We start from the raw sequence: 284398 nt of genomic DNA on the forward strand, positions 1-284398 counted from the left end.
TTCTGAATGCCACACACACAAGCCATGTCTCAACCTGTCTGAAGACTTAAAAATCCTTCTTTAACCTGTCTCCTCCCCTTCATCTACACTGATTGAAGTGGATTTAACAAGTGACATCAATAAGGGATCATTTAGAACACATGCTCTTTCCATGATGTAGACTGATCAGGTGACATCAATAAGGGATCATTAAGAACACATGCTCTTTCCATGATGTAGACTGATCAGGTGACATCAATAAGGGATCATTAAGAACACATGCTCTTTCCATGATGTAGACTGATCAGGTGACATCAATAAGGGATCATTAAGAACACATGCTCTTTCCATGATGTAGACTGATCAGGTGACATCAATAAGGGATCATTAAGAACACATGCTCTTTCCATGATGTAGACTGATCAGGTGACATCAATAAGGGATCATTAAGAACACATGCTCTTTCCATGATGTAGACTGATCAGGTGACATCAATAAGGGATCATTAAGAACACATGCTCTTTCCATGATGTAGACTGATCAGGTGACATCAATAAGGGATCATTAAGAACACATGCTCTTTCCATGATGTAGACTGATCAGGTGACATCAATAAGGGATCATTAAGAACACATGCTCTTTCCATGATGTAGACTGATCAGGTGACATCAATAAGGGATCATTAAGAACACATGCTCTTTCCATGATGTAGACTGATCAGGTGACATCAATAAGGGATCATTAAGAACACATGCTCTTTCCATGATGTAGACTGATCAGGTGACATCAATAAGGGATCATTAAGAACACATGCTCTTTCCATGATGTAGACTGATCAGGTGACATCAATAAGGGATCATTAAGAACACATGCTCTTTCCATGATGTAGACTGATCAGGTGACATCAATAAGGGATCATTAAGAACACATGCTCTTTCCATGATGTAGACTGATCAGGTGACATCAATAAGGGATCATTAAGAACACATGCTCTTTCCATGATGTAGACTGATCAGGTGACATCAATAAGGGATCATTAAGAACACATGCTCTTTCCATGATGTAGACTGATCAGGTGAATCCAGCTTTCACCTGGATTCACCTGATCAGTTTATTTTTCTTTTTTCTTTATTTAACTAGGCAAGTCAGTCAAGAACAAATTCTTATTTTCAATGACAGCCTAGGAACAGTGGGTTAACTGCCTGTTCAGGGGCAGAATGACAGATTTGTACCTTGTCAGCTCGGGGATTTGAACTTGCAACCGGTTACTAGTCCAACGCTCTAACCCCTAGGCTACCCTGTCGCCTAGTCGCCTGTCAAGGAAAGATCTGTTCTTAATGTTTTGTACACTTCGTGTAATTAATCAATCTGTGCATATTATTAGGTGAACCATTCAATCATACACACCTGATAGTTGCAGCAAGCTACCTGTACCTGAATACTACCTAAACGTACACAACTTGTTTTATTGTTTCTTTGGGTCTGTGGTTAAAAAGCAAGGAAGCTGAGATGGTATCTCTACACAACAATGACAAAATATAGCAACATGGCCTCTCTTTTCTGTAATGACCTGCATGGCAACTAACATCATCAAGAAACCATTATGTGCAGCTTGGTGAGAGCAGATAACGCTTTCACTTACTGGTGTCACAGAGACACACCACAAACCACTACAAATATCTAGGGCTATTTTCAAAACATGTCCATTTTTTGAGTCAAATGACATTACAGTTCATGTGTTTCCCCTCATCTAAATATGTTGCAGCGTCTATCTGGCAACAATGGGCTTCTTTGTGCCTTTAAAGCGCTATCGGAGGGAGGTACATTACCTTGTTGTTTTATTACGCTAGATTAACTGGTTCAAGGAACATAAAGTAGATCAAGATTACTATTGACATTCCTACTACTGAGACAACATCAACAATTTCATAGTAATTCATGTGAATGATAACTACATTTTAGGTTTTATTATAATTGTATTACTTGCAACTGTCTGAGTTTTTCATAATGATACTGTGAAATACTTTGTTCTATTTTGTTGTTGATGAGCCGTGAAAGTGAATTTCCTCATATGAAACACAATCATTCTGAATCAGAGTCTGAAATCACAGTAAACTACCATGCACTCCAGCTCAACAGTGATGATGCTGACTAGCAGTGTGGTGAGGGAAGGATGCTCTCCTCTCAGCTGCTCTGCCACCTACGAAGCCATATAGGGCACAGCCATTTTGGATCTCATTCTCAGCTCCAGTGTCACATGACTCCCCCAGAGTCCTGATATGGCCATCAATCTGGTCCTGAACCTGGGAGCGTTAGACCGGCGCCACCAAACAATCTGCAGCAGTACAGGTTTCTAAGGCGACCATAGCTCAAAGCCACGAACAGTGAGTAATGATAATGATGCTGATAACAGCCGTGGTTACACATCAATGGCAGGTATAGGAAGGTAGTGAGTGTGTTACGTCATTGTGGTGATACAGAGATGGTACAGAGCAAATATTGAAAATACTGAATACAATTATAATACTATGGGTTAGCTATAAATCTGTCAGCACGACCATAATCGGACAGAGTAAGCAGTCCTGCTGGTACAGAAGAGATGAGAGGGAAGAATAGTGTTCACCCTGTCAGCTCTTCAGAGGATCAGCTTTACCACGGTCTGCCCCTCCACACACAAGGTAAGCTATAGAACAGCTGTCCTGCAGTTAGACATGACCTATAATCTGGCACACAGACAACACTGCTACTGTACTTTACCTGCATACTGTGGTACATCACTGGACCACATGACCACATCACACAGACTAAAAGTCCAGCAAAGTTGACCTTCAATGCAAAAGCACTGAGAGGAAAATTGCGCTATACACAATATTATTGACCACAACAACCTCAAAATACTTGAGCAAGGCATGTATCAAACGACATTGAATTTTGCAGACAGTTATCTAAAATGTTTTACAGTACAAGTTAGTGCATTTCAAGAATTTAAAGCCAAACAAATAGAATTCTGCTCCAGCACTGGAAAATTATTTTGGTTCAGATTCACACAAGAATGTAATATTTAGAAGGACAGCATTGTAGTAACAAAGCATACCTTTAATTCAAAGGCATTTCTGCTGTGTCATGCCTCAACCTCCGCACTAGGTCACCTTTCAAACCACTGCAGACTGAGCAAGAGAATGAATGAGTAAGCAGAAAGCACTTACCTTGCAGTCTCTGCATTACATTGGCAATATCCCTGGCTGATCGTCCATAGTGCAGGGGTGATGATGCCATACCTCTGACCTGGGGTCAGTCAAGTTGTGCTCCAACCCGTCTCTCAATCCCAACAGAAGTTGAACCTCTGTTCTGGATTCAGTTCTTAGTTTTTCAGTAGCTTGAGTCTACAGTCCAAACTCACAGGGGTCTATGGAGACTGAGCTGCGTCCATAATTCTGTATCCTCCTGAACATGTCATCCCTGTTGCAGCAGTACTGAGGCTGCAATCTCTCACTCTCTCAAGCTCCTCCCCTGTCTGTCTGTGTATGTGTATGTCTCTCTCTCTCTCTCTCTGCCCCCTCCCTCCCTCTCTTCTCATACTGTTTCTCTCTCTCTCTCTCTCTCTCTCTCTCTCCTTGCTGATCTGCGTGCACTGCCACCTGGTGTCCAATCAAAGTGAAGCTCTCACGGTGCTCCTCGAGGTGCTTGGGACAATGGTGAGCCATGTCTCTTGACCTGATGAAGAGAGAGAGAGAGAGAGAGAGAGAGAGAGAGAGAGACACAGATAGAGAGAGAGACAGAGAGAGAGACCACATCTGTTCGTACAGCAAAACAGATATGCATCCAAATAATCAGCAAATCTTATTATTCCCAAAAATCATAAAGGTTGTAAATCAGTCATTAATCAACACACACACATGCCTTTGGTACATCTCTGCACATGACTGGTTGTGTTTTCTCTCCAGCAGATAGATTGATCAATCAATACTGTTCTAAATGCAGGAGGGAGAGAAGTGAGATGATGTGCCACTGCCTCCTCTTCTGCACTTATCAAAATGTTTAATCCCATTAGGCCAGTGCTTTCATCATCTCAGGAGCCTGAAAGGAGGATGACAACAACATCACAGTGGCGGTGGGGACAGCATCAGAGGCAGAGGATGGTGGTCTGGTCAGAATGTGGAGAAGATAGATGCAATGTCCATCATTATCAACCAGAGGAGCAGAAAACACTGGTGGGTAGATGAGAGTCATCCTCGCTTCACACCTGTTTTTTTCCCAGTCATATTGAATCATATGCTGAGTGCCTGATGTTCGTTCACACACACATATTGGGACGTCACAATTACTTATTTGTTCTTATTACAAAAGTGGACTTAAAGGCCTGTAGGTGAATATTGCCATCTAATAGCTGGAGATTGGTTTACAGCAGAGAATAGGCCACAAAGTAGAACCATTGAAGGCTAAATCTGCTTTGAAGTCTTTGTTCCCATATGTAAAAGTGCAAACAGTGCAGTCAGATGGGGGTTAGAAACTCCTCTGAGTGTAACCTGAGAATAGTGGCCTATTTTGGTCCTATCCAGTGCTTTTTTCTTTCATTTTTATAAACCTCAAGAAAAACAATGATCACACTAATAATTCAGAAGGGACTTTTAGGATGAAGTCCAAATATGTGTAGGCCTACAGAATGTTATTTGAGTTGGCATGCGAAAACAGCAGGCTTATCCTGGGTCTTCTATATACTGCAGCCCCGTCGCACCGGGATGAAGTGCTGACTCCCACATTTACACGCTGTGCGGTTCTGGGTGACCTCTACCAAGCACAACCCCACAGGACTGAGCCGAGAGCGGAGGAAGAAGGAGGGAGTCTGCCGCAGGAGATGGGAAAGAAATGGGCATAAAGATATAACAGAGATGGGTCGAAGGGAATCGTCTGTGTTGAGGGGAAGTGTAGCGCCATCACCGAATGTTCAGATCCATCTGTATACTTATTTTATCAGCGCACACCCAGATCGCTCACGCCCGTACAAAGCCTGCCTGAGTAATCTCCTTCACGCGCAGTCAGCACTACTGAAATCTTATTAGAAAGTTATCGTAGCCAACCTGCTCGTCAGAATCGACCCCATCCCTGTGAAAACCCGCAAATTTGACGGTTGCAACCGGAACATAATGAGAAATTGCATTGAGAGACGTCATTGGGTCATTGGCTGTTTCAATCTCAATTCCAAATTACCCATAGTAAACGTTTTGCGAGTCGACATCGAGGCCCTACAAACTGGCCAGTTTCTAATTAAAATCTCGATTGAATTACAAATTTAATTTAAAAGAGTGATGACAATCTTGAGTTGCCTATAGAAATTCTCGAATACCCGGCAGAGCAAGTTCTTCTCACCCTCATCTTTGGCTTTGTTGAAGTTGCCCACCTGCTTCAAGATGTCCACGATAATCCCTGTGCCCAAGAAAGGGAAAGTAACTGAACTGAATGACTACCTACCAGTAGTGCTCACTTATGTCGTCATGAAGTGTTTTGAGAGTCTAGTCAAAGACCATATCACCTCCTACCTCCCTGACACACTCAACCCTCTCCAATTTGCCTACCTCCCTGAAAGATCCATGGACAATGCAATCGCCATTGCACTGCTCACTGCCCTTACCCACCTGGACAAAAGGAATGCATATTTGATAAAGCTGTTCATCGACTATACAGCACAGCCTTCAATACCATAGTGCCCAGTATGCTCATTACAAAGCTCATGTCCCTGGGTCTGAACTCCTTATGCAACTGGGTCCTGGACTTCCTAATAGCCCGCCCCTAGGTGGTAAAGGTAGGCAACATTAACATTAACTCCCCTGCCGCGGACTGCAAGGCGCACCATTGGGTGGACACTGCCTGCCCTCCAGGACATCTACAACACCAGGTGTCGCAGGAAGGCCAAGAAGATAATCAGAGACCCCAGCCACCTGCGCCATGTCCTGTTCTCTCTGCTTCCATCACTCAGACGCGGGCAGTACAGGAGCATCATGGCGAAAACTGGAAGACTGGCCAATATTTTCTACCCCCCCACCCCCTCAATGGTCATTTAGTCTGCCTGCTGCTCCACCTATGGTAACCCCCCACCCCCTCAATGGTCATTTAGTCTGCCTGCTGCTCCACCTATGGTAACCCCCCACCCCCTCAATGGTCATTTAGTCTGCCTGCTGCTCCACCTATGGTAACCCCCCACCCACCCCTCAATGGTCATTTAGTCTGCCTGCTGCTCCACCTATGGTAACCCCCCACCCCCTCAACAGTCATTTTTCCTCTGCCTCCACCCCAGTGTACATGTATTTATTCCTCACTGATACAGTTATGATGTATATAGTACTATTTCTATTTCTATATCGTTCTTGTTTTTTATTACCATTTTCATTATTTAATTTCACTTAGTGCTGCATGTTGGAGCTCGGAGCCTAAGATTTTCACTCTACCCTCCAATCACACCTGCAACCCTGTACATGTGACTATTTAACACTGAATCTGAAGCCATGGAGAAAAATTGCCATGGATAATAACACCACCTACTGTTAAATAAGCAGAATAAACTCAAGTGATTTAGGCCCTACTGTAGGCCTATGACTTTGAGTGTAGGACCTTTACAAAGCCCCCAAACCAGAAACCGTGGATTGATGGCAGCATTCGCGTGAAACTGAAAGCACGAACCACTGCTTTTAATCAGGGCAAGGTGTCTGGTAATATGTCCGAATATAAACAATGCAGCTATTCCCTCCGCAAGGCTATTAAACAAGCTAAGCGTCAGTACAGAGACAAAGTGGAATCTCAATTCAATGGCTCAGACACAAGAGGCATGTGGCAGGGTCTACAGTCAATCACGGACTACAAGAAGAAACCCAGCCCAGTCACGGACCAGGATGTCTTGCTCCCAGGCAGACTAAATCACTTTTTTGCCCGCTTTGAGGACAATACATTGCCACTGACACGGCCTGCAACGAAAACATGCGGTCTCTCCTTCACTGCAGCCAAGGTGAGTAAGACATTTAAACGTGTTAACCCTCGCAAGGCTGCAGGCCCAGACGGCATCCCCAGCCGCGCCCTCAGAGCATGCGCAGACCAGCTGGCCGGTGTGTTTACGGACATATTCAATCAATCCCTATACCAGTCTGCTGTTCCCACATGCTTCAAGAGGGCCACCATTGTTCCTGTTCCCAAGAAAGCTAAGGTAACTGAGCTAAACGACTACCGCCCGTAGCACTCACTTCTGTCATCATGAAGTGCTTTGAGAGACTAGTCAAGGACCATATCACCTCCACCCTACCTGACACCCTAGACCCACTCCAATTTGCTTACCGCCCAAATAGGTCCACAGACGATGCAATCTCAACCACACTGCACACTGCCCTAACCCACCTGGACAAGAGGAATACCTATGTGAGAATGCTGTTCATCGACTACAGCTCGGCATTCAACACCATAGTACCCTCCAAGCTCGTCATCAAGCTCGAGACCCTGGGTCTCGACCCCGCCCTGTGCAACTGGGTTCTGGACTTCCTGACGGGCCGCCCCCAGGTGGTGAGGGTAGGCAACAACATCTCCTCCCGCTGATCCTCAACACGGGGCCCCACAAGGGTGCGTTCTGAGCCCTCTCCTGTACTCCCTGTTCACCCACGACTGCGTGGCCATGCACGCCTCCAACTCAATCATCAAGTTTGCGGACGACACAACAGTGGTAGGCTTGATTACCAACAACGACGAGACGGCCTACAGGGAGGAGGTGAGGGCCCTCGGAGTGTGGTGTCAGGAAAATAACCTCACACTCAACGTCAACAAAACTAAGGAGATGATTGTGGACTTCAGGAAACAGCAGAGGGAACACCCCTATCCACATCGATGGATCAGTAGTGGAGAGGGTAGCAAGTTTTAAGTTCCTCGGCATACACATCACAGACAAACTGAATTGGTCCACTCACACTGACAGCGTCGTGAAGAAGGCGCAGCAGCGCCTCTTCAACCTCAGGAGGCTGAAGAAATTCGGCTTGTCACCAAAAGCACTCACAAACTTCTACAGATGCACAATCGAGAGCATCCTGGCAGGCTGTATCACCGCCTGGTACGGCAACTGCTCCGCCCTCAACCGTAAGGCTCTCCAGAGGGTAGTGAGGTCTGCACAACGCATCACCGGGGCAAACTACCTGCCCTCCAGGACACCTACACCACCCGATGTTACAGGAAGGCCATAAAGATCATCAAGGACATCAACCACCCGAACCACTGCCTGTTCACCCCGCTATCATCCAGAAGGCGAGGTCAGTACAGGTGCATCAAAGCTGGGACCGAGAGACTGAAAAACAGCTTCTATCTCAAGGCCATCAGACTGTTAAACAGCCACCACTAACATTGAGTGGCTGCTGCCAACACACTGTCATTGACCCAACTCCAGCCACTTTAATAATGGGAATTGATGGGAAATGATGTAAATATATCACTAGCCACTTTAAACAATGCTACCTTATATAATGTTACTTACCCTACATTATTCATCTCATATGCATATGTATATACTGTACTCTAGATCATCGACTGCATTCTTATGTCACTAGCCACTTTAACTATGCCACTTTGTTTACTTTGTCTACATACTCATCTCATATGTATATACTGTACTCGATACCATCTACTGTATGCTGCTCTGTACCATCACTCATTCATATATCCTTATGTACATATTCCTTATCCCCTTACACTGTGTATAAGACAGTAGTTTTGGAATTGTTAGTTAGATTACTTGTTGGTTATCACTGCATTGTCGGAACTAGAAGCACAAGCATTTCGCTACTCTCGCATTAACATCTGCTAACCATGTGTATGTGACAAATAAAATTTGATTTGATTTGATTTAAAAACCATAGAGATAGATAGAGGACTTATCATGGATATCACCCATTTTAGCATGGGCATTGCCATTGTTATTGTGCCATCATCCTCTGTTTTAAAGTAGTCAAGTAGTCAACCTGGTGGGGATTCCTTTTGGGTTGTAGCCTCAGACGCTGCCCATGCTGTCACAGATGCTATAATGCCACATATATAAAGATGAGTCCTCTATTCAATGGAATTCAATTCAAGGGGCTTTATTGGCATGGGAAACATATGTTAACATTGCCAAAGCAAGTGAAGTAGATAATATACAAAAGTGAAATAAACAATAAAAATGAACAGCAAACATTACATTCACAGAAGTTCCAAAATAATAAGACGTTACAAATGTCATATTATGTATATATATACAGGGTTGTAACTGAGTCTCTATCTATTTCTATGCTAAAAACACGCCACTTCAATACACCTACGACCGGAAGTGACATTTAGGTGTGCGGTGACTCCCGGCTGCACACATAAGCCCATATGGGAGAGTCTGGGTGGGCATTACTCCGAGGTGGCGGTTCTGGCTCGGGACGTGGACCCCGCTCCACTTCTGACTCGTCACACTTACTTAATGTCTCTGGAGCGGGAACCCTCACCGCCGACCCCGGACTAGAGGACACCACTGGACTGATGGTCGAGTCTGGAGTGAGTGGCGCCTTTGGATTGGAGGGAGACTCTGGCGGGTCCGGACTGGAGGGAGACTCTGGCGGATCCGGACTGGAGGGAGACTCTGGCGGATCCGGACTGGAGGGAGATTCTGGCGGATCCGGACTGGAGGGAGACTCTGGCGGATCCGGACTGGAGGGAGATTCTGGCGGATCCGGACTGGAGGGAGACTCTGGTGGATCCGGACTGGAGGGAGACTCTGGCGGATCTGGACTGGAGGGAGACTCTGGCGGATCCGGACTGGAGGGAGATTCTGGCGGATCCGGACTGGAGGGAGACTCTGGTGGATCCGGACTGGAGGGAGACTCTGGCGGATCCGGACTGGAGGGAGACTCTGGCGGATCCGGACTGTGACCCGTCGTGGTAGGTTCCGGACTGTGACCCGTCGTGGTAGGTTCATGACTGTGACCCGTCGTAGGAGGTTCCGGTCTGCGGCCCGTCATGGTAGGTTCCGGACTGTGACCCGTCGTAGGAGGTTCCGGTCTGCGGCCCGTCGCAGAAGGTTCCGGTCTGCGGCCCGTCGTAGGAGGTTCCGGTCTGCGGCCCGTCGTAGGAGGTTCCGGTCTGCGGCCCGTCGCAGGAGGTTCCGGTCTGCGGCCCGTCGCAGGAGGTTCCGGTCTACGGCCCGTCGTAGGAGGTTCCGGTCTGCGGCCCTTCGTAGGAGGTTCCGGTCTTCGGCCCGTCGTAGGAGGTTCCGGTCTGCGGCCCGTCGTAGGAGGTTCCGGTCTGCGGCCCGTCGTAGGAGGTTCCGGTCTGTGTACTGTTGCCGGGCGCTCTGGACTGGGTACTGTTGCCGGACGCTCTGGACTGGGTACTGTTGCCGGACGCTCTGGACTGGGTACTGTTGCCGGACGCACTGGACTGGGTACTGTTGTCGGACGCTCTGGACTGGCGAGGCGCACTGTAGGCCTGGTGCGTGGTGCCGGCACTGGTGGTACCGGGCTGGGGACACGCACCTCAGGGCGAGTGCGAGGAGCAGGAACAGGGAGTACTGGACCCTGGAGACGCACTGGAGGCCTGGTGCGTGGTACCGGCACTGGTGGTACTGGGCTGAGGACACGCACCTCAGGGCGAGTGCGGGGAGGAGGAACAGGGCGTACAGGGCTCTGGAGACGCACAGGAAGCCTGGTGCGTGGTGTTGGCACTGGTGGTACTGGGCTGGGGACACGCACCTCAGGGCGAGTGCGGGGAGCAGGCACAGGACGTACTGGGCTGTGGCGGCGTACTGGAGGTCTGGAGTGTAGAGCTGACACAACCCGTCCTGGCTGGATGTTTATACTTGCCCTGCATGGCACAGGACGCACAGGGCTGTGCAGACTCACAAGTACGCAGAGCCGGCACAGGATACCTTGGTCCAAGGAGGTACACTGGAGACCAGGAGCGCTGATCCGGCACTCTCCTACCTGGTTGGATGCCCATTCTATTCCAGGCAATGCGAGGAGCTGGAATAGAGCGTACCGGGCTAGAAATGTGCACTGGAGATACCATGCGTTCCACCGCATAACACGGTGCCTGACCAGTAACACGCTCCCCACGGTAAGCACGAGGAGTTGGCTCAGGTCTCCTACCTGACTTAGCCAATCTCCTTGTGTGCACCCCCCAAAAAAATATTGGGTTGCCTCTCGGGCTTCCGTGCTAGCCGTGTACCCTTATATCGTTGCCGTTCCTCCATTCTCCTGTATCCCTCCTTGCACTGTTCCATAGAATCCCAGGCGGGCACTGGCACTCTCTCTGGATCGATCGACCACCTCTCTATCTACTCCCAGGTTGTTACCCACTCATCCTTCTCCCGAGTCCATTTTTCCACCAAGCGATGTTCCTCCCATTCACGCTGCTTGGTCCTTGTTTGGTGGGTTATTACACGTTCGTTGAATGGAGGAGACCAAGGCGCAGTGTAATTTGAATACATCTTCTTATTTAATGAAACTAAGAACACTTAAACAAACTTACAAAACAACAAAAGGAACGTGAATCTATATATGATAAGTGCAGACACGGGCAACTAACACATAGACATACAAATCCCCTAGACAGGAAACAAAAACACATAAATCACCCATGTCACACCCTGACCTAACCAAAATAATAAAGAAAACAAAGAATACTAAGGTCAGGGCGTGACAGTCTCCAATTAATGCTAATTGAATCTCTGACCCTATTATGGAGTCAACAGGAGAAGGTACCCCGGCCATTGAGGTGGAGGAGCACGTCCAGGGGCATGCGGAAATGCTTTACCATCTTGTCCAGACAATGGACCGCTGGGAGAGACAGGGAGTTCTTCTAGCGCCTCCACCAGCACAACCAGGGTCTATCCTGAGCGCCCCTTTCCCGCCTGAACCCAGTAGGATCCGTCTCTCCATGCCACAGGAGTACGACAGGAGTGCTGCCAACTGCCAGGGTTTCCTCCTCCATCTAAACCTCTATCTGGCCACGGTCCACCCAGCTCCATCAGACTGTGAGAAGGTGGCTGCCCTCGTCTCGTGCCTCACCAGGAAAGCCCTGGAGTGGGCCAACGCCGTGTGGAGAGAGGGAGATGCGGCGTTGGACCATTTTGAGGAGTTCTCTTCGACCACCCACCCGAGGGTAGAGCGGCGGGTGAGTGCCTCTACCATCTGAGGCACGAGATGAGGAGCGCCCAGGAGTTTGTCACGGAGTTTAGGACCCTGGCTGACGGCGCGGGATGGAACAACAGGGCCATGATCGACCATTATCGCTGCAGTCTGCGCGAGGACGTCCGTCGGGAGCTGGCCTGCAGAGACACCACCCTCACTTTCGACCAGCTGGTGGACCTGTCCATCTGGCTGGACAACTTGCTGGCTACTCGCAGATGTCCAGATTGGGGTCTGGTGGTTCCATCCTCCCGCACCCCCTCTCCGATACATATGGAGCTGGGAGGGTCGGTGCGCAGGGAGACCGGAGGTTCCCGCTTGTGCACCATCTGTGGCCGCAGAGGTCACACTGCTGGTCGGTGCCCGGGTTGGTTCCTCTGGGAATCGAGGCAGCAGGCAGGGCGCTCAGGCGTCACCCCGGTGAGCCGGCACCATTCTCACCCATTCTCACCCAGAGCCCTCTGTTGCACATATGTTTGTGTCTGTCACTTTTCCTGAATTTTCCCCATAGATTCAGGCGCGGCTGGGAATGTTATTGATAGAGCGTTAGCTCATAGTTTAGGGATCCCCATTGTTCCCGTGGATGTGCCCTTCCCAGTTCATGCCTTAGATAGTCGACCATTAGGGTCAGGGTTAATCAGGGAGGCCACCGCTCCTTTGGGCATGGTGACGCAGGGGGGACACATGGACAAAACTCTGTCTTTTCCTTATTGACTTTCCTGCGTTTCCCGTGATGCTAGGCCTACCCTGGTTAGTTTGTCATAACCCCACTGTTGCTTGGCCACAGAGGGCTCTCACAGGTGGTCGTGAGAGTGCTCAGGTAGGTGTTTGGGGTTTCCGTTGGTGCTACTATGGTGGAGAGTCCAGACCAGGTCTCCACCGTGCGCATTCCCCCAGAATATGCCAATTTGGCTCTTGCCTTCTGTAAAAAGAAGGCGACTCGGGGGACAAAATGGCGCCGTAGAGAGAACACGGTGTTTCAGCGAGCTCTCGTGGCATTCGTAAATTTATATTCTTACAGCTTGAAAAAGTGGTAGAATTGGCTAAATAAGTTACCATATAATGAGTCTTGACGACTATTTCGCAAAAATCTCCGACAACATGCCCAATAGAAATACTAAGAAGTCGACCAAAACCACCACCCCTGTGGATGTGCATGAGGAGCTAGCTAACGTTAGCGAAGCTAACACCATTGCGGACCCGGGCACAATGGACCTGATGATTCAAAAGATGACTGATAACATTACTAAAGTGATCGATGCTAAGATAAGAACGGTCTTGGAAGCAATAGCAGGCCATTCAGCTGAAATACAGAGCGTTGTGAAACGTGTTGTTGAGGCGGAAGGAAGAATTGCTGCAGTGGAAACTTCAACTACATCTATGGACGCTAAGATAAAAGCACTTGAGAAACAGGTGCGCGAAATGGCGGAGCACATTGACGACTTGGATAATCGAGGACGCAGATGCAATATTCGTGTTGTGGGACTCCCGGAAAATTCTGAAGGGACACGTTCAGTAAAATTCTTTGAGGAATGGATCCCTGGCTACCTACAAATGGACACTAAGGCTGGTCGTGTGAAGCTGGACAGAGCCCATCGCTCTCAAGCACCGATACCGGGCCCCAATCAACGCCCACGGCCGGTGGTTATAAAGTTCCACAACTTCACCGACAAGCAGCGCGTCATGGATGCGGCTAGAAACATCGGCTCTGATGGTAGTCAACATAAAGGTCCAAAGGTCTCATTCTTCAATGATTATTCCACAGCGGTTGTACGAAGACGCAAAGCGTTTGATGAGGCGAAGGCTCGACTCAGGAGAATGAAGATGGACTACGCACTGTTGTACCCGGCCACATTGAAGATTATGGTCAACGGATCACCTAAAAAGCTCTACACACCTGAAGAGGCTGCTGCGTTTATTGACTCTCTCGGGTAAATAACTTTAAGCTGCACCTCCACAGCATTGAATAACTTTGCTTATTTTTGGTTGAATCTGATCACGAAACAGTGGTGTGAGTCCCCACGTACTCCGGCTCAGTAATATTCGTAACTTTATTATTTTTCTTGCTAAATTAATAGCCGCTATAGCTCAGGCTGAGATATGTGTGAATCCATATTGGTGCCCAGGCTTGGTTTTAGGTGGAAGAGCCTCAATCTTCTTCTATTGATTTTCTTTTCCATATATATAAAGGATGAGGCTATTGAGCGGCAATGCGGACTTAAGAGTCTACATTGGAGAGTTGAAATCCCCTGCATGTTAGCTAGTGGGAAAACCCCTTTTGGAATTTTACATGTTTAATTTTTGGGTTTAGTATAGTTCGAGTTCAGGGTTCATATTTTTTGTTTATGCTCAGTGAGATAGAGGAGAGTTCAACACATGGAAAAAGGTACCACCCCACTTTTACAGTAGGATCCAGTCTGAATATTGAATGGTCAAGATACAATGGCAGATAACAGACTGCGTGTATGTACGTGGAACATTAGAGGGAGCCATAACCCCATTAAGAGGAAGAAAGTATTGTCTTTTTTGAAAAAAAGAAAATATTGATATTGCACTGTTGCAAGAAACCCATTTGGATGATAAGGAGCACCTGAAATTACAACAAGGAGGGTTTGGTCAAGTGTTTTTCTCATCATTTACATCCAGAAGTAGAGGTGTAGCAATTCTGGTGAAAAAGAACTTACCACTTAAGGTCTTGAATTGTGTGAAAGATAAATTTGGTCGCTTTGTTATAATTAATGGTACTTTACAAGGGCAGAACATTTCCATGATGAACATTTACTTCCCCCTGCTCACCCCCTGATTTCCTCACTAAGGCATTTCTAGACTTTTCAGAATTAAACTCAGACACTGCAGTGGTTGGAGGAGATTTTAACTGCTTGTTGAACCCCTTATTGATAAGTTTCCCAGTGGTATAGCTTCACTCTCTCCTCAAGCTAAGTCACTTAAAGCTATTTGTGATGATCTGGGGTATGCGGATGTCTGGAGAGCTTTCCATCCCTCCAACAGAGAGTTCACTTTTTTTCTCTGCACCTCATGGATGTCAGACTAGAATAGATTATTTTTTATGCCCAAGACGTCTTTGCAGTCTGTTTTATCTGCTAGGATAGGAAGCATAGTCATATCTGATCATGCTGAGGTGATCCTGGACATAAAACTCAACGGGGCATTCAATCGGTCAAGACATTGGAGGTTGAACACAACCATTCTTAAAGACCATACATTCACATCATACTTTATAACAGAGTTTAAAGCATTTTTCTCTATTAACTCTCAATCAACAGATAACCCCTCGCTCCTTTGGGAGACCTGTAAAGCGTATGCCAGGGGTCTGATTATGTCATACACAGCTACTAAGAGACGGAAAAAGCGGGAAAAGCAAAAAATGTTAGAGGGTGAATTAGGAACTAAAGAGAAGGACTACATTAAAACGCCCACTCCTGCCCTATTAAAGGAAATATCAGTCATTAGATCAACGCTAGACTCTCTCCTAACACAGGACGCTGAAAAGAAAATGAGATTTGTCAGGCAAAAGCTATATGAACATGGCGATAAGCCAGGAAAGTACTTGGCATACCTAGCTAAAAAGAGGGCTGACTCTCAGTCAATTGCTACTATTACTGATTCTGATGGTAATCATTTATATGAAAATAAATTGATAAGTGACTCATTTAAGAAATTTTATACAAACCTTTATGCCTCAGAACTGCCAAAGGATGCACCCAAATTAATGGAGAACTTCTTTGGTAAGATTGAGCTCCCTACTATCTCCGAAGAACAGAGGTCCCTCCTTAATGCCCCTATTACCAAGGAAGAGATAATGTTCGCAATTAAGAGTCTGCAAAATGGTAAGGCCCCAGGACCAGACGGGTTTTGTAGTGAGTTCTATAAAGAGTTCCATGGCCTGATCCTTGAGCCATTGCGTGAGATGTTTAACCACTCATTTTCAAATGACCAACTCCCTCAAACGCTGAGAGAAGCCAACATTTCACTTATTCTCAAAAAGGAAAATGTCCAGAGTCTTGTTCCTCGTACAGACCAATTTCCCTTCTGAATGTGGATAGAAAATTGCTTTCTAAAATTCTAGCCACAAGATTAGAGGACTCATTGCCACTAATTGTGAAAGGAGACCAAACTGGCTTCATTAGGGGCCGTAAGTCATGCAACAACGTCAGGCGGCTTCTTAATGTAATTCAAGCCTACCAACAAAGTGCTGTAGATGGTCTTGTGCTCTCCCTAGATGCTGAGAAAGCATTTGATCGTGTGGAGTGGTCTTACCTATTATTTGCTCTAAATAAATTTGGTCTGGGGGACAACTTTATAAAATGGGTGAAAGTTTTGTATGATGATCCTCAGGCTGCTGTACTTACTAATGGACTACGGTCAAATAGCTTCTCTATACACAGAGTACCATTGTCCGTGTCTGCCAGGTACCAGACAGGGCTGTCCTTACTAATGGACTACGGTCAAATAGCTTCTCTATACACAGAGGTACCAGACAGGGCTGTCCTTACTAATGGGCTACGGTCAAATAGCTTCTCTATATACAGAGGTACCAGACAGGGCTGTCCTTACTAATGGACTACGGTCAAATAGCTTCTCTATAGACAGAGGTACCAGGCAGGGCTGTCCTTACTAATGGACTACGGTCAAATAGCTTCTCTATACACAGAGGTACCAGACAGGGCTGTCCTTACTAATGGACTACGGTCAAATAGCTTCTCTATAGACAGAGGTACCAGGCAGGGCTGTCCTTACTAATGGGCTACGGTCAAATAGCTTCTCTATATACAGAGGTACCAGACAGGGCTGTCCTTACTAATGGGCTACGGTCAAATAGCTTCTCTATACACAGAGGTACCAGACAGGGCTGTCCTAACTAATGGGCTACGGTCAAATAGCTTCTCTATACACAGAGGTACCAGCTTCTCTATACACAGAGGTACAGACAGGGCTGTCCTTACTAATGGGGGCTGCTTCCTTACAGGGCTGGGACAGGGCTGTCCTTACTAATGGACTACGGCTTCTCTATACACAGAGGTACCAGACAGGGCTGTCCTTACTAATGGGCTACGGTCAAATAGCTTCTCTATACACAGAGGTACCAGACAGGGCTGTCCTTACTAATGGGCTACGGTCAAATAGCTTCTCTATACACAGAGGTACCAGACAGGGCTGTCCTTACTAATGGGCTACGGTCAAATAGCTTCTCTATACACAGAGGTACCAGACAGGGCTGTCCTTACTAATGGGCTACGGTCAAATAGCTTCTCTATACACAGAGGTACCAGACAGGGCTGTCCTTTATCCCCCCTCCTCTTTGCACTCGTTATGGAACCACTGGCCGAGGCCATCAGGGTAACGCCTGCTATACAGGGGCTGCTCATTGGTGATGTTCACCATAAAATAAGCTTGTATGCTGATGATGTCCTGATATTCATCTCTAGTCCCGAGACTTCAATTACATCTCTTATTAATATAATTGAATTATTCAGTGAATTCTCAGGCTACAAGATTAACCTAACTAAGTCAGAGGCTATGCCACTTGGTAGCCTACACTCTGTACCTAATACTTCTCCCCCCTTCCCTTTTAAATGGTCTCCCTCAGGTTTCATGTATCTGGGTATATTTGTAACTCCTAAATTCCAGCTAATGTACAAAGCCAATTTTGTTCCCTTGTTTGATACAATAAGACAGGATCTGGAGCGCTGGAACTCTCTCCCCATTTCTTGGTTGGGTAGAATATCCCTCCTGAAAATGAACGTTTTACCTAGACTACTTTACCCAATCCAAATGATCCCAGTATTACTCCCCAATAAGGTAATAAAGGATGTAAATGGATGGCTAAGTTCCTTTATATGGAGTAAACGCAAGCCAAGACTTAAGATGGCAATATTGCAGCTGCCAAGTTCTATGGGCGGCTTGGACCTGCCCAATATCAAGTTATATCAATGGTGTGCCCACCTTTGTTATATTTCTGACTGGATCACAAATGATGACTCCTCTATTTGGTTAGACATTGAGACTTCTCTTTCAAAATACCCCTTACAGGATCTTTTATTTTTCAGAAGTTTCAAGTCTGTAGAAGAACACTGCAATAATCCAGTTACACTTAACACACTCAAAGTATGGAGGTCAGTTCAACGCTTCCTGGGAAGGTCCAAACTAACCTCTGCTCTTACCCCAATTCTTAACAACCCAGATTTCAGTCCAGGATTGCTGGATGCTGGCTTTAACTTATGGCTTAATAAGGGCATACGCAGGCTAAACGACTTATTTGCTGACAAGATTTTGTTGTCATTTGAGCAGATGGTCGAGAAATATCGACTTCCAAAGCAGGACTTTTTCCGCTTCCTACAAGTAAGACATTATATTCTGGAGAGCACCACCTTAATTGGTAACCCTGATATGTCTGTCATTGAAAGAATGCTTTTTTTCCCACAAAGGAAAATGTCTGTAAGTCTGTTTTATGATACTTTAAGGTCCTTTTCTGCTGTCAACACACAGAGGGTGAAACAAGTGTGGGAGAAAGAATTGTCTGTTACTATTGACGAAGAGATGTGGGAGGACATTTGGAGATATGCAAAAACAATATCTATATGTAACCGTACTAGAGCAATCCAATTAAGAATAATACACAGATTGCATATATCCCCAAATCGCAGACATGCTTTTAGCCCCACTTCCTCTTCCCCTCAGTGTCTTAAATGCAAAACTGATACAGGCACCCTAACACATTGTTTATGGTCATGTACCAAAATACAAAGATACTGGTCTGGTGTCCTGCAAGAAATTGAAAAGATCCTAGGGGTTGATCTAGAATTGGACCCAGTTTCTTTACTGTTAGGTCTCCCTAGTAGGCATGTTACTTCTGTCTGTAAAAGAAGGCTTTACAACATCCTTACCTTCGCAGCGAGGAAAAACATCCTTTTACAGTGGATTAGTGATAAGGTTCCTTCTATTAAAGACTGGCATAAGATACTATTTGAATGGGTGCCTCTGGAATATCTGACATGTACATTGCATTCTAAAACAGACCAGTTCTACAAAGTATGGGAACCTTATCTAAATTACCTAGAACCTGAGGTATCAGCTATTATGCTGCAAGGATTCTCTTAGAATGGCGGGGATCTATGTATTTCAGAACTACACTGTACGTTCCATGTGTGGAACCTAACCTCTTGGTTTAAACTGAGCTTTTTTGTTTAATTTCTGTTTGTAAGTTTGTTTAAAATGTATGTATTGAGGGACGCAATGATGGTGATGGGGTGAGAGAAGCACAGAGCGGGGAGAGGAAAATGGTGTACGTATGTATGGGTGTGTATATGTGTGTGCGTGCGTGTATGTATGCATATGTGTGTGTATATGCATGGGTATATGTATATGTGTGTATGTATGTATGTGTATGTATATGCTCGTAGATATGGGTAAGTGTATATGTGTGTATGTATGGGTATGTATGTATGTGTATGTATATGCACGTAGATATGGGTAAGTGGGGGCTGTTTTTCTTTTTGTTCTGTGTGCTTTGTCTCTGTTGTTGTATCTCTTAATATTACCACGCCATCGACGGGGGGATTGTGCGATATATCTCCTGGTAGACGCTGCACTTCCCAGGAGTCAAGTGTATCCCCTGTCGCAAGCGGAGACGGTGGCTATGGAGACATATTTCTCCAAATCCCTGCGTCAGGGGTACATTCGGTCAGTCCATCAGTCTTCCAATCTTTTGTAGACAAGATTTTCTGGGACTTGCACAAGATTTTCAGGGACTTGCACGGGCAGGGTGTAGTGGTGTATATCTATGACATTCTGATATACTCCGCTACACGCGCCGAGCATGTGTCCCTGGTACGCAGAGTGCTTGGTCACTTGTTGGAGCATGACCTGTACGTCAAGGCTGAGAAATGCCTGTTTTTCCAACAGTCCGTCTCCTTCCTAGGGTATCGCATTTCCACGTCAGGGATGGAGATGGAGAGTGACCGCATTGCAGCAGTGCGTAATTGGCCGACTCCCACCACGGTGAAGGAGGTGCAGCGATTCTTAGGGTTTGCCAACTACTACCGGAGGTTTATCCGGGGTTTTGGTCAGGTAGCTGCTCCCATTACCTCACTGCTGAAGGGGGGCCTGGAACACCTGCAGTGGTCAGCTGTGGCGGACAGGGCTTTTAGGCACTTGAGGGCTCTGTTTACCTCGGCTCCTGTGTTGGCCCATCCGGATCCCTCTTTGGCGCTCATAGTGGAGGTGGACGCGTCCGAGGCTGGGATTGGAGCTGTGCTCTCTCAGTGCTCGGGTACGCCACCGAAGCTCCGCCCTTGTGCCATCTTCTCTAAGACGCTCAGCCAAAACTATGATGTGGGGGACCGGGAGCTGTTGGCTGTCGTCAAAGCCTTGAAGACATGGAGACATTGGCTTGAGGGGGCTAAACACCCCTTTCTCATCTGGACTGACTACCGCAACCTAGAGTACATCCGGGCGGCGAGGAGACTGAATCCATGCCAGGCAAGATGGGCCATGTTTTTCACCCGTTTTGTGTTTACCCTCTCTTATAGACCAGGCACCCAGAACGTTAAGGCAGACGCACTGTCCCGGCTGTATGACACAGAGGAGCGGCCCCTGGATCACACTCCCATACTCTCCGCCTCTTGTTTGATGGCGGCGGTAATGTGGGAGCTGAACGCGGACATAGAGCAGGCATCACGTGCAGAACCCGCTCCCCCTCATGACCTCTGGTCATCCTGGGATCGGTCGGACGATGCGCTGTCTTAGTGGGAAGTACTGGTGGCCCAATTTAGGTAAGGACGTGAGGGTTTGTGTTTCCTCCTGCTCGGTGTGCGCCCAGTGCAAGACTCTTAGACACCTGCCCAGGGGTAAGTTTCAACCTTTACCCGTTCCACAACTGCCATGGTCGCACCTGTCGGGGGATTTCCTAACCGATCTTCCACCTTCACAGGGAAACACCACGATCCTGGTCATTGTGGATCGTTTTTCTAAGTCCTGTCTCCTCCCTTTGCCCGGTCTCCCTACGGCCCTACAAACTGCGGAGGCCCTGTTTACACACGTTTTCCGGAGGCCCTGTTTACACACGTGCCTGAGGATATAGTGTCTGATCGGGGTCCCCAGTTCACGTCAAGGGTCTGGAAGGCGTTCATTGAATGTCTGGGGGTCTCGGTCAGCCTTATCTCAGGTTTTCATCCCGAGAGTAACGGGCAGGTGGAGAGAGTTAACCAGGATGTGGGTAGGTTTCTGAGGTCTTATTGCCAGGACCGGCCGGGGGAGTGGGCGGCGTTCGTGCCCTGGGCAGAGATGGCCCACTACTCGCTCCACCACTCCTCCACTAACCTTTCTCCCTTTCAGTGTGTATTGGGGTATCAGCCGGTTCTGGCTTCTTGGCATCAGAGTCAGACCGAGGCTCCTGCGGTGGACGACTGGTTCCGGCGCGCGGAGGAAACATGGGACGCCGCCCACATCCACCTTCAGCGCGCCGTACTACGCCAGAAAGTTGGTGCACACCGTCACCGCAGTGAGGCCGGGGGACAGGGTCTGGCTCTCGACCCAAAACCTGCCCCACTGCCTGCTGTCCCGGAAGCTGGGTCCGCAGTTTGTGGGGCCATTTAAAGTCCTGAGGAGAGTGAACGAGGTATGTTATAGGTTACAGCTTCCCCCCGATTACCGCATTAACCCCTCGTTCCATGTGTCTTTCCTCAGGCGGTTGGCCCGCTCCAGGCATCTGAGGTGCGGGAGGTTCCTCCGCCCCCTCTGGACATCGATGGGGCCCTGGCGTACTCCGTTCGATCCATCCTGGATTTGAGACGTCGGGCGAAGGGGCCTTCAGTACCTCGTGGATTGGGAGGGGTACGGTCCGGAGGAGAGATGCTGGGTTCTGGTGGAGGACGTGTTAGATCCTTCCATGCTGCGAGAGTTCCACCGTCTCTATCCGGATCGCCTTGCTCCTCGTCCTCCGGGTCGTCCTCGATGGTGGGTGGGGGGGGTACTGTTAGTCGATGCCTCTCCTTGTTCGGGCGGTGCTCCATTTTTCATTTTCCATTGGTTTTGTCTTGTCTTCCTACACACCTGGTTCCAATCTCATTCATTACAGGTTGTGTATTTAACCCTCTGTTTCCCCTTGTTACTCTCATCGAAATGATCGGACCAAGGTGCAGCGTGGTAGGCGTACATTTTATCTTTATTAAAAATGAACACCTAAAAACAGCAAAAGGAAAACGAACGTAACATTCGGTAGGCTACACAGAGCTGTACAAAAACAACATCCCACAAAACTAAGGTGGCACAACATGCTGCCTAAGTATGATTCCCAATCAGAGACAACGATAGACAGCTGTCCCTGATTGAGAACCATACCCGGCCAAAACATAGAAATAAAGAACATAGAGTTTCCCACCCGAGTCCCATCCTGACCAACCAAACATAGAGAATAAAAAGATATCTACGGTCAGGGCGTGACACCCCTCATGTCCTTGTCAGAGATTGTTTGTTTGTATATTCGTGTATTATGTATTGGTGCGCGATGGGTTCTTGTACTTTTATTTTATCTTGTATTTTTGATTATGGAGTTGTCAAGTCTATTAAACGAGTTCGATTTACCTGCTCCTGACTTCCCTGCCACCTACACACACATGACATTACAAGTTCTTTATGATAGCCACATTAGCAGCTAATGAGCTTTTTTTTTTAAAGTGTTTCTAAAATCCCCTATGGGAGAAATTAATGGTGGAAAAATGATTGGAACCATTTCATTGTTTAACCGCTAGGTTTTACGGGTATTATGACTCACACTGTTGTAAGGGTTTTCTTCTGGTGAAAGAGAGGTGGACCAAAATGCAGCGTGGTGGTTATTCATGTTTTTAATAAAGACGACTATACATGAACAGACTATACAAAACAAGAAAAGTGAAAACCTAAACAGTCCTATCTGGTGCAAACACAGAGACAGGAACAATCACCCACAAAACCCAACACAAAACAGGCTACCTAAATATGGTTCCCAATCAGAGACAATGACTAACACCTGCCTCTGATTGAGAAACATATCAGGCCAAACATAGAAATAGACAAACCAGACACACAACATAGAATGCCCACCCAGCTCACGTCCTGACCAACACTAAAACAAGGAAAACACATACGAACGATGGACAGAACGTGACAACTGTGGTACTCTATTTTAAGTTAATGGCAATACACATTGTAGCCTAGTCTAGTAAGTTGACTGTGTGTGTTAGGGTGACCATTCCATTTTTCCTGGGACAGTTTCAGCCCCATTTCAGGTGTCCCAACTCTTCAGGCTACAAAAAAAAGGTGGATGTGTCAGCAAGACGCACCAATTAATGTAGGCCTAATTAATGGCAATCGCTGAATGCCATTGGGCACACTTCTTGGTGTTTTGTAACAGATGTCCCTTTCTATTCATTAAAGGACGCAGTCTACATGTAGTTCGGGATGCTGGAATTATTTTGGAGTGGATGAGCATGCACAGGTAGCCTACTTTCTGAAGTGATTTGTTTGAAAATCAGAGGCACCCCATGCCGCAAAATACGGCACTGCATGCCTCACTACAGACCCAGGCTGTGTCACAGCCGACCATGACCGGGAGACCCATGAGGCACCGCACAATTGGCCCAGCGTCGTCCGGGTTAGGGAGGGTTTGGCCGGGTTAGGGAGCGTTTGGCCGGCTGGACGGTGTTTCCTCGGACACAGTGCAAAAAATAACAAATACAAAAATGACTGGTTGTGTTCATGCCACATTAAAAAGTAATTCATTTTTACCGTTTAAATGACGCCTTCATTATTAAGCCCATGAAGACTATTTGTACTGTGTGCACTCAATCAACATTTCAAATCATCAGCCCCCACCGCTGTGAAGGTCACACAGAGCTCTAGCTTGGCTTCTTGAACTAGTTAGGAACTTGTTTTTCATCTCATATCTCATCTTGTCCATTTATGACAAATAAAAAGTGTTTTTGTTTAAAACCTATGATTTATTTTAGATTGGCTATAAAGCGTAACCGCTGTCTTCTGCTGCGCTACAATGTAGAGATTGTAGGCATGTGCTTTGTCAGATGCTGTGACATAGGGTTCAGCCAGGAGTTGATGGACAGTTGGAAGAGCTAATGAAATAGTAGAAGGGACATCTCAGCTTCAAGTGGTTTCAGATTTCACATCCTATGTCACACAGGCACAAAACATTATACTACTGTGTATGTAGGAATCAGGGCTATCACTCAACGCAAGCATTTCGATATACGGTGTCCACAGATGTATAAGCAAAAATGTCAACCGAAACCGGTACCAGAACCCACGAAATCACCTAAACTGGGGACTTTACATTTAAGATTAATATGCCCAGTGTCCCAGGCCTCTGGAGAGGTTGTGAATTTCTGTTGTCTTCTAGACATCACGGGCTGATGGTTTCACAGACCAAGGTTATAAACCTGTCATTGTATGTACAGAACAGTAGACTACTTTGATTCTAAAGAGAGGTTGCATTGCTCTATTTCCTGTGTAGAATTTCCTCATAAAATCCCTGATCAAGCCCACACCCTACAACTATCCATCACACGTCCAAACACTGTTAAACAATGCTAATCAGTACTGGTACTAAACTTTAGTAGAACATAAATAAACACATTATTTTAAAGAATACCTCCTACACCTGTATGTGGACAGACAAGCCCTGTGGTTTTGCAACCCCTGTGTGATTGAACAAAAGACAATGCCTCTGAATACCATCTGAAAGGGTATAGTAGGCGTTTGCTGGTTCCTTTGGACGGGTTTGAGGCAGGGCAACAATGAGAGGAAGTCCCTGCGAGACCCAGCCCTCCCCTGCCAGTGGAGAGGGAGGGGAAAGGGGGGGGACCCACAGGACCAGGATGGACCAGGAGGTTCCCTGCTATACTAAGGGCTGCATTCCAATAAAAAATGTGCTTCCTTTCCTCTGACCACCTTAGCGGATCTGAATGGATTGGATAGTCAAAACAATATGCTGATAGCTCCCCCACCTAGCCTTCTAGGAGGGATAGGCAGGGTCATAGTATTTCTTTCACCTATCCAGTCCTCTTAGATTGGAGGGAGAAAATCACAAAGGGCAGAGTGAAAGGAACAAGGGAGGGACTGAGTGTTGTGTTGAGCTGTGGCCCTGGTTCTCTATCTTATCAGAGCCTAGTGTTTCCACTGGACCTCTACAACCGACACAGGCCTGGACGGCCCATGCAGACACCACTGACCTGGCAGACACTGTGGAAAGACTGAGGTTACAGTATTGACAAAGGGTCTGGAAAACCAGAGCATGTACGCTCAGATATAAAAATAGTTGTTTTGCAGCACATAGAAACACTATTTATGTTATAACCGTTTTGTCTATTCAGTTTTATTAACACCATTCGGGGGTTTCGGCTCCAGCTTCGAAATTCAGACCCAAGGTTGTAATTGGTAGTGTTGCACTTGAAGAAACTGTCGCCTGTGGTTGCAGAGGTGGACTGGAGAAAAGGAGAAAAACTGCAATGTTTATCATTTTGGAAAAAAATGTAATCCGAGATGGTAGCTGACTGTTCCATTACAAAGGCAGGGACATGGAGATTGGGGGGGGGGCTGGTTTAGGACTTGAAGGGGTGAATTTGTTTCTTCTCATTAATCAAACTTAAGGAAATGATGGGACAGGAAGTGATTACGGCAGCCCCGCTCCCGCCCCTCCAGGAGGAACTCTGTCCAGGACAGATAAGAGAGCCCCATTCCTAATTTTACGCAGAATAGCAGGAAATGTGACAGTGAAGTTTTCCGCTTCCACAAACAAGAGAGCAGCCAGCCCAGTTTTGGAGGGAATCCTGTGTGGCTGAGTTCCTCTGGGCTGACCTCTCTCACTCTGAGAGAGAGAGAGAGAGAGAGAGAGAGAGAGAGAGAGAGAGAGAGAGAGAGGGAAAGCGACGCAAAGTGAGAAAGTGAGGGAAGAAAGAAAAGAAGCAGGGAAAGGGAAGGAGGGAGAGAGAAGGAAGGGATAGAGAGGGACAGACAGAGAGTGAGTGATAGAAGAGGAAGAGTGAAGGAGGGATAGGCAGGAGGAAGAAAGAGAGGGACGTGAGGAAGCCAAGGAGAGCTACTGGATGCATAACATTCTCTCCTCTTCTTCTCTGACAGTGCAGAGAAAGTTATGGCCGAAAACAACACCAATCTCTTTCTGGAAATACTTCAGTCATTTGATGTTGGTGAGTTTTTTCAACTCTCTCTCTCAATTCAATTTCAATTTAAGGGGATGTATTGGCATGGGAAACATATGTTTACCTCGCCAAAAAGCAAGTGAAATAGATAATAAACAGAAGTGAAATAAACAATAAAAAATGAACAGTAAAGATTACACAAAAGTTCCAAAAGAATAAAGACATTTCAAATGTCATATTATGTCTCTCACTCTCTCAGCTGCTACTCTGCTCCTATGTTGTGGTTTCTCTGTTGGCACTTCTCTGTTTTCACTGGAATGTATAGGTTTAATGATGATGAGAGTACTTGAATATTTTGTCAGGAAAAGAAAACATGCATTCAAAACTGCATTTATCGGACCTGACAGACTAGTATTTAGACGCAAGGCAAGAATAGACCCATAAAATCAGCAATATTGCAAAGCTTCCTCTTGGTTAGTGTTTTTTCCTCCTTCCTCCCAAATGTCATTTCCAGATGACTTCTTGTCTGCTTTTCCCTTTTCCAACAGTGGACAATGAAAAACTATGTAGAGAGTACTTTTACACTTCATAAGACCTAACTGTATCCAAAGGCAATTGATTTGTTTTAGCTGGCAGTGGTCCACTGGGATTTGTCCTCTGTTCCTTTCTCTCTTTTCAGAGAGACACATATGGTGACCATAGCGTCTCAGGGAGCAAGTCAAAGACAACAAAATGTTGATCTTTATTTTGTGGGAAGGAGATGTAATCAGTTTTGTGTCTCTGGAGGACTTGGTCTCATAGTCACCATAGAGGAAGGACTGTGATTATTTGGTTGTGGTGTGCCATTATAGCAGAGTTCTATTAGTTCATCATCATAACAGCGTTGTTGATTTTAGGATAGTGACTTGTTGTGGGCTTGGCAGTACAGATCTGGGCTGGTTCCAAATTGAAACCGTTCCCTCCACAGATTATAAACCACTTAACTTTTACTATTACTTTACTTTACAGTTTTAGTTTTTTAGTGTGGCAAATATATATTTTTTTACATGCATGAAGGTATCTATTGAATGTCTAATGATGATGCTAGATGATAATGAGTTTTGAACAGGCCTTTTCATATACATCTCTTTGGTGTCCAAAAACTCTTACTCTGTGTCTCCCTCAAACCAAGATATAACGAATGGCCCCAATCCCTCTCTCTCCTTCCCAGTCTCCCTGATCATAGCTTTCTGTGTGTCCATTGCGGTGGGAATCCTATTGGGGGTGCTGGTCTATGTTGTCCTGACCTGGATGTCCCGTCGCAGGGCCGGCTCGGGCAGTATCACCCGCCGGCCACCTTGCCCGTCCCGCACCTCCCCGCGCACCCGGTCTGGCTTCAATCGCAACAGCAGCTACGACCGGCGGAGCAACAACAGCCTGGTTAGCGCTGCCTTCAGCTTCCACCGCCAGGCCTCCTCCCCAGACCAGGCTGACCCTTTGGGTCGCAAACCCAGCTTCAGGGCGTCCACCTTTCACCCACTCCTCCAGTGCAGCCAGATCGCCCGGGAAGCTGAGGAGGGGAGCCAGACCACGTTGCCTCGCACTCCAACCCTGACCACTTCAGCTGGGTCAGCCCACCAAACCGCAGCCCAGGCTGCTGCCACCCCACCCAGGCCCGAGTTGTTCTGGAGCAGTAGTAGTCTGAGGGGGTTCCATGCCACACAGACCCCACCTCCTGCTTATGAGAGCATTATAAGGGCCTACCAGGAGACCTGCACCTGAGAAGGGGATGGATGTGTCCAGCCTGATAGTGGACTGACTGAGCCCAGGGTTGTCAATGGGATTTTAGAACAACTGGATATGTTTGACTTGAGGGGAAAATAAATAGCCCTAATGCTAATATATGTTTCTATGTGTGTGTGTGTGTGTGTGTGTGTGTGTGTGTGTGTGTGTGTGTGTGTGTGTGTGTGTGTGTGTGTGTGTGTGTGTGTGTGTGTGTGTGTGTCTGGTGAGCAAGAAAGAGATGTTTATTTTCAGATGAGACAGAGTATTTGTTGTACATGTGTGAATGTGTGTGTGTGAATGTGTGTGAATGTGTGTGTGTCTAATGAGATTTATAAGATTGAGAACTCATGTTGATTTCCATCATGTACCAACCCAATCCACCCATGTAACTGGACTACTTTCTATTTGTGAGCTTGGACATGCAAAACTATATCGATAAACAATGTTTGCATGAACCAATGAGGGTTCCTCTCCAAGGTAATCTGCAAAATGTGTGTATGATTGTCATGGATCTGATTTATAAAATGGTCACTGTTTCGGTTGGAATTTACTGGACACAGATCACAACTTAACACAATAAAATGCTGAAAGAAATGGTAACGGGCTGTGTTCTGAGTATGAAACGTAATATCATCTGTACCAGAAACTAGTTATTTATGCCCTTATTTGGTGCCACTGCTATCCAGTGTCCAGTCTATAGGCTACACTTTTCTGGTGGGCAAACTGACAGATCTCTCACTGACTCCCTCTCACTGTTTCCTGAGGAAGGAATGATTTCACTGGGCTGAAATGTAAGAGGTCAGGGCTTTAGGTGCCCAGTTATACAAAGGCCAAAGAGATAGTCTACCACAGAAAAAGCATGATTACATTTCTTCAGCCCCATCCCTCATTCATTTACTAAAAAAGTGGTGGGTAGTGGCTTTATTGATATTTGAGTCCCAGATTGCCCATTTAAAGTGTAGGCTGTCATTGTAAATAAGAATTTGTTCTTCACTGACTTGCTTAGTTAAGTAAAGGTTCAATTGAAAGAAGAAAAAACACTTAAATGAGTGGATATTGACCAGCCACAGGAGGTTGGTGGCACATTCATTGCTGAGAACGGGCTGGGCTCGTGGTAATGACTGGACCAGAATCAGTGGAATGGTATCAAATACATCAAACATATCATGGTTTCCATGGTTTCCAGGTGTTTGATGCCATTCCATTTGTTCCATTCCGACCATTATTATGAGCCGTCCTCCCATCAGCAGCATCCACTGTGACAGACCAGCAGAAGAATATTTAAGTTTAGGCATAGGGGTCAAAATAAATGGGTGACTTCCAAAGTGGCGACGGGATCAATAAACCCATCAACTTCGGGACACACACACTGGACTTGAATGATGCAATTCATGTTACAATTTTAAATAACAAAACTAGCATTACATTAAAATGAACAAATTCCCCCTGTCATTTTACTAAATATAAACCTCAGAAACAGTTTAACACTGCATTTGGGAGGTATTTAATATTTTACATGCGTCAATTTGCACGTGTCATATAATTAGGCACTCTCTTCATTATTTTGTTTAATCGTGTTTAATGAGCATTACGGTAGTTGGAGATCTGGAAAGAAATGTTTTATGCTTTGAGGTACTACGGTAAGTGACGTTTGTTACATGAGACTGGCGCAGTTTATTTTTTCACAACACAGCTGACAGGTTGGGGTTGTTGGAGAGGAAGCTCTCTATTAGCCCTTCCAAATACAGAAATTAAATCTTCGAAATAAGGTAAATTTGTATCATGTCTAGCAAACTTCACCCATCACTTCAAGCCTGGTTACAAGTCTTACAATCTCATGTTTGTCTGTTACGCTACGTTAGCTAACTTCAGCTGTATAATTCACGTTACATTTTCCCAAGTTTTTTAGCTAGCTGGCTAGTTACTGTAGGTACACGTGACCCAAGTTGATCCGATAGCTCAATCATATCACAGACTGGATGTTTTGTCTAATCAAAGAACTACCCATCGGCAAAATAAATGGTTGCTCTTTCTAATGGGAACATTGCATTGGCTGGCTAGCAAGCTAACGTTAGCTAGTTTCATGTTAAAGTTACCTACCAGAGCCAGGCACATTGACTTATCTATGATAGTATAGCTAGCTAACTAGACAACGGTAGCTTGCTGGCTAACCTGTCATGTATCTTGCGTCATGAGGCTATCACAACATCTAAACTGAAACTATGAATACATACAACAATGTAACTTTCACATACATTGATAAGGCTATTCAGGGTACTGTAGTTTAGTTTCTCTCAGCCATTTGCGGTAATAGTGCTGAAGCTATGTTTACTGGCTCTTTTGATGTCTCTGGGTGAATGTGTGTAGATAGAGGATGTCTGTGGCTGCACTCAGTCTGATACGCTGCAGGAGGCTGAGCAGCACCTCTGGCCCTGGTGTGAAGAAGGTGCTGCCGTGGAGGGACATCAGTATGTTATGGGACTGTGCTGTCCCCCTTCACAATCCACACTCAATAAGGAAATATGATCACTTATCAAATAGCTGATACACCCACATAATGTGTAATCATCTGGAATTCTTTAATATCCTTAGTTATTAAAAAAAATAACATATTTGTCTTATGTTTTGATTTCAGGGAAAATTGCAAAGATGACCGGAGCTGTCATATTGGGGTAGGTGAAGATAACCACTTCACATATAAACACTCAGCCATACTAAGTTATTTTAGTTTGGGTTCATTGGGTATGGAGACCTATCTGCTCTAACTACTGTATATCTTGTCTATGGCTTCATTCCTCTCTCAGGGGTTGCATGTTTATCACATACGAGGTGGTTTCCTTGAACAAGGCGGTACGCATCGACACGCAGGCCATTCAGCAGGAAAAGCTCAAGTCCTACATCTACCTGTCAGCCACGCCCTCTAAAGAGCAGGAGAACCTTGGCACAGGTACAGTATGTAATTTACCTCAACTTTGCTTTGTGACAAGGCATCGTCATGTGCTCTCTGATAAAAATAGTTATCAGTACATACATGATATTCCACATAGGGAATGCTGGGTATGCTTTTTCTCTCCTCTATCCGGTTTACAACCCAAAATGGAGGGTTTTTTGGAACACATTTGAATTCAAATCAAATTAATTTATATAGCCCTTCTTACATCAGCTGATATCTCAACGTGCTGTACAGAAATCCCCAAGACTTCCTCAAAAGTCTACCCAACAAAAGGCCCACATGTGGTGCATGTTGTCACAGAAAATATTTTGACTGAGTTTTCATTTATGAGGAGTTGAGGGGTTTCTGCCAGGTCCAGGTGTCCAGCGACGACAGTCTTCCTTCCTCCCTCCCTCTGCTCTCCCTCCTGGGTACTGCAGCTCAGCCTGTCTGGTCCCTGCTCTCACTTCCACTGGTCAAGGCTGCTGTGAATGAAAACAGAACGTCCAGCCAAGACTGATAGGAAACGGTTTAGAGAAGCAGTAAACAGAAGCAAGCAACGACTGTCATTTTATAACCAGATTTACAGGCTAAGAGACTATTTTTTTGGTCAATTGTACTAGAAAATGTGCAGGTAGATCAACCAGAGGTCCAGCCTGGAGCAGTATACATTTATAGCTTGGTACATAGTTAAAATGCTGTGTTATAACATGTTAATTATTGATCGTAACCAAACCCATGTATCTGTTTCAGGGCTCACATATAAGGCCAGGAGAGAACTTCATAAAGCAGCAAGGAGGTTTCTGGAAGTTTCCTCAAGGATTCTTCTGAGGCCTCTGGATGGTGAGAAAGATCCACTGAAAGTAGTTTCCTCCTACACAGCACTAAATTCACAACTGCAGTATTGTTTTTGTATTTTTTTTGTAATTTTTACTAAAGCTACAGCTGCATTTAGAAACCTACACACAATACTTTAGTTGTTGTATCACGTGAATTTCAACTTCCTATTCTGCTAGTACTGGAAAGCAGAAGTCAGTGTTGTGATAGAAACATTAGAGTTCATCCTCCAAGCCTCGGGTAAAGCTCAGTTGGGGTATTTCAGACACACACGGATGGACGTCAGTAGGTTTGTTATTGAGACAACGTGTTAACTTCAGGAAACACCTGCCCTTCACTTCCTGGGTTTGAATGAAAGCTTTAGTGTGTGTCTTCATTCATGTACTTTTGTGTGTATTCTTATGCTTGAGTCATCATCAGTCACAGGTGTGGACTGAACCCCCCCCCCCCCCACTAATGCTTTATAATGTGACAGACATTATGTAATTCAATTGTACAATGGGGATTGTACTACAGATTCTGCGTAGATTGTACATTCAAAATGGTTCTAACATTAACCTTTTCTGACCTTACTGTTTGACACTTGATAGCTGCCCCGGCTGCCCGGCCGATGATAACAGCAGGTCTGCAGTCTCATTGCTGTAGTACAGTAGTAGAATAATGATTGATGGTATTAGGTGGTAGATTGTCTTGATGTAGATGATATTGGACCCTTGGTAGTTTAGGTGTAGTTCTTAAATGTATTTCAAATTAAAGATATTATGTAAGAAATGCTTGTAAAAATATCCATATTTTCATCATAAAAGTCTAAATTGTAACTGTGTCAGAGCACCTGAGTCATATGGATGCGGACCCCCATGAGGTGGCGCTGTGGGTCCTGTTGAAGAGGGCTTGTTCAGCCAATAGGACCAGCAGACTGTCAGCTGTACAAGAGCTGGCCCAGAACCACCACTGGCATGGTGAGACATCACCACTTTCAACCTGTAAATGTGAAATGTGTGCTAGTGAACAGTGATAGTGTTTGATAGGGATTGGTCCGTTACCCCTGTCCATCACAGACTACCAGTACCAGACAGCTGCGCAGGCTATAGACCAGAGGACGGCATTGGGTCTGGCCCGCACCTCTCAAGTGGACCAACGCTTCTTCCTGTCCCCGCCTGTCCTGCCTTGGGTGGAAGATGTAGGTATCTGTCACCGATGGGGATTAAAATGATTGTGTATCAAATCAAATTTTAGGAATGTTCTGTGTATGTTTTAATGTGTGTTTGTTTGGCCCTCTGCTTAGAGGTTGTCTGTAGAAGACGGTCTGAGGCAGCTGCTGGCATCTCTCCCCCAGTCTGAGGTGGACCAGTGTGTCCAGTACTTCACCTCACTGGCCCTGAGGGAGAGTACCCAGTCCCTGGCTGCACAGAGGGTAAGAGATGCTCACACACATATTTAGACATATACTCACTCATACACAATTTTAGGTAGATAACTGGATCTCTCTGTTTTAGGGGGGTCTGTGGTGTTTTGGTGGGAATGGACTGCCCTATGCCCAAAGCCTCACTTCTGTCCCCTCTGAGAAGGTTGAGTCCTTCTGTCTACAGGCTCTAGTGCAGCACTCCAAGGTTATGTAATATTTTGCTTTAACCACCTGCAACTCAAGCATACATTTTGTCAAGGGACTTTTGAAAAACATTGTTAGCCTTTATTGTCTAGATACATGAACATATTTTTCATCATACCTTGTAACTCACCATAACAGACCCTCAAGGTTTTCATATCATAGGATACAGTCGTTGACACTATCAGGGGATATTAAGAGCATATAAATGCATTCTAACACCTGTAGGTCTGTTCTCCAGGTCCAGAGTCACTGCGACCACATCGTGGCCAACGGGGGACTGCAGCTCCTTCAGAGGGTCTACCAGCTCCGCAGAGACTCCCCGAAGATCCAGAGGAACATTGTACGCATCATTGGCAACCTGGCTCTCAACGACAGCGTGCACCAAGCCATAGTACAGTCAGGTGGGTGCTAGCTCTCCCCTCAGTGTGTCAGGTGGGTGCTAGCTCTCCCCTCAGTGTGTCAGGTGGGTGCTAGCTCTCACCTCAGTGTGTCAGGTGGGTGCTAGCTCTCCCCTCAGTGTGTCAGGTGGGTGCTAGCTCTCCCCTCAGTGTGCCAGGTAGGTGCTAGCTCTCACCTCAGTGTGTCAGGTGGGTGCTAGTTATCCTCTGTGTGTCAGGTGGGTGCTAGCTCTCCCCTCAGTGTGTCAGGTGGGTGCTAGTTATCCTCTGTATGTCAGGTAAGTGAGAGTTATCCTCTCAGTGTGCCAGGTAGGTGCTAGCTCTCCCCTCAGTGTGTCAGGTGGGTGCTAGTTATCCTCTGTATGTCAGGTAAGTGAGAGTTATCCTCTCAGTGTGCCAGGTAGGTGCTAGCTCTCCCCTCAGTGTGTCAGGTGGGTGCTAGCTCTCCCCTCAGTGTGTCAGGTGGGTGCTAGTTATCCTCTGTATGTCAGGTAAGTGAGAGTTATCCTATCAGTGTGCCAGGTAGGTGCTAGCTCTCCCCTCAGTGTGTCAGGTGGGTGCTAGCTCTCACCTCAGTGTGTCAGGTGGGTGCTAGCTCTCCCCTCAGTGTGTCAGGTGGGTGCTAGTTATCCTCTGTGTGTCAGGTGAGTGAGAGTTATCCTCTCAGTGTGTCAGGTGGGTGCTAGCTCTCCCCTCAGTGTGTCAGGTGGGTGCTAGCTCTCCCCTCAGTGTGTCAGGCGGGTGCTAGCTCTCCGCTCAGTGTGTCAGGCGGGTGCTAGCTCAGTGTGTCAGGCGGGTGCTAGCTCTCCGCTCAGTGTGTCAGGCGGGTGCTAGCTCTCCACTCAGTGTGTCAGGCGGGTGCTAGCTCTCCCCTCAGTGTGTCAGGTGGGTGCTAGCTCTCCCCTCAGTGTGTCAGGTGGGTGCTAGCTCTCCCCTCAGTGTGTCAGGTGGGTGCTAGTTATCCTCTGTGTGTCAGGTGAGTGCGAGTTATCCTCTCAGTGTGCCAGGTAGGTGCTAGCTCTCTGCTCAGTGTCAGGTGGGTCGAGCCTTCTGCTCAGTGTGTCAGGCGGGTGCTAGCTCTCCCCTCAGTGTGTCAGGCGGGTGCTAGCTCTCCGCTCAGTGTGTCAGGCGGGTGCTAGCTCTCCGCTCAGTGTGTCAGGCGGGTGCTAGCTCTCTGCTCAGTGTGTCAGGCGGGTGCTAGCTCTCCGCTCAGTGTGTCAGGCGGGTGCTAGCTCTCCGCTCAGTGTGTCAGGGGTACTGGCTATCTTATTTTGTTCTGTTACTAGTTCCATCATATGTGATGTTCTGTTACCTTGCAGGTTGGGTGCCAGTGCTAGCAGAGATGATGCAGTCTCCACACATCATACAGGCGTCCCATGCTGCTCGGGCTCTGGCTAACCTGGACAGGGAGACTGTCAAGGAGAAGTACCAGGATGGAGTCTACGTGTTACATCCCCAGTGCCGAACCAGGTACACATCATTCATCATGACTAAGCATGTTTCCATCCACAGTTTTTACGTGAGTAAAGTCATACCGCATAAAACATTTTTTAAAGTCACGACAGCTATGATGGAAACAGGAAGTTTCAGTACAATTTTATGAATGCAGACAAATCATTTGTTTGCTCAACATGGTAGGATCTTTTTGTGTCTGTAAAATGTATTATGCAAGAAATGAAGGTGAAAATGCCTTTATGCTCAAATATTGATATAATAACCATCGTATCGAAGTAAACTTGGCATCATGCATAATACACTATATATATAAAAAAGTATGTGTGTGGATTCGGCTATTTCAGCCACACCCGTTGCTGACAGGTGTATAAAATCGAGCACACAGCCATGCAATCATTGTCAGTAGAATGGCCTTACTGAAGAGCTCAGTGACTTTCAACGTGGCACCATCATAGGATGCCATCTTTCCAACAGGTCAGTTCATCACATTTCTGCCCTGCAAGAGCTGCCCCGGTCAACTGTAAGTGCTGTTATTGTGAAGTGGAAACATCTAGGAGCAACAACGGCTCAGCCGCGAAGTGGTAGGCCACACAAGGTTCACAGAGCGGGACCGTTGAGTGCTGAAGTACACTGCACGTAAAAATCGTCTGTCCTCAGGTTGCAACACTCACTACCGTGTTCCAAACTGCTTCTGGAAGCAACGTCAGCACAATACCTTTTCATCTGTAGTTTCATTTCCATAGCCAAGCATCCGCACACAAGACTAAGATAACCATGCTCAATTCCAAGCGTAGTCTGGAGTGGTGTAATGTTCGCCGCCATTGGACTCTGGAGCAGTGGAAACGCGTTCTCTGGAGCGATGAATCATGTTTCACCATCTGGCAGTCTTACGGACAAATGTGTATTTGGCGGATACCAGGAGAACGCTACCTGCCCCAATGCATAGTGCCAACTGTACAGTTTGATGGAGGAGGAATAATGGTCTGGGGCTGTTCTTCATGGTTCGGGCCCCTTAGTTCCAGTGAAGGGAAATCTTAATGCTACAGCATACAATGACATTCTAGACGATTATGTGCTTCCAACAATGTGCCAACAGTTTGGGGAAGGCACTTTCCTGTTTTTGCATGACAATGCCCCTGTGCACAAAGTGAGGTCCGTACAGAAATGTTTTGTCGAGATGGATGTGGAAGACCTTTTTTTTTTGCATAAAAAAAAAAATGTAAACCCCTTTTTCTCCCCAATTTCGTTGTATCCAATTAGTAGTTACAGTCTTGTCTCATCGCTGCAACTCCTGTATGGACTCGGGAGAGGCGAAGGTCGAGAGCCGTGCGTCCTCTGAAACACAACCCAACCAAGCCGCACTGCTTCTTGACACAATGCCCACTTAACCTGGAAGCCAGCCGCACCAATGTGTTGGAGGAAACATTGTACACCTGGCGACCATGTCAGCATGCACTGCGCCCGGCCTGGCACAAGGAATCGCTAGAGCACAATGAGACAAGGAAATTACGGCCGGCCAAACCCTCTCCTAACCCGGACGACGCTGGGCCAATTGTGCACCGCCCCATGGGTCTCCCGGTCGCGGCCGGCTCTGACACAGCTTGTGATCGAACACGGGTCTGTAGTGACGCCTCAAGCACTGTGATGCTGGGCCTTAGACCGCTGTGCTAGTCGGGAGGTCACACGCACTGATTTTTATCTACAAAAAGAGACTCCCCACTGGTGGGAAAATTGTCTAATCAAATTTTATTTGTCACATGCACCAAATTCAACAGGTGTAGTAGCCCTTACAGTGAAATGCTTACTTACATTTTCTTTATGCAGATTCTAGATTATTCGCATTAAACTGTCACCAATTGGATGGAAATCTAGCTACTGTCAAAGAATTCAAGGTACCATATTCACACAACCACTCCCTATTTGTTTTTTATGCATTCGGTCTCCAGCCAGCCAATCAAAGCGGATGTTCTCTTTGTTCACGGGCTCCTGGGGGCGGCCTTTAAGACGTGGCGGCAGAAGGACTGTGACCCTACAGAGGAGGAGAAGGCAGCGGGTGTCAGCGAGGACTACACAGAGTGCTGGCCCAAGGTAAACCTGGTAGAGGGTGGTTTATTACGTGTCACTGTAATACTCATGACTTTACCACCAGATGGGAGAATATGTTGGCTTTGCTGATCTAGTCACCTTAGCCAATGTAGAATGTATGTTTGAGTCATATGATGCCAAATCTGCTCACCAACGTCCTCTCTCCCTTTTTGACTGGTTCTTTCTCACCCCTCCCCATTGGTCAGTCGTGGTTGGCTGCAGACTGCCCCAACCTGAGGGTTCTATCTGTGGAGTATGACACTCACCTAAGTGACTGGAGAGCCAAGTGTCCTGTTGAAAACCAGAGGTGTGAGTCTCCTCTTTCCTCTGCTTCCTTAGTGTGACCATATTACTGTATCATTCAGACATTCTTGGTGACAACTCCACTGATACTGTTGTATGCCTGTGCCCTTAGGATGTCTCTGGCCTATAGGAGTCGAGAGCTGCTGAAGAAGCTAAAGTCTGCAGGAGTAGGAGAGAGGCCTGTGGTCTGGGTTTCACATAGCATGGGAGGTAAGCTATCTTTCACTATTTAGCAAAAAATTGACAATGGACAAAAACCTGTTAGTTTTGAATTCTCTATCATTTCCTATCAGGTTTGCTGGTGAAGAAGATGCTGCTAGATGCGTCGAGGGACCCAGACATGAAAGAACTGATGAAGAACACCAAGGGTGTCATGTTCTACAGTGTGCCCCACCATGGCACCTTCATGGCAGAGTACTCTGTCAACGTCAGATACCTCCTCTTCCCCTCCGTAGAGGTCCGGGAGCTCTGCAGAGGTATGGACAGAAGTCATTTGTGATTATTCTGGAGGTCAGGTTAGAGAGAACGATTCTTAACAGCAGTTTTAGATAGTAATAACCTCCCATTGCATCTGTGTTACAGATAACAAACATACTACTGTTTATGGTGTTATTGCATCATTGTCCATACGTATTCCCAGACTCTCCAGCGCTGCGTGACCTGAATGTCAACTTCCTGAACATGGCCAAGGACAGGGAGTTCAATGTGCTGAGCTTTGCAGAGACGATGCCCACCACCATCGGCCCCATGATCAAGATACTGGTGGTGCCAACGCAGTCAGCAGGTAGGCCACTGTTATTTAATGCATTCTGTAGAACGTAGCCACAGGAGACCCGTATCTAAAATGTATCTATGAATTCAGTTTTTTTTCTTTCAATTCAAATTCTTGAACTTTTGAACTTCTTCCATGTGTATCTCTTAATTCTGAGACTACTCCGGTTTCAGATCTGGGCATTGGGGACCTGGTCCAGGTGGATGTGGATCACCTCAATATCTGCAAGCCTGAGAAGAAAGACTCGTTCCTCTACAAGCGCAGCCTACAGTTCATCCAGGATGCACTGAAGGGCTACACCAGCCACTGACATGTCAACAGCCGTTTTGATGTTTGAATTGGAAGACTAAGGAGTTCTGGCGCACAGAACTGTCTCTCTGTTGCACATTTAAAGAAATGTGTTTACAAAAAAATATACATTTTATGTATGTATGAAGGATTTATGAAAACACATTAATTGGGTTTATTATAGAAAATGGTGCTCCACTTGTTCTCCAGCTAGATATCACCTAGCACTTATGAAGCAGATGAGTTTTATTTAAAGGATTTAAAAAATGATCTCGACCATGTTTACAGGTAGTTTAAAGCTGTAAAAAAGACAGTATATTGACTTTTCTAGTTCTTCTTCCCCTTTGTCCTTGATCCTGGTCAAGTAGACATTTTAACATTGCATGTGTACTGCACTTACTGTACTTTAACCAAAAGACACTGTACTACCTTGCAACTCATTCATTGATTACACAGTATGAATTCGGGGCTTGAGTGGTGTGCTTAAGGTCGACTTATTTTATTTCATTTTAGTTAACTTAAGAGCTGTAAGTGTATATATATATATATATATATATATATATATCTCTATATATATAAAACTTAATGCATTGCCTTGTTACTGTATGTACCATACTGTATTATTTCCTCAAGCCTTACCTCAGATACACATGAAATATTTTTAAGACTGGTTGATATGTATATTTTGTTGAACTGGAACCTGGCCACGTGATGCTCACTAACTCCATTGTATTGCTAATTAAGACTTAACTTGTATTTATCAATGTAACAAGTCATGCATATGGCTCATTTACATTTGAACTTTGACAGACATGTCCATGTCAAATCAACTATGTGCAAAATAAAAAGCAGTAATGGTAAGAGAATATATGTTATGCCATTGATGGCAGGTTTTGAACACTTGATTTGAATCATAAGCTTTGAACTTTCACCCCACCTAACCCAGTGGTTCCCAAACTTTTTATAGTCCCGTACCCCTTCAAACATTCAAGCTCCAGCTGCGTACCCAGTCTAGCATCAGGGTCAGCGCACTCTCAAATGTTGTTTTTTGCCATCATTGTAATAAGCCTGCCACACACACTACCTTTATTAAACATAATAATGAGTGTGAGTTTGTCACAACCTGGCTCGTGGGAAGCGACAAAGAGCCCTTATAGGACCAGGGCACAAATAATAATATAATAATCAATTTAGCTCTTTAATTAGCCATTTTACATAACTTTATTTGTTAATCGGAAATTATGAATAACTCATCACAAGTTAATAACTCTGCAATGTTGGGTTGTATTGGAGAGAGTCACAGTCTTAAATAATTTTCACACAGTCTGTGCCTGTATTTAGTTTCCATGCTAGTGAAGGCCGAGAATACACTCACCGGTACGTGGTCGCAAAGGAAATCAGTGTCTAAACAGTGCGATTTGCCAAGCAGAATACTCTGAGCGCAGCCCAATCCAGAAATCTGTCAGTGGCTTCTGATAAAATTCCATTTTCACAGAACTGCTTGTTGCAATTTCGATGAGGCTCTCTTGTTCAGATATCGGTAAGTGGACTTGAAAGGGATAACGAACCCAGTTGTTTGTGTCATCCGTTTCGGGAAAGTACTTATCGCGCTATATCACGTTTGACATTGTCCGTAAACTTCAGTTCATTTGCACACAAAAAATCATACAATGATGGAAAGACCTGTGTGTTGTCCTTGTTAATGCAGACAGAGAAGAGCTCCAACTTCTTAACCACAACCTCAATTTTGTCCCGCACAGTGAATATAGTTGGGCAGTCCCTGTAATCCTAGATTCAGATGATTCAGGCGAGAAAAAACATCACCCAGATCGGCCAGTCGTGTGAGAAATCATCATGCAAGCAGTCAGACAAGTAAAACTGATGGTCAGTAAAGAAAACTTTAAGCTCTTCTCTCAATTTAAACAAAACGTGTCAATACTTTCCCCCTTGATAACTAGCGCACTTCTTTCTGTATTGTAATGACCTGACTAGATCATAAATGAACAATTGTCCAGACAGAGGCTTGAGTTTGCGAATTGACGGTTTATTGAACCAACTTTACACAGGCTACTGTTTGGGCCGTAGCACACGCCAAATAGATGACAGATAACCCACAAGCCAACCGTGACCTTCTCTTGTGAAGCCCAGACGTAAGAGAGAGAACAAAGGCTGAACCTGGTCTTAACTTTCAATGCCCAACCCCCCTCCACGCCACTCCGCCAACCACCAGGATGCCCGGCATCAGAACATTCCAGGCATTCCCGTGATTGGCAGATAGCAGGTTGATTGACATGTCGGACCCCGCGAACACCGGGTACTGGTCAGTACAACACAACCACCTCCTAGCCTAGCACATAACACACAGCTGTCTGTGCGGGTCGCTACAGTATGTTGTAAAAGCGTTCATGGTCGCTGCCCATATCATTGCATAGTGCAGAAAATACACGAGAGTTCAGGGGCCTTACTTTAACAAAGTTAACCATTTTCACAGTAGTGTCCAAAACGTCTTTCATGCTGTCAGGCAGCAAAAAGCCTCTCGATGGATGCTGCAGTGTACCCAAGTGGCGTCGGGAGCAACTGCTTGCACGCGTGTTATCACTCCACCATGTCTCCTTGTCATGGCTTTTGCACTATCAGTACAGATACCAACACATCAACCACCAAAGTCCATTTGATGTCACAAAGCTGTCCAGTACTTTAAAAATATAATATCCTGTTGTCCTGGTTTGCAGAAGAGGATGTCTTCCTTAATTGACCTCCAATAAACGTAACGGACATATACCAGCTGTGCCAGGCCCAACACGTCTGTTGACTCATCCAGCTGTAACGAATAGAATTCACTGGCTTGTAGGTGAAGCAGTAATTGTTTCAAAACATCTGCATGTCACTGACGCGTCGTGAAACAGTGATGTTTGATGAAGCGACCGTCTGTATAGTTGTTTTTTTTGCCTTTCCCCCCAGCATTGTCCCAACCATAGCCCTTCTTATTAATGGTATCTGTTGCTTTTATACATGCCTTACTACTCGAAAGTCGTCTTAATTCGCGTTCAAAAAACTAATGTGGCTTATTTTTCAAATTGACATGTTTTGTTTCCAAATGTCTGCGCAAGAGTGAAGGTTTCATAAAGTTGTGAGATAGTACTTTTGCGCATATAACACACTGTGGCTGAGGAAAGGCACTACTTCCAATATAAGTGAACCTCAAATCAATGTAGTTCTCATCATATTTGCTCATCGATGGTTCAACGTCCCTGTCTGTTGTTCGGTGCTTTCCCGGTTAAGGGGGCAGTAGCTCTTCGGCTGCATCAGATTCACAACTCGAGGTTGAATGTTTGAAGGTGTCCATGCTAGCTGGGCTAAAAACAAATGTAGAATTACTGATGCTAAGCATTGGATGTGCTCGTGGAAGCAGAACTACCTGTCGTCGACAGGTGCAGGTGTAGTACTGCTGGTAGTAGCAGTAGTAACGTTACCAGTAGAGCTGTATGTGTCTATGGACCCGTGCATTAGTTTTTTAAAAACAATTTATCAATTTTCGAGCAAACTAAATGAGCAGCAGCTACGCTTGGATACATACCGGACCGTTAGTGGAATTCCCCCGAAAGAGTAACGGTTAATAGATTGGATGTTAATTATTTGACTAGGCTACCTGTATTTGACATTGTGTTGTCATTTCGCTGAACACCAGGTGGTTTAACGAAACGAGTGAAACGAAGTTGCTCAGGGGAGAAAAACAACTCAGCGAGAAAAAAATAAATGGACTGTTTGAAAATGTGAAAAAAATCGATACATTTTAACATGTAAATCACATTTTCATTTTGCATACCCCAGTTTGGGAATACCTGACCTAACCTTTATACCTCATCAGACACCATACATCCCACAATGCCTTTCGCGTTAAGGCATTTTGTACTTGTTAACAACGCAGCCAGCCATCAACATTGTTGAGCAAACAAGCTCCGTAAGTACAGAATAATCCACCGATTAGTTATTTATAGCCACAAAATGACAATCTGCAAAGAGCTGATCTATTCTAACCTGAATTTTCGCAAATGAGCAGGCTTTGAGATTGTGACGGAAACATGTCAGACTGAGCATTTCGAAGTGTAGCAAACTAGGCTAACTAGCTATTCAGCAATGATGCTAATAACGCCAGCTAACGTTACCTAGTCCTTACTTTGCTCCTCTTTGTCTCACTTTAATATTAGTAAATTACCTCTGCAGTGAGAAGTTACAGTTCAGTTAATTACTTTTAGAATGTGTCATACGTCAAGGTGCATGTCACATTGTGTTGGTGTTCACGCCTATATTTTGGTTGCTTTTTTCCAGGTTTTGGAGACTGGTGTTTGGAATCTAACATTATCATGGTCAACGTACTAAAGGGCGTTCTTGTCGAGTGGTATGCATGCACGAAGCCTATCATATTTTATGATTATCAAACTGAAATCAATCAAGCTAATCACACGAATCATGCAGAAAATCCAGCCTGTCTGCTATACTGTACCAGCTATGATAATCAGATGTTTCAGGAGAAAACCACAGGTTTCATATCTTCTTTCCCCACTACTTGAAACAGTGACCCTGCCATGAAGCAGTTCCTACTGTACCTAGATGAGACATCTGCCCTGGGAAAGAAGTTTATCATCCAGGACCTTGACGACACCCATGTTTTCATTCTGGCTGAGGTGGTCCACATACTCCAGGAGAGAGTTGGGGAGCTGATGGATCAGAACTCCTTCCCCATCACTCAGAAATAAAGAAGGAAGTAGATGCTTCAGCAATATAACAAATTATATTCTTCACAAACATTGAACTGTCTGTTTGGGGATATCTGTTCAGTGAAATATTTGTATTTATAGGTATGAGCCTTTATTCTGCATGCCAGCTGTCCATGTTTTTTCCCCCAGTTATGTGGAGTAATTCAAGGAATTTATTTTTAAATAAGAAACGTTTATTTGTTTTTCATCCAAACTGGTGCAAATATAAGTTTTGTTAAGTATGTTGTCTTGATCATGCTTTAAAATGAGACTGGTGGTGATTAGCCTACACTACAAAATTACGAATGACCAGTGTTTAAGCCCACTTTAATTCACCTGTTTCTATGGTGTATATTCATAACTTTTGAATGGCTTAAATTAGATGTAATAAACTTTTGTACCTGTCTCAATTAGCTTTAAATTGTGTTTTATTATACATTTCCTGCACTTTTTTCTTGTCCATGATTAGGTTTCTTGGGTTTTTACGGTAAAGCCAGCCAATTGTTATATTGCACAGTAAGCTTTGAAGATGTAACCAGTGAGGATGGAAATATACCCAGTGTCTTTGTTTTTATTGTGAACGGGGAAGAAAGAGACATGATTTTGTCCATGCAACAACCAGTACAGAAACGACCTTCATAATCACTCTTGCGCATGCGCCTCACACCCACCCAAATTTGGCGACAGCTGAGCTAGCGTGCGGTAACGGTCGTTTGCTAACATCATGGATGAGTTTCAGACTGGAGAAGAGGTTAGCAAGATGTTCAAAATGGCTAATTAATATATCCACCTAATTAATGTAACATTTGTTTAAATGTAATGCTATTTGAAGACGCATGTTAGCTAGCTAGCTAACGTTACTGTTCCCCAGCTACTATAACTGTTCTGCATGCCTTTGTCTTTTTATCCTGCCAGACTGCCTTTGTCGTTGACGAAGTGAGCACTATCATCAAAGAGGTACTTTTAGCCAAGTGAGAAGTTAGCTAATGGTTGCATTGGTAGGAGACATTCATGTTCAGCAAAGTCGCCTAGCTATTTGCTACATTGCAACAACTCATCACCCCGCTGCCTGTTGCTAAGGACATCATGCCGGGATTACGTTGGTTGCTAGCCACATCAATATGAGTAATGCAACTAATGTGGGCTGTGACACGTCTGTGTATTCATTTGTATTTTCTCTGGATAGTCAGTAATTTCAGAAACTAAGCCTGTTCCTCTTTTTTTATGTCTTTACTGTCTTTTCAGTCAGTAGAAGGAGCCATAGGAGGAAATGCCTATCAACATAGCAGAGTGAACCAATGGACCACCAATGTAGTGGAGCAGTCCCTGAGTCAACTTAGCAAACTGGGCAAGCCTTTCAAGTACATTGGTATGTAGCCCTGAATGCAAGGAAAGGAAAAGTGTTTGGCTGGGCTATATCAGGCCGTCATTGTAAATAAGAATTTGTTGTTAACTGACTTCAAGTTTTATAAAAGTTCAATAAAAATAAATGAAAAATAAAGCCACATCAGTGTTGGGAGGAGGCACATATAATTGAAATCAGTTACTTTATTTCCTGCACTAAAATATACCATCACCACTTTCGTTGATGGATCATCCTGTACAATGATCATACTTACATTCCACATTGAGATGGATTTGTGTGTTATTGCTGAAAGGGGTCATTTAACTGTTGTTTCTCCACAGTGACCTGTGTTATCATGCAGAAAAACGGGGCAGGTCTACAGACAGCCAGCTCATGCTTCTGGGATAACACCACTGATGGTGAGAATCTCTCTCACAAACACACAATCTCTACAACCAGATTATATGAGATAGTCTAGAGATGGAGATTCTGTCATTGATCCCACCTAACCTTCTTTCCAGGAAGCTGTACAGTGAGGTGGGAGAATAAATCCATGTACTGCATCGTCAGTGTCTTCGGCCTGGCCATCTGAATCTACCGCCTGCACTCAATTACACTACATGAATGAACGTTGGTTTTTCCATTCCGTCCAAACTGATTGTTCGCATAAAGCCCAATATTATACCCTGATGACAGCTCGTCTGTCAAAACGTTGGTTATTCAATTATTGCATCTAAGCTCCTAGAGTGTGCGGCTCTCTTTTTCATAAAGCCCACCATACCAAAGTATTTCTACTGCTTAAAGACTTTTGTGCATCTTGTTTGTTTAGATTTTACGAGGACCAATTTGTCATGTTAGGATTTGTTAGTGACGTTTCAATAAATGTTTTCAGTCATTGCTTGTTTGCCAGCTTCCAATATAACCCCCAACTATAATTCATTCTACCACAACACCTATAGGCCAGTGAAATGCTGAGTAGAGGTCACCCCAGAGACACATTGTCTTATCGTCAGATAGCGTGATGACTTCATCTGCACTGATCAGTTGAGGACTGTCATGTAGGAATGACACCACATCAGAAGACAATGCCCAGAGACATGCATGTTTTATAAATTACAAGTTTTAATTCATATTTGCTGTATACACAAGTGCTTTATTTACATGTGATACAGTATTTACAGAGTGCCGTTCTAATTTAGTCAAGAGTCTATCATAAAGAAACTCATTGTTCTTACTCAAACCTCAAAATAACCACCACAATCATCTCCCTATAAGCCACAAGTATATATATAAATAAGATGCTCCATCACAAACAAAAAGATTTCAGACTGCAGTCAAAGTTTGGAGGAAACTCCTGACCCTGGTACAAAGTGGAAACAAGGCACCATCTTTATTACATTTACATTTAAGTCATTTAGCAGACGCTCTTATCCAGAGCGACTTACAAATTGTTATTAGAATACATGTTTGGAGGATCAGTGGTAACTCTTTCCTTCAACACAAACATTTCATTCATTTGGTTCAGACAGAAAATTACCAATGGTTAGTGATGAAAACTAACTTGCCTCCTTGAGCCTGTATCCATAAAATCCTGCATCAGGTTATTGATTACAGAAAAAAAAGGTACAAAACAATAATCCAGAATGTTATTATTTGGTTAATTTGTACAAATGACATTTACATATAGCCAAAGTACCTTTGAACAAAAAATAAAAGCTATGAAAGGCAAGCTAAAATGAACAATGGAAGGGCCATATGACAAATATGCTACTTGAGTATTCCTTTAACACACAGATGTCAAACTCATTCCAGGGAGGGCCGAGTGGCTGTGGCTTTTCTTTCCTCCCTTGATTGATTAATTAAGCTCACTAATTAGTAAGGAACTCCCCACACATGGTTGTCTAGGTCTTAATTGCAAGGAAAAACCAAAAGCCTGCAGACACTAGGCCCTCCACGGAATGAGTTTGACACCACTGCCTTAATATTTCACAATACACATTTCACAAGACATCACAATCAAATGATTAAGCATTAGAAGTGTTTGAATGAACTTCAGGAATCATCCATATATTAATTCTAGACTATTGCTTCGGGAATGTGAAAACTGAAAACTTTTTCCATAGCTATTAAACAAATGGGGCCATAATTTTGGGGGGCAAAAATAACATACGATTTGGACACCAGGAGTACAATCATACAGTGGCTTCACTTAGGAATGGATTGGCAAAAGAGTGGGTCAACTGCTACACCTACTCAAGTTAAGGTTCTTCCTGCTGGTTATTGTAACGCATGGTGGTAGTCCGGTAAATATTCAGAAAACTTCACTTGGGTATGGGTATTAGATTGATGGATATGCATGCTTATACTCTGGCTATTAACAAAGTATATGACAAGCATACAACAGTGAATTGCTGTTCTAAACTGGTTTTACAACCATTTGAGATAAAAACAGTGGCAGCATGGTATGTTTTTTGCAGAATTACACCTCCCCCCCAAACTCAGAATGTCAGAGAGCTTAGTAGGAATGGCTAAAAACAACACATTTCAAGCACAAAAGAGACAGTAGTGGTTTAACACTAGTTACATTGTGATTTTTGTATAAATAATAAATCCCATGATCAAATGTGTCACGCTTTCCTTCAAAGTTAATTTATATATCCAAGAATTATGATATGCGGCTCATGATAACCAAAAGATACAGTGTACAGAAGGTTTGTTTTTATGTGGCTATTTGATGACTAAAATGCTATAAAACATTTGACCATAGCTGCACACCTTTCCTTTCTTTGAATTTACATTCAGAATACACCATTTTTCAGTTAAAAAATATATTTATGTACAGTTACTAGGGCTGGCACAATTACCGTATAACCGCGTAACCGACGGTTGTGGATGAAGACCTCCAAGACGGGACGGCCGGGCATTCGTGCATTTGAGTCCGTTTCTGCCGTAACATGTACTCTTAACGTGATGAAACCTTTTCGCTCCTTGCTGAAATAAGAAACTAGCAAACTCCCCCCACAATGCATCAGAAAAATAAGTAATTACATTTCTATGGCAGCACATGCAGTCAGGAGCGAAGGAGGAGAAAAATGTGTGTAAAAACAAAAACGGTTATCACGGAGACCGCGGTCATTTGGCTGGCCAATTACCATCATTCAAAATTCAATGACCTTCACAACCCTAACAGTTACAGTATTTTACCATTTGCATTATTTCTACAAACGTTCCTTATTTACAAATGGTGGTTCATTCGTTGAATATGCTGTCCAATGAGGGGATTCGATTAGGCTAGCCCAGGCAGGAGTAGTTTGCATCGGGTGAAAAGTGATTGCAATCGTTTTGTGACCGGGGTGCTTCCCGGGCATGAGCCGGGTGCCCTGTTCTGGCCGACAGCAAAGTCGGCTCAAAACAAAAAAAAGTGGCATAGGTTAAGCACGTGCAGTGATGAGGAGGATTCTGTGTTCACAAGCAAAAGTGACTGATTAAAAATCTTTATCTGCCTTCCCAATGAAAACTAGTTTAAAATGTTAGTTATTCTTTTGAGAAGTTATTCGTTTTGAGAAGGGTTCGCCTCCCTCACAGTCTTCACCCGGTCACGTGATGGGCACTGCCAGGTGCAACCCGGGCCAGTTTAATAGAATCCCCTCAAGGATTCAATCAGGACAACAGGGGAGTGAATGACGCACCAATCAGGAATGGATCAGTCGCTGTCGCTCTCATTCTGGTACTTGGCTGTTGCTTTGATGGCACGGCCATTTTGCAAAGGCATCTCCTCGTAATCGCTCCTTCATAGAAAATAAATACATATCAGTTTGAGTAGAAACACATTTAGACATTCAAAGCAGGCATATGCAGACTCCGATATCTAGAATTGATCTCAAGACAGTGACGCCTACATCTTTAAGTAGAACGATGTATAACAAAGGCAATGAGAGACAGTGAATTAACATGACTACTTACCCGTATATGACTTCATCATCTGAGTCATTGAGCATGGAGAATGCAGGATTATCCTTCAACTGGGAGTCTAATACACAAGATAATGAGATAGACAAGGCAATAAGTAACCAGACTCATCTTTCAAATCTCATTGCATATTTTTCTTCTCCTCAAGAATCACTTACCATAAATGGCATCTTTTGAGGGGGAATACACAAATGCTAATGTGTACAAGTAAAAGTTGAGTAATCCATAGAAAGATAAAAATTCAGCTGGTATGTCGAGTTAAGGATCAGATCTAAGTAAACGTATCTAATGCACCCAAAGCTCATCAAGATGACCATTTAAAAAAAATCTATGCTACTGACTGCAGAATTCACAATAGAAGAGAAGACGTCAGTGACAGGTAGCCGAGCGGTTACGATTGTTGGGCCAGTAACCGAAAGGCTGCTGGTTCGAACCCGAAAGCTGACAATATTAAAAATCTGTCCATATGCCCTCGAGCAAGGCACTTAACACTGATTGCTTCTGTAAGTCACTCTGGATAAGCAAGTCTGCTAAATGACAACAAAAAAAAGACATTGACAAGAAAGGATATAGTTCTGGTAATGGGTTGACAACTCAGCCACAAAGTTGTCTTGCAGAGCCTTGGCACCAAACCTAAGATAGAGTATCGCCATGCTAGAGGGAATGGAACAAATGAGATATTATTATTATGTTTGATCCGTCCAGTTTAGATACTATGACTCAATAGTCAACAGGTGACAATGGCCGTACCTTATTACCAGGACCACAAACGTCAGCGCAGTCAGAAACTTCAGCCGGAGATCTGATGACCAAGATGAGACCACAGTACAATAGAAAGAATATTAGGAAAGGCTACATGAGAGTGGATGTATCAAATGCAACCCCTAACTCTATCGGGATTAGAATATGACAAATGCATCATTGTTACCGGTATAGGGCATGTTCTTGAGCTCAGAACAAGCTCTGACGATGAGGAAGATGAGATACAGGACGTACAGGGTCACCACCACTAGGAAGAAAATCTTCATGCCCTGGAAGTACAACAAAACCTTTAATCAACATGATGGGTGTTGCACTACTACCTCCACCGTCAATGTCCAAACTTCTACCAGGTTGAAAAATATGTATAATTATACACTGGACATGTGCTTCTGAATTTTCCATAAAAATTCTCACAGAAGGTAAATGTGTTCCACTCACCTGGAAGTTAGCGATGTCCACTTTGTACTGGTAGGTGGGGTCCTGTAGCTCATTGACCCTGTGGATGTAAAGGAAATTAGAGCTCATAACATCCTTTTCCAAACAGAGTATGTTATACAGTGTTAGTTTGACAGAGTCCTTCAGACTTACGTTTGCCATATCCCCAAGGTAACTGCTGAGAGCCACAGGAGGCCGACAATGACCAGTTTAGGAAGATAGAACGTCAGACACTTCCTCTCTCCCTGAGACAGGAACCAGAATAATCCAGGATTAGAAGAAGAAAAAAAAAACAGAGAAGAAAAACAGGACACCAGACTGATTTTGGGTTCCAATACTAAAATATAGAGTTTGGTTAAAGATGAATGTGAGACCCACCTGAACCCGGATGCCGTGGTAGACACAGAGCCAGAAGAGCAGCAGGGAACACAGGAAGAGGGCCTGGAAGAATGCATCCAGAGTCCTCGGAAACCAGCTGTTAACCAGGAACGACAGTGGGAAAAATGGATCTGAAACACAAGAACCCCAGCCATCAAAACAGGTAAAAACCTCAGACCTAAAGACTGTAGTGTATATGAGTTTTAACAGCAAGGTTAGGCCATCAGAAGGGTACATTCAAACATATTACACCGTTTAAATATCAAGGCCTGGTGTGCAGTGGAAGGCACAAAGGAAAGAGTGGTAAACAACTCAATGACTCACCGTTATACAGCAGTAGTAGAGGCAGCAGGATGGACATCCACTTCTGCTCAATGCCCCAGTCTCTCATGGAGAACTTCCTCAGAGAGTGAGCAAACATGCACTGCAATACACAACATCAAAGACTAACATACAAAGACAAACATACACAGCAGAAACAATAAAGATGGATTCAATTGCATAGATCTCTTACCGTCACCATGAAGGTCAAAACCACAAAGACAAACCGGAACCAGATCTCCACTTGAGAGAACGAGGGATTATACATCTTCCACTGAGAGAGAGGAGAAAGAAATGTGTCATTGAAATGCAGTTCAAAGCCACTGTGTGTCAGTAGGATGAGACGCATCTTCAGAAACAGCCAGCTGACAGTTTAAACAGGTTTTCCAGCCAGTGTGTTGTGAGCTCACCATGAAGTTGACCTTGACTTCGTAGGTGATGTTCTCCAGGCCTTTGAAGCTGACATTGATCTGGTACTGTGTGTAATTCAGATAGCCCAGGTGCACCACAATGATCTCATCACACTTCTGCAGGAGGAAACAGCAGGATAGATGCCTTGTTCATTGACCAATTGGTTGGTTGATAACTGATTGATGACTGACTAGTCAATTGGCTGACAAACTGGTTAACTGATTAATGAATGGATAGACCGATATATTGATTGCCACTCACAGCGCCACAGTGCAGCATTCGTGATTTCTGGTGCACGTTGCTGCGGATGTGCATGACGCTGGCATCCTGCATGACTCCCTTCAGCTCCACGTTGATCTCAAAGTGCTGCAGGAAGTCCACCACTGAATAGAGACAAAGGCAACAAAAAAAAGTCAATATCCACATGACATGAAAGTCTTAGAAGGAAAAATACCATAATTTATAAGGGAGTAGATCTCACCAGTGCTGTGTTCCACCTGCATTATACAGGTGAGCCATAGCTGTTGGTTATAGGTGGAGAGGGGTGGGGACTGCAGGATGAAGGGACCAGTCTGAAACCATATTAGATCCATTCTCAGAACATCACAATGTCAAAGAGTGGACATCAAGCTGTGTCCAAGACTTGTGGGATCTAAGTGTTCATTTTGGACTGTGCACTTCTTCCTCCCTTTTACCCTCCCAGTCTCACAAATATGTGTAAGCATCAGGGTGGTGTGAGTTTGTGCACTAATAAAAGCCATTTCTGACGTAAAGCAAACAGTTCAAGCACATTCCCTGCGATCCTGGAAAGACATGTATTTATTTGTTTGCTTGTCTTACCTTTATGGATTGATTTTTGTCCAGCAGTTCATCTCCACTGTATTTCGTCTCCGCAAGGATTTTAGGACCTGCAGAAGAATGAACAAAGTAAGCAAAATATTTCTCCAGGACCAGTTCATGCACAAACAGGCTTGTCACGCCTATAGGCAAAACTAAGTCCTTAGTCTCCTCGACTAGATCCCTTTCCTACAGCAAATCCACCATTGTGCAGACATAGCATTTTCAACATTCTTTTCACTTTAGGAAAATGATGCAATATTACCAATAAGGATCTTTCTAGTAAGGCTTTAATTAAGAGAAAGAGAGCGAGAAAAAAGTGGACTTATCAGGATTTCCTTGCAGATAAAACTTCAGCCAGTAGACGCCAGTCATCACCCTCTGATTATGTTGGCTGGCTGCTGCATCACCCTAACTAGCCTTTCTGGCTCACTGTTTCCCAGCAGTAATATACACTTGGGCCCACTGCAGGTATACTAAGAGTGTGCACATTGATAGAATATATAAAAACGACATACCTGCTATACCAATGAAGACAGTGAGGCCAAAACAGATCAAGAACACCACAAAGACCAAAACAAAGTGTCTTTTGGAGAGTGTGTAGAGCCGCATGGGGGCTAGCCTGAAATTGAGAAAGGATATACTACAATCAGTTTCCTGAAAACAATCGGATTCCTCTCTCTGTGATGAACATTTCTTGATTTAAACACCTATGCTCAAGACATTAAGAGGTTGTCATATTAAAATCGAAGCATAAGCCAACTCAGTAATTTAGGCTAGTTTAGGAAGTGTGAGAGGCTTATTATCTGGCCAGCTATAAATTACACACCATCAGCTTTTGGAAACGTTAGATAAGCAATTAGCCACATTAGAAATGTTAATATATTGCTTAGTAACACACACCGGTACCAGAATATAAGACAAACGAAAAAACACCTGCCACCAAAAACACGGTTGCGTGCAAACTAGTTAGTTAACGTGTAAAGTAACGTAGGTGTGTCTGTCAACTTTGCATAGGATCCCGTTGCAAGCAGAAACTAACGTTTTGAGATGAAAAATGTACGATAAGAAGTGGCAACAATATACAACTAAGTTGTAGATCGTCTTAAACATGTGAACTTACACATCCATTTCTGTAGATTCTCACTCTAGAATCGAGATCAAATCAAAACGTCCAGGTAAAATCCACATCCGTATACATCAGTCTGTATGCGACAACCAAATGAAACGTCACCACTGGATGTCGCGGGACTGAAGTCACGTGGGGACAAGAGAGTAGGAGGAGCTTCTTATTGTAGCTCAGTTAGAGGGAGTGGATTTGGTCGTTGCAAGCGCATAAATCAGATTTTCATCCTCATTTCAACTCTAATGAAAAACATGTGATTTCAATTTTGCCTGTATACATCAAGACCCATCATGCATCCAAACCATTAATGTATATGAATCCTGGATTGCTGATGCTGTGTATTGGCCATTGATAGGCTTTGAAGCCACCTGTCGGCCATATTAGCATTCCCAGGAGGAGCAGTCCATAGGAATTAATGGACAAAATGACATGTATTTAGTATATTTTATTGTAGTGGGGACAGTAGCATTAGTAATATCAAAATATTATACTTGAAGGAAAATGTTTTAATATATTTTGACATTTTTATGTTTAGCTCACATAATATAATTTAAAAGTATACATTAAGGTATCTGTAATATAATACATGTCAAAAACGAATGTAGAAATGAATAAATACATTTCTATAATTTCCTAAATATGTTTTACAATGGTGGGGGAGTGCCAAGATGTAGGTCCCGCCCTGTTTGCTGAACCTGTCCAATATAAACACAAGTTTTCGTTCCATTTTGCAACTGTTTGGAGTAATTAATACACCCCAACACTTGTTGCCTTCACTCATTGGCCTGTGCCTATATCATATAGGCTTCTGCCATAATGACCTTAGAATTTTCTTGTATTATCAGCAGAAGTAACAGCATTTTTTAAACGAAGGTAGCCTATAGGAACACATATTTGACGTAAGATCCCATAAAACCGAAAGATAAATAATGAAAAGCGTATCTAAACCTGCAAAACACGGAACTGTCCAAAGAAAACCAGTGATGCTTTATAGCGCACCTGAACCACAATGCGCCATGTTGAGGGTGGTGCATGGCTGCAGCTGGATATTCTGTAAAGGCTATATCCATATTGTAAATACATATTGACAAATGTTATTAATCGTATCATTATGTTAATACCTACATGAAAATCAAATGCAGTTAATAGGCCTATGTATGCTCACAAATGCTTGTTCATTGTAGAGTAATGATTGAATTAACACAAAAATACATATATTGGATTATTTAATATTGGTGTAGTGACCCTATAATTTACCTGTAAAAACGATCGTCGCGGTAAGGTGTCAGGTCTTCCTTTAATTCGTTATAGACCTCTTGTATCTTCTTACAGAAATATTTCAATTCACTGTATAGAGGGTTTTCGAAGGCGGAGTAGTCGGTGTCCATCGTGCCGGTGTCGGAGGTCTGAAAATGGCGATGGGAAATAATCCGCAGCCTTTACAAAACAACGCCGGTTTCTCTTTTGTGTTCTCTCGTTTAATTGAAACTGCAGGCAAAGCTTTTTTGTTCGTGCAGGTCTAAAGAAAAAGCACAAAAAAACGAGGGGGCGGAAGCGAACATACAAATACAGCGGTGAGAATCACGTGACAATTCAGCACCACGGAGAGAGGGAAGCGACTGTGATTGAAGATCAATGCTCCTACAGCTTTTCGTCTGCATTTCTGCACGGATACAAGGTTTACTACATTAAGAGAAAGCTTTTTTCTATGGGACTTTTGTGCCCAACACACTTTGTTTTAGAGGGCTACTGCTACTAGGAATTCCAATTTTAGCTTTACAACATAGTAAAGTTGACCATTGTTAAATGGAATTCGTAAGCTATTAGAAGAAACCTGTACAAGGATAAAGAAATGATACATTTTTCATTATGAAACACCTACAGGGTTCCCACAGGGTTCCAAGGCACTCCGTAGTGCTTGAACGATAATATACCACATCCCAAACAGACTAGACACACAAAACAAAATCTGAAACAATGACATTTTATTCAAAAGATGCGTGACATATACAATTGTAAAATAATTAACATGGCATGCCTTACTACCGTTCACTATAAACATTCAGTCACCAAATCACTCAGATTTTTTCAAGTTTTTTTTCCTATATATGTCTACAACTACATGTACAAAGCACATTTCTGATCAAACGAAAAGCCAAATCCTACAATGTCTACTACAGGTTACCACCTCAAATGAATTCATTTAGAATCCTAAACCAGTGTCCAAGGGAGATCTATACATGTTTTCAGTGGCTTATCCAAACGGTCATGTCATGTGGACTGATGTGTGAGTTGTATTGAAATAATACACAATCAAAATTGACCAGTCAGTCAACACCATGTATGCGTAGATTTCCATTGCATGGTGAGAATAAACAAAAAGATAAAACTCTTAACGGAGTGAAAAAGGTTTAGCTTTCTCGAAGGGGAGAATTGGTGGAAATACACACACTGAAGAAGTTAACATCGATCCCATAAGTGTTATCTGTTGACCTCACAATTGAACACACTTGACACATACTTCCTTAAATGACTACTACCAACTACACTCAAGGACAGGGCACTTCTTCAGATCTTCTCCCATCCACTGCAAACTTCACAGAACACATATTGAAAAGTTGTCTCTTCCCTACTTGCCCACCCCCTCCCATGATCTGACAAATAGGCTACACCAGTAACAAACCCCTTTCAACAGAAAGAAATGTTCAGCAAAGTCAACAAGTTATGTACAGCCTTTAGCTTAAGAAAAAAATCTCATAAATAAATGTACAGACCAGCAAAAAGAAATTGAATATCATAGTTTCCCCCACACTACTAGTGTGAAAGTGAAGGGTTGTCAAACAGTGTTGGTGAGGGGAGGACCTTTCTTTAGAAAATATTGCACAACAAAATTGTTAACACAAAATGAACATTGACGGACATGTTTAAGAGATTTTATTTTCTTTGAATCAGGTCCATCTTAATCCCACCCCAACCAACAACTATCACATGCATCTCAGAGGAAGAAAGAAAAATCTAATCTAATAATCTCATTGCTGTCAAGACCATGATGTGTGGATCTGGTCTGGAGTGATCTCTCTCTGTCACACAAGTGATCTAGGCCCCTTTGTATTAATCTTCCAAATTGTAGTAATTCCATTTTTTGGCACACACGTTTTGAAGTGATCCTAACCATCCATCAAATAGATATTTTAGTTTGATAAATAATTTTTTCCAATGATATGTTTGAAAATTAGTAGTGTGGATGATGTTAACAGGTATCTTACCACACTTAAGTCCGCAAATATTTGAAGTGTCTATCTGCTTTTGCGCCAGCATCCATCCCCAGCCCTGCAGACTGTTCACAACGCATAGAGACCCAAGCCTGGATGTCTAACAAAAACTAGTCAGTTTAAAAGATTGCAGTTTCAGCTTGCCAAGTTCTAACAGGTTAAGATAGCTTTCTCCTTAATTGAGGTTATCTTCAAAGACTGAAAGAATAGAAAGATGTCAGGTTTCTCAGGGATTATAGTGTATTTCTATATTCATACTACTGTACTACAGCTACCCGCCATAATATTGAACATACACAGTGGGCTACAATGAAAACAGCTGTCCAACTCCAACAGATCATTTTACAATATTTATGAATGATATGTGGCAGTTATTTACATGACTTAAAAATTATAATAATAATAATGAAATGGCATAGGTGAAATATACAAAAATATTTCCTGTACCTTGCTTACTCATTTAGTGTGGGCTAAAGAGTAGGACACGCCTACACGATGACGCTCACTTCACAGAAGTGACAGCAAGTGACAAATTACTTCATGTCAGGGAAACAAAGGTCGGATTGGTGAACTCTTACCTATAGCATCTTTGTTTGTGTCCCCGTCAACATGTCACCATGATAAAAATGGGAGATACAGGATAACGGTCACAACTATTCTGTAAAACCATTTTAAAACACACAGATTTTGTAGTGTACAGAACAGCATTTCAATTAAGTCTCTGTCTCTCCCAAATAAAGCAGACATCTTGAAATCCATGTAAACAAGGTACTAAGATTGTATAATAAACAACATGAATACGAAGAACAATTACAATGTTAAAATTCATATCTGAATACTGTATGACCTATTCGTAACAAGAGGAAAAACAAATGCAGAGATACATTAACCATATGAGCTACATCATCTTTTTTTTCCTTCAAATTCCAAGGATTGCCGTTCAGCTTACATCTTTTACCTCTCCAGAGTTTCTGACAACAGGGAAATCAGACAACTTGCGCATTTGCGTGTGCTAGTGCTCCAACAATACAATGCATATATTGAAACCTCAAATCCAGCCAAGATAGATTTGGATTGTAACAAAACACATGGCAGATAACTAAAAAATAACATTTCAAAAGCCTAGATTTCCCCCCCAGAAAGTTTGATCTTTAGGTGTAAAAACCTAAACGCCAAAGCAGTGTTATAAAGTGATGATAACGGTTTCATACAGCAACGGATTTCAGTGCCCAGTAGTACCTGTACACTCTGGAAAGAAAAAAACGACATCTTCAATCTTCCAGATAGTTTTTTCAAGTATTACTGCTGCTCCTTTTTAAAACCGCACAGAGAGAACGACTCATCTCTCGGGACCATACCGACAGGAAACCCAAACCGTTAGCAGGTTGTAAGTTAAGTCTTTCCACTAGCTAGCTTTCATTAGCTAAAGCAGCATTTATTTGCATGACGACTACAGAAAGCTGAGCTCTTGGGCCCTGTAAGCAGTACAGGGGACCGCTGACTGTGCCAAGGCAAACTATGGCCCTGCTCCAACGCCTGCAGCCCATGCTTATTGCACCCTCTGGTGGCCACATTGGGCAGTGCAGCACCACAGTGTCTCGTTTTCTCGCTTGCGATGCGATATGCAAACAGAGTTCATTTCAGTCTTTCCTCCGATATTAAAGTAACTTCAAATTAAATAATCTTGTCCTTCCAGCAGGTGTTCCGATCCTCGCTAGTATTCAGTGTAAGAGGGGGTGGGACCTCATTTGAGGCGTTGAGTAACATTAGCTAGAGCCACTGCGAAGGCTTGAACAGCAGAGAACGGGTACTGGAAGTCCAGGATGTAGGCGTTGCCGTCAATCCTGCCAAACTGCATCACCTGGTCACAAACACAAACAAACACACAGTCAGAGAACATAGACAGGAAGCTAACAAACAACATTTCAGATTGTCTCAGATTGTCTGAGCTATTTCCCTACTGAATGCTGAATTATATTTATTCCATGTCATATTCTTAGAAACTAATGGATTCACTCTTCTACATTCCTACACTATCTATACCCAACTTCCCATCTATGTGTAAAAACTACATCTCTAGCCACCTCACCTGTCTCCCCTCCAGTTCGATCTGGAAGTTCTTGGCCGACTCCTGTGTGACACGTCCCCCAAAGTCCAGCTGGTAGACCTGAGTGGCCTCATTCCACAGTGGCTGCTTGTTGGCCATCACATAAACAAAGCCCTGGCTTCCCAACCCGCGGTCCTCCTTCTCATTTGCCTTGCGACACTTGATCTCCTCTAGCTCGCTGGCCGCCCGTAGGCTCCTCTTGCTCTTCCAGCCCTTCTTGCCGCTCTGGCACTGGTTGAGCAGCTCGTCCCCGCTGATGAAGAGCTCAGGTTCACTCTCTGAGCTGTCCTGGAACTCGCTGTTTGTGGGAGCCTTGCTCAGCTTCTTAGCTTTCAGCTGCTGCTCCTTCTGGCCTTTGGGCTTCTTCTTTTCCCTGCTGCCCAGCCGCGGGCTGGAGATCAGAGAGTTGAAGTCACCCAGGGCCCGGCCCTCCTTCTTGGATTTGCCTCCCTCGGCGATGGCCGGTGCATTGGCCTCCTCAGCCCTGCCATCTGCCCGCTTGCGGTTCTTCTTGCCAAACTTCTCAGCATTGCTGGGCACGGGGCTCTCGTTGAGGGAGAGCACCTCCTGGAAGCCCTCTCCGGCCTCCATTGCCATGGCCTCTGGTGAGCCACCATGACCCTGCAGCTGCAGCTCTGCTGGGGGCGGTGGAGGGGAGGCGGTGGGGGAGGAGGGGAGAGAGGACTGACTTGTCCACCATCATCTGAGAGAGCTTGGGGGCATGGGGGCAGTGTCCCCGAGGGGCTGGGCATGGGGGGCAGGGGTTGTAGGTGCCCCAGGGGGTGTGTAGGGCAATGGGGGGGATGGGGAGCCCGGCACAGGAGCTTCCCCCCGGGTACATTGGAGGGAGGGGGCAGCAGGCCAGGTTAGACAGGTTGGCTGGATAGCCAGGTGGGAGGACCAGGGTGGCATCCTGCTGGTTGAAAGGGACCGGGGCCACCACCTCCTTAGGGGAGCAGAGACGGGGAGAGCCTGGCATGGGCTGCTGCTGGGGCCCACTATAGGTTGTGCCAGGAGCATACTGAAGGGAGATCTGGTAACCTGCAGCTACAGCGGCAGCCTGGAAAGAGGCAGCACTGGGGCTGGTGGGGGACTTGGGGGAGAGGATGAAAGGCAGCCGGGAGATGTCGAGGTGCTGGGCTGGGCTGAGGATGAGCGGGGGTGGTTTGTGGGGTCCGGTGGGGCCAGCAGAGCTCAGAGTACCAGTCCGTTCCTGGGGCACCCACACCTCCTCAGTGGTGGCTGGGTCCCACTGGTATGGCGGTGGCCTCTTGACTGTCAGTCCAGACACATCTGCACCCCCTAGTGCCAGATGCCTCAATGACTGACTCAGTGCTTCATCCTCTGTGAAGGCTGAGTTCACATAGTCAGCCCTGTCTCTGTTCCCACCTCCTCCTCCATTCCCAGAGCCATCCAGGTTGTATGAGGATTGAGAGACTAGGGGAGAAGCGCTGTTGGAATGGACGATCACCGTGCTGTGAGGAGCTCCATTCCCTGGAGGAAAATCCTGTCTAATGATTGTACCTCCTGCGATTCCATTCGCAGTCCCACTGGGAGCACTGCTGGCTGCACTGCTAAGCCCACTGCTGTTACTACTGCACTGACTGCAGGTGTACAGGGCTTTGGGCACCCTTTGTTGGTAGGAAGCCGCCAGTGCAGCGTTTTGGGATTTGGCTTTAGTGGGCAGGGTCCTCTGAGGGTCCAGCATCTGGGAAACTTTGAGAGCGGCCTCTCGGCTATTCCGCCTGAGTGTGGCATGGATCAGACTGCTGTCCAGCCTCTGTCCGGTGCTCCTCCCCCCTGTGGTGTTCTGATTGGCTGTGTCGGGGTAGGGGGGCGGATCTCCACTGGGTATGGAATAGCGGGGAACGGTGAGCCTGTTGAGGGTTGCCGAGGCGTAGGGCAGCTGGATCTTCTTCGCGTCTGTTGAGGAAGAAGAGGAGGTAACCCGGAGGGTTGCTGAGCTTCCTGGGACCTGGAGCGTGTAAATGTTCTGGTTGCAGACAAGCCGCGTTCGAGGCCGGCACACCTCTTCCACGTTACCCCTGCTGTCGAACGTAGTTATCCGCTCGTAGCCTAGCGGCGTTGGGTACTGTGCCGCTTGCTGGCCAGGAGGATACAGGGAGAACTCGCCCTTCTTCAGGCACAGGTCCACTGGCGGCGGGGTGCCGTTACTGCCCCCAGCCTGTCCAGAGGCGGCGTTGGCTGCTGCAGCAGAGGCTGCAGCTGCGGCCACCGTCCCAGGGTAGGGGGGCGGGGGGTTCATCTTGCTGAGCTCCAGAGGGGCGCTGAACACCACCGTGTCCCCCTCAGCCAGCTGGGGGGCAGAGCGGGTGGGTTTGATCTTCAGCAGGTGCTCATTTTCCACGCTGACCCTTCTCTCAGCCACCAGCCCCCCTGCAGGGTGGGGGACAGGGATCTGGAGCGCACCCTGTTGGAGCTGGTGCACCGCTGCACCAGACACCTGAGAGGGGACAGAGATCTGGAGCTGTTGCTGCATCTGATGGTGCTGTTGTATCTGCTGCTGTTGCTGCATCTGATGGTGCTGCTGATGCTGTTGTTGTTGCATATGCTGCTGTATCTGTTGCTGCTGTTGCTGCAGCTGCTGTGTGTGTTGCTGCTGCTGTAACTGCTGCTGGAGCTGTTGTTGGTGCTGGAGCTGTTGTTGGTGCTGTTGTTGGATGTGCTGCTGCTGTTGCTGCATGTGTTGGATCTGCTGTTGAATGTGTTGCTGCTGCTGCTGGATCTGCTGCTGCTGCATCTGTTGGTGTTGCAGCATCTGCTGCTGCTGGATCTGCTGTTGATGTTGCTGTGCCAGTTGCTGTTGGTGATGTTGCTGCGCTAGTCGTTGTTGCTGTTGTTGTAGCTGTTGATGGTGATGCTGAAGCTGCTGTTGTTGTTGATGCTGAATTTGTTGTTGCTGATGATGTTGCTGCAGTGGTTGTTGATGGCTCTGTGGATGGCTTTGTTGTTGTTGTTGTTGGTGATGAGAGGGAGGAGGCCCAACCAGAAGTCGGCTCATCTCCAGCCCTCCAAATATGACCTGTCCAGGACTGGAGTACCTGCTGGGAACCGTGTACTGGGCGGTCAGGATGGTGTCCTGGCCCTGGTCAGACGACCCCCCTGCCCCTGCAGAAGCCACAGAGGAGATGGCCGTGGGATTGGATAGGACGTCCAGCTGGACGTTCTGATTGGCTAGGAGGGACTGGACCAGGCCGATGCTCTGGGTGGGGGACATGGCCTGGGCGGGACTGTGGATGGGGGCAATGGGGATGTTGACAGTGCAGGGAGGGTTGTCGTCGGCCACGCCCGAGGCCCCGGTGACTGGCAGGTCATCCTCATCCTCACTGAAGACGTTGGGGCTGAACACAGGCAGGTTGATGTAGTCCATAGAGATCTTACGCACCTCCGGCAGGTAGATGGTCATCTGTCTGGGCTGCAAGTGGAGCAGACTTGTCTTGTAGATCACTGTGAGAGAGAGAGAGAGAGAGAGAGAGAGAGAGATAAGTGGAGGGATAGAGAGAAAGCAATAGAAGGGAGGGGCAAAAGAAAGAGGGGAGAAGGTTGTTACATTCATTGGAACCATAGTTAAATCATTTTAATTTCCCTCAGAAGTAACTGATTGGTAGTTACCTGCACCAAGATTGGTTGGCAAGAAGGTGGCAAGTCCCACAATCTTAAACTTTGTTCCCCAAATGTTGGATGTAACCTGAGCAAGGTAGTTATGCTGCAAAAGACAAAACCCACATTCAAATCAGTACTTCTTCAAATCCCTAAAACTCAAATGTATGATGATAGGACACAAAGGAAATCAGAATGCGGTCCATTACCTGTGTGATGTCATCTAAGGGGAACTCTCTGCGGGTGAGACTTGGGGACCCAATGGACTGCTTCCGGATGGGTAACCGTGGCGACCGCGAGATCTCCTGGGTAGCGCGGGACAGTTTGGGGGACTTTCTGGGGTCAATATTGATTCTGTTGGTAAAGGGACAGACTAAGTCTCTACAGAGAAGGTAGCACATGAAAGAGAAAGGTTTAGGGATGCAGTGAAACAAACGAAACAAAACAGTGCATAACATTCAAGCAGCATTAGTAGACAAACATGCAGCGGCTTAGTCAGTACTTTATAGGTCCAAACAGAACATGTGGGTTTCCTTGTGAACTCCAAATAATAGAATCGTTCCAAAATGGTGAGAAAAACAAAGAATCTACATCAAACACATGCTTGTAATTCATTAATGAATGCAGTATAAAGGCTGTTTATTACCTGGGAAGTTTGGGAGACTTGCTGCCTCTGGATATCTTTGGGGATTTCTTGCCAACCCAGTCGTCACTCAGCTCTATATCACTGGAGTCTGAACAGTTACAGCTGTCTATCATCGACGAGATCAGACTGTTCCCATACACCTCATCTGGAAGGAGAGAGGGAAACAGGGGATGGAGAGAAAGAAAGATGGGTGGAGGGTAATACAATGAAGTTGGTGTGATAGGGAAATGATGGGTGTCTGTCTACTGCTCTATGAATAATATCATCAGGGTGATCATTCGTTAAGTGTCACTGACTCAAGAGGCACTACAGTATATCTCTGCATATGGGGATATAAGTCAAACTGACATTGATAGGTATCCAACCTAACCACTGTGACTTTACCAACGTTTATTTCCTTTATCACAACAAATACATATCCCCAGTGTTAACAGCAGGGGGCACACTTCCTTCACCTCTTCTTAGACATGCAAGAACAAACTGACATTAAAACATATCCAATTTCAGACACACACTCACTAACACAACATTTTCAACTTATTTAGTCCCCCAAACTATTGTTTCCAAGTATCTTCTCTCATTCATATGGGGCCCCCGAACCGCAACTGCTCCAGTTTAGGTCAAGATCATTTATTTGATCAGCATTTAAGAGTGAATGGGCTGCATACATTTCATGGCTGGATTCATTTATCACAGGAGAGGGCAGTGGAGAGGGAGGTGATTTATGGTAGATACCAGAGGCTATTAAGTAGTTAACAGGGGCCCAGTCTGCTCTGTACTGTGGCTGGCTGGCTGGGGGACTATTAACACTGAGAACACACATGCCAACCAACACTGTCTGAAACTTCTTCACCACAAGATAGTCCTACATGTTATATGAACAGAAAAGTACCAGGGGAGCAGGGAAGGAGGCTCTGGCTAGGCAGCAGACTTTGACAAATGATATTTGAGTAACTAACGGTTATTAACAAGAAGATACTGACTTCACACTTTTTAAGTAAAAAGCAGTCATACGAGAAGCTGAACCAGCTCCCAAAGCAACAGAATCGTCTAGAATCATCGTTAGAACAGCCGTAATGGAGCAAGATTTCAAGGTGATATTTTCAAAACAAACACCACCAACACTTTCCTCACACAGTATCGCCAGAAAACCTCACCTGCTTTGCCGTCCGTCTTGGGGTCCATGATCACGAACTCGGGACGGAGCTTGCTGATGCGTCGGCCCTTGAGGATGGGCACCAAGCCCCCCAGGTACTCCAGGTAGAGGGTGTAGCAGGGCCCGCCCACCTCAGGGTTGTCCTCCGTCCGCTTCATGGTGCAGTGCAGCCGCTCGTTCCCTGCCGTCGGGTAACTCACAAAGTCACGCATATTGTTGGGGTCTGGAATGGGGGGCTAGAGGTGGAGAGAGAGAGAGAAAGGATGAATGGATGAGGAGCATTCTGGCACAAAGCGGTGACTCCCGGTGCTGACTCAAGTCAAGTATCAATTTTAACCCTTGCTAAACACTTTTTCAACCCTCTATCTTACCCTGGAATTATGACCCTGAATGACCGTTTGTATTGAATGTCAGTCTGTATAAACTGCCAGGTGGGTAAACCAGAACCCTCAACCTCCCCATTTCATAGAGTAGCACATCCTCACCCTCCCAGACACATATCCATACTGTATGTGACATCTCATAAACCCTGTACCTTGATGGTGGGTGTGAAGGCTGTGGTGACGTAAGAACAGAGACGAGAGGGCATGGTGAGCTTTGCCACGTCCTTCTCCTCCCGGAGCGCCCCGGCAATGCCCTGCTGGCACAGCAGCTGCAGGCTGGCCACCCGGTGCTCCACCCGCACCACGTAGAGTACCGGGCCACAAGCCAAGAACAGACGAGAGTCCCGGTGACCCCAGCACAGTGTGGTGATAGGACGCTGGGGAGAACGGGGATGGTGATTATTCTATGGAACTCAAAGCATATGATGTGACTTCTCAATAGTATGTTTACCAATGTAAGGTGTTGTGTGTGTGGTACTGAAGATGTGTTGTGGATGCTGGAGTGTGTGTGTGTGTCATCTGTGCCGCAGGAGCTGGTCTAAGTGTGTGTGTGTGTGTTATTACTTGTGCAGGCGTGTCCAGTGTGTAGATGTGTTCTCCGCAGACGTTGTAGAACTTAACAACGGCGTTTCTGGTGGGAGGTAGACAGGAGGAGTCGGGGAGCAAGACAGCTCTCTCCATCCCAGCCACGGCCAGGAGATCCCCCTGAGAACACCACTGGACTACCACATCTACCACACACAGAGAAGAGAATACATGAAGAGTTTACACACACAAAACACTTACCCTTAAGAACACCACTGACCAATGTGGGTGATATAGGCCTAGAAAGCAGAAGATGGTGAGAATCTGTTTTTCCCCCCAGGTTGCCTAAATCCAAACAGAATTGAGCTTAGATGCATCCCGCTTCCATTGATCGTCCTTGAAAAGTTTTTATAACTTGATTGGAGTCCACCTGTGGTAAATTCAATTGATTGGACATGATTTGGAAAGGCACACACCTATCTACAGTTGAAGTAGGAAGTTTACATACACCTTGTCCAAATACATTTAAACTCAGTTTTTCACAATTCCTGACATTTAATCCAAGTAAAAATTCCCTGTCTTAGGTCAGTTAGGATCAACACCTTATTTTAAGAATGTGAAATGTCAGAATAATAGTAGAGAGAATTATTTATTTCAGCTTTTATTTCTTTCATCACATTCCCAATGGGTCAGAAGTTTACGTACACTCAATTAGTATTTGGTAGCATTGCCTTTAAATTGCTTATCTTGGGTCAAACATTTTGGGTAGCCTCAACAAGCTTCCCACAATAAGTTGGGTGAATTTTGGCCCATTCCTCTTGACAGAGCTGCTGTAACTGAGTCAGGTTTGTAGGCCTCCTTGCTCACACACGCTTTTTCAGTTCTGCCCACAAATGTTCTATAGGATTGAGGTAAGGGCTTTGTGATGGCCACTCCAATTCCTTGACTATGTTGTCCTTAAGCCATTTTGCCAACTTTGGAAGTATGCTTTGGGTAATTGTCCATTTGGAAGACCCATTTGCAACTAAGTTTAAACTTCCTGACTGATGTCTTGAGATGTTGCTTCAATATATCCACATAATTGTCCTTCCACATGATGCCATCTATTTTGTGAAGTGCAACAGTCCCTCCTGCAGCAAAGCACCTCCACAACATGATGCTGCCATCCCCGTGCTTCACAGTTGGGATGGTGTTCTTCGGCTTGCAAGCCTCCCCCTTTTTCCTCCAAACATAATGAAGGTCATTATTGCCAAACAAATCTATTTCTGTATCATCAGACCAGAGGACATTTCTCCAAAAAGTACGATCTTTGTCCCCATGTGCAGTTGCAAACCGTAGTCTGGATTTTTCTATGGCGGTTTTAGAGCAGTGGCTTTTTCCTTGCTGAGCGGTCTTTCTGGTTATGTCGATATAGGACTCATTTTTACTGTGGATATAGATACTTTCGTACCTGTTTCCACCAGCATCTTCACAAAGTCCTTTGCTGTTGTTCTGGGATTGATTTGCACTTTTCGCACCAAAGTACGTTCATCTCTAGGATCCTTCCTGAGCGGTATGACGGCTGCGTGGTCCCATGGAGTTTATACTTGTGTACTATTGTTTGTACAGATGGATGTGGTACCGTCAGGCATTTGGAAATTGCTCCCAAGGATGAACCAGACTTGTTGAGCTCTACATTTTTTTTCCTGAGGTCTTGGATGATTTCTTTTGATTTTCCCCTGATGTCAAGCAAAGAGTTTGAAGGTAGGCCTTGAAATACATCCACAGGTACACCTCCAATTGATTCAAATGATGTCAATTAGCCTATCAGAAGCTTCTAAAGCCATGTCATCATTTTCTGGAATTTTCCAAGCTGTTTAAAGGCACATTCAACTTAGTGTATGTAAACGTATGACCCACTGGAATTGTGATAATGAATTATAAGGGAAATAATCTGTTTGTAAACAATTGTTGGAAAAATTACTTGTGTCATGCACAAAGTAGATGTCCTAACCGACTTGCCAAAACTATAGTTTGTTAAGAAAAAGTTTGTGGAGTTGTTGAAAAACACGTTTTAATGAGTCCAACCTAAGTGTATGTAAGCTTCTGAATTAAACTGTATATAAGGTCCCACAGTTGACAGTGCATGTCAGAGCAAATAACAAGCCATGAATTGTCAGTAGAGCTCCGAGATTGTGTCGAGTTACAGATTTGGGGAAGTGTACCAACACATTTCTGGAGCATTGAAGGTCCCCAAGAATACGGTGGCCTCCATTCTTAATTGGAAGAAGTTTGGAACCACCAATGGGTGTTTATAGCGTTTATGAAGGCTGCCTACTTGTTGAACTTGTCAGATATCACTACACACTTTGTTTTTATACAGTTGACACAGATGTTGTTTTTGTTTTGCTGGCCAGTAACGACTATTTTTAAATTAGACTCTTGCTAGAACTGGCCGCCTGGCCAAACTGAGCAATCGGGTGAGAAGTGCCTTGGTCAGGGAGGTGACTAAGAACTCTGACAGAGCTCCAGAGTTTCTCTGTGGAGATGGGAGAACCTTCCAGAAGGACTTCCATCTCTGCAGCACTCCACCAATCAGGCCTTTAATGTAGAGTGGCTAGACAGAAGCCACTCCTCAGTAAAAGCCATGACAGCCAGCTTGGTATTTGCAAAAAATGCACCTAAAGGACTCTCAGACCATGAGAAAAAAAGATTCTCTGGTCTGATGAAACCAAGATTGAACACTTTGGCCTGAATGCCTAGAGTCACGTCTGGAAGAATCATGGCACCATCCCTATGGTGAAGCATGGTGGTGGCAGCATTGTGGGGATGTTTTTCAGCGGCAGGGACTGGGAGACAAGTCAGGATTGAGGGAAAGATGAACGGAGCAAAGTACAGAGAGATCCTTGATGAAAACCTGCTCTAGAGCGTTCAGGACCTCAGACTGGGGAAAAGGCTCACCTTCCAACAGGACAACGACCCTAAGCACATAGCTAAGACAACGTAGGAGTGGTTTCGGGACAAGTCTCTGAATGTCATTGAGTGGCCCCGCCAGAGCCCGGACTTGAATCTAATCGAACATCTCTGGAGAGACCTGAAAATAGCTGTGCAGCGACGCTCCCCATCCAATCTGACAGAGCTTGAGCGGATCTGCAGAGAAGAATGGAGAAACTCTCCAAATACAGGTGTGCCAAGCTTGTAGCATCATACCCAAGAAGATTCGAGGCTGGAATCGCTGCCAAAGGTGCTTCAACAAAAGTACTGAGTAGATGTTCTGAATACTTTTGTAAATTTGATATTTTATTTATTTATTGCAAAAATGTCTAAATACCTGTTTTTGCTTTGTCATTTTGGGGTATTGGGTGTAGATTGATGAGGTGGAAAAAAAACTCTTAAGGAATAGGGGGCAGCATTTTCACTTTAGGATAAATAGCGTGCCCAATATCAACTTCCTGCTACTCATGCCAGAAATATAAGATATGCATATTATTATTAGATGTGGATAGAAAACACTCTGAAGTTTCTAAAACTGTTTGAATCATGTCTGTGAGTATAACAGAACTTATGTAGCAGGCAAAACCCTGAGGACTAACTGTTCAGATCTTTTTTTTTGGCCTCTCTCTGTTCCCTGACTTGTTATTGCCAAGGGATATTTCTTAGGAACCTGTTTTCAGTTCCTACCGCTTCCACTGGATGTCACCAGTCTTTGGAATTTGGTTGATATTATTCATTTGTGCAACGAAGAAGAAGCACATCCAGGAACAACGTTACACTATTGAGAGTTGCGCAAGACGTAAAAAAGGAGCATGGTTTGTTTACTTCCTGTATTGAAAACAGATTGCCCCGTCTACAATTTTATAGATTATTAACGTTTAAAAATACCTAAAGTTGTATTACAAAAGTAGTTTGAAATATTTTGGCAAAGTTTATAGGCAACTTTTGAACTTTTTCCCTTCTGGATCAAACGCGTCAAATAAATGGACATTTGGATATATATGGACGGAATTAATCGAACAAAAAGGACCAATTGTGATGTTTATGGGACATATTGGAGTGCCAACAAAATAAGCTCGTCAAAGGTAATGCATGTTTTATATTTTATTTCAGCGTTTTGTGTAGCGCCTGCAGGGTTGAAATATGCTACTCTCTTTGTTGACATTGTGCTATCATCAGATAATAGCTTCTTATGCTTTCGCCGAAAAGCTTTTTAAAATCTGACATGTTGGCTGGATTCACAACGAGTGTAGCTTTAATTGAGTACCTTACATGTGTGATTTAATGAAAGTTAGATTTTTATATCATATTTTGAATTTGCTGCGCTGCATTTTCCCTGTTTTTTTCCCCAAGTGGGACGCAAACGTTCCCTATACCATAAAAAGTTAATACATTTAACGTAACAAAATGTGGAAAAGGTCAAGGGCTCTGAACACATTCCGAATGCACTGTACATGTCCAAAAAAGGATTGGATTGATGTAAACATGGGCGAGTTTCCTTCCACCATATTTTTTTGCACCAGACTCAGCACAGTCACATTGAGATTGACTTCATAATTTAAAGGGCCAATCAACAGTTGAAACAAAGTGTCATCCTCGCCACTGCTTCGGTAAAAAGCTGAGGGATGGGGCTGGAGAAATGTAACCACTTAAAATTCATAGACAGAGCTATGGATGCAAGGACTGACCATCCATGATATCAAAATGATTTGAGTTTTAACCATTTACTTTGTTTACAAACATTGTAGTAAAACAAGCTTATATTTGGGGTTCTGATGAGGAACAACCGCTGAAACTACACTCTTGAGACATAAGTTATAGTCTTCAAGAATCAATGGATGTAGCAACTGCTGACTGCCCCTTTAAACCTAACCTATGACCTGACCCATCATCACCAGCCCCCCAGATAACAACCCCCACCCCCAGATAACAACCCCCACCCCCAGATAACAACCCCCCCTGAAAATACTAAATAAACTACACAACACAAATGGCTCTTAGCCTGGCCCGCGCATGCTTTCTGACCCAAACAATAAAACTGAAACTTAATAATATAACAAATTAAATAGAAAAACTTATACAACTGAAACTAAATACAAACTAACAAATCAGGTCTAAAACTAACTGAAAAATCTAAAAACCAAAAGAAAAAATGAAATCTATAATAACCTTGATACAAACATACATACCTTTTAGGCCAGTGTGGATAAGAGTGGGGGAGAGGTCATCATAGTTGTTCATCAGGCTGATGTCTCCAGAGGTGAAGCTGACCGTCAGCAGAGGCTTCAAACGTTGGACTGTGGAGACAAAGACCACAACAAGACCAGGTCAGAGAGAGGGATACCACAACACAACCACAGAAACAAAGAGACCCAAACACAACCAGATAAAGACAGAGGGGGAGGTCAACAGAGTGAAACAAAACCAGGTCAACCATGATCCTATTCTGATTCTATTTCAGAGAGACTGACAATCCGACTAAGACAAACGGCTCTTTCTTATATTTTCTGGAATTCAGACCAAATGCAAGCATTCCCTGTATTATACGTTGATAGCTTCTTAGCAACCAAGTCAGAGGATGGTGTGATCAATATGCATTTCCAGTGGGCCATAAAATTGATTGAGAGTGAGGGACACCGTGTGTGTGTGTGTGTGTGTGTGTGTGTGTGTGTGTGTGTGTGTGTAATAAGGGAGGGGTAGTGGGACACAAGGACATTTCTGCATCTTTGGCAGCTGCTCCTAGTGATTAATCTTAGGGTAGTGATCTCTACTGTGTCCTATTCAAAAGCACAAAGACACCCATGCAGCTCACCTTAGTACCAGCCATCCACTCTCTCAGGGCTATAAATAACACACCTTCATAAAACACAGCCACCGCTGCTTTGTACACCATGTAAATCTTGGGTACCTCAAAGGGACTAAGGACAACTATCGTGACTGTTCTGTATTAGTCCATGGTTTATGTGAACATACGATCAGTGATGAAGGACCCGGAGGTTTAACTAAACATGAGGAACTGATCAGGTCACGTTGTCAGGAAAAAATGTCAAGGTTCCATCCTACTCTCCGCGTTGTGCTACGCTATGAAACTGACCTGGGTTGGGTTCCACCAAAAACATTGTGGCACTAAGATCATCTTAATGCCATTGAAACTAAGTGCTACAATGCTTTTGGGAAAACGAGCCCTGTACTAAACAGTGTGTGATGTACTGGTTGTATCGTTTAGTTAGAAGTAACGCTACAGTGTCATGGTGTAGCAAATATATCAATGTAATCTTTGCAGTCAGACAGCAGCAGTAGAAGGCCTGGCATCTTCAACCAGCGCCTTGAGTCATTCGCTAGCCTGCCCTTCCCGCAGATCATTTCTCAACGCCAATCAATTACCAGCGACTTTTTTAAATTAGTGAATTAGAGCATAATTACCGTTCCAGCTAAGGCAAGCACTTTTTAACTTTACTACACACCGACTGACCAGACTCTAAACACATCACCGGGGGAGGCTGCAACCAATGAGACGCAATAAAAAAACGTTAAAGAAAACAGTGCACATAAAATGGAGGCCGTTATGTGAGCTGCTAATCATGCACATCACTCCCCAATGAGGCTGAGAGGTGTTCCACCAAAGAAAATCTTACCAAACCAAAGACCAGGGGAGATGCAGGAAACAGACAGGTTTGTGTAACACACGGGTCTCTCTAACAAAGGCCTATTAAAACAGTTATATCACATATCGGCCCCTTGGTTAAACTGGTAACCTTATGGCTGTACAGTACTGCTTCCAGGCCATTGGAGGGATGAGGGGAGTTAGTTTTAACAAGAGCCATTGAATTAGGGTAAAATGATGATTCAAAATTTTTTTTGTAGCAGTGGGGGGTAAACCCACGGGGCCCCTGGATAATTTTTATGTAGGACTGAGAAGCTCAGTTCTGGTGACTTTAAAAAAAGGATATTCTACTCCAAATGAATGAAAAATAAATTCTGATGACACCCTTTAAATGACCATTTCCACTTCCCGAAATGAGCCCAATAACATAAACCACATTATCATCCAACCATTTCATGCGGATGAATTACCTGATTCATGAAAATAGTCACGACCTGGCTGATGGAAACATGAAATGCCGCTAAAATGTTATAAATGCCGACAGACAATTTGTTTGTTCGTTCGACGTGGTGGGATCTTTTTGTCAGGTGATGATGTTTGTGTGGTCCACCCACTACGATTGGGGAAAGCATGCAGTTTATTAGGCTACATATGAAATAAGTTAGAATGATCTTCACAGGGTTAGTGAATGTATAAGGTGATGAGCTTGATGCTCCAATAAATATCGAGGGTCTTATTCTGGTGACATGATGATCGATGCTTGCCTACCGTTTGACAAATAAATAATATCACTGTTAGCAATAAACTCATAATGTAGGTAGCCTACCCACACAGCATCTGTGAGCTGTTGGCTAGAGAGCATGAGCCCAGACCAGAGTAGCACCTTTGTTATATAAAGCAACCATTTTTCTGACAAAACCATCTGAAGATTTGAAAATGCGATTTAACTTGTATTTTTCCATTCGGTATATGGGAATTTAATGGCAAAAGTTATTTTTATGTGCACTACCTTATCAGGCACAGCCATTTATCCGCAAAAGTAGGTTTGATAGAAACACATCCCTGGTGGGAAAATTTACATATTGTTTTATGCAGATTATCGAATATTCGCATCAAAATCTGTTGAAAATTTGACGGAAACCTAGCTGTATTGGTAAAATGATTTACATATTGGACCATGCACATAGCCATTGCATGGTCCATATTATCAGGTATGCTATTAGCAAAAAACATTATCACCTGTAGCTCAACTACATCATAAACAATTAATGAACATACACCTGTGGAACGGTCGTTAAGACACGAACAGCTTACAGACAGTAGGCAATTAAGGTCACAGTTCTGAAAACTTAGGACACTAAAGAGGCCTTTCTACTGACTCTGAAAAACACCAAAAGAAAGACGCCCAGGGTCCCTGCTCATCTGCGTGAACATGCCTTAGGCATGAGGACTGCAGATGTGGCCAGAGAGACAGGACGGACAGCTGATCGTCCTTGCAGTGGCAGACGACGAGTAACAGCACCTGCACAGGATCAGTACATCTGAACATCACACCTGCGGGACAGGTACAGGATAGCAACAACAACTGCCCGAGTTACACCAGGAATGCACATTCCCTCCATCAGTGCTCAGACTGTCCGCAATAGGCTGAGAGAGGCTGGTCTGAGGGCTTGTAGGCCTGTAAGGCAGGTCCTCAACAGATCACCGGCAACAACGTTGCCTATGGGCACAAACCCACCATCGCTGGACCAGACAGAACTGTCAAAAAGTGCTCTTTACTGACGAGTCGCGGTTTTGTCTCACCAGGGGCGATGGTCGGATTTGCGTTTATCGTCGAAGGAATGATCGTTACACCGAGGCCTGTACTCTGGAGCGGGATGAAGTGGAGGGTCCGTCATGGTCTGGGGCGGTGTGTCACAGCATCATCGGACTGAGCTTGTTGTCATTGCAGGCAATCGCAACACTGTGCATTACAGGGAAGAAATCCTCCTCCCTCATGTGGTACCCTTCCTGCAGGCTCATCCTGACATGACCCTCCAGCATGACAATGCCACCAGCCATACTGCTCATTCTGTGCGTGATTTCCTGCAAGACAGGAATGTCAATGTTCTGCCATGGCCAGCGAAGATCCCGGATCTCAATCCCATTGAGCACGTCTGGAACCTGTTGGATCTGGGACCTGTTGCATCGGAGGGTGAGGGCATTCCCTCCAGAAATGTCTGGGAACTTGCAGGTGCCTTGGTGGAAGAGTGGGGTAACATCTCACAGCAAGAACTGGCAAATCTGGTGCAGTCCATGAAGAGGAGATGCACCGGAGTACTTAATGCAGCTGCCACACCAGATACTGACTGTTATTTTCTTTGTTCAGGGACACGTTATTCAATTTCTGTTAGTCACATGTCTGTGGAACTTGTTCAGTTTATGTCTCAGTTGTTGAATCTTATGTTCATACAATATTTACCTGTTGGTACTAGGGGGCCGTATTTTCATTTTTGGGGAAAAAATGTTCCCATTTTAAACGGGATATTTTGTCAGGACAAGATGCTAGAATATGCATATAATTGACAGCTTTGGATAGAAAACATTCTAATGTTTCCAAAACTGTAAAGATATTGTCTGTGAGTATAACAGAACTGATGTTGCAGGCGAAAGCCTGAGAAAAATCCAATCCGGAAATGCCCCAGGTTTTGAAAGCGCTGCGTTCCAATGAGTCCCTATTCAGCTGTGAATGTGCCATCAACGAGTTTACGCTTTCTACGTATTCCCCAAGGTGTCTACAACCTTGTGACGTAGTTTTACGCATTTCTGTTGAAGAATAGCCGTAAGCGGCCACATTGCGTAAGTGGTCACATGGTGGCTCCGAGAGAGATTCTCACGTAAAATAGAGGCAGCCATTACTCCAATCGGTCCTAGTGAAAAACTAATTGTCCCGACGGATATATTATCGAATAGATATTAGAAAAACACCATAAGGATTGATTACAAACAACGGTTGCCATGTTTCTGTCGATATTATGGAGCTAATTTGGAATATTTTTCGGCGTTGTGGTGACTGCAATTTCCGGGCGATTTCTCAGCCAAACGTGAAGAACAAACAGAGCTATTTCGCCTACAAAAATAATATTTTGGGAAAAAAATGAACTTTGGCTATCTACTTGGGAGTCTCGTGAGTGAAAACATCCGAAGTTCATCAAAGGTAAATGATTTAATTTGATTGCTTTTCTGATTTTCATGACAAGGTTGCCTGCTGCTAGCAAGGCATAATGCTATGCTAGGCTATGATAAACTTACACAAATGCTTGTCTAGCGTTGGCTGTAAAGTATATTTTGAAAATCTGAGATGACAGGGTGATTAACAAAAGGCTAAACTGTGTTCCAATATATTTCACTTGTGATTTTCATGAATAGGAAGATTTTCTAGGAAGATTTATGTCAGTTGCGTTATGCTAATTAGTGTCAGGCGATGATTACGCTCCCGGACCCGGGTTTGAGAGTCACAAGAAGTTAAGTTTGCTGAAAATAAACGCAGTTGACAGTGAGAGGACGTTTCTTTTTTTTCTGAGTTTATTTTAACTGGTTAGCATCCTTGATGAATTGAATGTACCAAAAAATCCATGCCTGTACTTCTCACAGAAACCACTTCCATGTCACAATTTTCCCACACAACACTTTCCCTGGTTGCCACTACTCTTGCTCAACAAAGAAATATACTTTGTTTCGTCACAATCTTTTAGGTCACTTAAAAAATATATATATATATTTAGGTAGGGTGGCATTTTACCCCAAGTTACCCGACAATTGTCCTGGGTTGCATTTAGCCCCACTCTCCCCTATGCACTCACAGTGAATTGCAGAGCAGTAATGTGCTTAACCATGCCTCTGCTAAAAACACCAGGTTTAAAATGGTGCAGTTCGCCCATATTTAGGAGTTAAGAAATACATAAAGTAGGAATGGAAAGCTGGAAGATCCCCCTCTTTTTAACAAAGGCCATTAAAATGTCTGTTTCCCCCACGATAGCAAGAATTGTTGTGCACTGACTGCTTGTTAGAATGCATGTTTCCCTCCCTATGGCCCTCGTAACTTGAATGAGCCTCAAGAGGAATATTTCTCTCGCAAAGAACATACAACAAGCCAAATAGATAAACAGAAGCTATTCTACTCCAGTGTAGTCTGATTTTTCTATTCATTACTAGTTTTGTTTGCAGACAAAAAGTACATGTGGACTGTTCTAGCATCTTCAAAGTGTACCTGCGCAGAAATATTTAATGTTGCATATTTATTTTTTCCCCACATGGCAGCAATAATTTTGCCGTGGCACAGAGCCACATGTAAATGACTGCAGCGAAAAGACTGAATTGAAAGTAACATTTAATTCTATGTGACCTGAAAGCCATATGGTTGGGGTTATGGGTTTTGGAAGTTCACTCAGAATCCCATTTGTTTTTTGATAGGGCTGCACTGAGCCACCATATAAAACATGACATTGGGGGCCATATTATCCATAAATCAGTTTCCACGACAAAGGCCCAGACTGGCGGTCACTAGGGTGGCAGTGTGACGCACAACCAGGGGTCCGGTGATGTGTGACTTTGACAGCTGTCCGCCACCGTCCCCAAAACCAAGTCAGCTATTAGGACCTCCTTTGTCAAATATCAGCCCTATGTCGCACACGTCCTCACTCCTTACTCTGCTCTATCCCTCCCTCTTTCTCCGTCTATCTGTTCCCTCCCTCCGCTCGGTCACACTTGTTTGTTTTTAGTGGCCTCTTGAGTCCCTGTCCCCTACTCCCCCACAGTCTGGGAGTGGATTGCTTTAATAGACTGAGCTCAATGCAGTCCAATGATCACGGTCCCATTTCCTACCGTTAATTAGTTGACCCACAGGGAGTTACAAAGCAGTGTGCATGTGAAATGAGTGTCACAAATGACATGCATGTCAAATAATTTAAAAGTTAAATTCTATATATAAACTATGAAGCATTAGGGATCCAATGTCAATATTTTCATACACGTTTCCTAAAATTGGATGTTGGGGTTATATTGCTTCAGGGTCACTTCTCTCAATCATACCCCATTTGACCTTTCTTAAAAACAGGGCATCATAGCAGGTCACTGGAGGAGAGATATAATGTAAAAATTTGAGAAAGAGAGGAAGAAAAATTAGAGGAGAACAGATGGCCACACATCTGCTTTCATCTGCACAGAGGGAGGTACCCAGCTGGACCCAACGCTTCCCTGGAATTCTGCTCCCAACAGGCATTGTGTCTTATCAACGAACCTAAACCTATTACAGATTAAAATTGTATTCTATGGCGGATTAATCTCTCATGCTGTGTACTAGTATTTCTGTCCTGCCAGATTAGTAAATCATAACCCTGGTGAGGAGACAAGAAGACAACAGATTGAGAGGAGAGTGCCTGCTGTGACCCTGTTACCTGTTATTGTAGATTGAAGGGGGGCATAAACAGAGGATTCTGGAGGGAGAGGATTTGTACCTTTCAGGTTTGGGAAGGGGGGTGGACTGTACCTGTAAAGGTGTGTGGGTAGGGCCTAAGGGGTGTAACTGGGGCGTAGATTGGGTAAGGATTGGGTAAGGATTCTTTCGTGTCATCTGAGATTCCCAAAGATTGGAAAGCAGCTGCGGTCATCCCCCTCTTCAAAGGGGGGGACACTCTTGACCCAAACTGCTACAGACCTATATCTATCCTACCATGCCTTTCTAAGGTCTTCGAAAGCCAAGTCAACAAACAGATTACCGACCATTTTGAATCTCACCATACCTTCTCTGCTATGCAATCTGGTTTCAGAGCTGGTCATGGGTGCACCTCAGCCACGCTCAAGGTCCTAAACGATATATTAACCGCCATCGATAAGAAACATTACTGTGCAGCCGTATTCATTGATCTGGCCAAGGCTTTCGACTCTGTCAATCACCACATCCTCATCGGCAGACTCGACAGCCTTGGTTTCTCAAATGATTGCCTCGCCTGGTTCACCAACTACTTCTCTGATAGAGTTCAGTGTGTCAAATCGGAGGGTCTGCTGTCCGGACCTCTGGCAGTCTCTATGGGGGTGCCACAGGGTTCAATTCTTGGACCGACTCTCTTCTCTGTATACATCAATGAGGTCGCTCTTGCTGCTGGTGAGTCTCTGATCCACCTCTACGCAGACGACACCATTCTGTATACTTCCGGCCCTTCTTTGGACACTGTGTTAACAACCCTCCAGGCAAGCTTCAATGCCATACAACTCTCCTTCCGTGGCCTCCAATTGCTCTTAAATACAAGTAAAACTAAATGCATGCTCTTCAACCGATCGCTACCTGCACCTACCCGCCTGTCCAACATCACTACTCTGGACGGCTCTGACTTAGAATACGTGGACAACTACAAATACTTAGGTGTCTGGTTAGACTGTAAACTCTCCTTCCAGACCCATATCAAACATCTCCAATCCAAAGTTAAATCTAGAATTGGCTTCCTATTTCGCAACAAAGCATCCTTCACTCATGCTGCCAAACATACCCTTGTAAAATTGACCATCCTACCAATCCTCGACTTTGGCGATGTCATTTACAAAATAGCCTCCAATACCCTACTCAACAAATTGGATGCAGTCTATCACAGTGCAATCCGTTTTGTCACCAAAGCCCCATATACTACCCACCATTGCGACCTGTACGCTCTCGTTGGCTGGCCCTCGCTTCATACTCGTCGCCAAACCCACTGGCTCCATGTCATCTACAAGACCCTGCTAGGTAAAGTCCCCCTTATCTCAGCTCGCTGGTCACCATAGCATCTCCCACCTGTAGCACACGCTCCAGCAGGTATATCTCTCTAGTCACCCCCAAAACCAATTCTTTCTTTGGCCGCCTCTCCTTCCAGTTCTCTGCTGCCAATGACTGGAACGAACTACAAAAATCTCTTAAATTGGAAACACTTATCTCCCTCACTAGCTTTAAGCACCAACTGTCAGAGCATCTTACAGATTACTGCACCTGTACATAGCCCACCTATAATTTAGCCCAAACAACTACCTCTTTCCCAACTGTATTTAATTTATTTATTTATTTTGCTCCTTTGCACCCCATTATTTTTTATTTCTACTTTGCACATTCTTCCATTGCAAAACTACCATTCCAGTGTTTTACTTGCTATATTGTATTTACTTTGCCACCATGGCCTTTTTTGCCTTTACCTCCCTTCTCACCTAATTTGCTCACATTGTATATAGACTTGTTTTTTTTACTGTATTATTGACTGTATGTTTGTTTTACTCCATGTGTAACTCTGTGTCGTTGTATGTGTCGAACTGCTTTGCTTTATCTTGGCCAGGTCGCAATTGTAAATGAGAACTTGTTCTCAACTTGCCTACCTGGTTAAATAAAGGTGAAAAAAAAAAAAAAAAGAGTAGTGTACCTTGTGGTGGTATGTAGTCGTCAGAGTCTGTGTCGCTCTCGCTGCTGTCCTCCACCAGGAAGCTGGGGTAGTTCCAAGACATGCTGACAATGCCGTCTGACTCGTGCAGCAGGATGTGGGCCAGCATGCGCCCGTGGCAGTCCATCACGATCACCTGGCCGTCCGCAGTACCAAACAATACCTGCAGGGGGAGAGACATGACAACACAGTTACACAGAACCAGGGAGGGATGGAGCGTCTGCTAAATGACTTAAATGTAATGTAATGGTTAAGTCATCTTGGTCCTAGAATCTGGAATAGAATACAACTTTTATTGTCCATATGTTACAGCGAACAATGGACATGTGTCTTGGCCCTAAAATCTAGTATAGGATATTCCTGTCTACTAAAAATAATGAAAGTGCAGCGCTAGAGAGATGATCAGCTGGAGAGACAGAAACAAACTCTCCAACAAACTAAACTGAGCTGACATCGTGTCAGAGCACAGACAAACAAACAAAAACACCTCCCTAAGACAGATCATGTAGATAAACAGTCCGACTCGGAGCTGGGCAGCAGCGAGTCCGACTCGGAGCTGGGCAGCAGCGAGTCCGACTCGGAGCTGGGCAGCAGCGAGTCCGACTCGGAGCTGGGCAGCAGCGAGTCCGACTCGGAGCTGGGCAGCAGCGAGTCCGACTCGGAGCTGGGCAGCAGCGAGTCCGACTCGGAGCTGGGCAGCAGCGAGTCCGACTCGGAGCTGGGCAGCAGCGAGTCCGACTCGGAGCTGGGCAGCAGCGAGTCCGACTCGGAGCTGGGCAGCAGCGAGTCCGACTTGGACCTGGGCGATATTGCCAAAAATCCATGTCGTACTAAATTGCCGGAATATATGTGATTATAAACTGGGTGGTTCAAGCCCTGAATGCTGATTGGCTGACAGCCGTGGTATATCAAACCGTATACCCAGGGTATGACAAAACATGTATTTTTATTGCTCTAATTACATTGGTAAACAGTTTATAATAGTGATAAGGCACCTCTGGGATTTGTGGTATATGGCCAATATACCACGGCTAAGGGATGTATCCAGGCACTCTGCGTCGCGTCGTGCATAAGAACAGCCCTAGCCGTGGTATATTGGCCATATACCAAACACCCTTGGGCCTTATTGCTTAAATAGAACAATACGTTTATAACATTTAAGTGCACCAGTTTATTATCCTTTAAATTACTACTCCAAGTTTGATGGTTGTAGCCATATTAGCAAACGTATTTAATTTCAAACTTTTCTAATATAGGGTACTTACCGTAATAATAAACAATATCAGCAAAATGCCTGCTCACCCCAAATGGTGGAACTAAAATACTGTGGCTGTGGAAAAACACTGTCTTCCTTCCATCATGATCACAGAAATTGTTAGAACCTGGAGTTTTTCCTGGTCAGGTAAGATCACATTATCAGGAAAAACTACTGACCCTAGTCAGTGACCACTTTCATTTTAATGTTCATAAAGAAGCAGTGTCAAGGATTTAAATGTATGACGCGTTACTGTATAATACATAACAAATAACAGAGCATAATACATATTATATATTAATATAACTAACAAATATACATGAATATAGCATGTACAGAATCAAAAGTTGACACCTACTCATTCAAGGCTTTCTTTTTTAAACTATTTTTCTACATTGTGGAATAGTGAAGACATCAAAACTATGAAATAACACATATGGAATCATGTAGTAACCAAAAAAGTGTTAAACAAATCAAAATATATTTTAGATTCTTCAAAGTAGACACCCTTTGCGTTGATGACAGCTTTGCACATTCTTGGCATTCTCTCAATCAGCTTCACCTGGAAAGCTTTTCCAATAGTCTTGAAGGAGTTCCCACATATGCTGAGCTCTTGCTGGCTACTCTTCCTTCACTCTGCGGCCCAACTCACCCAAAACCATCTCAAATTGGTTGACGTCGACTGATTGTGGAGGCCAGGTCATCTGATGCATCACTCTCCTTCTTGGTCAAATAGCCCTTACACAGCCTGGAGTGCGTTGGGTCATTGTCCTGTTGAAAAACAAATGATGGCGTATCGCTGAAGAATGTTGTGGTAGCCATGTTGGTTAAGTGTGCCTTGAATTCTAAATAAATCCTTGACAGTGTCACCAGCAAAGCACCCCCACACCTCCTCCATGCTTCACGGTGGGAACCACACATGCGGAGATCATCCGTTCACCTACTCTGCATCTCACAAAGACATAGCGGTTGGAACCATAAAATCTCAAATTTGGACTCATCAGACGAAATGACAGATTTCCACCTGTCTGATGTCCATTGCGCGTGTTTCTTCTTATTGTTGTCCATTAGTAGTGGTTTCAACCATCTCGGCCTGATTCACACAGTCTCCTCTGAACAGTTGATGTTGAGATGTTACTTGAACTCCGTGAAGCATTTATTTGGGCTGCAATTTCTGAGGCTGCTAACCCTAATGAACGTATCCTCTGCAACAGAGGTAACTCTGGGTCTTCCATTCCTGTGGCAGTCCTCACGATAGCCAGTTTCATCATAGCGCTTGATGGCTTTTGCGACTGCACCTGAAGAAACTTTCAAAGTTCTTGAAATGTTCTGGATTGACTGACCTTCATGTCTTAAAGTAATGATGGACTGTTGTTTCTCTTTGCTTATTTGAGCTGTTCTTGGCAAAGGGTGGCTACTTTGAAGAATCTCAAATATAAAATATATTTGGATTTGTTTAACAATGTATTGGTTACTACAAGATTCCATATGTTAAACACGGCCCCCCCATCAAACCAAGGGGTCAGGTGGGTGTTACACAATGAGTGGTTCTGGAGCAAAACAGCTTCTGTGCAACATCAGGTGAGTAGTAGAGTATTAGAACTAGTTACCTGCTGGTCGTCAGGCGAGTAGTAGAACTAGTTACCTGCTGGTCGTCAGGCGAGTAGTAGAACTAGTTACCTGCTGGTCGTCAGGTGAGTAGTAGAACTATAGTTACCTTCTGGTCGTCAGGTGTGTAGTAGAGTAGTAGAACTAGTTACCTTCTGGTCGTCAGGTGAGTAGTAGAACTATAGTTACCTTCTGGTCGTCAGGTGAGTAGTAGAGTATTAGAACTAGTTACCTGCTGGTCGTCAGGTGTGTAGTAGAGTAGTAGAACTAATTACCTGCTGGTCGTCAGGTGAGTAGTAGAACTAATTACCTTCTGGTCGTCAGGTGAGTAGTAGAACTATAGTTACTTTCTGGTCGTCAGGTGAGTAGTAGAACTAGTTACATTCTGGTCGTCAGGTGAGTAGTAGAGATTACAGTAGTAGTTACATTCTGGGTCAGGTGAGTAGTAGAACTAGGTGAGTCAGGTAGAGTAGTAGAACTAGTTACCTGTTAGTCGTCAGGTGAGTAGTAGAACTAGTTACCTGCTGGTCGTCAGGTGAGTAGTAGAACTATAGTTACCTTCTGGTCGTCAGGTGTGTAGTAGAGTAGTAGAACTAGTTACCTTCTGGTCGTCAGGTGAGTAGTAGAACTATAGTTACCTTCTGGTCGTCAGGTGAGTAGTAGAGTATTAGAACTAGTTACCTGCTGGTCGTCAGGTGTGTAGTAGAGTAGTAGAACTAATTACCTGCTGGTCGTCAGGTGAGTAGTAGAGTAGTAGAACTAATTACCTTCTGGTCGTCAGGTGAGTAGTAGAACTATAGTTACTTTCTGGTCGTCAGGTGAGTAGTAGAACTAGTTACATTCTGGTCGTCAGGTGAGTAGTAGAACTAGTTACATTCTGGTCGTCAGGTGAGTAGTAGAGTAGTAGAACTAGTTACCTGTTGGTCGTCAGGTGAGTAGTAGAACTAGTTACCTGCTGGTCGTCAGGTGAGTAGTAGAACTAGTTACCTTCTGGTCGTCAGGTGAGTAGTAGAGTATTAGAACTAGTTACCTGCTAGTCGTCAGATGAGTAGTAGAACTAGTTACCTTCTGGTCATCAGGTGAGTAGTAGAGTATTAGAACTAGTTACCTGCTGGTCATCGGGGGTCCAGATACCACAGGTGATCTGGCTCTCCAGGTTGATCTCTGATGACCAGTGTCTCTGGCCGCTGACCGAGCCCACCAGGACAAAGCCATCACGGTAAGAGATGAGAGCCTGGGTACCGTCATGAGACCAGGTGAAGTCACTCACCTACAGGAAAAGGGGAGGGGGGTTGCAGAGAGGACAGGTCAGATACTGTACTCAATGAAGAATTTCCATTGACCATGCTTTTTAGCACAGGGCTGCATCTGAAATAGGACCCTATATCGGTGTTTTCCAGCTCCAGTCCTCGAGTATCCCCAATAGCAGGTAGCCTAGCAACGGCAGGTAGCCTAGTGGTTAAGAGCGTTCGAATCCCCAAGCCGACTAGTTGAAAACTCTGTTGATTGAGCAAGGCACTTAACCCCAATTGCTCCTGTAAGTTCCTCTGGATAAGAGCATCTGCTAAAAGACATAAAATATAAGCACACATTTTGTTGTAGGCCCAGACAAGCACACCTGATTCAACTCGTCATTAAGCCCTCAATGAGTAGAATCAGGTGAGCTTTTCCAGGGCTACAAAAAAAGTGTTCTGTTGGGGGTACTGGAGGACTAGAAATGGGGAAACACTGCCCCATATAGTGTACTACCAATGGCCCCTATTTGAGAATAGGGTACCATTTTAGACCAGGAATAGGGTTATTCCGTGTCCAGGAAACTGGCCCATAGTGTATCCCACCTGAGCCCCGCGATCGTTGACCAGCTCCACAGACCAGCGGCCCTCGTACTGGATCCACACAAAGATCCCTCCGTCTGTGTCACAAGTGGCCAGTTTCTGAAAGGGCTCGTTCCATCGCACCAGCACCACCTTGAGACACACACCACAAGACAGGAGAACTCAGAATCACATGAGCACCATTTCGCCAGAGAGCCACATTTAGACACTGGAATAAAATACATCAAAGTGTGTTAGTCTAATTTCACCAGTGACGTAAAACAAGTCCTAATATGCTGAGTGTCATAGATAATGAGTTTCTATCAATTTCCACTTCCTTTCATCATGCTGAGCCACTCAGAAGCAGAGCGAGGCAGAACAACTTCAGTGTCTGTCTTCTGTAACACGCTTCAACATGCTAACTCTCAAGTTATACTCCATACTCATGAACACTAAGCAAGGGGGACCATTTGCACCCCACCTGCCCCCATCCAGAACTTCACTCAATCTGGAGAGAGGGCTGAGTGATGGGGGGGGGTGATGATGATGGAGTGGGGACTGATTAGCTACTTTGGCTGAAGCGCTCACAGAAATGGGGAAGAGTGTGAGGGAGAGAGAAAGAGAGCGATAAAGAAAGAGATGGAGCGAGTATGAAAGCATTAGTAGATGTGAATAGGAGCGGTGCAGCTTGATGACCACAGAGTCAAAATGGATGATCCCACTGGCAACAGTGACTCGCAGATATATGGGCTTTTGCACTGACCCAGATGTCACTGAATAGACGGAGCTGTACGGCACTGTATCTGCGTCACGGCTCTGACCTTTAGGTAGTAACTCTGAGGAGGAGAGGGTTGGTGAACGTGCGACCGATGGTGCGTCTGCTTTTGTCTCATTCTAATCCTCGTCTTTCTCTCCCTCTAGTCTGTTTCTCTTACTCTCTTCATCTGCCTCCCCATCATCTATAAGTACCTAGGTGTCTGGCTAGACTGCAAACTCTCCTTCCAGACTCATATCAAACATCTCCAATCCAAAATCAAATCTGCTTTCTATTTCGCAACAAAGCCTCCTTCACTCACGCCGCAAAACTTACCCTAGTAAAACTGACTATCCTATCCTACCGATCCTCAACTTCGGCGATGTCATCTACAAAATAGCTTCCAATACTCTACTCAGCAAACTGGATGCAGTTTATCACAGTGCCATCCGTTTTGTTACTAAAGCACCTTGCGACCTGTATGCTCTAGTTGGCTGGCCCTCGCTACATGTTCGTCGGCAGACCCACTGGCTCCAGGTCATCTACAAGTCTATGCTAGGTAAAGCTCCGCCTTATCGCAGTTCACGATGGCAACACCCACCCGTAGCACGCGCTCCAGCAGGTGTCTCACTGATCATCCCTAAAGCCAAAACCTCATTTGGTCGCCTTTCCTTCCAGTTCTCTGCTGCCTGCGACTGGAACGAATTACAAAAATCTCTGAAGTTGGAGACTTTTATCTCCCTCACCAACTTTAAACATCTGCTATCTGAGCAGCTAGCCGATCGCTACAGCTGTACATAGTCCATATGTATATAGCCCACCCAATTTACCTACCTCATCCCCATACGGTTTTTATTTTATTTACTTTTCTGCTCTTTAGCACACCAGTATCTCTACCTGCACATGTTCATCTGATAATTTATCACTTCAGTGTTATTCTGCTAAATTGTAATTATTCACTCCTATGGCCTATTTATTGCCTACCTCCTCATGCATTTTGAACAAAATGTATATAGATTCTTTTTTTTCTACTATTGTTATTGACTTGTTTATTGTTTACTCCATGTGTAACCCTGTGTTGTTGTCTGTTCACACTGCTATGCTTTATCTTGGCCAGGTCGCAGTTGCAAATGAGAACTTGTTCTCAACTAGCCTACCTGGTTAAATAAAGATGAAGGTTAAAAAAATATATATAAAAAAAAAAAACACGTTCTGCCATCCTCCCTCGCCATCTCCCTCTATGCATCTAAAACACACTTCTTTCCCTACCTCAATCTCCCGTTCTCACTCCCTGTTTGTCTGGTCTTCTGTAGCATGACTGCCTATTCCCAGAGGTATAATCCCATGCTTGGTGCACCTCTCCACAGACCCAAAGCACGTGGAAAACGCACACACACACACACACACTTTATCAGGGCTTACACTGACTGCAGGCCCATCAGATCAGCTCCCCTATGGGCTCAGACCTAGATTACACTGCTAGGCTCTGTCTCTCTCCATCACTCTCTGCACTCCTATATAGCACAGGAACCACTTTCACTAGAACACACTGTGTACAGTCACAGGTCAGAGTTGAAAACCTGTTCTGGGGTCATGACCTCCGCTCAGATACAACTGAGAGACAAGATAGGCAGAATTATAAAACAGATCTACAGAACGTGCAGATTAAGTCCCTGTCCAAGCAAATGCACTGTGTCAAACACACCTTCAAAAAGCCTGAAGAATAAAGGATGTATTCACCAGCTGTCATCAGCCCCCCCCAAACACAGTGCTGTTAGTATTCATTTGTACATACATAAACCCATCATCTCCACCTCCAGCTGGGCACAACAGGTGAGCATCTGAACACCCATCCCTTCTACAGCCTCTCCTCACAGCCTAAAGCCTGAGTAATAAGGGGTCCACTACGCTAGATTTACAGTGCTCTTCCACCCACTCACTCTGGCATAAATCCTTCTGCAGTACTATAGGCCTGTCCCCAGTACACACCCACAGGGGAGCCACAGCACAATGAGACCAGGCCTGCTGCTTTAGGGCTGGAGATAGAACTGTAGGTCCTTATAATGATATGTCTCTGTAGGGCAGGCCATTCACACACAGCTGAAAGGACCCCTATACATCATCAGGCTACAAAGTCACCAGGTGATGTGGGGGCATCAGGGCAGGGAAAGAAAGCTCATTAGGTTTTCACCGTGATGATGACACTTTCTAGAGACATGACCAGACTACACAGACAAGGGATGAAAAAATAAATAACCAGACTGTTTTTCTAAAGGCTAGTCCAACCATTTTATTTTGGCCTATAGCCTGCTGCCACTGCACAGTCTACAACCTCACTGAAGCGAAACGTATTTGTCGGCCTCCATTATACAATCTATTACTGCAGTATTCAGGGGCACAGGCCTGTACCCCTTGATTAGATGGGGAGGAAATACAAATACAGAGATCCTGATAACAGCTTTGGTTACACACACATATACAGTACCAGTCAAAAGTTTGGACACACCTACTCATTCAAGGGTTTCTTTATTTTTACTGTTTTCTACATTGTAGAATAATATTGAAGACATCAAAACTATGAAATAACACATATGGAATCAGGTAGTAACCAAAAAACTGAAAAACAAATAAAAAATATATTTTATGTTTTAGATTCTTCAAAGTAGCCACACTTTGCCTTGATGACAGCTTTGCACACTCCTGGCATTCTCTCAAAAAGCGTCATGAAGTAGTCACCTGGAATGCATTTGAATTAACAGGTGTGCCTTGTTGAAAGTTCATTTGTGGAATTCCTTTCCTTCTTAATGTGTTTGAGCCAATCGGTTGTGTTGTGACAAGGTAGGGGTGGTATACAGAAGATAGCCCTATTTGGTGAAAGACCAAATCCATATTAAGGCAAGAACAGCTCAAAGAAGCAAAGAAAAACGACAGTCTATCATTACTTTAAGACAATCCGGAACATTTTAAGAACTTTTAAAGTTCAAGAGCAGTCACAAATTCAAGAGCAGTCACAAAAACCATCAAGCGCTATGATGAATCTGGCTCTCATGAGGACCGCCACAGGAAAGGAAGACCCAGAGTTACCTCTGCTGCAGAGGATAATTTCATTAGTTACCAGCCCCAGAAATTGCATCCCATAAAAATACTTCACAACATCAACTGTTCAGAGGAGACTGCGTGAATCAGGCCTTCATGGTCGAATTGCTGCAAAGAAACCACTACTAAAGGGCTCCAATAATAAGAAGAGACTTGATTGGGCCAAGAAACACGAGCAATGCACAGGTGGAAATCTGTCCTTTGGTTCAATTAGTCCATATTTGCGAATTTTGGTTCCAACCGCTGTGTCGCCGCATGTATGGTTCTCACCGTGAAGCATGGAAGAGATGGTGTGATGTGTGGGGGTAATTTGCTGGTGACACTGTCTGGCACACTTAACCAGCATGGCTACCACAGCATTCTGCAGCGATACGCCATCCCATCTGGTTTGTGCTTAGTGGGACCATCATTTGTTTTTCAACAGGACAATGACCGCAAACACACCTCCAGGCTGTGTAAGGGCTATTTGACCAAGGAGAGTGATGGAGTGCTGCATCAGATGACCTGGCCTCAACCCAATTGAGATGGTTTGGGATGAGTTGTTTTGCAGAGTGAAGGAAAAGCAGCCAACAAGTGCTCAGCATGTGGGAACTCCTTCAAGACTTTTGGAAAATAATTCCTCATGAAGCTGGTTGAGAGAATGCCAAGAGTGTACAAAGCTGTCGTCATCTAGGCAAAGGGAGGCTACTTTGATGAAACTAAATCATAATATATTTAGATTTGTTTAACACTTTTTTGGTTACTAGATGATTACATATGTGTTATTTCATAGTTTTTATGTCTTCACTATTCTACAATGCGTAAACAGTAAAAATAAAGGAAAACCCTTGAATGAATAGGTGTCCAAACTTCTGACTGGTACTGTATACACACACATGCACACACACACACACACACGGGGAGAGCGTGAGTGTGCGTATTTAGCCCTGTGTGGGGCTGGGGGGATTAGTGTGAGCTGGTCAGGCGGCCCGAGGGGGACAGCTGAGTGCCTGGACCGCACCGTGACGCAGCGATTTAGGGGATCAGACGTCACATGGAGACAGACAGGATCAGACTTGGCAGCTACAGAACTCACAGGGCCCAGGGAAACAGCGCACTAAAACAGGACAGCCCCAGATACAGGCTAAACCAGCACAGTAGCCTAACTTTCCCTGTCCGGGGCCCTTACAAGGATTCTCATTTAAAGGGCAGGAACGGGCATACTATACCAATGTACAGCCACATAACATGAATATTACTACTAGGATATATACAGTGAGCACCAAAAGTATTGTGACCGTGACGCATGTTGTTTTGGCTCTGAACAATTTGGATTTGAAATGACTGAGGTTAAAGTGCAGAATGTCTGCTATAATTTGAGGGTATTTTTATCCATATCGAACTGTTTCGAAATTACAACACTTTCTGTATATAGTCCCCCCATTTTAAGGGAACAGTAATGTAATGTGACAAATTCACACGTATTAAAGTTGTCAAAAGTTTAGTATAAATATCATACCCCCCCAAAAATGCTAACCTCCCTTGTTATTGTAATGGTGAGAGGTTAGCCTGTCTTGGGGGTATGATATTTGTTTGTCTATAAATTTCTCACTCATTAATCATGATTAATTCAGGATTATCCATAATCATGGCAGTATCCACATTAATGTAGAAGTGTCTAGAAACATTATTCTTAAAACAGGAGGTCTATGTACAAAAAGTGAGGTAATTTGTCAAAAGGTTCACCCGATATGGATGAAAAAAAAAATGAAATGAAAGGTGACAGTCTGTACTTTAACCGGAAGGTTGCAAGTTCAAACCCCCGAGCTGACAAAGTACAAATCTGTTGTTCTGCCCCTGAACAGGCAGTTAACCCACTGTTCCTAGGCCATCATTGGAAATAAGAATTTGTTCTTAACTGACTTGCCTAGTTAAATAAAGGTTAAAAAAAAATATATATATATTTTTTAAACTCATAGACAGTGTATAATTTCAAGTGCTGCAGTACAGCGCCAAAACAAAAAATGGCACTGTCCCAATACTTTTGAAGCTCACAGTAGCTAACATTCAATAAGTCTGTTCGCAAAATATAAAAACATAAAATAAAATAAATACTTTCTCTGCCTCTCCCACTAATAACAGCATTCAGGTAACAGAGAGGCGCCAAGTTCAAATCCCCTTAACACTAATATCCTGACAACTGCAGGCCATTGACCACTTTTATCTGGAAAGTTGGCAGCAACAGCTGACAATTGGCAGGCTGGCAGTGAGTGTCATTGTGGCCCTGGCCCCTGAATGGCCCCTGCCTGTGACTCAGGGACCCAGCAGAGAACCAGCAGGGACCCACGGAGGACCCGGCCAGCTTCACTGAGGTGGCAAATCAAATAAAGGGACAACTGTACCATGCATTGCCCCAGCAGCCCAGTCAGCAGAAGGGGAGAGGACACTTGTACTGTAGAAATACAATGAATAGAACGGGCATCCCCATTCAACTTTCCAGGGTTAGAGGTTCCAAGCCATCCTATTCATTCTATTTCTATGACTGGTACAACCAGTAGAGGAGAGGAGTGAGGACAAAGGTCTGCTGGATCCAAGGTTGTCAAGGTGGAGGGGAGTGTTCTTTATACAGGGAAATGGAGATGAGGGCAGGTTCTGCTGATGTGCAAAAATATATCTTAGAACAAAATGAGAACAAACTTATCCAGCTGTGCCAAATGGAGTACACTGAGTGTACAAAACATTAAGAACACCTGCTCATTCCATGACGGACTGACCTGGTGAAAGCTATGATCCCTTATTGATGTAACCTGTTAAATCCATTTCAAATGAGTGTAGATTAAGTGGAGGAGACAGGTTAAAGAAGGATTTTTAAGCCTCGATACAGTTGAGACATGGATTGTGTTTGTGTGCCATTCAGAGGGTGAATGGGCCAGACACAAAATGTAGGTACCTTTTAACTGGGTATGGTAGTAGGTGCCAGGGGCACTGGTTTGTGTCAAGAACTGCAACACAGCTAAGAATGGTCCACCACACAAAGGACATCGAGCCAACTTGACACAACTGTGGGAAGCATTGGAGTCAACATGGACCAGCATCCCTGTGGAACGCTTGGCACCTTGTAGAGTCCATGCCCTGAAAAATTGAGGCTGTTCTGAGGTTTAAAAAAAAGGGGGTGGGGGGTGCAAATCAATATTAGGAAGATGGCATTGCCCTTAGGAGCTGATCTAATATCAGTATAATGTTTTTGCCCCTGATGGTCATTACTGGATTGGGGGAGCGTAAACTGATCCTATATCAGATCCAACTCTCTGGGCCTGTGTTAACATTCTGTTCAGGTTTTCAGCAACATTTAGATAATTACAATCAGCACCCATCTAGGCAACATTTAGGCCTACCCACAGCAATAAAGACATGCACTGCATAACAAAGACAAACCATGTTAAAGAGGTGGTTGTCCAAAAACTTGCAACTCAGTGACAGAAGAGCGTTCTCCTCAGTGACCCTCTCTGTGATGGGAACTCGAAGGGCAGACCGCCTGAATCAGCCAGCACACTACAAAAGTAAAGACGCAGTCAAGCGTCTTACAGAACACCGACAGAGCAGACATGTAGAGAGAGAGAGGGACACACACACACACTCCTCCTCCTTTGCCCCAACTCCAGCTCTCCTCTGTCTCAGTGTCTGACGTGACATTAAATCAGACCCGGAACTCAATTAGAGGAAAACGCTGTGCTAGGACCAACGTAGGGGCGGGGGGGTGATTTGCAGCCGGACACCAGAACAGGACCTGGAGATATTTTATGGGAAGATGAAGCGTTGAGTAGGGGCTTTATTAAATATCGATATCTGATAATATGACACAGACGACTGGTCCTAATGGAAGGTTAGGATGAGTAGAGGAGTGGCCACTCGCAGACTAGTGGGATTTGCCTGGTTTTACCATGGAGTTGGCAGGGTTTCCGCTATCACTGCATAGGCGGCGCAAGACCCCCTTCAAACACACATATCCCTGCACCTGAGATGAGACGAGTGTGAACTGCATAACAACGTCCTCTCCAGGGATAGATTAGCAGCTAAAGCGGTCACTAAGCATGCTGGCCTGTGACACCAAACACAGCACATGCCACTGAGGCCGGGGTCACTCACTCTCTTCCTTCCTGAAGGGGCTCTGGAGTAAAAACAGAGGTAGAGGCATGTAGGGTTGGGCAATGTCAACTTTTCTCCTATCGTGATTATGTACCCATAAAACATTGTGAGATATATGATTATTTCAGCCCCATTGGCCACTGCCCCCCCCCAAAAAAAAATTGTTGGTGAAAAGAATAACAATAATTAACAAAAGCTCAGCTAAAACGACAGTTGGGCTATAGCACGAAATCTAATGCAACTTTATGACAACACCTTCATAGGCTAAAATATTTTGGAAATAAGCTACTGTTCATAACTTCAACTTGTCTTAAAGCTAGTATGATAGGCCAGTAGGAGGAATGAGGATGGGTTATTGGCGATTTGGCTTTCAACCTTGCATGGATAATTTCTTTCTTAAGGTTAAACTTGTAATAAAATAAACAATTCTATAGGCTTCTGATATTGTTTGATTTGTCTCATTTTTATTGCTCTGGCTACTTAAGTTTAGGCTATTCAAATCTCTTTCTGACTGGACATTTTGCACTGCTTTGGTGGGCTTCTCCGCTCTGTCTGGCCTACATTCCTCTCTTGTGGTCTGTAAGCTATATTAAAACATATTTATTGAAATAGGCTACAGCAAATAGGAATAGGCAAATTACTCGGAACGTCACTTGTGCGCTACCAAGTTCAAATAGGCTAAACCATCGTCTGTCACCATCACCTGCCAATTCATGATGTCGTCACTGTCGACAACTGATGTCTATCATCTATCATGTCTAAGATCGCCCAACCCTAGAGGGATGTAGAAAACAGAGGGGTGCTCAAAAGACATGAGGGGAGAGCTGCCGGAAAGAGGAAGACAGGTTATGGGAGGAAAGAGAAGGAGGGGGCAGTAAGCAGGAGAGAGGGGTGTCAGGAGACATGAGGGGAGAGCTGCCGGAAAGAGGAAGACAGGTTATGGGAGGAAAGAGAAGGAGGGGGAAGTACGCAGGAGAGAGGGGTGTCAGGAGACATGAGGGGAGAGCTGCCGGAAAGAGGAAGACAGGTTATGGGAGGAAAGAGAAGGAGGGGGAAGTACGCAGGAGAGAGGGGTGTCAGGAGACATGAGGGGAGAGCTGCCGGAAAGAGGAAGACAGGTTATGGGAGGAAAGAGAAGGAGGGGGAAGTACGCAGGAGAGAGGGGTGTCAGGAGACATGAGGGGAGAGCTGCCGGAAAGAGGAAGACAGGTTATGGGAGGAAAGAGAAGGAGGGGGAAGTACGCAGGAGAGAGGGGTGTCAGGAGACATGAGGGGAGAGCTGCCGGAAAGAGGAAGACAGGTTATGGGAGGAAAGAGAAGGAGGGGGAAGTACGCAGGAGAGAGGGGTGTCAGGAGACATGAGGGGAGAGCTGCCGGAAAGAGGAAGACAGGTTATGGGAGGAAAGAGAAGGAGGGGGCAGTAAGCAGGAGAGAGGGGTGTCAGGAGACATGAGGGGAGAGCTGCCGGAAAGAGGAAGACAGGTTATGGGAGGAAAGAGAAGGAGGGGGCAGTAAGCAGGAGAGAGGGGTGTCAGGAGACATGAGGGGAGAGCTGCCGGAAAGAGGAAGACAGGTTATGGGAGGAAAGAGAAGGAAGTACGCAGGAGAGAGGGGTGTCAGGAGACATGAGGGGAGAGCTGCCGGAAAGAGGAAGACAGGTTATGGGAGGAAAGAGAAGGAGGGGTAAGTACGCAGGAGAGAGGGGTGTCAGAAGAACATGAATGGGGTGCTACAAGAAAGTAACAGAAAGCAGGTAGAAACCGAGAGAGAAGCAAGAAAGAAAAGAGGATAGGCAGAGCTAGAGACAAAAACCCCCCTGAAGTCTGAAAAGCAGCCAAGCCTACGCCCGTAATATGAAATGGAATGACTGTGTACAGATATAAACCTTGATTTAAAGCAGGGTACTGCCAGAGACCTCACAATACCATACTATGACAATACTTTGATGGCCATATGATATGTATTGTGATTCGATACTGTTATTTTATTGCAATTTGATGTTCCTAACATATTGTTTTGGAACACCTTCCTAATATTGAGTTGCACAACCTTTTGCCCTCAGAACAGCCTCAATTCGTCGGGGCATGGACTCGACAAGGTGTCTAAAGCATTCCACAGGGATGCTAGCCCATGTTGACTCCAATGCTTCCCACAGTTGTGTCAAGGTGGCTGGATGTCCTTTGAGTGGTGGACCATTCTTGATACACACAGGAATCTGTTGAGCGTGGAAAAACCCAGCAGCATTGCAGTTCTTGACAGAAACAAGTGCGTCTGGCACCCTCTACCATAACTCATTCAAAAGGCACTTAAATCTTTTGACTTTCCCATTCACCCTCTGAATGACACACATACACAATCCATGTCTCAATTGTCTGAAGCCTTAAAAATCCTTCTTTAATCTATCTCCTCTCTCCTTCATCTACACTGATTGAAGTGGATTTAACAAGTGACATCAATAAGGGATCATAGACTAAACCAACTGAAAGCTATGTCATGGAAAAAGCAGCAGAAATAAGTGCTGAAAACATGTTGGCTAACTATTTAAAATGAAGATGGAGAACAAGCTATAGAATTAAAAAATACCCTAGTTTGTAGCAGGTACAGTCGTCTTGCGCCAACTAGCTATAGTTTAAAAAATATATATATATATACATACAGCATTTTTTTTTTTATCAATACATCTGCCTCAAATATCAATATAATATCATATAATTTCCCCTCCCCATCACTACCATGCATCCATTAGGACCGATTAAGACTATGAACTAGACCCACCTAGTGTATCATACCATAGTAAAGGCTAAAGAAGAGAGGGCAAAGGCACAGAGAGAGAGAGAGAGAGATGTTATTCAGGTTGCAAATATAAACATTCTGTTACCAGCATTATTCTGTACAGTTTTTGCCATAACCTCAGATCTGTAAACTAAGACCAGTTTGTGCAGTGAAGAAGCTGGTATAAACAGGTAGCAGAGGAAGCAGTGTCCCCAGAGTCTGGTAGTATAGGTAATAGTGCCCCCAGGGTCATGTATGTCTCTCTGTAGAATGCTTGGTCTGTCTGAAACATGCAATCACACGACATAACACTGGGCTCAGGGCAGGCATGTTGAAAAACAGACTCCAGACTGAACCCATGGGTACTGGGAGGTGTGTGTGAGAGTGTGTGTCTGCTCATTGTCTACTGCTGCAGAGGGGCTTGAGATGGTGTGTCACACTTCAAATACCAAAGTTAACACACACCTTGCAGCCTGGTGTGCCTCCATAAACCTTCATTTCGGAGTCTGTAGTGACGTCCACACAGGACTTTTTTTCTAATTTCTTATTTTTAGCCCCAAAAGTAAAACGGGCCCCTTGAGATTGGCACTGTTAAGGTTCTTACATCAGATCAAACACAAAGCACATACAAAATAGAACAAAAAGCCAAGGCTGTGTTGTCATCAGAAGGACTGATAGGACTCCCATTGGGATTATAGGCCTACTGCTACATTGGAATTCGATTGACAGTCATAACATCTATTTTTATCATTTTTATATTAAAATACAGACACTCCCACTATAAAGGCACTGCTTCTTTTGAATTGTGTTTTAAAATTAGTCTCAAAGCAGACAGTGTCGCTGCTAATAATAAGCTGTTTTATGGTCTTGTCTATTTGGACAAATCTGGGCTTTTTGTTTTGGTTCAAAATGGATTTGCAGTGAATATGGTGGTGTTAGAACAGATTAGAAGAATCCATTTTACTCCATTATAAACACACACACATCCCGTGATGACACTCAATGAGGTGGACATGGAACATCCCAAAATCAAGCTGACATGAGAGGACTGAGGACCTAGCATACACATGATGAGACAGCCCGATGGCAATAAAGCAAAATAAGGTTCATGACCAGAAATGAACAGATAATCACAATATCTACCCCTTTACATCTCCCTGTGTGTCTGTTTTACGTCTCCCTTCAACGATCACTATCTTGGTTTCTCCCTCGCTCATAGAAACAAGTAGGCTGCCCTGCACAGACTTCTACTTCCATCTCCCTCACTCCCTCTCTTTGAAGTGACAGAGCCTGTGCTCAAGCCACAACTGATGCAATCACCAGACCAAGTGTCTCATCCCTGGATCTTGATGCTTTTTCTCTGGCCTGCAAACAGACTCTCTTCCCCTTTCTCGCCCTCTGCCCCTCCCTCTTCTAACACCTACTCTTCTAACTTTTCATAATTATCTCCCACTCAGTGGCCCTCTATCCCCCACCTCTACTTCTCTTCGCCCACCTAGCTTAGGGTAAATAAACAAACATTAAATCTGGGAGGTGGGACAAATATGATGACTTTACCATTACCTTGACATGACTTCTTCAGACACTCATATTCTTAAACCTAACAATAGGTGTGCAGCCTCTCCTCTCCTGCCAGCTTAAAGAGCTTACAATATTTTTGTATACTTTTTAACCAGTAGTTCTGAAAGCAGCACTGACTCACGAGCCAAAAGTGGTCCCTGTAAAGTGTATCATGCCACATACAGTGCCTACAGAAAGTATTCACACCCCTTCAATCATTCCAAATTTGTTGGTGTAACAAGGTGGGGTTAAAATAGATTTCTAATTTTTTTGTCAATGATCTACAGATTAAAAAAATACAAATGTAAACAAAATGTTTGAATTTATAATAGCTTGATTAGCTAAGTATTCAATCCCCTGAATCAATTCATGTTAGAATCAACATTGGCAGCAATTACAGCTGTCTTTATGGGTAAGTCTAAGAGCTTTGCACACCTGGATTGTACAAGATTTATACATTATAAAAAATATATATTCTTCAAGCTCTGCCAAGTTGGTTCCTAGAGAGCTATTTTCAAGTCTTGCCATAGATTTGAAGCAGATTTAAGTCAAAACTGTAACTAGGCCACTCAGCAACACTCAGTGCATTTGGCCTTATGTTTTAGGTTATGGTCCTGTTGAAAGGGTAATGTCTCCGTGTCTGTTGGAAAGCAGAATGAACAACATTTTCCTCTAGGATTTTGCCTGTGCATAGGCTGGACAAAGTAGAATTTTACTGTTTAACGTATGACCCACCTTACCTTTCTCCACACCCCGCAAAAATCAAAATCAAACGGAATGTGTTTGACGTGATGATGCGCCGCCGAAAACAGCTAGCATGGCCAGCAAAGTACATGGCCAGTGGCACGGCACGCATGCACACACTTCATGCAGATCAGCAGCTCCACAATGATGTGACCGACTTGCTCCAAAGTGGGGGCTTTTTGTGGAAGCCAGACAGGACAATCCAAGGAGGATGTCGTGAGCAAAGTTACTGGGCTAGAAATTAGTCAAGCTTGCTCTTTATAGATTTATGCTTCTAATTGAGCATGTTAACAAAAACATTTTTGATGATAGGCTATACTCTATGGCTGGATTTGTATTTTTCCAACGCTGCATTAATTTGGCATATATATATATATATATATATATATACATACACACATACACACACACACACACACACACACATACACACAGTGGGGCAAAAAAGTATTTAGTCAGCCACCAATTGTGCAAGTTCTCCCATTTAAAAAGATGAGAGGCCTGTAATTTTCATCATAGGTACACTTCAACTATGACAGACAAAATGAAAAAAAAAAAACAGAAAATCACATTGTAGGATTTTTTTATGAATTTATTTGCAAATTATGGTGGAAAATAAGTTTCTCAATACTTTGTTATATACCCTTTGTTGGCAATGACAGAGGTCAAACGTTTTCTGTAAGTCTTCACAAGGTTCACACACACCGTTGCTGGTATTTTGGCCCATTCCTCCATGCAGATCTCCTCTAGAGCAGTGATGTTTTGGGGCTGTTGCTGGGCAACACGGACTTTCAACTCCCTCCAAAGATTTTCTATGGGGTTGAGATCTGGAGACTGGCTAGGCCACTCCAAGACCTTGAAATGCTTCTTACGGTAGCCACTCCTTCGTTGCCCGGGCGGTGTGTTTGGGATCATTGTCATGTTGAAAGACCCAGCCACATTTCATCTTCAATGCCCTTGCTGGTGGAAGGAGGTTTTCACTCAAAATCTCACGATACATGGCCCCATTCATTCTTTCCTTTACACGGATCAGTCGTCCTGGTCCCTTTGCAGAAAAACAGCCCCAAAGCATGATGTTTCCACCCCCATGCTTCACAGTAGGTATGGTGTTCTTTGGATGCAACTCAGCATTCTTTGTCCTCCAAACATGACGAGTTGAGTTTTTACCAAAAGGTTATATTTTGGTTTCATCTGATCATATGACATTCTCCCAATCTTCTTCTGGATCATCCAAATGCTCTCTAGCAAACTTCAAATGGGCCTGGAGATGTACTGGCTTAAGCAGGGGGACACGTCTGGCACTGCAGGATTTGAGTCCCTGGCGGCGTAGTGTGTACTGATGGTAGGCTTTGTTACTTTGGTCCCAGCTCTCTGCAGGTCATTCACTAGGTCCCCCTGTGTGGTTCTGGGATTTTTGCTCACCGTTCTTGTGATAATTTTGACCCCACGGGGTGAGATCTAGCGTGGAGCCCCAGATCGAGGGAGATTATCAGTGGTCTTGTATGTCTTCCATTTCCTAATAAATTGCTACCACAGTTGATTTCCTCAAACCAAGCTGCTTACCTATTGCAGATTCAGTCTTCCCAGCCTGGTGCAGGTCTACAATTTTGTTTCTGGTGTCCTTTGACAGCTCTTTGGTCTTGGTCATAGTGGAGTTTGGAGTGTGACTGTTTGAGGTTGTGGACAGGTGTATTTTATACTGATAACAAGTTCAAACAGGTGCCATTAATACAGGTAACGAGTGGAGGACAGAGGAGCCTCTTAAAGAAGAAGTTACAAGTCTGGGAGAGCCAGAAATCTTGCTTGTTTGTAGGTGACCAAATCCTACAACGTGATTTTTTTCTCATTTTGTCTGTCATAGTTAAAGTGTACCTATGATGAAAATTACAGGCCTCATCTTTTTAAGTGGGAGAACTTGCTCAATTGGTGGCTGACTAAATACTTTTTTGCCCCACTGTATATATGCATTCAGGTAATGAACTCATTATTATACATCAACATTTTAATATGATTACAATTGTTTGGCAATCATTCTTGAATTAGATTTACATTTTTTAAATAGTCTACTCTATTACCCTATACATCACATTAAATGACGAGATTAGATTGAAGTTTTTATATATATATATATATATATATTATTCATTTTTAAATCGGGAATAAATGAACTGTCACAAGTTATACTTCCCACTGTGTTTAATTTCTCATGGTTATAACATTGTAACATCTTCATTATTTTTAAGAAAAATAGTGTAGGTTTTCACATGGAATAATATAACTCTTGAAGCTCACATTAGGCCTAGGGCAATGTGGTAAAGTACTGTTGTTCCTTATCCACTTAAATGTTTTTATTTATTGTTTAATTTAAAAAATGAAAAAAACATTCTCTCGCTCCCCACACTTTTCTAGGGCAAATCCATTAAACAATTTTGACTGGCCTTAGATAGATTACATTTATTTTTTTCATAAACTCCCTAGTCCTTGCCGATGACAAGCATACCCATAACATGATGCAGCCACCACCATGCTCGAAAAAATTAAGAATGATACTTGGTGATGTGTTTGTGTGTTACCTCAGGCCACTACTTCACTATCACATATTTACAATGCAACATCCATGCGCATGTGTGTGTAGAGTGTGTCTTATGTGTATGCGCCTGCATGTCTCTTCACAGTCCCCGCTGTTCCATAAGATGTATTTTTCTTTTTTTAAATAAATGTTTTAATCGGATTCTACTGCTTGCATCAGTTACGTGATTTGGAATAGAGTTCCATGTAGCCATGCCTCTATGTAGTACTGTGCACCACCCATAATCTGTTCTGGACTTCGGACTGTAAAGAGAACTTTGGGGGCATGTCTTGTGGGGTATGCATGTGTGTCCGAGCTGTGTGCTAGTAGTTTAAATCAGACACCTCAGTACATTCAGCATATCAACACATACAAAAAAAGTAATGAAGTCGATCTCTCCTCCACCTTGAGCCTTACATGCATATTATTATGGTTAACTCTCTGTGTACATTTAAGGGCCAGTCGTGCTGCCCTGTTCTGAGCCAATTGTATTTTCCCCGAGGTCCCTTTTGTGTCACAAGACTGAACAGTACCCCAGGTGTGACAAAACTAGGGCCTGTAGGACCTGCCTTGTTGATAATGCTGTTAAGAAGGTAGAGTAGCACTTTTTTATGGACAGACTTTTCCCCATCTTAGCTACTGTTGTATCAACATGTTTTTACCATGACAGTTTACAATCCAGAGTCACTCCAAGCAGTTTAGTCACCTCAACTTGCTCAATTTCCACATTATTTATTACAAGATTCAGTTGAGGGTTTAGTGAATGATTTGTCCCAAATACAATGCTCTTAGTTTTTGAAATATTTAGTACTAATTTATTCCTTGCCACCCATTCTGAACCTAACTGCAGCTCTTTATTAAACGTTGCAGTGATTTCACTCGCTGTAGTAGCTGATGTGTATAGTGTTGAGTCATCCGCATACATAGACACACTGGCTTTACAAAATTCAAAATGACAATGCTTCATAATTTCATCAGTTATACTTGGATGTGTAGAATCAGCGTTTGTTGATGGCATGTCATGCCTAAGTTTGCTAATCTTGCGAATGAAAATCATTAAAGTAGTTGGCAATATCAGTGGGTTTTGTGATGAGACATCTGATACAATGAATGATGGAGCAGAGTTTGCCTTTTTGCCCCAAATTTAATTTAAAGGTGCTCCAAAGCTTTTTACTATCATTCTTTATGTAATTTTTTTTTGTTTCATAGTGTAGTCATTTCTTTTTATTCAGTTTAGTCACATGCTTTCTCAATATGCAGTATGTTTGCCAATCGGTTGTGCAGCCAGACCTATTTGTCATTGCTTTGCCTCATCCCTCTCAACCACATAATGTTTTTCCTAAATCAATCCACAGGGATTTAACAGTAATTTTCTTAATGGGTGGGTGCTTATTAGTAATTTCATAAAGTGTGTCAAGTGCAGTGTCTGGTTGCTCCTTATTACACACCACAGACCATAAATATTCTTTACATCAACAACATAGGAATCAATACAAAACTTGTATGACCACAAACATTAGATTAGGTCCATCCTTTGGACCTTTTGTTTTCCTAGACATGGCGACTATATTGTGATCACTACATCCAATGGATTTGGATAATGCTTTAAAAGCACATTTCTGCAGCAATAGTAAAGATGTGATCAATACATGATAATGATTTAATTCCTGTGCTGTTTGTAACTACCCTGGTCGGTTAACAGATAACCTGAACCAGGTTGCAGGCACTAGTTACAGTGTTGGATTTCCCCTAAAGATAATGGTTTGTATTCAGTACATACAATTTTTTTTAAATTGCCAAATTTATTGCAGTTTTACTTTTGTGCCTTATTGCAAACAGGATGAGTGTTTTAGAATCATTTTATTCTGTACAGGCTTCCTTCTGTTCATTCTGTCAATTAGGTTAGTATTGGGGAGGATAGGGATGCACTGACATGACATTATTGGCCGATACCGAAATCCAATATTTTCCTTGCCAAAAAAACTATACAGATATAAAACATTTTTGCTGCCTTTTAAGCATTCTAGTACAGTTAAATAGTTTACACACACAGCGATCTATGGCACTGAATCTCAGTGCAAGAGGCGGAACTACAGTCCCTGGTTCGAATCCAGGCTGTATCACATCCGGCCGTGATTGGGAGTATCAGCGTCGTCGGGTTTGGCCGGGGTAGGCCGTCAATGTAAAAAACAATTTGTTCTTAACTGACTTGCCTAGTTAAATAAAAGGTTACACACCAAAAAGTTATTTTGTTGGCATTTACGTGTGTCCCCATTACCAGTCAAATATAATCAAAATCTATTTATTTCACTAACTTGCTGTGTTGTTTTGTTGTTCAGTCGTTTCATTCTCAACCAGGATTTCATCATACATGTCAAGCAGTGGTTTTAGCTCTGTCTGTCCATGGCCTCTTCTATCGTGGGTCCTCTTCCTCGGTGCTCACTGTCACTGTGTCCGTTTCCATCTTATCCAGCTGTGTATGTAACATTTCACATAAACCCTGTTTCTTGTCTGCATCGAAGTAGCGGTCCTTGTACATAGCATCGACCATGGTGGCGACACAGTAAGAGGCTCAGAGAGAATGTCACCGAATCTCTTGTTCACAGTCAAGTACTTTTGTAAGTTTTAACCCCATGGTCTGTGTTGGCAGTTGTTGATCAGGAGTTTCAATGCCATGACAGAGGGTATCACGTTTCAACCATGTTCTCAAATGCCATTGAAATGGCGGCAGTGGTATGAGAACCAGCACATTCTTGAGCATGCAATATGCCTTTATCAGTATGAAATCCTCATCAACCCACTGTGCTGTCAGACTCAGCATGCTCATGGGGCTGGTCCAAATGTCAGTAGTGAAGCTAATAGCAGTGACGCCCATAGCAAGTAGCTCATAGATGCACAGTATTGTTGAAACGTACAACTCCGGTAGGGCAACATCTGAAAAATAGTGTGTATCGAGGCTCGACCAGACGGTGAAAGCCAACATCATCCACGACAGAGGACGGTTGATTGTCATGGGCAAAGAATTCCATTATCTTGGCATCAATGGACTTCACCTTTGAGTTGTCTCACTGAAATGTTCTTACTCTTTCAGATGACTGCTCAACTTCTTGTTTAATTGTTGGAAGTGTGCCCTTAGTACTTTTCTGTTTTTGTTCTGTGTAGTCATTACATTAGCATCATTTGTTCTGTGTAGCATCATTTTCTTTTTGTGATGTCATCACATCATCTACTTACGTTATATAGGTATGCACATCAGCTTTGACATCGGTTTTTCACATCGCCGTTAAACTAGACAGACATCAGGCCGATGCCAATGTTGGCATTTTTAGATAATATTGGCATATTCCGATATGCTCACCGATATATCGATAAGGGAGGAACTACAATGTTTTTGTTCCATCCTCAGTTTTTGTCTATCACAGCTATTAAACTCTGCAACTGTGGGGTTTCCTTCTTCTCCAGCAACTGAGTTAGGAAGGACGTCTGTATCAGGCTGTAACACAACAAAATGTGGAAAACGTCAAGAGGTGTGAATACTTTCTGAAGGCATTGTATGCGCAACTTCTCATGGGTTTCTCACTCTGCTGTGTCCACTGAGCCATTGGACCTGCCCCGCAACCCTCATTGGATAATGCTGAGCAGGCCTCTTGCTAGCTGTCACTCAAATGCAAGGGGCTGAAGCTTAATGGCTAGAACTAAAATTGCTAGGGGCTGGCCCACATGAGGGGAAATGTAGGGAATATGGCACAGCACAGCTTCAAGAAAAGTTGCTTTCAAACTATGGATTTTTTGGCCAATTGAGGTAAGACAGTAATTCTGCTAATAGATTACGCATGTATGAACTGCACATTGACACATCCTGTCCAAAGCGGGAGATTTAAAAAAACACTTTGTCACCAAAGTACCGGAGCGTGTCTTTAAAAGCATTTCTCTTCATTCCCTGCGACCCACTCCTGTCCAGGATCCAAACAACTCATCCATTCAGATGGCAGAAAACACTGAAGGACTAAACTACCCATTACTGTCGCTGCTCTGGTGATTATGACCAATCTAATCTTGTCTGTCGTAGTTATTGACCTTGGCTGTTCTGTTTGAGCTCACATTAGATTTTGGCCTATTCTATTCTGTGAGGTGTCCTATTTAACATGAAGGTACATCATTACCCATGCTGACAAAGTACAGCGGCACTGATGCCCTTCCCATAACTGCTGATAAAGTGGATTTCCCTGTTCAGGCCAGCAGCCAGTCATAAATATAGAGTGGAGACCCTGGTCAGTTGGTCATGGGAGTGGGTTCCCTCCTCTCTTCACTACTCAACAGAGCGCTGATGTGATGTGAGTAAGCACATTCGTCATAACCTGATAGAATTCATTAGGCAAACTAATTTCCACACTGTCAGAGACACCGAATTATGCGCCCGGCTACCAAATTATGGATTTTACATTTCCCAAAGCATATGCTTATTTATTGCTTTATATGAAATATGGTCTGGGGAAGGATATTACAGACTTCATTACTAGGGAAATTGTGAAAGGGGGAACTGTTGTTTCGGATGAACATGTACTTGAATGAACGTGACTGGAAGTGGGTAAAATGAGAATCAACCAAAATCCCTTAACACACACCTATTGCAAACCTAGTTCAACAACCTCATAAAAAAACATTGTGTCAGTTTAGGTACTTGGAGCTAGATGGCTGCATTCCCACGGGCCCCGGCATAGATCATTGCAGCGCGGTCAACATTTTTCATGGTGCATGCGGGCGGTCAGACAGACAACTTTGGGCTTAAAATATTTTGTTGTCGCCGCAGATTAGATTACACAGGATAGGTGCAGTGAAATGTTTTGTTTTACAGGGTCAGCCATAGTAGTACGACACCTCTGGAGCAAATTAGGATTAAGTGCCTTGCTCAAGGGCACAGACAGATTTCTCACCTTCTCGGCTCGGGTATTCAAACCAGCGACCTTTCGGTTACTGGCCCAATGCTCTAACCCAGTGGTTCCCAAACTTTTTATAGTCCCGTACCCATTCAAACATTCAACCTCCAGCTGGGTACACCCTCTAGCACTAGGGTCAGCGCACTCAAATGTGTTTTTTTGCCATCATTGTAAGCCTGCCACACACATTAATCAGAAGGGTATGCTTGAAAGGATGCACATAACAATGTTGGGTTGTATTGGAGAGTGTGAGTCTTAAATCATTTTCCACACACAGTCTGTGCCTGTATTTAGTGTTCATGCTAGTGTGAGCCGAGAATCCACTATCACATAGATACATGGTCGCAAAGGGCATCAGTGTCTTAACAGCGCGATTTACCAAAGCAGGATACTCTGAGTGCAGCCCAATCCAGAAATCTGTCAGTGGCTTCTGATAAAATTAAATTTTCACAGAACCGCTTGTTGCAATTTCGATGAGGCTCTCTTGTTCAGATATCGGTAAGTGGACTGGAGGCAGGGCATGAAAGGGATAACGAACCCAGTTTTGTTATCCGTGTCGGGAAAGTACTTGCATAATTGCGCGCCCAACTCACTCAGGTACTTTGCTATATCCCATTTGACATTGTCCGTAAGCTTGAGTTAATTTGCACAAAAAATAATAATGCAGACAGTGAAGAGCTCCAACTTCTTAAATCATAGCCTCAATTTTGTCCAGCACATTGAATAGCTGAGGAGAGTCCCTGTAATCCTAGATTCAGATCATTCAGTCGAGAAAAAACATCACCCAGATAGGCCATTCGTGTGAGAAATCATCATGCAAGTGGTCAGACAAGTAAAAATTATGGTCAGTAAAGAAAACTTTAAGCTCGTCTCTCAATTTAAACAAAAAAAATGTGTCAATACTTTGCCCCTTGATATCCAGCGCACGTTGGATATCAATGTTTGTTGTAAAATAATTACATGGTCGCTCCCCATATCATTGCATAGTGCAGAAAATACACAAGAGTTCAGTGGCCTTACTTTAATTTTTTTTCACTGTAGTGTCAGAAACGTCTTTCAAGCTGTCAGGCTTTCTCTTGGCAGCAAAAGCCTCTCAATGGATGCTGCAGTGTACCCAAATGACATCGGGGAGCAACTGCTTGCACGTGTTATCACTCCACTATGTCTCCCTGTCATGGTTTTTGCACCATCAGTACAGATACCAACACATCAAGCACCAAAGTCCATTTGATGTCACAAAGCTGTCCAGAACTTTAAAAATATAATCTCCTGTTGTCCTGGTTTCCAGAAGAGGTCTTCCTTAATTGACCCCCAATAAATGTAACGGACATATACCAGGAGCTGTGCCAGGCCCAACACGTCTGTTGACTCATCCAGCTGTAACAAATAGAGTTCACTGGCTTGTATGCAAAGCAGTAACTGTTTCAAAACATATCTTGCCATGTCACTGATGCGTCGTGAAACAGTGTTGTTTGATGAAGACATTGTCTGTATAGTTTTTTTTTGTCCTTTTCCCCCAGCATTGTCCCAGGAAGAATTTAGTCCGCCACAATAGTATGGGGCTTGCCTGTCCTAGCCACTCAGTAGCTCACCATAAGACACTTCTAGCACCTTCTTATTAATGGTATCTGTTGCTTTTATACATGTCTTACTTCTCGAAAGTCGTCTTAATTCTCGTTCAAAAAACTCCCGTAGCTTATTTTTAAAATTGCCATGTTTTGTTTCTAAATGTCTGGTTTCATCAAGTTGTGAGAAGTACTTCCGCACATATAACACACTGTGGCTGAGGAAAGTCACTACTTCCAATATAAGTGAACCCCAAATCAATGTAGTTCTCATCATATTTGCACCTCTTCGATGGTCCAACGCCCCGGTCTGTTGTTCGGTGCTTTCCCGGTTACGGGGGCAGTAGCTCTTTGACTGCATCAGATTCACAACTGTCAGTGTCCATGCTAGCTGAGCTAAAAACAAATGTAGAATTACTGATGCTAAGCATTGGATGTGCTCGTGGAAGCAGAACTACTTGTCGTCGACAGGTGCAGGTGTAGTACTGCTGGTAGTAGCAGTACTAACGTTACCAGTAGAGCTGGTATGTGTCTCTATGGACATGGGCCTTAGTTTCTTTTAACAATTTATCAATTTTCGAGCAAACGACATTATGTAGCTACGTTTGGCTACATATGGACCGTTTGTGGAATTCCCCCGAGAGAGTAACGGTTAATAGATTGGATGTTAATCATTTGACTAGGCTACCTGTATTTGACATTGTGTTGTTATTAGCTGAACACCAGATGGTTTAATGAAACGAGTGAAACGAGGTTGCTCAGGGGAGAAAAAAAAACTCACTCAAATGTATTTCCCCGTTGGAAAATATAAATGGACTGTTTGAAAATGTGAAGATTTTTTTTTGTCAAAGCATATAAATAAAAAAATATTTTTTTTTTCCAAATGTGAATCACATTTTTATTTGGCGTACCCCCAGCGGCATTATGCGTACCCCAGTTTGGGAATACATGCTCTAACCCCTAGGATGCCTTCTAGGCTACCTGCCACCACCCTATGTCATGACTAGGCTGCAGTGCAGTTCACCAGTGTGTGGAAACAAATATTTATAAATGGAAAGAAGTGGAGGGCACTCAACCAACGTGAGTAGAGGTGCCTTTTCAATAAATATTGATAACCCATTTATTTGTCTCTGCCTGCAAATCTTCCAGCGCCTAAAGGGTAGGCTATGCAAAACATAAGAAAAAGTGCAAGTGTCTGCTCTCATCAATCTTGCTGCTTCAAGTTCAGTAGCCATACCTCTCCTAATTGGGCGTGCGAGATCAGGCGAGTGTCTGTTATCTATTAAATAGACTGGGATATATGCATGGCCAGAGAAGCACGGGGCAGTTATTTTCTAAGAAAATGAACTTCCTAAATATGATTAAGCTATAATTTAGTAGGGCTGGGACGATTCCAGTAGTTGCAATAATCGTTAGTATCATGGCATGGAAACAAAACACAAAGCCATATTTATCAGCCCTAATGTTGGAAACAAACATTATGTTGTCATAGAGTCACATGTATTTATTTTCCAAGTTATAGCACACAATATTGTATAGGTCTGGGAATTGCCAGGGATCTCACGATCTTATCATGATACTTAGGTGCCGATGCGATATGTATTGTGATGACAATACTGTGATTTTATTGAGATTCTGTGTTTCAAACATACTGCTCACCAAATGTCTGCTGCAGAGGGAAGAGAGAGGAAAAAACTAGTTTTGGGCCTCCAGAGTGTTGCAGTGGTCTAAGGCAATGCATCACAGTGCTAGCTGTGCCACTAGAGATCCTGGTTCGAGTCCAGGCTTTGTCGCAGCCGGCCGCGACCGGGAGACCCATGGGGCGGCGCACAATTGGCCCAGCGTCACCCGGGTTAGGGAGGGTTTGGCTGGCAGGGATGTTCTTGTCCCATTGCTCACTAGCGACTCCTGTGGCGGGCCGGGCACAGTGCATGCTGACAGTCGCCAAATGTACGGTGTTTCCACCGACACATTGGTGTGGCCGGCTTCCGGGTTAAGCGGGCATTGTGTCAAGAAGCAGTGCAGCTTGGCTGGGTTGTGTTTTGGAGGATGCACGGCTCACGACCTTCGCCTCCCGTCCGTACGGGAATTGCAGCGATGGGACAAGACTAACTACCAATTGGATACCACGAAATTGAGAAGAAAAAAGGGCAACAAAAAAACTAACAAAATGATACAAAACAATAAAATATATAAAAATAAAATAAGAAAAACTTCTGATATAGCCCAGTAATACAGATAGCCTGTATTATGATATAAATGGGCCACATGAAAAACTCTGATAATTTAACCTATTTCTTGGGTTCATTTTGCTCATTGTGATATTGCCTATAGGGTGTAAAATCGCTGGAACCATGACTGCCAAACGAGCTGCGTCACATATGGCTAAAATAAAATGTGGGGGACTGTGGTCAGGCTCGGGACCAGCTCTTGCGGGAGTCAGTCAGTACTTCAGTCACTATAGGGTTCCGCTCTAGTCAGCTGCTTTGTGGAATACTGACACAGCAGCTTGGTCCATCTGAACCACAGTAACCAACAGCCACTCTCCTCTCTCTTACACAGGAAACACAGTAATACCAGCTCACTGACTAACAATACCGTATATGAGAGTAATTAAATTGGTAATACAATGTTACTTTACCCAGACTTCAACATTTGAATGATATGAAACAGACAAACTGTCTAATGTATTATTAGATGTTAGAAATCATGAAAAGCAAGATAAAAATATATTCTAAATACTTTAGGATTCTATACTAACATTACTTCAATGTGCACATTTATAATCACAAAATAAACATGTCTATTACCTCACTATTGTGTCCTCTCAGGTTGAAGTTGATCCTCTGTGGGGTAGTCCGATCCCTTCTGCAGTGGCTGGATGTGAACGTTACCCCGACAACCCCTCTCCCATTCCCTGTGGCAAGCCAGCCCTCCTCATAGTAGCGCCGCCGGCACACCGGCTTCTCCTTCTCGCTCTTGGGTACCCGGCCCTTCCATGACAGGCAGAGTATGTTGGAGTCGCTGCACAGGACGGGGCCATGCTCCACTGCGGCGAACATGCCTGCCGACCGCAACTCGTTCCACGATGAGGTAAAAGAATCCTGTAGGTCGCGCCTTTTGATAAGGATGGTAGTCCAGCTATGAGCGCTTCCACTCCGCTGCAGGCAAACTCGTGTCGGCGCCGTGGAACAGACGCTGCATATTATTTGACGTTTTGGTAGTCTATCTAGGTGTTTGTTCCCATATGTTTTTAAGAAAATAGTCTGATCAGTTGTTGATCACTAAATTATCTAAATAACATGGTTGGCCAGTGGTGATTTCGTAGAAGATTGCATAAAAGTTCAAAGGCACACATTCAGGTCATTTCGATTTGTTAAATCAGTAAGTCCTGTCAATGTGATACTGACTCCATGAGTATTGACCAGAGGTGAAAGATTAAAGTATTGGTCTATACATTGCGTACTACCAAATGTTATCCATGAACACATTTTTTTACTTAACACAAAGTGGAATTTTATAACTACAGTAGATCCGATCACAGGATAAGAAAACCTATTTTCCTTTGTTTGCAGTCAAAGCCAACTAACCTAACAACTTAACAAACCTCCTCCAACAACTTTGAACTATGCAATAAGTTTAAAAAACATTCATTCTTGGAGCCTTGATTAGCTCTGTAAGAAACAAATTTGTTGAGTGCATGTCAAAAGGCAAATGTCAGAGCACTAAAAAAAACTCATAGAATGCAGGCATCAAATCTCAATTCCAAACCATCCATTGCTTCAATCTGGAGCATCCGATTATTCTGAATATGGTCCAATTCGGTGTGGCATCACTGCTGAACCAAACACCTGTTCTCCATGCGATGTATGAAATGGGACTCCTCACATCAGGGCTGTAATCATGAGTCCAAAACAAAATGTGTTGCAACTAAAACGAGAGTTTCTATTGGGCCCTCCCTGTTACGTTTGCGTCCGTTTAATAAACGTTTTGCAAAAGACTTGGTGTAATGAATAAACCCCAGCTGTCAACCCCAACCCGTGGGAGTGCTGCTTCTCCCAGCAAAATCATTATGTCACCCAGCTTGCCTTCCAATCTATGTCGGGGATCCCGTCAAGGAGTGCTGTGAAAAAGGGAGAAAAATAAACATTTTATATAGAGTGATCAAGGAGAAGATCAAGGAGAACTGATACCCCTGAGAAAACACAGCAGCAATAAATATGCCAAGACCAGCCCGAATGCGCCGTTTGTGTTCACATTGTTGAGACTCAGAGAGAAATCTGAGAGAGAAATCAACAACGCGAGAATGCATGGCGAATGGTCATAAAGACCACGACGCAAAAGAAAGGACAATAAAATACTACAAATATTGTTCGGCTGTGATCTGTGAAGCAACTCGATGGGAGGCACAACATTGGAGCCTTCCATTGTCAAACGTATTGGCCATCCCGTTCGGTTTACAAATCATTGATTCAGACTATGTTAATATATATTGATACAGCAGCTAGTTAACAGCTCAGTGCCATAATTATCCAAACATAGCTATTCGATTTCCAATAAATAGCATACACTTATAAACCACTGCTAACTAACGTTAGTTTCCAGAATCAAGTTGGTTTAGCACCATAAATTGGGGTTATTTCTTTATAAGCAAGTATTTGATACTTTGGTATTTTGGCAGCACAGCCCAATCAGTGACGTTAGCTAACCTTAGCGAATAACGGGCTAAATAACCGTGACCATATAATAATATCAGTCCATTCGGCTAAATATTGGCACAATTTGCATTAGCCAGCTAGCAATTTAGCAGCTTATTTACTGCATACCTAAAGCGGGTAACTAAATGATTAAGTACCTAGTTAACTAGAAAGCCACAGACAGAAATACCGGCATTGTCCCATTTGATCTGGACATTTTACAAATCACAAAACTAGCTAGCTAGCTAACGTTACCAACCACTAGCATCGGCATCTTCACTGTAAATTGGTTGGCTAGCTAGTTAGCTTACGTTAGCTAGTCAGTAGCCCGATAGAAAACTAGCTAGCTAGTCGTTTTGTTTTGAAAAGACACGTTTGTGTGGCTAATTGCAAAAACAGCAAGGGAGTAGGTATCATTGTCAGTATGCTAAAATCATGTGAGACCTAACGTCAATATCGCTGGATAAATATCAATGGACAATGAGAAACCGCTTACCTCTCGTCTCCCTTCCCTTCCCTTGTCTTGTGTTGTTGCTGAATGTACAGGGCAGGGCCTGTGCTGGGGCGCGTTCAGTAGGACGCAACGTTTTGGAACGTTCAGATAGAAATAGGCTATGTAGAACAAATAGGCCTCTGACACGTAGTGGCACATAGAATTGGGAATGAAAATAATGGAATGTTCATTAACCTTCTTATGAAATAATAGAATGTTCATTAACCTTCTTATGACGGGATAAAGTTCAGCCATTTTGGTCAGGAAGTTGGTCAAACATGGTTTGCCAGTGCTGTGATACGATAGTGTAAAATAATGAATTTGAAGAAAGTCTCTGCCCTATATGTTGGTTAGCTAGCTAGCCAGCCAGTTTTAAATTAATTGTTTTAATTTACTGCCAATATGTTAACATTCCATTCAAAAAGTGCAGTCAATCCACAACCATACACTGGCTGAAATCACTTGATGATAGGATTTAGACAAGTTCTAAGTGCAACAATTACTGATATTGTATCATGTAATAGCCTGTAATTATTTTTTTATTTTTTTATTTCACCTTTATTTAACCAGGTAGGCTAGTTGAGAACAAGTTCTCATTTGCAACTGCGACCTGGCCAAGATAAAGCATAGCAGTGTGAACAGACAACACAGAGTTACACATGGAGTAAACAATTAACAAGTCAATAACACAGTAGGAAAAAAAAAGAAGGGGAGTCTATATACATTGTGTGCAAAAGGCATGAGGTAATAGCCTGTAATAGACTGGTTTGGATTTCTCCCTGACCAATATGGCTGCCAGTTTCAATCCATTCTGGGACTTTGAGAGTTTATGACAGAGGCCCTCTAGCAATGTTACATAATCTCTATGTAGAGGGATCGCATCAGGTCTATTCATGGCATTTACAACGTTTGGCAACTGAACGTGGCCCGGGTTACTGTATCACGTGACATACATGATTTGGTCCACTACACCTCGTTTTCTGTAGATAAAAACAGCTAATATTGGAGACACGAAGATCTTCAATCTACATTTTCTGAATTGCTTAAATATATGGAACAACATTTGAGAAAAATACTTTTTATTGGCAGACCATTGCTAATTGTTATCTGTATATGTTACAGCATGTGGCATGACTTAGTAAGATACTATTTTCTTTGCAAAATAGCACAAATGTAGGTTCTAGAAGAAATTAGATGGCTAAATGTACCTAAAAAATAAACGATTAAACCTGTTATTACTCCGATACCGATGGAGGCAGCATTTCACCGCTTTCTTGGTCAGTCTGTCACTGAAGAAGATAACTGTCCCGCCCCCACAAAAATCATGGCGGCCCCCATGGTAGTCGGTCGAAATATTCGCACCTTCGGAAGGATATTCGTGGGAGTCTCACAATCGGTACAGTATTTACTATACTTAAGATTAAGTATATTTGCGTTGTCGTTATTAATGGGTTATCCACATATATTTCTCTAATATACGAAGCTAATCGCACAGATTCTGCCTCTGCGTGTGAACTTAGTTAGCCAGCCAGCTCTGCTCTAGGGCGTTTACTAACAACCTGAACCATAGCTAGCTACCTTGATCATGTTTTGTTAATTCACAGTTTTAGCTAATAACAATTTGGCTAGTTTTTACAGGGATCAATAGGATTGAACGCTTGCAGATATCATGGGAGATCTACATTATGTCGGTATGTACCTAACTAACTAGCGGACTAAACTCAACTCCATTGTACATTTTTTAAATTTAAGTATTGACCATAATTTGTTGAAATACATACTTTTTCAATAAACGTCAAATGCAACCACCGACTGCTCGTTTCTATTTATTGAAGATGGCAACTCAGCGCGAATGCGAAATTTGATAGAAACACCATCAGAAATTTGATTGGTGAATGAGTATTTGGAGCCCTTGGCCTAAGTAATCGGAGACGTGCACATTTGCACTGACTTGCCATCTTTGAGAAACAGAAACGAGCAAACAGTCGGGTTAAATGAACGTTTATTGAAAAATGTGGGATTTCAGCAAACAAAGGCACACAACTACAGAGGACAAACCTAGGTAAGCATTGCATTATTATTATTGCTATTTTTTAAGTATTGACCTTGGTTACAGGCGTCATTCACACTGAGCTGAAGGGTAGAGCTGCCGCTTTCAAGGTGCGGGACTCTAACCCGGAAGACACCATTATCCCAGAAACCCTAGACCCACTCCAATTTGCATACCGCCCAAACAGATCCACAGATGATGCAATCTCTATTGCACTCAACACTGCCCTTTCCCACCTGGACAAAAGGAACACTTATGTGAGAATGCTATTCATTGACTACAGCTCAGCGTTCAACACCATAGTACCCTCAAAGCTCATCACTAAGCTAAGGATCCTAGGACTAAACACCTCCCTCTGCAACTGGATCCTGGACTTCCTGACAGGCCGCCCCCGGGTGGTGAGGGTAGGTAGCAACACTGATCCTCAACATTGGAGCCCCCCAGGGGCTCCCCTCCTGTCCTCCCTGTTCACCCACGACTGCATGGCCAGGCACAACTCCACCATCATTAAGTTTGCAGACGACAAAAGTTTAATTAAATTAAGATTAAGTTTGCAACCTGATCACCGACAACAACGAGACCGCCTACAGGGAGGAGGTCAGAGACCTGACCGGGTGGTGCCAGAATAACAACCTATCCCTCAACGTAACCAAGACTAAGGAGACAACAGGAAAAGGAGGACCGAGCACGCCCCCATTCTCATCAACGGGGCTGTAGTGGAGAGGGCACGACAAAGCCTATTCCCCCTCAGGAAACTAAATATTTGACATGAGTCCTCAGATCCTCAAAAGGTTCTACAGCTGCAACATTGTCTGGTATGGCAACTGCTCGGCCTCCGACCGCAAGGCACTACAGAGGGTAGTGCGTACGGCCCAGTACATCACTGGGGCTAAGCTGCCTGCCATCCAGGCTAAACTGCCTGTAATCCAGAGGAAGGCCCTAAGAATTTACTAACCAGTGCCTGTATGTAGCCTCGCTACTGTTATTTTTCACTGTCTTTTTACTGTTTTATTTCTTTACTTACCTATTGTTCACCTAATACATTTTTTTGCGCCGTTGGTTAGAGCCTGTAGGTAAGCATTTCACTGTAAGGTTGACACCTGTTGTATTCGGCGCACTTAACAAATAAACTTTGATTTGATTTGGTTGGGCTAATCAATGTAGTTGAAACTGAATTCCGCAAAGCCTGGTCTCTACTCAACTCTGTTTGCGGAGTTCATTAGAAACTTTATTCACCATGGAGTTGCGTTTAGTCAGCTACTAGCTTACTAGCTATAGTCAAGTGTAAAATCCATATAGTGAGCGTTTACTTCTTGTCAATCCTATAGCTAACTAATCCAACTCCATTTTCACCTTCTCCATTCTCCTACAACAGCCCTCTCCAGTTGCCTGCAACCTGCCTCCACACTGGAACCTTCTCTTCCTCTCTTCCCTCATCTGTGAGTCATCCTGTTTTCTTTTTGACACTCCCAGCACAGCGCCAATAGCCTTGATGCCCCCAGCACTATTGTGCCAAAAGCCTTGATGGTGTCTCCGTGTGGTTTCGGCTTTACTCCTTCAACACCTTGTCTACATCACCTTGATGCACTGTTAGTCTATAACTAGGACCCTGAGTTTTCATTGTCAGATCACATGGCCAGGAAAAAGACAGTACCCTATATAGAGCATGGATGACAAACATTATTCTGCTGAACTTTTATCTAGTAAATTACACATTTCTCTTTTCCTTCCAGGTGATTGTCACAGAGGAGCCGGACACGCTGTACCAGAAGGTGTCTCTGCTGGTGAAGGGCCATGACAAAGCAGTCCTGGACAGCTATGAGTTCTTCGCCATCCTGGCTGCCAAAGAGCTGGGAGTCACTCTGGGCAAAGTGTGAGTTGACATAGAGGGGTGTTAAGCTGTAACTGTCACATCAGTTCATTATGTTCCCATCTCTGAGTTGTCCTTTGACTAAATGAGCACAGAGCATCTCTAACCCACTTTTACATTTAGATAGCAGTGCCAATCTGCTTTGATGATAATGCTCAATGTTTATGTTTTCTCGCTGTGGGACAATACTCACTCAAAAGGCTGTCTATTTTCTTTTTGCACTAGATTTGAGCCTCCAAAGAACATTGAGCGGCTGACACTTCTGAAATCTGTCCACATCTTCAAGAAACACAGGGTCCAGTACGAAATGAGGACGCACTACCGCTGCATAGAGGTGAGGCAAACAGTCTTCTTCCACCTTTAAGTTCCTACAAATGCCTCTTCCCTCATCTTTTCCAGAACTAGAACACACCATTGGGGATTGTTTCCACTCCTATTGATTCTGTTAGAACTCCTGAAGAGTCAATGGATTCATAGGGTTTATTTCAAGATGAGATGGATGGCTATAGGGAAGGTTCAATGGACTGATACAGGGGGTCAGTGGTATGTCTACATCCTCTTTTCATCTCTCTCCCTTAGCTCTCTCGTGTGACTGGATCCACTGCACAGGTGTACCTGGAATATATACAGAGGAATCTGCCAGAGGGTGTGGCCATGGAGGTGACCAAGGTAAGATTGAGAAGATGTTACAGGTTCTGGATAGGTTTCCTTTCTATAAATGTATTTTACATTTGTGTCCCCTTTTTTCCGACACCAAATACAAACATACACATATGAAGGCCGTCCATTTGTAAATAAGAATTTGTCCTTAACTGACTTGCCTAGTTAAATAAAAATATGAATAACTTTCAAACGCACACAAACAACATCTACATCTCTTCTGCCCAGACACGCATGCTCACACCTCATCCCTAGTGCCTCCATTATTGTTTGCCACATGGCCTTCGCCCATGCTATTTCAATAATAAATATTTAGATGTTTCCATTGTGTTAATGATGGTGGTTTGATTGTTTTTTTTTTTTTTCACGTTTAAAAAAAAATGTTTTTCAAGATGAGTGAGAAGAAAAGAATTGTCCAGCCCATTGAGTATTTCAATACACCCCCATATGCCATGTCTTGAAATATGCAGGGTCTGAATAGGTTCCATGGTGTAGCTAAGTCAACCACAATGTCAGCAATCTACAATTGCCATTTTTTTTTAAAACATGTTTTTTTGCTTTGTTATGCCGTCTTGTGTAATCAGGAATAAGATCAGTCATATGCCTTAATCTGTTTTGGACATAATAAAGTAACTAGCATTCTTATACACACACACAAATTTGAACGTACAGACTCCACTCCTGGTTGTAATATCTGTATCTTTAGACCTCCATGGAGAAGGTTCCAGAGCATCTCCTGGAACCTATGTGGAACGACCCGCCAACTGAAGAGAAGCCCAGCCAATAAGAGCAGAGTCACATACATAAGCTGCTTCTCTCAGCACCCAATCAAGAAGACCGAACCTCCAGCCCTGAGACCGGTCCAGAGAATATGTTTGTTGACAAGGGTCAGCCAGAGCAAGGCGCTGTATAGATGATCTGATCAACTACTAAACAAATAGGTATTGTAACTGTGCGGCCCCTAGCTCAGGCCAACCCTCATGAACGAGCAGTGACTCAGTATCTGTGCATCAGGGCATCCTCCACAAAAGCAAGAACTGAAACGGACTATTTCAGTCCAGAGAGATGGTCAGTAGTCATCTGCTCTCTGAGTTAAGCTTATGCTGCTCATTTTAGTTGGCTTTCTTTTTCTTGTAATGTACAACTTTCTGTACTCCAAAAGACTACAAGATGTATGTATTATGTTTTGTTATTAAACTATTAGTTATCATGTCTATCTTTGTTTGACGATGTGTTCTTTGGAATACTGGTACCGTGTGCAAGTCAGTCAGATTCATAACTGTTGTTTTCACAACATCAATTAAGATATTTTGAGTTATTTGCCAGATAAAGGATTGTGTTGGATGTAACGTATGCACCATAGCAGACTGGCTTTCTTGATGAGTATTGATTTGGTTTGCTTTGTGTCGTTCTGTAATCAGTATAGAAGGCCAACACAGAAAATTAATTGAGATGTTTATTGAAGGACAGCAATACACAAAAGTCAAAACTGGAAATGATTGCATTGAATTAGAATATATATTTTTAACATACTCACCACAATGGCTACTACCTATGAATTTCGGATCCTTTTCTTAGTCTGACCAAATGAAAGGCCTGTGCTTCATGTTATATAAGCAGTTGTCCTAGTAAAATTCCCTTCATTTAATCAACATGGTCACTTCCTCTGGCTGCTCTACATAAAAACCTCTGATCCGGCCCCTCCCCCTGGATCCAGATGAGTCATGCGTAAGAAGACCATGCTCAGACATTAATCATATTAAGCCTCTGAGTCATCTCAACCTTGGGTGGAGATGAGTGAGGAAGCTTGGATCGCTTTAAAGTCTTTGCTGCAGTTGACTCAGGCAATGTTAAGGTAATTTCTGCTGTCCTTATGTCAAGAATGTATATTTTCAGTGCCATATTGATAAGCAGGTTTGTATCGGCGGAGGATTGGGCTTTCCATGGTGATATCACCATGCAGTAAATTGGTTAAAGTTGCATTATGTAGAAATCAATCTGCCATTTCCTGGATGCTAAAACTCATATACAGTGCATTCTGAAAGTATTCAGACCCCTTGACCTTTTTCCACCTTTTATGTTACTGCCTTACTCTAAAATTGATTAAATTATTTTTTCCCCCTCATCCATTTACACTACCCCATAATGACAAAGCAAAAACAGGTTTATAGAAATTAGCAAATGTATAATAAAAATAATTTACGGAAGTATTCAGACCCTCACTTCAGTACTTTGTTGAAGCACCTTCCGCAGCGATTACAGCCAAGAGTCTTCTTGGGTACACTAAAAATTAGGGCTACAACAAGGGTTCTTCTAAGATCCTAAAAGTTTCTTGAAGAATCTTAGGGTTATTGGCTCTGAAAAATGCCCCCAAAATGTTCTACAAGAACTGCAAAGGAGGTGGGGTTCATTGAGGAACCAACTTAGGTTCCTGCAAGAACACCCACCAACGAACTGCCCAACTGAAACATTTGGATTTGAATTTGAGATGACAGCAGGTGCAGGCACTTGACTGAACAATTTTAAGATCTCAATGTAAGGTAAGGCTTCTCCCTTGAATGATCTAAATTGATATTATTTTATGATCATACCATCTATCTTTTCATATTTGGAAAAATGGCAGTGTTTGACACTGTCCATTTTCTAAAACAGAAAATGGACACAATTCAATGGATATCAATCAACAACGAGGTAAGAATATATTAAAGGCTATAGCTGCATTGGGTGCAGATGACTGAACTGATCACTTTTGTATGTGTCTGAGTCTGCAGGTATACAGACCAGGAGGCACACAAAGGTATTGGTATGTTGTGCAGATCACATGTATCATCTACAGTTCATTTAGTTTTCTCTAAAACCAGATAGGACTTGGTCACAGCAGCCTCCCTTATCTCTTCAATGGAAATCCCAGAGGCCTCTACATTATTTACAAGGTACTTGTATAAAAAACATTATTAAAAGTGAAAAGTTATTTTTACATTCACATTTACCACTAAAACCAAGGTATGAATACTGCCATGTGCACATTTAAAAAAAATCTGTATAATTGCAATTTTTTGGATTCACACACTTCACCCTCCCTACAACTCTGATGAATATAACAGGAAACCTGTTCGATCACCATGCACTGCAAAATCTGGATGGATACGGAGAACATCAACACATTAACATCAACACGCCAGAGGACATACCCATTGGACTTGGGGCTCAGCTGGGCGTTTACCTCATCTTTGGATTTTTAAATTCTGCTTTGCCTCTAAAATATCAATAAACACCGACATCTGAAATATTGTGTTATTATTATGTGTATTATTATTAATAATAGGGGAAGAGGGAGTTCAAAAATGTACCCAAAAGGGTACTTCAAAAGGTTATTTTGAAGAACCATTTAAAAAGGGTTCTTCGAAGAACTTAGAGGTTCCCTCCACAGTTTCAATTTGAAGAACCCTTAAAGGATACTCCAGGAACATTTTATTTTTTAGAGTATATGACGTTAAACTTTGCACACCTGTATTTGGAGAGTTTCTCCCAATCTCTGCAGATCCTATCAAGCTTTCAGGTTGGATGGGGAGCGTTGCTGAACAACTATTTTCAAGTCTCTACAGAAATGTTCAATCGGGTTCAAGTCTGGACTCTGGCTGGGCCACTCAAGGACATTCAGAGACTTGTCCTGAAGCCACTCCTGCATTGTCTTGGCTGTGTGCTTTTAGGGTTGTTGTCCTGTTGGAAGGTGACCCTTCGCCTCAGTCTGAGATCCTGAGCACTCTGGAGCAGATTTTCATCAAGGATCTCTCTGTACTTTGCTCCGGTCATCTTTCCTTCGATCCTGACTAGTCTCCCAGACCCTGCCGCTGAACAACATCCCCACAGCATGATGCTGCAACCACCATGCTTCACTGTAGGGATGGTGCCAGGTTTCCTCCAGAAGCGAAGCTTGGCATTCAGGCCTTTCCAAATCATGTCCAATCAATTGAATTTACCACAGGTGGACTCCTATCAAGTTGTAGCAATATCTCAAGGATGACCAATGGAAACAGGATACACCCGTCTCAATTTTGAGTCTCATAGCAAAGGGTCTGAATACTTGTGGAAATCAGGTATTTCTGTTTTTATTTGTAATAAATCTACAAACATTTCTATACACCTGTTTTCACTTTGGAATTATGGGGAATTGTGTGTAGATTGAGGAGGGGAAAAAAATATTTGATCCATTTTATACTACAGCAGTAACGTAATAAAATGTGGAACAAGTCAAGGGGTCTGAATACTTTCCTATGGCTCTGTACTGAACAAAAGTATAAACGCAACATTCAATTATTTCAAATATTTTACTTAGTTACAGTTCATATGAGGAAATCAATTAATTTTAATTAATTAATTAGGCCCTAATCTATGGATTTCATGACTGGGAATACAGATATACATCTGTTGGTCAGAAAACTAGTCAGACCATTTGCCTCATGGAGTGCGACACATTTCCTTTGCATAGAGTTGATCAGGCTGTTGATTGTGGCCTGTGGAATGTTTTCCCACTTCAATGGCTGTGTGAAGTTGCTGGATATTGGCGGAATCTGGAACACGCTGTCGTACACGTAGATCCAGAGCATCCCAAACATGCTCAAACATGTCTTGTGAATATGCAGGCCAGGAATTGTGTGCAGATCATTGCGACATGGAGCTGTGCATTACCATGCTGAAACATGAGGTGATGGCAGCAGATTAATGGCATGACAATAGGCCTCTGGATCTCGTCACAGTATCTCTGTGCATTCAAATTGCCATCGATAAAATGCAATTGTGTTCGTTGTCCGTAGCTTATGCAGGTCCATACAATAATCCCACTGCATGAGGCACTCGGTTCACAACGTTGACATCAGCAAACCGGTCACCCACATGACTTCATACACGTGATCTGCAGTGGTGAAGCCGTTTGGATGTAATGCCAAATTCTCTACAATGATGTTGGAGGCGGCTTATGAAAGAGAAATTAACATTCAATTCTCTAGCAACAGCTCTGGTGGACATTCCTGCAGTCAGCATGCTAATTGCATGCTCCCTCAAAACTTGAGACATCTGTGGCATTGTGTTGTGTGACAAAACTGCATATTTTAGCGTGGCATTTTATTGTCCCCAGCACAAGGTGCACCTGTGTAATGATGAGGTGGATGGATTATCCTCGCTTAGGAGAAATGCTCACTAACAGAGATGTAAACACATTTGTACATAACATTTGAGAAAAATAAGATTTTTTTTGTGTATTGCACATTTCTGGGATCTTTTATTTCAGCTCATGAAACATGGGACCAACACTTTACATGTTGCGTTTATATTTTGTTAAATGTAGTATAAAATAGTATAATCTAAACCGCTGTGAATATACTTTCCAAAACCAAAAATATTGTTTCAGCTGTTTTAAACTCATGTACAAAACCAAAAGTAAAAGACACAAAAACATAATTTAAGAACGGGAAGGATAGAAATAGCTCACATAGAACAACAGCTCTACTGCTTCTTGGACTTGCTTTCAAGTAGAATGATAGATTTATAACTCACATTTCTATGTGAATTTGTAATCGCCCAAAAAGTTATATATTGCCACTTGACCAATAACAAAGTGAGTTCCAAAACTATTCCAATAACAGCTAGTTTTAAATTTCCCCTCCCCACTCAGACCACTCCCAGACAATCCTAGCAAAATTCTTGCTTGAGAAATAGTTTTTGCTAAAAAGCTATTTTTGTCAATTTGAATGGAAATCTATTACAGTAAGGTACTTAATTGTTACTCAGAAATAATTTAACATTGATATAAAAACGTCTGCTTTGGGCCTTTAAATAATCTATAGACGATTGGGTCATTACGATTATGCTGAGCCGCAGGGCACCGGGTAATGGCCGGCACGTCATCGAGCGAAAGCGGGGAGGGAGGAGCGCCATTCTCAAATCGAACAATAATCTGTGCTGCTCGGTCATTTTGTCAACAAGGCAGCATGGTGCATCGTCCAGAAACATACATATTTTCCATAAAATAAACGTTTGAATTTTAATTGGGATGGCAGATAAATCTTTTTTATCCAACGCGATCACTTTTGATCCCAGAATCCTACTAATTACTACACGTGATTAATTACGTCACGAAGTTTCGAGCCGATTGCGCCGTGGGTTTTGAACAGGGCACCTGGCTCACACCCGGGAGGCAGCCGGTTACTAATCCCATGAAATCTTCTTTTTCATGCCTACACGGCCGCGATTAATCGACTCCCCCATTGACTGACTGAATCAACACTTAACAAAACCCACTTAAACCCTGTAATTTACATATGGTAATCATTATTACCATAATGATCTAATTGACTAAGAACATACCTTAGTTTATGGCTCTTTGTGTGCTTCAGTGTCCTTTATGTACATTCATGTTTGGATGTAAGATATACCATAGCGTTGTACCTAAAAAAGGCAATTCATTACTGTATTACAAAATAAATCTAAAGACAACAGAAACAATAGGCAATGTTCTCCCTTTTCCTTTCTGCCTCACCTGCTTCAAAATAATGTAGATTGACCACGGTTTCCAGACTTTCTCTCCATTTCCATCCTGTAAAAGAGAATCTCCAAGATTCAAAGGGAGGGAGGGGAGGGATTTGGACACCAGTAGTCCAAATTTAGAGGGGAGGGGGGATTCTTGGGGTCTGCTGAATCCCCAATCTGGAGACAACAACAGTCAGTCTGTCATCATCACTGTTAAAAGCAGAGGGGATTCCAAAGGAAGACTGGGAGAGAGGGCAGCAGAGAAACACTGGTTCATAGGAAGGGGATAGAGATGTACAGAGGGGGAAAGGTGCAACACCTGCCTACTGTTTTTTTCTGAAGCAGTGTGTGTCACAGGAGGTTGGTGGCACCTTAATTGGGGAGGACAGGCTCGTGGTAATGGCTGGAGCAGAATTAGTGGAATGTTATTAAATACATCAAACACATGGTTTCCATGGTTTCCATGTGCATGGTGCCATTCCATCCGCTCCATTCCATACATTATTATGAGCCATCCTCCCCTCAGCAGCCTCCACTGTTGTGTGTGTACTGGATTAGATGCTGCGCGGTCCTGCTCTGTGTCTACATGACTCATTGAGTATGTGTCATGTCTTGTCATATTATGTCTTGTTCCTGTTCTTTCTCTTCACACTAAACCGCTTTTGGGTCCTCACTCAAGTGCATAACAGTATGCACTTTTTCTGCTTTTCAGAAGTAATGCCATATGTTTGTTTTGTCAGCAGTATGTACTGTTCATTAATAATAAATGTCTATCCATATGATTGCATATATTCATTACCTTTCTCTCTAACTGTCTGCATTACCTCTGCATTGTATCTAGGCATTGTATCATGTAAAAACTACAAAGTCAGCATAAATCCATAACAACTGGATTATTCACTTTATTTGTAATATCTGTGTGTTTATCATCTTTAATGACTCGAAGGGTGGCACCAGTAAAACAGTGTTTATTAGATAACAATATGCTGATAATAAACTGTGCTTGATCTCATTTGAGTTTCAAGTGTACTGTATGTATGAGGTCTGTGTTGCACCTTTACATGCAACTGCAACAGACTGGGGTAGATTAACTAATGACAATCAAGAGAGAAGAAATATTTTACGTAAAATGTTTATCAAAGATATAGAACAGTGGGTTGTGCTTGTGTCACTCAATCCCTTGTCCTCCTCTGGGATCTATGGTAGTAGAGACTAAAGCATGTTCTACATTGTGAATTTGGCCGATTACAACTCCTATGGGGGATAATGTCCTCCTTTTAAAACAGACTACCATTGGGATTCTGTCTGGAAGTTGTTATTGATACGGAGGAAACATCTCAGTACAGTATATTTCTAGAGTGGAATGTCCGTTGGTCAAATGTCTGTTGGCTCATTCAGAGTGTTCCATGTGTCAAAGGCATTTCTACCGCATATAGTGCTCTTCGGAATAACATTACTGCATAGTTGCACTGCTTTCTCAAGTCATTTATGGTGTGCATTATTGTAGCTTTCAGCCCTCAGCGTGACTATAACATATTTTTATTTCTGTGTGATCATTTCCAAACTCTCCTGACCCATTTTCACTTTTACAGTTAAGACTTTCCCATACAAGTTCTTGGTCCTCCAACTTCATCTTAGCAAATATGACAATGTGACCTTACATTCATGTCAAGGTATGCATCAGTGTTGCATTATATATGTGTATGTGTGCAGCAAAAATATCAATTGCATTAAAACTGATTCAAGAAAATTCATTCATAATGTGCTGTTTGTGTTTCAGTGATAATTCAGCAATTGTCTGAGTGGTACCATTACCATAACAACAGCAGTGTAGCCACTGTATAACTTTGTGTAACTTTATAGTATAATAACATTGTTGTCCATTCTCTTTATTAAATTAGTCATGTTGTGTCAAGTTGACTCTCAGACTTGGACTTTAAAAAAACAATAAAAAGAGCAGTTCAGTTAAGTTTTACTTTTATTTTTGTCCTTCACGACTACGTCATAGTTGTTACTGTTTTCCAAAAGTACATCCACAAATCCACAAAGTTATGTCAGTTACAGTAAGTATAACGTATGATAACACTTCAAAACTTAACACACTGAATAGTAAGTATCTTAGACTAAACTGAAGCAATTACTTGTTTCGTAATTTGCTTTCAAATATACTGTAAATGCTGCTAGTATATATACTATATATTTATTATATTATTTCAATATAATATTAATTTAAGTTCTTTAGTCATTCCACAATATAGATTGCTGAACACAAACATGAATTGTTCCAAATAGCAATATGCATTAACTTAAAATAGCTGCACATGAATCATATAAAAATGTCACGTAAAATAATCATGAATACTTGACATGAAAAATATTGTCTTTTCACTTAAGAATGTGTACGTGAGTCTAAACAGCTTTTGCTGTAGTTGTGTACTGCTTGGTGAAGTTGTAATACAAAAGTATATCCATGTACCAAAAGGGAAAGTTAGGGAGGTCCAAGGTGTAAGAAACTAGTGCTAGTAACTGGTGCTTGAGGGCTGTTGCACATTGCTTTCTTTCTTTCTTTCTTTCTCACTCACACACAATGTGTAATTTCTCTTTTTATTAGGGTCAGACATTCCTTAAGGTTCACAGAGTGACCACCACAAGACCACATGACATCTAAGGGATTTGAATATCAACATTTATCATCCCTTTGGGACTCTTTTTTTTAAATCATATTTTTATTCTCTCAATACTATACAACTTTGTCCTAATACCAAGAGCACATTTTTTTCTAATAACAAAAGTTACAATGAAAGTGAGAATGCCTTTTTGTACTGTTAAGGTCTGAGGCATTTAAGTGTCCACTTGTTGATTCACATCTTCTCCTCTGGTATACGATATCAATATCCAGATATTTGGCTAGAGGGTGTTCCATAAGGATTTTTAAAAAGGGGTCTTCTTTTTATGACACATATTAAGGTGCTCAGTTTAGCCACCCCAGCCCAGTAGGCTCGCTGCTATAGACTGTAAAGCTCTCTGTTACTGTATTATTTTTGGGCAGGCTGCGTTAAAACCGTCGGCCACCAGGGGGCCCTGGCCACCTCTGGCCTCTGCCAGGTGGGGGATGATGAGGAGGAGAAGCTGGTCCATTGTGGTAGCTGTGTAAAAGGATAAAATCACACATTGGATTCTCGTGCTCTGCCACCAGGGTGTACACTCTGATAGCAGTGTGTACCCCCTCTCATCTCTTCCACTGCACTGGAGGGTCTCCCCCTTTCAGCTACTCACTGTGTTGATCACAAATCTCTTTCATGCACTATTTAAAACTGTGGGTCCAAAACTTTGAGCAGTGTTTAAGATTTACGAGGATTTATTCATGTTTCCTTAACCTTTTTTTCCCATTGTTATTCACCATTTGATGCTATTTGATTAACCGTACCATTGCTAAGCGCGAAGAAGATTAAATGTGATTCACATCAATTGAGAAAAAGAGTCTGGGAAATTAGAGGGCATAGGGAAGAAAGAGGAGACAAGTTGTATGTGTTATAACAGAGCTGTAGAGAAGGAGGGAGGGAGGAATGGAGTGAGTGGTTGATGTACATGTTAATAAACATCTTACCCTCTGGGGCCCCTGGGGTGGAAGTGGCGTGGGGGTCCGGGGGACATGCCTCTTCCTCTGGGGTGTGGGGGGTGCCCTCTAAAACCAGGGTGGCCCATGGAGGGAGGTGGAGGGGGGCCGTGTCTATGGTGGGAAGGGTTCAGTGATTTCAAGAGCAAGTTAAAAACACCAACTAACACCAAGGACATTATATGATTTGATTTATGATTGTTTATCAATAATGAACTGATGAACACACTTGATAACATTGTGGATGGCAACTTATCTACTGAATGACTCGTTATGTGGCTATACTGGTAGGCTTTACCTGTGCATTGGTGGGTAGGGGCCTCTCAGGTGCATGGGTGGGGGTGGAGGAGGACCCATGCCCATAGGTCCGCCTCTCCCTATAGGTCCGCCTCTCCCTATAGGTCCGCCTCTCCCTATAGGACCGCCCCTTCCCATAGGACCACCCCTCCCCATCGGACCGCCCCTTCCCATCGGACCGCCCCACCCCATCAGACCGCCCCTCCCCATCAGACCGCCCCTCCCCATAGGCCCGGCCCTCCCCATCAGAGCGACCCTCCCTCCTCTCCTGCCCCTCATGTCTGGGTACGGCCGCATCCTCCCCATCCCTCTCCTGCAGGCATATAGAGGCATCATGGGAGAATGAGTCATTTGGTGTGAGTCAGACGCATTGGGGAAAAACAATAGAAATGTGAAAATGTATTCCAGAAATAGCATGTGAATACCTGTCATTCATTCAGCTCCCTGGCTTTGACACAACACTGATATCATCCCATGCATACAGAAGCATCAGTTCCTTACCTCATGGGTCCAAACCCATTCATGTCCCCACCCCGTCCTCTATCCCCCCTGCCTCGTTCGGGTGGGCCAAATCCTTTCATCATCAGGCCCCGTCCACCATGCATGCCTCCTCGACCAATCCGGAACCCCTGGCCACGCCCTTTGAACCCACCACGACCCCTGTCGAGATGAAGAAAGGGACATACTGTAGTGTTACATTCTACATGGTAATGATGACTGATCAATAGCAGCCTGAGAAGATCTAGTCACATGACCGACCTGGATTTGTTTTCTGATATGGGCTCCTCAGATGCATTTTGGGAAGTTTCTGTGTTGTCCGTCACCTGCTCTGTATCTGCATCCATCTGATAACACAAGGAAAGAAAGACATCATATGTCCGAAGGAAATTTAGTTACACTGTCTTAAACGCTGCTTCAAAGAGCTTTAAGACTGTCATAACAGTGACATGACAGTTGTTATAACAGTTAGAACAGCTGATGTTAACTTACGAGCATAGTCACGACATGGATAGCTGTACAGTATATCTAGGTTTGCGTAAAGTTCAACATTTCAACCTGAGCTGGAAGCTTAGCCTTGAGCTGAGCCTATGACCCCTCCTCACATGGGATGTAATACACAGATGCCCCATACATTCTGGGTATGTTATACATTATACAACCTTGATATTGTGTGTAAATCGATCGTACAACAACACTTTTAGGACGTCATCACCTTTAAGCTGTCATGTAATCTACCATCTGTTCAGAGTGACAGCCTTTTAACATGTTCAAATTAGGTCACATGTCGATAGGCCACACACGCTTCTACACAATAGAGACCCTACAGGAGTCTCACACATTATTCAACTATTGTAACTGAAGCGGTGATTTCAACACTGTTGTTGGGAGGAATAGAATTTCTAAAGGATGGAAATAGAAAATACATGCTTGCTAAATACATACCTCTTCATCAGCTTAAAAAATTATTACTACAAAGGAAATGTTACTGTATGTTACTAAACTGTATTTTTGTTGGGTTTTTAATTTGACAGAACATGTGTTGGAATATGAAATATTTGAAGCAATACACAGACCACAAGAACGTCCTGTTTAATTATGTAAATGAACCTTTGAATCAGCCAAATAACAATATAAGAGGCAAAAAACAATGCGTGAAACATTATTGTATATTTCTGTCTGCTTTTGAGAGTTATAACTAACAGATTTCAGTGAATGAAGAAATCACGATGACACTGGAGGAAGAAAAAAGGACAAACTGATTTTTTTCAGTACTAAAACTAAATAAATAAGTGAAAAGATCAATTAAGTGTTGCCTACAGCTACAAGGTAATCAAGCATGATGTGGACAAATGTCAGCTTCTCTCTTAGATCTGAAGATGGGGAGAGGTGGACTGATTAGCAACAGTACACAGTACAGCACAAGAGCATTCTGGGTAACTTCTGACATGATGAGTTACCAGGATCCATGTTCAGTATAGCAGAGAAACCCCCAATAATAAGCCTTTGATTAAAGGTTATTAGATATCTAGATATCCATACTAAGGCTTGTGTTTATGGACTTTGGGGGAGTAAAGAGCTTGAAAGTTCCCTACTTCAGTCGTGATCCCTTTCAGTCTATGGTTGAAACCTAAACCTGGACATTCGTAGAGAGAGTGCCAGTTTATGGCTGGGCAGAGTTGTGCATTGACTGACTGAGCATGCACAAACGAACACAGAGAGAGTGAATCCTAAGCCAATGAGAGCTTTAGGAGTTAGGCACGGTGGCTGCATGGAGTGAAGCTGGGGCCAAAGCTTGCGGTCGTGAGAGATTATTTATAGTGCCAAGGCCTGGGCCTATTGTAAAATGTAGCACTTGCACCCTTGCAAGGCTTGAGTGGGGGAAAGGCATGAGTGGGGGATGGGGTAGGCTATGGGGCAGAAGACAGGGGAATACATTTTGGGGTGGCAGGGTAGCCTAGTGGTTAGAGCGTTGGACTAGAAACCAGAAGGTTGCAAGTTCAAATCCCCGAGCTGACAAGGTACCAATCTGTCGTTCTGCCCCTGATCAGGCAGTTAACCCACTGTTCCTAGGCCGTCATTGAAAATAAGAATTTGTTCCTAACTGACTTGCCTAGTTAAATAAAGGTAAATAAATAAAAATACACACACACACACAACACAGCTGATGGACAATCCACATGCCTGGAGCTCCAGAACAGCCTGCACCAACATACAGTGAGGAATCTCGCTACTGCATTGTGGAGCGACATTTTAGAATATACCTCAAGGAGGCAAGATGTGGGGTCTTTCTGTCCAGAGGCGTGTGATATACTGTGGCAATTGTGGGAGATATACAGCTGATAATCATGGAGTTTCTGATTTATTTGTGTGGAAATATATCCCAATATCTTATAAATTCTTCATTAATCTGTTAATCTATCCTGCAAACACAAATGATATCCAGCATCAAAATTACAGTTGAGTTATCATCAGTTATTCAGCATTTAACTTCAGGTTATGGACACCTAGGGAAACAACATTTGTCAAAGGCAACTCCTTCAATTCAATACTAGCAGTTCAATGATTATAATTCATTACCCCTCAAAATAACTGCCACAGGTCAATAAACATGGTGTTATTTCCAACAATAGCCTACATAACTGGTTGTCATTGTTTACATGCAATAGGAGGCTATGTCCTGACAAACGTCATGGAAATATACTAAACATAGCTGCAGCTGATTACAAATGCCATTACCTACACCCACAACCATCAAGACTGTGACCACGAGAATCTAAAATTAATCGAAGGTTAATGTTTTATTTTTGCTTCCTACTGAAAAATGTGTATAGCCTTTATTTATTTATTTTAAATAGTGCACAATGTTCCTTCTGCACGACTCCACAAACTCAAAAAGCACAGTACCATCATCTGTGGAATGCTCACATCACTTGGTGCTTTGGTGAGGATATAAACAGGGAAATATCCTCCATTTATCAACAAAAGCTGATTAAAAAGTCGGCTACCTTTCTCATGTCTATAATCGTTCCTTCGATAAGGTTGTCTGAATCACAGTTATAACGAAACAGATAGGTGCAGTGGTTGTTCAAATCTGGATGGAAATATTAGATAAATACTGAGGTCTGGAATTAATAAATAGAATGATGTTGCTGTAAAATATGCAGAAGTAATGGCTTACCTTAGAAGACTATTGAGGTCCAGAAATACAACTAAATATAGATACTTCCTCTAAATAAAAAAGAAAATATAAAAAGATTTGCAAATAAAAAATGTAACAAAAATATTATCTATACCGTCCCTGTATTTCGATTTGAAATGGCGGCATCAGCGGAACCGATTACATCTAAGGCTCAGATTTTTTGGCAAGAATACGTTGTAGCGAGAGTCACGCCCACAGGAAATAGAGTCGCTTTCTGATTGGCTAAACCCGCTGTCCTTGTAATACCCGTTTTGGAATTTGCATCTAGTTATTGGTAGAGGAAACATTTATATTTCCAACCAATGTTTGGTGAAATGTACAGAAAGCTAAGACTAAAGATTAGATATACACTGAGTATAACAAACATCAGGAACACCTTCCTAACATTGAATTGCACCCCCCTTTTGTCCTCAGAGCAGCTACACGGGGAACTATTGAGCATGAAAAACTCAGCAGCGTTGCAGTTCTTGACACAAAACACTTGACACTTACATTTTGTGTCATGCCCATTCACCCTCTGAATGGCACACATACACAATCCATGTCTCAATTGTCTCAAAGCTTGAAAAGCCTTATTTAACCTGTACCCCCCCATTCATCTCCACTGACTGAAGTGGATTTATCAAGTGACATCAATAAGGGATCATAACTTTCAGCTGGATTCACCTGTTCCGTTTACGTCATGGAAAGAGCAGGTGTTCTTAATGTTTTGTATCGTCAGTGTATGTCATGCAGACCTATGCTTTGCCTGTGTCATTTGACGAAAACATTGCAAATATATAGGACAATATTGGCGTAATACTAACCTCAAATATATGTTTGAAACCTCTCCATAGTATTTGAAGATGATGGACATCACAGAGTTAAAAGAAAATAACATTAATCTGGCCCCAAACGTGTTGTATATAATGTTTGTTTAATCCATGTCAATAATGTAAAACAAGAATAGCCTATTCACATACAAGACAATTACATGGTCAAGTCAAGTCCCCACATAATAACAATTATTTACATCAGATGAGGGGCAGAACAATTCTAAATACAATATGAGAAATTAAGTTATCATCCACAATGCACCAATATCACAATTAACAAACCAACAATAGTTTTCCAAACACAAAAGGTTTGACAATGGTCCACACCTAATACCAAATAGTTTGGCCCCGTTACGCATCATTTAAAACGTGGCCATCTTTCAGCACATCATTACGCGTGGTTGAGGATGTCCGAAAGTTCATTTATATACTCAATGGTGTATTTGAGAGTTTGAATTTTGGTCAGAGGTTGTCCCCTTTTACTGTAATCTGGAGGCAAGTAGTCGCGGAGCTGGTGCAAAGCTTCTGCTAGGCTCCTCATTCGCATCTTCTCCCTCTCGCTCGCCTTCATGCGTCTCTTGGTCGACATCTTCGGTTTGATTTGTTTCAACGTTGCGCACGGGGTTGGGCTGTGTCCTGTTAAACCATAGGATACATTTCCGAAGCTCTGATGCCCAGTTGAGCTTGAGGACATCTCGGGCGAAGAGCACATTGAATCGAATGATGATTCTGGTGATGTGGATTCAAGAGAATCATGCCCGTTCCCAAAAGCCCTTTCCTGCGTCTTCCAATCCCATTCAGAAAGCATTTTTGAGGTAACAACTTCAATGTCACAATCCATGTTAGCAATATCCTCAGACACGCTCTCCATACTGTGACCTCGATGATAGGCTATTCGGGCAGCTCCGTGGAGAGCAAATTCTGAAAAGCGGTTTGGGAAACCGTTTTATATGGACTCAGCTCTCTGTGGTTTATGAGTTCACAGCTGAAGCGAAAGTTCAAAGAAAACTCAAGTGCTAAAATGTGACTTACCCGAAGGACGTCGTTCGTTGTCACCGAGGTGCCAATAAGGTGAAATAGACGGATAATGTGTAACAGAATGAAAAATAATTAGATTTTCTTTTGTGGGAAATGGCTCTTTAGATGGGCACGACAACAATTATCAGTTTGATGTGATCTCTCTAATGAAGGAATGAAAGGAGATTGTTACATCTGGGCTTTTCACACCTCATTAACAGGATGGGCAACGTGTGTCTAGGTGTACTCCAAAATATAGAAGATAAACAGACAAATACTTTTTTATATATACTGAACAAAAATATAAAAAGGCAACATGTCAAGTGTTGGTCCAATGTTTCATGAGCTGAAATAAAAAAATATCCCAGAATTTTTCGAAATGCACAAAAGGCTTATTTCCCTCAAATTCTGTGCACACATTTGTTTAAATTCCTTTTAGTGAACATTTCTCCTTTGCCAAGATAATCCCTCCACTTGACAGGTGTGGCATATCAAGAAACTGATTAAACAGCATGGTAATTACACCAAGTCAGTTGTTTTTTTAAATATTTTTTGGACATGTTTTATGAGCATTCATATTTGTACTGCTAAAGTTCTTAAATTGGGGACAGCAACAGGCCACTCTAAAATGTGCAATTTTGTTACACAACACAATGCCACAGATGTCTCAAGTTTTGAGGAAGCGTGCAATTGGCATGCTGACTGCAGGAATGTCCACTCGAGCTGTTGCCATAGAATGTTAATTTCTCTACCAAAAGCCGCCTCCAGCATTGTTTTAGAGAATTTGGCAGTATGTCCAACTGCCCTCACAACCACATGTAACCATGCCAGCCCAGGACCTCCTTCACCTGCAGGGTCGTTTGAGACGAGCCACCCAGACAGCTGATGAAACTTCTGGAGTATTTCTGTCTATATAATAGAGCCCCTTTCTGGGGAACTTATTCTGATTGGCTGGGCCTGGTTCCCAAGTGGGTGGGCCTATGCCCACCCAGGTCCACCCATGGCTGCGCTCCTGCCCAGTCATTTGAAATCCATAGATTAGGGCCTGATGAATTTATTTAAATTGACTGATTTCCTTATATGAACTGTAACTCAGTAAAATCGTAGAAATGGTTGCATGTTGCGTTTACATTTTTGTTAAGTATATAACGGTGCTAATGTTGTGTCTGTGTGAGGTAGACAATGACAGATAGAAAGTGAAACCTGAAAGAAACATAATTTTTACGCAACGTGAAGCTAAATCTTCAGAGAATAACTAAGTAAATGTTTAGAAATTACTTATATTTGTCCATTAGGAGGAAGTATTATCAACAAATTAGCCTAGCCAATAAAGTCCCGCTGTCTGAAATCGATGCATGCCAATACGCACGAGCAAGGAGGATGCAGCTGTCATCAGAGCTGGGTAAAACACACTAACCTGGCAGCTCTTTCATGTCTGAATAGGTGTGTAACGGCTCACTAATGATCAAGGGGGAGCAAAACGTGCCAGGTCATAAAACCGCGCTCTACTGCTGGTGGGTCACTGACGGGCGAGAACCTTTGCGCCCCTCTGCCTGCTATAGGAAGCAACACGTCGGGAAGTTTATGTGGTTATTAGTACGGTGATGCTACTTTCATTCGCTTACAAAAGCTCGACCTTTGCGCAAACGAAGGTATAAAAGTTATTATTGTACCTTTATTTGGTCAATGATTGTCTCTTCCATTTGGAGAGCCTTGTTGTCCAAACTTTTACATTTTGCGCATTTGCATCAGTACCTTAGTAGTCCAATCATTACATGAGAGCTGTGGAATATTCAAAATAAATACAGAAAAACATTGAAAAGTATAGGGTTTTATAAAAATTTAAATGCCCTCTCCCTAACTGCATGAGTAAAATATTTCTCCATCTCCTACTGTAAGTCCATTAAAGATATAGCAGCAGAAAACTACAATTGTGTACATAGAAGACAAAAGGAAAGGCCAATATCAAAGGTTAAAAATACACTTACTGAACAAACTAGATAAAGTTTTGATAGCATACTATTAAATAATATTAGGAAATAGTATTTCTTTTTTTCTGTCCTAACACCTCTGGTATATCACATCACTCATTTCAGGAACTTCAGCTTCACCCTCTCTGCCAATGGCAGTGGGCTCTTGCTACAAATCACTGAGTCATCACCATCAGACATAATCACTGGGGAAACGGGGCTTGGAATGAACACAATGTCATCATCAACTCTAATTGGATGAACATCCTGGCACTTCCCTATGGTAGACACAGAGCTGCCTCGTATTGGTTGTTCACCCATACTGGCAGACACAGTTCTAGGCCTGAGGGGCTGGGCTGTAACTGTGTCCCAGGCTGCCTTTGTAGAGGTGCGGGGTTTGGAGGTGGGTTTCAGTGAATAGTCTGTGAGGTATTGGCACCTGTGCCTGCTTTTGGGTTTGACTTTGGCCCTGCTCTGCCCTCCTCCCCGACACTGGTTCTCTGTGTCACTGTCCTCACTCGATGAACACGCTCTGGCACACACACTCTTCTTAGTTTCTTGATGTGACTTCATGTGCCTGTCATCCCGACCAGGCTGTGTGTCGCTAGGTTCAGAATGGCTCCTTTGTGGCAGAGCGGAAGAAGATGATATGGCCTTCTTTACGAATCTGTACTTCTGTGGAGGCTTTGGTTCACCGGCACCATGTTGTTTAGCCCCTTGTGTTTGTGTTGCTGTGACTGGGCCTGTTTGTTTTGCTGTGACTGGGCCTGTTTGTGTTGCGTTCAATGAGATAGGTTTTGAGATGTGATGAGCAGGTTGAGGCTTATGGAGCAATGCAATGCTCTGGTCCTTATCAACAAGTGTGGCTTTCTTGCCACACACCAGCAGCTGTTGTGATGGCTTGGAATCATTGCTGCTTTTAATGGGTATCAGTGCCATTGGCTTGGGGCCACTGTTGTTAGAATCAATTAAATCAGGGGGTGCTGCTGACTGGGAGTTTACGTGTATGATGGTGATGTCATCATTGTCCGCCATGTTCACAGACTTGCATGCGTTTCTCATTAGGACCCTGTCCCTCAGCGAACACTCTGCATAACATGGCCCTGGTACGGCCTCTGCTGCTCTGAGATCAGTAGAGGGGCCCAGTTGTGTGATCCTTTCTTCAACACTATCATTTGTGGTTTGGAGTGACTTGGGGTCAGTGGCAGTGCGAGCGCCAGCAGCCTGCGGGGGCGGGGAGGACGTGAATGACTGAGACTCCCAGTCGATGTCACTCAGGTGAAGAGCATCCATCACCACGGAAACAGACGGAGAGGAGGCCGCTGCTTCTGGAATCTTCCCAGAGGAAGTGAAAGACGGAGGTGACATCACTTCCTGTATCTGAGCTCCAAGACGTACTTCTAAGCGGGGATGGTCTTTACCAGAATCCAGATGCTTTTTTGGAGACTCTGACTCTGGACCCTCCAGGACCAACACTGAGTTGTTACTTGTTGTAATGGTCAGTGCTGCTGCCACGGCAGAGGGGTGTTGGGTGTTGTTGTCAGCAGTGGAACTGTGCAAAGACATCTTGGCCAGGAGGTCAGAAACATCACAGTGATCCGAAGGCTTGTCTTTCTTACCCTTTGGTTTCTTCTCTGAAAATAAAATGCATAAAATATAAGAGACAAAATGGCTAGATACAAAATCCACCATAACAGTGTCTCCTCAAGTCCAAGTACCCTTGGTTGGGGCTACCCATTCTACTGTGGGAACCCCTGCTCTACAGCTCTGAGCTACAGGAGGAGCCAGCCCCAACCTGTCTAAAGTGACAGCAGCTCCTGTGTGACAGACACCTCTGGTGCATCAAAGCCTTGATGTGAGGGAGTGGAGCTGCCATACTCTGCATGTCCAGGTGTCAGAGGCCCTATAAGAGAGACTCTGAAAAACATCGCAAAGCTCCAGGTGCCTTTGATCCACACCCTGTCTGAGCTAAGTAGTGAGCAGTCGTTGGGCCTGTTAAGTTTAGGGGCGTCCCGTTTCTCCCCAAGGACAAATTGAATACAGTTTTAAAAATGAGGTATAATTTTACCTCAATAATGTATATCAATATGTTATTGTCAGTCAATTTCAGATCAGAATGTCAATAATTTAAAATGAATTAACATTCATTGTATTTTCATATCAATAACATAAGGTTATTTAATCTGAATTAAATGTAAGCAGAATACATTATGTTCTCCAGCCATAATATGTTGACCTTACTCTTGGTCTTGTTCTCAGCCTTCTCCCTGAGGTACAGCTCCACCACATGTGGGTAGGCTAGGCGGAACAGAGCCTCTTCCTCCACCGTCCTCACCTCGTCCTGGCTGTCCTCAGGGTGGTCCTCAGAAAACACATAGTGATCTGCAGGGAGGATATCATGGAGGAAACAAAATGACTTTTTTTTACAGACAAAAAATATGTGAAACATTCAAACATTAAAATTGTATCCACTCTTTTGTGTAAAATGTATCGTCTGCTGAATCACCATACAGATGCCAACCCCACCCCCCTCAAAATAATAATTATACAGATTTGGGGATGGTATTTCAATAGTTAGCTCAGGCCCATAGAGGACTGAAATATCAGCTGAGGTTGTTAGTGGGGGGGGGGGACTTTGATATGACAGTTTTCCCAGCCCGAGAGGAAGCCATTTTAGCACCCGGTGGTGTTGTGGCTGTTCTGTCACCTCTACCCCCCTCTGAACCCCACCTCACAACAAGTCACTAACAGACAACATGGAGACAGGCAGAGAAGGCCAGGTTTAAAGAGACTCTGCATAGGTCAACACAAGACTATCACCCTAATCCTTACTGACGCAACTCTGATGTCATAACAGGAATACAGTACATCAAACAGGTACATGGTAATAAGAGGTTTGGAAACGTGTGATTCAGATGGCTTGGAGAGTACAATACAAAAAAACACGGGATCTATCATAGAACAAAAACAATGGGGGCAATGATGATAATATAAAGAGAAGGAACATCCCTCGTTCATAAACATAACATTTTTTGAAAATGGAAGGCTTCATAAGAAGGACTGTTTCATTTGTTCAAACTGACCTGGCTTACTCCAGATGATTTCAAAGCTGGCGATTGCATTCCTTACTCTTGGCTTCCATATACTGTTAACAGGGAGGATTTTAAAATACAATTGAACATGTATTATTGTGAAACATTTATAGCCACAGTGAGTAACTTCCATTTTTACACTCAGAGAGGTCCATTGGAGTGTGAATTGGACCGTACCGTAGAGGTTTTATCAGAGACAACGTCGCTCTTCCATGTTTTCTGTTCATCAGCTCAGTGTACGTCATCAGGACCAGAACCTTCTTACTGGTATAGTGTTTAGGCCACTCCAACTTATTGTACGCAAAGTTCTGGATCACAAAACACAAAAAAATATATTACAAGTTATTTGACTAACAGATAAATTAGGCAATACATGATTTATTAATTGCATCTGTTAAGAATGACCTCTTATTTTAATCCAAGTACATTTTTGAATGACTACCTGCATTAATAGCATGTTCGGTTTCCTCCATTTGAAATTGTGGACAGGCTTGTCTTTGTCTACCAGAAATTCATTTATGATCTGAAATGCAAAATGTCCATACATGAAATGACATCCTTATCTTGGCTTGTATACTTTACACATGATATTACACAGATTCAATAACTTAAGATAATAACTATATTTACTTTACCTCTGTAAAAGGGAATTTATCACTTGCCAGTGTTTTCCTGAAAACAAATCAACACCATATTCAGATATGTAAAGGAACAATGAATGTTTGTTCCCCCTTTCAATTAAAAATCAATAAGCAATATTGTAATCTATGAATGTGTATATTATAGGAATGAGTGAATTTGGTGCAAACATGGTCTCACTTCCTGATGCTGGCATCTGTTGAAGAGGCCTGTCGTGTCTGCTCACAGCAGTGCCAGTGACAAGGACACTGGTAGTCATAGTCTTGAGGCTCACAGAAGTGCTTGCTGTCACACAACACACAGCCACTGCGCTCGTGAGCCTTGGCTGACCCTGAGAGAGAAGGAGAAAGAGATAAAAGAGTATGATGAGAAAGAGAGAGAGAATGAAGAGTGTGATAGAGAAGAACATAACAGTGGTAATAGTTTGTTAGGAGATGGTTAGTAACCGAAAAAGGAGTGACAGACAAAATCAGAGGTCAATTCAGGGTGACTGGACTGATAGGCTACAGCCCCAGATAATCATAGCAGATACCTTTGATCAACCATACAGAGACATTTAATACTGATCTCGAATAAGTACACTAACTGTAATTTGGCGCTACAATGCTGAAGACGTATTAGCAAACTAAAGCGTCTCACATGTAAGTGCCTTCATCATCACAGTATTTTAGTTGGTCTTGATCAACAACATGCGAGTCGCGTCATCCCGGGAAACCCCTCCCCACCCTCCCGATTTACACTTCTTATCAGGACAAGGGGCTAAAGTGAGTTTGACGGAGGGCCAAAGTAACTCACCAGGATAGCGACACAAATGGCAGTGAGGGACCTTCTTTAGGACCCACTCTGGCGCAACCACGCCCTCCTCCCTCCACTGGCTGAATCTGTCATGGAAGAGGAGACGGTACAGGATAGGCATAGACTGTTATATCATATACAGTGGGGCAAAAAAGTATTTAGTCAGCCACCAATTGTGCAAGTTCTCCCACTTAAAAATATGTGAGAGGCCTGTAATTTTCATCATAGGTACACTTCAAATATGACCGACAAAATGAGGGGAAGAAATCCAGAAAATCAAATTGTAGGATTTTTAATGAATTTATTTGCAAATTATGGTGGAAAATAAGTATTTGGTCAATAACAAAAGTTTCTCAATACTTTGTTATATACCCTTTGCTAGCAATGACAGAGGTCAAACGTTTTCTGTGAGTCTTCACAAGGTTTTCACACACTGTTGCTGGTATTTTAGCCCATTCCTCCATGCAGATCCCCTATAGAGCAGTGATGTTTGGGGGCTGTTGATGGGCAACACGGACTTTCAACTCCCTCCAAAGATTTTCCATGGGGTTGAGATCTGGAGACTGGCTAGGCCACTCCAGGACCTTGAAATGCTTCTTCTCTGCAGGCCATTCACTAGGTCCCCCCATGTGTTTCTGGGATTTTTGCTCACCGTTCTTGTGATCATTTTGAACCCACGGGGTGAGATCTTGCGTGGAGCCCCAGATCGAGGGAGATTATCAGTGGTCTTGTATGCCTGCCATTTCCTAATAATTGCTCTCACAGTTGATTTCTTCAAACCAAGCTGCTTACCTATTGCAGATTCAGTCTTCCCAGCCTGGTGCAGGTCTACAATTTTGTTTCTGGTGTCCTTTGACAGCTCTTTGGTCTTGGCCATAGTGAAGTTTGGAGTGTGACTGTTTGAGGTTGTGAACAGGTGTCTTTTATACCGATAACAATTTCAAACAGGTGCCATTAATACAGGTAACGAGTGGAGGACAGAGGAGCCTCTAAAAGAAGAAGTTACAGGTCTGTGAGAGCCAGAAATCTCGCTTGTTTGTAGGTGACCAAATACTTATTTCCACCATAATTTGAAAATACATTTATTAAAAATCCTACAATGTGATTTTCTGGATTTTTTTTCTCATTTTGTCTGTCATAGTGTAAGTGTACCTATGATGAAAATTACAGGCCTCTCATCTTTTTAAGTGGGAGAACTTGCACAATTGGTGGCTGACTAAATACTTTTTTGCCCCACTGTACATGTTTGCATAAGACCTCATCATCACCATTCTGTATTGTCGCCTCGTATAAAACATTTGATCTCAAATCCAAAATGCTAAAGTATGAACCAAAATAAAAAGTTATAGCTTCACTGTCCAAATAAATACATATGGGAGTGTACATGTTTGCATAAAACCTAGTTAAAACTACTGGATTACAGACTGTTTATGTTTCTCTATTTGTCTCTCCACTTTTTAATCCGTGTGCTGGAGGGTGAAAGAAAAAGGAATTTTTTATATTTTTAGTTTCTTACCTTTGTAAAAGTGTTTGTCCTTTCAATGTCTGTATGAGTTTTAGAGCTTGCTCTTTCCCAACTCCTGGTATACCCTTGTGGTAAGAAAACAAAACATGTCATAGTAACAAAAACAAAAAAGTAATTTTGTATATATGCGTGTTTTCACCCCTAGAAGCCGATCTAGACATTAGCAGTCCCCCTCCCCTATACCTTAGGAATATAATCACAGCCCAGAAGGATGGCCAGACCCACGAGTGTCTCCCTGGCTAGCTGCAGCTCTGTCTCCACCCTAGAAGTCCTGTAACAATCCACCTGTGGATCCTACAACAGCGGGAATGATACAGCAGGGATTATTTTCTTGAGCATTCAGACAGAAACCTACAAGTACAGCATTTAGAGATTGGATGCATCCACTAGAGGTTCATTAACTAAATCAAAAGTTTGAATACTTCTCTCTTCAATGTCACACCCCTTACAAATGAGATGTAACATACCTAATTTAAATAAACAAACGCATTACCTTGGTGTTCATGTTGAAGTTTCTGTAGACGGTCTGCGCTCCGTAGAGAAAAGCGTCCCCATCGTTGGTGATGCAGCCGTCCACCAGGCCCTGGGCATCCAGAAAGGCACACATGGCCTCGGCCTCCCCTGCCGCTGTCACCCAGGGGACACCCAGACAGTCCAGCATCTCTGCACACTGGAGGGAAGAGAGAGATGGGTAGTGGGTGCACACAGATTATCTCTTAAAAACACATGCATAATACTTACTTATGCTTCTCTACACATGTTGTATGGATACGAAGCTACACACACAGCCACTCAGAAAGACACACACACACACAGCTTTAATTCAATGAGGGTGATAAAATGCCACTTCTTCTCAACAACTGCATCTGACTGATGCACATCATCCCAGCCACCCACCTCTCTCAGCACAGCATTGAAGCGACCCCTGTTGGTGGTCTTTGTAGTTTGTTTTTTAGGGGCTGACTTGTTGAACCCCCCAAATCTCATGTCTGTCCTCTTGCTCATGGTCTCTGCTTTGAGTTTGGGGGCCTCTCCCTCCATGACAAAAACTAGCTTTACCCCCATCAGTGTGAGAGAGGAAACTCTAAAAAACAGATTCCTGAAAGAGAGTAATAATATCCATAATTCTCATTACAGAGAGTTGTTGTTCCTCTGCATAAAAGGGATTTAATTTTGAAACAGCAGACCATTAGTAAGTCGCCCGATTGATGTATCGTGCACATATATAGTGCAAATTAGTAATAAGGTCGGTTGTTTCAGATACATAATGTGAAATAGGATCAGGTTTGAATGCCTATGCCTCAGTGTCAGAGTTGAATAAAAAAACATGTGCATTTGGCAATCTCTGCACATATTACCGGAGGTGAGGTTTGGTGACTTTCCCCATCATTGCTTGGACGTGCTGGGCCTCGCAGACCCACAGGCTAAGGTCCACGGCCAGGGTCTTTCCGGTGAGGCTGTACAACGGCACCGACTCCCGAACCGGCCCCAGAATGGACCACAGATCGTGCACACCCATCGCGCAAATCGTTGTTTACCTTTTTATAAGTAAAACGTTTTAAAAATGATACATGTGCAGTATTTCACAAGAAATGCACTTTGTTGATCACTTAGTTCTTTAATTTAGCAGCACTTCCCGCTAAAACAAACACGCTTCCGAATCCAACCTCCTTACTTCCGGCGGTAGTGTCAGCGAATGAACACGCGAGACGACATCGATGGCGCAGCACGCTGCTGTCCTTCATTTTTTTGACGTTGCGCGCGGAATCCAGTGAACAGCTGAGTGGATAGCGTCACTTTTGCATACAAGCTGTATGTCTTTCGATATCTAGCTACCTCCAAAATTCGCCGATAAGCATTGAATAGCTAGCTACCAAAGTCACTTTTGTGGATATGTTTATTTAAAAACTTTGCCTGCTAATTTACCGACAGAGGTCTTCACAGGTAAGAATTTATTTGTTAGTAAACGTTAGCTAGTTAACGTTACCGGGTTGCTAGTTGGCTAGCTAATTCATAGAGAATGATAGAGACCTCTAGTGGCCAAAATGCCATTTTAGTATTGGGGCAGCGCCTCCACCATTTTAATGTTGTTAACCGGGTGGGACTTCCAACTTCATTGGCTGATCCTTCCTGGTAACCCTTTTGGAGTCATGTCCAATCAGGTTCATCAGGAGGGTTCAGCCAATCGTGAAGAATACAATAATCTACTTTAAATCTCACAAACACAAAGATGAGTCCTCTATCTATCTCTATGAGCTAATATTAGTAACTTACTAGCTAGCTAAGTGTAGCTAACGTTAACTAGCTAGAACTTCTTTGCTAAATAGCTAACTGTTATATTTCTAACGATGGTTTTCTAATGTCTGTGTTATACAGGGTGTCTAAGAAGATGTCTAAGAGGAAGAGCAACTCAATTGGAGAGAGCCCACACAAGAGAGTCAGACCCACAGAGGTTCATGATGAAGATAATGAAGTGGGTCCCAGCCAACCCCCTGTGCCACTAGGATCGCATACGGTATCTAAGTTAGCTACTGTACATTTAATTGATTTGAGACCCTTATAAGAGTAGACTGGAGTTGTCACTGTCAGTCTAGGGTTGTGCTCCTGTGCGGTATAGTGCCGTTCCTGTACCAAAACAAGGGGCGCTATTTCTTTCCTAATGTAAAAAAAAAAAAAAAACGGAACAAATTTAGGCAGCAGGGATCTTGACCGTCTCAGCTGTAACCAAGAAACTTGACCTTGCCATCTAGCCACTTAACTAACAAGTTAGCAAACTAAATGCATAGCTGCAGCCCTGATCTGGATAATTTATGTGGCACATCTTAGTTAACTTATAGTTTTTTATTTAACCTTTATTTAACTTTATTAGTTATAAGCAGTGGCGTTGCACGGTGCCCCAAACTAAAATACCACGGTACAGTGCATTCGGAAAGTATTTAGACCCCTTGACTTTTTCCACATTTGTTACGTTACAGCCTTATTCTAAAACTGATTAAATGTATTGTTTTCCTCATCAATCTACACAATACCCCATAATGACAAAGCAAGGACAGGTTTTTAGAAATGTATGTTTAAAAAAAACAGGAAATGTACATTTACATAAGTATTTAGAACCTTTACTCGGTACTTTGTTGAAGCACCTTTGGCAGCGATTGCAGCCTCGAGTCTTCTTGGGTATGGCGCTGCAAGCTTGGCACACCTGTATTTAGGGAGTTTCTCCCATTCTTCTCTGCAGATCCTCTCAAGCTCTGTCAGTTTGGATGGGGAGCGTTGCCGCAAAGCTATTTTCAGGTCTCCAGAGATGTTCGTTTGGGTTCAAGTCTGGACTCCGGCTGGGCCATTCAAGGACATTCAGAGACTTGTCCCGAAGCCACTCCTGTGTTGTTTTGGCTGTGTGCTTTAGGGTCGTTTCTCCTGTTGGAAGGTGAACCTTCGCCCCCAGTCTGAGGTCCTGAGCACTGTCAGATTTTCATCAAGGATCTCTCAGTACTTTGCTCTGTTCATCTTTGCCTCGATCTTGACTAGTCTCCCAGTCCCTGCCGCTGAAAAACATTCCCACAGCATGATGCTTCCACCACCATGCTTCACCATAGGGATGGAGCCAGGTTTCCTCCAGATATGACGTTTGGCACTCAGGCCAAAGAGTTCAATCTTGGTTTCATCAGACCAGTGAATCTTGTTTGTCATGGTCAGAAAGTCCTTGGTGCCTTTTGGCAAACTCTAAAGCTGGCTTTCATATGCCTTTTACTGGAGCTCTCTCATAGTGACCAGCGGGTTCTTGGTCACCTCCCTGACCAAGGCCCTTCTCCCCTGTTTGCTCAGTTTTGACAGGTGGCCAGCTCTATGAAGAGTCTTGTTGGTTCCAAACTTCTTCCATTTAAGAATGATGGTCACTGTGTTCTTGGGGACCTTCAATGCTGCAGAAATGTTTTGGTACCCGTCCTCAGATCTGTGCCTTGACACAATCCTGTCTCAGAGCTCTATGGACAAGTCCTTTGACCTCATCGTTTGATTTCTGCTCTGACATGCACAGTCAACTGTGAGACCTTATATAGACAGGTGTGTGCCTTTCCAAATCATGTCCAACCAATTGAATTTACCACAGGTAGACTCCAATCAAGTTGTAGAAACATCTCAAGGATGATCAATGGAAACAGGATGCACCTGAGCTCAATTTCCAGTCTCATAGCAAGGGTTCTGAATACTTATGTAAATAAGGTATTTCTGGGTATTATTTTTAATAAATGTGCAATAATGACAAAAAACTGTTTTCGCTTTTTCATTATGGGATATTGTGTGTAGATTGAGGAATTGTTTTAATTTAATCCCTTTTAGAATAGGGCTGGAACATAACAAAATGTTTAAAAAGGAGAAGGGGTCTGAATACTTTCCGAATGCACTGTATATACTGTATACTGCCCAAACCTAGTTGTAATTTATTGTTGTGATTTGAAATATGTCAGGCAAATTGAGCCTATTTCATTCTCAATTTGGCTGACATATTTCAGTCACAACAGCAGGAGTGACAACACTGACAGTCTGCAGAATCTGCTATTATATCTTTTATTAAAAGGGAAATAATCAATGACCTGATGCAACTGAAACACTACTGTGCCTCCATATTAAAACATTAGGATTTACTGTTACATCTTTGCTTTGTCTTGTTGCAGACTGTTGGAGAGGTGGGCATAGTGGAGAGCATCTCCCTGAAGAACTTTATGTGCCACTCTCTGCTGGGGCCATTTGCGTTTGGGTCCAATGTCAACTTTGTCGTCGGCAACAATGGAAGTGAGTTCCACCACTTCTTCTTCCTGACTCTTAAAAAATAAAAATGTAAATGTTTTTTTACTCTCAAGATGGTTTAAGTGTTGACTGATTATAGATTGTTTGTATAGTGTCTCCACCTGTTACTCTATCGCATGTTTTTTTCAGTATTGATCCAATGATGATGCTCTAAGATTTCAGTGCTGTGGTTCTGTGTCTGATATTGTGTTTCTAAACGACGGACAGGTGGAAAGAGTGCTGTCCTCACAGCTCTTATGGTGGGGCTGGGAGGGAAAGCTACAACCACAAACAGAGGGTCCTCCCTGAAGGGATTTGTGAAAGAAGGAGAGAGGTACTCGTGTTCCCTGATTGTATTTACACACTCCCTTGTCTTTGGGGACTATTTCTGCCTTGAAAGACAGGTTCCAGATGTCTGTTGGAAGCATGGTCACTTACCTCGGGCAGTAAACCTTTGTAAATGGAGATTAGTGTTAACATACATCTGGCATTCCTGCAAGAGTAACTATTATTTCCCTTAGTAATTTCTATACAATAAAACGTGTTGCAAGAGATTCAAGAGTTTGTGACAAACTGTAAATGTCAGTGGCTACAGACTTCCAGCTCCCTAATGTGTTAACTATGCCATCTGCCCCATTTTAATAATGCATGTGAAAGTGCCAAGTTTATCCTACTGTCATATTTGAGTAATATTGCAACCCTGTTTGTGTCCCTCTGCTCTCCCAGTTCAGCTGACGTCTCCATAACACTGCGTAACAAGGGCAGGGATGCCTACAAGCCAGAAGTGTTCGGCCAGGCTATCATAGTAGACCTCAAGATAACCCGTGAGGGCATGAGGACCTACAAGCTCAAGAGCAAAGCAGGTAATTAATGTAATAAGAATGTATTAACACTCTGTAAATGGGCCCTTCATTCAAACACGCCTATGGATCTGAGATATGTGCCTGACACTTTTTAGTGCAAAACACCCTTTAAAATCAATCTACATAGTTTATTCTGGATCTTAACATTAGGCTATATTTCAAAAAGTGATTCACTGAGCAGTAGATGCAGTATGAGCACATAAGAATGTACTTTGTCTTGCAGGTCATCTTGTGTCTGCGAAGAAGGATGAACTTTTGTCCATTCTGGATCACTTTAACATCCAGGTACTTCAACTTCTGTTGACCACCTGCAAGCCTGTATGAAAAGATTGGAAACACTGTTGCTGTGATAAATAACTATTGATTTATTTTGTATAATCATTATTTTCCAAAGGTGGATAACCCTGTATCTATGCTAACTCAAGAGATGAGCAAGCACTTTCTGCACTCCAAAGGAGAAGGGGATAAGTACAGAGTCAGTTTGATATACTTGAATATTTTCATTTATGAAATTCTGTATTTGGGGAGGACATGGTGTAAATTAAGGTAATTAGCTTGCATCTTGCCAGCCTTGGTTGCAGGTATCAAATCTCTGTAACGTCTTATTTCTGCATTCTCAGGAAGTGGTTAAATGTCAGTCTGGTTTTCAGTGTCAAATAGCATGAGGGTGAAAGAGCTCAATGTAGGCCTACCTTTTAGGATTGTTCTTACCTTGTTAGTGACTAAGTGTTTTGTTTTTCTTCCTCAGTTCTTTATGAAAGCCACACAGCTTGAGCAGATGAAAGAGGATTACACCTATATCATAACGACTAAAAATGTCACTCTAGACACTGTGGAGAAACACGAGGAGGTACGAATCCACTTGGCATATGTGCGGTGTGTTATGATGTCACCCATCCAAAGTCCCTTAAATGCTTTTATCCAATCAGCCATGTGGCATGTAGTTCCATAGCGGGTTTATTTTTTATTATTGAAAGATTACAGGGGCTTATAAAGCTAGAATTCAAGCTCTGATGTGCAAAGTCTTGTCCATGAACAACCAAGAGATCTTAATGAAGTTGTTATAAAGTAGCACTTTTTAAGTGTGAATCATTCTGTTTCAGTGTCTGGAGGGGTTAAAGAGGAAGTACCTGGAGAAAGAGGACCGGGTCAAAAGCCTGGCCTCGCTGGACGACATGCACAGTAAACTGGAGGAGCTGAAGAATCAGATGGCTTGGGCTCTGGTGAGGGGAAGCAGCATACCTTCAAAATATGAATCTAAAAGTGTATTTATATTATTTGTTTATTTATCAGGGGTCATGCACAACAGATACATTGTAGCAGATTTAGCTAACCAGCTAAATACATAATCTGGTGTAAAATCTCTTTTGCTCTGTCCTGCGCCAGGTGTCTGAGATGGAGAAAGAGGTGAAGCCCATGAGAGAGAAGCTCCAATCAGAGGAGAGGTCCACCATCAAATATGACCAGAAAGTAGACGAGTGGAAGGTAACTAACATCACCCTCTTATTTTTACAGCCATAAGAATTTGGTGTGTGTTTCCTTCACATTCAGGAAAAATGCAGCTATTACTTAAGTTCAAAGTGACTATTTCCCCTTGCTTGTTATTGCTGACGATTGTTCTTTATGACCTCACTTCCTGTCCAGGCCAAGGTGGTGGAGGCGGAGAAGAAGTACAAGGGTATCCGGGAGCAACTGGAGGCCATCACTGTGAGGGTGCAGCAGCTTGAGCCACAGAGTGCTGAGCTGAAGAACGAGGCTCAGAGCAGAAGCAAGGCCTTCAACACAGCCCAGGTGAGAGAACAGTGATGAGTGTTACTATAACCCAGAGTCTTCTAAATACCAGGGGTTTAGCAAGTGACAGAGATAAGGCTTAATATCATTAACCATTACATCTCCATAATCATAACTGCAGCACAATGAAAAACTACAGCTTCCAGCTCAGATCTCAACGCTAACTATATATGTGAGAGCTCGATAACGAGGAGCTCTTTTCTAGTTCGCTAGTTGTTGATTCATCTTAGTGGTGTCTCTCTTACAGGCCAGTGTACACAGATTCAAGACCAACCTGAGAGACCTGGAGAAGGACAACGATCAGCTCTCCAGGAGAATTAATGAACTCAAGTTGAGGTAGTGCCTCGGATCCTTTCCTACCTCTTTTTCAGTTTCAAGATACAACTTTTCTTGTCATGGGAAAAGTCATTGAATGTTTACCACAGACACATGGGATTTATTTCCCTTTTTTCTCCTTTCTGCCTCCCACAGTATCAGCCAGACGTCTGGTGCGGAGACCCAGGTGCGTGTTGAGCGCATGGAGAAGCTGCAGACAGACCTGGACACTCTGAACTTCCAGGACTCTACCCTAGGTCAGCAGATGGAACAGTTCCAGCAGGCTGTGTCCCGGGCCAAGGACGAGCTGGAAAAGATGATGTAGGCACTGGAAACTCCATTATATACAGGCCTGTATATAAGACTTGGTTTACAACGCACACACATCATAGGAGTCTGGAGCCATGCCACATGGTTAACAGGGCTTATGAAATACTCTCAGGGTGTTGTCTAATGTAAACGTTATGTGACAGCCATATCAGAAGTAGGAATATTATTTTGTATTTATACAGTTGAAGTCGGAAGTTTACATGCACTTGGGTTGGAGTCATTAAAACTCGTTTTTCAACCACTCCACAAATGTCTTGTTAACAAACTATAGTTTTGGCAAGTTGGTTAGGACATCTACTTTGTGCATGACACAAGTAATTTTTCCAACAATTGTTTACAGACAGATTATTTCACTTATAATTCACAATTCCAGTGGGTCAGAAGTTTACATACACTAAGTTGACTGTGCCTTTAAACAGCTTGGGAAAATGATGTCATGGCTTTAGAAGCTTCTGACATAATTTGAATCAATTGGAGGTGAACCTGTGGATGCATTTCAAGGCCTACCTTCAAAGTCATTGGGAACATGGGAAAATCAAAAGAAATCAGCCAAGACCTCAGGGGAAAAAATTGTAGACCTCCACAGGTCTGGTTCATCCTTTGGAGCAATTTCCAAATGCCTGAAGGTACCACGTTCATCTGTACTAACAATAGTACACAAGTATAAACACCATGGGACCACACAGCCGTCATATCGCTCAGAAAGGAGATGCGTTCTGTCTCCTAGAGATTAACGTACTTTGGTGCGAAAAGTGCAAATCAATCCCAGAACAACAGCAAAGGACCTTGTGAAGATGCTGGAGGAAACGGGTACAAAGTATCTATATCCACAGTAAAACGAGTTCTATATTGACATAACCTGAAAGGCCGCTCAGCAAGGAAGAAGCAACTGCTCCAAAACCGCCATAAGTAAAGCCAGACTACGGTTTGCAAATCAAATCAAAAATCTATTTTATTTGTCACATGTGCCAAATACAACAGGTGTAGGTAGACCTTACAGTGAAATGCTTACTTACAGGCTCTAACCAATAGTGCAAAAGGGTATTAGGTGAACAATAGGTAAGTAAAGAAATAAAACAACGGTAAAAAGACAGGCTATATACAGTAGCGAGACTATAAAAGTAGCAAGGCTACATACAGACGCCGGTTAGTCAGGCTGATTGAGGTAGTATGTACATGTAGAAATTGTTAGTGACTATGCATATATGATGAACAGAGTAGCAGTAGTGTAAAAGAGGGGTTGCCGGGTGGTGGGACACAATTCAGATGTCCTGGTTAGCCAATGTGCGGGAGCACTGGTTGGTCGGCCCAAATGAGGTAGTATGTACATGAATGTATAGTTAAAGTGACTTTGCATATATGCTAAACAGAGAGTAGCAGCAGCATAAAAAGGGGGATTGGTTGGAGGGAGCACACAATGTAAATAGTCCGGGTAGCCATTTTATTACCTGTTCAGGAGTCTTATGGCTTGGAGGTAAAAACTATTGAGTAGCCTTTTTGTCCTAGACTTGGCACTCCGGTACCACTTGCCATGCGGTAGTAGAGAGAACAGTCTATGACTGGGGTGGCTGTGGCCTTCCTCTGAGGTCCTGGATGGCAGGCAGCTTAGCCCCAGTGATGTACTGGGCCATACGCACTACCCTCTGTAGTGCCTTGCGATCAGGGGCCGAGCAATTGCCGTACCAGGCAGTGATGCAACCAGTCAGGATGCTCTTGATGTTGCAGCTGTTGAACCTAGTGAGGATCTCAGGACCCATGCCAAATCTTTTTAATTTCCTGAGGGGGAATAGGCTTTGTCGTGCCCTCTTCACGACTGTCTTGGCATGTTTGGACCATTCTAGTTTGTTGTTGATGTGGACACCAAGGAACTTGAAGCTCTCAACCTGCTCCACTACAGCCCCGCCGATGAGAATGGGGGCGTGCTCGGTCCTTCTTTTCCTGTAGTCCACAATCATCTCCTTAGTCTTGGTTACTTTGAGGGATAGGTTGTTATTCTGGCACCACCCGGCCAGGTCTCTGACCTCCCTATAGGCTGTTTTGTCGGTGATCAGGCCTACCACTGTTGTGTCATCTGCAAACTTAATGATGGTGTTGGAGTCGTGCCTGGCCATGCAGTCGTGGGTGAACAGGGAGTACTGGAGGGGGCTGAGCACGCACTCCTGGGGAGCTCTAGTGTTGAGGATCAGCATGGCAGATGTGTTCCTACCTACCCTCACCACCTGTGGGTGGCCCGTCAGGAAGTCCAGGATCTAGTTGAAGAGGGAAGTGTTTAGTCCCAGGATCCTTAGCTTAGTGATGAGCTTGGTGTTGGTGTCCTTAGCTTAGTGATGAGCTTGGTACTCTGGTGTTGAACGCTGAGCTGTAGTCAATGAGTAGCATTCTCACATAAGTGTTCCTTTTGTCCAGGTGGGAAAGGGCAGTGTGGAGTGCAATAGAGATTGCATCATCTGTGGATCTGTTTGGGCGGTATGCAAATTGGAGTGGGTCTAGGGTTTCTGGGATAATGGTGTTGATGTGAGCCATTACCAACCTTTCAAAGCACTTCCTGGCTTCGGACGTGAGTGCTACGGGTCTGTAGTCATTTAGGCAGGTTGCTGTTAGGGTTTGTTTCTTTCGTATCATCATTGGTGAAATTAGCATTATGCCGATATATTTAATTAAATCATTCAAAACCCTGTACTTTTTGGAGAAGTGTCCTCTGGTCTGATGAAACAAAAATAGAACTGTTTGGCCATAATGACCATTGTTATGAACACCATCCCAACCGTGAAGCACAGTGGTGGCAGCATCATGTTGTGGGGGTGCTTTGCTGCAGGAGGTACTGGTGCACTTCACAAAATAGATGGCATCATGAGGTAGGGAAATTATGTGGATATATTGAAGCAAAATCTCAAGACATCAATCAGCAAGTTAAAGCTTGGTCGCAAATGGGTCTTCTAAATAGACAATGACACACAGCATACTTCCAAAGCTGTGGCAAAATAGCTTAAGTCAACAAAGTCAAGGTATTGGAGTGGCCATCACAAAGCCCTGACCTCAAGCCTATAAACAATTTGTGGGCAGAACAGAAAAGGTGTGTGCGAGCAAGGAGGCCTACAAACCTGACTCGGTTACACCAGCTCTGTCAGGAGGAATGGGCCAAAATTCACCCAACTTATTGTGGGAAGCTTGTGGAAGGCTTCCCAAAAATTTTGACACAAGTTAAACCATTTAAAGGCAATGCTACCAAATACTAATTGAGTGTATTTAAACTTCTGACCCACTGGGAATGTGATGAAAGAAATAAAAGCTGAAATAAGTGATTCCCTCTCCTAATTTTCTGACATTTTGCATTCTTAAAATAAAGTGGTGATCCTAACTGACATAAGACAGGCCATTTTTACTAGGATTAAATCTCAGGAATTGTGAAACTGAGTTTAAATGTATTTGGCTAAGGTGTATATAAACTTCCGACTTCAACTGTATATACAGTACCAGTCAACAGTTTGGACAAACCTACTCATTCAAGGGTTTTTCTTTATTTTGACTATTTTCTACATTGTAGAATAATAGTGAAGACATCAAGACTATGAAACAACAGATATGGGATCATGTAATAACCACAAAAGTGTTAAACAAATCAAAATATATGTTATATTGGATATTCTTCAAAGTAGCCACCCTTTGCCTTAATGAAAGCTTTGCACACTTTTGGCATTCTCTCAACCAGCTTCATGAGGAATGCTTTTCCAACAGTCTTGAAGGAGTTCCCACATATGTTGAGCACTTGTTGGTTGCTTTTCTTTCACTCTGCGGTCCAACTCATCCCAAACCATCTCAATTGGTTTGAGGTCAGGTGATTGTGGAGGCCAGGTCATCTGATGCAGCTCTACATCGCTCTCCTTGGTCAAATAGCCCATACACAGACTGGAGGTGTGTTTGGGGTCATTGTCCTGTTGAAAAACAAATGATGGTCCCACTAAGCGTAAACCATAAGGGATGGCGTATCGCTGCAGAATGCTGTGGTAGCCATGTTGGTTAAGTGTGCCATGAACTCAAAATAAGTCACTGACAGTATCACCAGCAAAGCACCATCACACCACCACCTCCATGCTTCATGGTGGGAACCACACATGCAGAGATCATCCGTTCACCTACTCTATGTCTCACAAAAACACGGCGGTTGGAACCAAAAATCTCACATTTGGACTCATCAGACCAAATGACAGATTTCCACCGGTCTAATGTCCATTGCTCGTGTTTCTTGGCCCAAGCAAGTCTCTTCTTCTTATTGGTGTCCTTTAGTAGTGGTTTCTTTGCAGCAATTCGACCATGAAGGCCTGGTTCACGCAGTCTCCTCTGAACAGTTGCTGTTGAGATGCGTCTGTTTCTTGAACTCTGAAGTATTTATTTGGGCTGCAATTTCTGAGGCTGGTAACTAATGAACTTATCCTCTGGGGCAGAGGTAACTCTAGGTCTTGTTTTCCTGTGGCGGTCCTCATGAGAGCCAGTTTCATCATAGCGCTTGATGGTTTTTGCGACTGCACTTGAAGAAACGTTCAAAGTTCTTAAAATGTTCCTAATTGACTGACCTTCATGTCTTAAAGTAATGGTGAACTGTTGTTTCTCTTTGCTTATTTGTGCTGTAATATGGACTTAGCCCTATTTGGTAAAAGACCATCTTCTGTATACCACCCCTACCTTGTCACAACACAACTGATTGGCTCAAATGCATTAAAAAGGAAATAAATTCCACAAATGAACTTTTAACAAGGCACACCTGTTAATTGAAATGCATTCCAGGTGAAATATAAGATTAGATTTTTTTTTAACACTTTTTTTTTGTTACTATATGATTCCATATGTGTTATTTCATAGTTTTGATGTCGGTTGCTGGACAGAATCCCCTAACTGACAAGGTAAAATTTGTCGTTCTGCCCCTGAGCAAAGCATTTAACCCACTGTTCCCCGGGTGCCGAAGACGTGGATGTCGATTTAAGGAAGCCCTCTGCACCGCTCTGATTCAGAGAGGTTGGGTTAATTGTGGAAGACATTTCTACGATGTAGAAAATAGTCTAAATAAATTTGAAAAATTGTGGTGTGTGTATATACATACATACATACATACATACACGTGTATGTATGTATGTATGTATGTATGTATAACCCTGTGTGTGTTTCTCAGGCGAGAGGAGGAGGATCTGAAGAGGTCTATGGAGGCCATCAGGAGGAAGTTGCAGACCATGGAGGGCAGCCGCTCCGACCGCCTGCGCCGCTTCGGAGAGAAGATGCCCGCGCTGCTCGCCGCCATCGAGGACGCCGACAGGAAGGGCCAGTTCAGGAAGAAACCAGTGGGGCCGCTGGGTAAGACGTGTGTGTGTATTTCCATGCAAGCGAAAACTCTTTATCTTACGCTTCATTATCCTTTCTGGATGTTATGCTTATTTGTGTAACCTTGTCATTGGTTAAAATAAAGCTCTTTCCAATGTCCTCTCTCTCCCGATGTGCCCCATGCAGGGTACTGTATCCGTCTGAAGGACCATGAGCAGGCCCTGGCCGTGGAGAAATGTCTTGGGAGCCTGATGGTGGCCTTCACCTGTGACAACCACGAGGATGAGAAGTTGCTGCAGGGCCTTATGAGAGGGTACTACCAGGGGGGTAGGAGACCCCAGATCATCACCTGCCAGTTCTTCAACAGGGTCCATGACACCAGTAGGCGGTATGGCTGTTGGCTACCTACCACACCTGGTTTCAGGCTAGCTTATTTGTACCTCTAAAGGTTAATTTTGTTCTCTGTAATCAACATGTTTTCTGTCATGTGTGTGTGTGTGTGTGTGTCAGGGCTGTGAACCACCCTGACTACCCGTCAGTCCTACAGTCTCTGGAGATCGAGGACCCAGTGGTTGCCAACTGCCTCATCGACCAGAGGGGCATAGAGACCATTCTGCTCATCAAGGTAGGGCCATGGAATCTACTGCCACCATAGTTAGTTCACTCAAATGTCATGATGTCACCTTGGATTGCCCAGTAGTGACTGCAATTCTGATTTTGTTTTCAGTGTCGCCCTCTTTAAGGGAGAGTTCACTCTTTTAAAGTTTGAGCCGATAATAAGATAAAACTTTAAATACTTGAACTATCCCCATGTAACAACTGATTTGCATGCTAAAAACAACATGAATGAACTTCAAGCCACTTCCTGTAGAAAACAGTAGCCTTTAGGACAGAAGGGAGAAAGGTTCCATTTCTGTGGTTCTAACCCCTCTGTCTGTACCATGTAGAGTCCTGCGGAGGCCCGCAGAGTGATGCAGGGCAGGCAGCCCCCTAGAAACTGCTACCAGGCCTTCACCAAGGAGGGAGACCAGTGCTACAACAACCGCTACTACTCCAACGACCAGAGGAGGTGTGACTACCTTAGCAGAGACGTAGAGGAGGAGATCAGGTAATGTGTGTGTGTGATACGTCCATTTGTTTTGAAAAGGTTTCTGCTGCTCTGTTCTTCTGACTCAATTTAATTCAGTGGTTTACCTTTCTCCCTCTACCCCTTCTCTCAATATCTCCATGTATCTCACTCAGGCAGTTGCAGGAAGAGATGCGGAACAAGGAGGCCCACTTGGATCGGTTCAGCCAGCAGAAGCAGAGGGTGGAGGAGGACATCAGGAACAACAACAGTCTCCTGAAGAGGGCCTACGACGACAGGAAGAGGGCCAAGGTAACGCACACGCACTTCTTAAGATATTAGTATCTTGCTCAAGCTGGCCTTTGTGACAAAACAGCATCTCTCTCCAGAGCCATACCATGGATCCAACTAGAAATTATTTTGGAGAGCACAATGGTTCACCTCTGATTAGTCTAGATGTCGAGTTACTAGGTCACAACTCTCCTCTCCCCTTCTCCTCTCCTCCAGGATAAGTTCAGGAGGCTGCAGCAGGAGATCAGTGACCTGCAGAACGTGGAGGAACCCCAGTCTGAGGACCTCAAGCCTCTGGTGGGTACACACATCTAGGCACAGGGACAATATTTTAACATTTAGTTTTAGCTAATGTCGTTCATGAACATCTCGTTCCCTTGTTCTCTCTTTCGCATTCCAACTGATATGATATACACAAACTGATGCACTCACATTCCACGACACACACACACTCTGGCTTTCAGGAGGAGGAGCTGGAGGAGATCAACAATAAGATTTCAGCAGGTCGTGCGGAGAGCGAGGAGGCCCGTAGGAAGATGGCCCAGCTGAAGGCTTCCTGGGAGGAGGTGGAGCAGAGGTACCGCCAGCACAAAGACTCCATCAGCACTGTGGCCGAGGAGGCCGAACCCATCAAGGTCAGTCACATCAATATGGACTTCAATTTCTATTAACACGGAGGGAAGTTTGGTGTGCAAACCAGGAATGAACCAGGAGAGTGAAAAGGACTTAGAATAGTGATAACCCATGTCCTCATTTTGTTCCATACAGGGTCTCCATAGACACAATCAATCACACACAGATTAAACAGAAAAGGTAAAGCCAATAGATGGCGATACATCTCTCCTTCCCCCTTGTTTTCTCAGGAGGAGCTGAGTAAGAGCGACCAGGATGTGGAGAAGAGCAAGCACCATAAGAAACACTACGAGGACAAACGCAAGGTCCACATCAACACCATACAGGCCTTGAAGGCCAGCCTGGATCTCAAGGAGCAGGAGCTCACGGTATGTCTAGATATAATCAGGGCCATATTCTGTGTATGTTGTCCCTTACTTCCTGTGTGTCCCTGCTTAATGTGTGTGTTCTTTGTCGTAACCCTCCTGTGTCCCAGGCTTCTGTAGTGAAGGCCACAGAGATCTGTCCAGAGCGATCCGAGGTGCGCCGGACAGCCAGGAGTCTGGACAGCGAGATCAGCCGTCTGAAGCTGAAGATCAGCACCCAGCAGGACCAGCAGGGTGACCGCGAAGAGGTCATCAGGTAACCTCTGCCACCCCTAACCTCTGACCCTTCACCCCACACAAACGTTTAAGGGATGTTTCACTCAAAATACAACCAGATTAATTTTTTTCCCCCACTTGCCTTGGTTTTAGTTGATTCCCTAAGAGTTCTTGGATGTATATTTTGGTTACTTTGGTATTGTTATATAGTGTGTTACATATAGTTATATAGTATGTTTTGACAGTATTTCCATATAATAGAGCTGTCCATATGAAAATGACTAATGGGTAAACTAAGGGCAGAAGGTAAATGTTGCTTGCCTTCCTCCCTCTTCTCCCATCCAGGCAATACCAAGAGGCCCTTGAGAACTACAGTAACATTAACCAGCAGGTGAAGTGCCTCAAGCGCTTCATCCAGGTCCTGTGTAAGATCATGGACGATAGACACCGAGTCTACACAGAGCTGAGGAGGTAGCTGGATCCACCATTTACTTCCTGTCTGTCAATAGAATATCAGCACTGTTATTTGACACCACTCACTGTCTCATAAGAGATCACAGAACAGCTGGATGGTACTGCTAGCATCAATGGCTGTTATAGAGCTATGCAAAATAGTTATTGAATGACTGAAGGGAGGCCATCTCAATCTATCGATGTGGTGTTAGATTTAGCGGAAAAGCAAAGCTGTTGCGCTATGGATTTGTTTTTAAATAGTTTTCCTTCCCACTATGTATCTCTTTTTAGGTTTCTCTCAGTGCGTTGCAAGATGTACTTTGACTCCATGCTGTCACAGAGAGGCTATATAGGGAAGATGATGTTCGAGCACAAGAACGAAACCCTATCCATCTCAGTAAGAATACACTACGGTTTTAATGCACAGAAATACCTTTTCACATGTACCCTTCTTGAATGCAAAAGCAGTTATAGGTTATAAAAAAACTATGTATGCCTAATAATCAAGTTACCCTCACATTCCCCTGCTCCACCCCCCTTTCCCATTTGTCAATGTCTTTCTTTTACTCTTCTCTTTCTGCATCCTTCTTTGTCTCTACCCATCTTCTCCCTCATCTTCCCTCCCTCTCTCAGGTCCAGCCAGGTGTGGGGGATAAGGCTGCTCTGAGTGACATGCGCTCTCTGTCTGGAGGAGAGCGCTCGTTCTCCACTGTCTGTTTCGTTCTCTCTCTCTGGGCCATCGCTGAGGCCCCCTTCCGCGCCCTCGATGAGTTTGATGTCTACATGGTAATGCCGCCATATCAGAAGGATGGATGAATGACTTAACCATTTTAAAATGCATATTAAAGGGATACTTCAGGATTTAGGCCATTAAGCATTTATTCCTACTGTTAGGTTCTGAACAAAATCTAAACTCAAATGGACAACTAGGAAAAGCTCAAACCAAGTTTATTCAACCCACTGAGTTCTTCATCTGCAAAACACAACATACAAGTCACACAAGTATATATTTATAACTGTTGACTAGAAGTCACCTCCTTGTATGTCTAACATAAGCAATTCATCCATGTTCCTCCGGGGTGATCTCTGGCCTCCCTCCCAGAGGTTTCTTCTCTCTTCAACTGTTGACCTTATCTCAAGTTGAGTTCCACATCCCTCCTTGACCTAGTTCTACAGCAGCTGGCCTGTATTATCAGGAACTGAGGCTAGACTGATGCTCATTATTAATATTCAGCAACAACATGTTTGAACAGAGAAACTTTCTCTCCTTCCCTTTGTCTCACTCAGTAACTTTCCATACACACAGTACCTATTCACCTTTCATTGACCCCTTACATATACATGTTAAGTGATCAGTCCGTTCTAATATAGTGACAGGAATAAGTATATTTCAAGATAGAATCCAACACTACTTACCCAAAGTCAGACAAACTGACGGATACCATTTTTATGTCCCTGCGTGCAGTTTGAAGGAAGTTGGAAGGTAGCATATCGTTAGCATAAAAATGGTATTCATATCTTTGTCTGACTCTGAGTAAGTAGAAAAAAAGGCTTGCCGGCAATTGCCTGAATCCCAAAGTATCCCTTTGAGTTTCTTCAGTCAATGAAATACATTTCAAATATTAACTTACTTATAATCTAAGCTCAGGTGTCTTCTGTAGCCTACACTGTGAGGCCAAGACACATTATTCTTCATATTTTTGCTCCGTTATTTCAGTCGTTCTGTTCTGTTGAGACACTGTCTGTCAATTAATGTAACTGTCTTTTTAGGACATGGTGAACCGAAGGATATCCATGGACATGATGTTGAAAATCGCTTCTAGCCAACGTTACCGACAGTTCATATTCCTCACCCCACAGAGCATGAGGTATTGTAGCCTTCCATCACCCTCCTGTGTACTAACATTAAGCATCTCTGTTCTATTTTATAAATGGGGTGGTTTGAGCCCTGAATGCTTATTGGCTGACAGCCGTGGTATTTCAGACCGTATACCACAGGTATGACTAAACATTTATTTTTACTGCTCTAATTATGTTGGTAACAAGTTTATAATAGCAATAACGCACCTCAGGGGTTTGTGGAATATTGCCAATATACCACATCTAAGGGCTGTATCCGGGCACTCCGCGTTGAGTCGTGCATAAGAACAGCCCTTTGCATTGGTATATTGGCCATGTACCACACCCCCCTGGGAACTATTGCTTAATCTATATCATGGCTTTGCCTAATTATCTCTCATTTGCATATTCAGTTTATCAAAAATAGTGTACTTAAAATAAATGTATTGGTTGGTGGTTGTGTTCCCTATAGCTCTCTCCCAGTCAACAACCTGATCCGGATCCTGCGGCTGAAAGACCCGGACCGTGGCCAGACGGCTCTTCCCTTTGGACAGAGGAATGAGGAGGAGGAAGAGGAGGAGTGAGGAAGAGGTCAACCTGAGACTGTTTTACAAAGTCCTCACTAAATGATGTGGATGTGTTTGTGATTCACATTTCTTCTAAGTTAAGTGTTTTGTTATTGTTAAAATTCTAGACACAAAAATAATGACCTAGTTTGCATTTATTTATGCTGCTATTGCTAAAGTTAAAGTGTTGCAATGTTTTACCAAACACTATTTCTGTAAATGCTTTTTCTTTTCTAACTTTGTACCGACTTAATTTTGTTACGAGGAATAGCACATTTTGATACACTTTGTATTCCAAGACAAAGATTTGAGAAGTCTTTAATTAGCTTTTCCAGTGATTAACAGAAGCTCAACCTGTTATATTTGTGCAGATTTTATTGTTAGAACAATTGTCATGTTTGCTAAATTGTTTCAGTCGATCGTTCTGTTTCTGCAGACAATTTAACAAAATAAAATGATACTTTTGTTAGGATTTGAAATGACTTTGTCATTGTCTAGATAAGTTTGATACATTTATATCCATTGCTTTACTGTACAATAATTGTCAGTACAGTTACATTTACAAAACTAGTTTTGTACAGTTGTGTTTTTAATGGTTAGTCCTGAGTGTTTTAGATTCAAGGCAGATGAGGTATCCTACTGATTACTGACATCTCAGAGTGATAACTGCCCTTAACACAGGAAAATCTGAAATACAAGGCTGTTGGGGTAATTCCCTAGGGGTCATGGAAACGAGGCAGGGCCCGTACTTTGATGGGTGGGGCGGCGAGGCCCAGACCCCCACAGGTGGAGATGTCCACGTCGTCAGCAGTCATCCCGATGGGGGGAAGGAAGGAAAAACGCTGCATGAGGGACGTGTAGAAGAGGAAGAGCTCCATGCGGGCCAGAGTCTCGCCTACACACACTCTACGACCTGGGAGGAGAGATGGGCGGAGCAATTGGAGGATGAGTGAGTAAACTCACTTTTGCTTGGGACAATTCTACTAGTAGTACACAATGCAATCCTAAACTATTGAATTACTACAACTGGTGAACATAAGGATGATGTCTGTTAAGGCAATCAACAGTCGTACGTTCACAACCTGGCTCCTGTTACCTGCGGAGAAGGGCATGAAAGCCTCCCTCTTGACAAACTTGTCGTCGACATTGAGAAAGTGGTGAGGGTAGAAATCATCCGGCTTCTCCCAGTGAGCCTTATCACGGTGCACTGACCTAAGCAGTGGGATAATGTAGGTCCCCTACACACATACAATAATTTGAATGTGCCATTGTCAAGGAAAGGATGTTTGGTGCCGTATGGGGGACAGGTAGTACATTTCACTTTACCATAACTGTCTTGCTTAACTGTCTGGTTATTGTTGATTCACTAAAAGGTGCAGGTCAGTGTCTGCTAGTTAGTTGTGAGTGGGCCTGCCTTAGGTATGAAGAAGCCTTTGAGGCTGACGTCGGCTGTGGTCTCGTGGGGCAGGCCCATGGGCAGGATGTCAGCGAACCTCTGGGTCTCGTGGATCACTGCGTCAGTGAAGGGCATCATCTGCCTGTGCTGGATCCTTGGCGTGGAACCACTAATCACCTTGTCTATCTCCTCATGGACCTTACCTGAGAGGACATAGGAAGTAGACTGAGTATAAGGAGGGCTTGTGAGATTTCACCTCTTTCTGTATTTTTATGCACCTTCTCTATTTGAAACATTTGCATATCAATCCCAGTTTGTATGTTTGTTTCGTATTACACTTTATGCCGTGGAATTAGAAGGTGGTAGCTGTATGGTAGCCTATTTTTTTTAAACTTATTTTCCTCATTGATCCAAAATGGCTGGTGACATGTGGTTTCACTCACTCTGTATTTCAGGATACTTGATCATGATGACCAAGGCCCAGGCCAGGGTGCTGGAGGTGGTTTCCGTCCCAGCCACAAACATGTTGGTGACGGAACACAGGAGGTTCCACTCATGGAAGTGGGAAGAGGGATTATCCTTTTCCTAATAAATATATTTTAGTTGAGGAAAGGCATTAGGTATGGGACAAAACATGGGACCATTAGGAAGTGAGTTATGCTGTATTGTGGGAGTGGCAATTTCAAATCACTTTCAGGCAAATCTGTAGCACATCTCTATCCCCCCTCAAAAAGGGTTTCCAAGTGCAAAAAGGCATTTTGACCCATAGTTGGTGTGACTGACATTGAGCCCTGGGTTCACCTTCTGCTGCTTGTTGAGGAATGCGTCGATGTAGCTACGGGTGTCGTTCTCATCCAGGATCTGTCTGTGCTGGATGAAAATCTTCCTGAAGAAGGCCTTCAGGTTGTCCTGGTATGCCAGCACTCTGTGGTGAGGCCCTGGCAGCGGGTGGATCACTGGGTACATGTTGTACAGCTGGAGAAACGAGCATGGCGGTTCATGTTTATATGTGAGAAATTCACTTCAGTTTTTTTACTTGTCAATGTTACGATGACAATGTGTATTGTGAGGGCATTTTCTGTTGAACCTTACTAATGCTTGTGTACTAAAATATCAATCTTTAAGCCTAGGCATTGGGCTTGAGATGGTTAAAGAAACAAACTCAGAAAAGAGCGTGTGTATTAGCAGAGAACTGTTCTAACTGTTCTGTGTGTGTAGTATGACCACATGATATCTGGGAGCTCAGCCAAGAGTTGACAAAAACAAATAGGTTCTTAGCTTAACTGGAGACAGGGCAAAGTGTTATATTCTGCACACCTGTGATGGAGCTACTGTTCTGTTTGGAGCCTGTTCTGGGTGAAAGGTTCTTGTTTTGCGTGTGGGGGGGTAGGACATACAGTGGGGCAAAAAAGTATTTAGTCAGCCACCAATTGTGCAAGTTCTTCCACTTAAAAAGATGAGAGAGGCCTGTAATTTTCATCATATGTACACTTCAACTATGACAGACAAAATGAGAGAAAAAAATCCAGAAAATCACATTTGTAGGATTTTTTATGAATTTATTTGCAAATTATGGTGGAAAATAAGTATTTGGTCACCTAAAAACGAGCAAGATTTCTGGCTCTCACAGACCTGTAACTTCTTCTTTAAGAGGCTCCTCTGTCCTCCACTCGTTACTTCTATTACTGGCACCTGTTTGAAGTTGTTATCAGTATAAAAGACACCTGTCCACAACCTCAAACAGTCACACTCCAAACTCCACTATGGCCAAGACCAAAGAGCTGTCAAAGGACACCAGAAACAAAATTGTAGATCTGCACCAGCCTGGGAAGACTGAATCTGCAATAGGTAAGCAGCTTGGTTTGAAGAAATCAACTGTGGGAGCAATTATTAGGAAATGGAAGACATACAAGACCACTGATAATCTCCCTCGATCTGGGGCTCCACGCAAGATCTCACCCCGTGGGGTCAAAATGATCACAAGAACTGTGAGCAAAAATCCCAGAACCACATGGAGGGACCTAGTGAATGACCTGCAGAGAGCTGGGACCAAAGTAACAAAGCCTACCATCCGTAACACACTACGCCGCCAGGGACTCAAATCCTGCAGTGCCAGACGTGTCCCCCTGCTTAAGCCAGTACATGTCCAGGCCCGTCTGACGTTTGCTAGAGAGCATTTGGATGATCCAGAAGAAGATTGGGAGAATGTCATATGGTCAGATGAAACCAAAATAGAACTTTTTGGTAAAAACTCAACTCGTCGTGTTTGGAGGACAAAGAATGCTGAGTTGCATCCAAAGAACACCATACCTACTGTGAAGCATGGGGGTGGAAACATGCTTTGGGGCTGTTTTTCTGCAAAGGGACCAGGACGACTGATCCGTGTAAAGGAAAGAATGAATGGGGCCATGTATTGTGAGATTTTGAGTGATAACCTCCTTCCATCAGCAAGGGCATTGAAGATGAAACGTGGCTGGGTCTTTCAGCATGACGATCCCAAACACACCGCCCGGGCAACGAAGGAGTGGCTTCGTAAGAAGCATTTCAAGGTCCTGGAGTGGCCTAGCCAGTCTCCAGATCTCAACCCCATAGAAAATCTTTGGAGGGAGTTGAAAGTCCGTGTTGCCCAGCAACAGCCCCAAAACATCACTGCTCTAGAGGAGATCTGCATGGAGGAATGGGCCAAAATACCAGAACAGTGTGTGAAAACCTTGTGAAGACTTACAGAAAACATTTGACCTCTGTCATTGCCAACAAAGGGTATATAACAAAGTATTGAGATACATTTTTGTTATTGACCAAATACTTATTTTTCCACTATAATTTGCAAATAAATTCATTAAAAATCCTACAATGTGATTTTCTGGAGAGAAAAAATATAATTTTGTCTGTCATAGTTGAAGTGTACCTATGATGAAAATTACAGGCCTCTCTCATATTTTTAAGTGGGGGAACTTGCACAATTGGTGGCTGACTAAATACTTTTTTGCCCCACTGTACATAATTTGGGAAAACATTCAAAGGCTCGTGCTTGCCAAACTTGGGAACCGTTGAGCTACTGTTAGAGGAAGTATGTCTGGAGTGACTTACTGTCACTTTGGCACCTGCTGTACTCACTGAGTTACGACAGACTGAGACAACCTTTTCATTATCGTCTGTACCCTGTAACCCAGTTTGGTCTCTCCTTCTGTACACACATAAGATCACGTGTTTTTCAGAAGCTTGCATAAGATTGCTTGCCTATATAAGGCTTCTGTACTCTTTGTACAGCAGGCTCTCCATTTCACCTGCGTGGGTGGTGCGACCAGCCTCATGTTTTTAATAAAAGTAATTCCTTGATTGATTGACTTTTCCTCTCCTCATTATTAGTTAAAGGCAGAATTTCCACCACAGTATCCAGCATTTTAATACCTCTATGGAAAGGAACAACAAGTATCCCAAACAAATATCCCAAATACTGTCATGTAGTATCATACCTGAATGAACGGTGAACTGGCCAGCCTGAAGCTTTCGTAGTTCATTTCCAAGAGCTTAATAAAGATCGGGTCATCATACTCCATCCTGTGGCCCATGATCAGAGAGACGATGATGTTGGACGCTGCCGCGTTCAGAGGAATGGTGGTCTGGATGCCATCACCTGGCTCAGTCACAATAGTTTCATAAAAACACATGAATTAATGTCAATAAAATCAAAGTTAATTCATTCAATGATCTGCTGAATAGTTTTTTTTTTATTGTTCTATGTGTAGCATTTTGTGTGACAGTTGAATAATCTATGTATTTGTAGTTTTATCTTCAGATCCAATATGGCCTCACCGTTATGAGCTGCAAAGCTATTTACAAGGTTTTCTGACTCTTTGATGATTTTCTCCTCGATGCTCCTCTTTCCCATTCCCAAATCCCTGAGCACCGCCAGAGTGAACCTCCGAATGGTCCTCCAGGAGTCCCCATGGCCGAATATGATTCCTGTTTTGACGGGGAGGATATGTCACAGATTCTCTGTTTATTATAAGGAATAATTGTAGGTACCTAAAGTATTCCTTTGCTTTTTTATGTGGACGTGTAGGTTTGCTGTGGGATGGGTTTTACCCAGCAGTTATCCACTTAAAATGCCATGCCACTGTGTTAAGATAAAAGATATTGCTTGTGACTGTAAACTGCCATTGTGAACACTGAACAGTTGACATAACATGACTGGGCCTAGAAACAAGACAGATAATGTGGTTCTTGATCTATTAAAGAGATTTTGGTCAGTCGAGGTTGGCCTGTACCGTTTCCTCTGGTGATCTGTTTGAATAGTGGGATGTCTGGCCGCTCAGCAAATTGATCAGCCTGAGTGACCAAGGCCTCCTTCAACATCTCATAGCCACACAGAACCACGATCTTACGCAAGCCCATCTGAATGCTGAACACGGGTCCAAACTTGTCCTTCATCTGGGGAGAAAAGGGGGGGTGAAGAGAGAGGGAAAAATATCACAATGTCCCATGGGAATGAGATATATAATTATAATGCGTTTCCTTTTTGTCCTACTATCTCTGTTAAAATGTAACAAACTCATATTCGAGGCACGCAAGCAACAACATGTTCCAGTATGCACCAGTTCCGTGGAGATTTTGTACATCCTTAGAGACAAACATACAGTTAATAAGCTGCTCCATTCGGGATTGCCTAAACAGGAATTTAGTGACGGGAGTAGTGGAGAGTACATTTAGGACAAAGATGGATAGATACGAAGTGGTCAAGAACTCTTGAGAGTTCAAGCAAAGCACCTGGGTTAAATTGTTCCAACAATTGTTTACAGACAGATTATTTCACTTCTCACTGTATCACAATTCCAGCGGGTCAGAGGTTTACCAACACTAAGTTTGACTGTGCCTTTAAACAGCTTGGAAAATTCCTGACATCATTTGAGTCATTTGGAGGTGTACCTGTGAATGTATTTCAAGGCCTACCTTCTGTCTCCTAGAGATTAACGTACTTTGGTGCGAAAAGTGCAAATCAATCCCAGAACAACAGCAAAGGACCTTGTGAAGATGCTAGAGGAAATAGTTACAAAAGTATCTATATCAACAGTAAAACGAGTCCTATATCGACATAACCTGAAAGGCCACTCAGCAAGGAAGAAGACACTGCTCCAAAACCGCCATAAAAAAGCCAGACTACGGTTTGCAACTGCACATGGGGACAAATATACTTTTTGGAGGAATGTCCTCTTGTCTGATGAAACAAAAATTGAACTGTTTGGCCATAATGACCAATGTTATGTTTGGAGGAAAAAGGGGGAGGATGGGAAGCTGAAAAACCCAATCCCAACTGTGAAGCATGGAAGTGGTAGCATCATGTTGTGGGAGTGCTTTGCTGCAGGAGGGACTGGTGCACTTCACAAAATAGATGGCATCATGAGGTAGGAATTATGTTGATATATTGAAGCAACATCAGGAATTTAAAGCTTGGTCGCAAATGGGTCTTCTAAATGGACAATGACCCCAAGCATTCTTCCAAAGTTGTGGCAAAATGGCTTAAGGACAACAAAGTCAAGGTATTGGAGTAGCCATCACAAAGCCCTGACCTCAATCCTATATCAAATTTGTGGGCAGAACTGAAAAAGCTTTTGCGAGCAAGGAGGCCTACAAACCTGACTCGGTTACACCAGATCTGTCAGGAGGAACGGGCCAAAATTCACTCAACTTATTGTGGGAAGCTTGTGGAAGGCTACCCAAAACATCTGACCCAAGTTAAACAATTTAAATGCAATGTGAGTATGTAAACTTCTGACCCATTCTCTCTACTATTATTTTGACATTTCACGTTCTTAAAATAAAGTGGTGATCCTAAATGACCTAAGACAGGGAATTTTTACTAGGATTAAATGTCAGGAATTGTGAAAAACTGAGTTTAAATGTATTTGGCTAAGGTGTATGTAAACTTCCGACTTCAACTGTACATTGGCTCGGGAAGAGGTGACTCGGCAGTTTTCGGAGGCTCCCGGGGGAACTCAGGTAACCTCTAGTTCTCTCGGCAACAGAGCCGTCAGCGACTTCCGTGATAATTCGGAGGCGAGGTGGAATCCTTGGACGAACGAGTGAAATTAAATCTCCTCTCCTTCCTGCATTCCCGTAATCGCCCATCGACCCAAATGGTCAAGATGATGAGCGAGTCGAGATCTGTCTATAGTTCCCGGGCAGCAAGCTCGTCCTTTACTTCCTCTGATACTCCGTGCAGGAACATGTCGAACAGTGCTTCCGGGTTACAAGCACTCTCAGCTGTCAACGTGCGGAAATCTACTGCATAGTCTTTAACACTGCGGGAGCCTTGCCGAAGCTGGAGTTACTTCCCGGAAGCCTCTCTTCCGGACAATGGAGCATCAAAAACATTCCTCACCTCTGCCACAAACTCCTCCAGACTGAAGCATATGGCCGACTGTTGTTCCCATACTGCCGTCGCCCAGGCGAGGACCCTCCCGGACATCAGCGTGATGAGGTACACTATCTTAGAGCGGTCCGAGGGGAAGGAGGAGGGCTGCAGCTGGATGATGAGGGAACACTGAGCGAAAAACGCCTGCAGGTGCCCGACTCTCCATCGAAGCGCTCCGGGGGAGGTAAGCGGGGTCCCCGGGAAGCCGGGGTGGCCGGGGAGGCGCCGCTACTAACAGCTGGGCTACTGAAGGGCTAGGAGGTTACTGTCATGGTAGGGTGCCTAACAGACAACCCACGGAATTGCTCCTGCAATGTGTTCAATGCTTGGTCGTAGCGTTCGGCCAAGGTCTGGAACCCTTCCATAAGACCACGAAGCAACTCCTCCTGCCTTCCAATGTTGGCTCCTTGGGAGGAGATGGCGTTGCGGCGCTTGTCCGAGTCTGCTGGGTCAGTCATGGCCAGATAGTACTATCACATTTCAGGCATGACCCAGATGCAGACAGTGTCGAAGTAACAAAAGTTGATTTCTAATACAGGGGCAGGCAAACGACAGGTCAAAGGCCGGCAGGGGTCAATAATCCAGTGAGGTGAGGCAAGGTACAGAACGGTAGACAGACTCAGGGTCAGTGCAGGCAGAACGGTCAAAACCGGGAATGACTAGAAAACAGGAGCAAGAAACAGGCAGGAGCAGGGAAACGCACGCTGGTAGGTTTCACGAACAAAACAAACTTTTTTATTTTTATTTTACTAGGCAAGTCAGTCAAGAACAAATTCTTATTTTCAATGACGGCCTAGGAACAGTGGGTTAATTGCCTGTTCAGGGGCAGAACGACAGATTTTGTACCTTGTCGGCTCGGGGATTTGAACTTGCAACCTTTAGGTTACTAGTCCAACGCTCTAACCACTAGGCTACCCTGCCTCCCCCCTGGCAACAGACAAACCGAGAACACAGGTAAAAATACACAGGGGATAATGGGGAAGATGGGCGACACCTGGAGGGTGGAGACAAGCACAAAGACAGTTGAAACAGATCAGGGTGTGACACTGATTGGGTCTTTGTAGAGGGGTTCTTACCTCCATCAAGGTCTGATAGGGTCTTTATAAAGGGGTTCTTACCTCCAAGGTCTGATAGGGTCTTTATAGAAGGGTTTGTACCTCCATCAAGGTCTGATAGGGTCTTTATAAAGGGGTTCTTACCTCCATCAAGGTCTGATAGGGTCTTTATAGAGGGGTTCTTACCTCCATCATGGTTTGGTAGGGTCTTTATAGAGGGGTTCTTACCTCCATCATGGTTTGGTAGGGTCTCTTCAGGTCCAGGTTGAAGGTGTTCCCCAGCAGCGGTAGACCTCTGGGGCCTGGAGGGAAATTCTTATATATCACCAGGGTAATATTTCCACTAAACCACCAGGGGCATATTACACCTTTTCTCCACTCTCTTATCATTAAAACGCAAACTGACTGTGGATCAGTTTCTAGAAATGCACCTGAACATACTTCTACATGCGCCTGATAGAGGGCGGCATTGCGTTGTAGCTGGGGCAGGCAGCGACCTGAGGGGCCAATTTACTTCATTATGGGCCCGTTATAGGTCTCATTCACTGGCTATGGGTATTGCTTTTTAACACAATTTAGGCCTATATAGTATATAAATCTGCAGTTCTAATCCACAAGATTATGTTACAATGAATTAGCAGGTTAAAGACAAATCATGTGTGTGTGCAACACAACTTCCTGCACAAACCAGTCTGACTACATCTTTAAGGGCAACGTGCCAGCAGTCCAATGGAATGCACGCCCATTCAAGCACATACCTTGTGTTGACAACATAGCAGCAAGTGACAGATTTCAATTCTACCATGACTGCAACAAAGAACGGCAACTACCACCTGAGAGACAACAATGAAGCCCAAATCTCTCGTATTGAGGTTATTTAATAATACTGAGTCCTTAGGTGAGAGGCAAGTGGAGAAAGGAGCCAGGTATCACCGACAAGTAGACTGTTCGGACCAACATGAGACCCCCGGCCCCCAGGTAGAGGATGGGGGGACAAAGAAAGAGAAGTGCGCCACTGAGATCCATTTAGCCTTTTTACCGGAGAGGTACGAGCCCCTAGTCGAAGAGGATGAAGGAAGGCAAGAGGATGAAGGAAGGCAAAGAGCGAAAGAAGAAAAAAAAAACAAGAAGAAAAAAAAATACAAGAAAGTCAAGAAGGTAGATTTGATGAAAAACGTTAATGCTTGCATTTATCTTTCTGTGCTATTATATTTATAAAAAATAGGTCTAGTTTTTTCCCCCTTCAATGATTAACTTTAACCAATGTTTTGTTCAATGGTAATTAATCATTATGATGCACATAACCTTTGAAAATCAAATGTATTCTGTTTTGTTATAATTACACTGGTATAACAGGAAAAAGACAGTAACATCAATGCTACATTTTCAGATACTTTCAACTATAGAATTCCCTGTAGTGTATAATTTCCAACACAGTATGTAATAGTTGCGCATAATATGGGTAAGTTCGAGGCAATATCATAATCAATATCATTATCGTGATACAATTATCACAATATGGCACCAGGCCATCAAACCTGCATCAAATTGCCTGATACTCATCATATGACTGAATGATGTCAAATCAATAATAAGAATCACAAACCATAGAGCTCGAAAGATCATTGTGAAATAGGACCACAAAATAGAGGCTTTTCATGAAAGAAATCGGTGTTACAAACCAATCTATTGTGATTGACTTTTCTCAGATTGTTGTTTTCTAATCAGCACCTCACATTAACACTTTGTTTCTTACTGTTTGCTTTCAACACTGATTGTGTTACTGTGACACAATATGAACTACAAGTTGAATGATACAATCAGTCACTGTTGATATATTTATTGTATCTTCCTATCTTGCCACCACCCATATGCCTGGCTTCTCTCCAGATTTAGATTGTTTTAAGACCTCTCCTTGTGTTAGTCTGTTCCACTGTGCTAGATACAGTGTGTTTGGGGTCAAAGGGGAATATCTAAACCATAACATAAAACATGAAAAGACAGTCATGGTTCAGTTCTTTGACTTAAAAATATTTCCTGCCAAGAAACTCATGTTTAAGAATATAGCTCTTAAAACCATTTCCATGTAAACAGTGTTTGTGGGTTGTCATGCAGGGAAAGCTCAGAAAATATAACATAGACAAACATATAAACAACAGAGGACTCTGGGTGAGAATGGTGCCGGCTCACCTGGGTGACACCAGAGCGACCTGCCTGTTACCTCGATCCCCAGAAGACCGGCAGTGTGACCTCTGCGACCACAGATGGTGCACGAGCTGGAACCCCCTCCGGTCTCCCTGCGCACCGCCCCTCCCAGCTCCATAGGTATCGGAGAGGGGGTGCGGGGGGATGGAACCACCAGACCCCAATCTGAACGTCCACGGTTAGCCAGCAGGTTGTCCAGCCGGATGGACAGGTCCACCAGCTGGTCAAACGTGAGGGTGGTGTCTCTGCAGGCCAACTCCCGACGGACATCCTCGCACAGACTGCAGCGGTATCGTTCCATCCTGCGCCGGCAGCCAGGGTCCTAAACTCCAGGGCGAACTCCTGGGCGCTCTTCATCTCCTGACTCAGATGGAAGAGGCGCTCACGGGTGAACTCCTCAAACTGGTCCAACGCCTCATCTCCCTCTCTCCATACAGTGTTGGCCCACTCCAGGGCGTTCCTGGTGAGGCACGAGACGAAGGCGGACACCCTCTCACGACCTGACGGAGTCGGGTGGAGGGTGGCCAGGTATAGGTCCAGTTGGAGAAGGAACCTCTGGCAGTTCGCAGCCTGTCCATCATATTCCTGGGGCAGGGAGAGACGAATCCCACTGGGACAAGGAGGAAGAGGGGCGTTCAGGGGAGACCCCGGTTGTGCTGGTGGAGGCGCTGGAAGAACTCCCTGTCTCTCCCAGCGGTCCATTGTCTGGACAACATGGTCCATGGCGATGCCAAGATGTTGGAGCATTGCTGCGTGCTCCCGGACGCGCTCCTCCACCCCTAATACCGGGGTTCCTGCTCCTGCTGACTCCATAGTAGTGGTCTGTAATTCTGTCATGGGTGCGTACTGGCGGCAGAGAAGTCAGACGCAGGAGAGCAAAACTGTGTTTCCAACGGCTAAGTTTAATTATCAAAACCCACCGGATACAGAACAATAAAATACATGGGTACATAACCCGACGCACACCAGAACATACCGTGCACAAGCACTGACAACAAATAATTACGGACAAGGACATGGAGGGGAACAAAGGGTTAAATACACAACATGTAATTGATGGAATTGGAACCAGGTGTGATGGAAGACAAGACAAAACCAATGGAAAAGTGGATTGGCGATGGCTAGAAGGTCGGTGACGTCTACCACCGGACGCCGCCCGAACAAGGAGAGGGACCGACTTGTTCGGGCAGAAGTCGTGACATGGGTTCCCTGTTGTTGTTGTGGCTGTATTAGGTTCTAAATCATATCAAATCAAGCTTCATTTATACAGCACATTTCAGACAGGGAATGCAACGCAATGCGCTTTACAGGGAAAAAAACTAAAAACAATAAAAATAAAAGCTGAAATATTTACTACACAACAAACATAAGATTTAAAAATAAATTTAAAAAAAGATTGACACAAACTGAACAACTAAAAAGCACCCTAAGGAAAAGCAAAGCCAAAGAGATGTGTTTTAAGATCTCCTTTAAATATGTCCACCGTTTCAGCCCCCCTCATGTTCCCTGGCAGGCTATTCCAGAGGCTGGGGTCATAATAACTAAAGGCTGTCTCTCCATGCCTCTTGGTCCCCCTCAGGTTCTCTGGCAGGCTATTCCAGAGGCTGGGGTCATAATAACTAAAGGCTGTCTCTCCATGCCTCTTGGTCCCCTTCAGGTTCTCTGGCAGGCTATTCCAGAGGCTGGAGTCATAATAACTAAAGGCTGTCTCTCCATGCCTGTTGGTCCCCCTCAGGTTCTCTGGCAGGCTATTCCAGAGGCTGGGGTCATAATAACTAAAGGCTGTCTCTCCATGCCTCTTGGTCCCCCTCAGGTTCTCTGGCAGGCTATTCCAGAGGCTGGGGTCATAATAACGAAAGGCTGTCTCTCCATGCCTCATGGTCCCCCTCAGGTTCTCTGGCAGGCTATTCCAGAGGCTGGAGTCATAATAACTAAAGGCTGTCTCTCCATGCCTCTTGGCCCCCCTCAGGTTCTCTGGCAGGCTATTCCAGAGGCTGGGGTCATAATAACTAAAGGCTGTCTCTCCATGCCTCTTGGTCCCCCTCAGGTTCTCTGGCAGGCTATTCCAGAGGCTGGGGTCATAATAACTAAAGGCTGTCTCTCCATGCCTGTTGGTCCCCCTCAGGTTCTCTGGCAGGCTATTCCAGAGGCTGGGGTCATAATAACTAAAGGCTGTCTCTCCATGCCTCTTGGCCCCCCTCAGGTTCTCTGGCAGGCTATTCCAGAGGCTGGGGTCATAATAACTAAAGGCTGTCTCTCCATGCCTCTTGGTCCCCCTCAGGTTCTCTGGCAGGCTATTCCAGAGGCTGGGGTCATAATAACTAAAGGCTGTCTCTCCATGCCTGTTGGTCCCCCTCAGGTTCTCTGGCAGGCTATTCCAGAGGCTGGGGTCATAATAATCCATGATTATCGAAAACTTCAACAAGCATTTCTCAACGGCTGGCCATGCCTTCCGCCTGGCTACTCCTACCTCGGCCAACAGCTCCGGCCCCCCCACAGCTCCTCGCCCAAGCCTCTCCAGGTTCTCCTTTACCCAAATCCAGATAGCAGATGTTCTGAAAGAGCTGCAAAACCTGGACCCGTATAAATCAGCTGGGCTTGACAATCTGGACCCTCTATTTCTGAAACTATCCGCCACCATTGTCGCAACCCCTATTACCAGCCTGTTCAACCTCTCTCTCATATCGTCTGAGATCCCCAAGGATTGGAAAGCTGCCACAGTCATCCCCCTCTTCAAAGGGGGAGACACCCTGGACCCAAACTGTTACAGACCTATATCCATTCTGCCCTGCCTATCTAAGGTCTTCGAAAGCCAAGTCAACAAACAGGTCATTGACCATCTCGAATCCCACCGTACCTTCTCCGCTATGCAATCTGGTTTCCGAGCCGGTCACGGGTGCACCTCAGCCACACTCAAGGTACTAAACGACATCATAACCGCCATCGATAAAAGACAGTACTGTGCAGCCGTCTTCATCGACCTTGCCAAGGCTTTCGACTCTGTCAATCACCATATTCTTATCGGCAGACTCAGTAGCCTCGGCTTTTCGGATGACTGCCTTGCCTGGTTCACCAATTACTTTGCAGACAGAGTTCAGTGTGTCAAATCGGAGGGCATGTTGTCCGGTCCTCTGTCAGTCTCTATGGGGGTGCCACAGGGTTCAATTCTCGGGCCGACTCTTTTCTCTGTGTATATCAATGATGTTGCTCTTGCTGCGGGCGATTCCCCGATCCACCTCTACGCAGACGACACCATTCTATACACTTTTGGCCCGTCACTGGACACTGTGCTATCTAACCTCCAATCGAGCTTCAATGCCATACAACACTCCTTCCGTGGCCTCCAACTGCTCTTAAACGCTAGTAAAACCAAATGCATGCTTTTCAACCGATCGCTGCCTGCACCCGCTTGCCCGACTAGCATCACCACACTGGATGGTTCCGACCTTGAATATGTGGACACCTATAAGTACCTAGGTGTCTGGCTAGACTGCAAACTCTCCTTCCAGACCCATATCAAACATCTCCAATCGAAAATCAAATCAAGAGTCGGCTTTCTATTCCGCAACAAAGCCTCCTTCACTCACGCTGCCAAGCTTACCCTAGTAAAACTGACTATCCTACCGATCCTCGACTTCGGCGATGTCATCTACAAAATGGCTTCCAACACTCTTCTCAGCAAACTGGATGCAGTTTATCACAGTGCCATCCGTTTTGTCACTAAAGCACCTTATACTACCCACCACTGCGACTTGTATGCTTTAGTCGGCTGGCCCTCTACATATTCGTCGCCAGACCCACTGGCTCCAGGTCATCTACAAGGCCATGCTAGGCAAAGCTCCGCCTTATCTCAGCTCACTGGTCACGATGGCAACACCCATCCGTAGCACACGCTCCAGCAGGTGTATCTCATTGAGCATCCCCAAAGCCAACACCTCATTCGGCCGCCTTTCGTTCCAGTACTCTGCTGCCTGTGACTGGAACGAATTGCAAAAATCGCTGAAGTTGGAGACTTTTATCTCCCTCACCAACTTCAAACATCAGCTATCTGAGCAGCTAACCGATCGCTGCAGCTGTACATAATCTATTGGTAAATAGCCCACCCATTTTCACCTACCTCATCCCCACAGTTTTTATTTATTTACTTTTCTGCTCTTTTGCACACAAATATCTCTACCTGTACATGATCATCTGATCATTTATCACTCCAGTGTTAATCTGCAATATTGTAATTATTCGCCTACCTCATGCCCTTTGCACACATTGTATATAGACCCCCCTTTTTTTCTCTACTGTGTTATTGACTTGTTAATTGTTTACTCCATGTGTAACTCTGTGTTGTCTGTTCACTCTGCTATGCTTTATCTTGGCCAGGTCGCAGTTGCAAATGAGAACCTGTTCTCAACTAGCCTACCTGGTTAAATAAAGGTGAAATAAATAAAAAATAACTAAAGGCTGTCTCTCCATGCCTCATGGTCCCCCTCAGGTTATCTGGCAGGCTATTCCAGAGGCTGGGGTCATAATAACTAAAGGCTGTCTCTCCATGCCTCATGGTCCCCTTCAGGTTCTCTGGCAGGCTATTCCAGAGACTGGGGTCATAATAACTAAAGGCTGTCTCTCCATGCCTGTTGGTCCCCCTCAGGTTCTCTGGCAGGCCATCCAGAGGCCTCATGCTGTCTCTCCATGTCTTGGTCCCCCTCAGGTTCTCTGGCAGGTTATTCCAGAGGCTGGGGTCATAATAACTAAAGGCTGTCTCTCCATGCCTCTTGGTCCCCCTCAAGTTCTCTGGCAGGCTATTCCAGAGGCTGGGGTCATAATAACTAAAGGCTGTCTCTCCATGCCTCTTGGTCCCCCTCAGGTTCTCTGGCAGGCTATTCCAGAGACTGGGGTCATAATAACTAAAGGCTGTCTCTCCATGCCTCATGGTCCCCCTCAGGTTCTCTGGCAGGCTATTCCAGAGACTGGGGTCATAATAACTAAAGGCTGTCTCTCCATGCCTCATGGTCCCCCTCAGGTTCTCTGGCAGGCTATTCCAGAGACTGGGGTCATAATAACTAAAGGCTGTCTCTCCATGCCTCTTGGTCCCCCTCAGGTTCTCTGGCAGGCTATTCCAGAGACTGGGGTCATAATAACTAAAGGCTGTCTCTCCATGCCTCATGGTCCCCCTCAGGTTCTCTGGCAGGCTATTCCAGAGACTGGGGTCATAATAACTAAAGGCTGTCTCTCCATGCCTCATGGTCCCCCTCAGGTTCTCTGGCAGGCTATTCCAGAGACTGGGGTCATAAAGACTGTCTCTCCATGCCTCTTGGTCCCCTTCAGGTTCTCTGGCAGGCTATTCCAAGACTGTCTCTCCATGCCTCTTGGTCCAAGGCTTTGGGGTAGTTAAAAGGTCAGTGCCAGAAGACCTGAGGGACATACTGGGTACTTAAAAGCATGTCTGACATGTGTTGGGGTGCACAATCGTGGATTGATAAAAAAATCTATAGAATAATCTTAAAATTTATTCTAAAATTCAGAGACCTTAAAATCAGTGTAATGTGTGCTCTCCAACTGGTCTTGGTCAGTACCTGTGCTGCAGAATTCTGTATGTTTTGCAGTTGACTAATGGCTTTCTTGGGTAGACCAGACAGGAGAGCATTACAGTAGTCAAGCCTGCTTATAATAAAAGCATGGATGAGTCTCACTGTATCAGCCTGAGAGAGAAATGGCCCCACCTGGGCAATGTTCCTCAGGTGGTAATTTTGGTCACACTATTTTGGTCACATTCCTAATCTGTGATTCAAAATGTAGTTAAACAATCAAATAACACCTAGGTTTTTACAAGGTATTTATTCTTTATTGCCTGTGAATTAAAGTGTGCGGCAGCATAGCCTCTCCAAGGTGAGCAGGCCAACACTACCTTTTTTCTTTTTCTTTTTTATTTCACCTTTATTTAACCAGGTAGGCTAGTTGAGAACAAGTTCTCATTTGCAACTGCGACCTGGCCAAGATAAAGCATAGCAGTGTGAACAGACAACACAGAGTTACACATGGAGTAAACTATTAACAAGTCAATAACACAGTAGAGAAAAAAAAAAAATGGGCAGTCTATATACAATGTGTGCAAAAGGCATGAGGAGGTAGGCGAATAATACAATTTTGCAGATTAACACTGGGGTGATAAATGATCAGATGGTCATGTACAGGTAGAGATATTGGTGTGCAAAAGAGCAGAAAAGTAAATAAATAAATCAAATAAAAAACAGTATAAAAACAGTATGGGAATGAGGTAGGTGAAAATGGGTGGGCTATTTACCAATAGACTATGTACAGCTGCAGCGATCGGTTAGCTGCTCGGATAGCTGATGTTTGAAGTTGGTGAGGGAGATAAAAGTCTCCAACTTCAGCGATTTTTGCAGTTCGTTCCAGTCACAGGCAGCAGAGTACTGGAACGAAAGGCGGCCAAATGAGGTGTTGGCTTTAGGGATGATCAGTGAGATACACCTGCTGGAGCGTGTGCTACGGATGGGTGTTGCCATCATGACCAGTGAACTGAGATAAGGCGGAGCTTTACCTAGCATGGACTTGTAGATGACCTGGAGCCAGTGGGTCTGGCGACGAATATGTAGCGAGGGCCAGCCGACTAGAGCATACAAGTCGCAGTGGTGGGTGGTATAAGGTGCTTTGGTGACAAAACGGATGGCACTATGATAGACTGCATCCAGTTTGCTGAGTAGAGTGTTGGAAGCCATTTTGTAGATGACATCGCCGAAATCGAGGATCGGTAGGACCTCTGGGATGTCTATTCTGCACTATCCCATGGGCTGAGGCTCAGACATTCACTGGTCAATTACAAAGCCAAGACCAAGCCTCGTTGAATCACTAAAGAGCTCTGATCCAGCTAGATCCCTAAAGCTTCAAGGTAGTTTCACCTCTCAACCCTCTGATATGTCGCTACAGGATAAGCATTAGAGATAGTCAGCGAATGTTGCGACAAACACTGCCAAAGAGTCATTCAACCCTCATCACTTCATCTGGCCCTGAATGGATTCTCTGTCATTGTGGTGAGGGAACTACATTTGGAAGGGTCATGGATATAGGTAGCCTGTTGGCTATTAATAACAATAACAACCCCCAAACAAAGTACAATAATAATAACCAAATGTAGGGCTGACTAAATGCCATCAATCAGTTGGAAGGACCATGACAAACCCCGTTCAAAGTACAGGAATAACTAAATGGAGTGTTATTATGGCGCAGTAAGTGACCATAATCCTACATTTGGTTATTCCTGTACTGTCTATGGGATGTGTTATGGTCCTTCCAACTGATTGATGGCATTTAGTCACATGTCATTTCTTCCTTATCTGTCTTGGCTTTGTTAAGAAAGTTCATATTTTACCACTCACACACGTGTTGTGGTGTGTGTTGTGTATAAGGTTATAATAACTGGGAAAGAGTCTGCCAATCTGCCAATCAGTTATATTGGATCACGTTAAAAATCCTGTTGCCGCTACATGCCCCCATGAATTCACTGTAAACATAACCATCTAAGATCAATGCTACAGGTCTACAGGTGACAGGGGTGTTTGGCCGTTTGATTTAAGGCCTTGATAGTGATACATTTCAAGACTACAGGTTGGGAAATGTTTTGGTGTTTTTGAACATCCCCTGATGCAGTCAGTTCAGACACTCTGGGATAGCGCCAGCTGGCCAGCCCTTTCCTGATGCAGTCAGTTCAGACACTCTGGGATAGCGCCAGCTGGCCAGCCCTTTCCTGATGCAGTCAGTTCAGACACTCTGGGATAGCGCCAGCTGGCCAGCCCTTTCCTGATGCAGTCAGTTCAGACACTCTGGGATAGCGACAGCTGGCCAGCCCTTTCCTGATGCAGTCAGTTCAGACACTCTGGGATAGCGCCAGCTGGCCAGCCCTTTCCTGATGCAGTCAGTTCAGACACTCTGGGATAGCGCCAGCTGGCCAGCCCTTTCCTGATGCAGTCAGTTCAGACACTCTGGGATAGCGCCAGCTGGCCAGCCCTTTCCTGATGCAGTCAGTTCAGACACTCTGGGATAGCGCCAGCTGGCCAGCCCTTTCCTGAACACTAAACACGGAACCCTATTGTTCAGCACAGGGATCACTGCTTATTTTCGTTAGACAAATGAAAAGGATGCAGTGATTTCCCCCTTGCTGTGCTGGGCGCCCATTGTCTGAGTAGGGAGCAGATTGGTTCGGCCTGAGCATGTGTTTAATAATGTAATCCCTTATTCTTGACCTAGTTCTGTCCTCAAGATCTGTTGATGAGTTGAAAATCATCCTCACACTTACAGCAGCCCACTGTGTGTTCCATCTGCAGATAGGATGAGTCATTTAATGATGATTAGGTTTGTATTGCTGGTGATGGTTGTTAATTGATGATCAGTTTATTGACTTTGCTCTCTGTGCGTGCTTTGTCTTCCAGAATGTGGGCAAGGCCCTTCGCTACAGCTGGAAGTGTTTGATGCTTGGTCTTCACAGTATGGCAGCAGGCTATTCCACCCCACTCACTGCCACTGCTACCCTCATTCCAGAGTTTCATGCGGGCAGGGACAGGGGCTGAGAGGACCAATCACATTGATCTGTAATCCTTCTTAATGTTCACTGACTCTCACTGTGGCCCCAGGGTCTCAAATTAAACCAGCACTGAAAACGCTCAATTGCGAGTCTTCTCTACATTATGAAATTATAGCATTTCAATATCCTGTTGTAGAATAATGATAAAAATGATTTGATTCTCATTGCAAGATTTTGCATGTTTATAAGATGTAATAAACTGTTTATGTTTTTATAGTTACTTAATAAGGAACTTTGTAGGAACCACATTGATGCATTTGTTATTACATTTATGTGACAGAATGTTGACATGATTAGGAAATATATCTATGTCAGACGTTTTATACTTTTACAATGACTTTAACATTGAAATGTATGGAATATTTTGTATATTTGTAAACTCTTTAATTACAGCATTTCACAGTTACTTACTGCACAATTATTCATTATTTTCTCAAATATACATTGTGCCTTTTTCAACTCAAAGAATTTCTGTAACATGCAACCATCACCTTGTGTAAAGCCTGTTAAAGAGACAGCAGGAGAGAAAAGGAACATTGTGTGGCACAAACAGAATGTGTGTTTGTTCTATGGCGTCAGATTGTGAATCAGGACTGGACAGGAGCTTGTTAACAAAGGGATTTAGATAGAGACAGGAAAGAATTAGCGGGGTTGGGGTGGAAAGGGGAACCAAAACAGGAAAGCAAACTGAATCAAGGCTTGAGGGCCTCTTCCTGCACACTGGGGACAGCATGTCTTTTGTCCCAGCCAGTCAACAGAAGCAGGGGCATAGCTCAACCCCAGTGGATTTACAGCAGAATCATATGTTTTCAGAATATCTTCTAAATGTAATATGATAGAAAGAAATGTATGTTTCTATGATAAAGAAAGCTGACAGCGAGAAGTTAACAGTGAGTACAGTATATCTTCATGTGCAAATAGACAGATGGATTGTGACTAAAATGCCAGTGATATGCTACCAAAGAATACACACTGCATCTCTCTATTGCCTATATCTGTCTTTGAAAGTCCGTTTCTATGTGAATAAATACAATTTAAACTTATGCCTGAGGCTACTATGTGCTGTAGTATAGCTCTACTGTAGAGTATGTCTGTGTTTTTTTGCAGTATATATATTATAAAACTTCTGATGAATACCCATCGGTGGAACACCTGATGGTCTTTCCACAATGTTAGCTGGAGGCTGAAACGCAGACGAACCAGGAGGTACGATGATGCGAAAGAATGGTGCTGTTAAGATCAGAGATGTATCTCCTGAGTACACCAAGTAGTAAGACTTACAGGTCTTCATTCTCTTTTGAGAACCTTAATGATATTCAAATGGAGTCAGACAGCAGTGGTGAGCCAGTCCAGGATGAAGTGGGCCTACCTGCTGGGACGACCACCGAGAAGGAGCTGAGTGTCGAGGGAAGCGGTGTGATGAAGAGGGCCTACCTGCTGGGACGACCACCGAGAAGGAGCTGAGTGTCGAGGGAAGCTGTGTGATGAGGAGGGCCTACCTGCTGGGACGACCACCGAGAAGGAGCTGAGTGTAGAGGGAAGCTGTGTGATGAAGTGGGCCTACCTGCTGGGACAACCACCGAGAAGGAGCTGAGTGTAGAGGGAAGCTGTGTGATGAAGAGGGCCTACCTGCTGGGACGACCACCGAGAAGGAGCTGAGTGTAGAGGGAAGCTGTGTGATGAAGAGGGCCTACCTGCTGGGACGACCACCGAGAAGGAGCTGAGTGTAGAGGGAAGCGGTGTGATGAAGAGGGCCTACCTGCTGGGACGACCACCGAGAAGGAGCTGAGTGTAGAGGGAAGCGGTGTGATGAAGAGGGCCTACCTGCTGGGACGACCACCGAGAAGGAGCTGAGTGTAGAGAGAAGCGGTGTGATGAGGAGGGCCTACCTGCTGGGACGACCACCGAGAAGGAGCTGAGTGTAGAGGGAAGCGGTGTGATGAAGAGGGCCTACCTGCTGGGACGACCACAGAGAAGGAGCTGAGTGTAGAGGGAAGCTGTGTGATGAAGTGGGCCTACCTGCTGGGACGACCACCGAGAAGGAGCTGAGTGTAGAGGGAAGCGGTGTGATGAAGTGGGCCTACCTGCTGGGACGACCACCGAGAAGGAGCTGAGTGTAGAGGGAAGCTGTGTGATGAAGTGGGCCTACCTGCTGGGACGACCACCGAGAAGGAGCTGAGTGTAGAGGGAAGCGGTGTGATGAGGAGGGCCTACCTGCTGGGACGACCACCGAGAAGGAGCTGAGTGTAGAGGGAAGCGGTGTGATGAGGAGGGTTGGCTTGAAGTGCAAAAAGAAGGATATGTGCTCTAGTAGCTCAGACATGGAACATGATGAGAGTTTGGATGTATTACCTGCGGAGAGGACCACCGAGTTCGGCCTCATCCCGAGGATGAAAAGGATGTTTCTGGTCCAGTGGGAGTGATGTTAGTGGAGAGAATGGATCCTTGCATTTTGGCTGATCCATATGGGATGACAGGTTGGGGACCGGTGAGTTGGTGAGAGTAACTCGGAGTGGATAAGTGAGGAGTGGGAGCTCTGCATAACGCGATTGGGGACAAGAAATGAGACTTGCTTTGCTCTCATTGAAAGGAGTGATAACGGGGGGGGGGGGACATTAAGTGTTGAGGATCAGTTGAAATTGAAGTTTCCCAATGTCTGTGACACACCGTTTGGTGCGACGCAGATCCGGTGGGGAAACGAAGAACACATTGTCTGTCCTGCTGAGTTTTGATGTAGAGCTTTTGCACGACAAGGTCAAGTGTAAGTTATCTCATGAGAGCTTTTGTTTCCAAAAATGCTACAGTGTTTTAGGTGTCAAGTATATGGGCATGTTGCAGCAGTGTGTAGGAGGGAGATTCCTAGATGTGAGAAGTGAGGGCATGAGATGAAGAAATATGTAGTATCAGTGGAGAAAGTTGTGTGTGTTAGCTGTGGGGGTGCCCGTGGGGTTGGACATCGGAGGTGTCCAATGAGAAAAATGCAGGTTGAGGTTGCCAGGGTTAGAGTAGTACAGAAAGTATTGTTTGCCAAAGCAGTGAAGAGAAGGGCAGAGGAAGATGGGTACAGGGTGAGGGATACTGAGAGGAGTCCTGTGAGTAGGCAGAGACCAAGAGAGAATGATGGGAAGAAAAGTGCTTCAGTAAATTGGGCTGTACCGTTCAGCAAAGGGGTCTTTCATAAAGCAGACTGGGAAACGTCTGGTGATCATTGCTTAAAGTCTGTTGAACAGTTGTCTTTAGAGAGGACGGTTGATGTATGTGCTGCCTCTGTGACCTCTGATTTTGCCTCTGCGAATTTATATGTACCAGTGAGTGAAGTGTGTGAGAAAAGGAAGGGGGTTCCTTGGTGGACTGAAGAGTGTACTGTGGCTATTCGAGAACGAAATAGGGTTACGCAGTGTTGCGTAGGAATATGTCTCCTGAGAATCTAGTTGATTTCCAAAGGAAGAGAGCTTTAGTACGTAGGATCATTAAGTCTGTTGTGAGAAATTCATGGAGGCAGTTCTGCTCTACAATAGGCAGGGGTACTGAGCTGGGGGATGTGTGGTCTATGTTGAAGAAGATGACTGGAAGAAGCAAGTCCACTCAAATTCCAGTTTAGGTTCTGGGTCAAAAAATGGCTGTAAATGATGAAGAAAAAGCTGACTTGTTGGGGAAGACATTTGATAAGGTACATAGTGGGGTTACTTTGGATGAAGTATATAAGCAACACAGATGTGCAATTGTAAATGCTCCTGTTAATGTGTATAAGAAAGGGGATACTGTTGGCTCCTCTTTGAATGCTGTTTTTACCATACAGGAGATGAGTTCAGCCTTAAAAGGCTGTGGATACACAGCCCCAGGTCATGATCAGTTGTGCTATGTCATGTTTAATCATCTACCTGATGAGGTCATACATGTTCTCCTGGGATTATTGAAAACGATTTGGACTGAGGGGTTTATACCTTCTGGTTGGACATGTGCAGTAATATTACCTTTTTATAAAGCCTGCTAAGGACCCTTTATGTGCTGATAGTTACAGACCAATAGCACTGACCTCTAACTTGTGTAAACTGATGGAAAAGATGATAGTCAACAGATTTGAATATTTCCTGGAACATAGAGGTTTATTCAATCAATGTCAAAGTGGATTCCGTAAAGGTAGATCTACTTTGGATGCATTAGTAAAGGTGATCAATGAAGTTGAAAAAACGTTACATTGAAAAGGCTTATGACACTATGGAGAGGCTGAAAGCTGTGGCTAACGATGTGTGTGGTGACGGTTGGGCACGGCTGTGCTGTGACTGGGTCAGAGATGGCAGAAGATAGTGATGGAGAAGAAAGTGAGGCAAGTATGGAGCACAGTGGTACAAATAAAGGAGTGCATATTTAAGAGAAAAAGAAAGCGGTTAGAAAAAGGGAGCAGGGGTTTGAAAGGGAGCGAGAGGTCTATGGAGGCAGAGAGGAGGCAGAAAAGGACGTTTGAGGAGACCAACATAGTTTCCAACGCTAGTGGCAGTTCGGAGGTAGAAAGTGCAGAGGAAGGGAACATAAGACACGAGGGGAGCATGGAGGTGAGGAGGAGCAGAAAGGGATTCTGAAGTTTAGGGAGGAAGGGTAGTTGTGGCTATGATGCCAATAAGGTTGACAGCTGTGGTAAAAGAGTGGATTGGGGAAGTTGTCAATGCTAAAATGTTGAGATGGGATCTTGTTGGTGTTCTGTAAGGACATGGCGCAGAGGGAAACATCTCTCAGAGTGAAGCTAATAGGGAAGTGTAAGGTGGTGTGGAGCAGCCGGACTGATCAAGCAGGGAAGCAGTGGATTAAAGGGGTGATAACAGGAGTGCTTGTGAGTGTTAGTATTAAAGAGGTAAGCAACGACTTGAGAGGAGGAGTTCTAGTGAATGTTCAAAGATTGCAAGCAACAAGGGGTGGAGTTAGTGTACATAGCCTGTCTATTCTGTTACACTTCAAGGACCCGGGTACTGCCAAATATAGTAACCATATGATATATTAGTTATTATGTGAGGGCGTATGTACCGACGCCTTTAAGATGTTTTAACTGCCAGAGGTTTGGGCAACAGCCTGTAAAGAGAGAGAGAGAGGTGTGTGTCGGGTGTGTCGGAGGTGTGAGGTGTGTCGGGTGTGTCGGAGGTGTGAGGTGTGTCGGGTGTGTCGGGTGTGTCGGGTGTGTCGGGTGTGTCGGAGGTGTGAGGTGTGTCGGAGGTGTGAGGTGTGTCGGGTGTGTCGGAGGTGTGAGGTGTGTCGGGTGTGTCGGAGGTGTGAGGTGTGTCGGGTGTGTCGGAGGTGTGAGGTGTGTCGGGTGTGTCGGGTGTGTCGGAGGTGTGAGGTGTGTCGAGTGTGTCGGAGGTGTGAGGTGTGTCGGGTGTGACGGAGGTGTGTCGGGTGTGTCGGGTGTGAGGTGTGTCGGAGGTGTGAGGTGTGTCGGGTGTGTCGAGTGTGTCGGAGGTGTGAGGTGTGTCGGAGGTGTGTCGGGTGTGGAGGGGAGCATGAGTATGGGAAGTGTGGGGATGGTGTACATCCAAGGTGCTGCAGTTCTGGGGGTGCTCATAGTGTGGCATATAGTGGGTGTGAGGCTATGAAGATGGCAGTGGAGGTGTAACAAGTGAGAGTGGAGAGAGGGGTGTCATATGCTGAGGCAGTGAGGATGGTCCAGGTCCAGGGAGATACAGGTTCAAGGAAGAAATGGGTAGGAGCATCTAGACCGGGGACTACGGGGCAGGTAGGAGGCGATATGGTAACATAGATAAGAGAAAGTTGGTGATGTTCGAGGCATGAACTATCAATAGCACTGCTGAAGTGGAGTCTAAAACAAAGAGGATTCAGCTAATAGTGAAAGCTGCTGGGAGACATCTGATTATGACAGTGTTGACATGGGAAGAGGTTTGAGATGACCTCAGTCAACCGAGGGTGGAGTCATTGATTACTGGATCTTAATTATGGTGGTAGTACTACAATGGAATGCTCAAAGCCTGTTGGCCAATGGGCAGGAGTTCAAGCAGTTCATTGTAGATATGACAGCTAAGCCTGATGTGATTTGTGTGCAGGAAACATGGCTCAAACCGACTGTGGAGTTTATGTAGTGGTTCAAAGGGACAGAGATGTAGGGGGAGGGGTGTGCCACCTTCATGAAGCAAGGACTTTCCTACAGGATGCTACACAAAGGTATTGACATGAATATGTGGTGGTGGAGTTGTGGTTGAGAGGAGGGGTGATAGTGGAAGTGAACTACTATAATCTGTGTCAGATATTGGACCTGGAAGTGTTGGAGAGGGTGGAGGGCCAGGATAGAAGTAAGGTAATGGTGTGGGGATTTTAATGGGAAGAGGTCAGATACCTGGCCGTTTATAGGGAGGAGGTCAGATACCTGGCTGTGTGGTGCTAGGACAACAACCTCTTCCTCAACGTGATCAAGACAAAGGAGATGATTGTGGACTACAGGAAAAGGAGGGGCTGTAGTGGCGCAGGTTGAGAGTTTGGTGTCCACATCACCAACAAACTAACATGGTCCAAGCACACCAAGACGGTGGTGAAGAGGGCACGACAAAACCTATTCCCCCCCAGGAGACCGAAAAGATTTGGCATGGGTCCTGAGATCCTCAAAAGGTTTTACAGCTGCACCATCAAGAGCATCTTGACTGGTTGCATCACTGCCTGGTATGCACGGCCAAAGGGTAGTGCGTACTGCACGGCCAAAGGGTAGTGCGTACGGCCCAGTACGTCACTGGGGCCAAGCTTCCTGCCATCTAGGACCTAAATACCAGGCGGCCCTAAAAATGGTCAAAGACTCCAGCCACCTTAGTCATAGACTGTTCTCTCTGCTACCACACGGCAAGTGGTACCGGAGCGCCAAGTCTAGGTCCAAGAGACTTCTAAACAGCTTCTACCCCCAAGCCATAAGACTCCTGAACACCTAGTCAAATGGCTAACCAGACTATTTGCATTGCCCCCCACTCCCCTCTTTTATGCTGCTGCTACTCCCTGTTTATTATCTATACATAGTCACTTTCATAACTCTACCTCATGTACATATTACTTCAATTACCTTGACTAACAGGTACCCCCTGTGCATAGCCTTGCAATTGTTATTTTACTGCTGCTCTTTAATTATTTGTTACTTTTATTTCTTATTTTTGTAGGTATTTTTCTTTAAAGTGCATTGTTGGTTAAGGGCTTGTAAGTAAGCATTTCACTGTAAGGGCTACACGTGTTGTATTCAGCGCATGTGATTTTATTGAATCATTACCCCATAGTATGCACAGTAGGTTTGGAGGGAGGAGGTGGTGTCAGTGGATGGAGTAGGCATGTGGGTGTTGGGAAGGGCAAAGTGGGATTAGTTTCAGGAGCTGAGTGAGCAGGTGATGGCTCGGGTGTATATGAGAGGGGATGTGGATAGTATGAATAAATGGGTGAGAACAGCGTTAGTGGGGACAGCCCCTGAGGAGGAGGAGGAGGAGGAGGAGGAAAGCAGTGCCATGGTGGATGGAGAAGTGTGGGTCAATGTTGAGGAGTAGGAACAGGGCATTTAGAGTACTGAAAAGGATGCATAACTTCCAACATTTGATTCAGTATAAGCAGGTACAGGCTCTGGTGAGGAGAACTATCCGTCAGGAAAAGAGGTCATGTTGGCATCGGTTCTGTGACACCAATGGAAGGGCAACACCTGTGGGAGATGTGTGGGGGATGATTAAGAGGACAAGTGGGGTCAGAAGGAAGTGGGATTATCCAGTGTTGACGGGTGGGAAGGATGTGGCAGTAACAGATGAGGAGAAGGCAGAGATGATGGCCAAAACGTTTGTCCAAGTGCATAGCTCGGCAAATTTGGCAGGAGAGGGGCAGAGGGGCAGAGGGGCAGAGAGGCAGAGTGGGAGAGAGGCAGAGTGGGAGAGGGGCAGAGGGGGAGAGAGGCAGAGGGGGAGAGAGGCAGAGGGGGAGAGAGGCAGAGGGGGAGAGGGGCAGAGGGGGAGAGAGGCAGAGGGGGAGTGGGGCAGAGGGGCAAAGAGGCAGAGAGGGAGAGGGGCAGAGGGGGAGAGATGGAGAGATGGAGAGGGGCAGAGGGGGAGAGGGGCAGAGGGGGAGAGGGGCAGAGGGGCAGAGGGGAGAGGGGGAGAGGCAGAGGGGGAGAGGGGGAGAGAGGCAGAGAGGCAGAGTGGGAGAGAGGCAGAGGGGGAGAGGGGCAAAGAGGCAGAGAGGGAGAGGGGCAGAGGGGCAGGGGAGAGATGCAGAGGGGCAGAGGGGGAGAGGGGGAGAGATGGAGAGAGGGAGAGGGGGAGAGAAAGGAGCATCCTGGAGTGCTCGATAGGAGGGAGGATGTAACTGATGAATGCACCATTTACCATGGCAGAGGTGAAAAAGGTAAATAGGTTAGGATGTGGTAACTTCACCTGGGAAAGATGAGGTGTGCTATGTTATGTTGGCCCATCTTAGTGATGGTGCATTGGATAAGGAATTGGTGTTGTACAACAGAGTGTGGGAGAAGGAGAAACTACCAGGCAGTTGGAAGGAGGCAGTAGTGGTACCAATCCGGAAGCCAGGAAAGGACCCAACGAGGCCAACAAGCTATCGGCTTTAACATCACATGTATGTAAGATTATGGAATGTATGATTATGGAGACGCTAACTTACTTCCTGGAGAGCAGGGGGCTAGTATGAATTCAGGAAGGGTAGGAGTGTCCTTGAAATGGTCTTGATATGTTCTTCAAAAGAGAGATCAGGGTCCAGAGTAACGCCGAGGTCCTTCACAGTTTTATTTGTTTCTTGGGACCTAGAACAAGCAACTCGGACAAAACAGAGATGCTTGTTCTAGGTCCCAAGAAACAAAGAGATCTTCTGTTGAATCTGACAATTAATCTTAATGGTTGTACAGTCGTCTCAAATAAAACTGTGAAGGACCTCGGCGTTACTCTGGACCCTGATCTCTCTTTTGAAGAACATATCAAGACCATTTCAAGGACAGCTTTTTTCCATTGCAAAAATCAGAAACTTTCTGTCCAAAAATTATGCAGAAAAATTAATCCATGCTTTTGTCACTTCTAGGTTAGACTACTGCAATGCTCTACTTTCCGGCTACCCGGATAAAGCACTAAATAAACTTCAGTTGGTGCTAAATACGGCTGCTAGAATCCTGACTAGAACCAAAAAATTTGATCATATTATTCCAGTGCTAGCCTCTCTACACTGGCTTCCTGTCAAAGCAAGGGCTGATTTCAATGTTTTACTGCTAACCTACAAAGCATTACATGGGCTTGCTCCTACCTATCTCTCTGATTTGGTCCTGCCGTACATACCTACACGTACGCTACGGTCACAAGACGCAGGCCTCCTAATTGTCCCTAGAATTTCTAAGCAAACAGCTGGAGGCAGGGCTTTCTCCTATAGAGCTCAATTTTTATGGAACGGTCTGCCTACCCATGTCAGAGACGCAAACTCGGTCTCAACCTTTAAGTCTTTACTGAAGACTCATCTCTTCAGTGGGTCATATGATTGAGTGTAGTCTGGCCCAGGAGTGGGAAGGTGAACGGAAAGGCTCTGGAGCAACGAACCGCCCTTGCTGTCTCTGCCTGGCCGGTTCCCCTCTTTCCACTGGGATTCTCTGCCTATAACCCTATTACAGGGGCTGAGTCACTGGCTTACTGGGGCTCTCTCATGCCGTCCCTGAAAGGGGTGCGTCACCTGAGTGGGTTGATTCACTGATGTGGTCATCCTGTCTGGGTTGGCGCCCCCCCCTTGGGTTGTGCCATGGCGGAGATCTTTCTGGGCTATACTCAGCCTTGTCTCAGGATGGTAAGTTGGTGGTTGAAGATATCCCTCTAGTGGTGTGGGGGCTGTGCTTTGGCAAGGTGGGTGGGGTTATATCCTTCCTGTTTGGCCCTGTCCGGGGGTGTCCTCGGATGGGGCCACAGTGTCTCCTGACCCCTCCTGTCTCAGCCTCCAGTATTTATGCTGCAGTAGTTTATGTGTCGGGGGGCTAGGGTCAGTTTGTTATATCTGGAGTACTTCTCCTGTCCTATTCGGTGTCCTGTGTGAATCTAAGTGTGCGTTCTCTAATTCTCTCCTTCTCTCTTTCTTTCTCTCTCTCGGAGGACCTGAGCCCTAGGACCATGCCCCAGGACTACCTGACATGATGACTCCTTGCTGTCCCCAGTCCACCTGGCCGTGCTGCTGCTGCAGTTTCAACTGACCTGAGCCCTAGGACCATGCCCCAGGACTACCTGACATGATGACTCCTTGCTGTCCCCAGTCCACCTGACTGTGCTGCTGCTCCAGTTTCAACTGTTCTGCCTTATTATTATACGACCATGCTGGTCATTTATGAACATTTGAACATCGTGGCCATGTTCTGTTATAATCTCCACCCGGCACAGCCAGAAGAGGACTGGCCACCCCACATAGCCTGGTTCCTCTCTAGGTTTCTTCCTAGGTTTTGGCCTTTCTATGGAGTTTTTCCTAGCCACCGTGCTTCTACACCTGCATTGCTTGCTGTTTGGGGTTTTAGGCTGGGTTTCTGTGCAGCACTTTGAGATATCAGCTGATGTACGAAGGGCTATATAAATAATTTTGATTTGATTTGATTTGATTTAGGAGAACTACAGACTCAGTGATCTGCTTAAAAGCAGAGGTCAGGAAGGCTCAGGTGAACAAGGAGTCTGTTGTAGCTAGCTTTTTTGATGTGGAGAAGGCGTATGATATGAGGGGCTGTTAATCAAGCTTGATATCATTGGGTTAGGAGGAAGAACGTACAACTGGATAAAGGATTTCCTGTTTGGAAGGTCTATCCAGGTGAGGGTGGGAAAGTCTTTATCAGGCAGCTACCTGGTGGATAACGGTAGACCAATGGGGAGCGTGATTCGTCCTCTGTTGTTCTCAATCACGATCAATTATGTTTACTCAGGTACAGACGGATATTGGGAGGTCGTTATTTGCAGATGAGGGGGCCTTATGGAAGAGGGGAAGAAATGTGCCATACATAGTCAGGAAGCAATTGATGAGGTAGAGCGGTGGGCATTAATGTTGGGATTCAGGTTCTCTGTAGAGAAAACTCAGACAGTGTTCTTTACCAGGGTGAAGGTGGGAGATGAGGTATGCTTGAGGTTATATGGGAGAAACTTGGAAAGGGTGGGGGTCTTCAGGTTCCTTGGGGTATACTTTGACACTAGACTGACCTGGGCAGAACACATAGAGAGAGTGGTGGGAAAGTGTAAGAAGGTGCTAAATGTGATGTGCTGTCTGACAGGGAAGGAGTGGGGGGCTGGGCGTTCCTCATTCAGGACCATGTATGTTGTATTGATCCGGTCTGACAGGGAAGGAGTGGGGGGCTGGGCGTTCCTCATTCAGGACCATGTATGTTGTATTGATCCGGGCTGACGGGGTTGGAGTGGGGCGGCTGGGCGTTCCTCATTCAGGACCATGTATGTTGTATTGATCCGGTCTGACTGGGAAGGAGTGGGGGGGCTGGGCGTTCCTCATTCAGGACCATGTATGTTGTATTGATCCGGGCTGACGGGGTTGGAGTGGGGCGGCTGGGCGTTCCTCATTCAGGACCATGTATGTTGTATTGATCTGGTCTGACAGGGAAGGAGTGGGGGGCTGGGCGTTCCTCATTCAGGACCATGTATGTTGTATTGATCCGGGCTGACGGGGAAGGAGTGGGGGGCTGGGCGTTCCTCATTCAGGACCATGTATGTTGTATTGATCCGATCTGACAGGGAAGGAGTGGGGCGGCTGGGCGTTCCTCATTGAGGACCATGTATGTTGTATTGATCCGGTCTGACAGGGAAGGAGTGGGGGCTGGGCGTTCCTCATTCAGGACCATGTATGTTGTATTGATCCGATCTGACGGGAAGGAGTGGGGGCTGGGCGTTCCTCATTCAGGACCATGTATGTTGTATTGATCCGGTCTGACAGGGAAGGAGTGGGGGCTGGGCGTTCCTCATTCAGGACCATGTATGTTGTATTGATCTGGTCTGACGGGGTTGGAGTGGGGGGCTGGGCGTTCCTCATTCAGGACCATGTATGTTGTATTGATCCGGTCTGATGGGGAAGGAGTGGGGGGCTGGACGTTCCTCATTCAGGACCATGTATGTTGTATTGATCCGGTCTGACGGGGAAGGAGTGGGGGCTGGCCGTGCCTCATTCAGGACCATGTATGTTGTATTGATCCGGTCTGACGGGGAAGGAGTGGGGGGCTGGGAGTTCCTCATTGAGGACCATGTATGTTGCATTGATCCGGTCTGACGGGGTTGGAGTGGGGGGCTGGGCGTTCCTCATTCAGGACCATGTATGTTGCATTGATCCGGGCTGACGGGGTTGGAGTGGGGGGCTGGGCGTTCCTCATTCAGGACCATGTATGTTGCATTGATCCGGGCTGACGGGGAAGGAGTGGGGGCTGGGCGTTCCTCATTGAGGACCATGTATGTTGCATTGATCCGGGCTGACGGGGAAGGAGTGGGGGCTGGGCGTTCCTCATTGAGGACCATGTATGTTGCATTGATCCGGGCTGACGGGGAAGGAGTGGGGGGGCTGGGCGTTCCTCATTCAGGACCATGTATGTTGCATTGATCCGGGCTGACGGGGAAGGAGTGGGGGGGCTGGGCGTTCCTCATTCAGGACCATGTATGTTGCATTGATCCGGGCTGACGGGGAAGGAGTGGGGGGGCTGGGCGTTCCTCATTCAGGACCATGTATGTTGCATTGATCCGGGCTGACGGGGAAGGAGTGGGGGGGCTGGGCGTTCCTCATTCAGGACCATGTATGTTGTATTGATCCGATCTGTAATAGACTATGGCAGTATAGCGTATGGTTCGGGCAGCCAGGACCTCATTGTAAAGGCTAGATGTCATACAGGGGCAAGGACTGTAGTGGGGAGTTTCGGACCTCCCCAGTGGCTGCACTACAGGTGGAGATGGGGGATATGCAATTGCAGATTAGGAGACAGCAGCTGGCAATGGATTATTGGGTCAACCTACAGGGACATGGGGTGTCTCATCCTGCAAAAGGGATTTTACAGGCATGCTGGGAACATGAGCGAAGACAGAACACAAGCTTTGGGTGGGGGGGTAATACCCAGGTGAAGGAGATGGGACTGTATGGAAGGGAGTTTAGTCCAATGGTAGCTATTCCTGTAAATCCACCATGGCTACTCCCGCCTTCAGTAGTTGATCTAGAATTGTTGGAGAGACTACAGGAAGATAGGGAGAGTGTTGATCCATCTGATTGGTTTAACCCTTGTGTTTAACCCTTGTCAAAAATGACTCGCCACTATGTTTAACAGCAGAGAAAACCCACTAAATAAAAAATGTTCAACTTGAAATTTGATTACTTTTCCTAGAGTGACCCCAACATTAGAAAAAGTGAAGCATCGCCTTTGTTCATATTTCCATGAAAGCTGTACACCACCAGGGTACAAAGATTGTCTAAGGGTCATTTTTGACCCTGCAGTTATAAAATCATTTACACACCACAAAATCCACAAATCCACAAAGACACACACACACACACACACACACACACACACACACAATGAGAAATTGAGATTATGTGTGCTACTGATTGAACTCAGCCAACAGCTCCTGAAGAGGAAGATCACCATGGTTGGCACAGTTAGAAAGAACAAGCCTGAGCTCCCCCCTGCACTCCTTCACAACAAGGGGGAGAGAGGCCTTCTCATCAAAGCGTGTCTTCACCCCCACCATCATTTTAGTTTCTTACCTCCCAAAGAGGAACAATAATGTGGCCCTCTTGAGCACACTGCACAAAATGGCTGAGATCAGTGATCATGAGGACAGGAAGCCAGCCATCATCCTGGACTACAACCACAACAAAGGAGGTGTGGACAACCTGGACAAGGTGATTGGAACTTACAGCTGCAGGAGGATGACTGCCCGCTGGCCCCTGGTCATCTTCCATAACATCATTGATGTGTCCTCATACAATGCCTTCATGATATGGAACAATATCAACCCTACCTGGATGCCTGATAAGTGGAACAAGAGGAGGGTGTTCCTGGAGCAGATGGGAACTGCACTTGTAACCCCACACATTCAAAGAAGGGAGCGCCTCCCCCGCACTGCAACCTCCGTAGTGAAAACTGTTCAGGGGGATGAATCTTGTTCTGATCCACCTGAGGCTGCAGCTGGGGCAGGCAAGAGGAGGAGATGCCAATTCTGCCCTCCAAAGAAAGTATGTAAAATAAATACTATGTGCTGCACATGTGGAAATACATCTGCAAAGTCCATCCACACACACTTGCATACTGTCCTACATGTGCTAATTAGAGTTGATTGATTTATGTTCTTCAAGTTTTTGTTTAGTACCTATTATCTTATTGTATTCTTATTTATTGTTGTTGTTTATACACCTTGTGGGTGGGGGCAATGTGTCACGACTTCTGCCGAAGTCAGCAGCCCCTCTCCTTGTTCGGGAGATGTTCCGCATTGATGTCACCAGCTTTCTAGCCATCACCGCTCCATTTTTTGTATATCCATTCGTCTTGTCTTGTTTCCATACACACCTGGTTTACATTTCCCCAATTAAGCTACTTGTATTTAACCCTCTGTTTCCCATCATGCCTTGTGTGTAATTGTTTTCATGTCAGGTGGTGTTAGTTTACGCGCTCTACTTTTATGGTCCGTTTTTTGAGTGCGTTTGTTTCATGTAGTGCTCTCGTTTTTGGAACTATAATAAAAGTGCACCTGTTCATTGTATCTGCTCTCCTGCACTTGACTTCGCCTCCAATACACCATCCTGACACAATGGTTAAAAAATGGGAGAAGGCTAGTATTTTGTAGTTGAATTAAGACGGTTATTGTTCCCCTTCAATAAAATCCATTCAAACTACTTTCTGCAGATTTCTGCTACTTTCTTAGGCTATACAAGTGCTATCTCTTGCTAAAAATTCATGTTTACACCTATGCAGTACCTTTAGCAATAATAATAATAAACCTCTACTTTAGTAAAGAAAACAACTGTGATCGGTGTGTTGTAATAAAGCGAGTGGTGTCCACTGATTAAATGCAGTCGTTCTGCTTTGTCGAGAGGGAAAACCCAGATATTCACAACATTTGTAATGAATGAGAGGTTGTTTCTTCATGCAAAATAGATTTGGGGTTTAAAGTTCAATTAAGCTGCTTTATTTTAGGGGTTTAGTGAAGGCGGGTCATTTTTTACCATTAGGACAAGGGGAGTATTCAGAATGTTAAGACTGCACAAGGGTTAAGAGACTGTGTATCAGGATTTTGTGGCCATTTACACAGTTCAAAATATCCAAGGACAGGACGCACTGGGTCAGCATTTGTAGTGCAGGAATGTGGGGGGGAAGTCAGGAAACATATTACAGATCATCTGGCTGTATATGTGGCAGAGCTGATGGCCATACTGTTGGCATTTTTATTTTATTTAACCTTTATTTAACTAGGCAGGTTAGTTAAGAACATATTCTTATTTACAATGACGGCCTACCAAAAGGCTAAATTCCTCCTGCAGGGACGGGGGCCTGGAATTTTTTATTTATTTTTATTTTTATTTAAAAAAAATATGACAAAACACACATCACCACAAGAGAGACAACACAACACTACATAAAGAGAGACCTAAGACAACAACATAGCATGGCAGCAACACATGACAACACAGCATGCTAACAATACAACATGACAACAACATGGTAGCAACACAACATGGTAGCAGCACAACATGGTAGCAACACAACATGGCAGCAGCACAACATGGTAGCAGCACAAAAAAGGGTACAAACATTATTGGGCACAGACAACAGCACAAAGGGCAAGAAGGTAGAGACAACAATACATCACGCAAAGCAGCCATAAGTGTCAGTAAGTGTCCATGATTGAATCTTTGAATGAAGAGATTGAGATAAAACTGTCCATTTTGGGTGTTGGTTGCAGCTTGTTCCAGTCGCTCGTTGCAGTGGGTGGAGGAGGTGAAGCCAGACAGAGTAGTTATTTGCTCTGATTCATGTGCAGTGTTAATGAGTGCCCAGTCTTTTAGCTAACATAGCAGACATGACCTGCTTTATGAGGTGCTACAAACCCATGGCAGGATTAGACAGATGGGTGTACAGGTAAGAGTTACTCGGGTCCCAGCCCATGTGGGGGTAGAGGGGAACGAGGCAGGTGATGTACTGGCTAAACAAGCACTTAGAATTTGGGATGTTGATGTTGTAGTTTCAACGAGCAAGACAGAGGCAAAAAGCCTGATATGGACAGTGATGGTGCAGAGACAACAGGAGCAGTGGAATAGAGATACTAAGGGCAGGCATTTATTTCAAGTACAGAGGAAAGTTGGGGAGGGGAGGACGGCAGGAAGGGACAGAAGAGAGGAAGCTATTTTTAAGACCTTAAATGTCATAGGAAAGCATCCAACAGGAAAGTGTGATTATTGCCAGGAAACAGAGACCGCGGAGCATGTATTGCTACAGAGTGGGCAGTATCAGAGGGAAAGAGAGAGGCTGAGATCTAGTATGAGGGAGAAGGGGATACAGGAAATTAGTTTAAAGAGTATATCGAGTAAAACTTCATTAGATGTAGTCTCAAATGTTTTGTTGTCTTTTTAAGAGCAACGGGCTGACAGGTAGGATTTAGTTTCTCCCTGTCTCTGGCCCACACTCCAGTACAGTAGGTGGCGGTAATGCACCATGACGTTGGATGCCAACCACCGATAAACCCCACCAAAGAAGACGACACACTCCAGTACAGTAGGTGGCGGCATTCAACTTCAACGTTTGTTTGCGGACCGCCACTATTTCATAGAAGAAGAAAAAATCGTGACGTCAAGTTTTGGCGACGGAGGGGGCGTTTCTTCCGCATTCGTTTCTTGTGTTTACACAGTAGTTGTCAACGTGTATTTTGTCAAGATGATTGATCAGAAAGCACAAAATATAAGCTCTATTCCAATCGATGCATTTAGCAATATGCGAATCACATCAATATGGACATTTCTGATGTCTGTAAGTTTGGTTTGTCTTTCTTATTCCTCGGAACGTTCTCTCTGATGCTAGCTTGCCCTAGGAAAGATAAGTTAGCCTAGCTAGCTTAGAGCTAGCTATCTTTGTTGGTTTCTCTACTAGTCAAAATAGAGAAATATCTTACACGATAAAATATATTAAGTTAAAAAAGATAGGTCTGACCAGTTATCTGGTTGTTGTGAATTTAGAGTGCTAGCTAGCTAGTATTACAGATGTTGCTTATGAGTTAGCTTGCTGCTTATCTAGTAGCTAGTATCAATGCCAACCCACTGTCCTCTAACACGATGCTGTTGATTGTTTGGAAATGTAGCTAGCTAGCTAAACCACTGTTTAATCTCATGTCTGCAGATACAGTGGTCGGAGCCGTGGCTTATTGGACTTCTGGGGTTCCATGCTGTCTGTCTCCTTGCAACTCTCCTGACACGTAGATTCTACAGAGTGCAAATATGCCAGTTCCTGGTTATGGGTAAGTGGATGTGTGTTTCAACTACTAGCATTGTATAATATATGGTTGGTTATATGTAATGTGATCTGTAAAAAATGTTAAAACACTACACATTTTATACACAAACATTTATTCATGCCATCCAGTAATTACTGTTTCCCCTCTCTCCAAAGTATGCATGGTGTACAGCGCTGAATATCTGAACGAGGTGGCAGCCATGAACTGGAGGTAAAGATCTAGCTGCAGTACATGGTATACTGGGAGAAAATATGTTGACTGTTTTTTTTGTAATTTAGTTAGTGTGGTGAGGAACAACTTATTTGATCATTTCACAGGTCATTTTCCAAGTTCCAGTACTTTGACTCAAATGGGATGTTCATATCTTTGGTCTACTCCATTCCCCTTCTGCTCAACACAATCATCATTGTTGTAAGTTTTAAAGGTCATTCTCAACCATTAAATCCCAAGTGAAACAGAGCTGATCCTAGGCTTGTGTTAACAGATCTGTGAATGTGTGTGTGTGTGTCTCAGGCGTTGTGGGTGTACAGGACGTTCTCCACCATGATAGAGCTGAAGACCCTGCAACTGAAGAGAAAGGCCCGTAGAGAGCAGAACAAGAAGACTGACTAATCACTTTCCTCTGGGACCTCCATTGAGATCAGTGGGGTGCTGATGCTGGGAATCACCTCAACTGGATCCATGTTAACTTGGCTAACATGGTGCCACATCAGCATCACATGGCAAACATCTGCATCACAACATGGTTGGTTCCAGTGCTTCGACTGCCTAAACTTTTTGAAAGGTAGATCTGTACTGTGTTTGTATTAACTACAGTATGAGAAGAGTGGAGGAGGTGATCACTATTGTCTTCCATCTTTTCAATGGGTAAATATCACACCTGCATTGCTTATATACTTGCCCAAGTTGATTTCCCTCTGCAAATCAGAACAGACTGGATGGCTGAAGAAGTATGGTTGTGGTAAAGTTGCCTTTTTTCATTAAGTGAATATCGTTTGATGGAATACAGTGTACATATAAAACATTTATTAAGGGGACCAAATATGTTATCAAACATTTATAACATTTATTTCTTCATATTATGTGATGAGAAGGTAGCCTACTTGTTTTGCACAACAGTGTAATGCTCATGGCAAATATTGTCGTTATTTTGCATGTAGTGATAATGGTTATGGAAAATAAAATGTTGTATTGAGGCATAAATGCAATTTTTTTGAACCCCTTATATAATGTGAATTCATGGAACCATGTGAATCCACTCCTGCACTTATTCTGTTCTCTACTAGTCCACAATAGGGCGATAGTGACCCAATGACTACATGCTCTGTGCTCCAACACCCTCTGCGGGGTCGTAAAACAACCAGATAAATCTGGTTTTCATGGGAAATGAAAAAAGAGGACTTTAACAAGGCGACACTCCATCTTAACTCCTCCCCCATATTTACTGGATTGGTTCAACGGTGCAGAAGAGAACCTCCCCAGACACTTTTTCTCCTCCCCGGCGGGACCAGAAATGCCGCTACATTAGGTTAGTGCTCCATAAGGAGAGACATCAAGGATCAATAGCAAAGGATCCTTTAAAGATGATTAACAGTGTAGATGATGCTACATTGAACACATAATTTATTTCACCGGGTCAAAGCAGATAAAATACAAAGGGTATTATCATGTTGATCTTTGGCAGATACTAAGAAAACCTAAACTACATTTACAAAAAGGCCGACCCTTTAAAAGAGGTCCAATAACTCACACCCCATTTTTCACTCTTTATCTCAGAGAGAGGAGGAACATCTGATTCCAGCTGCGGGTTATTTATTCACATTCTTTATTTTCCCAGATGCGTCTGACGTGTAGTGGAATGCGGTTCCTGTGCTGGTATGCGGTTCCTTTCATGATCTGCCAGGGTTGATAGCTACGGACGTGATCATGTTCTCGGTTACAATCATGTTCTGAAAGTCATCTGAGGAGTTAAAGAGGAGGAGGGGCTTGGAAGGGCATTCATTGTCTCTGGTCTGTGGGGTTGTTGCAAGCCGAGGCCTGATGTTTTCCCCCTTCAGGATAGCTATGCAGTGATTCCCCTGCCAAAAGAAGGGCTTTAGAAGTCCTCCTCATATGGCAAGGATAGACAGGTGCTTGCTCATCCACACTGGTTTACATGCATGCACAAGACCTAATCTTCTGAATATGTTCTGGGATATAAACTAATGTTGGAATATGTAAAATCAAAGAAGTTACCTAAGAGGTTTCAGATACAGGGAGGATTGCATGGAAATATGAAAAGAGACTATGGAAACCATATGTGGTCATTTATCCACTTCTGAATTCTAAGCACAATATAGATTTGAAAAAGCTAACAGGTGCTTTAAGCTCTCGTCCATTTGTATTCTGTGCTTGTGAGCTCGCCTATTTTCTGACAAAGTGCCTTGTCAGGGTTTGCGGTGTTGTGGCCTGCAGATGCCCAAAACCTCATGTTGCTCGGATCCGTGAATGATTCACCACCCATCTCTCTCACCTTGTAGGCCTTGTCAGGGAATTCCTGTTTGATTCCATTCCCAGATTCCGGCCTGGCCATTGCAGTGCCGCGGAAACTGTTAGAAATGTTCCCAACCTTAGTCCATGTTGTGAATCGGATTTCAGACAAGCATCTGCAAAACATCCTCACAAACCCTTGGCACAGGTCCCTGGCAAACCCAGTTGAAAGAACAAGGAGCGAGCAGATACTGCCAGCTTTTAATAAAAGATTCCCCTCAACCCCTGGAAACTTCACCCTGTTGCAGTGCAGATTATTATTACATAGATGCCTACATGCTTTGACTGTATGGGAGTTGCCACTAAGTGAGCTGGAATCAGAGTAGATCTTACAGATGTTTTTGATTGCACCCCAATCTGTGCTGAATGACAAACCAAATAAACACCAAACATTGTATATATATACCTGGGAGATAAACAAATGCTCTAATTCTGTTTGCTTACGACTTAAATCATTTGATCAACTGAGGTGAACAGTAAGCAATGACATCACAATATGACTATTAGTTGATCTTTCTTGGAATCTCTTTCTGTGCGCTGTGAACTTTCTCAAGTGCTTCCCTGACTGTGTGAGATATAATGAGGTCATAAGATCTGACTTTGCTATACCAGTATATAATTAACCTGGCCAGGTTAGCCTAGCGGTTAGAGTGTTGGGGCATAAACCAAAAGGTAGCTGGTTCAAATACCTGGGGGGACAAGGTAAAAAAAAATATGCCGATGTTCCCTTGAGCAAGGCACTTAAACCTTTTTTATTTAAAAAAAAATTCAAGCTGCTTTATTGGCATGAAAATCATTGTGTCAACATTGCGAAAGCAACAATGCATACAATATACATTGTAATAAAATTACAAACAATAACAAATAATAATATAAAATGGTAGTAAATAATAATACAAAATTAAATACAAAAATAACAACATAGTAGAAATGTAATAAATTAAACAATCTAAACATAAAAATAATAAAAATAAATAATTTGCTCCAGGGCTGATCCTGTAAAACAACACATTTTACTGCACCTATCCAGTGTATGTGACAATAATCATCTTATTATTATTACATAGATGCCAATATGCTTTAAATGTATGGGAGTTGCCACTAAGTGAGCTGGAAACGGAGTGGACAATCACAGTAAACTGAGTTTACTGTAAGTGTCCTTCCCTCATTATTGTGTTGTAACTGATCTTTTTCATTTGAGTAAGTGGAGTTTTTTTGTGTTTTCACATCCACCACCAAGTGACCACACGGCTCTGATGGCATACCATCCTCCCCCTTTATGGTATGTGACACGCTTTTCCCATCATCCTCTCTGACGTGGGCATCCTTCTTCCCAGTCACGTGACCCAAGTGTCCAGGATTCCCGTCACAGCTTCCTGCTCTGATGACAGAGCAGGGTAGCTTGTCCTCACTCACGAAACCGGATATGGCAGCACACAGAACACACACACACACATGCACACACACACAAATAAATAGAGGTTTGCACTTACCATGCACATTTACTGAAAATGCAGAGAGCCATGCACCACACACACTTACATGCAGAGAGCCACACACACCAATACATTCACATACACACGCAGCCTCTTTTCCTCTCTCTTGCTCACACCTACAATGCACATGGAAACTCAAAACACACTAGAAGCTACTCTACTGAGAAATGGAAGCACCTGTGCTAAAATGCTTCATAGAAAGTATCACTACACCAAAGTCACTCGCCTGATACTACCAGCATGTATTCGTGAGAGAGAGAGAGAGGATACAGGGGCTGATCCTTCTGGTTATAGAGCATTGTTGTTTCTGATCAGCGTTTGTCTGATGTACAGGGCCTTCAGAAAGTATTCATACCCCTTGCCCAATTCCACATTTTGTTGTGTTACAGCCTGAATTCAAAATGGATTAAATATATTTTTTCTCTCACCCATCTGCACACAACACCCCAACATGACGAAGTGAAAACCTGTTTTTATCAATTGTAGCTAATTTATAGAGAATTTAATACATAAAGATCTCATTTACATAAGTATTCAAATCCCTGAGTCAATACTAGAGGCACCTTTGGCAATGATTACAGTTGTGAGTCTTTCTGGGTAAGTCTCTAAGAGCTTTCCACACCTGGATTGTGCAACATTTTCCCATATTTTTCTTCAAAATTCTTCAAGTTCTGTGTCACGTAGAGTAGGCCAGAAGGCTATACTGGAAAACCTGACCTCTATCAAAATAAAAAGATGGCGGAGCCGCAAAAGTTCTTCTGTGCTTCAGGGTGTTTATTTACAAAGTGATTCCGGAACAAAAACAACTGTACTGCCATCAAACATATACCTTATGGGCCAGCTAAAAACAATGCTACCCCATCCACAGCTCAATCCAAAATGCCTCTCCATGAACGGAAAGAGAGGCTCCTTTTGCAGGGCTAGCCCCTCCCCTCAGAACAATTAACACTAATTAATTAAGCAATTAACTAGTCAAACCTACATTTTCCATTAACTAAACATACTAAAGTATATACATTGCAACATGTTTATGAAACAATATCACAACATAACATTTACAACATTACATCACTACTGACAGTGTCTTTCAATATGCTCATTTACATGAATGAACCATTTGGGACAGGCACTACAAAGTCAGCCCAATTCCCTTAGCTCGGGTACTTATCCAGCATACCTGGAAGCTACAGAGATAGAGAGGAACAGAACAAAACAAACAACGCGCTCATCCACAACATCGATAAGTATAATAAATATTGTTTATATTAAATATGAACTCTGACATAAGTGTGAAATGTATGTACTAAGACAGAAGTTACCCACGTTGTTAACTTATCTGATAACGGATGCAGGGAGGAGTGATGAATGTGTGCGTGCGTTACAGTACCAAATGTTGCCCGCGGCCAGTGACGGACTTCTACGTCACACTCTGTCAAACTGGTTGTTGATCATTGCTGGGGAACCATTTCCAGGTCTTGCCATAGATGTTCAAGAACTCGGCCATTCAGGAACATTCACTGTTTTCTTGGTAACCAACTCCAGCATAGATTTTTCCTTGTGTTTTAGGTTATTGTTGTGCTGAAAGGTGAATTCATCTCCCAGTATCTGGTTTTATTTTTATCCTGAAAAACTCCCCAGTCCTTAACGATTATAAGCACATTTAGCCACAACTATGCTTGAATATACAGTATGGAGATGGTAGTCAGTAATGTATTGGATTTGTCCAAGCATAACACCTTGTATTCAGTACAGTATTACAGTATTATTTTAACATCTTGTTGCAAATAGGATACATGTTTTGGAACAGTTTTATCCTGTACAGGCTTCCTTCTTTTCACTCTGTCAATTAAGTTAGTATTGTGGAGTTTTAAAGTCCTCATGGTGAAATCCCTGAGCGGTTTCCTTCCTCTCCGGCAACTAAGTTAGTAAGGATGCCTGTATATTTGTAGTGACTTGGTGTATTGACACACACCATCCAAAGTGTAATTTATAACTTCACCATTTTCAAAGGGATATTCAATGTCTGCTTTTTTCATCTACCAATAGGTGGCCTTCTTTGCGAGGCACAGGAAAACCTCCCTGGTCTTTGTGGGTGAATCTGTGTTTGAAATTCACTGCTCGACTGAGGGACCTTACAGTTAATTGTATGTGTGGGGGTACAGAGATGAGGTAGTCATTAAAAAATCACGTTAAACACTATTATTGCACACAGAGCTTATCCATGCTACTTATTATGTGACTTGTTATGTATATGAAAAAGTCAAAGGTTGTGAATCCCTTCTGAAGGTGGCAAATTTTTTAGTCTGATGACAAGAATACTGAGCGTGAGCAGGAAATGCATGGCCCTGCTTGGATTTATGTCTCTAACAGGAACAGCCTAACTGGACAGGAAATAGAGAACTTACCTCACACATACCTTTCATAATCAAATCTATAGTTAATTTATCCCAATGTATGCTCTCTCTTAGCGTTGTGGTGAGTGGTTATGTAGACAGAGTTACAGAATTGTCTAGACCAGTGGTGACAAACAGATTTTGCCCGAGGGGCCGCATTCAGTCTTCAACGAGGTCCAGAGGACCGTACTGAAAGTTGGTTATATTTCTTTGCCGTCAAAATTGGAAAAAGTTGGTCCTCCATCCATCGCTTTTGGAATTTTCGATACTCCCTGACTGTCTAGCTTTAATTTCTATGATTATTTGACGGCCTGGACACAGTCGAGAAACTGTATAAATGTAGGTCCATTATCATTCCTGCACAGTTTCCATTTGGTTTGAGAGTATATTGAAAATGTTTAAGTATACTGACCCCCCCACCTCTTGACTAGACATAGTAGGATTTCTGCATCCTGGGAGCTCACACATGTTTGCTCTTGACCAGGAGTAACCTACCTGATTCAACTAAACCACTTATCATCAAGCTCTTTATTAGTTGAATCATTCATGTGATAAATCTATTCAGTGAGTAAGCGGGGTGATTCTCAGGGTAACTAAGGGAGGATCACACACAGAGGATCACAGAGGGGTCAGTCAGGCACACTAACTCCAGACTATCTGGTCCTACGCACACTTTGATGTAGCTCATAAACACCCCCAACTTAGAGAAATCTATTAATCCTTCATAATACCTAGATCTCAACAGCTCCTCTTCACTTTCCACCCCTGAAGCAGAGTAGAGAGTAAACACGCATATACACAAGCACAAAGACAACTTAATTCTCAGTGGATGAAGCAATGGAAACTACACTCACGAACACTCACATTTCAACATTTTATTTGGGTCCACACCAAAGGAAATTGTCAAAAAGGCCCAAACTTTTGGAGGTCAATGGATGTATTTGGAATCCTCACCCCCTTTTCTCTAAAAATGTTCACACACACACACACACACACACACACACAGAAACAAACAGTCAAAACATATATGAGTTAAACTCAGCCTGGCCTCAGCGTTTTCTGTTTACTAACTTTGTGGAAATCCATCGTATCTGCTTACCTCTTGGCTTGCGTTGCACTCTATAAAGAGGCTGTTTAAGTTTGCCTGTGTGATTTCGGGGAACAAACTCAAAACACTCTCCAAGACCTTATTCACACTCATCCCCATCTGTACTGGAGTGCCTGGACCCCTACCCATTTGATTACAGTTTAAACTTCTCTTTTCCCTGTATGTTTTGTGTATGTTTTAATCAGAAGCTCCTAAATCCTTTTTTTTACGACCTGGACAGATGCAGATCTCTGAGACCTACCATTATGCCCTCTGTAACTGGCCTAGAGTTAGCCTCCATTATGAGGATTCACCCCCACCCAGGGGTGGTAGGTAGCCAAGCGGTTAAGCGAGTTGGGCCAACAACTGAATGGTTGCTGGTTTGAATCCCAGACCCAGCAAGGTGAAAAACATCTGCCATTCTGCCCTTGAGCAAGGTAAATAACCCCCAACAACTACTCCCTGGGTGCTGATGATGTTGATTAACCTTTGTCTGGTGTTCAGGTCTGTGGGACCCATTTTCAATGTTTGCTAAAGAAAAATTATACAATTAATTATTTTTTCAACCTGAGACTCATTGGCCTTGGCTCCTTTTCTGTGAAGTGAAATAACACATTTTCATTGAGTGCGCATCCCCCTACCCATTTATCTTACATGTGGTGTTCGGGTCCACTGGACCCGGGGGTAGTAAAAGTGTGTGTGTCGGTATAAACATGTAAAAATGAAACGGAAGCGTTTGCTGTGTGCCTTCACACTGTCTTCCTCCCTGGGCCTGCTGTTTCAACTTAGCACCATTAACCATTCTGTCTCCCTGCCTGTCTCATGCTTTTCTTGCACTCTTTACCCTTCGTAGTGTGTGAAACTAAACAATGTCTTGCGGGAACCTGCACAATGTTATTACAATACATTATTTCGATACATTATTCCGTATGTTCCCACACTCTACCCCAGCCAGGTGCAAATTGTGGGAGGGACACAAGAAATAAATATCTTTGCATGTGTGACTCCTTACTATCAAGGCACAAGGTGAGACCCAAATGCAGACACAGGAGGCAGATGGTTGGAGTCTTACAATGTTTATTAATCCAAAGGGGTAGGCAAGAGAATGGTCGTGGACATGCAAAAGGTCAAAACCAGGTCAGAGTCCAGGGGGTACAGAGTGGCAGACAGGCTTGTGGTCAAGGCAGGCAGAATGGTCAGGTAGGTGGGTACAAAGTCTAGAAACAAGCAAGGGTCAAAACCAGGAGGACAAGAAAAAGGAGAATGCAAAAAGCAGGAGAACGGGAAAACCACTGGTTGACTTGCAAACATACAAGACAAACTGGCACAGAGAGACAGGAAACACAGGGATAAATACACTGGCACGAAGAGACAGGAAACACAGGGATAAATACACTGGGGGAAACTAGCAACACCTGGGAGGGGGGGTGGAGACAATAATGAGGACAGGTGAAATAGATCACGGTGTGACCCCTTACCACAATCAATCAGTATGGTAAAAATGATCTCTGCTCAGAGGGCCTTAGAAATAACTTTTGCAGAGAGACAAGCTAGTGTGGAACGAGCGTCTTCCACTTTGGAAGACAAAGACTTTTCTGAATATGAGTATCATATCTCGTTGTCTGACAGTGAGTTGGAAGAAGAGGATGAGACTGACCCTCAGCCAACCCCCCCAGGACCAGCAGCCAGCCCCAGGACCAGCCAGTCAGCAGCCAGCCCCAGGACCAGCCCGCCAGCAGACAGCCCCAGGACCAGCCCGCCAGCAGCCAGCCCCAGGACCAGCCAGTCAGCAACCAGCTCATCAGCAGCCTGCAGGAGGAGAAATATAGATGCCACATTTTTTTTAAATTGAATGGTTTTCTTGCCCAAGTAATGAGCCACCCCGCATGACTGCGAATGTGATAAGGATGCAACCATATGGCCGACGCGGATGGCGGTTACTCATGTGCAGGACATAAAGTCTTCTTCTGAGCTGTTCATCCCAGACACCATCCAGAAAATCATTCTGGACTGCACTAATTTGGAGGGAAGGTGTGTTTTTGGAGATGGAAGGAGATGGACCAAACTAATTTACGTGCATACTTTGGGATTCTTATTTTTGCGGATGTTTTCACATCCAATTGGGAATCCACAGAACCCTTGTGGGATGAAGAAACAGGCAGAGAACTTTACTGTGCAACAATATCTCTGGAAAACTTCCAAATTATTTACAGGATTATCTGCTTTGATAACTGAGACACCAGACCAGCCCGGTGGCAGAGAGACCAGCTCGCTGCAATCAGGTCAGTGTGGGACAAGTGGGAGGACTGCCTTCCCCTGTTCTACAACCCTGGGCCCAACGTTACTGTTGATGAGCAGCTTGCGCCATTCAGGGGCCGCTGCGCCTTCAGGCAGTACATACCCACAAAATATGGAATCAAGATCTGGTCTGCTTGTGATGCTGCTTCATCATATGCATGTAAGTGTATAAGGGGAAGCCAGATGGAGGAGCCCCTGAGAAGAACCAAGGGATGCGGGTTGTCCTGGATGTGACACAGGGACTCCGTGTCCACAACATCACATGCAGTACCTTTTTTACTTCGCTCAAGCTGGGACAGACGCTCCTCAAAAGGAAGCTGACGATGGTAGGAACAATACGAAAAACAAGCCAGAGCTCATCCTACCTTGGCCTGCTGTAACTATATATGTGAGTGAGTGAGATGTTAGTAAAATTCCATCATTCTAGATTGCAGCCGGTAGCCCCAAGAATAAGTGCTGCAATGTGTGTGGACCCAAGAAGGACAGGAAGACACAATACACATTCACCCTACCTTAAAATTAAATAACAAAATGGATTAAATTAGATATTTTTTATATTGATGTACACACCTACTCCACATTTCCAAAGTCCAAGAAAAATTATAGAAACGTATATAATTATTAATTATAAAACAAAAATGTCTTGATTGAGTATGTCTTCACACGCCAGAGTTAATTCTCTGCGGAAGCACCTTTGGCAGCCATTACCGTTGTAAAAACTTTACAATGAGATTCTATCAACTTCGCACAACTCTCAGGGCAACAAATACCCATTGTTTTTGTCAAAATTGCTCAAACTCAGTAAATTTAGTTGTGTTTCACTATGTGTTGTATTGGAAAAGAACCAAGCCTGTAGTTTTTTATTTAGGCCTCAAAGTTAATTTCTTTGTGTTGTCTTGCATTATTACTTAACAACAATTGTTGCCAATGAATGGATCATGAATGCAATGTTGTTGATCCTCTGTGTTGTCAAGTATTATGGTTGCAGCATCATATCACGGGTATCCTTGTCACCAGCAGGGACTGGGGAGTTTGTCGGGCTCAAAATAAATATGAAAAGAGCAAAGCTCAGATAAAAAGTTTGCGGAAACCCTGCCTTATTACTGATACCTAACCCTGGGATAGAGTTTTCTTTTTCAACGGGACAATTACACAAATATTAATGCCAAAGACACACCAGAATGGCTTTCAAACAGGTGTTGAGTGGCCTTCTAGGCAGAGTTGCAAAGAAAAAGCCATATCTCAGACTGGCCAATAAAAATAAAAGATTAATAAAAGACAGAGGAACTCGGAGTCGCCTCTTTACTGTTGATGTTGAGACTGGTGTTTTGAAGGTACTATTTAGTGAAGCTGCCAGTTGAGGAATTGTGAGGCATCTGTTTCTCAAACTACACAATCTAACGTACTTGTCTTCTTGCTCAGTTGTGCACCTGGGCCTCCCACTCCTCTTTCTATTCTGGTTAGAGCCCGTTTCTATTCTGGTTAGAGCGCTGTTCTGTGAAGGGAGTAGCACACAGTGTTGTACCAGATCTTCAGTTTCTTGGTAATTTATCTCATGCAATAGCTTTCATTTCTCAGAACAAGGATAAACTGACGAGTTTCAGAAGAAAGTTTTGTTTCTGGCCATTTTGAGCCTGTAATCAAACCAACAAATGTTGATGCTCCAGATACTCAACTCGTCTAAAGAAGGCCAGTTTTATTGCTTCTTTAATCAGAACAACAGTTTTCAGCTGTGCTAACATAATAGCAAAATGGTTTTCTAATGATCAATTAGCCTTTTAAAATGATAAACTTGGATTAGCTAACACAACGTGCCATTGGAACACAGGTAGTGATGGTTGCTGATAATGGGCCTCTGTACACCTATGTAATATTCCATTAAAAAATCTGCCGTTTCCAGCTACAATAGTCATTTACAACATTAACAATGTCTACACTGTATTTCTGACCAATCTTATGTCATTTTAATGGACAAAAAAATGCTTATCTTTCAAAACAAGGACATTTCTAAGTGACCCCAAACTTTTGAACGGTAGTGTAGATTTTTCTTGCACAAGCAATGGACCGCTCACTGTAATAAAAATATCTGCCAATCACTAAACACATCAATAAGACCAGTGATTGTTTGACTACAGGCATAGATCAATCTAATAAAAAGTACAACAAACCTAATATCTACCTCCTGACAACAACAGATGGGGTCTGCTTCCCATAATCAGTTATTTGAAATGAGTGTAGGAGTGATGTGATAGGTTTACATTACTCTGCGTGGCGTACCACAACTTCCTGGAATTGGAATTCCATTGGGAATGTGTGTAAAGGTCTCTTAGCACTTACAGTGTACTTTTTTTCCAGGTATTAAAGAATTCCGCCAAAGTATTCCTCCTTGTACTAATAGAATGCCAACCAGTAAAATTGGGTCAGCATGCTCCCATTCTCTGCTTTGATGTTAGTTTATTATGGGATACATGCATTGGTTATGATGAGCTGCTTTGACGTGGTTTCCTGCACCCTGGGTCAAAGGCAGAGCCAGGCGGAGCTAGGGTTAGGGTGAGGGTTAGGGTTGAGCAGGGGTGTGGACATTAAGTTAGGGTTAGGGTTATGGTTAGGGTTGAGGACATTAAGCTAGGGTTAGGGTTATGGCTAGGGTTAGGGTTGAGGCGGGTTGTGGACATTAAGCTAGGGTTAGTGTTAGGGTTAGGGTTGAGCAGGGGTGTGGACATTAAGCTAGGGTTAGGGTTATGGTTAGGGTTGAGGCGGGTTGTGGACATTAAGCTAGGGTTAGGGTTATGGTTAGGGTTGAGCAGGGGTGTGGACATTAAGCTAGGGTTAGGGTTATGGTTAGGGTTAGGGTTGAGCAGGGGTGTGGACATTAAGCTAGGGTTAGGGTTATGGTTAGGGTTGAGGCGGGTTGTGGACATTAAGCTAGGGTTAGTGTTATGGCTAGGGGTAGGGTTATGGTTAGGGTTAGGGTTGAGCAGGGATGTGGACATTAAGTTAGGGTTAGGGTTATGGTTAGGGTTAGGGTTGAGCAGGGGTGTGGACATTAAGTTAGGGTTATGGCTAGGGTAAGGGTTGAGCAGGGGTGTGGACATTAAGTTTGGGTTGTGGCTAGGGTTTTGATTGAGCAGGGGCGTGGACAATAAATTCAAATCAAATTTTATTTGTCACATACACATGGTTAGCAGATGTTAATGCGAGTGTAGCGAAATGCTTAGGGTTAGGGTCATGGCTAGGGTTAGGATTGAGGCAGATTATGGACATTAAGCTAGGGTTAGGGTTGAGCAGGGGTGTGGACATTAAGCTAGGGTTAGGGTTATGGCTAGGGTAAGGGTTGAGCAGAGGTGTGGACATTAAGGTAGGGTTATGGCTAGGGTTTTGATTGAGCAGGGGTGTGGACTATAAATTAGGGTTAGGGTTATGGCTAGGGTTAGGGTTGAGGCGGGTGTGGACATAACGCTAGGGTTAGGGTTGAGCAGGGGTGTGGACATAACGCTAGGGTTAGGGTTGAGGCGGGTGTGGACATAACGCTAGGGTTAGGGTTGAGAAGGGGTGTGGACATAACGCTAGGGTTAGGGTTGAGAAGGGGTGTGGACATAACGCTAGGGTTAGGGTTGAGGCGGGTGTGGACATAACGCTAGGGTTAGGGTTGAGAAGGGGTGTGGACATAACACTAGGGTTAGGGTTGAGCAGGGGTGTGGACATAACGCTAGGGTTAGGGTTGAGCAGGGGTGTGGACATAACGCTAGGGTTAGGGTTGAGGCGGGTGTGGACATAACGCTAGGGTTAGGGTTGAGCAGGGGTGTGGACATAACGCTAGGGTTAGGGTTGAGCAGGGGTGTGGACATAACGCTAGGGTTAGGGTTGAGGCGGGTGTGGACATAACGCTAGGGTTAGGGTTGAGGCGGGTGTGGACATAACGCTAGGGTTAGGGTTGAGGCGGGTGTGGACATAACGCTAGGGTTAGGGTTGAGGCGGGTGTGGACATAACGCTAGGGTTAGGGTTGAGGCGGGTGTGGACATAACGCTAGGGTTAGGGTTGAGACGGGTGTGGACATAACGCTAGGGTTAGGGTTGAGGTGGGTGTGGACATAACGCTAGGGTTAGGGTTGAGGCGGGTGTGGACATAACGCTAGGGTTAGGGTTGAGGCGGGTGTGGACATAACGCTAGGGTTAGGGTTGAGGCGGGTGTGGACATAACGCTAGGGTTAGGGTTGAGGCGGGTGCGGACATAACGCTAGGGTTAGGGTTGAGGCGGGTGTGGACATAACGCTAGGGTTAGGGTTGAGGCGGGTGTGGACATAACGTTAGGGTTGAGGCGGGTGAGGACATAACGCTAGGGTTAGGGTTGAGGCGGGTGTGGACATAACGTTAGGGTTGAGGCGGGTGAGGACATAACGCTAGGGTTAGGGTTGAGGCGGGTGCGGACATAACGCTAGGGTTAGGGTTTAGGCGGGTGCGGACATAACGCTAGGGTTAGGGTTGAGGCGGGTGTGGACATAACGCTAGGGTTAGGGTTGAGGCGGGTGTGGACATAACGCTAGGGTTAGGGTTGAGCAGGGGTGTAGACATAACGCTAGGGTTAGGGTTGAGGCGGGTGTGGACATAACGCTAGGGTTAGGGTTGAGGCGGGTGTGGACAACGCTAGGGTTAGGGTTGAGGCGGGTGTGGACATAACGCTAGGGTTAGGGTTGAGCAGGGGTGTGGACATAACGCTAGGGTTAGGGTTGAGGCGGGTGTGGATATAACGCTAGGGTTAGGGTTGAGCAGGGGTGTAGACATAACGCTAGGGTTAGGGTTGAGGCGGGTGTGGACATAACGCTAGGGTTAGGGTTGAGCAGGGGTGTGGACATAACGCTAGGGTTAGGGTTGAGCAGGGGTGTGGACATAACGCTAGGGTTAGGGTTGAGGCGGGTGTGGACATAACGCTAGGGTTAGGGTTGAGCAGGGGTGTGGACATAACGCTAGGGTTAGGGTTGAGGCGGGTGTGGACATAACGCTAGGGTTAGGGTTGAGGCGGGTGTGGACATAACGCTAGGGTTAGGGTTGAGGCGGGTGTGGACATAACGCTAGGGTTAGGGTTGAGCAGGGGTGTAGACATAACGCTAGGGTTAGGGTTGAGGCGGGTGTGGACATAACGCTAGGGTTAGGGTTGAGCAGGGGTGTGGACATAACGCTAGGGTTAGGGTTGAGGCGGGTGTGGACATAACGCTAGGGTTAGGGTTGAGCAGGGGTGTGGACTTTGGACAAGAATAAATTGTGGAGAGACATGGCAGATGACAGTGAGCATGGTTCAAACCTAATCCTAACCCTATCCTCTCCAAATAGGACTCCTCCCCTTCTGAATGACCAACTCAAGCCTTGGCTACATGACTCCATGGGTTCCAACCAGCTTCCTCTCATGAAATGGGAGAGATAATGGTTTCTTAGCCCTCTTAAAAATATGACGTCAGCCAATTCCAATCGCTGAATCGTTAAATCTTTGTTGTAGCAAATTTGCTCGCTGTCCACACTCAACAAACCATGGATTTACATTGCCTACTGTATTCCATGTGTTGGCCAGAGTTTTGGAATTGTGTCACTCATATGATGCCAGTCTTCTCAGTTTCCTTTGATACATGTTGTTACTAGATTGTTGCTTGTTAGGTACACACAGACACACAGTGATTGATTGTTTGTTTGACTATTGCAATTTAGCTATGGCTTATCATAAATGATGCCGTGAATTCCATGCAGATGTTTTAGCTCTGGCAAAGTCTAGCGATGATGGAATGACATTTCAACTAAAACTAGTGTAGATGGTAACTTGAGTGACACCTCTTCCAGTGTTACAACAAGTGATCATACTGAAAGGGACGGTCATGTCAGTGGCGGTCTCGTCAGCAAAACTTAGACTGTCACCGAAACAAAGACGGTTCGGCCAAGTTTTTCTGCAGAGTTCTTCGCGGAAGTTAAGAGAGGACGGCTCCACACCACTCTATCACTTGAGTATCTTAACTAGTTATTTTCTGATCTCATTTGCTCCTTTGTAGCTTTGGCAACTATGCATGTGTTTTCTATACCTGTTCACTCCTCTCCCTGTAGGCTTTACAGACCCTCAACACCCATTGGCTGCAACCATTCTAATTTTGTGTACCCTGAGCGCACAACCCATGTGGAATTCCTGGTCTCTGACAGTATTTAGAACTGCCGATCTGCGGTCAAGAACGCAGAGTTCATCTCAGCCCCATTACTTTTTGGCCCTGATGGAGACAAGGATCAGCCCAGAGAACACTGCCACTCCAGCTGCTCTTTCTTCATCTGACTCTGTTTTTTCTCATGGTCTAAGAGCATCTGGTCATTGCGGTGGTGGAACAGTGTTACTAATTTCTCCTAACTGGAGATATTCTCTTTTCTCCCTCTCTCACCTGAATTCCATGCTGTCACACACTCAAGCTTAACATTGTTGCAATACATATATCGCCCACCAGGTGCCATTGGAGAGATCCTAATTGAGCTTGACACCTTGATAACTAATTTCCTGACAATGGCCACCGCTCTTTGTACTTGGCAACTTCAACCTCCCAACGTCTGCCTTCAATTTATTTATTTATTTCCAATGGTCTCTTTCCCCCCTCTTTTGACCTCACCCTTTCCCAATCCCTTCCAACTCACAAGGCAGGCAATACGCTTGACCTCATCTTTAACAGAGGCTGTCCGCCTACTAATCTCACTGCAACCCCCCTCAAGGTCTCTGATCACTACTTCGTTTCCTTTTCTGTCTCCCTTTCCTCCAACCCTAGCCACACAAATGGTCATGCGCCGTTGCAATCTTCTCTCTCTTTCTCCCACTACTCTCTCCTCTTCTATCCTATCATCTCTCCCTTCTGCTACATCCTTAGCCCTCTTGTCTCCTGATTCTGCCTCTTTGACCCTACTCTCTTACCTTTCCGCATCATATGACTCCACTAAAGCCACTTTCTGTCACTCTAAATGTCAAGCTTCTGCCTCTAACCCTATGAAACTCTTTTCCTCCCTCTCCTCCCTCCTTTATCCTTCCCATCTCCCTCCTCCCTCTCCTCCCTCCTTTATCCTTCCCCATCTCCCTCCTCCCTCTCCTCCCTCCTTTATCCTTCCCCATCTCCCTCCTCCCTCTCCTCCCTCCTTTATCCTTCCCCATCTCCCTCCTCCCTCCTTTATCCTTCCCCATCTCCCTCCTCCCTCCCTCCTTTATCCTTCCCCATCTCCCTCCTCCCTCTCCTCCCTCCTTTATCCTTCCCCATCTCCCTCCTCCCTCTGCTCCCTCCTTTATCCTTCCCCATCTCCCTCCCCCCTCTCCTCCCTCCTTTATCCTTCCCCATCTCCCTCCTCCCTCTCTGCGGACGACTTTGTCAACCCCTTTGTAAGAAGGTTGACAACATCCCCTCCTCATTCACTCAGCCTAATGAGTCCACTGGTCTCACTCATACAGAACTACCCGTACGCCCTGACCTCTTTCTCCCCTCTCTCTCCAGATGAAATCCTGCGACTAGTGAGGTCTGCCGGCTCAAGCCCATCCCCTTCTCCATTCCCCAGACCATCTCTGGAGACCTTCTCCCATTCCTCACTTCCCTCATCAACTCATCCCTGACCACTGGCCCCTCTGACTTCAAAATGTCCGAGTCGTTCCCCTCGTCAAGAAACCAAAATTCGACTCATCTGACGTCAAAAACTATAGACCTGTACCCCTTCTTTCTTTTCTTTCAAAAACACTTGAGCGTGCTGTCTCTGATCAACTCTCTCATTATTTCTCTCAGAACGATCTTTTTGACCCTAACCAGTCAGACTTCAAGATGGGTCACTCAACCAAGACTACTCTTCTCCTTGTTACGGAGGCTCTCCGCACTACCAAAGCTGACTCTCTCTCCTTTGTTCTCATCCTCCAAGATCTTTCCGCTGCTTTTGACACTGTGAACCATCAAATCCTCATCTCCACCCTCTGGGTGTCTTAGGCTCTGCACACTCTTTGCTCTTGGATTGCAGCCTCCCTGGCTGGCCGCTCCTACCAGGTGACAAGGAGAGGATATGTGTCTGTACCACGTACTCTCACTACTAGTCAACACCCTGTCATTCTCTGCAAACATCAACGCAGTGAATCACTCCTTCAGGTTCATGCTCTACAACATCAGTAGAGGACGACCCTACCTCACTCAGAAAGTGGCGCAGGTCCTAATCCAGGCATTTGTCATCTCCCATCTGGACTACTGCAACTCAGTCGAAGCTCGCCTCCACTACAAGACCATGGTGCTTGCAAATGTAGCAGCAAAGGAACTGCCCATCCCTTCCTTCAGTCTATGCTCAAAGCCTACACCCCAACCCAAGCACTCCATTCTGCCCTTCGGGTCTCTTGACTCCCCCACACCCAGCTCCCGCTCAGCCCAGTCCAGGCTCTTCTATGTCCTGGCACCCCAATGGTGAAACCTGCTAAACTAGGACAGCAGAGTCCCTGCCTATCTTCCAAAAGCACCTGAAACCATACTTCTTCAAAGAGTATGTTAAAGAATACCCCTCCTCACCTTGACCCCCCACCCTCCTTGTTTTTGAAAGAAAAGCACATTTTTTGTCCATTCAAATAATATCAAATTGATCAAAAATACAGTGTAGACATTGTTAATGTTGTAAATTACTATTGTAGCTGGAAACGGCAGATTTTTTAATGGAATATCTACATAGGCGTACAGAGGCCCATTATCAGCAACCATCACTCCAGGTGTTCCAAAGGCACGTTGTTTTAGCTAATCCAAGTTTATCATTTTAAAATTATAATTGATCATTAGAAAACCCATTTGCAATTATTATGTTAGCACAGCTGAAAACTGTTGTTCTGAGTAAAGAAGCAATCAAATTGGCCTTTAGACTAGTTGAGTATCCGGAGCATCAGCATTTGTGGGTTTTGATTACAGGCTCAAAATGGCCAGAAACAAAGAACTTTCTTCTGAAACTCGTCAGTCTATTCTTGTTCTGAGAAATGAAGGCTATTCCATGTGAGAAATTACCAAGAAACTGAAGATCTGGTACAATGCTGTGTACTACTCCCTTCACAGAACAGCGCAAACTGGCTCTAACCAGAATAGAAAGAGGAGTGGGAGGCCCCGGTGCACAACTGTGCAAGGGGACAAGTACATTAGAGTGTCTAGTTTGAGAAACAAATGCCTCACAAGTCCTCAACTGGCAGCTCCATTAAATAGTACTCACAAAACACCAGTCTCAACGTCAACAGTGAAGAGGTGACTCCAGGATGCTGGCCTTCCTCCTTAAATAAAATCAAATTTTATTGGTCACATGCGCCGAATAAAACAGGTGTAGACTTTACCGTGAAATTCTTACTTACAAACCCATTTCCAACAAGAGTAAAAAAGTAAGAAGAATATTTGCTAAAAAAGGAAATAATAACACAATAAAGTAACCATAACAAGGCTATATACAAGGAGTACCAGTACCGAGTTAATGTGTAGGGGTATGAAGTAGGTCCTGGATGGCATGGGCCGTACACAGTAGCCTCTGTAGCACCTTGCGGTCAGATGCCAAGCAGTTGCTACACCAAACGGTGACGCTAGCGTCCCACCTGGCCAACATCCAGTGAGATTGCAGAGCGCCAAATTCAAATACAGAAATATTCTAAAAATTCAGAAAACATACAAGTGTTATACATCGGTTTATATATTAACTTCTTGTGAATCCAACCACAGTGTCAGATTTCAAAAATGTTTTACGGCGAAAGCAGCAGACAAATCATTACAAACAGTAACCAGCCAAGTAGAAGAGTTACACAAGTCAGAAATAGAGATAAAATTAATCACTTACCTTTGATGATCTTCATATGGTTGCACTCAGAAGACATTAATTTACTCAATAAATGTTCATTTTGTTCGATAAAGTCTCTCTTTATATCCAAAAATCTCAGTTTTGTTCGCACGTTTTCTTCAGTAATTCACAGGCTCAAACGCAGTCACAACAGGCAGACAAAAAAATCCAAATTGTATCCGTAAAGTTCATAGAAACATGTCAAACGATGTTTATATTCAAGGTTGTTTTTAGCTTAAATAATCGTTAATATTTCAACCGGACAATAACGTCGTCAATATAAAAGGTAAACAAGAAAGGCACTCTCTCGGTCGCGCGCATGAAAAAAGCTCTGTGACACGGCAGGGTCCACTCATTCCAACTGCTCTTACTCCCTAATTTTTCAGAATACAAGCCTGAAACAATTTCTAAAGACTGTTGACATCTAGTGAAAGGCATAGGAACTGCAATTTGAGTCCTAAGTCAATGGATACTGTAATGGCATTGAATAGAAAACTACAAAACCAAAACAAATCCTACTTCCTGAATGGATTTTTCTTAGGTTTTCACCTGCAAAATCAGTTCGGTTATACTCACAGACACTATTTTAACAGTTTTGGAAACGTGTTTTCTATCCAAATCTACCAATTATATGCATATCATATCTTCAGGGCCTGAGTAGCAGGCAGTTTAATTTGGGCACGCTTTTCTTCCAAAATTCTGAATGCTGCCCCCCCACCCTAGAGATGTTCTGTCGTTCTGCCCCTGAACAGGCAGTTAACCCACTGTTCCTAGGCCGTCATTGAAAATAAGAATTTGTTTTAACTGACTTGCCTAGTTAAATACATTTTTAAAAAGCTCTTGACCTGCTCCACTACAGGCCTGTTGATGGGGGCGTGTTAAGCCCTCCGTAGTCCACGATAAGCTCCTTTGTCTTTCCCACATTGTGGAAGAGGTTGTTGTCCTGGCACCCTGTAGGCTGCCTCATTATTTTCTGTGATCAGTCCTACCACCGTCGTGTTGTCAGCAAACTTTATGATGATGTTGGAGACGTGCGTGGCCATGCAGTCATGGTGTTCAGTCTCGGGCTCCTTAGCTTAGTTATGAGCTTGGCGGACACTATGGTGTTGAATGCTGAGCTGTAGTCAATTAACAGAATTCTCTGGAATGAGAATTTAGGTTTCTGGAATGATGGTGTTAATGTGAGCCATGACCAGCCTTTCAAAGCATTTCATGCCTACGAATGTGAGTGGTATGTGGCGGTCGTCATTTAGACAGGTTAACTTGGCATTACTGGGCACAGGGACTATGGTGGTTTAATTGAAACATTTAGGTCGTTGAGTAACACAATATGAGTCATAATACCCATAAAATGGATATACGGTCAAACACGAAAATGGTTCCAATCGTTTTTCCACCATTTATTTTTCCATAGGGGATTTTAGAACTACAGTTGAAGTCTGAAGTTTACATACACTTAGGTTGGAGTCATTAAAACTATTTTTTTCAACCTCTCCACAAATTTCTTGTTAACAAACTATAGTTTTGGCAAGTCTGTCTAACACATCTACTTTGTGCATGACACAAGTTGTTTTTCCAACAATTGTTAACAGACAGATAATTTCACTTATAATTCACTGTATCACCATTCTAGTAGGTCATAGGTTTACATACACTAAGTTGACTGTGCCTTTAAACAGCTTGGAAAATTCCAGAAAATTAAGTCATGGCTTTAGAAGCTTCTGGTAGGCTAATTGACATAATTTGAGTCAATTGGGGGTGTACCTGTGGATGTATTTCAAGGTCTACCTTCAAACTCAGTGCCTCTTTGCTTGACATCATGGGAAAATCTAAAGAAATCAGCCAAGACCTCAGAAGAAAATTTGTAGACCTCCACAAATCTGGTTCATCCTTGGGAACAATTTCCAAACGCCTGAAGGTACCACGTTCATCTGAACAAACAATTGTACGCAAGTATAAACAGCATGGAAATACGCAGCTGTCATACCGCTCAGGAAGGAGAAGCGTTCTGTCTCGTAGAGATGAACCTACTTTGGTGCGAAAAGTGCAAATCAATCCCAGAACAACAGCAAAGGTCCTTGTGAAGATGCTGGAGGAAACAGGTACAAAAGTATCTATATCCACAGTAAAACGAGTCTTAAATCAACATAACCTGAAAGGCTGCTCAGCAAGGAAGAAGCCACTGCTCCAAAACCTCCATAGAAAAGCCAGACTACGGTTTGCAACTGCACATGGGGACAAAGATCGTACTTTTTGGAGAAATGTCCTCTGGTCTGGTGAAACAAAAATAGAACTGTTTGGCCATAATGACCATCGTTATGTTTGGAGGGCACTCATTCCAACATATAATATCAATTGTAATTCATAACATATCATACGAAATGGATGATGGATATCCACAAACTAATACATACCATATGAAACGTAACATATCATACTAAATTAAGTGTTTCAGATTAATGTACAGAACAATATGAAATGCTTTCAGGCCAGGTTGGCATCAACTATTCTGCTGTAGTGAAAGCACTGTCAGCAATGTTACCATCACTTTCATTCATGTGATCCACAAGATTTTTTCATTAGCATCATGAAGACTGTTCCAAGTTGGGAGAAGAACCAAATGTGCTTGCCTGCGTCTCTTTCGGGTTCAGCAGAAACTGCAGGATGGTTATTGACTGTCCTGACATACAAGTTGCTACTCCAAGTCAGATGGGTCTGGAGAAGCAAACCTATTCTGTGTACCGTTCAATGCACTCCTTCAAGCTACTCCAGGGAGTTGCACCTAATGTGGTGATAACATACTGCAGTGATGTGTATTTGTGTTTGACAAAGCCATTGTCCAGAAGTCAGGGTTTAAGAAGATCTCCATGTCTGGAGACATGATTTTGGCAAACAAAGGCTTCTTGATCCAGAGATTGATACCTGCAGGAGTCACTGGGAACATTCCTCCATTCCTGAACCACAGAAGGTTCACAGAGTGTGAAATACAGTACCAGTCAAAAGTTAAGACACACCTACTCATTCCAAGGTTTTTCTTCATTTTTACTCATTTCTACATTTTAGAATAATAGTGAAGACATAAAAACTATAAAATAACAACACAGGTCGGGTACAGATCTTCCGCTGACTGCACTTGGATGGGCACTTGGTTGGGCACGGCTGGCCGTACACTGCAGTTATTCTGCAATTACTGCGTCGAAAATACCAGTAGAACCTACAGGAACGGGCGGTGGCCCGTTCCTGTAGGTTCATGCTCTACAACATCCGCAGAGTACGACCCTGCCTCACACAGGAAGCGGCGCAGGTCCTAATCCAGGCACTTGTCATCTCCCGTCTGGATTACTGCAACTCGCTGTTGGCTGGGCTCCCTGCCTGTGCCATTAAACCCCTACAACTCATCCAGAACGCCGCAGCCCGTCTGGTGTTCAACCTTCCCAAGTTCTCTCACGTCACCCCGCTCCTCCGCTCTCTCCACTGGCTTCCAGTTGAAGCTCGCATCCGCTACAAGACCATGGTGCTTGCCTACGGAGCTGTGAGGGGAACGGCACCTCACTACCTCCAGGCTCTGATCAGGCCCTACACCCAAACAAGGGCACTGCGTTCATCCACCTCTGGCCTGCTCGCCTCCCTACCACTGAGGAAGTACAGTTCCCGCTCAGCCCAGTCAAAACTGTTCGCTGCTCTGGCCCCCAATGGTGGAACAAACTCCCTCACGACGCCAGGACAGCGGAGTCAATCACCACCTTCCGGAGACACCTGAAACCCCACCTCTTTAAGGAATACCTAGGATAGGATAAAGTAATTCTTCTCCCCCCTTAAAGACCTAGATGCACTATTGTAAAGTGGCTGTTCCACTGGATGTCATAAGGTGAAAGCACCAATTTGTAAGTCGCTCTGGATAAGAGCGTCTGCTAAATGACTTAAATGTAAATGTAAATGTAAAGTTAATGCACTTTTACTGCAGTTTCAAAACTGCAAGCTACCAGCAACTGAATTCAAATTATGTTTGAGTGACAATGACATGAACATATATTCAGCATGACATTCATGTGAGTGTTGTAATATGATTACAACCTCAAATGAATGTGAAATTCACTAACATTGCTATGACAGCAATATACAGTGCATTCGGAAAGTATTCAGACACCTTGATTTTTTCCACATTTTGTTACATTACAGCCTTATTCTAAAATTTAATAAATTAATTGTTTACCTTATCATTCTGCACACAATAGCCCATAATGACAAAGTGAAAACAGTGTTTTTTGAAATAAATGCAAATTTATAAAAATAAAAAACAGAAATACCTTATTTATATAAATGTTCAGTCCCTTTGCTATAAGACTCAAAATTGAGCTAAGGTGCACCCTGTTTCCATTGATCATCCTTAAGATGTTTCTACAACTTGATTGGAGTCCAGCTGTGGTAAATTAAATTGATTGGACATGATTTTGAAAGGCACACACCTGTCGATATAAGGTCCCACAGTTGACAGTGCATGTCAGAGCAAAAACCAAGCCATAATGAATTGTCTGTAGAGCTCCGTGACAGGATTGTGTCGAGGCACAGATCTGGAAAAGGCACCAAAACATTTCTGCAGCATTGAAGGTCCCCAAGAACACATTGGACTCCATCATTCTTAAATGGAAGAAGTTTGGAACCACCAAAACTCTTCCTAGAGCCATCATCCCGACCAAACTGAGCAATTGGGGGAGAAGGGCCTTGGTCAGGGAGGTGACCAAGATCCTGATGGTCACTCTGACAGAGCTCGTGAGTTTCTCTGTGGATATGGGAGATCCTTCCAGAAGGACAACCATCTCTGCAGCACTCCACCAATCAGGCCTTTATGGTAGCCACTCCTCAGTAAAAGGCACATGACAGCCCGCTTGGAGTTTGCCAAAAGGCACCTAAAGGACTCTCAGACCATGAGTAACAAGATTCCTCGATGAAAACCTGCTTCAGAGCACTCAGGACCTCAGAATGGGGCAAAGGTTCACCTTCCAACAGGACAACGACCCTATGCACACAGCCAAGACATCACAGGAGTGGCTTTGGGACAAGTCTCTGAATGTCCTTGAGTGGCTCAGCCAGAGCCCGGACTTGAACCCGATCAAACACCTCTGGAGAGACCTGAAAATAGCTCCCCATCCAACCTGACAGATCTTGAGATGATCTGAGGAGAAGAATGGGAAAAACTCTCCAAATACAGGTGTGCCAATCTTGTAGCATCATACCCAAGGAGACTCTAAGCTGTAATCGCTTCCAACTGTGCTTTAACAAAGTACTGCGTAAAGGGTTTGAATACTAAAGTAAATGTGATATTTCAGTTTTTCATTTTTAAAAGATATGTATAATGTCTAAACCTGTTTTTATATTTTTTTTGTATAACAATGTATATTTCCACAGGTTCTAATCTGAGGCCAGAGCAGTGTGGATGGAAAATTAGAAGGAAGTAGAAGGTGTAATTCCAGAACACTGGATCAAAGTGTGTGGCGGCCCCCAAATAAATATGACAAAGCAGTAAAGGATTGGTACACACCCTCTCTGAAATGGAAGTCCTTTCAGCTTCTGAGGATAAAACTCACATCAGGTAAATAACAGATATATTATACTTAAATGCAATAAGCAAAAACTGCTGGTTGTGAAATTGTTAAATTGTTCGAACCCTCACCTCACCATTCAGAATCAAAACAACATTGGGAAGACATCGAAATTACAGAAGCCAGTGAAGTGGAGATGTCCAAGAGAAACCGAACTGGTATGTTTAAACACAATTTGACAGTTTGTGTACATTTAATTTACTTGGTTTTTATTCTGTATACTGTTGTGTGTTTAGAATGTTTAAGTTTAAAGGTTGGTAATGTGTTTAGGATGACTTTTTTTAAAGTCTTCTTAAATTTTAAACAAATCAAACCAAATTAAAGTTTATTTGTCACGTGCGCCCGAGTACAACAGGTGTAGGTAGACCTTACATTGAAATGCTTACTTACAGGCTATAACCAATAGTGCAAAAAAGGTATTAGGTGAACAATGGGTAGGTAAAGAAATAAAAACAACAGTAAAAAAGACAGGCTAAACACATGACAAATGTATGTAGGAAAAAGTTTGGATGTTATTTTACACTTGCATGTTTATTTTCAGGCAAAGGTCTACCCAAGCTCCCACCAAAATATTCCCCAAAGCACCAGAAAACCTGTGCCACCGCTACCAAGAAGCAAAAAGCTAATACGCAGCACAAACCACCAAGTAAGGGAAGACCCCCATGAAATGAACAAAAATTAATGTTAACTTATTGCCATTGGGTGAACCATATACACAATCGCAAATACCACTCAAATGGACAGCAGTTTACTCAAACCTTATGGCAAGTGGAACATGGTAAATGCCAAGGGTCATATCCCCGAAATCCCAAAGATGGCGAGCACGCTCCACCATTGATTTTCATATGGCAAATGGTCACAAAGTCACAAAGACCCAAGAGTCAAATTTTGAAAATCTTTTTTTTTTTCAAAAATTCATCACCCTCTAAAAAAGTGTTTTCTGGACCAATTTTTTTTTTTGTCAATTATACATATGTGATACCCGTATGAACATACATTTGTCGTTTTTTGTTGAGTTTGTCTGTAAGGCCTATGTTTTGTCCATTTCAAATATATGATCATAGGAAGTCGGCTTCCGAAAAATCAGTGAACCATGGCAAAAGAAATGTCCAAATGCCATACATAAGTTTTGAAAGGACCAAATCAAGATGTTATGTCCATTTGCCATATATGATCATAGGAAGTCTGCTTCCGAACCCAAAAGTTAGTAAACCATGTCAAAATGGAATAAGAAATGTCCAAATGGCATTTATACTGAACAAATTATATCACTTTGTTAAGCCCTGAATCAACCTAGGTCTATTTGTCATATTTGATCATAGGAAGTAAGAATTTGGTGCAATGAAAGATAAGTGGGACTGTCATTTTTTAAAGATTCTTTTTTAAACGTCCAAAATGACCAGGGGCACCCTCTATTGGTTGGGCACAGGTGGGGGGAGCTCCCTACCCGACCATGGACCCCTTGCACCTCCCTAAAGGCATTAAAAAAAACATTTAAAAAATGTGCTACTGGTAACCCGTTAAGGTAACCAGTCACACGGCTGTCCATTTGCAATGTCTTTCAATGGGCATTTACCATCACAAATTTGACATGCTCTAATATACTGCAGAAATGCCCAAATGACTGGCCCGTTGAACTCGGGATGGCCGGGCACTGATAGTGGTTCCTCTCCATCGCACATTGGTGTTGATTTCAGCATGTCAATTTGGTGATGGTTCATCACTGTTTTAAACTTATTGCAAACGGACAAAAGTCAGCCATCAAGTCAGCGTCCATCAGTCCCACTTTGTCAGTCCATATTTCAGAGTAGGCCCAAAATTCACAGTGACTTCTGTTTAAACCATAATAAAAAATAAAATATGCTCTGGCTGTGTGCCCAATTCTGACATTGTGTAGGCCTGTCTGAAGTGTCACCGAATCCTGAGTTTCGGCTCGATGGGTCATTCAGAGCCCTAGCAGCGACTTGAATTACTGCTGAAAATCCACTTTTTTCTGGCATTGCTACGGGGTCCCTGAATGAGCTATCGGACAGAAACTTTAGGGTCTGTCTCTATGGGCCGAGGCGGTTTCAATGCACCTAGTCTTGTGACTCTGGGACTTTTCTAAATGTTGTCATTTTAGCGATGGTCCATCCTGTACTACATGGAAATATGACAGCTTATTAAGCCAACTTATTATTTTTGACCATTGTATTTGAAAAATATATTCTAATTGTAAAGACAATTGGCATGATGTTGTACAATATTTTATTAAAGAAAATCATCTTGGTCTCTTACGTAGCTTAACCCTGGAGCTTGAGGGCTTACCTCCTTAATTGAGGGATCCCCCTTACCAAATCGCTGCAAAGGATCAGAACCTTTTTCTGTGACAGATGCAAGTATGAAACTCTCTGTTTAGAATTTTGATTTAAAGTTGGGTTGAAATTTGTGTGTTGGTTGTATGAAGAAAAATGCCGGACGTTATTTTACACTTGCATGTGTTATTTTTTTGTTGGCCCACCCAAGCCCAAACTAAAATCTGCTCCGACCCGCCAGAAAACCTGTGCCACTACCGCTAAGAAGCAAAAGGCTTAAATTTCCTGCAAGACACCAAGTGTGAGGATGGGGAAACGGCAAACTAAAACGTTGCACAAGTCAGACCTTCAGATGAGAGATCCCCCCCCCCCCCCCCTCCCATCACCAAAATGCTGCAAAGGCTCAGACACTTTTCCTATGTCGAAAGTAAGTATATTTATTTTTAACTATTTTTTTTATTATACTGAAACTAGGCTGTTTGATTTGGAAGTGAACTAATGTCAAAATACTTTGTTTCAGAAAATAATTGTTAAAAATGATCCGATATCTCATCCGGTTGAGGAATTCGACTTTAACCTGAACTAGACGGAGGACGATTTACTAAAGATGGAAGAGCAGCTAATGGAGAAGGATTTTTTAAAATACATGGTGAGAAAATAAAGGTGCAATATGCAGAAATCTATCCACAATTTCCTGGTTGCTAAAATTCTAATAGTTCGCCTAATTTCAGTTTATGTGACAAAACAAGCAAGTGTAGAGAATCATTGTACCATCTAAACCGCTGTGAAATATATTTTAAATACCCACAACTATTGTATTTTCAACTGTTTGAAGCTGGTGTGCAAAAAGAAAATGCAAGAATGGGAAGCATAGAAACAGTGCACATAGAACAGATATACTGCTTCTTAGACTAGCTTTTAATGCGAATGACAGATCTATAACACACAGTTCTATATGAATTATGTTGGTGTTGCCCAAAAAGTTAAATATTGCATCTTTAAATGTTTAATTGGTATGAGTTGAATAACATCATATTTCCATGTAGTACAGGATGGAAAAATCCTGTACATGTGTAATGCATTAGTGTCCTTTTGTAAAATGACAGATACAGAATCTCAAAGCTGGGGGGAGAGACATCCCGGACTGGGTGAAGTGAGCAATGCACCGGTAAACTATTACCATATTTGTTTCAGTTTTAAATTGGGTCATGGTGTGTTTCCTGTAAGGTACATATGTTATGTTCTATACAGAACCCTGATAACCGGCCTCATGTCAACGAAGAATATGAAAGGGAAGAGCGCCTTTGAGAACTCCAACCTTTGCAGACATTATAGGTACAGTGGAGTCCAAATCATGACATTTTACATGACATTTGAATATCTTCTCCAGCTAATATTTGTTTTCCCCCTTTACAGCAGGTGTAAGTCTTTGCGAATCAATGCTACAGAGGCAAACATAGTACAGGCAATGCCAACCTGCCTGAAATATGCACCTAACCGCAAGGGAGGCAGTGGGAGGGCCAATGAGTAAGGGAATGGAAGAGCTTAAGATGTTAAGAGCATCAAGCCTGTTCCGACAGCACTTTTTTTTTGTTTATTATACACTACCGTTCAAAAGTTTGGGGTCACTTAGAAATGTCCTTGTTTTTGAAAGATGGCAAATTTATGTTAAATGGAACATCTACATAGGCTTACAGAGGCCCATTATCAGCAACCATCACTCCTGTGTTCCAGGAGTGCCCGCAACACACTGCATTGTTGACAATCCCTGTTGAATTCATGGTGTGTTTTGATCAAATCAGATCACAATGTGTTCTTAACCTCACTCCAATATTTAAATGTAGTTGATTATTATTATTGAGAACTGTTTTCAAACTTGATAGTAATGAAATAAAAATAACTATTGGCTGTGTTTTTGAGTGGGTGAATAAAACCAAATAGCTCAACCAAATATTACCAGCATTTCCATGTTGAAATGACATGGTGTGCCCAGTGGGATATCTCTTTCTGGCACAAGCAATGGACCACTATGGGGAATGTGAAGGAGAGCCCTTCACTATGGACAATATGACTATTTTTAAATATGGATTCAAAGTATTTATTTACATTTTTAAACTGTGGATTATTGGATGCAATGTTATGTATTTTCTCCACCAATTCATCATTCATTTAATCCACAACCTGTGTTTTCTGTCACATCCAAACATGTCCTGTTGTATTGCATTGCTCATATTGCCTAATTGGTGGGAGTACCTGCTTGGCACAGGTGCCTGCAATGTGAAATCAGGGCCTGTGTGTTTCCTTAAAAAGGTGTTTTTCCTGACTCTGTGGGAGAGCCATTAGTTTTAGCCACCAGCCATGTGTGTTTACTTTGTAGTCTGCAGTAAAAAACAATAATACTTTTACAACTATTTATTTCTCAGTTCCTCTTTAAGCCTTTTAGATGACAAGGTATTGGCCAGCCTGTCACAGGGAACAAATACAATCATTCACTTTCCTCAAACCCTCTCTCTCAAAATAGCTAATGTGCCATCTACAGCTATGTGTTCCAAGCTTAACACAAAACCAACAGCATTTCTCCTTTGCCAAGATAATCCATCCCCCTGACAGGTGTGGAATATCAAGAAGCTGATTAAACAGCATGATCATTACACAGGTGCACCTTGTGCTGGGGAGAATAAAAGGCCACTCTAAAATGTGCAATTTTTTGACACAACACAATGCCACAGATGTCTCAAATTTTGAGGGAATGTGCAATTGGCATGCTGACTGCAGGAATGTCCACCAGAGCTGTTGCCAGATAATTTATTGTTAATTTCTCTGCCATAAGCTGCCTCCAATGTAGTTTAAAAAATTTGGCAGTACGTCCAACCGGCCTCACAACCGCAGTAACAAGTAACCATGCCTGCCCAGGACCTCCATATCCGGCTTCTTCACATGTGGGATCGTCTGAGACCAGCCACCTGGACAACTGATGAAACTGAGGAGTGTTTCTGTTGGTAATTAAAGCCTTTTGTGTGGAAAGACTGGCTAGGCCTGGCTCCCAAGTGGGTGGGCGTAAGCCTTCCCAGGCCCTCCCATGGCTGCACCCCTGACCGTCATGTGAAATCGATAGATTAGGGCCTAATGAATTTATTTATATTCACTGATTTCCTTATATGAACTGTAACCCAGTAAAATAATTTTAATTGTTGCATGTTGCGTTTATATTCGTGTTCAGCATATATTTGCCCATTGCAGAAGTGCTCAGAAAGTGACTTTCTTGGACCTGAATGCCAAAACATTCAAGAGATAAAGGTGCTCAGAATTCATGACTGGAAAAGATAAACGGTTGAGATTTATATAAATTAACAGCTTACAAACAGGGTTGTCCAGCTGTTTTATAATTTCTTTAATTACATTTTTTAATACAAATTTACATTTTTTCTTCTTTAAACGTCAAATATCTAAAAACGCGTAAACTCCGATTTATTTCATGTTGTAGTTTAGACCTATTTTACATGATCTGAGGTTTTTGTGTTGTGCCCACTATCGGTTGAGACACAACATGCTCTTGAATACAGGGTGGGTGTCAGGTTTTGTCTGATAAATGTTCTAAAATAGGCATACAATTGAAATTCTGACTTTCAAATGGTACCACAAAGACAGAGGTCCACAGATCAGATGTGGTTGACTTGAATGGGAATATCTGTTGTTTTAAATTATACTGCCAATCCTCCATAGGAAACTTATTGAAATCATAGAAATATATATAATAATATAGACATGACCATTTAAGTTGACATTCAATGTTGGGTGGATTGGCAGCCATCTTTATGGTAGTAATTAGAAGTAAAAATGTAAATTCAATTTAAATGTCAATGGTATGGTGTACCAGCTAAATTGTAGTGGTCTAAAGTGATAGGTCGATTCTATTTATTTTTTTATATTTTTTTATTTCACCTTTATTTAACCAGGTAGGCTAGTTGAGAACACCTTTATTTAACCAGGTAGGCTAGTTGAGAACACCTTTATTTAACCAGGTAGGCTAGTTGAGAACACCTTTATTTAACCAGGTAGGCTAGTTGAGAACACCTTTATTTAACCAGGTAGGCTAGTTGAGAACACCTTTATTTAACCAGGTAGGCTAGTTGAGAACACCTTTATTTAACCAGGTAGGCTAGTTGAGAACACCTTTATTTAACCAGGTAGGCTAGTTGAGAACAAGTTCTCATTTACAACTGCGACCTGGCCAAGATAAAGCATAGCAGTGTGAACAGACAACACAGAGTTACACATGGAGTAAACAATTAACAAGTCAATAACACAGTAGGAAAAAAAAGGAAAAAAAGTCTATATACATTGTGTGCAAAAGGCATGAGCAACAATTTAGCAGATTAACACTGGAGTGATAAATGATCAGATGGTCATGTGCAGCTAGAGGTACTGGTGTGCAAAAGAGCAGAAAAGTAAATAAATAAAAATAGTATGGGGATGAGGTAGGTAAATTGGGTGGGCTATTTACCGATGGACTATGTACAGCTGCAGCGATCGATTAGCTGCTCAGATAGCAGATGTTTAAAGTTGGTGAGAGAGATAAAAGTCTCCAATTTCAGCGATTTTTGCAATTCGTTCCAGTCACAGGCAGCAGAGAACTGGAAGGAAAGGCGGCCAAATGAGGTATTGGCTTTAGGGATGATCTATGAATTATATTTATATGATTGAAATGACACCCACCTTGTGTTCAAGAGCAAGTTCTGTCAGGCACAACAGATGGTGGGCACAACACAAAAACCTTGAAAGATGTAAGGTCTAAGCTACAACATATGCAACTATGAAAAAAAGTTTTACATATTTTTCAAAAAATTAGAAAATAGTTTGACAACCCAGCTTGTAAGGTTCTAAATGATATCAAACTCAACCTTTTTTATTTTCCAGTAATGAAGACACGGATGTCTCATGGTATAGTGGGATATGCAAATGAGCCAAGTGTGAGCATCTCTATCTCTTGAATGCTTTTGCATTCAGGTTCAAAAAGTAACTTTCTGACAACTGTTAAATCAAAAGGGATGCTCTCAAAAAGTGATTGAATTCATATAGATTTAGCCAAAAGTATGCCAATAATTAAACAACATATCAATATGACTGCATTTTATTTATTTAACATGGCAAGTCAGTTAAGAACAAATTCATATTTACAATGATGGCCAACACCGGACGACACTGGGACAATTGCAAGCCCCGCTATGGGACTCCCAATCACAGCCAGTTGTGATACAGCCTGGATTTGAACCAGGGTGTCTGTAGTGACGCCTCTAGCACTGAGCTGCAGAGCCTTAGACCGCTGCGCCACTCAGGAGGCCCTGAGTGTTTGACTACAGGCATAGATTGATCTAATAAAATGTGCAACAAAACTAATATCCACCACCTGACAACAACAGATGGGGTCTGCTTCAAATTAATAAACTATTTGATATGAGTGTAGGAGTGATGTAGAGCGTACGGACCAATACATCACAGGAGACCAAGCTTCCTGCCATCCAGGACCTAAATACTATTCAGAGGAAAGCCCCAAAAAGTGTCATATACCGTTCTCTCTGCTACTACACAGCAAGCGGTACCGGTGCGCCAAGTCTAGGACCAAAAAGCTCCTTAACAGCTTCCACCCCCAAGCCATAAACAATAAATAAAATGGCCACTCTGACTATTTACAATGACCCCCCCACCCCACCCCATTTATTTTTACACTGCTGCTACTTGCTATTTATTATCTATGCATAGTCTCTTTACCCCTACCTACATGTACAAATTATCTCGGCTAACCTGTCCCCCCACACATTGACTCAGTACCGATAACCCCTGTATATAGCCTTGTTATTTTATTGTGTTACCTTTTATTATTTTAGTTTATTTGGTAAATATTTTCTTCGCCCTTTCTGGAACTACATTGTTGGTTAAGGGCTTGTAAGTAATCATTTCACGGCAAGGTTTACTACACCTGTTGTATCCGGCGCATGTGACAAATAAAGTTTGATTTGATTCTACATTACTCTGCGTGGTGTAACACAACTTCCTGGAACTGGAATTCCATTGGGATCGTGTGTAAACTTCTCTTAGCACATACAGTGTTGTTCCGATTTGATTGATTTTACCCTTATTTTACCAGGTAAGTTGACTGAGAACACATTCTCATTTGATGGCCAAGTGCTTTTTTCCAGGTATTAAAGAATTCCGCCACAGTATTCCTCCTTGTACTACAGTAAAGGAACGGCAACCAGTAATGGAATCTTAAGGGATTTGTATTTTTTAATTTTATTTATTTTTTATTTCACCTTTATTTAACCAGGTAGGCTAGTTGAGAACAAGTTCTCATTTGCAACTGCGACCTGGCCAAGATAAAGCATAGCAGTGTGAACAGACAACACAGAGTTACACATGGAGTAAACAATTAACAAGTCAATAACACAGTAGAAAAAAAGGGGCAGTCTATATACAATGTGTGCAAAAGGCATGAGGAGGTAGGCGAATAATTACAATTTTGCAGATTAACACTGGAGTGATAAATGATCAGATGGTCATGTACAGGTAGAGATATTGGTGTGCAAAAGAGCAGAAAAGTAAATAAATAAATAAAATAAAAAACAGTATAAAAACAGTATGGGAATGAGGTAGGTGAAAATGGGTGGGCTATTTACCAATAGACTATGTACAGCTGCAGCGATCGGTTAGCTGCTCAGATAGCTGATGTTTGAAGTTGGTGAGGGAGATAAAAGTCTCCAACTTCAGCGATTTTGCAGTTCGTTCCAGTCACAGGCAGCAGAGTACTGGAACGAAAGGTGGCCAAATGAGGTGTTGGCTTTAGGGATGATCAGTGAGATACACCTGCTGGAGCGCGTGCTACGGATGGGTGTTGCCATCGTGACCAGTGAACTGAGATAAGGCGGAGCTTTACCTAGCATGGACTTGTAGATGACCTGGAGCCAGTGGGTCTGGCGACGAATATGTAGCGAGGGCCAGCCGACTAGAGCATACAAGTCGCAGTGGTGGGTGGTATAAGGTGCTTTAGTGACAAAACGGATGGCACTGTGATAGACTGCATCCAGTTTGCTGAGTAGAGTGTTGGAAGCCATTTTGTAGATGACATCGCCGAAGTCGAGGATCGGTAGGATAGTCAGTTTTACTAGGGTAAGCTTGGCGGCGTGAGTGAAGGAGGCTTTGTTGCGGAATAGAAAGCCGACTCTTGATTTGATTTTCGATTGGAGATGTTTGATATGAGTCTGGAAGGAGAGTTTGCAGTCTAGCCAGACACCTAGGTACTTATAGGTGTCCACATATTCAAGGTCGGAACCATCCAGTGTGGTGATGCTAGTCGGGCAAGCGGGTGCAGGCAGCGATCGGTTGAAAAGCATGCATTTGGTTTTACTAGCGTTTAAGAGCAGTTGGAGGCCACGGAAGGAGTGCTGTATGGCATTGAAGCTCGTTTGGAGGTTAGATAGCACAGTGTCCAATGACGGGCTGAAAGTATATAGAATGGTGTCGTCTGCGTAGAGGTGGATCAGGGAATCGCCCGCAGCAAGAGCAACATCATTGATATATACAGAGAAAAGAGTCGGCCCAAGAATTGAACCCTGTGGCACCCCCATAGAGACTGCCAGAGGACCGGACAGCATGCCCTCCGATTTGACACACTGAACTCTGTCTGCAAAGTAATTGGTGAACCAGGCAAGGCAGTCATCCGAAAAGCCGAGGCTACTGAGTCTGCCAATAAGAATATGGTGATTGACAGAGTCGAAAGCCTTGGCAAGGTCGATGAAGACGGCTGCACAGTACTGTCTTTTATCGATGGCGGTTATGATATCGTTTAGTACCTTGAGTGTGGCTGAGGTGCACCCGTGACCGGCTCGGAAACCAGATTGCACAGCGGAGAAGGTACGGTGGGATTCGAGATGGTCAGTGACCTGTTTGTTGACTTGGCTTTCGAAGACCTTAGATAGGCAGGGCAGGATGGATATAGGTCTATAACAGTTTGGGTCCAGGGTGTCTCCCCCTTTGAAGAGGGGGATGACTGCGGCAGCTTTCCAATCCTTGGGGATCTCAGACGATATGAAAGAGAGGTTGAACAGGCTGGTAATAGGGGTTGCGACAATGGCGGCGGATAGTTTCGAAATAGAGGGTCCAGATTGTCAAGCCCAGCTGATTTGTACGGGTCCAGGTTTTGCAGCTCTTTCAGAACATCTGCTATCTGGATTTGGGTAAAGGAGAACCTGGAGAGGCTTGGGCGAGGAGCTGCGGGGGGGGTGGAGCTGTTGGCCGAGGATGGAGTAGCCAGGCGGAAGGCATGGCCAGCCGTTGAGAAATGCTTATTGAAGTTTTCGATAATCATGGATTTATCGGTGGAGACTGTGTTACCTAGCCTCAGTGCAGTGGGCAGCTGGGAGGAGGTGCTCTTGTTCTCCATGGACTTCACAGTGTCCCAGAACTTTTTGGTCGATTGGTGATTGTTTGACTATATGTATAATTTTATGTTTTAAAATGTGCAACAAAACTAATAATTACCACCTGACATTGTCAAAGTTGGGTCAGCATGCTCCCATTCACTTTCTAATGTGAGTTTATTATGGGATATATGCATTGGTTATGATGAGCTACTTGAAGCTGGGCTCCTGCACCCTGGGCCGAAGGCAGAGCCAGACTGAGCTATGGTTAGGGTTAGGGTTGAGGACATTAACCTAGGGTTAGGGTTATTGCTAGGGTTAGGGTTGAGCAGGGGTGTGGACATTAAGCTATGGTTATGGTTAGGGTTAGAGTTATGGCTAGGGTTAGGGTTGAGCCAGAGTGGGGACATGGGACACGAGTGTAGAGACACGGCAGATGACAGTGAGCATGGTTCAACCCTAATCCTAACCAGGGGTGAAAGAAGATTTCATTTCTTCCCGGTACAGGACCTCCTATGTGTGCGTGGGCCTAGTCGTAAAGGTTTGTCAACTTTTAAAATGTATTACCTTTTATTGTGGCATAAACAACCAGTCATGTTTTCATCTAATGGTCAAACTATCACTTCAAAGGGCTCCTTTACTAGGCTACCCGCGCACGTTCATCCACTCTTAACATACAGGATTTCCAGCCTCCAAACAGTGGTGAATGGAAAGAGAGATCTGTTATACTAAACAGCTAAAAGTTGAATGACACTGTGTCGGCCGCTCATCTCTGCCTTGACAAAATGTGAGTGTTCTCGTCTAACCACATTTCATTCTGGAGTGTAGGCTATATCACCCGTTTTCAAGTCCATTCGTTTTCATGCCTCTGACATACGGTAATGATAAATAATGGTGTAAGGGCCTACAGTTTTCTTGACATTTTGTTTTAATTATTGTTTAGCAGCTCCACATACCCCCACTATTTATTTTGCCTGGACATCATACTTTCACCCCTGATCCTAACAAATAGGGCTCCTCCACTTCAACTCTACATGACTCTGTGGGATGCAACCAACTTCCTACATTTGTACCATTTAGCAGACACTCTAATCTAGAGGAACTAGGTTAAAGTGCCTTGCTCAAGGGCACATCAACAGATTTTTCACCATGTCAGCTCAGGGACTCAAACCAGCAACCTTTCGGATACTGGCCCAACACTCTTAACCACAAGACTACTGCCGCCCCATCAAGCAGTAGGTGTTCCTCTCATGAAATTGGAGATACTATGTAATGGTTTCTTAGCTCTCTTAAAAGTGTATGAATTGTCAGCCAATTCCAACAGTTGAATCGTTACATCTTTATTGTTGTAGCAAATTTGGAGGAAGCTATTATAGACTATGCAGCCCTTGTCTTCCTTGTCTGTCAGAGGCTGCAGTTTTGGCAAGGGGGAGGCAGTAAAAAAACACTGATGCTGACACAGAATCCCCTTTGGGCACTGAATGATTTATTAATAGAAAAAAAGGACACATTTTAACGTTTCACCTCAGGAAGTGGGGTAAACGGCAAATGTTATGAGAGGATGAATAATGTATTGAAATGTAAATGAAAAATGCATGACCTGAAAAACAAAGATATCTCAGAGAATTATTTCTCCCACTTTACCTCACCAAAACTTGCCTACATTTATCTTAACACAAAGCATTCCTGGCCAAATAGAGAAATGTTCAATTGTTTGCTATCTTGATGATGATCATGATTTTGGAATTCTGTTTGTTTAGAATCAGGCCGATTGAAAGCAGGACTACCCTCCCTCTCTCTGGCTACTCTGACAGCTCTCTATCCATTGCTGGTATTTTCCAGGCCAGTGTTGTCTATACCAGGTCTTTCTGTATGCTTCTTTTTAACAGTGGGATCTCGGGAGTCCTCACATCAAGCTACAAGTTGTGTTGACATTTTACAGAGGTGGCCAGCCAGGTGACACTGCAGTGGGTGGAACGTACACACAGGTAGTAAACCACACTCTCCTCTCTTACTCTATTCTCAGTTCCCCTCTCCTTTATTCTATGTTTTCCTCTGAATTCCTCTCCCCCCACTGGGCACAAACTGGTTAAATCAACGTTGTTTCAACGTAATTTGCCAATATATTGTGACGTGGAATCTACGTTGGATTTTGAAAAAAGTCAAACGTAAAATGTTGTATGCCATCATGGGAACCAAATTTAAACATAGACAAACCTTGCATAAAATATGTTGAATTTGTACCTTTAAAACAACGTCAGATCTTCAATGCTATATCCACTATCAGAAATGTTTTTAACTATATATAGACTTGGCAGCACCTCCAACTGGAGAATTGATCTATCGACAGGTACCCTATTTATATTTGTCACTGACTATTACAGATGTGCTATCGTGGCAATGATTGTTGAGCAATCTCCACTTAAAAACGAAATAGATTTACTGTTGCTATCAGTCATTTAGAAGGGTAGGTTTAACAGAGCAAATCAAATGTGACCATACTTTATCATTCATATATCATCAATGATGCTATTTTGGACTACAGTTTATACGTTGCATTTTCAATGTCATCAACATCTATAAATTAAATTCAACCAAGGATTCCACAAAATAATGGCAATACATCGGTTTAGGGCTTTAAGCTCTGGTTGATTTCAAATGTAATGATTTTTAGTGGTACTGAATTGTGTTTTAGTTGTCAACGCAACCAAATATCACCATTTGAAGGAGATGTATCTTCTGCTTGGATAGTTAGTCTGGCTTTAACTCCAGTTTGTTTTCAAACTAATAATTGATATGTTATATTCATGTCTCCATCTCAACCAAACATTTGTTTTGATGAATAGGACTAAATCAAATAAAACTTATTTAAAGTGCATTTAAAGTTTGATTTGATCCTATTCATTAACTTAGATTGTTGGTTGAGATGGACGCCTGAATCAAACATATAAATTATTAATTTGTAGACAAACTGGAATTAAAGTCAATCAGTGGCACAGATGGAACTATCCAAGCAGAAGATAAATCTCCTTCAAATGTTGATATTTGGTTGCCTTGACAACCAAACATACAATTCAAGATCACTTTTGAAATACAATAAATAGCCTATTGTCAACAAGTTAACAAATTACAAGTTGGATTCACGTCTCCAACTCGACCAAAAATAAAAGTTAAAGAATTCACATTTTTCAACATGTTTTTTACAAAAGGATAAAATTAGATTTATTTTTGCCTGGGACATATGCAAGATGCTACCCTCCACAGCATGGCCTTCACTCCAGATCAAACCTATAACCTAATTTTGGACAAAATTAACTATAATGATGTGCGCTGAAAGTCGGGAAGCAAATCCAGGGAGTGAGTGTTTTAATAAATAAACGCAACATAAAACACTATAACAACACACAGACTAAACACTTTAACAGAAACAATAACACCTGAGGAAGGAACCAAAGGGAGTGACATATATAGGGAAGGTAATCAGGGAGGTGATTGAGTCCAGGTGAGTCTGATGATGCGCAGGTGCACGTAACAATGGTGACAGGTGTGCGCCATAATGAGCAGCCTGGTGACCTAGAGGCCGGAGAGGGAGCACACGTGACATTAACTGGATAGATTACTGGAACCAAGGTTTCCTGTTTCCAAGGTATACCGAGGGTGCTCTAGCAAACAAACAGCAGGGACCTGAGGACACCATCCAACCTGGAACTGAGTGCGTAGTGTTTGATCTGATGCTATTTTGAAAGCCAAGAAAAAAAAGGGGGAAAAAGGACATTACAATGATAGATTTTACTTTATGGGGACTGAATGCTCAGTTAAGGCTGCCAGGCTTGCTAGGACAGACCAGATTCCACTTCAATTAGCACTGAGGTGGGAAGTGAACGGTGTGGAGGCCTTGGGCCCAACAAGTGGCAGGAGTCCCATTTGAAGCCCCCTCCTGCTTTCCAAAGACCATCCAGTGGCATTTTCTACAAGAAATCTGCCTCCAGAAATAATCTGCTGTCTCAGCCACTGCCTGTCACCAAGAGAGTACCCCAAGGCCCAATCCTAGGCCCCACGCTCTTCGCAATTTACATCAACAACTAAGCTCAGGCAGTAGGAAGCTCTCTCATCCATTTATATGCAGATGATACAGTCTTATACTCAGCTGGCCCCTCCCCGGAATTTGTGTTAAATGCTCTACAACAAAGCTTTCTTAGTGTTCAACAAGCTTTCTCTACCCTTAACCCTGTTCTGAACACCTCCAAAACAAAGGTCATGTGGTTTGGTAAGAAGAATGCTCCTCTCCCCACAGGTGTGATTACTACCTCTTGAAGGTTTAGAGCTTGAATTGGTCACCTCATACAAGTACTTGGGAGTATGGTTAGAGGATACACTGTGCTTCTCTCAGCACATATCAAAGCTGCAGGCTAAAGTTAAATTTAGACTTGGTTTCCTCTATCGTAATCGTTCCTCTTTCACCCCAGCTGCCAAACTAACCCTGATTCAGATGACCATACTACGCATGCTAGATTACTGAAACATAATTTATAGATCAGCAGGTACGGTGCTCTTGAGTGGCTAGATGTTCTTTACCATTCGGCCATCAGATTTTCCACCAATGCTCCTTATAGGACACATCACTGCACTCTATACTCCTCTGTAAACTGGTCATCTCTGTATACCTGTCGCAAGACCCACTGGTTGATGCTTATTTATAAAACCCTCTTAGGCCTCACTCCCCCCTATCTAAGATATCTAATGCAGCCCTCATCCTCTACATATAACACCCGTTCTGCCAGTCACATTCTGTTAAAGGTCCACCAAAGCACACACATCCCTGGGTTGCTCGTCTTTTCAGTTCGCTGCAGCTAGCGACTGGAACGAGCTGCAACAAACACTCAAACAGGACAGTTTATCTCAATCTCTTAATTCAAAGACTCAATCGAGGACACTCTTACTGACAATTGTGGCTGCTTTGCGTGATGTATTGTTGTCTCTACTTTCTTGCCCTTTGTGCTGTTGTCTGTGCACAATAATGTTTGTACCATGTTTTGTGCTGCTACCATGTTGTGTTGCTGCCATGTTGTTGTCATGTTGTGTTGATACCATGCTGTGTTATCATGTGTTGCTGCCTTGCTATGTTGTTGTATTCTCTTTATGCAGTGTTGTGTTGTCTCTCTTGATGTGTTTTAGTCCTATATTTATATTTTATTTATTTTTAATCCCAGCCCCCATCCCCACAGGAGGCCTTTTGCCTTTTGGTAGGCCGTCATTGTAAATAATAATTTGTTCTTAACTGACTAGCCTAGTTAAATAAATGTTCAATCTTTTTTATATATTTTTTTATAAATTCTAATCAGACTGAAACTTTTCCAGTTGAAAGTATACATAAATACAATATAATTTTGTATTAGAAGTTTTATTTATTTTAAAATGAAAATATGCAAATGAGTCAGCACCTCCTTAAATATGTGCTAATTTGCATATTACGAGAATCCGTTTTTCAACACATTGCTTCAAGGCAGGATGTTGTTTTTTGTTTTATTGTGATAAGACTGACTCAGTGGTCAGACCTTTGCAGAACAGTTCATCAAAATATTGTAATTTCATGGAATGATTTATAAAACACTATTCACATGTATGACGGATGCATATTTTGCGTATATTTACAGATAAAATTACACTTAAAATCAAAATGACACAAGATATTTAAAAAAGCCTCTGTTTAAGTATGACTATAAGATCTAAGAACTTGTGTGTGGGATAATTTGAATGTCATTAGTAGACTGAAAAAAATGAATTGGCACATGGGAAAATGGCCATAAAACAGGCTAATACAATTAAAATGTACTTTCCATAAATATGATCATTTATGTCACATTAATTAATCTCATATTTATATATCACTTCTAAACTGACAAATAAACATCAAATATACATTTTACAAATATTTTAGCACATTTAAAACATTTGTTTCAAGCAATAGAGCATATACTTTGAATACTGGTATGTTGGGAAAATCTGCAGTTTTGAGCAAATTCTTATATCACTTTGCTCAATTTGTCACATACGAGGCTTTTGTATGGCTGGTGAAATGTGCAGATAATTAATCAGCTATGCCTGCCCCATATGTAAGGCCCTCTGAGTTGTTGCTGGTGACGCTTTACTTTTGAAGCAGCATCAGCTCTCACAAATCCTCTTTGATCCTCTTCACCATTTTCCAGGGCTTGCTGGTACCAGCACCAAGATGACTAGCATCTACCGTGATTAGGGATTTTGTCTATTTTGTTTAAACTCAGTTTTTCACAACTCCTGACATGTATTAATCCTAGAAAAAATGTCCTTATTAAGAATGTGAAATGTCAGAATAATAGTATAATGATTTATTTCAGCTTTTATTTCTTTCATCACATTCCCAGTGGGGCAGAAGTTTACATACACTCAATTAGTATTTGGTAGCATTGCCTTTAAATTGCTTAACTTTGGTCAAACGTTTCGGGTAGCCATCCAAAAGCTTCCCAAAATAATTTGGGTGAATTTTGGCCAATTCCTCCTGACAGAGCTGGTGTAACTGAGTCAGATTTGAAGGCCTCCTTGCTCACACACGCTTTTTCAGTTCTGCCCACAAATTTCCTATGGGATTGAGGTCAGGGTTTTGTGATGGCAACTCCAGTAACTTGACTTTGTTGTCCTTAAGCCATTTTGCCACAACGTTGGAAGTACTGTATGCTTGGGGTCATTGTCCATTTGGAAGACCCATTTGCGACCAAGTTTTAACTTCCTGACTGATGTCTTGAGATGTTGCTTCAATATATCAACATCATTTTTCTACCTCATGATGCCATCTATTTTGTGAAGTGCACCAGTCCCTCCTGCAGCAAAGCACCCCCACAACATGATGCTGCCACCCCCGTGTTCTTCAGTTCGCAAGCCACCCCCTTTTTCCTCCAAACATAACGATGGTTCTATTTTTGTGGACATTTCTCCAAAAAGTCCGATCTTTTTTTCCATGTGCAGTTGCAAACCGTTTTTTTTATGGCGGGTTTTGGAGCAATGGCTTCTTCCTTGCTGAGCGGCCTTTCAGGTTATGTTGATATAGGACATGTTTTACTGTGGATATAGATACTTTTGTACCTGTTTTCTCCAGCATCTTCACAAGGTCCTTTGATGTTGTTCTGGGATTGATCTGCACTTTTCGCGCCAAAGTATGTTCATCTCTAGGAGACAGAACTGCACCTTCCTGAGCGGTATGACGGCTGGTGTTTACACTTGCGTACTATTGTTTGTACAGATGAACGTGGTACCTTCAGGCATTTGGAAATTGCTCCCAAGGATGAGACAGACTTGTGGAAGTCTAGGCTGATTCCTTTTGATTTTCCCATGATGTCAAGCAAAGAGGCACTGAGTTTGAAGGTAGACCTTGAAATACATCCACAGGTACATCTCCAATTGACTCAAATGATGTCAATTAGCCTACCAGAAGCTTCTAAAGCCATTACATAATTTTCTGGAATGTTCCAAGCTGTTCAAAGGCACAGTCAACTTAGTGTATGTAAACGTATGACCCACTGGAATTGTGATACAGTGAATTACAAGTGAAATAATCTGTCTGTTAACAATTGTTGGAAAAACGACTTGTGTCATGCACAAAGTAGATGTCCTAACCGACTTGCCAAAACTATAGTTTGTTAACAAGAAATTTGTGGAGTGGTTGAAAAACGAGTTTTAATGACTCCAACCTAAGTGGATGTAAACTTCAGACTTCAACTGTAGCTATGTTTTTCTATAACGTTGTTAATTCACTTTGAATACATTTGCTGGAGCAGGGAAATACATGTTATTTATACCCAGCAAGTCACCTAGTCTCTCTTTTGTTATTTACCTGTCACTCTCCTGTCATGTCTCTGATAGGAGCTGAGATGCAAGGAAATCATGTTTTGTTTAGAGCTGCATAACCAAGTCCAAGTTTGTGGGCTAGAATAACCATCCTCACATCTATATCAATTGGCACATCTTCTCTGGAGCTCTCCTGCAGCCTGGAGGAAGTGTGAACACTCCTCCTAAATGCATCAGGATCACCTTCACTCTGTGCACATTCTATCATGACAAAATTACAGAATCCCTGGTTGGTGGGGTCTATGATGATTTTCAGTCCAGTGTTTAGACACTTAGGGCAAATCATGTACAAGTTGGTTTATTTGAGACATGGAATATAAGCCACTGTTGGCTGGCTGCTGTCTGGTTGATCGCTGCTAGCTGTCATCTTCATCTCAACTCATTTGCGTCTCAACACCCTGACATCTGACATTGTATTCCCCTTTTAACTGTGCTGTGCTGTTAAATGTTCAAAAGCACAGTGATAACACATAGGAAATTCAACTAACTTTTGGCTCTCTAACTTTTGAGTGGTTGAATATAGGTTGTAATCTCATTGATCAACATCACAACCAAATATTACCCAATTATACACATTGAAATGATATGGTCTGGCCAGTGGGCCCTCTCCTCTAATTTCCACTTCTCAATCCTCTCCTATATTTCATTTTCTCTTCTCATTTCAAACCAGCTGGGTCCAGCTGACCAGGCAAGGCTGAGCGGTGGAAGCGCATGGTGGACTGGGAGGCAGAACTTTGGAAATACAGACTCCTCTAAGCTGAGATCCACTGGCTAATGCCCCTTGCTCTCAGCCACTCTAGTTTGATGTGTTGGGCTTACACTTAAATACGGTGCACCTGATATCCCTTTAGTTTGATTGACGTCACAATTTGGATTTGTCTTATTATTTGTTCATGTTTATGTTGATCATTCACGATAAACAAACATAGAAGTCATAAAATCCACCTCCTCCTTAAGCAGAGTGCATTTTTTAATTCCCAGCCAGCCTGCCAGAGTATCCAGAGGAACCATAGCATCGGTTAACTGGGTTGCTGAGTGTTCCATCCATGGGGGCGATGACAGGAGAGGAGGGAGTAATAGCCTACATGATCCTTGTTGCGTCAGGGTTATCTGTTGTGATATAACGACAGGGCATGTGGTCTATGACTTAATGTAGGACACGGTGTTGTGTCCTCTGTGGATAGAACCAAGAAGCTACAACAGAGCAAACTGTTACTGTTATGTCCAATATCAAATCAAATCAAAATCAAATCAAATTTTATTTGTCACATACACATGGTTAGCAGATGTTAATGCGAGTGTAGCGAAATGCTTGTGCTTCTAGTTCCGACAATGCAGTAATAACCAACAAGTAATCTAACTAACAATTCCAAAACTACTGTCTTATACACAGTGTACGGGGATAAGGAATATGTACATAAAGATATATGAATGAGTGATGGTACGGAGCAGCATAGGCAAGATACAGTAGATGGTATCGAGTACAGTATATACATATGAGATGAGTATGTAAACAAAGTGGCATAGTTAAAGTGGCTAGTGATACATGTATTACATAAGGATGCAGTAGATGATATAGAGTACAGTATATACATATGCATATGAGATGAATAATGTAGGGTATGTAACATTATATAAGGTAGCATTGTTTAAAGTGGCTAGTGATATATTTTACATCATTTCCCATCAATTCCCATTATTAAAGTGGCTGGAGTTGAGTCAGTGTCAGTGTCAGTGTGTTGGCAGCAGCCACTCAATGTTAGTGGTGGCTGTTTAACAGTCTGATGGCCTTGAGATAGAAGCTGTTTTTCAGTCTCTCAGTCCCAGCTTTGATGCACCTGTACTGACCTCACCTTCTGGATGATAGCGGGGTGAACAGGCAGTGGCTCGGGTGGTTGTTGTCCTTGATGATCTTTATGGCCTTCCTGTAACATCGGGTGGTGTAGGTGTCCTGGAGGGCAGGTAGTTTGCCCCCGGTGATGCGTTGTGCAGACCTCACTACCATCTGGAGAGCCTTACGGTTGTGGGCGGAGCAGTTGCCGTACCAGGCGGTGATACAGCCCGCCAGGATGCTCTCGATTGTGCATCTGCAGAAGTTTGTGAGTGCTTTTGGTGACAAGCCGAATTTCTTCAGCCTCCTGAGGTTGAAGAGGAGCTGCTGCGCCTTCTTCACAATGCTGTCTGTGTGAGTGGACCAATTCAGTTTGTCTGTGATGTGTATGCCGAGGAACTTAAAACTTACTACCCTCTCCACTACTGTTCCATCGATGTGGATAGGGGGGTGTTCCCTCTGCTGTTTCCTGAAGTCCACAATCATCTCCTTAGTTTTGTTGACGTTGAGTGTGAGGTTATTTTCCTGACACCACACTCCGAGGGCCCTCACCTCCTCCCTGTAGGCCGTCTCGTCGTTGTTGGTAATCAAGCCTACCACTGTTGTGTCGTCCGCAAACTTGATGATTGAGTTGGAGGCGTGCGTGGCCACGCAGTCGTGGGTGAACAGGGAGTACAGGAGAGGGCTCAGAACGCACCCTTGTGGGGCCCCAGTGTTGAGGATCAGCGGGGTGGAGATGTTGTTGCCTACCCTCACCACCTGGGGCGGCCCGTCAGGAAGTCCAGTACCCAGTTGCACAGGGCGGGGTCGAGACCCAGGGTCTCGAGCTTGATGACGAGCTTGGAGGGTACTATGGTGTTGAATGCCGAGCTGTAGTCGATGAACAGCATTCTCACATAGGTATTCCTCTTGTCCAGATGGGTTAGGGCAGTGTGCAGTGTGGTTGAGATTGCATCGTTTGTGGACCTATTTGGGCGGTAAGCAAATTGGAGTGGGTCTAGGGTGTCAGGTAGGGTGGAGGTGATATGGTCCTTGACTAGTCTCTCAAAGCACTTCATGATGACGGAAGTGAGTGCTACGGGGCGGTAGTCGTTTAGCTCAGTTACCTTAGCTTTCTTGGGAACAGGAACAATGGTGGCCCTCTTGAAGCATGTGGGAACAGCAGACTGGTATAGGGATTGATTGAATATGTCCGTAAACACACCGGCCAGCTGGTCTGCGCATGCTCTGAGGGCGCGGCTGGGGATGCCGTCTGGGCCTGCAGCGTTGCGAGGGTTAACACGTTTAAATGTCTTACTCACCTCGGCTGCAGTGAAGGAGAGTCCGCATGTTTTCGTTGCAGGCCGTGTCAGTGGCACTGTATTGTCCTCAAAGCAGGCAAAAAAAGTTATTTAGTCTGCCTGGGAGCAAGACATCCTGGTCCGTGACTGGGCTGGTTTTCTTCTTGTAGTCCGTGATTGACTGTAGACCCTGCCACATGCCTCTTGTGTCTGAGCCGTTGAATTGAGATTCTACTTTGTCTCTGTACTGACGCTTAGCTTGTTTGATAGCCTTGCTGAGGGAATAGCTGCACTGTTTGTATTCGGTCATGTTACCAGTCACCCGTGCCCTGATTAAAAGCAGTGGTTCGCGCTTTCAGTTTCACGCGAATGCTGCCATCAATCCACGGTTTCTGGTTAGGGAATGTTTTAATCGTTGCTATGGGAACGACATCTTCAACGCACGTTCTAATGAACTCGCACACCGAATCAGCGTATTCGTCAATATTGTTATCTGACGCAATACGAAACATGTCCCAGTCCACGTGATGGAAGCAGTCTTGGAGTGTGGAGTCAGCTTGGTCCGTTGGACAGACCTCAGCGTGGGAGCTTCTTTTTTTAGTTTCTGTCTGTAGGCAGGGATCAACAAAATGGAGTCTTGGTCAGATTTTCCGAAAGGGTGGCGGGGCAGGGCCTTATATGCGTCGCGGAAGTTAGAGTAACAATGATCCAAGGTTTTTCCACCCCTGGTTGCGCAATCCATATGCTGATAAAATTTAGGGAGTCTTGTTTTCAGATTAGCCTTGTTAAAATCCCCAGCTACAATGAATGCAGCCTCCGGATAAATGGATTCCAGTTTGCAATATCAATAATTTACACAGGTGAAAGCGTAGACTTACAACAAGACATGTATAGCGCCTCAGCGTACTGTACTATACAAAGGACAAAAAGGTCTTAACCCAAGTTAGCTGGTGAATAATTCAAAGAAATATGAAAAATAGAAGTAAGAGTGAGCTGATAAGAAGAGCACTGGTAGGTTAAACATGGTTTTGCATCTTAAAGCGTATTGCAGTACATCTCCCTGTGGTGTCTGTGAGGTCTCTTGTTGTTGTCGTTACTGTTACCATCAGGACTAATATTGAACAGATATAAATGGGTAAGAAGGTGAATGTTCCACCACAAGGCATCCATTCGACATCGTTAGTGACATCATTATTGGTATTCAACTATTTGAAATGTGTGTGAGGTAATGGGTTGAGTTAGGGCCAGTGTTTTGATAAATGAGAAGACCTGTTATCGTCTCACTTCTGTGAAATGCAAGGAGAAATTTAATCTATTTTGTAAAGTACATCTGATCCGATGGACGTCTGACTCATATTGTGATCATCAATGTTTAGTAAAGTGGCGCTATCAGCAGATATTATCACACACAAACAGACACAGACACAGGAAACCATCTGAAACAGGATGAGATATAAAGCTCAGGCCACAGACAGGGTCACCTGGATACCCAGGCCACTCCTTCATCGACCTGATGATGAATAGGCCTCAACATCTCACCGGGGAGAACATAATCTTTCTTTATCTTTAGCCATTATTGAAGTTTCCTCAGAGTTATCATTCACAGAGAGGATGTTTCTCATTCTTCTTGTTTGACTTGACGGGCTGCTAGGATTGGAAGACCCTGTGAGGTCCTGACACCCTCCACCCATCTCGCCTCTCATCTCCCTCTCTGAGGAGTAAACACCCTTTTGAGTCTCTGGGAGCTATTTTAGATTATGCATGTTTGCTGTCTCCTTGTACTGGGAAATTACCTTCTGTGTGTGTGTGTGTGTGTGTGTGTGTGTGTGTGTGTGTGTGCGCGCACACGTGTGCGTGTGCGTGTGTGTTAAACAGGGAGGGATAGTCTCCTTGTCCGAGATGGAAACCTTAGCAAACAGGCTGGTGACACAGGAAAGGGCCAGGCAATGGCTTGTAGTGCAGTTTGCTCTGGAAGATATGAGGGTTTTACCCCTCCTTCAGGACGGAGTGTACTCAGCGTCAACAAGATAGATAAGCAGATCAGTCCAGGGTTGGGTAGGTTACTTTCTAAATGGAATCCGTTACAATTGTAGTCAGTAATGTCACCTTTGTATTACCCAAACTCAGTAATGTAATCTGATAACATTCAGTTACTTTTAGATTACTTTCACCTTAAGAGGCATTTAGAAGATGTAATGTATGTTACCAATTGAACAACCTCTATTGCAGGATAGATCAATGTTAACGTTTACATAGCTGGACATACAGTATATGGATGTTAAATGTTACTTTATGGGTTGGTTGTGTAGGCTTCTTGTAACCCATCGCTTTCTACTACATATAATAATATGATTCAATTATATCTTTACATTAATTTATATAATTTACAAGTACAAATGTAGCAACTACAGATTGCCCCTTTAAGTCTATCAAAAGTGTATGAGTTTAAGCATGTGTCCATTAGGCCTATGGATATTTATTTTTTCATCAGCATGAATTAGATTGAGCAATAAAAGCCCCACTTTTATTCCATATGCTGGGATCCGCACTATGCAGCTGTCCACTGGTTTCAAAAACAATGATTGATAGGCAGCTTAAACTTCTTGAATTCAACCATTATTGGGTTCAAATACACATTTAGATTTCTGTACAGCCATCCACAACAAGCACAATCCGTGAGGCGCAAATAGCTAAATGAGAGAGCAGCAGTGTGATTCACATCAATGCGCTATGTAGATATTAATAATAAGTGATGTCCGTATCACCATAGACTACACCACTGCTCTCATCCTTACTTCTAGGCGTTAAATTGGATCATCTTTGGATGCCGACAGCAGTCGCACCATTGAAGACATAGCTTGGACTGTAGCCTACAAAAGCCTATTCTTGCGATCCATCAAACACATTTAGTGTGTGATCATAGTGGTCTCTGACTTGTGGTCAGACACACTCAGGTGGAACAAACTTAAACTCGCGCCTTTTTTCAGTGCTGACTTGAATGTCATTGAGAAAACAGACTTGTCAAAGATTTTTTCTCAAACATCCTTTCTAAATTTAAAAGTAATCCTCGAAGTAATCATCTAGTTTTTCCAAACTATATGTAATCTGATTACAATATTTTTGCTGGTAAAGTAACAGATTACAGTTACCCTTTTTTTTGTAATCCCTTACATGTAACAGATTAAATGTAATCCATTACTCCCCAACCCTGCAGATCACTCATATTGTTTCGGTGAGTCTATATGATGTACTAGGTCAACATTTTTCTATCAAAAACTGGAAACTCGCAGGAAACTCACTCTCACTTTGCAGGAAACTCACTCTCAACTCTCTCTTAACATATTCCATGGCCTTTGTAACACTTCCATCCTGAGTGAGGAAGCTAGAGCCTCATAGCTTTTGAATGTCTGGTGATATATTTGATATTTTGATAACATCAGGAGTGATAGAATGGAGTGAAATAAGGATTGTCGGCAACAGATAAGTTATTCGTTCATATTTACTTAAAGAACCAACTAATCTCAACTTGATTTACCAGGATTTGTGTATGTACAGTAGTCATACAATATCTCAAATATAGGTCTAGATATCACTCAAGGAAGTAATTTAAAAAGTATTCATGATCATTCGTAGTTTGGGAAGAGCAAGGAACGTTGCTGTCAAAAGTGAACAATCCGTGAGGCGGAAAAACAGAGGGAAGAGAAAATGGAGGAAAAATTAGGAAGCGGGAAGAGAGAGAAAGAGGTTGTGGAGGGCTGCTGTCAAAATACGAAGCGGGAAGAGAGAGAAAGAGGTTGTGGAGGGCTGCTGTCAAAATACAAAGCGGGAAGAGAGAGAAAGAGGTTGTGGAGGGCTGCTGTCAAAATACGAAGCGGGAAGAGAGAGAAAGAGGTTGTGGAGGGCTGCTGTCAAAATACGAAGTGGGAAGAGAGAGAAAGAGGTTGTGGAGGGCTGCTGTCAAAATTCTCAGCATTTGTCAAGTAGATTTCCTTTGTCAATAAAATATATATCTTTTGCAAATTATACATTTTTAAGGCGATCCTCATTGAATGGCTTCCTATTTCGCAACAAAGCATCCTTCACTCATGCTGCCAAACATACCCTTGTAAAACTGACCATCCTACCAATCCTCAACTTTGGCGATGTCATTTACAAAATAGCCTCCAATACCCTACTCAACAAATTGGATGCAGTCTATCACAGTGCAATCCGTTTTGTCACCAAAGCCCCATATACTACCCACCATTGCGACCTGTACGCTCTCGTTGGCTGGCCCTCGCTTCATACTCGTCGCCAAACCCACTGGCTCCATGTCATCTACAAGACCCTGCTAGGTAAAGTCCCCCCTTATCTCAGCTCGCTGGTCACCATAGCATCTCCCACCTGTAGCACACGCTCCAGCAGGTATATCTCTCTAGTCACCCCCAAAACCAATTCTTTCTTTGGCCGCCTCTCCTTCCAGTTCTCTGCTGCCAATGACTGGAACGAACTACAAAAATCTCTGAAACTGGAAACACTTATCTCCCTCACTAGCTTTAAGCACCAACTGTCAGAGCAGCTCACAGATTACTGCACCTGTACATAGCCCACCTATAATTTAGCCCAAACAACTACCTCTTTGCCTACTGTATTTTATTTATTTATTTATTTATTTTGCTCCTTTGCACCCCATAATTTTTATTTCTACTTTGCACATTCTTCCACTGCAAATCTACCATTCCAGTGTTTTACTTGCTATATTATATTTACTTTGCCACCATGGCCTTTTTTTGCCTTTACCTTCCTTATCTCACCTCATTTGCTCACATCATATATAGACTTGTTTATACTGTAATATTGACTGTATGTTTGTTTTACTCCATGTGTAACTCTGTGTCGTTGTATGTGTCGAACTGCTTTGCTTTATCTTGGCCAGGTCGCAATTGTAAATGAGAACTTGTTCTCGACTTGCCTACCTGGTTAAATAAAGGTGAAATAAAATAAAATAAAATAAAATATATGGGTTCTGGCCTGACTGGGTTTCACTGACCCGTGTGAGAATCTTAGGTAAAAAGTAATGACACGGGCTAATCTTAACTATCCCTAGCTGTTCTCTGGGCTCCTTTTCAATGTTTACAGTCCACCTGTAACAAAGGGATGAAAACAAACACTACAACAGAGAAGTGCACATTATTCTTTAATGGCCTGGAGAGGAAGAGAGATCCGGACTGCTCTGTGAGCGGCCCAACGTTTGAAGGGGAGCCGTGCTGAGAGAGAGCGTCACGCCTAAAACGCCCGCCCGATATCATGTGTTGATATCCCCGAAAACCCCCCCCCGAGACATAAAGGATAAGCGGAAAAACAGAGGGAAGAGAAAATGGAGGGGAAAAGAACGAAGCGGGAAGAGAGAGAAAGAGGTTGTGGAGGGTTGAATTTAGCTCTGTCTATAGTGTGGCTGGTCGGGGTCTCACGCCCCCGTGTCATTGGGGTGTCATGCACTCTATGCACTGCGGGGCACACATGATTTATGGATGATTTTAATGGAAGTATCTTTTAGGTCCGAGCATTCGGAAAGTAGTCAGACCACTTCACTTTTTCCACATTTTGTTACTTTACTGCCTTATTATAAAATGTATTAAATAATTGTTTCACTCATCAATCTACATACAATACCTCATAATTACAAAACAAACATTTATTTTTATAACAACAACAAAAACATTTACATATATCTTCAGACCCTTTACTCAGTACTTGGTTGATGCACCTTTGGAAGTGATTACAGCCTTAAGTCTTCTTGGGTATGATGCTACAAGCTTGGCACACCTGTACAGAATGGGAGTTTCTCCCATTCTTCTCTGCAGATCCTCTCAAGCTCTGTTGGATGGGGAGCGATGTTCAATCGGGTTCAAGTCCGGGCTGTGGCTGGGCCACTCAAGGACATTCAGAGACTTGTCCCGAAGACAGGTTCTCTGTACTTTACTCCGTTCATCTTTCCCTCGACCATGACTAGTCTCCCAGTCGCTGCCGCTGAAAAACATCCCCACAGGATGATGTTGCCACCACCACGCTTCACCGTAGGCATGGTGCCAGATTTCCTCCAGACGTCAAGCTTGGAATTCAGGCCAAAGCGTTCAATCTTGGTTTCATCAGACCAGAGAATGTTGTTTCTCCTGGTCTGAGAGTACTTTCGGTGCCTTTTGGCAAACTACAAGCGGGCTGTCACGTGCCTTTTACTGAGTGGCTTCCGTCTGGCCGCTCTACGATAAAGGCCTGATTGGTGGAGTGCTGCAGAGATGGATGTTGTTTTGAAAGGTTCTTCCATCCCCACAGAGAAATTCTGGAGCTCTGTCAGAGTGACCATCAGGTTCTTGGTCACCACCCTGACCAAGGCCCTTCTCCCCCGATTGCTCAGTTTGGCCAGCTCTAGGAATAGTCTTGGTGGTTTTAAACTTCTTCCATTTAAGAATGATGGAGGCCACTGTGTTCTTTGGGACCAATGCTGCTGACATTTTTTTGGTACCCTTCCCAAGATCTGTGCCTCGACACACTCCTGTCTTGGAGATCTACGGACAATTCCTTCGACCTCATGGCTTGGTTTTTGCTCTGACATGCACTGTCAACTGTGGAACCTTATATAGGTGTGTGCCTTTCCAAATCATGTCCAATCAATTTAATTTATCGCATTTGGACTCCAATTAAGTTGTAGAAACATCTCAAGGATGATCACTGGAAACTTGAAGCACCTGAGCTAAATGTCTCGTCTCATAGCAAAGGGTCTAAATACTTATGTAAATAAGGTATTTCTGTTTTTATTTTATTCTATACATTTTGCTAACATTTCTAAAAAACATTTTTTGCTTCGTCATTATGGGCTATTGAATAAGGCTGTAAGGTAACCAAATGTATAAAAAGGGAAGGGGTCTGAATACTTTCCGAATGCACTGTATGTACAGTCAGGTCCATAATTATTGATACAAATGAGCAAAACAGACTGTATAAAATAAATAACACAAATACTGAGCTATGTTATATATTATAATTATCATATGATGTAATTATATTGTGATTATATTTTATATTGCATACAGTATATGTATATTTCCAGTTGTATGCTCAAAACAATGGGAAATTATATTATTTTATACTAATACAATTGCTCAGAGAAATAGATTTTGTTTAACAATTAATACAAATATTTTAAAAAGATAGGGATCAACATTATTGGCAACCCTGTTGTCAATACTCTAGCCACCCTCCCCTTGCAACACATTGGGAGGGATCTTAGACTATTCCTCCATATAGAATCTTTTCAGATCCTTGATATCCTTTCTGGACTGCACTCTTCAATTCAAACCACAGGTTTTCAAGTGGGGTTCAAGTCTGAACACTGAGATGGCCATTGAACATTTTTGATTTTATGACCAATGAACCATTTCTTTGTGGATTTTGATTAGTGCTTGGTGTTATTGTCTTGCTGGAAGATCCACATGCACCCCATCAACCAAGTTTTTGGCTAAAATGGTGTGTGGGCAAAGAGCTCTATTTTCATGACATCTGACCATAGCACAGGATCCAATCCAAGAGCCAATGACATTTATCAAACTCCAGGCGGTGCTATGGTCAGATTACATGAAAACAGAGCTCTTTGGCCACGCACACCAGTGGTGGGTTTGGTTTTGAAAAACAGAAGCATATGCAGAAAAGTACCTCATACCTACTGTAAAATATGGTGGTGGAACTTTGATATTATTGGACTATTTAGCTTCCACTGGTCCTGGGGCCCTTGTTAAGTTCAACAGCATCACAAACTTTACCATGTACCAGGACATTTTAGCCAAAAACCTGGTTGCATCTGCCAGGAGGCTGACAGTTCATCAACTTCTTTCCTACAAAATGTCTACCGAGTCCGACCCTCTGCGGACTGCATTAAAATGTTTCCATTTTACTCCAATGACCGTTTGGCACTTCTTGTGAAATCCTCTCCTGAAATCCTCTTTTGTTTGCTGATTAGAGAGTCTTGTAAAACATCTGGCATTTGGGTGGTGTCGTTATTCCAGGAGGAAAAGGGATATTATCTGGAGTGTTAAGTGATTTCAGAATCTTACACTAGTGGATATGCATGAACATCACATATTTATTGACTTGAGTTATTACTCGTAATGTCCAGGCATTGGAAACATGTGCGTACGAGGAACCACAGCGCAGCAGTCAGGCTGCCAACTTCAGCAGGCCTCACTGGCTGATTGACTACCACTAAATACCTCCTCCACCTCCACCCACCACCCACCGCCCTTCGCCTACTCATCTGGTTCACATTCTCCCATGGATCTGTGACAAGGGTATACAGGAGAGCATGCAGACACGTAATACTTACTCCAGCGAATAGATGCCAAGGAGGATATATCAGCCTGAATAATACTGTCCTCCAATGGAGGCTCCTCAGAGGAGGAAGGGGAGGACAATCCTCCTCAGTCAATTTCTGAAAAATAAAGTTATTCTATTTAGATAAAACTATACAAAATATATTCACGTCACCAAATAATTGATTAAAACCCACTGTTTTGCAATGAAGGTCTACAGTAGCCTCAACAACACTCTGTAGGGTAGCACCATGGTGTAGCCGGAGGACAGCTAGTTTCCATCCTCGTCTGGGTACATTGACTTCAATACAAAACCCAGGAGGCTCATGGTTCTCAACCCATCCATAGACTTACACAGTAATTATGACAACTTCTGGAGGATGTCCTCCAACCTGCCAGAGCTCTTGCAGCATGAACTGACATGTTGTCCACCCAAGCAAAGGATCAGAGGATGAATCTAGTTCTGAAAGCATAAGCTAGCACTGCAGTGCATAAAATGTGATGAGTAGTTGACTCAAAGAGAGAGAAAGACAATAGTTGAACAGTTTTAAACATACATTTACTTAAACATGAAAGAGAAGCAAGCGAGAGAGAGAGAAAAAGAGCTATATTTCAAAGTTTTTCTTTTCACTTTCACTAGTTTAGCCTACTTAAACAACTGTCTAAAAATAGAGAGTGATGCTATGTTAGCTAGCTGGATATGGCTATTCAGCACTGGAACTCTTCCAAGTCAAGGTAAGCTTTCAGTTTTATTCATTTATTGCCACTGGGGCCAGCAGGTGTAACTGTGTACTGCATTGTAGCGGGTTTACTAAGACGTTAATTCTAGTAGCTATGAATAGCTATGACGTTAGCTAATATGGTGATACTAACGATGTAGGCTGTGTGTAGATGTTTGCGGTTATGGTTTTAAGTTTTGGCATGGGAAGGTTTTTTCACCTGGTCACAGACAGCTGTTGATGTGCACTCAATTCCACAAGCGAAGGGAAAAGGTGAGAAGAGGAGATTGCGTAGATGCGAGAAGGAATGCTACAAAGAACAAAATTATATTGCTGTTTGAATGTGACTGCTATAAATGACTATCACCCCATAGCACTCACTTCTGTCATCATGAAGTGCTTTGAGAGACTAGTCAAGGATGATATCACCTCTAGCTTAACTGACACCCTTGACCCACTTCAATTCGCTTACTACCCCAATAGGTCCATGGCAATCGCCATCGCACTGCATACTGCCCTATCCCATCTGGACAAGAGGAATATCTATGTAAGAATGCTGTTCATTGACCATAGCTCAGCATTAAACACCATAGTACCCTCCAAGCTCATCATTAAGCTTGAGACCCTGGGTCTGAACCCCGCCCTGTGCAACTGGGTCCTGGACTTCCTGACAGGCCGCCCCCAGGTGGAGAAGGTAGGAAACAACAACTTCACTACCCTGATCCTCAAGGGTGTGTGCTCCCTGTTTACCCATGACGCCTTCAACTCAATCACAAGGTTTGTAGATGACACAACAGTAGTAGGCCTGATTACCAACAATGACAAGACAGCCCACAGGGAGGAGGTGGAGGCCCTGGGAGTGTGGTGCCAGGAAAACAACCTCTCGTCAACAAATCAAAGGAGCTGATTGTGGACTTCAGGAAACAGTAGAGGGAGTACCCCTCTATCCACATCGACGGGACCGCAGTGGAGAAGGTGGAAAGCTTCAAGTTCCTCTGCGTACACATCACTGACAAACTGAAATGGTCCACCCACACAGACAGTGTGGTGAAGGGACAACAGCGCCTCTTCAAACTCAGGAGGCTGAAGAAATGTGGCTTCGCACCTAAAACCCTCACAAACTTATACAGATGCACAATCGAGAGCATCCTGTCGGGCTGTATCATCGCCTGGTACGGCAACCGCTCCGCCCACAACCGCAAGGCTCTCCAGAGGGTAATGAGGTCTGCACAACGCATCACCGGGGGCAAACTACCTGCCCTCCAAGACACCTATACCACCCGATGTCACAGGAAGGTCAAAAAGATCATCAAGGACAACAACCACCCGAACCCCGCTATCATCCAGAAGGCGAGGTCAGTACAGGTTCGTCAAAGCTGGGACCGAGAGACTGAAATACAGCTTCTATCTCAAGGCCATCAGATTGTTAAACAGCCAGCACTCACATTGAGTGGCTGCTGCCAACATACTGACTCAAAACTCTAGATACTTTAAAAATTAAAAATTGGATGTAATAAATGTATCACTAGTCAATTTAAACAATGCCACTTTATATAATGTTTACATACCCTACATTACTCATCTCATATGTATATACTGTACTCTATACCATCTACTGCATCTTGCCTATGCCGTTCGGCCATCACTCAACCATATATTTATATGTACATATTCTTATTCATTCCTTACACTTGTGTGTGTATAAGGTAGTTGTTGAGAAATTGTTAGATTACTTGTTAGATATTACTGTATAGTCGGAACCAGAAGCACAAGCATTCCGCCGCACTTGCATTAACATCTGCTAACCATGTGTATGTGACCAATAAAATTGGATTTGATTTGATTTTGCCGCTCTGACTTTGTTCGTCCAAATATTTATATATTCTTAATTCCATTCCTTTACTTTAGATGTGTGTATTGTTGTGAAATTGTTAAGTATTACTTGTTAGATATTACTGCACTGTTGGAGCTTGAAACACAAGCATTTCGCTACACCCACAACAACATCTGTTTAACACATGTATGTTACCAAGAACATATTATTTGATTTGATGAAAGTGAACTGTGTTTGGCGTGTGATCAGGGGTGTATTGATTCCACCGATTCTGTTGAAAAGTGTTTCTTAAACGGAAGCAAACAGAACGAAACATGGATAAACATACCTGAATTTGTTTGCAACTGTTGGACTAATGATTACACCCCAGATCAGCTAGATGCAGGCAAGTGTGTGCAAGGCGGTATTGAATGTGTCAATGTCTGTCCCCTTGATTACTCTTAATTCTTCTCTTGGCCTGTGTGCACCTACGCTGTAAACTTTAATTCATAGGCTACGTTGTAGCAACCTCATGATGGGTACAGGGAAATGTTAGTATCATGTAGTAGCCTAAACCTACCAATGTTGCATTGAGTTGGGTGAATGGAATATGAATGACTGTCATCCAATATGTTGTAATAGAAATAAGGCCATGCTCATAAAAAAGCATTCTCTTAAACATCACTGACCGCCACAGCTGTCCCCGCATAACTTATAAAGCAGAATCAAACTTGTAAATCAAACAGTAATTTTTGAATCCCAATGTCACGGTAGATGTACAGTATATGTAATGGGTAAGGCTGGAAGAAGCTGACCTATGGTATGACTTGTAATTCAAGTCTTATATTCAAGGTGCAACTGCAGGCACTTACACAGTCTCAGCAATCATTAGGTAATTGACACATATGCACATGTAATGACCCAGGCAACACGGTTCAAACCCTGTCAGTCACATTGGTGCCGGGACTCAGATCGGGTCAGTTGATGCCTATCAGCTGTAATAGGTGATAGGTTTTGCACTAATAAGAGCATTGATGGGTGTACAGCATTGATGGGTGTTGTGGTATTAAAGTGGTGTTCAGAGAGAGACCGTCTCGGTCTAATGGTCCAACGCTGAAACATGTGAACTGATGAGATCTGTTACAGAGCTATGAGTATGAGTCATAGATCAGGGGAAGATGTGTGAGACAGTTCTGTGTGGGAGAGAGGGAGAGAGAATAGCCAATCATTATAGACTTCTCTGTTCCAAAGCAAGGAGGAAATGTTTAAAACTCCCTTTGATACTCTAACTATTTCTTTCTCTCTTTTTCTATCCCATCTCTATATTCCTCAAATTTCCTTCTGTCTTATTCTATCCCCATCACTCTATTCCTCAACATCTTTGTTTTTCTCTCTCTCAGGTACAGTGCTTTCAGAAAGGATTCATACCCTTTGACTTATTCCACATTTTGTTTGGTTTGTTTGTATTTTTCTTCTCACCCATCTACACACAATACCCCATAATGACAAAGTAAAAATATATGATACCCAGTGTACATAACATACATATACAGTGTCTATGGAAGGTCTACACCCCCCCTTGGATTTCTTCATACAGACACACACACATAGACAAAGTGAAAACACACACACAGACAAAGTGAAAACACACACAATGACAAAGTGAAAACATATTTTTAGAAATGTTTGCAAATGTATTGAAAGTGAAATACACAAATATACCATTTACTAAGTACTCACGCTCCTGAGTCAGAATCCCATTTGGCAACGATTATAGCTCTGAGTCTTTCTGTGTAAGTCTCTAAGAGCTTTGCACACCTGGATTGTAAAATATTTGCACATTATTCTTTTTTAAATGATTCAAGCTCTGCCAAGTTGGTTGTTGATCATTACTAGACAGTCATTTTCAAGTCTTGCCATAGATTTTCAAGCCAATTTATGTCAAAACTGTAACTAGGCCACTCAGAAACATTCAATGTCATCTTGGTAAGCAATTCCAGTGTATATTTGGCCTTGTGTTTTAGGTTATTGTCCTGCTGTAAAGTGAATTTGTCTCCTAGTGTCTGTTGGAAAGCAGACTGAACCAGGTTTTCCTCTAGGATTTTGCCTGTGCTTAGCTCCATTCCATTTATTTTTATACCAAAGAACTCCCTAGTCCTTGCTAATGACAAGCATAGCCATAACATGATGCAGCCAACACCTTGCTTGAAAATATGAACAGTGTACTCAGTGATGTGTTGTGTTGAATTTTGCGTCAAACACAACGCTTTGTATTCAGGACATAAAGTAATTTTTTGCAGTTTTACTTCAGTGCAAACAGGATGCATGTTTTGGAATATTTTCATTCTGTACAGGCTTCCTTCTTTTCACTCTGTAATTTAGGGTGGAACTGTGGAGTAACTACAATGTTGTTGATCCATCCTCACTTTTCTTTTAACCTAGTTAGGAAGGACGCTTGTATCTTTGTAGTGACTGGGTGTATTGATACACCATCCAAAGTGTCATTAATAACTTTACCATGCTCAAAGGGATATTCAATGTCTGCTTTTTTGTTTTTATTTTTACCCATCAACATTAGGTGCCCTCCTTTGTGAGCCATTGGAAAACCTCCCTGGTCTTTGGAGTTTAATCTGTGTTTGAAATTCACTGCTCGACAGGGACCTTACAGATAATTGTATGTGTGGGGTACAGAGATGAGCTAGTCATTCAAAAATCATAGTAAACACTATTATCGCACATAGAGGGAGCCCATGCAGCTCATTATGTGACTTGGTAAGCACATGTTTACTCCTGAACTTATTTAGGCCATAACAAAAGGGTTCAATTTTTTATTAAGTTGTAAAACTTTCTAAAAACATAATTCCACTTTTTATACCAAGTTGAATCCATTTTAAATTCAGGTTGTAACAACATAATGTTGAAAATGTCAAGAGGTGTGAATACTTTCTGAAGGCACTGTATCTCTAAATCTGTCTTTCTCTATGTTCCTTTATCCTCTCTATACATCTTTCAACCTGTCTCTGTCTCTCCCTCACCCTCTCGCCATAAACCAGATGTTATTCCTTGTAAAATATTCAGCCATATGTCTGTTTCTAACATGTTCTGTAATGTATGTCGTGTAAGTGAGTGCAAATATGAACCGTGTGTGCTTTGGCTTGCATCTTGGTTAATGCTGATTTAATGATATTCAATTAAGTAATAACATGTGGATAGAGGTCTACTTTTCTCCCTCTCCAACCCCATTACTAGGCGATGGCTAGTTCCTCTCACTCAGAATAGGAGTGAAATAAAGTGGATGTGTGAGTTATGTGAAGGACTTATTAAACTGCACAACATTTACAGCAGTTTAATTCCGAATCGTTAATTTTCCTGATTTCTTGACACGAGCTTGGTGAGAGAGTTGAAAGAGTCCAGAGTTGGGCCTGTCTGATTTAGAAAGTTGTGACTCAAAGTTAAGCTGAATCATATTATAATTTCGTAGCCACATTCATTAATAATTTCCAGTATTAAGGTGTGTGAACCATGGTCACTGATGTTCAGCACGGCTGACTAGAATATTCTCACGAATCAGAACACGTTTCATCTCTCTTATTGCATACAGATCCAGGCAAATCTCTGTTTCCTCAGGACCATCATGATAGATAGAATAAGCTGTAATGTAGTCTCAGGGAGTCAGGAAGCAGGTGCAGTTAGTGAGTTTAACTTCTTATGGCTGGGGGGCAGTATTGAGTAGCTTGGATGAATAAGTTTCCCAATGTAAACGGCCTGCTCCTCAGTCTCAGTTGCTAATACATGCATAGTATTATTAGTATTGGATAGAAAACACTCCAAAGTTTCTAAAACTGTCTGATTGATGTCTGTGAGTATAACAGAACTCATATGGCAGGCAAAATCTTGAGTTGAAATCAAAACAGGAAGTGAGAAATCTGAGCTTTGTATGTATTCACCAGAGTCCCCAATGAAATCCCCTTGAGATATTAATGATGTTGCACTGCCTAGGGGTTCCACTAGATGTCAACCATCAATAGAAATTTTAATGAGACTTCTATGGTGTTGTAGGAGTGAATGATAGCAGAATATATCAGATGTCTGGCAGTTAGCCATTTTCTGATCACGTGCATTCCTCATGGTATTCACTTGCGTTCCATTGCTCATGAAGACAAGAAGGAATACTCCGGTTGGAACTTTATTGAAGCTATATGTTAAAAACATCCTAAGGATTGATTCTGTACTTAGTTTGAAATGTTTCTTCGACCTGTAATTTAATGATAACGAACAAAACAAGAAAAGCGTCTGACATGGAAACACAAACAATACTACCTGATGACTGACAAAACAGAGTGCTAGATAAATGGTAAGTAATGAAGTTAGTAATGAAGTCCAGGTGTGACTGATGATAGGGCCCGGGTGTGCGTAATGATGGTTGTCAGGTGTGCGTAAATATGGGTTGCCAGGACCGGTGGTTAGTAGACCGGTGATGTCAAGCACTGGAGCGGGAATAGGTCCCTCCCGAGGACCTTGAACAGCCCCACAAACTCATCTTCTTACAGGGCAGGCAGAGCGGAAGATTCCTGGTGGAGAGCCAGTCTGCTCTTTCTGACGGTGGACGGCGCGCTGGAACCCAGCTCCTGGTTCATCCTCTCCACCTGCCGTTAGACTGAGGCCGGTACTCGGAAGTGAGGCTGACCGTGACACCCTAGCTTCTCCAAAAAGACCTTCTATACACATGATGTGAATTGGGGGCCACGATCGGAGATGATATCCTCCGGAAGGCCATAGTGGCAGAAGACCTCCTGGAACAGAGCCTCAGCGACCTGGATAGAGAGAGGGATGAAATGGCATGATTTAGAGGATCTGTCCCCTATCACAAAAATGGTGATAAACCCATCAGAAAAGGGGAGATCAGTAACAAAATCAATGGACAGATGAGACCAGGGACGCTAAGGAATGGGAAGGGGAAAACATTTCGTAGAGACAGAACAGGGCATCGGCTTTGATGTATGTTTTACCTGGGTGATAAGTCATCGTGAAATCGAATCTGGTGAAGAAAAGGGCCTACCTGGCTTGGTGCAGGTTCAGTCACATCGCTGTCCAAATGTACTCCAGGTTGAGTCCTGGGCACCCTACAGCCAGTGTCTCTTCACCGCCAACTTCACCGCCAGGAGCTCCCGATCGCCAACATCATAGTTCCTCTCTGCAGGAGACAGCTTTTAGAGTAAATGGATACAATTCCTGTGCATTACCTTGACGTTGGGACAGGACAGCCCCCACACCTACTTCTGAAGTGTCCACACCTATTTCTGAAGTGCCCACCTCCACCGCGAAGAGCAGCGTAGGATCTGTATGTTTGAGCAAGAGGAAGTTGGGGTGGAATCCTGCAGCTGATGAAGCCTTCCACCTACTGAAGGGTCCTTCAGTAGGTGGAAGGCTTCGTCAGCTGCAGGATTCCACCCCAACTTCCGGAGACCATCCTTGAAGAGATGCGATAGAGCTAAAGTTCTTATTGAATCAGCGGGTGGAAGTTGGCAAATCTCCAAAAATGCTGTAACCCCTTTATGGTGGTTGGGACTGGCCATGACCTGACAGCATCCACCTTCTTCTCATCCATTATGACTATTTGCGGGCATATCTGGTAAACCAACATGGAGACATCCTCCTGAAGGAATTGGCATTTCCTCACTTTGACGTACAGGCGGTTGGCCAGGAGGGGGTTCCAGGAGTCCTCGGACGTGAGCGACGTGATCCTCCAAGGTAGTCGAGTAGACCAGGATGTCATCGATATACACGACCACCTGGCGTCCAAGCATGTCCCAGAAGACCTCATTGACTAATGCCTGGAACACTGATGGAGCACCGGCTAATCCAAAAGGTATCACCATGTACAAGTAGTGACCTGACATTGTGCTGAAGGCCGTCTTCCATTCATCCCCCTCCCAGATGCGGATCAAATTGTAGGCACTCCCCAGGTCCAACTTGGTAAAAAAAAAACTGGCCCAGCAGAGTTGTTTCATCGTGGCCGTCACCAACGGGAGAGGGTAACAGTACTTCGTGGTAATGGAATTAAGATATCTGTCATCGATGCACGGGCGCAACCCTCCATCCTTCTTGGCCACGAAGAAGAAGCCTGCCGAAGCAGGGTAGGTATACGTGCAAATCAAATCATGTTGGAGAGTCTCCTCGATGTAGTCCTCCATAGCCTTGGTTTCAGCCACCAACAGAGGGTAGATGCGGAGGCGTAGAGCCTGAAAGCAGGTCGATGGCACAATCCCAGGGGCGATGAGGAGGGAGACAGGTGGCACTGGTCTTGGGAAAAAAACTCCCGAAGAGCCTAGTATACCTCTGGGATGTTGGGATGAAGCCCAACCACAGGACTCTCGACCGACGTGGAACCACAGGGAAAGGAAAAGACGTTCTTGCGGCATTCGGGTGCCCAGTCCGTGATTTACATCCTCGGCCATGAGATGGTGGGGATGATCTTATGTACGGGTGCACTGATGAAGATGAAGGGAAGGCTTTCTTGATGTATGGATTCCACGGTGAGGGTGAGTGGTGCTGTGATGTATGTGATTGTCCTGGATCCTACTGGTTGACTATCCAGCGCTGATGATAGGGTGCAGGTGTGCGTAATGATGGTTGCCAGGTATGCGTAAAGATGGGTTGCCAGGACCAGTGATTAGTGGACAGGTGATGTGGAGCGCCGGAGCGGGAGAGCAGGAGTAGACGTAACATAAGCTGTCTCTCATACACTGTTCTACTGTCCTCTTTGAACTTGACATCTTCCAGCTAGTGTCCAGTGAAAATCTAACTTTTAAAAGCTCATCATGTTAACTTACACCCAAATAATGTTGTTGACTCATCCTATACTTGTATTTGTGGCCAAAGCATACATTTCACTCATATTGTAATTAATTATAGGTTCAATTTCAAAGAAATCTGGAAACACTGGACAGTTACTTTAAGCTCCTGTCTTGTGCTTCCCTCTCATCCTGTATGGACCGTACTGTATTCAGTGCAACCAGGGTGGTGTTGTGTCTAGATCCAGCCCAAACAGCTGCAGGATGGAGGGGTCTCTATGTTTACCGTCTAACCCCCCTGTGGACATTAATTGGTTGGAGAATGGTGCTACTGGTGTCTTGGCAGTGAGCTTGTTCTCTGTGGAGACTATGAGACTTGTAGGGACCTCGACACAAGCCAATGCTAGCTAAATAACTCAAATACAATGAAAGTAGTAATGTCTTGCATGCTTAAAAATTTATCTGTTCAAACAAAGATAGATTGAATCATCCCTCAAAAACAAAAGTCAATATTTCAAACATCATCGTGACACCTAGATTGATGTAGTATGCATTATTATCAGTACCAGGGAGGGTACAGAGGGTAAGGAGAGATATGTCTAAAGTGAATGATATGGGCTTCTCTCACTCCCTCCACCTCTGACTGGACCATGAGGAAATGACACGCACAGAGGAAATTAGTCGTATCTGATCTGAACGGACAGGGTTCCATAATTCCTCACAATCTGAGGAATGAGTCGTGCGTTTCAGACACAAGCCCAAATTGGCGTAAGTAGAGGCACAGACTCTCACTCTCAAGTAGACAAAGTGTCCAGACCGACACAAATGTGTTAGAATGGAGACTAACAAGCTTATTTCATTCAGCAAACCTGTCACTCTATTTTTTACTTTTCTGTCTTCCGGTTCCCTTAACTTAACCTTCATGCTTTTCAAACAAGCATGACTGGTGATACGATCGTTCACTGAGTTTCCCTGTTGAGAATAAACTCAGATAGACTTTAGAGTACACAATGTTACAGCATTTAAATGTAAACTTGCTAAGTATTCAGTTTGTCTCGTAACTTATTTGTCGCCATCTACAGTATTTAGTAAGAACAACAACTGGAGACCTGAACAGATTTAAGTGGGGTTGCTATAAGTTAGTCAAGCAATTCTCCCAGGCAAGATAAAGGTAACGGATGAGCCCAGAGTCAGACATAATATTGTGTGAGGTAAGGGTGTAAGTGTCTGTGATTAATGGCTCACGCCTCACAGACATGTTTGATTCAGTGAGTTCTGTGATCTGATCTGGGTCGGAATTGAATACACTCCCTTTTGAAACACATCCAACACAAATGTTGATTTGTCTGCATCATTATGTGTCAGGGGCACTCTTCAACACCCAGGAGAACAACTTTAATGTGCTTTTGTATTTTGAAGTATTTAATTTATCATATTTTTACGCTGATTTCTGTTCTTATCGCCGACTTGAGATGTATCACACAACCCAGCTATCCCTCCATCTGTTTGTCTTCTGACCCATGGGAGATAGGAACCCGGCCAAATTCACATGGAGCTACGCAACTCTGTACGCATACCGTCTGGGATTGTCCTGAAACCACACCCAGGCAAAAAAAAACACCCCATTGCACACCCTTAATTAAATGTAAAAAAAAAAATGTTTTACCTCTCTCTTTCTCTATTTTCCTTTCTTTTTCTCTATTTCTCCTTTTCCATCGCTCTCTCTCTTCATCTCTCCCTTATCCTTCTCTTTCTTTCAAGCCATCTCTTTTTCCATCTCTCTCCCTTCATCTCCCTCTCTTCCTCTTTTTCTCTACCTCTCATGCTCTCTCTTTCCCTGTATACATCAATCTCCCCCTCTCTCTCCAACCATGACATATTTACCTCCCCTGCACTTCTTCCGAAGAGATCTATTTCTTGGCGTGAGACAACAGTGATCTTTCAGAACATTTTGTCCAGCCGTGATACAAACGTTTTTACAGATCTTATATGAGGAAACACTGGTTCTTCGAAAGCCAACCATATGAATTTGAAAGCCATCCAAGAATGAAAAGAGAGGGAGACAATTACAGCAGTAATCATATCTTTTTAAAGCAGCACCATGGTAGACTAATATAAAAATCAATTACTTGTTCCGTGGTGACACTTAATTGTTTGCATACAGCCCTCTTACCTTAGACATGAAAGCACTCAATACACTATAAGACTGGTCATCAGTGTTAGGACATTTCTAATTATTCTAAGTTTGATCTTTCACCTGCACCTATCAAACTAAGATGTGTACATTGTCACTGAAATGTGCAAATTTTCATAGAAAGACATCTCTATTAGACTAATGTGAATGAAACCAGTCTTGGAATCAATAGTTTGTGCGGCTCATCATCGCGTGACAGTGACTCAGTGAGGGACTATACAAACACGAAGACCTATCAGCAAGCTCGTCACTGACATCATCAACTTCTCACAATGCCCCTCTCCTTGTCTGAGGGAAACCAGCTACTGCTGACCTTTAGGATCACAGGGGGAGAGGGGGCGTCACAATTAGTCACCCTGCAGTGCCATTGACGCTATCGTTCACACACACACGCACGCACACACACACACACACACACACACACACACACACACACACACACACTATTACAAAGTGAAACCATGTTTTTAGACAACAATATCATATTTCCATAAGTAGTCACACCCCTGAGTCAATACATGTTGGAATCCCCTTTGGGTAAGTCTGGGTAAGTCATTAAGTGCTTTGCACACTTGGATTGTAAAATATTCTTTTTTAAATTCTTCAAGCTCTGCCAAGTTGGTTGTTGATCATTGTAAGACAGTCATTTTCAAGTCTTACCATAGATTTTCAAGCCAATTTATGTCAAAACTGTAACTAGGCCACTCAGAAACATTCAATGTTATCTTGGTAAGCAACTCCAGTGTATATTTGGCCTCGTGTTTTAGGTTATTATCCTGCTGTGAGGTGAATTTGTCTCCCAGAGTCTGGTGGAAAGCAGACTGAACCAGGTTTTCCTCTAGGATTTTGCCTGTGCTTAGCTCCATTCTGTTTATTTTTATCCCAGAAATATCCCTAGTCCTTGCTGTTGACAAGCATACCCATAACATGATGCAGCCACCACCATGCTTGAAAATACATGTATGAACAGTGTACTTAGTGATGTGTTGTGTGTATTTGCGCCAAATATTGCACTTTGTATTTAGGACATAATGTTCATTTTTTGCAGTTTTATTTAGTGCCTTATTGCAAACAGGATGCATATTTTGAAATATTTTTATTCTGTAAAGTTTTCCTTCTTTTAACTCTGTCATTTAGGTTAGTATTGTGGAGTAACTACAATGTTGTTGATCCATCCTCAGTTCTCTCCTATCACAGCCATTAAACTCTGTAACTGTTTTAAAGTCACCAATGACCTCATGAGTGGTTTTCTTCCTCTCCCGCAACTGAGTTAGGAAGGACACTTGTATCTTTGTAGTGACTGGGTGTATTGATACACCACCCAACATGTCATTAATATTCAACGGCCTGCTTTTTTGTTTTTACCAATCTACCAATAGGTGCCCTTCTTTGCGAGCCATTGGAAAACCTCCCTGATCTTTGGAGTTTAATCTGTGTTTGAAATGCACTGCTCTACAGGAACCTTGTATGTGTGGGGGTACAGAGATGAGCTAGTCATTCAAAAATCATGGTAAACATTATTGTTGCACAAATAGTGAGTCCATGCAGCTCATTATGTGACTTGTTAAGCACATTTTTACTCCTGAACTTATTTAGGCCATAACAAAAGGGTTCAATACTTATTGACTCAAGACATTTCACCTTGTCATTTTTTATTAATTTGTAAAACTTTTTGTAAAAACATAATTCCACTTTGACATTATGGGGTATTGTGTGTTGGCCAGTGACACAAAATATCACATTTGATTCATTTTAAATTCAGGCTGTAACACAACAAAATGTAGATAATGTCAAGGGGTGTGAATACTTTCTGAAGGCACTGTATCTCTAAATCTGTCTTTCTCTATGTTCCTTTATCCTCTCTATAATCCTTCAACCAGCTACTGCTGACCTTTAGTATCACAGGGGGAGAGGATGTCACAATTAGTCACCCCGCAATGCCATTGACGCTATCGTTCACACACACACACACTCACACACTAACACACAGACAAACACAAGTGGAAGTGTGAAAGGTTAAGGACATTAAGCATTTTAAAGTGGGCCGCAAAGGAAGGATAGGGTGCTAATGTTCTCACCTGATAATAGGTGTGTTAAGACTCAGTGATCGACTGACATGAGGTTTGCTGTGGTGGGTTCTACTGATGTTTATTCATATTGTCAGGAACCAACTTTGATCAAAGCTATTATTGATGATCTCTGGGGTCAGTGTTGATGTTGGTCACATCAGAGTCACAATGTGTTGTACTGTAGGTCATGCTATGATGTGCTTGTTTGTTATATTTTTACCTGAAGAATACAGCATTATACACTGAGTGTACAAAGCATTAGGAACACCCTCATCGGGGCATGGACTCAACAAGGTGTCGAAAGCGTTCCACAACGATGCTGGCCCATGTTGACTCTAATGCTTCCCACATTTCAAATCAAATCAAAATGTATTGGTCACATACACATATTTAGCAGATGTTATTGCGGGTGTAGCGAAATGCTTGTGTTCCTGTTGCAGCTCCAACAGTGCAGTAGTATCTAACAATTCACAACAATACACACAAAGCTAAACGGAAAAGAATGGAATTAAGAAATATATAAACATTAGGATGATCAATGTCAGAGTGGTATTGACTAAAACACAGTAGAATATAATACAGTATATACATATGAAATGAGTAAAACAGTATGTAAGCATGAATAAAGTGACCAGGGATTCCATGTACACAGGGCAGCAGCCTCTAATGTGCAGGGTTGAGTAACTGGGTGGTAGCCGGCTAGTGATGGCTATTTAACAGTCTGATGGCCTTGAGATAGAAGCTGTTTTTCAGTCTCTCGGTCCCAGCTTTGATGCACCTGTAGGGGATGAACAGGCCGTGGCTCGGGTGGTTGATGTCCATGATTATCTTTTTGGCCTTCCTGTGACATCAGGTGCTGTAGGTCCTGGAGTGCAGGAAGTGTGCCCTAGTGATGTGTTGGGCAGTCCGCACCACCCTCTGGAGAGCCCTGCCGTTGCAGGCTGTGCAGTTGCCGTACTAGGTGGTGATCCAGCCCGGCAAGATGCTCTCAATTGTGCATCTGTAAAGTTTGTGAGGGTCTTAGGGGCCAAGCCACATTTCTTCAGCCTCCTGAGGTTGAAGAGGTGCTGTTGTGCCTTAACACTATCTGTGTGGGTGGACCATTTCAGATTGTGTACACCGAGGAACTTGAAGCTTTTCACCTTCTCCACTGCAGTCCCGTCGATGTGGATAGGGCAGTGCTGAAGTCCACAATCAGCTCCTTCGCTTTGTTGACATTGAGGGAGAAGTTATTTTCCTGGCACCACTCTGCCAGGGTCGTCACCTCCTCCCTGTAGGCTGTCTTGTCATTGTTGGTAATCAAGCCTACTACTGTTGTGTCATCTGCAAACTTAATGATTGAGTTGGAGGCATGCATAGCGACGTGCTCATGGGGGAATAAGAAGTACAGGAGGGGGCTGAGCACGCACCCTTGTGGGACCCTGTGTTGAGGATCAGCGCAGTAGAGATGTTGTTTCCTAACTTCACCATCTGGGGGCAGCCCATCAGGAAGTCCAAGACCCAGTTGCACAGTGCGGGGTTCAGACCCAGAGCCCTGAGCTTAATGATGAGCCTGGGGTGTACTATGGTGTTGAAGGCTGAGCTACAGTCAATAAACAGCATTCTTACATAGGTAGTTCTCTTGTCCAGATGGGATAGGGCAGTGTGCAGTGCGATGGCGATTGCATCATCTGTGGATCACACCTAGCTCAACTATTAGACTATTCTTAGTAAAGGTTGAATAGTCTATTGTTCAGCTATTAGCCCCCCTCCCCAACTTGCAACAAATTGTTGTTGTTCCCATCTCGTTCCTTTCCCTCTTCCACGCATCATCATTCTGTGCCTGAGAGGCTCGCTTGTGGGCGTGCTGGCATGATATTGTAGCATTTTCGGTTGTGCGTCAAGAATTCTGCATACAGTAGAGAGTTTGTATGAAGGTTATTCACAGACAAATTGTTATGCTATGGAGGTACATTGGCGTATTTTTGTCGAGAGCAAAACTTTTTTTATTTTCAATCAAAAATAATTATTCTGAAAGCAACCTTTTTCCGACACAAAGGAAGTCAAAGCAGACACCTACGAAGGAGGACTGTGTGATGATGGCATCTCAGGTAAGCAGGGTGTTCTTCCGTCCAACTTTAACATAGCTAGTAGTTAGCTCCTACGATTCAGTGTCGGTTCATAACATTCTACTATATAACATACATACATACCGTAGAATGATAAATCATGCAATTATTATTCTCAAGCAAAAGCATTTAGCTACGAACGCCTGTTCTTGCCATTTTTAGTTTAATTAATCTAATCTTTCTTTCATGGAAACTCATAAGCAGGCCATGTCATTTTTGTTTCCAAGTGGATATATAATCATATTTCATGACCGTGTAATGGCTAGCTTTTTTTACAGAAGGATGAAAAAACACAATATGTCTGTCACGAAGAGTTAGCGAGTCTTCGCAGTGTGTAGATGGTGCAGGTATCATGGCATATTTCTCATCACCTAATGAACAACCACAATACCAGCCTGGTGTTAAGTTTTCTACGCTGTATTGACGTATCCTGAAAATGACATCTGCTGCTTTAGTTTGGTCATATCTGTTATTGTTTTCATGTCTACAAAAAATAAGCTTTCTTCTTTACTTTCAGAGAGCGAGCTGATCAAGTGGTCGAAAATGTAGATATTGCCAAATGTTCACAGTCCGAGGAACAGGCCATGGAAGCTTTATTGCTGGCAAAAGAGTCCATAACGAAATGTGTTTTTCATAGTTTTGATGTCTTATCTATTATTCAACAATGTAGAAAACAGTAAAATAAAGAAAACCTTGGAATGAGTAGGTGTGTCCAAACTTTTGACTAGTACCTTATGTACAGTTAAAGTCAGAAGTTTACATACACTTAGGTTGTTGTCATTAAAACAGATTTTTAAACCACTCCACAAATGTTTTGTTAACAACTATAGTTTTGGCAAGTCGGTTAGGACATCTACTTTGTGCATGACACAAGTAATTTCTCCAACAATTGTTAACAGACAGATTATTTCACTTATAATTCACTGTATGACAATTCCAGTGGGTCAGAAGTTTACATACACTAAGTTGAATGTGCCTTTAAACAGCTTGGAAAATTCCAGAAAATGATGACATGGCTTTAGAAGCTTCTGATAGGCTAATTGACATAATTTGAGTCAATTGGAGGCGTACCTGTGGATGTATTTCAAGGTCTACCTTCAAACTCAGTGCCTCTTTGCTTGACATCATCGGAAAATCAAAAGAAATCAGCCAAGACTTTAGAAAAAACATTGTAGACCTCCACAAGTCTGGTTCATCCTTGGGGGCAATTTCCAAACACCTGAAGGTACCATGTTCATCTGTACAAACAACAGTACGGAAGTATTAACACCATGGGACCACGCAGCTGTCATACCACTCAGGAAGGAGACGCTTTCTGTCTCCTAGAGATGAACGTACTTTGGTGTAAAAAGTGCAAATCAATCCCAGAACAACAGCAAAGGACCTTGTGAAGATGCTGGACTAAACAGGTACAAAAGTATCTATATCCACAGTAAAACGAGTCCTATATCGACATAACCTGAAAGGCAGCTCAGCAAGGAAGAAACCACTGCTCCAAAACCGCCATAAAAAAGCCAGACTACGGTTTGCAACTGCATATGGGGACAAAGATCGTACTTTTTGGAGAAATGTCCTCTGGTCTGATGAAAGAAAAATAGAACTGTTTGGCCATAATGACCATCATTATGTTTGGAGGAAAAAGGGGGAGGCTTGCAAGCCAAAGAACACCATCCCAACCGTGAAGCACGGGGTGGCAGCATCATGTTGTGGGGGTGCTTTGCTGCAGGAGGGACTGGTGCACTTCACAAAATAGATGGCATCATGAGATAGGAAAGTTATGTGGATATATTGAAGCAACATCTCAAGACATCAGTCAGGAAATTAAAGCTTGGTTGCAAATGGGTCTTCCAAATGGACAATGACCCCAAGCATACTTCCAAAGTGGTGGCACAATGGCTTAAGGACAAGAAAGTCAAGTTATTGGAGTGGCCAGCACAAAGCCCTGACCTCAATCCTATAGAACATTTGTGGGTAGAACTGAAAAAGCGTGTGTGAGCATGGAGGCCTATAAACCTGATTGAGTTACACCAGCTCTGTCAGGAGGAATGGGACAAAATTCACTCAACTTATTGTGGGAAGCTTGTGGAAGGCTACCCGAAACGTTTGGCCCAAGTTAAACAATGTAAAGGTAATGCTACCAAATACTAATTGAGTGTATGTAAACTTCTGACCCACTGGGAATGTGATGAAAGAAATAAAAGCTGAAATAAATTATTCTCTCTACTATTATTCTGACTTATCACATTCCGGTCAACTGTGTAATCACGCTCTCCGTAGCCGTTGTGAGTAAGAACTTTAAACAGGTCATTCACAAGGCTGCAGGGCCAGACGGATTACCAAGACGTGTTCGCATAGCACTGACCAACTAGCAAGTGCCTTCACTGATATTTTCAACATGTCCCTGACCGTGTCTGTAATACCTACATGTTTCAAGCAGACCATCCTAGTCCCTGTGTCCAAGAACACCAAGGTAACATGCCTAAATGACTACTGACCTATGGCACTCACGTTTGTAGCCATGAAGTGCTTTGAAAGGCTGGTCAATGCTCACATCAACACCATCAACCAAGAAACCCTAGACCCACTCCAATTCGCATACCGCCCCAACAGATCCACAGATGACGCAATCTCTATTGCACTCCACACTGCCCTTTGCCGACAACACAACAGTAGTAGGCTTGATCACCGACAACGATGAGACAGCCTATAGGAAGGAGGTCAGAGACCTGCAGTGTGGTGCCATGACAACAACCTCTCCCTCAATGAGATCAAGACAAAGGAGGGCCGAGCACACTCCCGTTCTCATCAACAGGGCTGTAGTGAAGCAGGTTGAGAGCTTCAAGTTCCTTGGTATCCACATCATCAACAAACTCTCATGGTCCAAACACACCAAGACAGTCGTGAAGAGGGCACGACAACGCCTATTGCCCCTCAGGAGACTGAAAAGATTTGGCATGGATCCTCAGATCTTCAAAAAGTTCTACAGCTGCACCATCGAGAGCATCCTGACTGGTTGCATCACCATCTGGTATGGTAACTGCTCGGCCTCCGACCGCAAGGAACTACAGAGGGTAGTGCGTACGGCCCAGTACATCACTGGGGCCAAGCTTCCTGCCATCCAGGACCTCAATCAAATCAAATCAAATCAAATTTATTTATATAGCCCTTCGTACATCAGCTGATATCTGAAAGTGCTGTACAGAAACCCAGCCTAAAACCCCAAACAGCAAGCAATGCAGGTGTAGAAGCACGGTGGCTAGGAAAAACTCCCTAGAAAGGCCAAAACCTAGGAAGAAACCTAGAGAGGAACCAGGCTATGTGGGGTGGCCAGTCCTCTTCTGGCTGTGCCGGGTGGAGATTATAACAGAACATGGCCAAGATGTTCAAATGTTCATAAATGACCAGCATGGTCGAATAATAATAAGGCAGAACAGTTGAAACTGGAGCAGCAGCACAGTCAGGTGGACTGGGGACAGCAAGGAGTCATCATGTCAGGTAGTCCTGGGGCACGGTCCTAGGGCTCAGGTCCTCCGAGAGAGAGAAAGAAAGAGAGAATTAGAGAGAGCATAAGTGGGGTGGCCAGTCCTCTTCTGGCTGTGCCGGGTGGAGATTATAACAGAACATGGCCAAGATGTTCAAATGTTCATAAATGACCAGCATGGTCGAATAATAGTAAGGCAGAACAGTTGAAACTGGAGCAGCAGCATGGCCAGGTGGACTGGGGACAGCAAAGGAGTCATCATGTCAGGTAGTCCTGGGACATGTTCCTAGGGCTCAGGTCAGTTGAAACTGGAGCAGCAGCATGGCCAGGTGGACTGGGGACAGCAAGGAGTCATCATGTCAGGTAGTCCTGGGGCATGGTCCTAGGGCTCAGGTCCTCCGAGAGAGAGAAAGAAAGAGAGAAGGAGAGAATTAGAGAAAGCACACTTAGATTCACACAGGACACCGAATAGGACAGGAGAAGTACTCCAGATATAACAAACTGACCCTAGCCCCCCGACACATAAACTACTGCAGCATAAATACTGGAGGCTGAGACAGGAGGGGTCAGGAGACACTGTGGCCCCATCCAAGGACACCCCCGGACAGGGCCAAACAGGAAGGATATAACCCCACCCACTTTGCCAAAGCACAGCCCCCACACCAGTAGAGGGATATCTTCAACCACCAACTTACTATCCTGAGACAAGGCTGAGTATAGCCCACAAAGATCTCCGCCACGGCACAACCCAAGGGGGGGGGCGCCAACCCAGACAGGATGACCACAACAGTGAATCAACCCACTCAGGTGACGCACCCCCTCCAGGGACGGCATGAGAGAGCCCCAGTAAGCCAGTGACTCAGCTCCTGTAATATGGTTAGAGGCAGAGAATCAATACCATGTGGTGTCAGAGGAAGGCCCTAAAAATGGCCAAAGATTCCAGCCACTCTAGTCATAGGGAGCTTCTACCTCCAAGCCATAAGACTGCTGAACAAGTAATCAAATGGCTATCAGGACTATCTGCAATGATTGACCCCTCCCCCTGTTTTTACGCTTCTGCTACCTGCTGTTTATTATCTATGCATAGTCACTTTACCCCTACCTACTTGTACATATTACCTCAATTACCTCAACTAATGTGTACCCCGGCACATTGACTCGGTACCGGTAACCCCTGTATAAAGCCTTGTTATTTTATTGTATTGTTCTTCTCACATTTATTTACTTTAGTTTATTTAGTAAATATTTTCTTAACTGTAATTTTTCTTAAAACTGCATTGTTGGTTAAGGGCTTGTAAGTTAAAATTTCATGGTAATGTCTACACCTGTTGTAATCGACAACTGTGACAAATACATTTGATTTGATTTGGCTTAGACCTATTTTTCTCAATGGTCTATTAACTATTGGTGATGTCACCAGACAAGCCGACTCTCCATCCCACCAACAAAGACAATCTTTTCAAACAGCTCTTATACTAAAAGGGCTTTATCATAATTTTCACAATTTCACAGTATTATTCCAACCTCATAGTGTGGAAATATACACTGAGTATACAAAACATCAGTGGTGCATAGTACGTAGGTAAAAGTGATTTAAAGTACATCTTCGACAGGATGCTCACAATTGAGAGCATCCTATTGGGCTGTATCACAGCCTGGTACGGCAACTGCACCGCCCTCAACCGCAAGGCTCTCCAGAGAGTGATGCGGTCTGCACAACGCATCGCCGGGGGTAAATTATCTGCCCTCTATGACACCTACAGCGCCCGATGTCACAGGAAGGCCAAAGAGATCATCAAGGACAACAATCACCAGAGCCACTGCCTGCTCACACTGCTATCATCCAGAAGGTGAGGTCAGTACAGGTGCATCAAAGCTGGGACCAAGAGATTGAAAAACAGCTTCTATCTCAAGGCCATCAGACTGTTGAACAGCCATCACTAACTCGGAGAGGCTGACCACATTGAGACTCGATCCCTGGTCACTTTAATAAATGGATCACTAGTCACTTTAAATAACGCCACATTAAATAATGTTTACATATCTGTTTACATTACTCATATCACATGTATATACTGTATTTTATACCATTTACTGCACCTTCCCTATGCCGCTCGGCCATTAATCATCCATATATTTATGTGTACATATTCTCATTCACTCCTTTAGATTTGTGTGTATTAGGTAGTTGTTGGAGAATTGTGAGATTACTTGTTAGATATTACTGCACTGTTTGAACTAAAAGCACAAGCGTTTTGCTACACTCGCATTAACATTTGCTAACCATGTGTATGTGACCAATACAATTTGATTTGATTTGTATTCATTTTTGGGGAGATTTGTACTTTACTTGACTAATTCATATTTTTGACTACTTTTACTCCACTAAAAATTCCTGAAGAAAAGGCGTACTTTTTACTCCCATACATTTTCCCTGACACCGAAAATGACTTGTTACATTTAGAATGTTTAGGCAGGACAGAATTATGGTCCAATTTACGCACCTATTAATATAACACATTGTCATCCCTTCTGCCTCTGATCTGGCAGACTCACTAAACTCAAATAAATAGCATTGGAGTGTTCCCGTTTGTCCATAAAAATGTTAAAAATAAACAATCGTGCCGTGCCATCTGTTTTGCTAAATATAAAGAATTTTATGTATTTACTTTTACTCAAGTATGACAATTAAGTACTTTTTTCCACCACTGTACTTAAGTACATTTAAAACCAGATACTTTTAGACTTTTACTCAAGTAGTATTTTACTAGGTGACTTACTTTTACTTGAGTCGTATTCTCTTAAGGTATCTTTACTTTTACTCAAGTATGACAATTGAGTACCTTTTCCACCATTACAAAACATTAAGAACACCTGCTCTTTCCATAATATAGACGAACCAGGTGAATCCAAGTGAAAGCTATGATCCCTTACTGATTTCACTCATTGAATCCACCTCAATCAGTGTAGATGAAGGGGAGCAGACAGGTTAAATAAGGATTTTTATGCCTTGAGACAATTGAGACAGATTGTGTATGTGTGCCATTCAGAGGATGAACGGGCAAGACAAAAGATTTAAGTGCCTTTGAACGGGGTTTGATAGTAGGTGCCAGGTGTACCGTTTTGTGTCAAGAACTGCAACGCTGCTGGGTTTATCACTCTCAACAGTTTCCTGTGTGTATCAAGAATGGTCCACTACCCAAAGGATATTCAGCCAACTAGACACAACTGTGGGAAGCATTGGAGTCAACATGGGCCAGCATCCCTGTGGAAAGGTTTCAACACCTTTTAGATTCCATGCAACTCAATATTAGGAAGGTGTTCCTAATGTTTGGTATACTCAGTGTATATAAAACACAGGAATATCATGTTTTTGACTGCACTTGTTCTTTAAAGAAAATTACAATGGAATGAATCTCTTAGTCAGAAAGTGTTCACTCAGCCTGAATGTTGACAGTAATGCTGCTGTATCATATCCCAACTCATCCCTCCCACCAAGCTAGCATTAAACAATGGCAGAACAAAGAAGTGTTGGCTCAAGCACAAACAAACTGGCACTTAGAGAACCCCCAAGCAGTTCATAACAGATGGCGGAAACATTTGGTTGATATTCATTATTAAAGTTCATGCTCATACAAAGGGGAATCATTGTAGTTTTCCACAACAAGTTCTTCCAAACCTGCTTCATTTTGAGGGTATTTTAATCCATATCAAGTGAACCGTTTTGTACATAGTCCGAATATTTTAGGGCACGAAAAGTAGTGAGACAAATTCACTGATATGTTTATTAAAGTAGTAAAAAGTTTAATATTTTTGACCCATATTCATAGCATGCAATGACTACATCATGCTTGTGACTCCACAAATGTGTTGGCGCATTTGCTGTTTCATTTGGTTGGTTCAGATTATTTTGTGTCCAATAGAAATGTCTACACTTTAACCTTATAGTCATCGTTTGATTTCAAATCCCAACTTTTGAAGTATAGAGCCAAAAGAAGAAAAAATGCTTAATTGTCACAATAAATATTGAGGGCACTGTATACATATGTGTATTAAAGTCGTCAAAAGTTAAGTATTTGGTCCCATGTTCATACCACACAATGACTACATCAAGCTTGTGACTCATTTGTTGGATGCATATGCTGTTTGTTTTGGCTGTGTTTCAGATTATTTTCTGGCCAATAGAATAGAATTGTAAATAATGTATTATGATAAGTATTGTCCCAATTCGTTTGGAGCTCACTGTATGTTCAAATACTTTCAAACACTTCAGCTGTGCTTGAGTTGGTATGTTTGGTAAAATAGAACCAATGGAATAGTCCCAAAAGTGCAAAGTGCATGTACTTGACTCAGGTCTAGATACTGTTCTATGTACGGTTCAGGAAGAAACCCTTATTTGTGACTTCAGCATTCTTCCATAACTGTAGAATCTGGGGGAAGACAGTCAGAGGAATGTTCTTGTTATTGTCATGGTGATTTTGGAGTTTAAATGCAGCCTTGTGGAATGGAATGAAGGGGCTATTTCACTTCTCTGCTCTCTCTCTTTCTCTCTCCCTCTCTCACACACACAAACACAGACACACTTTATCCCCCACTTTGTTGCTTGCTGTTTCCACCCTCTTTAGATTCTGCGTCAGTGCTTATTTGGTAAGGGCAGCCAAATATTGTTCATGTTGGGGCGCTGAAAGCAGAGCTGGTAAGCCTCCTTAACCTCAACCCTTTAGCAACAGGAGACGGACAAGACAGAGAAACAGTCTGGCCTCTAATCGACTGATCCAATTCTTCAGAAGACACAGTATATAACAGCATCAGACAATACAAACAGGAATCAGGTAAAACAGGTGCTTAGTGCTCACACACATAACTATCGCATAAACATGCTTCCAATGTATGTATGTTTTAGGAAAGGAAGACAGGACTTGACAGGGGTTAAGATATGGTTTGATTTCCAAGGTTATTATCAAACCAGATTTTTATTTACAGTCAATCTGTTAAAAAAAATATTTAAAAAACAAGGAGAAGATACAATTCAGACTTCACGTGGACTAAAGATTATTTTTAGACTAGGTAACGGCCTTTCACAACAGACAACTCATTTACTTATAACTCTTGGAATGTCTTAAGCTTTTGCTTGTCTTTTCATTTTCAGTAAACACCCAAGAGTGTAAACTTCCAAAACTTTTGGACAGGGAAACAAAATGACCAAAAACCAACAAATCCAGACTGTTGTCTGATTTGTTGCAGGATTGTTTTACTGCACCAATAACCAGTCTCCCCATTCAGCAACCCTTCATTCCTTACTCAGCTCCAACCACTGTCTCCATCTTCCATGCAGATGTGAGAAAAACTTCAAAGACTCTACAAAATAGCGTGCAAACACAAAAGATGTCCGCCAATGACTGCGTCCTAATCACGTCTTCTTCATCAAAGCTTGAGGAGGCTCTGACACCTGAGGCTCTGCATGACAGGCAACAATGTTCTGATGACTAACACATCTTAAGAGACATTATAAACAACACAGTCACATAATCATATTACCATGATCAAAAGATTTAGTCAGTTGATTTTGGGCAGTATGATGAAAAACAATGATGACTGAGTACACAGGCCCGATTTCCCAGTATTTGAACGCACAGTTTCCTGTATAAAACATCATAAATGAGGTATGTGGTCTGTCTTTTAGCTTTTCGGGTGGAATTTATATCCTTTAAGTTTTTCTTGCGTCTGTATTTCTGTTTCTCCTCACCCACTGTGTATTTATCATGAAGCCTAATGGACTCCGTTTTTGCAGAGTCATTTGTCCTCACATTTGCCAGTTGGGACCAGAAGACAATATTTAGGGGGGAAAGGCTGCCAAGGCTTTCTCACATCTATCTCTCTTTAAAAGCCTCATCATTGTTTTTCTTCGCTCAACACCAATGCTGAATTGAAATCCCTTTCATTCTTGTAAACAAAACTTTTTGTTTAGTCTTTGTGGCCGCCCCCTGTCTCTTAGATGGTAAGTGTCGAGTTGAATTGACAACATGTTGTCGTAACACATGTTTCCTTTTTAACTACACGCCTCTGTGTATGTTTCTGCACTTTCCAGGTCACTAAACTAAAGCCGCAAAGCCCTCAATAATGACAGTATCACAGCCTTTGTGTCCTGTGTGCATGCTGATGCTGTCAGTGGCTCATACCAGGTGAGTGACTGTGTGTGCGTGTGTGTGCGTGTGTGTGTGTGCGTGCGTGTGTGTGTGTGTGTGTGTGTGTGTTAGGAATTGAAAACTGGTCAAGGTGTGGAGAATTGCTGAATGCAAGAGATAAGATGTACATTTATACTAAACAAAGATGTGCACAGGGAGACAATCTGCCACCCTCTAGAGGAAGAGGCGGACCTAAATACTCATCTGTTTGTTGTTTCATCCTTCCGTGCCTAGTTCCAAAGCATTGAATCAAGGCTGAGACCTTGGGGTTAAATAGACTATACATTTAAAACATCTTAATCGCTTAAGGACACCCATGGACGATTTTATGGCTCAAGGGCCCAGATATCAGTTTCTAAGACCTGCTTTATGGTGACCTCTGGCCTTTAGAGAGGGTACCTGGAGGCCAGAATTCCAATAGCGAATAATCATCTTGAAATTATTCTTAACAGTGTGTGTGAGGGGGTCGAGTTCACACAGGTTATAACCAGGAAGTGGTGAGAAAGTATCAGTGAGGACTGGTGTTGACAGGACCACTGAAGACCTCTGGAGTAACTGGTCTGTTAGACAGGTGTGTTATGGAGATGAGTTAAGCCTTGTTCACATTAGCAGTTTGAAGTGAATCCATTTTTTTTGCATATCCGATTAGAATCTGTTATTTTTCCTGCAGTCTGAACTGCCAAAAAACACATGGAATTGGATATTTGAAGCCACATTTTAAACCACCTTCGTAGGTGGTTTGAATTCAGATACAAATCTAAGTCCTGGCCATACTACTTGTGCCTGAACAGTTAAATCTGATTAATTTGACATCAAGTGGTTTTTAGACTGTTGACATATCTTGTTGCTTGATAGCTAGCTACTCTGTTGACAGTTTGACAAGAACTAGCTTTTTTAATTGTTTACAAACAAATTAGTGAATGTGCTAGACAGCCAAACAGCTACCTAGCTAGCTAGTTGACTTCTGCAACTAGCCAACGTTAAAAGTTGAATCATCCTTTGAGGCTTTAAAAGTATAATAAAACTATGATTTTGAGGGTCTCCCGGGTGGCGCAGTGGCACTGCATCGCAGCCACCAGAGACTCTGGGTTCGAGCCCAGGCTCTGTTGCAGCCGTCCGCGACCGGGAGGTCCATAGGGCGACGCACAATTGGCCTAGCGTCATCTGAGTTAGGGAGGGTTTAGCCGGTAGGGGTATCCTTGTCTCATTGCGCAGTAGTGACTCCTGTGGCGGGCCGGGCGCAGTGCACGCTGACCAGGTCGCTAGGTGCACAGTGTTTCCTCTGACACATTGGTGCGGCTGGCTTCCGGGTTGGATGCGCGGCTTGGTTGGGTTGTGTTTCGGAGGACGCATGGCTCTCGACCTTCGTCTCTCCCGAGCCCTACGGGAGTTGTAGCGATGAGACAAGACAGTAACTACTAATAATTGGATACTATGAAATTGGGGAGAAAAAGGGGGTAAAAAACCCCACAAAAAAACGAAGATTTTGAACATTCAAATCAACAGGGAAACATCCATGGTAGGCATTGTTGTCACCTCAGCTTGCGACATAACTTTTGAGTGATAGGAAACACAAGCACCAGCACCAATCAGCCTACACCACTGCACACACAGCCACTGTTACTATGTTACTAGCGTAGCTAGTCTGAACTGCTGCTGTCTGAACACACACATCCGATTTGGTCAATTGTAACTTGCTGTTTGGACAGTCAGTATTCCAAAACGAATTTGAAAAACAAAACTGATTTGAGCATTAAGGCCTGCATTGTGAACAAGGCTTTAGAGAAAGAGAGAGAGAGCATTAGATCACATTAATGTTACTTCACTTCTGAAGGAGTGACTGATGGTTAAACCATTCATTTAGATAAAGGAGATAGATATTTTTAGGAGTCTATATTTGACTGGACTAGACTAGATTGAGAATAGAATAGAACAAAATAGAAATCTAGAAACCAACTGTAGAACTGTAAAAAAAAAAGACGTATGAAATAAAATCTTAATAATCATTTGTTTGCTGTGAAAGGGAGATCTGCTGTGATTGGTCAGACTTTTGTGGTATACACTGGCCTGTGGATTTCCCCATTGCAATTTAGGGAGGTACTCTCTTCACAGCTATTCCCCATATGCCTCTTTATCATCATTAGAAACAGATAGAGAATCTGTCAAAGGGAAATAGTAAAACACTCACAGAGAACATAGAAAGAAGAGAGAGAGAGAGAGAGAGAGAGAGAGAGAGAGAGAGAGAGAGAGAGAGACCACCAACAGAGTGATTACACACACACACACATTTAGACAAACTGTCAGCCCTTCTCCTCAGTTTCTTCTAACAGAGCCGGTCGGTGCGATGGGACCAACTCAAAGCCAGTTCCCATTATATCTTCCTTCCTAAACACAAACCTCTGTTTTTGTCATGTAACATTTCCTCTAGATGACATTAATGTTGAAGATTTCTGTTGGGAACAAACCCTTCCAATCCAATGAAGAATAGCCAAGGAGTGTCATCATGCTAATACTGAGGAGCATGTTCTGAATCGGTCCAAGCTAACCGGGATCCAAGGGACGTCCCTACCCCATTGAAGTTGACATTTAAAATGTTTTAGGTAAGAGTTAAGGTTAGGGTTAGGTAAGGTTTCTGGTTAAGGTTAGGGTGGTGGATCAAGTTAGGGTTAAAGGTAGGGACGTCCCAAGGATCCCAGATAGCACATAGAGTTCTGAATCCCATCGAGGCATTTTGCTAACATGGGGATGATACGACCTTCAATAATAATACAACAGAGAGCTGGGACTGGCTGTATCTACACTACAGAATCATCTCAATCACTATTCTGTTCTGCTTTCAAAGTGTACTGTCTGGAAACTATTACCTCCTTGAGTGTCATTTTAACTGGCGTTCACTGCTCCAAGTACAAGCCAAATAAAATGAAGCAAAGGATTTGGACTTGGATTTTGTTTAAAAGAAAAGCAGATACTAGTGGCATGCTCGCTGAGGGAATTATCACCTGTCAAGGTATAAGCCTGATGAATTTACATCTCAGAAATGACTTCCACTTTACTTTCTGAGAACTTGAACTGTTCACCTTTTAGCCCCAGGCCAGCCCTATCTTGGTTTGTGGGTTGCTTGTGTGGGAGAGGGATTGTGTGAGGTTGGTATGGGGGCGTTGAATCTGTGAATAACAGCAGATTTAATTTATCTCCGAGTAAATCGTGCTTTAGACAGGCTGCGGTGGGTTTCGTCGCCTGAAAACAAAGATGTCATGACCGAGTGAAGGCTTGTCTCCACCTCCTAAAGGTGACCCTGTGCCAGAGGTCACCGCAGCCATTACAACGCACACAAATTCCAATTCTACTGACACTTACAGCCACAACACCATCCGTGATATGTGAGCTTGGTCGATTGGAGGAGAGATTGTAGTCGCTTCCACATTGATAACCTCTCTTTCTAAAAATCAGTAGCGCCTTTCATTGCACATAAAAATCCCCCAAAAAGGATGGGCCATGATACTTTATGTGTTTACAGCAGGATACTGCATGTGTTTACAGCATGATACTGCATGTGTTTACAGCATGATACTGCATGTGTTTACAGCAGGATACTGCATGTGTTTACAGCATGATACTGCGTGCGTTTACAGCAGGATACTGCATGTGTTTACAGCATGATACTGCATGTGTTTACAGCAGGATACTGCATGTGTTTACAGCAGGATACTGCATGTGTTTACAGCATGATACTGCGTGCGTTTACAGCAGGATACTGCATGTATTTACAGCATGATACTGCGTGCGTTTACAGCAGGATACTGCATATGGTTACAGCATGATACTGCATGTGTGCATGTAGTTTACAGCATGATACTGCGTGTGTTTACAGCATGATACTGCATGTGTTTACAGCATGATACTGCGTGTGTTTACAGCAGGATACTGCATATGGTTACAGCATGATACTGCATGTGTGCATGTAGTTTACAGCATGATACTGCGTGTGTTTACAGTATGATACTGCATGTGTTTACAGCATGATACTGCATGTGTGCATGTAGTTTACAGCATGATACTGCATGTGTTTACAGCATGATACTGCATGTGTGCATGTAGTTTACAGCATGATACTGTGTGTGTTTACAGCATGATACTGCATGTGTGCATGTAGTATACAGCATGATACTGCGTGTGTTTACAGCAGGATACTGCATGTGTGCATGTAGTTTACAGCATGATACTGCGTGTGTTTACAGCATGATACTGCATGTGTGCATGTAGTTTACAGCATGATACTGCGTGTGTTTACAGTATGATACTGCATGTGTTTACAGCATGATACTGCATGTGTTTACAGCATGATACTGCGTGTGTTTACAGCAGGATACTGCATATGGTTACAGCATGATACTGCATGTGTGCATGTAGTTTACAGCATGATACTGCGTGTGTTTACAGCATGATACTGCGTGTGTTTAAAGCATGATACTGCATGTGTTTACAGCATGATACTGCATGTGTTTACAGTATCAAAATCAAATCAAATCAAATCAAATTTTATTTGTCACATACACATGGTTAGCAGATGTTAGTGCGAGTGTAGCGAAATGCTTGTGCTTCTAGTTCCGACAATGCAGTAATAACCAACAAGTAATCTAACTAACAATTCCAAAACTACTGTCTTATACACAGTGTAAGGGGATAAAGAATATGTACATAAGGATATATGAATGAGTGATGGTACAGGGCAGCATACAGTAGATGGTATCGAGTACAGTATATACATATGAGATGAGTATGTAGACAAAGTAAACAAAGTGGCATAGTTAAAGTGGCTAGTGATACATGTATTACATAAGGATGCAGTCGATGATATAGAGTACAGTATATACGTATGCATATGAGATGAATAATGTAGGGTAAGTAACATTATATAAGGTAGCATTGTTTAAAGTGGCTAGTGATATATTTACATCATTTCCCATCAATTCCCATTATTAAAGTGGCTGGAGTTGGGTCAGTGTCAATGTCAGTGTGTTGGCAGCAGCCACTCAATGTTAGTGGTGGCTGTTTAACAGTCTGATGGCCTTGAGATAGAAGCTGTTTTTCAGTCTCTCGGTCCCAGCTTTGATGCACCTGTACTGACCTGCCTTCTGGATGATAGCGGGGTGAACAGGCAGTGGCTCGGGTGGTTGATGTCCTTGATGATCTTTATGGCCTTCCTGTAACATCGGGTGGTGTAGGTGTCCTGGAGGGCAGGTAGTTTGCCCCGGTGATGCGTTGTGCAGACCTCACTACCCTCTGGAGAGCATTACGGTTGAGGGCGGAGCAGTTGCCGTACCAGGCGGTGATACAGCCCGCCAGGATGCTCTCGATTGTGCATCTGTAGAAGTTTGTGAGTGCTTTTGGTGACAAGCCGAATTTCTTCAGCCTCCTGAGGTTGAAGAGGCGCTGCTGCGCCTTCTTCACGACGCTGTCTGTGTGAGTGGACGAATTCAGTTTGTCTGTGATGTGTATGCCGAGGAACTTAAAACTTGCTACCCTCTCCACTACTGTTCCATCGATGTGGATAGAGGGGTGTTCCCTCTGCTGTTTCCTGAAGTCCACAATCATCTCCTTAGTTTTGTTGACGTTGAGTGTGAGGTTATTTTCCTGACACCACACTCCGAGGGCCCTCACCTCCTCCCTGTAGGCCGTCTCGTCGTTGTTGGTAATCAAGCCTACCACTGTTGTGTCGTCCGCAAACTTGATGATTGAGTTGGAGGCGTGCGTGGCCACGCAGTCGTGGGTGAACAGGGAGTACAGGAGAGGGCTCAGAACGCACCCTTGTGGGGCCCCGTGTTGAGGATCAGCGGGAGGAGATGTTGTTGCCTACCCTCACCACCTGGGGCGGCCCGTCAGGAAGTCCAGTACCCAGTTGCACAGGGCGGGGTCGAGACCCAGGGTCTCGAGCTTGATGACGAGCTTGGAGGGTACTATGGTGTTGAATGCCGAGCTGTAGTCGATGAACAGCATTCTCACATAGGTATTCCTCTTGTCCAGATGGGTTAGGGCAGTGTGCAGTGTGGTTGAGTTTGCATCGTCTGTGGACCTATTTGGGCGGTAAGCAAATTGGAGTGGGTCTAGGGTGTCAGGTAGGGTGGAGGTGATATGGTCCTTGACTAGTCTCTCAAAGCACTTCATGATGACGGAAGTGAGTGCTACGGGGCGGTAGTCGTTTAGCTCAGTTACCTTAGCTTTCTTGGGAACAGGAACAATGGTGGCCCTCTTGAAGCATGTGGGAACAGCAGACTGGTATAGGGATTGATTGAATATGTCCGTAAACACACCGGCCAGCTGGTCTGCGCATGCTCTGAGGGCGCGGCTGGGGATGCCGTCTGGGCCTGCAGCCTTGCGAGGGTTAACACGTTTAAATGTCTTACTCACCTCGGCTGCAGTGAAGGAGAGACCGCATGTTTTCGTTGCAGGCCGTGTCAGTGGCACTGTATTGTCCTCAAAGCGGGCAAAGAGGTTATTTAGTCTGCCTGGGAGCAAGACATCCTGGTCCGTGACTGGGCTGGGTTTCTTCTTGTAGTCCGTGATTGACTGTAGACCCTGCCACATGCCTCTTGTGTCTGAGCCGTTGAATTGAGATTCTACTTTGTCTCTGTACTGACGCTTAGCTTGTTTGATAGCCTTGCGGAGGGAATAGCTGCACTGTTTGTATTCGGTCATGTTACCAGACACCTTGCCCTGATTAAAAGCAGTGGTTCGCGCTTTCAGTTTCACGCGAATGCTGCCATCAATCCACGGTTTCTGGTTAGGGAATGTTTTAATCGTTGCTATGGGAACGACATCTTCAACGCACGTTCTAATGAACTCGCACACCGAATCAGCGTATTCGTCAATATTGTTATCTGACGCAATACGAAACATGTCCACGTGATGGAAGCAGTCTTGGAGTGTGGAGTCAGCTTGGTCGGACCAGCGTTGGACAGACCTCAGCGTGGGAGCCTCTTGTTTAAGTTTCTGTCTGTAGGCAGGGATCAACAAAATGGAGTCGTGGTCAGCTTTTCCGAAAGGGGGGCGGAGCAGGGCCTTATATGCGTCGCGGAAGTTAGAGTAACAATGATCCAGGGTTTTACCACCCCTGGTTGCGCAATCGATATGCTGATAAAATTTAGGGAGTCTTGTTTTCAGATTAGCTTTGTTAAAATCCCCAGCTACAATGAATGCAGCCTCCGGATAAATGGTTTCCAGTTTGCAAAGAGTTAAATAAAGTTTGTTCAGAGCCATCGATGTGTCTGCTTGGGGGGGATATATACGGCTGTGATTATAATCGAAGAGAATTCTCTTGGTAGATAATGCGGTCTACATTTGATTGTGAGGAATTCTGAATCAGGATTTGAGTTCCTGTATGTTTTCTTCATCACACCATGTCTCGTTAGTCATGAGGCATACGCCCCCGCCACTCTTCTTACCAGAAAGATGTTTGTTTCTGTCGGCGCGATGCGTGGAGAAACCCGTTGGCTGCACCGCCCCGGATAGCGTCTCTCCAGTGAGCCATGTTTCCGTGAAGCAGAGAACGTTACAGTCTCTGATGTCCCTCTGGAATGCTACCCTTGCTCGGATTTCATCAACCTTGTTGTCAAGAGACTGGACATTGGCAAGAAGAATGCTAGGGAGTGGTGCACGATGTGCCCGTGTCCGGAGTCTGACCAGAAGACCGCTACGTTTCCCTCTTTTACGAAGTCGTTTTTTGGGGTCGCTGCCTGGAATCAATTCCGTTGGCCTGTTTGTAAGGCAGAACACAGGATCCGCGTCGCGGAAAACATATTCTTGGTCGTACTGATGGTGAGTTGACGCTGACGTATGATACTGCATGTGTTTACAGCATGATACTGTGTGTGTTTACAGCATGATACTGCATGTGTGCATGTAGTTTAGAGCATGATACTGCGTGTGTTTACAGCATGATACTGCATGCGTTTACAGCATGATACTGCATGTGTGCATGTAGTTTACAGCATGATACTGCGTGTGTTTACAGTATGATACTGCGTGTGTTTACAGCATGATACTGCATGTGTGCATGTAGTTTACAGCATGATACTGCGTGTGTTTACAGCATGATACTGCATGTGTGCATGTAGTTTACAGCATGATACTGTGTGTGTTTACAGCATGATACTGCATGTGTGCATGTAGTTTACTGCATGATACTGCTTGTGTTTACAGTGTGATACTGCGTGTGTTTACAGCATGATACTGCATGTGTTTACAGCATGACACTGCATGTGTTTACAGTATGATACTGCATGTGTTTACAGTATGATACTGCATGTGTTTACAGCAGGATACTGCATGTGTTTACAGTATGATACTGCATGTGTTTACAGCAGGATACTGCATGTGTTTACAGCAGGATACTGCATGTGTTTACAGCAGGATACTGTGTGTGTTTACAGTATGATACAGCATGTGTTTAAAGCATGATACTGCGT

The 284398-nt window shown here is 43.6% G+C and overlaps 12 protein-coding genes and 2 long non-coding RNA genes across 20 annotated transcripts; 7 read left to right on the forward strand and 7 right to left on the reverse strand.

Moving 5' to 3' along the window:
- The first annotated feature begins 25895 nt into the window (after window positions 1–25895).
- Window positions 25896–28678, forward strand: myct1a (myc target 1a). Its single transcript, XM_029678795.2, has 2 exons — window positions 25896–26362; window positions 27525–28678. Exons 1-2 carry the CDS (start codon window positions 26308–26310, stop codon window positions 28073–28075), a joined length of 606 nt encoding a protein of 201 aa, XP_029534655.1. The 5' UTR covers window positions 25896–26307; the 3' UTR covers window positions 28076–28678.
- A 1774-nt stretch (window positions 28679–30452) lies between these two features.
- On the forward strand, window positions 30453–39623 carry serac1 (serine active site containing 1). Its single transcript, XM_029676441.2, has 16 exons — window positions 30453–30546; window positions 30714–30750; window positions 30883–31025; window positions 31764–31853; window positions 32675–32806; window positions 32906–33027; window positions 33133–33261; window positions 33344–33457; window positions 33695–33857; window positions 35174–35324; window positions 37256–37397; window positions 37601–37701; window positions 37810–37907; window positions 37991–38173; window positions 38338–38481; window positions 38643–39623. The coding sequence occupies exons 1-16, from the start codon at window positions 30453–30455 to the stop codon at window positions 38777–38779; spliced, it is 1980 nt and encodes a 659-aa protein (XP_029532301.1). The 3' UTR covers window positions 38780–39623.
- On the reverse strand, window positions 30639–32021 carry LOC115139260 (uncharacterized). The gene is made up of 2 exons (XR_003865087.2): window positions 31771–32021; window positions 30639–31495 (listed from the first exon to the last, which is right to left on the reverse strand). It is a non-coding gene; the product is annotated as an uncharacterized LOC115139260 (long non-coding RNA).
- Window positions 39624–42611: 2988 nt separating the features above from the next.
- On the forward strand, window positions 42612–43924 carry gtf2h5 (general transcription factor IIH, polypeptide 5). The gene is made up of 3 exons (XM_029676439.2): window positions 42612–42718; window positions 43087–43156; window positions 43334–43924. Exons 2-3 carry the CDS (start codon window positions 43122–43124, stop codon window positions 43512–43514), a joined length of 216 nt encoding a protein of 71 aa, XP_029532299.1. The 5' UTR covers window positions 42612–42718; window positions 43087–43121; the 3' UTR covers window positions 43515–43924.
- Window positions 43925–44012: 88 nt separating this feature from the next.
- dynlt1b (dynein light chain Tctex-type 1b) lies at window positions 44013–45757 on the forward strand. Its single transcript, XM_029676438.2, has 5 exons — window positions 44013–44265; window positions 44430–44471; window positions 44760–44883; window positions 45201–45278; window positions 45381–45757. Exons 1-5 carry the CDS (start codon window positions 44239–44241, stop codon window positions 45449–45451), a joined length of 342 nt encoding a protein of 113 aa, XP_029532298.1. The 5' UTR covers window positions 44013–44238; the 3' UTR covers window positions 45452–45757.
- A 204-nt stretch (window positions 45758–45961) lies between these two features.
- On the reverse strand, window positions 45962–54577 carry tmem181 (transmembrane protein 181). 2 transcript variants are annotated; one of them, XM_029676436.2, is made up of 17 exons: window positions 54356–54577; window positions 52491–52594; window positions 51976–52043; window positions 51617–51707; window positions 51397–51518; window positions 51135–51251; window positions 50918–50998; window positions 50728–50827; window positions 50404–50534; window positions 50179–50270; window positions 50029–50086; window positions 49757–49859; window positions 49579–49630; window positions 49400–49482; window positions 48987–49076; window positions 48823–48889; window positions 45962–48647 (listed from the first exon to the last, which is right to left on the reverse strand). In XM_029676436.2, the coding sequence occupies exons 1-17, from the start codon at window positions 54484–54486 to the stop codon at window positions 48563–48565; spliced, it is 1575 nt and encodes a 524-aa protein (XP_029532296.1). In that variant the 5' UTR covers window positions 54487–54577; the 3' UTR covers window positions 45962–48562. The 2 variants fall into 2 exon arrangements, with proteins under 2 accessions (XP_029532296.1, XP_029532297.1); XM_029676437.2 differs by lacking the exon at window positions 54356–54577 and adding an exon at window positions 53096–53200.
- Window positions 54578–55066: 489 nt separating this feature from the next.
- tulp4a (TUB like protein 4a) lies at window positions 55067–108767 on the reverse strand. The gene is given in 14 exon segments (XM_065026306.1): window positions 55067–58231; window positions 58460–59153; window positions 59155–61945; window positions 62111–62204; window positions 62308–62479; window positions 62745–62889; window positions 63902–64136; window positions 64436–64660; window positions 64848–65014; window positions 69971–70078; window positions 78804–78984; window positions 82793–82954; window positions 83523–83651; window positions 108431–108767. Coding segments are annotated over 14 exon segments (5472 nt in total). The 5' UTR covers window positions 108683–108767; the 3' UTR covers window positions 55067–58114.
- A 3333-nt stretch (window positions 108768–112100) lies between these two features.
- Window positions 112101–116604, forward strand: mrps10 (mitochondrial ribosomal protein S10). Of its 3 annotated transcripts, none has more exons than XM_029676432.2 (7): window positions 112101–112206; window positions 112440–112501; window positions 114236–114299; window positions 114594–114733; window positions 114956–115064; window positions 115310–115399; window positions 116097–116604. In XM_029676432.2, the coding sequence occupies exons 1-7, from the start codon at window positions 112135–112137 to the stop codon at window positions 116175–116177; spliced, it is 618 nt and encodes a 205-aa protein (XP_029532292.1). In that variant the 5' UTR covers window positions 112101–112134; the 3' UTR covers window positions 116178–116604. The 3 variants fall into 3 exon arrangements, with proteins under 3 accessions (XP_029532292.1, XP_029532293.1, XP_029532294.1); XM_029676433.2 differs by having other exon boundaries at window positions 112102–112206; window positions 112449–112501; XM_029676434.2 differs by lacking the exons at window positions 112440–112501; window positions 114236–114299 and having other exon boundaries at window positions 112114–112206.
- A 7271-nt stretch (window positions 116605–123875) lies between these two features.
- On the reverse strand, window positions 123876–126021 carry LOC115140466 (uncharacterized). The gene is made up of 3 exons (XR_010465544.1): window positions 125830–126021; window positions 125523–125645; window positions 123876–125061 (listed from the first exon to the last, which is right to left on the reverse strand). It is a non-coding gene; the product is annotated as an uncharacterized LOC115140466 (long non-coding RNA).
- Window positions 126022–130427: 4406 nt separating this feature from the next.
- msgn1 (mesogenin 1) lies at window positions 130428–133089 on the reverse strand. Its single transcript, XM_029678793.2, has one exon. The coding sequence runs from the start codon at window positions 131212–131214 to the stop codon at window positions 130735–130737; it is 480 nt and encodes a 159-aa protein (XP_029534653.1). The 5' UTR covers window positions 131215–133089; the 3' UTR covers window positions 130428–130734.
- Window positions 133090–133175: 86 nt separating this feature from the next.
- LOC115139253 (flap endonuclease GEN homolog 1) lies at window positions 133176–141070 on the reverse strand. Of its 2 annotated transcripts, XM_029676429.2 has the most exons (13): window positions 140740–141070; window positions 140279–140480; window positions 139875–140051; window positions 139565–139675; window positions 139373–139446; window positions 137857–137942; window positions 137242–137392; window positions 137058–137094; window positions 136865–136945; window positions 136600–136730; window positions 136414–136475; window positions 135572–135712; window positions 133176–134964 (listed from the first exon to the last, which is right to left on the reverse strand). In XM_029676429.2, exons 1-13 carry the CDS (start codon window positions 140898–140900, stop codon window positions 133448–133450), a joined length of 2931 nt encoding a protein of 976 aa, XP_029532289.2. In that variant the 5' UTR covers window positions 140901–141070; the 3' UTR covers window positions 133176–133447. The 2 variants fall into 2 exon arrangements, with proteins under 2 accessions (XP_029532289.2, XP_029532290.2); XM_029676430.2 differs by lacking the exon at window positions 140279–140480 and having other exon boundaries at window positions 140740–140823.
- Window positions 141071–141180: 110 nt separating this feature from the next.
- si:dkey-119f1.1 (Structural maintenance of chromosomes protein 6-like) lies at window positions 141181–158673 on the forward strand. 2 transcript variants are annotated; one of them, XM_029676427.2, is made up of 27 exons: window positions 141181–141325; window positions 141758–141896; window positions 144052–144169; window positions 144392–144497; window positions 144890–145026; window positions 145250–145311; window positions 145421–145501; window positions 145775–145876; window positions 146130–146249; window positions 146413–146511; window positions 146671–146817; window positions 147065–147153; window positions 147289–147453; window positions 152627–152805; window positions 152959–153160; window positions 153283–153397; window positions 153720–153880; window positions 154015–154150; window positions 154346–154426; window positions 154594–154764; window positions 154993–155130; window positions 155238–155383; window positions 155689–155814; window positions 156088–156193; window positions 156430–156582; window positions 157567–157664; window positions 158108–158673. In XM_029676427.2, the coding sequence occupies exons 2-27, from the start codon at window positions 141771–141773 to the stop codon at window positions 158217–158219; spliced, it is 3276 nt and encodes a 1091-aa protein (XP_029532287.1). In that variant the 5' UTR covers window positions 141181–141325; window positions 141758–141770; the 3' UTR covers window positions 158220–158673. The 2 variants fall into 2 exon arrangements, with proteins under 2 accessions (XP_029532287.1, XP_029532288.1); XM_029676428.2 differs by having other exon boundaries at window positions 141758–141854.
- Window positions 156724–170109, reverse strand: LOC115140392 (cytochrome P450 2K6-like). The gene is made up of 11 exons (XM_065026967.1): window positions 169555–170109; window positions 169289–169492; window positions 167296–167382; window positions 163869–164031; window positions 163414–163563; window positions 163074–163234; window positions 160399–160572; window positions 160041–160182; window positions 159616–159800; window positions 159298–159439; window positions 156724–159114 (listed from the first exon to the last, which is right to left on the reverse strand). The coding sequence occupies exons 1-11, from the start codon at window positions 170107–170109 to the stop codon at window positions 158918–158920; spliced, it is 2160 nt and encodes a 719-aa protein (XP_064883039.1). The 3' UTR covers window positions 156724–158917.
- A 24535-nt stretch (window positions 170110–194644) lies between these two features.
- On the forward strand, window positions 194645–198072 carry tmem18 (transmembrane protein 18). Of its 2 annotated transcripts, XR_003865086.2 has the most exons (6): window positions 194645–194825; window positions 195192–195309; window positions 195462–195516; window positions 195624–195717; window positions 195820–196834; window positions 197144–198072. XR_003865086.2 is itself a non-coding variant. In XM_029676426.2 (5 exons), exons 1-5 carry the CDS (start codon window positions 194733–194735, stop codon window positions 195916–195918), a joined length of 459 nt encoding a protein of 152 aa, XP_029532286.1. In that variant the 5' UTR covers window positions 194645–194732; the 3' UTR covers window positions 195919–198072. The 2 variants fall into 2 exon arrangements, 1 of the variants encoding a protein (XP_029532286.1); XM_029676426.2 differs by having other exon boundaries at window positions 195820–198072.
- Window positions 198073–284398: the final 86326 nt, after the last annotated feature.

This window comes from Oncorhynchus nerka, linkage group LG13 (genome assembly GCF_034236695.1).
Source record: "Oncorhynchus nerka isolate Pitt River linkage group LG13, Oner_Uvic_2.0, whole genome shotgun sequence".
Classification (NCBI taxonomy): domain Eukaryota; kingdom Metazoa; phylum Chordata; class Actinopteri; order Salmoniformes; family Salmonidae; genus Oncorhynchus; species Oncorhynchus nerka.

Excerpts from the sequence above, each read along its gene's own strand:
- myct1a (XM_029678795.2), top strand. The coding sequence starts at position 26,308 with ATGGCCGAAAACAACACCAATCTCTTTCTGGAAATACTTCAGTCATTT. Across the intron at positions 26,363-27,524 it reads ACTTCAGTCATTTGATGTTG|TCTCCCTGATCATAGCTTTC; the intron begins GTGAGTTTTTTC and ends TCTCCTTCCCAG.
- serac1 (XM_029676441.2), top strand. The coding sequence starts at position 30,453 with ATGTCTGTGGCTGCACTCAGTCTGATACGCTGCAGGAGGCTGAGCAGC. Across the intron at positions 33,858-35,173 it reads CCAAGCCATAGTACAGTCAG|GTTGGGTGCCAGTGCTAGCA; the intron begins GTGGGTGCTAGC and ends GTTACCTTGCAG. Across the intron at positions 37,908-37,990 it reads GGTTTCACATAGCATGGGAG|GTTTGCTGGTGAAGAAGATG; the intron begins GTAAGCTATCTT and ends ATTTCCTATCAG.
- gtf2h5 (XM_029676439.2), top strand. The coding sequence starts at position 43,122 with ATGGTCAACGTACTAAAGGGCGTTCTTGTCGAGTG. Across the intron at positions 43,157-43,333 it reads AAGGGCGTTCTTGTCGAGTG|TGACCCTGCCATGAAGCAGT; the intron begins GTATGCATGCAC and ends TACTTGAAACAG.
- dynlt1b (XM_029676438.2), top strand. The coding sequence starts at position 44,239 with ATGGATGAGTTTCAGACTGGAGAAGAG. Across the intron at positions 44,266-44,429 it reads AGTTTCAGACTGGAGAAGAG|ACTGCCTTTGTCGTTGACGA; the intron begins GTTAGCAAGATG and ends TTATCCTGCCAG. Across the intron at positions 44,884-45,200 it reads CAAGCCTTTCAAGTACATTG|TGACCTGTGTTATCATGCAG; the intron begins GTATGTAGCCCT and ends GTTTCTCCACAG.
- tmem181 (XM_029676436.2), bottom strand. The coding sequence starts at position 54,486 with ATGGACACCGACTACTCCGCCTTCGAAAACCCTCTATACAGTGAATTG. Across the intron at positions 50,271-50,403 it reads ACCACGGCATCCGGGTTCAG|GGAGAGAGGAAGTGTCTGAC; the intron begins GTGGGTCTCACA and ends TTCCTGTCTCAG. Across the intron at positions 49,077-49,399 it reads GTCAACCCATTACCAGAACT|CAGCTGAATTTTTATCTTTC; the intron begins ATATCCTTTCTT and ends AACTCGACATAC.
- mrps10 (XM_029676432.2), top strand. The coding sequence starts at position 112,135 with ATGGCGGCCCCCATGGTAGTCGGTCGAAATATTCGCACCTTCGGAAGG. Across the intron at positions 114,300-114,593 it reads CTTCCTCTCTTCCCTCATCT|GTGATTGTCACAGAGGAGCC; the intron begins GTGAGTCATCCT and ends TTTTCCTTCCAG. Across the intron at positions 115,065-115,309 it reads CGCACTACCGCTGCATAGAG|CTCTCTCGTGTGACTGGATC; the intron begins GTGAGGCAAACA and ends TCTCTCCCTTAG.
- msgn1 (XM_029678793.2), bottom strand. The coding sequence starts at position 131,214 with ATGGAGAGCGTGTCTGAGGATATTGCTAACATGGATTGTGACATTGAA.
- LOC115139253 (XM_029676429.2), bottom strand. The coding sequence starts at position 140,900 with ATGGGTGTGCACGATCTGTGGTCCATTCTGGGGCCGGTTCGGGAGTCG. Across the intron at positions 137,393-137,856 it reads CCATTTGTGTCGCTATCCTG|GGTCAGCCAAGGCTCACGAG; the intron begins GTGAGTTACTTT and ends CTTCTCTCTCAG. Across the intron at positions 135,713-136,413 it reads AATCATCTGGAGTAAGCCAG|ATCACTATGTGTTTTCTGAG; the intron begins GTCAGTTTGAAC and ends TCCTCCCTGCAG.
- si:dkey-119f1.1 (XM_029676427.2), top strand. The coding sequence starts at position 141,771 with ATGTCTAAGAGGAAGAGCAACTCAATTGGAGAGAGCCCACACAAGAGA. Across the intron at positions 144,170-144,391 it reads TGTCGTCGGCAACAATGGAA|GTGGAAAGAGTGCTGTCCTC; the intron begins GTGAGTTCCACC and ends AACGACGGACAG. Across the intron at positions 156,583-157,566 it reads ATGAGTTTGATGTCTACATG|GACATGGTGAACCGAAGGAT; the intron begins GTAATGCCGCCA and ends CTGTCTTTTTAG.
- LOC115140392 (XM_065026967.1), bottom strand. The coding sequence starts at position 170,109 with ATGACAGAATTACAGACCACTACTATGGAGTCAGCAGGAGCAGGAACC. Across the intron at positions 160,183-160,398 it reads TCCTCAACAAGCAGCAGAAG|GAAAAGGATAATCCCTCTTC; the intron begins GTGAACCCAGGG and ends TATATTTATTAG. Across the intron at positions 159,115-159,297 it reads TTTCATGCCCTTCTCCGCAG|GTCGTAGAGTGTGTGTAGGC; the intron begins GTAACAGGAGCC and ends CTCTCCTCCCAG.
- tmem18 (XM_029676426.2), top strand. The coding sequence starts at position 194,733 with ATGATTGATCAGAAAGCACAAAATATAAGCTCTATTCCAATCGATGCA. Across the intron at positions 194,826-195,191 it reads TATGGACATTTCTGATGTCT|ATACAGTGGTCGGAGCCGTG; the intron begins GTAAGTTTGGTT and ends TCATGTCTGCAG. Across the intron at positions 195,310-195,461 it reads ATGCCAGTTCCTGGTTATGG|TATGCATGGTGTACAGCGCT; the intron begins GTAAGTGGATGT and ends CTCTCTCCAAAG.